Source organism: Acipenser ruthenus, chromosome 21 (assembly GCF_902713425.1).
Source record: "Acipenser ruthenus chromosome 21, fAciRut3.2 maternal haplotype, whole genome shotgun sequence".
NCBI classification, from domain to species: Eukaryota; Metazoa; Chordata; class Actinopteri; order Acipenseriformes; family Acipenseridae; genus Acipenser; species Acipenser ruthenus.
In genome coordinates, this window is record NC_081209.1 from 8,106,056 (window position 1) to 8,385,982 (window position 279,927).

The 279,927-nt window shown below is 42.6% G+C and overlaps 4 protein-coding genes, 97 non-coding genes and 1 pseudogene across 120 annotated transcripts; 67 read left to right on the forward strand and 35 right to left on the reverse strand.

The window, feature by feature from the left end:
* The first annotated feature begins 29,837 nt into the window (after positions 1–29,837).
* Positions 29,838–35,814, forward strand: LOC117426664 (selenoprotein M-like; annotated as a pseudogene).
* Positions 33,350–116,334, reverse strand: LOC117428227 (smoothelin). Of its 6 annotated transcripts, none has more exons than XM_058994720.1 (21): positions 115,926–116,333; positions 115,406–115,606; positions 89,932–90,092; positions 88,006–88,099; positions 86,526–86,604; positions 86,163–86,260; positions 80,040–80,139; positions 74,710–75,383; positions 72,706–72,772; positions 70,621–71,223; positions 67,445–67,515; positions 54,659–54,829; positions 53,758–53,833; positions 52,598–52,639; positions 51,952–52,089; positions 50,935–50,997; positions 50,099–50,174; positions 49,490–49,645; positions 48,927–49,053; positions 48,661–48,812; positions 36,001–40,232 (listed from the first exon to the last, which is right to left on the reverse strand). In XM_058994720.1, exons 2-21 carry the CDS (start codon positions 115,454–115,456, stop codon positions 40,076–40,078), a joined length of 3,156 nt encoding a protein of 1,051 aa, XP_058850703.1. In that variant the 5' UTR covers positions 115,457–115,606; positions 115,926–116,333; the 3' UTR covers positions 36,001–40,075. The 6 variants fall into 6 exon arrangements, with proteins under 6 accessions (XP_058850708.1, XP_058850703.1, XP_058850704.1 ...); XM_058994722.1 differs by adding an exon at positions 44,261–44,443 and having other exon boundaries at positions 40,094–40,232; positions 115,406–116,332; XM_058994725.1 differs by lacking the exon at positions 36,001–40,232 and adding an exon at positions 33,350–33,447 and having other exon boundaries at positions 115,406–116,334.
* Positions 116,335–122,678: 6,344 nt separating this feature from the next.
* On the reverse strand, positions 122,679–122,752 carry trnat-agu (transfer RNA threonine (anticodon AGU)). The gene has a single exon. It is a non-coding gene; the product is annotated as a tRNA-Thr (tRNA).
* Positions 122,753–123,014: 262 nt separating this feature from the next.
* On the reverse strand, positions 123,015–123,086 carry trnaq-cug (transfer RNA glutamine (anticodon CUG)). Its single transcript has one exon. It is a non-coding gene; the product is annotated as a tRNA-Gln (tRNA).
* A 517-nt stretch (positions 123,087–123,603) lies between these two features.
* Positions 123,604–123,676, forward strand: trnak-uuu (transfer RNA lysine (anticodon UUU)). The gene has a single exon. It is a non-coding gene; the product is annotated as a tRNA-Lys (tRNA).
* Positions 123,677–126,647: 2,971 nt separating this feature from the next.
* trnar-ucu (transfer RNA arginine (anticodon UCU)) lies at positions 126,648–126,738 on the forward strand. Its single transcript is given in 2 exon segments — positions 126,648–126,684; positions 126,703–126,738. It is a non-coding gene; the product is annotated as a tRNA-Arg (tRNA).
* A 739-nt stretch (positions 126,739–127,477) lies between these two features.
* On the reverse strand, positions 127,478–127,549 carry trnaq-cug (transfer RNA glutamine (anticodon CUG)). Its single transcript has one exon. It is a non-coding gene; the product is annotated as a tRNA-Gln (tRNA).
* Positions 127,550–128,317: 768 nt separating this feature from the next.
* Positions 128,318–128,408, forward strand: trnar-ucu (transfer RNA arginine (anticodon UCU)). Its single transcript is given in 2 exon segments — positions 128,318–128,354; positions 128,373–128,408. It is a non-coding gene; the product is annotated as a tRNA-Arg (tRNA).
* Positions 128,409–129,147: 739 nt separating this feature from the next.
* trnar-ucu (transfer RNA arginine (anticodon UCU)) lies at positions 129,148–129,219 on the reverse strand. Its single transcript has one exon. It is a non-coding gene; the product is annotated as a tRNA-Gln (tRNA).
* A 781-nt stretch (positions 129,220–130,000) lies between these two features.
* On the forward strand, positions 130,001–130,091 carry trnar-ucu (transfer RNA arginine (anticodon UCU)). The gene is given in 2 exon segments: positions 130,001–130,037; positions 130,056–130,091. It is a non-coding gene; the product is annotated as a tRNA-Arg (tRNA).
* Positions 130,092–131,445: 1,354 nt separating this feature from the next.
* On the forward strand, positions 131,446–131,536 carry trnar-ucu (transfer RNA arginine (anticodon UCU)). The gene is given in 2 exon segments: positions 131,446–131,482; positions 131,501–131,536. It is a non-coding gene; the product is annotated as a tRNA-Arg (tRNA).
* A 740-nt stretch (positions 131,537–132,276) lies between these two features.
* trnaq-cug (transfer RNA glutamine (anticodon CUG)) lies at positions 132,277–132,348 on the reverse strand. The gene has a single exon. It is a non-coding gene; the product is annotated as a tRNA-Gln (tRNA).
* Positions 132,349–133,128: 780 nt separating this feature from the next.
* On the forward strand, positions 133,129–133,219 carry trnar-ucu (transfer RNA arginine (anticodon UCU)). Its single transcript is given in 2 exon segments — positions 133,129–133,165; positions 133,184–133,219. It is a non-coding gene; the product is annotated as a tRNA-Arg (tRNA).
* Positions 133,220–134,622: 1,403 nt separating this feature from the next.
* On the forward strand, positions 134,623–134,695 carry trnak-uuu (transfer RNA lysine (anticodon UUU)). Its single transcript has one exon. It is a non-coding gene; the product is annotated as a tRNA-Lys (tRNA).
* Positions 134,696–134,894: 199 nt separating this feature from the next.
* trnaq-cug (transfer RNA glutamine (anticodon CUG)) lies at positions 134,895–134,966 on the reverse strand. Its single transcript has one exon. It is a non-coding gene; the product is annotated as a tRNA-Gln (tRNA).
* Positions 134,967–135,746: 780 nt separating this feature from the next.
* Positions 135,747–135,837, forward strand: trnar-ucu (transfer RNA arginine (anticodon UCU)). The gene is given in 2 exon segments: positions 135,747–135,783; positions 135,802–135,837. It is a non-coding gene; the product is annotated as a tRNA-Arg (tRNA).
* Positions 135,838–137,240: 1,403 nt separating this feature from the next.
* trnak-uuu (transfer RNA lysine (anticodon UUU)) lies at positions 137,241–137,313 on the forward strand. Its single transcript has one exon. It is a non-coding gene; the product is annotated as a tRNA-Lys (tRNA).
* Positions 137,314–137,512: 199 nt separating this feature from the next.
* On the reverse strand, positions 137,513–137,584 carry trnaq-cug (transfer RNA glutamine (anticodon CUG)). The gene has a single exon. It is a non-coding gene; the product is annotated as a tRNA-Gln (tRNA).
* Positions 137,585–138,377: 793 nt separating this feature from the next.
* trnar-ucu (transfer RNA arginine (anticodon UCU)) lies at positions 138,378–138,468 on the forward strand. The gene is given in 2 exon segments: positions 138,378–138,414; positions 138,433–138,468. It is a non-coding gene; the product is annotated as a tRNA-Arg (tRNA).
* Positions 138,469–139,822: 1,354 nt separating this feature from the next.
* On the forward strand, positions 139,823–139,913 carry trnar-ucu (transfer RNA arginine (anticodon UCU)). Its single transcript is given in 2 exon segments — positions 139,823–139,859; positions 139,878–139,913. It is a non-coding gene; the product is annotated as a tRNA-Arg (tRNA).
* Positions 139,914–140,651: 738 nt separating this feature from the next.
* trnar-ucu (transfer RNA arginine (anticodon UCU)) lies at positions 140,652–140,723 on the reverse strand. Its single transcript has one exon. It is a non-coding gene; the product is annotated as a tRNA-Gln (tRNA).
* A 767-nt stretch (positions 140,724–141,490) lies between these two features.
* On the forward strand, positions 141,491–141,581 carry trnar-ucu (transfer RNA arginine (anticodon UCU)). The gene is given in 2 exon segments: positions 141,491–141,527; positions 141,546–141,581. It is a non-coding gene; the product is annotated as a tRNA-Arg (tRNA).
* Positions 141,582–142,985: 1,404 nt separating this feature from the next.
* On the forward strand, positions 142,986–143,058 carry trnak-uuu (transfer RNA lysine (anticodon UUU)). The gene has a single exon. It is a non-coding gene; the product is annotated as a tRNA-Lys (tRNA).
* A 199-nt stretch (positions 143,059–143,257) lies between these two features.
* On the reverse strand, positions 143,258–143,329 carry trnaq-cug (transfer RNA glutamine (anticodon CUG)). The gene has a single exon. It is a non-coding gene; the product is annotated as a tRNA-Gln (tRNA).
* Positions 143,330–144,109: 780 nt separating this feature from the next.
* On the forward strand, positions 144,110–144,200 carry trnar-ucu (transfer RNA arginine (anticodon UCU)). The gene is given in 2 exon segments: positions 144,110–144,146; positions 144,165–144,200. It is a non-coding gene; the product is annotated as a tRNA-Arg (tRNA).
* A 1,403-nt stretch (positions 144,201–145,603) lies between these two features.
* Positions 145,604–145,676, forward strand: trnak-uuu (transfer RNA lysine (anticodon UUU)). The gene has a single exon. It is a non-coding gene; the product is annotated as a tRNA-Lys (tRNA).
* Positions 145,677–145,875: 199 nt separating this feature from the next.
* Positions 145,876–145,947, reverse strand: trnaq-cug (transfer RNA glutamine (anticodon CUG)). Its single transcript has one exon. It is a non-coding gene; the product is annotated as a tRNA-Gln (tRNA).
* A 780-nt stretch (positions 145,948–146,727) lies between these two features.
* On the forward strand, positions 146,728–146,818 carry trnar-ucu (transfer RNA arginine (anticodon UCU)). The gene is given in 2 exon segments: positions 146,728–146,764; positions 146,783–146,818. It is a non-coding gene; the product is annotated as a tRNA-Arg (tRNA).
* Positions 146,819–148,221: 1,403 nt separating this feature from the next.
* trnak-uuu (transfer RNA lysine (anticodon UUU)) lies at positions 148,222–148,294 on the forward strand. The gene has a single exon. It is a non-coding gene; the product is annotated as a tRNA-Lys (tRNA).
* A 199-nt stretch (positions 148,295–148,493) lies between these two features.
* trnaq-cug (transfer RNA glutamine (anticodon CUG)) lies at positions 148,494–148,565 on the reverse strand. Its single transcript has one exon. It is a non-coding gene; the product is annotated as a tRNA-Gln (tRNA).
* Positions 148,566–149,345: 780 nt separating this feature from the next.
* Positions 149,346–149,436, forward strand: trnar-ucu (transfer RNA arginine (anticodon UCU)). Its single transcript is given in 2 exon segments — positions 149,346–149,382; positions 149,401–149,436. It is a non-coding gene; the product is annotated as a tRNA-Arg (tRNA).
* A 1,403-nt stretch (positions 149,437–150,839) lies between these two features.
* On the forward strand, positions 150,840–150,912 carry trnak-uuu (transfer RNA lysine (anticodon UUU)). The gene has a single exon. It is a non-coding gene; the product is annotated as a tRNA-Lys (tRNA).
* A 199-nt stretch (positions 150,913–151,111) lies between these two features.
* Positions 151,112–151,183, reverse strand: trnaq-cug (transfer RNA glutamine (anticodon CUG)). Its single transcript has one exon. It is a non-coding gene; the product is annotated as a tRNA-Gln (tRNA).
* Positions 151,184–151,976: 793 nt separating this feature from the next.
* Positions 151,977–152,067, forward strand: trnar-ucu (transfer RNA arginine (anticodon UCU)). Its single transcript is given in 2 exon segments — positions 151,977–152,013; positions 152,032–152,067. It is a non-coding gene; the product is annotated as a tRNA-Arg (tRNA).
* A 1,403-nt stretch (positions 152,068–153,470) lies between these two features.
* On the forward strand, positions 153,471–153,543 carry trnak-uuu (transfer RNA lysine (anticodon UUU)). Its single transcript has one exon. It is a non-coding gene; the product is annotated as a tRNA-Lys (tRNA).
* Positions 153,544–153,742: 199 nt separating this feature from the next.
* trnaq-cug (transfer RNA glutamine (anticodon CUG)) lies at positions 153,743–153,814 on the reverse strand. The gene has a single exon. It is a non-coding gene; the product is annotated as a tRNA-Gln (tRNA).
* A 793-nt stretch (positions 153,815–154,607) lies between these two features.
* On the forward strand, positions 154,608–154,698 carry trnar-ucu (transfer RNA arginine (anticodon UCU)). Its single transcript is given in 2 exon segments — positions 154,608–154,644; positions 154,663–154,698. It is a non-coding gene; the product is annotated as a tRNA-Arg (tRNA).
* Positions 154,699–156,052: 1,354 nt separating this feature from the next.
* trnar-ucu (transfer RNA arginine (anticodon UCU)) lies at positions 156,053–156,143 on the forward strand. Its single transcript is given in 2 exon segments — positions 156,053–156,089; positions 156,108–156,143. It is a non-coding gene; the product is annotated as a tRNA-Arg (tRNA).
* Positions 156,144–156,881: 738 nt separating this feature from the next.
* Positions 156,882–156,953, reverse strand: trnaq-cug (transfer RNA glutamine (anticodon CUG)). The gene has a single exon. It is a non-coding gene; the product is annotated as a tRNA-Gln (tRNA).
* A 767-nt stretch (positions 156,954–157,720) lies between these two features.
* trnar-ucu (transfer RNA arginine (anticodon UCU)) lies at positions 157,721–157,811 on the forward strand. Its single transcript is given in 2 exon segments — positions 157,721–157,757; positions 157,776–157,811. It is a non-coding gene; the product is annotated as a tRNA-Arg (tRNA).
* A 1,403-nt stretch (positions 157,812–159,214) lies between these two features.
* Positions 159,215–159,287, forward strand: trnak-uuu (transfer RNA lysine (anticodon UUU)). Its single transcript has one exon. It is a non-coding gene; the product is annotated as a tRNA-Lys (tRNA).
* A 199-nt stretch (positions 159,288–159,486) lies between these two features.
* On the reverse strand, positions 159,487–159,558 carry trnaq-cug (transfer RNA glutamine (anticodon CUG)). Its single transcript has one exon. It is a non-coding gene; the product is annotated as a tRNA-Gln (tRNA).
* Positions 159,559–160,338: 780 nt separating this feature from the next.
* trnar-ucu (transfer RNA arginine (anticodon UCU)) lies at positions 160,339–160,429 on the forward strand. Its single transcript is given in 2 exon segments — positions 160,339–160,375; positions 160,394–160,429. It is a non-coding gene; the product is annotated as a tRNA-Arg (tRNA).
* Positions 160,430–161,832: 1,403 nt separating this feature from the next.
* Positions 161,833–161,905, forward strand: trnak-uuu (transfer RNA lysine (anticodon UUU)). Its single transcript has one exon. It is a non-coding gene; the product is annotated as a tRNA-Lys (tRNA).
* Positions 161,906–162,104: 199 nt separating this feature from the next.
* Positions 162,105–162,176, reverse strand: trnaq-cug (transfer RNA glutamine (anticodon CUG)). Its single transcript has one exon. It is a non-coding gene; the product is annotated as a tRNA-Gln (tRNA).
* Positions 162,177–162,969: 793 nt separating this feature from the next.
* On the forward strand, positions 162,970–163,060 carry trnar-ucu (transfer RNA arginine (anticodon UCU)). Its single transcript is given in 2 exon segments — positions 162,970–163,006; positions 163,025–163,060. It is a non-coding gene; the product is annotated as a tRNA-Arg (tRNA).
* A 1,354-nt stretch (positions 163,061–164,414) lies between these two features.
* trnar-ucu (transfer RNA arginine (anticodon UCU)) lies at positions 164,415–164,505 on the forward strand. Its single transcript is given in 2 exon segments — positions 164,415–164,451; positions 164,470–164,505. It is a non-coding gene; the product is annotated as a tRNA-Arg (tRNA).
* Positions 164,506–165,243: 738 nt separating this feature from the next.
* trnaq-cug (transfer RNA glutamine (anticodon CUG)) lies at positions 165,244–165,315 on the reverse strand. Its single transcript has one exon. It is a non-coding gene; the product is annotated as a tRNA-Gln (tRNA).
* A 767-nt stretch (positions 165,316–166,082) lies between these two features.
* trnar-ucu (transfer RNA arginine (anticodon UCU)) lies at positions 166,083–166,173 on the forward strand. Its single transcript is given in 2 exon segments — positions 166,083–166,119; positions 166,138–166,173. It is a non-coding gene; the product is annotated as a tRNA-Arg (tRNA).
* A 1,404-nt stretch (positions 166,174–167,577) lies between these two features.
* Positions 167,578–167,650, forward strand: trnak-uuu (transfer RNA lysine (anticodon UUU)). Its single transcript has one exon. It is a non-coding gene; the product is annotated as a tRNA-Lys (tRNA).
* Positions 167,651–167,849: 199 nt separating this feature from the next.
* trnaq-cug (transfer RNA glutamine (anticodon CUG)) lies at positions 167,850–167,921 on the reverse strand. The gene has a single exon. It is a non-coding gene; the product is annotated as a tRNA-Gln (tRNA).
* A 780-nt stretch (positions 167,922–168,701) lies between these two features.
* trnar-ucu (transfer RNA arginine (anticodon UCU)) lies at positions 168,702–168,792 on the forward strand. The gene is given in 2 exon segments: positions 168,702–168,738; positions 168,757–168,792. It is a non-coding gene; the product is annotated as a tRNA-Arg (tRNA).
* A 1,404-nt stretch (positions 168,793–170,196) lies between these two features.
* trnak-uuu (transfer RNA lysine (anticodon UUU)) lies at positions 170,197–170,269 on the forward strand. Its single transcript has one exon. It is a non-coding gene; the product is annotated as a tRNA-Lys (tRNA).
* A 199-nt stretch (positions 170,270–170,468) lies between these two features.
* Positions 170,469–170,540, reverse strand: trnaq-cug (transfer RNA glutamine (anticodon CUG)). Its single transcript has one exon. It is a non-coding gene; the product is annotated as a tRNA-Gln (tRNA).
* A 780-nt stretch (positions 170,541–171,320) lies between these two features.
* On the forward strand, positions 171,321–171,411 carry trnar-ucu (transfer RNA arginine (anticodon UCU)). Its single transcript is given in 2 exon segments — positions 171,321–171,357; positions 171,376–171,411. It is a non-coding gene; the product is annotated as a tRNA-Arg (tRNA).
* A 1,403-nt stretch (positions 171,412–172,814) lies between these two features.
* Positions 172,815–172,887, forward strand: trnak-uuu (transfer RNA lysine (anticodon UUU)). The gene has a single exon. It is a non-coding gene; the product is annotated as a tRNA-Lys (tRNA).
* A 199-nt stretch (positions 172,888–173,086) lies between these two features.
* Positions 173,087–173,158, reverse strand: trnaq-cug (transfer RNA glutamine (anticodon CUG)). Its single transcript has one exon. It is a non-coding gene; the product is annotated as a tRNA-Gln (tRNA).
* A 793-nt stretch (positions 173,159–173,951) lies between these two features.
* Positions 173,952–174,042, forward strand: trnar-ucu (transfer RNA arginine (anticodon UCU)). The gene is given in 2 exon segments: positions 173,952–173,988; positions 174,007–174,042. It is a non-coding gene; the product is annotated as a tRNA-Arg (tRNA).
* A 1,353-nt stretch (positions 174,043–175,395) lies between these two features.
* Positions 175,396–175,486, forward strand: trnar-ucu (transfer RNA arginine (anticodon UCU)). Its single transcript is given in 2 exon segments — positions 175,396–175,432; positions 175,451–175,486. It is a non-coding gene; the product is annotated as a tRNA-Arg (tRNA).
* A 738-nt stretch (positions 175,487–176,224) lies between these two features.
* On the reverse strand, positions 176,225–176,296 carry trnaq-cug (transfer RNA glutamine (anticodon CUG)). The gene has a single exon. It is a non-coding gene; the product is annotated as a tRNA-Gln (tRNA).
* Positions 176,297–177,063: 767 nt separating this feature from the next.
* trnar-ucu (transfer RNA arginine (anticodon UCU)) lies at positions 177,064–177,154 on the forward strand. The gene is given in 2 exon segments: positions 177,064–177,100; positions 177,119–177,154. It is a non-coding gene; the product is annotated as a tRNA-Arg (tRNA).
* A 1,403-nt stretch (positions 177,155–178,557) lies between these two features.
* Positions 178,558–178,630, forward strand: trnak-uuu (transfer RNA lysine (anticodon UUU)). The gene has a single exon. It is a non-coding gene; the product is annotated as a tRNA-Lys (tRNA).
* Positions 178,631–178,829: 199 nt separating this feature from the next.
* On the reverse strand, positions 178,830–178,901 carry trnaq-cug (transfer RNA glutamine (anticodon CUG)). Its single transcript has one exon. It is a non-coding gene; the product is annotated as a tRNA-Gln (tRNA).
* Positions 178,902–179,681: 780 nt separating this feature from the next.
* Positions 179,682–179,772, forward strand: trnar-ucu (transfer RNA arginine (anticodon UCU)). The gene is given in 2 exon segments: positions 179,682–179,718; positions 179,737–179,772. It is a non-coding gene; the product is annotated as a tRNA-Arg (tRNA).
* Positions 179,773–181,175: 1,403 nt separating this feature from the next.
* Positions 181,176–181,248, forward strand: trnak-uuu (transfer RNA lysine (anticodon UUU)). The gene has a single exon. It is a non-coding gene; the product is annotated as a tRNA-Lys (tRNA).
* Positions 181,249–181,447: 199 nt separating this feature from the next.
* trnaq-cug (transfer RNA glutamine (anticodon CUG)) lies at positions 181,448–181,519 on the reverse strand. Its single transcript has one exon. It is a non-coding gene; the product is annotated as a tRNA-Gln (tRNA).
* Positions 181,520–182,312: 793 nt separating this feature from the next.
* Positions 182,313–182,403, forward strand: trnar-ucu (transfer RNA arginine (anticodon UCU)). Its single transcript is given in 2 exon segments — positions 182,313–182,349; positions 182,368–182,403. It is a non-coding gene; the product is annotated as a tRNA-Arg (tRNA).
* Positions 182,404–183,757: 1,354 nt separating this feature from the next.
* Positions 183,758–183,848, forward strand: trnar-ucu (transfer RNA arginine (anticodon UCU)). Its single transcript is given in 2 exon segments — positions 183,758–183,794; positions 183,813–183,848. It is a non-coding gene; the product is annotated as a tRNA-Arg (tRNA).
* Positions 183,849–184,586: 738 nt separating this feature from the next.
* Positions 184,587–184,658, reverse strand: trnaq-cug (transfer RNA glutamine (anticodon CUG)). The gene has a single exon. It is a non-coding gene; the product is annotated as a tRNA-Gln (tRNA).
* A 767-nt stretch (positions 184,659–185,425) lies between these two features.
* On the forward strand, positions 185,426–185,516 carry trnar-ucu (transfer RNA arginine (anticodon UCU)). Its single transcript is given in 2 exon segments — positions 185,426–185,462; positions 185,481–185,516. It is a non-coding gene; the product is annotated as a tRNA-Arg (tRNA).
* Positions 185,517–186,919: 1,403 nt separating this feature from the next.
* Positions 186,920–186,992, forward strand: trnak-uuu (transfer RNA lysine (anticodon UUU)). The gene has a single exon. It is a non-coding gene; the product is annotated as a tRNA-Lys (tRNA).
* A 199-nt stretch (positions 186,993–187,191) lies between these two features.
* trnaq-cug (transfer RNA glutamine (anticodon CUG)) lies at positions 187,192–187,263 on the reverse strand. Its single transcript has one exon. It is a non-coding gene; the product is annotated as a tRNA-Gln (tRNA).
* A 780-nt stretch (positions 187,264–188,043) lies between these two features.
* trnar-ucu (transfer RNA arginine (anticodon UCU)) lies at positions 188,044–188,134 on the forward strand. The gene is given in 2 exon segments: positions 188,044–188,080; positions 188,099–188,134. It is a non-coding gene; the product is annotated as a tRNA-Arg (tRNA).
* Positions 188,135–189,537: 1,403 nt separating this feature from the next.
* trnak-uuu (transfer RNA lysine (anticodon UUU)) lies at positions 189,538–189,610 on the forward strand. Its single transcript has one exon. It is a non-coding gene; the product is annotated as a tRNA-Lys (tRNA).
* Positions 189,611–189,809: 199 nt separating this feature from the next.
* On the reverse strand, positions 189,810–189,881 carry trnaq-cug (transfer RNA glutamine (anticodon CUG)). Its single transcript has one exon. It is a non-coding gene; the product is annotated as a tRNA-Gln (tRNA).
* A 780-nt stretch (positions 189,882–190,661) lies between these two features.
* On the forward strand, positions 190,662–190,752 carry trnar-ucu (transfer RNA arginine (anticodon UCU)). Its single transcript is given in 2 exon segments — positions 190,662–190,698; positions 190,717–190,752. It is a non-coding gene; the product is annotated as a tRNA-Arg (tRNA).
* Positions 190,753–192,155: 1,403 nt separating this feature from the next.
* trnak-uuu (transfer RNA lysine (anticodon UUU)) lies at positions 192,156–192,228 on the forward strand. Its single transcript has one exon. It is a non-coding gene; the product is annotated as a tRNA-Lys (tRNA).
* Positions 192,229–192,427: 199 nt separating this feature from the next.
* Positions 192,428–192,499, reverse strand: trnaq-cug (transfer RNA glutamine (anticodon CUG)). Its single transcript has one exon. It is a non-coding gene; the product is annotated as a tRNA-Gln (tRNA).
* A 786-nt stretch (positions 192,500–193,285) lies between these two features.
* trnar-ucu (transfer RNA arginine (anticodon UCU)) lies at positions 193,286–193,376 on the forward strand. Its single transcript is given in 2 exon segments — positions 193,286–193,322; positions 193,341–193,376. It is a non-coding gene; the product is annotated as a tRNA-Arg (tRNA).
* Positions 193,377–194,780: 1,404 nt separating this feature from the next.
* On the forward strand, positions 194,781–194,853 carry trnak-uuu (transfer RNA lysine (anticodon UUU)). The gene has a single exon. It is a non-coding gene; the product is annotated as a tRNA-Lys (tRNA).
* Positions 194,854–195,052: 199 nt separating this feature from the next.
* trnaq-cug (transfer RNA glutamine (anticodon CUG)) lies at positions 195,053–195,124 on the reverse strand. Its single transcript has one exon. It is a non-coding gene; the product is annotated as a tRNA-Gln (tRNA).
* Positions 195,125–195,904: 780 nt separating this feature from the next.
* Positions 195,905–195,995, forward strand: trnar-ucu (transfer RNA arginine (anticodon UCU)). Its single transcript is given in 2 exon segments — positions 195,905–195,941; positions 195,960–195,995. It is a non-coding gene; the product is annotated as a tRNA-Arg (tRNA).
* Positions 195,996–197,398: 1,403 nt separating this feature from the next.
* Positions 197,399–197,471, forward strand: trnak-uuu (transfer RNA lysine (anticodon UUU)). Its single transcript has one exon. It is a non-coding gene; the product is annotated as a tRNA-Lys (tRNA).
* Positions 197,472–197,877: 406 nt separating this feature from the next.
* trnar-ucu (transfer RNA arginine (anticodon UCU)) lies at positions 197,878–197,968 on the forward strand. Its single transcript is given in 2 exon segments — positions 197,878–197,914; positions 197,933–197,968. It is a non-coding gene; the product is annotated as a tRNA-Arg (tRNA).
* Positions 197,969–199,372: 1,404 nt separating this feature from the next.
* trnak-uuu (transfer RNA lysine (anticodon UUU)) lies at positions 199,373–199,445 on the forward strand. Its single transcript has one exon. It is a non-coding gene; the product is annotated as a tRNA-Lys (tRNA).
* Positions 199,446–199,644: 199 nt separating this feature from the next.
* Positions 199,645–199,716, reverse strand: trnaq-cug (transfer RNA glutamine (anticodon CUG)). The gene has a single exon. It is a non-coding gene; the product is annotated as a tRNA-Gln (tRNA).
* A 780-nt stretch (positions 199,717–200,496) lies between these two features.
* Positions 200,497–200,587, forward strand: trnar-ucu (transfer RNA arginine (anticodon UCU)). Its single transcript is given in 2 exon segments — positions 200,497–200,533; positions 200,552–200,587. It is a non-coding gene; the product is annotated as a tRNA-Arg (tRNA).
* Positions 200,588–201,991: 1,404 nt separating this feature from the next.
* On the forward strand, positions 201,992–202,064 carry trnak-uuu (transfer RNA lysine (anticodon UUU)). Its single transcript has one exon. It is a non-coding gene; the product is annotated as a tRNA-Lys (tRNA).
* A 199-nt stretch (positions 202,065–202,263) lies between these two features.
* trnaq-cug (transfer RNA glutamine (anticodon CUG)) lies at positions 202,264–202,335 on the reverse strand. Its single transcript has one exon. It is a non-coding gene; the product is annotated as a tRNA-Gln (tRNA).
* A 780-nt stretch (positions 202,336–203,115) lies between these two features.
* trnar-ucu (transfer RNA arginine (anticodon UCU)) lies at positions 203,116–203,206 on the forward strand. The gene is given in 2 exon segments: positions 203,116–203,152; positions 203,171–203,206. It is a non-coding gene; the product is annotated as a tRNA-Arg (tRNA).
* Positions 203,207–204,610: 1,404 nt separating this feature from the next.
* On the forward strand, positions 204,611–204,683 carry trnak-uuu (transfer RNA lysine (anticodon UUU)). The gene has a single exon. It is a non-coding gene; the product is annotated as a tRNA-Lys (tRNA).
* Positions 204,684–204,882: 199 nt separating this feature from the next.
* trnaq-cug (transfer RNA glutamine (anticodon CUG)) lies at positions 204,883–204,954 on the reverse strand. Its single transcript has one exon. It is a non-coding gene; the product is annotated as a tRNA-Gln (tRNA).
* Positions 204,955–205,734: 780 nt separating this feature from the next.
* Positions 205,735–205,825, forward strand: trnar-ucu (transfer RNA arginine (anticodon UCU)). The gene is given in 2 exon segments: positions 205,735–205,771; positions 205,790–205,825. It is a non-coding gene; the product is annotated as a tRNA-Arg (tRNA).
* A 1,403-nt stretch (positions 205,826–207,228) lies between these two features.
* trnak-uuu (transfer RNA lysine (anticodon UUU)) lies at positions 207,229–207,301 on the forward strand. Its single transcript has one exon. It is a non-coding gene; the product is annotated as a tRNA-Lys (tRNA).
* Positions 207,302–207,500: 199 nt separating this feature from the next.
* Positions 207,501–207,572, reverse strand: trnaq-cug (transfer RNA glutamine (anticodon CUG)). The gene has a single exon. It is a non-coding gene; the product is annotated as a tRNA-Gln (tRNA).
* A 780-nt stretch (positions 207,573–208,352) lies between these two features.
* On the forward strand, positions 208,353–208,443 carry trnar-ucu (transfer RNA arginine (anticodon UCU)). Its single transcript is given in 2 exon segments — positions 208,353–208,389; positions 208,408–208,443. It is a non-coding gene; the product is annotated as a tRNA-Arg (tRNA).
* A 1,400-nt stretch (positions 208,444–209,843) lies between these two features.
* On the forward strand, positions 209,844–209,916 carry trnak-uuu (transfer RNA lysine (anticodon UUU)). Its single transcript has one exon. It is a non-coding gene; the product is annotated as a tRNA-Lys (tRNA).
* Positions 209,917–210,115: 199 nt separating this feature from the next.
* trnaq-cug (transfer RNA glutamine (anticodon CUG)) lies at positions 210,116–210,187 on the reverse strand. The gene has a single exon. It is a non-coding gene; the product is annotated as a tRNA-Gln (tRNA).
* Positions 210,188–210,967: 780 nt separating this feature from the next.
* trnar-ucu (transfer RNA arginine (anticodon UCU)) lies at positions 210,968–211,058 on the forward strand. The gene is given in 2 exon segments: positions 210,968–211,004; positions 211,023–211,058. It is a non-coding gene; the product is annotated as a tRNA-Arg (tRNA).
* Positions 211,059–215,303: 4,245 nt separating this feature from the next.
* On the forward strand, positions 215,304–223,528 carry LOC117428051 (transmembrane protein 248-like). Of its 7 annotated transcripts, none has more exons than XM_058994728.1 (7): positions 215,307–215,566; positions 218,774–218,943; positions 219,375–219,669; positions 219,965–220,097; positions 220,647–220,797; positions 220,993–221,133; positions 221,656–223,528. In XM_058994728.1, the coding sequence occupies exons 2-7, from the start codon at positions 218,794–218,796 to the stop codon at positions 221,674–221,676; spliced, it is 891 nt and encodes a 296-aa protein (XP_058850711.1). In that variant the 5' UTR covers positions 215,307–215,566; positions 218,774–218,793; the 3' UTR covers positions 221,677–223,528. The 7 variants fall into 7 exon arrangements, with proteins under 7 accessions (XP_058850712.1, XP_058850711.1, XP_058850709.1 ...); XM_058994726.1 differs by having other exon boundaries at positions 215,308–215,602; XM_034925292.2 differs by lacking the exon at positions 215,307–215,566 and adding an exon at positions 215,611–215,697.
* Positions 223,529–230,766: 7,238 nt separating this feature from the next.
* LOC117428204 (ATPase MORC2A-like) lies at positions 230,767–257,238 on the forward strand. Of its 4 annotated transcripts, XM_058994732.1 has the most exons (29): positions 230,770–231,827; positions 239,430–239,483; positions 239,696–239,730; positions 240,209–240,277; positions 240,799–240,889; positions 241,343–241,451; positions 241,651–241,810; positions 242,328–242,439; positions 242,826–242,951; positions 243,078–243,157; positions 243,294–243,376; positions 243,537–243,622; positions 244,102–244,242; positions 244,522–244,676; positions 244,959–245,087; positions 245,437–245,542; positions 245,641–245,773; positions 245,899–245,979; positions 248,125–248,439; positions 249,372–249,626; positions 251,376–251,603; positions 252,207–252,434; positions 253,104–253,319; positions 253,940–253,997; positions 254,416–254,557; positions 254,785–254,970; positions 255,313–255,406; positions 255,699–255,887; positions 256,009–257,238. In XM_058994732.1, exons 1-29 carry the CDS (start codon positions 231,760–231,762, stop codon positions 256,075–256,077), a joined length of 3,798 nt encoding a protein of 1,265 aa, XP_058850715.1. In that variant the 5' UTR covers positions 230,770–231,759; the 3' UTR covers positions 256,078–257,238. The 4 variants fall into 4 exon arrangements, with proteins under 4 accessions (XP_058850717.1, XP_058850718.1, XP_058850716.1 ...); XM_058994733.1 differs by lacking the exon at positions 256,009–257,238 and having other exon boundaries at positions 230,769–231,827; positions 255,350–255,406; positions 255,699–255,837; XM_058994734.1 differs by lacking the exons at positions 251,376–251,603; positions 252,207–252,434 and having other exon boundaries at positions 230,767–231,827.
* A 4,776-nt stretch (positions 257,239–262,014) lies between these two features.
* LOC117427842 (rab5 GDP/GTP exchange factor-like) lies at positions 262,015–271,096 on the reverse strand. Of its 6 annotated transcripts, none has more exons than XM_058994736.1 (9): positions 270,841–271,096; positions 269,622–269,780; positions 268,285–268,424; positions 267,632–267,783; positions 267,035–267,104; positions 265,462–265,597; positions 264,834–264,925; positions 264,039–264,295; positions 262,015–263,506 (listed from the first exon to the last, which is right to left on the reverse strand). In XM_058994736.1, the coding sequence occupies exons 2-9, from the start codon at positions 269,774–269,776 to the stop codon at positions 263,192–263,194; spliced, it is 1,317 nt and encodes a 438-aa protein (XP_058850719.1). In that variant the 5' UTR covers positions 269,777–269,780; positions 270,841–271,096; the 3' UTR covers positions 262,015–263,191. The 6 variants fall into 6 exon arrangements, with proteins under 6 accessions (XP_058850719.1, XP_033902076.3, XP_033902079.3 ...); XM_034046185.3 differs by having other exon boundaries at positions 269,622–269,783; positions 270,841–271,095; XM_034046188.3 differs by lacking the exon at positions 270,841–271,096 and adding an exon at positions 270,659–270,830.
* Between the last annotated feature and the right edge of the window lie 8,831 nt (positions 271,097–279,927).

The window sequence follows — 279,927 nt, forward strand, 5'->3', positions numbered from 1 at the left end:
TCGAGTAAGGAGGTGTTTAATTTCCAGACCCCTGACCCCATCTGGGAGGTCTGAGGGACCTGCAATGTTACCTGCAGGAGCCTATGGTCAGAGAAGAAGACGGCCTGGGTGTCTACTGCCGTCTTCGTAAGGGAGCTGGTATGCAGGACGAGATCTATACGGGAGAAGGAGGTCCCAGATGAGCTCACCCAGGTAAAGGGAGGCACCAGGTCCTTACCTGCATCACACAGGGAGAAATCAGATATTACGGAGGACAAAACTCTACTAGAGCGGTCGTTGCGTGGCCTGCTCCGGTCTACGTCCCTCAGAGCACAATTGAAGTCACCTGACACGATGACGGGTACGTTCCCCAGCAGGAGTGGACGCAGCTGTGGAAAAAATTGAACTCTTTCGTTTTGGTTAGTGGGTGCGTAGACATTGACCAGTCTGAGGGGAGTGTTGTTGTATGTCACATCCACGCTCAGAATTCTACCAGGTTCTACCTCCCTACTGCTGCGGGAGGTAATAAATGGGTTTTTAAACAGGATACCTACTCCGTCGGCTCTGGCTATGTTGGAGCCCGACCAGAAGGAGTCCCCCAGGGTCCAACTCTCCTTCAGGTCCCTATAATCAGGGCTCGACGAAATACCACACTCCTGCAGAAAGATGAGATCTGCTTTCAAGTTAGCTAGATAGTTTAGTACATCAAATCTTTTTTGTGTCTCCCTGATGCTCCTGACATTAACAGACACACATATCAGGGCCATCAGGGTAGCTAACAAGAAAAGGAGTCGCTGCGTCCACCCCATAGCGACTATGATTGGGAGGTCGGGACACTCTTCCTACTCTTAGCTCTACGCTTGCTTCGAGGGGGCTTGGGCTTATTTGCAACTCCCATCACCCCTGAGAAGGTACTCACTGCTGCCTCGTCCAAGAAGGCACCGTCTTTATATGCACAGTACTTGGAGTTGTTGGGGCTATTCAACTCCCCACAAGGTAAGTCTGGTGGAACTTGCTCAGGGCCCCTCGGAACGTGTGGGTCAGCTTTGTCCTGGGGGGGGGTTATGACAGACAGCATTCTTTGGCTGTTACCGTCTGTTGAATTGGAGCTGTTAGCAGACTTCTGGCTTACCGCGTCCAGGGGTATTCCCATGTCCTCCAGTGCTGTATCTAGGAGGACCTCTAGGGGGCCCCTGGTTTTGCCCATACAAGGGAGGGGGTCAAGGATGCTTTGAAGGGAGGCCCTTCGCTTGAAGAGGGTCATTGCTACCGAGGTACTGCTGGTCAGGGAAGGTGTTGACCCCGACCTCTCCCTCGGTGCATTAGTGAACACCTCTTCTGCGAGGTGTGCTAGGGTTTGTGCCAACGACTGGGAAGGCTGGCTGGGGATGCCCTGGCTGGCTGCTACCTGCCCACTAGGCGGCAGTGTAGCCGTCCCACTCGCCTCCGTCTCTGCCTGCGAGGGCAAGACTGGGGACTTTGTGTGGACATTAGCTGGTTTTGGATCTATGGGGGCCACCTGCAACTTGCTGTCTTTGATCCTGATCTTCTTTCTTTTCCCCCCCTCGTCTCTACCCTTTCTTTTCCCCACCCTCTGCTGGTTCTTCACTCCCTTCCCCTCCTTCTCACTCTCACTTTCACTGTCGCTTTCGCTTTCCTCCCCCACGGACTCAATCCTTATGGCGTCATAACGAGAGCCGAGGGGGAGTGCTGGCGCTGAGAGGGCCCTACTCAGGGGGGGGCCGCTGCTGGGTCCGGGCTCCCTCCCTGCCTCGTGTTCTGCATCAGAGGAGCTACTGGAGGAGCTAGTGGAGTAGCTGTTGTACTCTCTCTCTGGGCTGGGGGAAGGGGTCCTCGTAAAACGGGACATGTCTCGGGGGCGGGGGGGTGAGGGGGGTGCTGGTGATGATGGTGGTGCTGGAGTCTGGGTCTTGGATACTGTTGGTGGTGATGTGGACTGATCTTTGTTACTTGCTCCCTCTTCCTGCTCAGGCCTAGGCTTGTTCATGTTTGCCTTGCTGGCTCTGGCCATGTTGGCATAGGAAGAGGGGCAGTCCTTAAACAGGTGCCCCTTCTTTCCACACAAATTGCACTGCCTCTCTTCTCTGCAGTGGCTGGTCTCGTGGGGGGCGCCGCAGTTCCTGCACTTAACTACAGTACATGCGGCCGCCAGGTGTCCTAATTCCCCACATTTCCTGCAGAGTTTTGGCATCCCATTATAGAATACCAGCCCTCTGTTGGGCCCTAACACTATGGAGTTTGGAATGTGGCGGACGCCTCCAATGCCCGATGGATCAACATTAAGGCGTACCAGCCACTTTCTGGCTCCTGTCCAAACCCCATCTTCGTCTGTAATTTTCCTCCCTTCTGATGACACCCTCCCATAGCGGTTAAGCCATGTTGTAATATCATAGTCGCTAACAGCCTCATTGAAAAATTGGACAGTAACAACTTTCATTTCTCTGTCTGTCAGTGCATCCACACAAAATTCTTTGTATGGAGCGAGATATTTATTCTCCCCCCAAAAGGACCACATTTCTTGTAACTTTTGGGGGTTCCTAAAACTGACCTCAAACACTTCCTTAAGCCCTGGCAATTTCACCAAACAATTCAAGTCAGAAGGGGAAAAACCCATACCCCTCTGAAGAATGGTCCGGCTGAACTCCAGTCTCGTCAGTCCTGGTTCCGTTTCATCTTGCTTGTTTCTTGTGAAGCGCACCGCATTGTGCCTCCTGGTCTCCTGGGTTGGCCGGAACGCCATCCTTCAGCTGGCTCCTCCGATTGGGGTGGGAGAAGCCTCTGGACGTCCGGGTTGTCTCTCTCTGCGGAAAAGAGACAACGTAAGCAGCAAATCTTGGGCAGTTGAAGGAACTATTACTTTAGTCCCTGAGGAGATGGTCGCCTCGCAAGAGGGACCCCCTCCCCAGGTGAACGGTGTCCTTCCCTGGCGGAGTAGGGGGCGCTGCTTGGCACCGAGACCACGTAGAAAGAATCGTGGCTGTGACGCCTCCTCGGGGTCCGGGGCCGCCCTCTGCTCCTCCCAGATGGCGCCCTCTGCTGGGCGCCTGCTGCTCTCTCGGTCTGGATCTCGATTGCAATCAAGGGCTGGGGATGAGGTCGTCTAGGTCATCAAAGGGTCCTCAAAGGTCGTCTGGATGGTAGGTCCTCCTTCTCTCTAACTCCAGGAACGTCTGGAAAAGCCTGAAAAAGAAAAAAACTGGAACCGCCTGAAAAAGAAAAAACTGCTCTCAACAGTCAACAAAATCTTGAAAGACCCTCGGCCTGGATTGGGCAAGCCAAAACCAGACTGAGCATTAGTCTTCCAAAAAGTTGCCGAGCTGAAGAAAGCCAGTCAAAAATAAAAAAAAAATTCTGTTCCTCCTCACCCGAACAAACCTCTCACAGACCCTCGGAGGGAGCGGGCAATGCCACTACCCTCTAAGCCTTAGTCTTAGAAAGATTTATTCGAACTGAAGAGAAGCCAGAGTATCCTTGAGGATGCTCACGTATGATGTTGAATTTGTGCTGTCCTGGCAGGGGCATAAAAACTCTATCGGCAGTTTTATGGCATGTGTTTGTGAAGGCAATAAAATAAGGCCTCTCCCTCTTGTGGATATTTTTGTAATTACAGAATAAATTAATTGATTCTCTAATGCTCTAAAGAGAACGATGCTATCAACGCCATACTCACACTATGAACTATTGTGGTCTAATCCAGCTTTTAGTAGTAATATTTCCAATAGCATTTCACTCATTAACCCAGCATCATTATCTTTTGTTGACGGCAGTGTCCAACAATTAAGTTCAATTTTGCACTACAACAGTGCCATGGGAGGATGCTGTAGATGAGGCGTATGAGAGGAAGAAACTGCGGTATGCTCGACTAGCCACTGAAGCGGAACAGCGAGGATGGAGAGTCCGGGTTTACCCAGTGGAAGTGGGTTGTCGAGGATTTGTGGCACACTCTACAACCCGGTTTCTCAGAGACGTCGGATTCAGTGGCCAAGAGTTGCGTCGCACAGTGAAGAACTTATCTGAAGCAGCAGAGAGAAGCAGCAACTGGCTGTGGTTAAGACGGAAAGATTCTGGCTGGGGATCTCAAGCACAATAGAAAGAAAGAAACGCTGATGTACAGGTAAGTAAGCTGGGCTGAGTTGAGTGGGGGACGGAGGGGAGTGATGCTGGGACGCCAGAATCACCATCGAGCCCTCTAGGTGTCGTGGGCTAGTCGACGAAACACTGAGGATGGAAGGTGCCCACTTGAAAACCCCAGAGATGTACCCTACTTAGCTCAATCCAGACGGTTGTCATGCTGATGCGCTGGGGAGGCCGCACTATGGTTGATCCCCGGAGCCAGCATCGCAGCCGTTGTGTGTGCTGATGCGCCAGGGAGGCAAAATAAGCTGATCCCTGGAGCCAGCATTACACTTCAGCCATTAACACCAGACAGAAGGATATCTACATCATCATATGGAAGGAAACGTAAATGGATGGAGACACATATGGATCACATTAGTTTACTGTAAAGCTACGTCTTAGTTGGTGCTTATCTTGGCGAGAGCCGAGTTCAAATCAGCATGAAGTTTTAACATCTACTCTCGTGTAATGGAAATCTTAACTGCATTTGCTACATTCTTCCATAATTTAGTGTTCTGGGCTCTGTACTGGATCAGAAAGAAATCCGTCCAGTTTCTTTACATTCCACAAAGGTAGTTTTAGCTGCAGGGAAAGAAAAAACACTACGGATGTAATACTGCTGCCGCCACAACATGATTTTGGCGCTGTTGTGCAGGTCTGTGCCTAAACTTAATGTATTGAGTTGTGCAGATCTACCAAGAGATGGCACTAAATAGCATGAAGCGTTTCGTCTGCTTCGGCTCAGTGAATTTTGCGAACCAAATGATTCAGAGGCTTCACTTCCCTTCCCACCATCACTAATTGCACAAATGGTTGAGTGATTGGATGAAAGTGGGGTACAACCGGTTCTACTATACATACACAACTAAGACACCCACTTTCTTAGTGTGATCAAGAAGACTGCAGTCTGTAACAAATGTTACTTTGAATAGCACGCCCATTTATCATACCAACACTACATACTGCAATTCTATTATTTTACCACACAAGGAAGCCCCGCCAAAGCAGGGCATCAAAAAATTAGTTGAAACTCATAAATGTTCCTCTCCACGGAAATCTTTAGTAAAATACTCTTTTATTGAGATTTTACATTTTTTTACATTTACACCCATTCGTTTTTTCATTCATTTTACATTTCTTTTAAAGATGACATTCATGCATACAGACATACATTTTGTTTTAAAAGCATTTAAAACACATTTAAAAACACCAAGACAATTGTGCTTTATACATGGTTAAAACAGACACAGATTAAAATCAACATGAAAAAAAAACCTGTGCTGCTTTAAAAGTGACTGGAAAAAAAGAACCATCTATAAAAAACCAGTGCTTGTGAGGGCCGGGGAGTGCTCTCTAAAAGGTTCAAAAGTGGACATAAAACTAGATCTAAAACAGGGACAGGGGAAAAGGGACAGTGTATAAAACAGTGAGTTAAAATTCTAAAATTTTAAAACACTTAAAATGTAACTTTTAATAGTTTACATTAAAAATCTTAAAGATACATAAAACAAAACAAAACAAAATCAAATAAAACATTCAACGTAAATCAAATAAAAGTCCATAAAACTGAAACAAAAGACTACATAAAACCAGGGCACCGTTGAAAAACGGTCATGCCAGCTAAAAAGGGCGGAATGCTGGCATGACAAAATAAATAAAAGGCTTAGCGGTGCCCCGTAGTCCCGCTCCTAGGAGCTAGCGTTTCCAGTTTTTTCCCTTATTCCATCTTCACGTCCTGAAGTCCGGCGATCCTCCACTCCGCGCAGGCCTTGTCCTTCCCGAGGGTCCGGATGTCCAGAATTACAAAGTCCTTGATAAGAGTTTGTGCCCTTCTGGTCGTGGTGATAGTGTCTAGCTCCTGCTTGTGATAGACACAGACGTTACGGCCTTCCCACAGGATCTGCTTGACAACATTGATGACACGCCAAACGCACTTAGCTGTGCTGGTAGTGATTCCTCCCGCAGGCCCATAGAGCACAGTCTCAGCGGTCATCTTGGCCGTGTCAGCAAACCTGTTTAGGAAGACAGAGACAGAGAGCCAGACACTGCCAGCCACATCACACTCCCAGAAGATATGGGCTGGTGTTTCTCTCTTGCGGCACTTTGCATAGGGGCATGTTTCTACTTGGGCTAGTCCCCTCCTGAACATGAACGCTCGAGTGGGGAGTGCACTGTGGACGGTGTTCCATGCTATATCCTTCTGGACATTACTGAGGCAGCTGTGAGACACATTCTCCCAGATTTTTTGGCTTTGGGTGAGGGAGAAAGTAGCTACTTTTTCAATTTCCTGGGAACCGGCAAGATATTTAGTTACAGCCTTGTATTCCCAGGAGGCCAATTTTGCTTTATCTAAGCCCAATTTATATATAGTGTCCCTTAAGGTTCTATAATACAATGGGGGGTCCCAGGAGTACGGCACGGTGTTATCAATAGTGCAGAGGCCCAAGGCCCTGAGACAGGTGGCAAAATAGAAACGATTCATGTAACATACCTTCCTGTCCAGGGCCTGGATGTTCTTGATAGTTTGCGTGAGCCCCTGCACTCGGGTGAGCTGCACAACGTCCGGGACCCCCTTACCTCCCTTCTTGTCGGCTTTACTCAGAGTGGCTCGCTTTACCCTCTCCATCTTGCTGCCCCAGATAAAGCGGTGGATAATGCGGTCCACCACTTTTTTGGTGGTCCTGTCTGGGGGAAAGATTTTTCCTACATAAGAGAGGATGGGGAACAGTATAGACTTGGTTATTAATACTCTACCCGTCATTGTTAAGGATCTTGTGCTCCATCCGCCAATCTTTTTACGGACCTGGTTAATGGCCGCCGTCCAGCTCTGGGCCCCCGAGCTATTGTTCTCGAAAATGAGGCCCAGAATCTTGATTTTGTCCTTTTTGACAGGGTACATGTCCGACAGTTCCCTATCTACCTGCCAATTTTTAGACACGTAGACTTCGCTCTTGGACTTATTAATCACTGCCCCGGTCGCCGTGCAGTACTTCTCAAGGATATTACTAATCCGAGGTACCGACGATGTGTTGGTGCAAATGAGTGACACATCGTCCATATATGCTGTTGTTTTGACCTGGACCCCGTTGGATCCAGGCAGCTGGAAACCAGTTATATTGGTATCCCTACGAATTGCCTGCAGGAGGGGTTCAATGCACACGACATATAGCAGTGGGGATAGTGGGCAACCCTGTCTGACCCCTGACTGGATAGATATTTTACCAGTCAGGTGCCTGTTCACCAAGACTCGGGTACTAATGTTTGTATATATGGTTTTAACCCACTCCCTAAGTCCAGGAGCGAATTTCATCTGGTCCATCACTTTGTACATATATTCATGGCTTACCCTATCGAACGCCTTCTCCTGGTCAAGGTTGAACAGGCAGAGGGGATGGTTCCGTTCTCTAGAATAAGCCAGAATGTCCCTTGTTAACATTAAAATATCCGTGATGGACCTCCCTGGGACGCCACAAGCCTGGTCGGGGCCAATGACCAAAGGGAGGTGTACTTGTAGCCGGAGCATCAGAGCTTTGGCTAGTATCTTGTAATCCACGCAAAGGAGGCTGATTGGGCGCCAATTCCGTAGATCTTTAACTTCCCCTTTCTTATGAAGGAGAGTAATTACACTCTCCCGCATAGAAGGGCCCAACCGCTTCTCCCTGTAGACCGCTCTGTAGACCTCCGCTAAATGGACTTTTAGCGTGTCCCAAAAAAGATGGTAATACTCACCCGGGATGCCATCTGGACCTGGCGTCTTACCGGTGTTCATGGTCTTAACCGCCTGGGTGAGCTCCTCCAGCGTGAGTTCTGGGTCCTTCTCCTCCTCCTCCTCGTCCCGCACTGAGTCAGGCTCCAACTGGCTCAGGAACCACTCTATCAGGGTGTCATCTGTAGCTTTGATGTTATACAGGTCCCTATAGAAGTTCTCTACCACTTTTTTCACTCCCTCACTATCCTCTACTATCCTCCCCCTGCTGTCGAGCATGGAGGACATCAAGTGCCGCTTCTCCCTCGTTTTCTGGAAGAAGAAGCGAGTACACTTTTCGTCTTCCTCCATTTTTTGCACTTTTGCATTGTGCATGACCTTTCGTTGTTCCTCCCTACAAAGCGCTGAAAGATCTAGCTTGGTCTGGGCTATCTCGTCGCTTACAGGGAACCCCCGAAGCTGAAGCAGGCTCAGACGCTGGAGGGCAGCATTCAGGTATTTATATTTGGCCCTCCTTTCTTTTGCTTTCCTCTTGCCTGCTGCTATGAAATAACCCTTAGTTCTCATTTTGACCATCTCCCACCACTCTATAGGGGAGTTGAATAGGTCACGCAAAGTGGTCCACTCAACAAGCCTGCTCTTATAGGCTGCAGCTATGGAGGGGTCATCGAGTAAGGAGGTGTTTAATTTCCAGACCCCTGACCCCATCTGGGAGGTCTGAGGGACCTGCAATGTTACCTGCAGGAGCCTATGGTCAGAGAAGAAGACGGCCTGGGTGTCTACTGCCGTCTTCGTAAGGGAGCTGGTATGCAGGACGAGATCTATACGGGAGAAGGAGGTCCCAGATGAGCTCACCCAGGTAAAGGGAGGCACCAGGTCCTTACCTGCATCACACAGGGAGAAATCAGATATTACGGAGGACAAAACTCTACTAGAGCGGTCGTTGCGTGGCCTGCTCCGGTCTACGTCCCTCAGAGCACAATTGAAGTCACCTGACACGATGACGGGTACGTTCCCCAGCAGGAGTGGACGCAGCTGTGGAAAAAATTGAACTCTTTCGTTTTGGTTAGTGGGTGCGTAGACATTGACCAGTCTGAGGGGAGTGTTGTTGTATGTCACATCCACGCTCAGAATTCTACCAGGTTCTACCTCCCTGCTGCTGCGGGAGGTAATAAATGGGTTTTTAAACAGGATACCTACTCCGTCGGCTCTGGCTATGTTGGAGCCCGACCAGAAGGAGTCCCCCAGGGTCCAACTCTCCTTCAGGTCCCTATAATCAGGGCTCGACGAAATACCACACTCCTGCAGAAAGATGAGATCTGCTTTCAAGTTAGCTAGATAGTTTAGTACATCAAATCTTTTTTGTGTCTCCCTGATGCTCCTGACATTAACAGACACACATATCAGGGCCATCAGGGTAGCTAACAAGAAAAGGAGTCGCTGCGTCCACCCCATAGCGACTATGATTGGGAGGTCGGGACACTCTTCCTACTCTTAGCTCTACGCTTGCTTCGAGGGGGCTTGGGCTTATTTGCAACTCCCATCACCCCTGAGAAGGTACTCACTGCTGCCTCGTCCAAGAAGGCACCGTCTTTATATGCACAGTACTTGGAGTTGTTGGGGCTATTCAACTCCCCACAAGGTAAGTCTGGTGGAACTTGCTCAGGGCCCCTCGGAACGTGTGGGTCAGCTTTGTCCTGGGGGGGGGTTATGACAGACAGCATTCTTTGGCTGTTACCGTCTGTTGAATTGGAGCTGTTAGCAGACTTCTGGCTTACCGCGTCCAGGGGTATTCCCATGTCCTCCAGTGCTGTATCTAGGAGGACCTCTAGGGGGCCCCTGGTTTTGCCCATACAAGGGAGGGGGTCAAGGATGCTTTGAAGGGAGGCCCTTCGCTTGAAGAGGGTCATTGCTACCGAGGTACTGCTGGTCAGGGAAGGTGTTGACCCCGACCTCTCCCTCGGTGCATTAGTGAACACCTCTTCTGCGAGGTGTGCTAGGGTTTGTGCCAACGACTGGGAAGGCTGGCTGGGGATGCCCTGGCTGGCTGCTACCTGCCCACTAGGCGGCAGTGTAGCCGTCCCACTCGCCTCCGTCTCTGCCTGCGAGGGCAAGACTGGGGACTTTGTGTGGACATTAGCTGGTTTTGGATCTATGGGGGCCACCTGCAACTTGCTGTCTTTGATCCTGATCTTCTTTCTTTTCCCCCCCTCGTCTCTACCCTTTCTTTTCCCCACCCTCTGCTGGTTCTTCACTCCCTTCCCCTCCTTCTCACTCTCACTTTCACTGTCGCTTTCGCTTTCCTCCCCCACGGACTCAATCCTTATGGCGTCATAACGAGAGCCGAGGGGGAGTGCTGGCGCTGAGAGGGCCCTACTCAGGGGGGGGCCGCTGCTGGGTCCGGGCTCCCTCCCTGCCTCGTGTTCTGCATCAGAGGAGCTACTGGAGGAGCTAGTGGAGTAGCTGTTGTACTCTCTCTCTGGGCTGGGGGAAGGGGTCCTCGTAAAACGGGACATGTCTCGGGGGCGGGGGGGTGAGGGGGGTGCTGGTGATGATGGTGGTGCTGGAGTCTGGGTCTTGGATACTGTTGGTGGTGATGTGGACTGATCTTTGTTACTTGCTCCCTCTTCCTGCTCAGGCCTAGGCTTGTTCATGTTTGCCTTGCTGGCTCTGGCCATGTTGGCATAGGAAGAGGGGCAGTCCTTAAACAGGTGCCCCTTCTTTCCACACAAATTGCACTGCCTCTCTTCTCTGCAGTGGCTGGTCTCGTGGGGGGCGCCGCAGTTCCTGCACTTAACTACAGTACATGCGGCCGCCAGGTGTCCTAATTCCCCACATTTCCTGCAGAGTTTTGGCATCCCATTATAGAATACCAGCCCTCTGTTGGGCCCTAACACTATGGAGTTTGGAATGTGGCGGACGCCTCCAATGCCCGATGGATCAACATTAAGGCGTACCAGCCACTTTCTGGCTCCTGTCCAAACCCCATCTTCGTCTGTAATTTTCCTCCCTTCTGATGACACCCTCCCATAGCGGTTAAGCCATGTTGTAATATCATAGTCGCTAACAGCCTCATTGAAAAATTGGACAGTAACAACTTTCATTTCTCTGTCTGTCAGTGCATCCACACAAAATTCTTTGTATGGAGCGAGATATTTATTCTCCCCCCAAAAGGACCACATTTCTTGTAACTTTTGGGGGTTCCTAAAACTGACCTCAAACACTTCCTTAAGCCCTGGCAATTTCACCAAACAATTCAAGTCAGAAGGGGAAAAACCCATACCCCTCTGAAGAATGGTCCGGCTGAACTCCAGTCTCGTCAGTCCTGGTTCCGTTTCATCTTGCTTGTTTCTTGTGAAGCGCACCGCATTGTGCCTCCTGGTCTCCTGGGTTGGCCGGAACGCCATCCTTCAGCTGGCTCCTCCGATTGGGGTGGGAGAAGCCTCTGGACGTCCGGGTTGTCTCTCTCTGCGGAAAAGAGACAACGTAAGCAGCAAATCTTGGGCAGTTGAAGGAACTATTACTTTAGTCCCTGAGGAGATGGTCGCCTCGCAAGAGGGACCCCCTCCCCAGGTGAACGGTGTCCTTCCCTGGCGGAGTAGGGGGCGCTGCTTGGCACCGAGACCACGTAGAAAGAATCGTGGCTGTGACGCCTCCTCGGGGTCCGGGGCCGCCCTCTGCTCCTCCCAGATGGCGCCCTCTGCTGGGCGCCTGCTGCTCTCTCGGTCTGGATCTCGATTGCAATCAAGGGCTGGGGATGAGGTCGTCTAGGTCATCAAAGGGTCCTCAAAGGTCGTCTGGATGGTAGGTCCTCCTTCTCTCTAACTCCAGGAACGTCTGGAAAAGCCTGAAAAAGAAAAAAACTGGAACCGCCTGAAAAAGAAAAAACTGCTCTCAACAGTCAACAAAATCTTGAAAGACCCTCGGCCTGGATTGGGCAAGCCAAAACCAGACTGAGCATTAGTCTTCCAAAAAGTTGCCGAGCTGAAGAAAGCCAGTCAAAAATAAAAAAAAAATTCTGTTCCTCCTCACCCGAACAAACCTCTCACAGACCCTCGGAGGGAGCGGGCAATGCCACTACCCTCTAAGCCTTAGTCTTAGAAAGATTTATTCGAACTGAAGAGAAGCCAGAGTATCCTTGAGGATGCTCACGTATGATGTTGAATTTGTGCTGTCCTGGCAGGGGCATAAAAACTCTATCGGCAGTTTTATGGCATGTGTTTGTGAAGGCAATAAAATAAGGCCTCTCCCTCTTGTGGATATTTTTGTAATTACAGAATAAATTAATTGATTCTCTAATGCTCTAAAGAGAACGATGCTATCAACGCCATACTCACACTATGAACTATTGTGGTCTAATCCAGCTTTTAGTAGTAATATTTCCAATAGCATTTCACTCATTAACCCAGCATCATTATCTTTTGTTGACGGCAGTGTCCAACAATTAAGTTCAATTTTGCACTACAACAGTGCCATGGGAGGATGCTGTAGATGAGGCGTATGAGAGGAAGAAACTGCGGTATGCTCGACTAGCCACTGAAGCGGAACAGCGAGGATGGAGAGTCCGGGTTTACCCAGTGGAAGTGGGTTGTCGAGGATTTGTGGCACACTCTACAACCCGGTTTCTCAGAGACGTCGGATTCAGTGGCCAAGAGTTGCGTCGCACAGTGAAGAACTTATCTGAAGCAGCAGAGAGAAGCAGCAACTGGCTGTGGTTAAGACGGAAAGATTCTGGCTGGGGATCTCAAGCACAATAGAAAGAAAGAAACGCTGATGTACAGGTAAGTAAGCTGGGCTGAGTTGAGTGGGGGACGGAGGGGAGTGATGCTGGGACGCCAGAATCACCATCGAGCCCTCTAGGTGTCGTGGGCTAGTCGACGAAACACTGAGGATGGAAGGTGCCCACTTGAAAACCCCAGAGATGTACCCTACTTAGCTCAATCCAGACGGTTGTCATGCTGATGCGCTGGGGAGGCCGCACTATGGTTGATCCCCGGAGCCAGCATCGCAGCCGTTGTGTGTGCTGATGCGCCAGGGAGGCAAAATAAGCTGATCCCTGGAGCCAGCATTACACTTCAGCCATTAACACCAGACAGAAGGATATCTACATCATCATATGGAAGGAAACGTAAATGGATGGAGACACATATGGATCACATTAGTTTACTGTAAAGCTACGTCTTAGTTGGTGCTTATCTTGGCGAGAGCCGAGTTCAAATCAGCATGAAGTTTTAACATCTACTCTCGTGTAATGGAAATCTTAACTGCATTTGCTACATTCTTCCATAATTTAGTGTTCTGGGCTCTGTACTGGATCAGAAAGAAATCCGTCCAGTTTCTTTACATTCCACAAAGGTAGTTTTAGCTGCAGGGAAAGAAAAAACACTACGGATGTAATACTGCTGCCGCCACAACATGATTTTGGCGCTGTTGTGCAGGTCTGTGCCTAAACTTAATGTATTGAGTTGTGCAGATCTACCAAGAGATGGCACTAAAGAGCATGAAGCGTTTCGTCTGCTTCGGCTCAGTGAATTTTGCGAACCAAATGATTCAGAGGCTTCACTTCCCTTCCCACCATCACTAATTGCACAAATGGTTGAGTGATTGGATGAAAGTGGGGTACAACCGGTTCTACTATACATACACAACTAAGACACCCACTTTCTTAGTGTGATCAAGAAGACTGCAGTCTGTAACAAATGTTACTTTGAATAGCACGCCCATTTATCATACCAACACTACATACTGCAATTCTATTATTTTACCACACAAGGAAGCCCCGCCAAAGCAGGGCATCAAAAAATTAGTTGAAACTCATAAATGTTCCTCTCCACGGAAATCTTTAGTAAAATACTCTTTTATTGAGATTTTACATTTTTTTACATTTACACCCATTCGTTTTTTCATTCATTTTACATTTCTTTTAAAGATGACATTCATGCATACAGACATACATTTTGTTTTAAAAGCATTTAAAACACATTTAAAAACACCAAGACAATTGTGCTTTGTACATGGTTAAAACAGACACAGATTAAAATCAACATGAAAAAAACCTGTGCTGTTTTAAAAGTGACTGGAAAAAAAGAACCATCTATAAAAAACCAGTGCTTGTGAGGGCCGGGGAGTGCTCTCTAAAAGTTCAAAAGTGAACATAAAACTATATTACTAAAACAGGGACAGGGGAAAAGGGACAGTGTGTGGAACAGTGAGTTAAAATTCTAAAATTTTAAAACACTTAAAATGTAACTTTTAATAGTTTACATTAAAAATCTTAAAGATACATAAAACAAAACAAAACAAAATCAAATAAAACATTCAACATAAATCAAATAAAAGTCCATAAAACTGAAACAAAAAGACTACATAAAACCAGGGCACCGTTCAAAAACGGTCATGCCAGCTAAAAAGGGCGGAATGCTGGCATGACAAAATAAATAAAAGGCTTAGCGGTGCCCCGTAGTCCCGCTCCTAGGAGCTAGCGGTTCCAGTTTTTTCCTTTATTCCATCTTCACGTCCTGAAGTCCGGCGATCCTCCACTCCGCGCAGGCCTTGTCCTTCCCGAGGGTCCGGATGTCCAGAATTACAAAGTCCTTGATAAGAGTTTGTGCCCTTCTGGTCGTGGTGATAGTGTCTAGCTCCTGCTTGTGATAGACACAGACGTTACGGCCTTCCCACAGGATCTGCTTGACAACATTGATGACACGCCAAACGCACTTAGCTGTGCTGGTAGTGATTCCTCCCGCAGGCCCATAGAGCACAGTCTCAGCGGTCATCTTGGCCGTGTCAGCAAACCTGTTTAGGAAGACAGAGACAGAGAGCCAGACACTGCCAGCCACATCACACTCCCAGAAGATATGGGCTGGTGTTTCTCTCTTGCGGCACTTTGCATAGGGGCATGTTTCTACTTGGGCTAGTCCCCTCCTGAACATGAACGCTCGAGTGGGGAGTGCACTGTGGACGGTGTTCCATGCTATATCCTTCTGGACATTACTGAGGCAGCTGTGAGACACATTCTCCCAGATTTTTTGGCTTTGGGTGAGGGAGAAAGTAGCTACTTTTTCAATTTCCTGGGAACCGGCAAGATATTTAGTTACAGCCTTGTATTCCCAGGAGGCCAATTTTGCTTTATCTAAGCCCAATTTATATATAGTGTCCCTTAAGGTTCTATAATACAATGGGGGGTCCCAGGAGTACGGCACGGTGTTATCAATAGTGCAGAGGCCCAAGGCCCTGAGACAGGTGGCAAAATAGAAACGATTCATGTAACATACCTTCCTGTCCAGGGCCTGGATGTTCTTGATAGTTTGCGTGAGCCCCTGCACTCGGGTGAGCTGCACAACGTCCGGGACCCCCTTACCTCCCTTCTTGTCGGCTTTACTCAGAGTGGCTCGCTTTACCCTCTCCATCTTGCTGCCCCAGATAAAGCGGTGGATAATGCGGTCCACCACTTTTTTGGTGGTCCTGTCTGGGGGAAAGATTTTTCCTACATAAGAGAGGATGGGGAACAGTATAGACTTGGTTATTAATACTCTACCCGTCATTGTTAAGGATCTTGTGCTCCATCCGCCAATCTTTTTACGGACCTGGTTAATGGCCGCCGTCCAGCTCTGGGCCCCCGAGCTATTGTTCTCGAAAATGAGGCCCAGAATCTTGATTTTGTCCTTTTTGACAGGGTACATGTCCGACAGTTCCCTATCTACCTGCCAATTTTTAGACACGTAGACTTCGCTCTTGGACTTATTAATCACTGCCCCGGTCGCCGTGCAGTACTTCTCAAGGATATTACTAATCCGAGGTACCGACGATGTGTTGGTACAAATGAGTGACACATCGTCCATATATGCTGTTGTTTTGACCTGGACCCCGTTGGATCCAGGCAGCTGGAAACCAGTTATATTGGTATCCCTACGAATTGCCTGCAGGAGGGGTTCAATGCACACGACATATAGCAGTGGGGATAGTGGGCAACCCTGTCTGACCCCTGACTGGATAGATATTTTACCAGTCAGGTGCCTGTTCACCAAGACTCGGGTACTAATGTTTGTATATATGGTTTTAACCCACTCCCTAAGTCCAGGAGCGAATTTCATCTGGTCCATCACTTTGTACATATATTCATGGCTTACCCTATCGAACGCCTTCTCCTGGTCAAGGTTGAACAGGCAGAGGGGATGGTTCCGTTCTCTAGAATAAGCCAGAATGTCCCTTGTTAACATTAAAATATCCGTGATGGACCTCCCTGGGACGCCACAAGCCTGGTCAGGGCCAATGACCAAAGGGAGGTGTACTTGTAGCCGGAGCATCAGAGCTTTGGCTAGTATCTTGTAATCCACGCAAAGGAGGCTGATTGGGCGCCAATTCCGTAGATCTTTAACTTCCCCTTTCTTATGAAGGAGAGTAATTACACTCTCCCGCATAGAAGGGCCCAACCGCTTCTCCCTGTAGACCGCTCTGTAGACCTCCGCTAAATGGACTTTTAGCGTGTCCCAAAAAAGATGGTAATACTCACCCGGGATGCCATCTGGACCTGGCGTCTTACCGGTGTTCATGGTCTTAACCGCCTGGGTGAGCTCCTCCAGCGTGAGTTCTGGGTCCTTCTCCTCCTCCTCCTCGTCCCGCACTGAGTCAGGCTCCAACTGGCTCAGGAACCACTCTATCAGGGTGTCATCTGTAGCTTTGATGTTATACAGGTCCCTATAGAAGTTCTCTACCACTTTTTTCACTCCCTCACTATCCTCTACTATCCTCCCCCTGCTGTCGAGCATGGAGGACATCAAGTGCCGCTTCTCCCTCGTTTTCTGGAAGAAGAAGCGAGTACACTTTTCGTCTTCCTCCATTTTTTGCACTTTTGCATTGTGCATGACCTTTCGTTGTTCCTCCCTACAAAGCGCTGAAAGATCTAGCTTGGTCTGGGCTATCTCGTCGCTTACAGGGAACCCCCGAAGCTGAAGCAGGCTCAGACGCTGGAGGGCAGCATTCAGGTATTTATATTTGGCCCTCCTTTCTTTTGCTTTCCTCTTGCCTGCTGCTATGAAATAACCCTTAGTTCTCATTTTGACCATCTCCCACCACTCTATAGGGGAGTTGAATAGGTCACGCAAAGTGGTCCACTCAACAAGCCTGCTCTTATAGGCTGCAGCTATGGAGGGGTCATCGAGTAAGGAGGTGTTTAATTTCCAGACCCCTGACCCCATCTGGGAGGTCTGAGGGACCTGCAATGTTACCTGCAGGAGCCTATGGTCAGAGAAGAAGACGGCCTGGGTGTCTACTGCCGTCTTCGTAAGGGAGCTGGTATGCAGGACGAGATCTATACGGGAGAAGGAGGTCCCAGATGAGCTCACCCAGGTAAAGGGAGGCACCAGGTCCTTACCTGCATCACACAGGGAGAAATCAGATATTACGGAGGACAAAACTCTACTAGAGCGGTCGTTGCGTGGCCTGCTCCGGTCTACGTCCCTCAGAGCACAATTGAAGTCACCTGACACGATGACGGGTACGTTCCCCAGCAGGAGTGGACGCAGCTGTGGAAAAAATTGAACTCTTTCGTTTTGGTTAGTGGGTGCGTAGACATTGACCAGTCTGAGGGGAGTGTTGTTGTATGTCACATCCACGCTCAGAATTCTACCAGGTTCTACCTCCCTGCTGCTGCGGGAGGTAATAAATGGGTTTTTAAACAGGATACCTACTCCGTCGGCTCTGGCTATGTTGGAGCCCGACCAGAAGGAGTCCCCCAGGGTCCAACTCTCCTTCAGGTCCCTATAATCAGGGCTCGACGAAATACCACACTCCTGCAGAAAGATGAGATCTGCTTTCAAGTTAGCTAGATAGTTTAGTACATCAAATCTTTTTTGTGTCTCCCTGATGCTCCTGACATTAACAGACACACATATCAGGGCCATCAGGGTAGCTAACAAGAAAAGGAGTCGCTGCGTCCACCCCATAGCGACTATGATTGGGAGGTCGGGACACTCTTCCTACTCTTAGCTCTACGCTTGCTTCGAGGGGGCTTGGGCTTATTTGCAACTCCCATCACCCCTGAGAAGGTACTCACTGCTGCCTCGTCCAAGAAGGCACCGTCTTTATATGCACAGTACGTAGAGTTGTTGGGGCTATTCAACTCCCCACAAGGTAAGTCTGGTGGAACTTGCTCAGGGCCCCTCGGAACGTGTGGGTCAGCTTTGTCCTGGGGGGGGGTTATGACAGACAGCATTCTTTGGCTGTTACCGTCTGTTGAATTGGAGCTGTTAGCAGACTTCTGGCTTACCGCGTCCAGGGGTATTCCCATGTCCTCCAGTGCTGTATCTAGGAGGACCTCTAGGGGGCCCCTGGTTTTGCCCATACAAGGGAGGGGGTCAAGGATGCTTTGAAGGGAGGCCCTTCGCTTGAAGAGGGTCATTGCTACCGAGGTACTGCTGGTCAGGGAAGGTGTTGACCCCGACCTCTCCCTCGGTGCATTAGTGAACACCTCTTCTGCGAGGTGTGCTAGGGTTTGTGCCAACGACTGGGAAGGCTGGCTGGGGATGCCCTGGCTGGCTGCTACCTGCCCACTAGGCGGCAGTGTAGCCGTCCCACTCGCCTCCGTCTCTGCCTGCGAGGGCAAGACTGGGGACTTTGTGTGGACATTAGCTGGTTTTGGATCTATGGGGGCCACCTGCAACTTGCTGTCTTTGATCCTGATCTTCTTTCTTTTCCCCCCCTCGTCTCTACCCTTTCTTTTCCCCACCCTCTGCTGGTTCTTCACTCCCTTCCCCTCCTTCTCACTCTCACTTTCACTGTCGCTTTCGCTTTCCTCCCCCACGGACTCAATCCTTATGGCGTCATAACGAGAGCCGAGGGGGAGTGCTGGCGCTGAGAGGGCCCTACTCAGGGGGGGGCCGCTGCTGGGTCCGGGCTCCCTCCCTGCCTCGTGTTCTGCATCAGAGGAGCTACTGGAGGAGCTAGTGGAGTAGCTGTTGTACTCTCTCTCTGGGCTGGGGGAAGGGGTCCTCGTAAAACGGGACATGTCTCGGGGGCGGGGGGGTGAGGGGGGTGCTGGTGATGATGGTGGTGCTGGAGTCTGGGTCTTGGATACTGTTGGTGGTGATGTGGACTGATCTTTGTTAGTTGCTCCCTCTTCCTGCTCAGGCCTAGGCTTGTTCGTATTTGCCTTGCTGGCTCTGGCCATGTTGGCATAGGAAGAGGGGCAGTCCTTAAACAGGTGCCCCTTCTTTCCACACAAATTGCACTGCCTCTCTTCTCTGCAGTGGCTGGTCTCGTGGGGGGCGCCGCAGTTCCTGCACTTGACTACAGTACATGCGGCCGCCAGGTGTCCTAATTCCCCACATTTCCTGCAGAGTTTTGGCATCCCATTATAGAATACCAGCCCTCTGTTGGGCCCTAACACTATGGAGTTTGGAATGTGGCGGACGCCTCCAATGCCCGATGGATCAACATTAAGGCGTACCAGCCACTTTCTGGCTCCTGTCCAAACCCCATCTTCATCTGTAATTTTCCTCCCTTCTGATGACACCCTCCCATAGCGGTTAAGCCATGTTGTAATATCATAGTCGCTAACAGCCTCATTGAAAAATTGGATAGTAACAACTTTCATTTCTCTGTCTGTCAGTGCATCCACACAAAATTCTTTGTATGGAGCGAGATATTTATTCTCCCCCCAAAAGGACCACATTTCTTGTAACTTTTGGGGGTTCCTAAAACTGACCTCAAACACTTCCTTAAGCCCTGGCAATTTCACCAAACAATTCAAGTCAGAAGGGGAAAAACCCATACCCCTCTGAAGAATGGTCCGGCTGAACTCCAGTCTCGTCAGTCCTGGTTCCGTTTCCTCTTGCTGGGTCCTTGTGAAGCGCACCGCATTGTGCCTCCTAGTCTCCTGGGTTGGCCGGAACGCCATCCTTCAGCTGGCTCCTCCGATTGGGGTGGGAGAAGCCTCTGGACGTCCGGGTTGTCTCTCTCTACGGAAAAGAAACAACGTAAGCAGCAAATCTGGGCAGTTGAAGGAACTATTACTTTAGTCCCTGAGGAGATGGTCGCCTCGCAAGAGGGACCCCCTCCCCAGGTGAACGGTGTCCTTCCCTGGCGGAGTAGGGGGCGCTGCTTGGCACCGAGACCACGTAGGAAGAATCGTGGCTGTGACGCCTCCTCGGGGTCCGGGGCCGCCCTCTGCTCCTCCCAGATGGCGCCCTCTGCTGGGCGCCTGCTGCTCTCTCGGTCTGGATCTCGATTGCAATCAAGGGCTGGGGATGAGGTCGTCTAGGTCATCAAAGGGTCCTCAAAGGTCGTCTGGATGGTAGGTCCTCCTTCTCTCTAACTCCAGGAACGTCTGGAAAAGCCTGAAAAAGAAAAAAACTGGAACCGCCTGAAAAAGAAAAAACTGCTCTCAACAGTCAACAAAATCTTGAAAGACCCTCGGCCTGGATTGGGCAAGCCAAAACCAGACTGAGCATTAGTCTTCCAAAAAGTTGCCGAGCTGAAGAAAGCCAGTCAAAAATAAAAAAAAAATTCTGTTCCTCCTCACCCGAACAAACCTCTCACAGACCCTCGGAGGGAGCGGGCAATGCCACTACCCTCTAAGCCTTAGTCTTAGAAAGATTTATTCGAACTGAAGAGAAGCCAGAGTATCCTTGAGGATGCTCACGTATGATGTTGAATTTGTGCTGTCCTGGCAGGGGCATAAAAACTCTATCGGCAGTTTTATGGCATGTGTTTGTGAAGGCAATAAAATAAGGCCTCTCCCTCTTGTGGATATTTTTGTAATTACAGAATAAATTAATTGATTCTCTAATGCTCTAAAGAGAACGATGCTATCAACGCCATACTCACACTATGAACTATTGTGGTCTAATCCAGCTTTTAGTAGTAATATTTCCAATAGCATTTCACTCATTAACCCAGCATCATTATCTTTTGTTGACGGCAGTGTCCAACAATTAAGTTCAATTTTGCACTACAACAGTGCCATGGGAGGATGCTGTAGATGAGGCGTATGAGAGGAAGAAACTGCGGTATGCTCGACTAGCCACTGAAGCGGAACAGCGAGGATGGAGAGTCCGGGTTTACCCAGTGGAAGTGGGTTGTCGAGGATTTGTGGCACACTCTACAACCCGGTTTCTCAGAGACGTCGGATTCAGTGGCCAAGAGTTGCGTCGCACAGTGAAGAACTTATCTGAAGCAGCAGAGAGAAGCAGCAACTGGCTGTGGTTAAGACGGAAAGATTCTGGCTGGGGATCTCAAGCACAATAGAAAGAAAGAAACGCTGATGTACAGGTAAGTAAGCTGGGCTGAGTTGAGTGGGGGACGGAGGGGAGTGATGCTGGGACGCCAGAATCACCATCGAGCCCTCTAGGTGTCGTGGGCTAGTCGACGAAACACTGAGGATGGAAGGTGCCCACTTGAAAACCCCAGAGATGTACCCTACTTAGCTCAATCCAGACGGTTGTCATGCTGATGCGCTGGGGAGGCCGCACTATGGTTGATCCCCGGAGCCAGCATCGCAGCCGTTGTGTGTGCTGATGCGCCAGGGAGGCAAAATAAGCTGATCCCTGGAGCCAGCATTACACTTCAGCCATTAACACCAGACAGAAGGATATCTACATCATCATATGGAAGGAAACGTAAATGGATGGAGACACATATGGATCACATTAGTTTACTGTAAAGCTACGTCTTAGTTGGTGCTTATCTTGGCGAGAGCCGAGTTCAAATCAGCATGAAGTTTTAACATCTACTCTCGTGTAATGGAAATCTTAACTGCATTTGCTACATTCTTCCATAATTTAGTGTTCTGGGCTCTGTACTGGATCAGAAAGAAATCCGTCCAGTTTCTTTACATTCCACAAAGGTAGTTTTAGCTGCAGGGAAAGAAAAAACACTACGGATGTAATACTGCTGCCGCCACAACATGATTTTGGCGCTGTTGTGCAGGTCTGTGCCTAAACTTAATGTATTGAGTTGTGCAGATCTACCAAGAGATGGCACTAAAGAGCATGAAGCGTTTCGTCTGCTTCGGCTCAGTGAATTTTGCGAACCAAATGATTCAGAGGCTTCACTTCCCTTCCCACCATCACTAATTGCACAAATGGTTGAGTGATTGGATGAAAGTGGGGTACAACCGGTTCTACTATACATACACAACTAAGACACCCACTTTCTTAGTGTGATCAAGAAGACTGCAGTCTGTAACAAATGTTACTTTGAATAGCACGCCCATTTATCATACCAACACTACATACTGCAATTCTATTATTTTACCACACAAGGAAGCCCCGCCAAAGCAGGGCATCAAAAAATTAGTTGAAACTCATAAATGTTCCTCTCCACGGAAATCTTTAGTAAAATACTCTTTTATTGAGATTTTACATTTTTTTACATTTACACCCATTCGTTTTTTCATTCATTTTACATTTCTTTTAAAGATGACATTCATGCATACAGACATACATTTTGTTTTAAAAGCATTTAAAATACATTTAAAAACACCAAGACAATTGTGCTTTGTACATGGTTAAAACAGACACAGATTAAAATCAACATGAAAAAAACCTGTGCTGTTTTAAAAGTGACTGGAAAAAAAGAACCATCTATAAAAAACCAGTGCTTGTGAGGGCCGGGGAGTGCTCTCTAAAAAGGTTCAAAAGTGAACATAAAACTATATTACTAAAACAGGGACAGGGGAAAAGGGACAGTGTGTGAAACAGTGAGTTAAAATTCTAAAATTTTAAAACACTTAAAATGTAACTTTTAATAGTTAACATTAAAAATCTTAAAGATACATAAAGCAAAACAAAACAAAATCAAATAAAACATTCAAAATAAATCTAATCAAAATCCATAAAACTGAAACAAAAAGACTACATAAAACCAGGGCACCGTTGAAAAACGGTCATGCCAGCTAAAAAGGGCGGAATGCTGGCATGACAAAATAAATAAAAGGCTTAGCGGTGCCCCGTAGTCCCGCTCCTAGGAGCTAGCGGTTCCAGTTTTTTCCTTTATTCCATCTTCACGTCCTGAAGTCCGGCGATCCTCCACTCCGCGCAGGCCTTGTCCTTCCCGAGGGTCCGGATGTCCAGAATTACAAAGTCCTTGATAAGAGTTTGTGCCCTTCTGGTCGTGGTGATAGTGTCTAGCTCCTGCTTGTGATAGACACAGACGTTACGGCCTTCCCACAGGATCTGCTTGACAACATTGATGACACGCCAAACGCACTTAGCTGTGCTGGTAGTGATTCCTCCCGCAGGCCCATAGAGCACAGTCTCAGCGGTCATCTTGGCCGTGTCAGCAAACCTGTTTAGGAAGACAGAGACAGAGAGCCAGACACTGCCAGCCACATCACACTCCCAGAAGATATGGGCTGGTGTTTCTCTCTTGCGGCACTTTGCATAGGGGCATGTTTCTACTTGGGCTAGTCCCCTCCTGAACATGAACGCTCGAGTGGGGAGTGCACTGTGGACGGTGTTCCATGCTATATCCTTCTGGACATTACTGAGGCAGCTGTGAGACACATTCTCCCAGATTTTTTGGCTTTGGGTGAGGGAGAAAGTAGCTACTTTTTCAATTTCCTGGGAACCGGCAAGATATTTAGTTACAGCCTTGTATTCCCAGGAGGCCAATTTTGCTTTATCTAAGCCCAATTTATATATAGTGTCCCTTAAGGTTCTATAATACAATGGGGGGTCCCAGGAGTACGGCACGGTGTTATCAATAGTGCAGAGGCCCAAGGCCCTGAGACAGGTGGCAAAATAGAAACGATTCATGTAACATACCTTCCTGTCCAGGGCCTGGATGTTCTTGATAGTTTGCGTGAGCCCCTGCACTCGGGTGAGCTGCACAACGTCCGGGACCCCCTTACCTCCCTTCTTGTCGGCTTTACTCAGGGTGGCTCGCTTTACCCTCTCCATCTTGCTGCCCCAGATAAAGCGGTGGATAATGCGGTCCACCACTTTTTTGGTGGTCCTGTCTGGGGGAAAGATTTTTCCTACATAAGAGAGGATGGGGAACAGTATAGACTTGGTTATTAATACTCTACCCGTCATTGTTAAGGATCTTGTGCTCCATCCGCCAATCTTTTTACGGACCTGGTTAATGGCCGCCGTCCAGCTCTGGGCCCCCGAGCTATTGTTCTCGAAAATGAGGCCCAGAATCTTGATTTTGTCCTTTTTGACAGGGTACATGTCCGACAGTTCCCTATCTACCTGCCAATTTTTAGACACGTAGACTTCGCTCTTGGACTTATTAATCACTGCCCCGGTCGCCGTGCAGTACTTCTCAAGGATATTACTAATCCGAGGTACCGACGATGTGTTGGTGCAAATGAGTGACACATCGTCCATATATGCTGTTGTTTTGACCTGGACCCCGTTGGATCCAGGCAGCTGGAAACCAGTTATATTGGTATCCCTACGAATTGCCTGCAGGAGGGGTTCAATGCACACGACATATAGCAGTGGGGATAGTGGGCAACCCTGTCTGACCCCTGACTGGATAGATATTTTACCAGTCAGGTGCCTGTTCACCAAGACTCGGGTACTAATGTTTGTATATATGGTTTTAACCCACTCCCTAAGTCCAGGAGCGAATTTCATCTGGTCCATCACTTTGTACATATATTCATGGCTTACCCTATCGAACGCCTTCTCCTGGTCAAGGTTGAACAGGCAGAGGGGATGGTTCCGTTCTCTAGAATAAGCCAGAATGTCCCTTGTTAACATTAAAATATCCGTGATGGACCTCCCTGGGACGCCACAAGCCTGGTCGGGGCCAATGACCAAAGGGAGGTGTACTTGTAGCCGGAGCATCAGAGCTTTGGCTAGTATCTTGTAATCCACGCAAAGGAGGCTGATTGGGCGCCAATTCCGTAGATCTTTAACTTCCCCTTTCTTATGAAGGAGAGTAATTACACTCTCCCGCATAGAAGGGCCCAACCGCTTCTCCCTGTAGACCGCTCTGTAGACCTCCGCTAAATGGACTTTTAGCGTGTCCCAAAAAAGATGGTAATACTCACCCGGGATGCCATCTGGACCTGGCGTCTTACCGGTGTTCATGGTCTTAACCGCCTGGGTGAGCTCCTCCAGCGTGAGTTCTGGGTCCTTCTCCTCCTCCTCCTCGTCCCGCACTGAGTCAGGCTCCAACTGGCTCAGGAACCACTCTATCAGGGTGTCATCTGTAGCTTTGATGTTATACAGGTCCCTATAGAAGTTCTCTACCACTTTTTTCACTCCCTCACTATCCTCTACTATCCTCCCCCTGCTGTCGAGCATGGAGGACATCAAGTGCCGCTTCTCCCTCGTTTTCTGGAAGAAGAAGCGAGTACACTTTTCGTCTTCCTCCATTTTTTGCACTTTTGCATTGTGCATGACCTTTCGTTGTTCCTCCCTACAAAGCACTGAAAGATCTAGCTTGGTCTGGGCTATCTCGTCGCTTACAGGGAACCCCCGAAGCTGAAGCAGGCTCAGACGCTGGAGGGCAGCATTCAGGTGTTTATATTTGGCCCTCCTTTCTTTTGCTTTCCTCTTGCCTGCTGCTATGAAATAACCCTTAGTTCTCATTTTGACCATCTCCCACCACTCTATAGGGGAGTTGAATAGGTCACGCAAAGTGGTCCACTCAACAAGCCTGCTCTTATAGGCTGCAGCTATGGAGGGGTCATCGAGTAAGGAAGTGTTTAATTTCCAAACCCCTGACCCCATCTGGGAGGTCTGAGGGACCTGCAATGTTACCTGCAGGAGCCTATGGTCAGAGAAGAAGACGGCCTGGGTGTCTACTGCCGTCTTCGTAAGGGAGCTGGTATGCAGGACGAGATCTATACGGGAGAAGGAGGTCCCAGATGAGCTCACCCAGGTAAAGGGAGGCACCAGGTCCTTACCTGCATCACACAGGGAGAAATCAAATATTACGGAGGACAAAACTCTACTAGAGCGGTCGTTGCGTGGCCTGCTCCGGTCTACGTCCCTCAGAGCACAATTGAAGTCACCTGACACGATGACGGGTACGTTCCCCAGCAGGAGTGGACGCAGCTGTGGAAAAAATTGAACTCTTTCGTTTTGGTTAGTGGGTGCGTAGACATTGACCAGTCTGAGGGGAGTGTTGTTGTATGTCACATCCACGCTCAGAATTCTACCAGGTTCTACCTCCCTGCTGCTGCGGGAGGTAATAAATGGATTTTTAAACAGGATACCTACTCCGTCGGCTCTGGCTATGTTGGAGCCCGACCAGAAGGAGTCCCCCAGGGTCCAACTCTCCTTCAGGTCCCTATAATCAGGGCTCGACGAAATACCACACTCCTGCAGAAAGATGAGATCTGCTTTCAAGTTAGCTAGATAGTTTAGTACATCAAATCTTTTTTGTGTCTCCCTGATGCTCCTGACATTAACAGACACACATATCAGGGCCATCAGGGTAGCTAACAAGAAAAGGAGTCGCTGCGTCCACCCCATAGCGACTATGATTGGGAGGTCGGGACACTCTTCCTACTCTTAGCTCTACGCTTGCTTCGAGGGGGCTTGGGCTTATTTGCAACTCCCATCACCCCTGAGAAGGTACTCACTGCTGCCTCGTCCAAGAAGGCACCGTCTTTATATGCACAGTACGTGGAGTTGTTGGGGCTATTCAACTCCCCACAAGGTAAGTCTGGTGGAACTTGCTCAGGGCCCCTCGGAACGTGTGGGTCAGCTTTGTCCTGGGGGGGGGTTATGACAGACAGCATTCTTTGGCTGTTACCGTCTGTTGAATTGGAGCTGTTAGCAGACTTCTGGCTTACCGCGTCCAGGGGTATTCCCATGTCCTCCAGTGCTGTATCTAGGAGGACCTCTAGGGGGCCCCTGGTTTTGCCCATACAAGGGAGGGGGTCAAGGATGCTTTGAAGGGAGGCCCTTCGCTTGAAGAGGGTCATTGCTACCGAGGTACTGCTGGTCAGGGAAGGTGTTGACCCCGACCTCTCCCTCGGTGCATTAGTGAACACCTCTTCTGCGAGGTGTGCTAGGGTTTGTGCCAACGACTGGGAAGGCTGGCTGGGGATGCCCTGGCTGGCTGCTACCTGCCCACTAGGCGGCAGTGTAGCCGTCCCACTCGCCTCCGTCTCTGCCTGCGAGGGCAAGACTGGGGACTTTGTGTGGACATTAGCTGGTTTTGGATCTATGGGGGCCACCTGCAACTTGCTGTCTTTGATCCTGATCTTCTTTCTTTTCCCCCCCTCGTCTCTACCCTTTCTTTTCCCCACCCTCTGCTGGTTCTTCACTCCCTTCCCCTCCTTCTCACTCTCACTTTCACTGTCGCTTTCGCTTTCCTCCCCCACGGACTCAATCCTTATGGCGTCATAACGAGAGCCGAGGGGGAGTGCTGGCGCTGAGAGGGCCCTACTCAGGGGGGGGCCGCTGCTGGGTCCGGGCTCCCTCCCTGCCTCGTGTTCTGCATCAGAGGAGCTACTGGAGGAGCTAGTGGAGTAGCTGTTGTACTCTCTCTCTGGGCTGGGGGAAGGGGTCCTCGTAAAACGGGACATGTCTCGGGGGCGGGGGGGTGAGGGGGGTGCTGGTGATGATGGTGGTGCTGGAGTCTGGGTCTTGGATACTGTTGGTGGTGATGTGGACTGATCTTTGTTACTTGCTCCCTCTTCCTGCTCAGGCCTAGGCTTGTTTGTGTTTGCCTTGCTGGCTCTGGCCATGTTGGCATAGGAAGAGGGGCAGTCCTTAAACAGGTGCCCCTTCTTTCCACACAAATTGCACTGCCTCTCTTCTCTGCAGTGGCTGGTCTCGTGGGGGGCGCCGCAGTTCCTGCACTTGACTACAGTACACGCGGCCGCCAGGTGTCCTAATTCCCCACATTTCCTGCAGAGTTTTGGCATCCCATTATAGAATACCAGCCCTCTGTTGGGCCCTAACACTATGGAGTTTGGAATGTGGCGGACGCCTCCAATGCCCGATGGATCAACATTAAGGCGTACCAGCCACTTTCTGGCTCCTGTCCAAACCCCATCTTCATCTGTAATTTTCCTCCCTTCTGATGACACCCTCCCATAGCGGTTAAGCCATGTTGTAATATCATAGTCGCTAACAGCCTCATTGAAAAATTGGACAGTAACAACTTTCATTTCTCTGTCTGTCAGTGCATCCACACAAAATTCTTTGTATGGAGCGAGATATTTATTCTCCCCCCAAAAGGACCACATTTCTTGTAACTTTTGGGGGTTCCTAAAACTGACCTCAAACACTTCCTTAAGCCCTGGCAATTTCACCAAACAATTCAAGTCAGAAGGGGAAAAACCCATACCCCTCTGAAGAATGGTCCGGCTGAACTCCAGTCTCGTCAGTCCTGGTTCCGTTTCCTCTTGCTGGGTCCTTGTGAAGCGCACCGCATTGTGCCTCCTAGTCTCCTGGGTTGGCCGGAACGCCATCCTTCAGCTGGCTCCTCCGATTGGGGTGGGAGAAGCCTCTGGACGTCCGGGTTGTCTCTCTCTACGGAAAAGAAACAACGTAAGCAGCAAATCTGGGCAGTTGAAGGAACTATTACTTTAGTCCCTGAGGAGATGGTCGCCTCGCAAGAGGGACCCCCTCCCCAGGTGAACGGTGTCCTTCCCTGGCGGAGTAGGGGGCGCTGCTTGGCACCGAGACCACGTAGGAAGAATCGTGGCTGTGACGCCTCCTCGGGGTCCGGGGCCGCCCTCTGCTCCTCCCAGATGGCGCCCTCTGCTGGGCGCCTGCTGCTCTCTCGGTCTGGATCTCGATTACAATCAAGGGCTGGGGATGAGGTCGTCTAGGTCATCAAAGGGTCCTCAAAGGTCGTCTGGATGGTAGGTCCTCCTTCTCTCTAACTCCAGGAACGTCTGGAAAAGCCTGAAAAAGAAAAAAACTGGAACCGCCTGAAAAAGAAAAAACTGCTCTCAACAGTCAACAAAATCTTGAAAGACCCTCGGCCTGGATTGGGCAAGCCAAAACCAGACTGAGCATTAGTCTTCCAAAAAGTTGCCGAGCTGAAGAAAGCCAGTCAAAAATAAAAAAAAAATTCTGTTCCTCCTCACCCGAACAAACCTCTCACAGACCCTCGGAGGGAGCGGGCAATGCCACTACCCTCTAAGCCTTAGTCTTAGAAAGATTTATTCGAACTGAAGAGAAACCAGAGTATATTAACATTTGTTAGTGCAGAAGGCAACCTACTCATATTGCTATTGTAACAAGGGACGGTTATTATTTTTGTTTGTTTTAAACGAGCATTTTAACGTCTAATTCTTGAGAAAAACAACCAAAACAGTATACAAGTACTGTATGTTGACATTTAGATTTAAATATGATATTTTAAAAGCATGCATTTCATAAGAGGAAGTTAGATTCTGCCAGAGTGCATTCTGGGTATGCAAATGTGATTCACCCCTGCAGCGCCGTTTCCACCCAACAGTATTGCTCAACCCAAGGTATTTCTTCTCCAAGTTACCAAAATACGTTTTACTATCAGATCGCTGTATTTTATGGAGTATGGAGGACTATCCGTGGCAATATTAAAAATAAATACATAGAGAAATAAATAAATGAATAAATAAATGTTGAAATAAATAAATGAATAAATTCTATCTGGGCCACCACCCTCCTTTTACATCTGCTTGTCGCTAAACCAAACAGATTTGCTCTTCCGCACATCAGTACAAGAGTACAGTAAGTAAAATCAGAAACGTGCGTCTGTAATACCATAAAAACCTGGCACCCTTCTTAAAAACTATTTTAAGCCAAATTGGACACTACCCCTGCAATATAACAGTATATGCGCAGTAAAACCTTGAGTATTCTCACACTTGTTATCCAAACAGACCCTTGTAAACCTGTCCTGTTGTGTGCAGTGCTTTCCTGCACAGTTGTATTTTTGTCCTTGACTGGTAAAGTCATATAAAACGATTTCGCAGTAGTAATTCAATTATCAGTGTATCCTCATATAATATACAAGTGGCTGTGACCTGTATGTGGAAAGCTCAACTGTCACAAGCTGGATTTAAAAGTTTTGGCGGACAGTGGTCTAAAACGTTTACACTCCGGATTCAGCTCTCCAGCACTGTCACTCTGCACCTTAATGATGAGGACTAGACCAAAAACGGCATCCAGTCCCACCTAATGAGCGCACCCACCCAATGTAAACTAAAGCACACTATACGCGGTACTGCTGTTTAAACATACCACCACAAACAAGACAGCGTGTAACCCGAGACCCTTCCTTTGCATAGAGATCTAGCATTTGGGAAACACCACAAAACAAACATCTCTCATGTTTCATCCCTCGTTCTTCGCCTTGGACTAATCAAAACACGACAGAAGGCTTTTGACGTGGCATTTCGCCTCTCCCGAGCCGGAGCGCCCATCTTTCCAAGTACGGCGGTTCAGCCGGAGCGGTGTCGTTTCGAACCACTCTTCGTTTCTCTGTCGCTGAAGGAAGATGTGGCAACTATTTATTTTCGCCGGCCTATTCCAGAGCATTTCGCTTTATGAAATAGACCAAAAGAAAATTGAAGGCTTGGCCAGGGGAAAAGTCGAGGTAAGCGAATTCCTTCAAAAAGTGCAATGTATTTTCAAGTTAAAAGCAGAGTTTTTCTTTCATAGTTGACGAGGGGTATTTTCTTCAGGGCCGTTCTTGTTAAAAAGAGGCCCAATCGCATGTAACTTGCACAACACACAAGTCCTGACTTAATTAGCGACACGGTATATTGAGTATTTGTTTTATATTTTTATTTTAAATAATGTAATACTTTTGGCTAAACCTATTTGTCACTGCTTACTGTTTGGTTTGTATACAAACTTTGAAACAGTGTGTAATATTACTATGCAATTTTGTCACATATCGAAGTTCACGGGTTTATAATGTTGTGGTACTGTATATTGTATTTTTCAACGCGTCATTATAACCGTAAAGTAATTCTGGACCTTTTCGTTACCAATACACCCTTTATTTGGTTTTTTTCTTGCCAAAACAACAGCGGTTGGAGGCTGCATATTAGCTCAGTAATGTACCGTATGTCTGTGTAACATACTGTAGACTCCAGCAAAATGTAACCAGGTTGAAATTCCTAACATTTTCAAAGATAATACAAACAAGGACACAATGTTGCACCTCCCTTTGTTGTTAAAACCTGGGTCCTGTCGTCAGAAAAAACAACCAAGCAAACCACCATCTCCCTGTCTCCAGAATCTGATTTGAATTAGTTTTGCATCGCACTAATACCGAGCAAGCTGGTGCACATTTTGAATACACTACGCTCTCCAATTTTAAAGAAACCAGGCTTCAGTTCTGTGTCATCACTGACATATAATAGCAATACAGTCCCAGTCTGGCCCTGAGAGAAGGATATCAACTTGCCTTGCACCCAGCCTTAGTTAAAGTGTGTTTCTAATTAAACCAGCAAACATGTTCATGCAAAACCTGCTCTGAATTGGTTAAGACTGAAGTCTGCTTTCCTTCCATGATTGCCAGGATATATTCTAGCAGGTAATCAGTGAAATCCCTGGAACTGAGGAGGATAACTTGCTTCTGTATTGCTTATAATCAGTTCAGAGCATATGACATATTAAGGGTCCATTTGTAAAGGTTGTCAAAGGGAATGTTTTTAAAGATCATTTCTAGGAAACCCGGTAACAATTCTAAGAAACTTGATCCCAGGGGGATATAGATTGATCTAATAAGTCAAGTAGACAAACATATTGGATAGTGCCTTCATCACTGTACACCGTATCATTTTTGATTCAGTGTTTTTGAAATTTATGAATGATTAGAGAACAGATAAGTAACGGAGACTGGAATGAAATGCCATAGAATGGTATCCTATGGTAATCATTTTAATGCATGAATAAGCTGTTGAAAATGCTGCAGACTTTAATGAGCTTCTGTCTGAAATGTGAATCGCAGCACCAAGTCTCACCACAACCTCTTGTATCCCTACAGACCTGCGGAGGATGACAGCTGAACCGGCTCAGGGAGGTACAGGCTCATTATTATTATTATTATTATTATTATTATTATTATTGTCTCCCGCCTATCTTTCCATATGGTTGTACAGGATCCGCATTGTAGACTGTTTGCAGTAGCCTGCTCTAACTCTTCATATCCGGCTGTACGCACTACTCCCCAGATTTTGTTTTAATGGTTAGGTGGAAAAGTGTGGAATGTCTCTATGCCCTGACTCTATTATACACTGAGGCACAGTGTATCTGACTTTGTTATGAATTGCGTCCGTCTACAGTTGTATTTGTTCTGCTGTCTACACTCAAACCTGCATCTCTTTTTCAATCAAAGGTCGGTCTCACCGACTCCATCCCAACCGGGGCCAGCTGCAGTGAACTGAGCTGTTTTATACACAAGAGGGCATTTCATTAATAGCAAGGCATCTGTAGACAATATTGATGCTTATCATGCTGTTTAGAAATGCACTTCAACCTTCAGGTGAACAGAGCGTAGGGAGCATTCAGGGGATTGCACCTTATGCTGAAGCAAGATGTGGGGGGGAGCTTACAGCTGTACTGAACAAAGATGCTTGGGGATTTAAAGACCACAAGTGAATTAATACCTAGTTGTTCCTTCTCTCCATTCTCTGCAGGTGAAGGCCTTTGTTACACAGGACATCCCTCTTTAGTATCCTTTCAAAAGCAGTCCACTCTAATGTATGGTAACTCTCTCTCAGTGAGTGAGTGTGGATACACAGAGCAGAGTCCTGTTCGGGTCCGATTTTTATGACCCGCTTCCGACCCAGACCTGCTGCTATAGGGCCCGACCCGAACCTGAGTTTATACAATAGTCTATATACAGCGTGGTAGCTTTCTCTAGTGGTCTGGATATATTTTGACATGGTAACATATTAAGAACATAAGAAGAACATAAGAAAGTTTACAAACGAGAGGAGGCCATTCAGCCCATCTTGCTCATTTGGTTGTTAGTAGCTTATTGATCCCAGAATCTCATCAAGCAGCTTCTTGAAGGATCCCAGGGTGTCAGCTTCAACAACATTACTGGGGAGTTGGTTCCAGACCCTCACAATTCTCTGTGTAAAAAAGTGCCGCCTATTTTTTGTTCTGAATGCCCCTTTATCTAATCTCCATTTGTGACCCCTGGTCCTTGTTTCTTTTTTCAGGTCAGAGAAGTCCCCTGGGTTGACATTGTCTATACCTTTTAGGATTTTGAATGTTTGAATCAGATCGCCACGTAGTCTTCTTTGTTCAAGACTATTTTTATTTTTTGTTCTTTTTTGTTCAAGACTATCTCTACTATAAAATACCTGTCTATTCCTTTCATGCCACCAGTTGAAAGGCAGCTACACCTGTGCTTTCGCAGACATATCAAAGTTTTGTGGCTGTCGTACACAAAAACATAATGACAGGAATCCAGTTGCATGTTCATTATTTTCATTCTCTAACACAGAGTGACAGTGAGTGTGCATGTCCCCACTCAGACTGCACCACTGTAAAGCATGAGTAAGGACAAGTAGGAGGAGGGTCTCAATTAACTGAAATCAAAACTGACATCACAGGAATAATATATTAAACGCATTAGCTCTCCTTAGAAAGGCACCTGCAGTTTTGTTGTGGGGTTGTTAACATGGTTGCTGTTAACTCTACAGTGTGAACCGACTGTTATGAAGAGCCTTCTGCAAGTGAGGATTCCAGTTTCTGGAACGACAGAGGAATCAAAAGTTAAAGGTTAAAGTTCAGAAGACATTTGCAGTATAATGTTGCCTTATCACTTAAGGTTGCCTTAAGGTTTCAGCATTTATTGTATGTATTGATAATTGGGTAGGTTAAATAGATAAAAGTAAAAATATCGGAGACAACACAATTTGCAACCATTGGCAACCAGGCATCTCTCTCTGGAGATCCCCTAATTCATGAAGCCAGTTGAGTCCAGTGTTTCAGCGACACTCCCATCTAGTCACTAGAATGGGTTGGACAGCCTAACCCAATCCTGTTGAGTGTTGGGGTGTCATGAGAATAGGTTAACCACCACCAGCCACTGTGAATGAGATCATTAAAATAAACCCCTGTATCTGCTGTGTGACACTCTGTTCCAGTGCAGGTCTGTCTACCTCCTCCTTAACTGCTGATTTAAAGTCACAACCTCGTGATGAAACACCTCCCTGGAGCTGACCCGGAGCTGGTCCTTCTCAACCATTACTATGAAGAGTTGGATGTAAGTATAGCGCTTTACATGTCATGCTGTATATATTATGCTTTGTATATGCTTATTATTTCTTATTAAGGGTTTTTCTGCAGATGTATCCACTGAGAGCAGAACACCTCATTCACAGTGGTGTCTTGTGTTTCTATTTCTATTTGGTATAATGACCCTGGATGTCTCATTCCATATGTCTGCCGGCAAGAGGATTGTGGAACATATTATAATTGCAAAAGTAATTTGCTGTCACTATATTACATGACTTCTTACAACAATAAGACAGACAGTGAGGTATGTTAAAACCACTGCAGAGCAAGACTGAGTGCCTAACTGCTGTGTTTTTCAGCGGATCCTTTTAAACGATATGACCCGTAAAGAGATCAATGAGCTGCTGGTCTCGCTGGGCTTCTACAAGAAGGCAGACCCGGATGACCCGGTCCCATACGAGTTCCGCTACGCCCCTGCAAAGGACAGTCCCTGGGACAAGCAGGAGCCCGACCCAGCCAGCACTGAGCAGAACCAGGGAGCAGACAGGGAACCGGCCGGGGAACCACTGGAGACAGAACCAGAGACCCAGTCACCAGAGACCCAGCAACACGACCCTCAAGCAAAGCACGCAGACCTATAAGCAAGAGCAGCATTCAGGAATCCATCTGTTCCTGTCATTACAGAGGTGGCTTCGGTTCACATAACACTCCTCTTGTGGCTTAGTAGTTGACCATGAAACAAAAACAAACCTGTGTACAGTTAATCCTTTTTTAAAAACTGGACATTTTGTTGGAAAAATAAGTACAAGATTGTCCGCAAGACCATGTAAGATGGTGTAGCACAGCTGTGTACATATAGTTCCATCTGACTGGAAAAACATTTATGCTGGCCAATGATGCTTTCTAGTGGGTTGTGAAAGATTGGTGGCATCTTTAGAGACATGATTAGGTTTAGCTGCACTCCATATGAGATGAGTACTACTCTATCTTCCTAGGACTGGCATCCTAAAAGCTTTCTAAGAAATAGGGCCATTAGGGATTATTTTTCCACTTGTCCCCTAGTATCAGTTTATATCCTGAGGTGTGTATACCAGACCAGTAGTTTAATTTTTAGATATCGGTGAGCAGTTTTATTCACAGGCTGAATCACACACACACCTCCCAGTTGTAAGTGAATATTTTGAATCCCCAACTTAATATGTTTAGCACTTAAGTAACTTCACAGAGCATGTCCATCCTCATATTCCTCCTGTAACTCTTCAACACACCAATAAAGTGCGGTCATAACATGTTGCAAACGTGATTGAAGGGAATAGCAATTGCATGCTTTAAATAGTTGTGGATTATGCATTATTCAGAGAGGGTGGGTATAAGTGGAGATGTGACTCAAGACAGACTTGAACCCAGGACTTCTGTTGCACAGCCTACCTTCACTGTAAAGAAGTCTTCAGAAATCTAAGCTAATGGGGGAGAGAAGTGAAGCTGCTTTAGAAAAATTAAATCAAGGGGCTCCCCTTACAAACCTGGACCACTGAATTAGTATGTATACTCATAGGACTGGCTTCAGTTACATACAGCAGGATTGATGTTGTAGAGCCCATTCATTCATGATAGCTGTCACAAAAATATTTTGTTCTGTATGGGGTTTAAAATGTTTGTTTTTTATAATACACTGTCTTGCTTTGTCTCTCTTGTGTCTCCCTGGTCTGGCGCCCCCTGCCTGCAGCTGAACAGAGTGATGCCCTGAGCTGAAAGTCTTTGGCTGGCTGAGGGCTGATGTGTAGCGTTCACAATGGCAGGGGGAATTGAGCCTGGGGAGAGATGCTGGAGCAGAGTGGCCACTTCAGACTCTGGATGGAATAAATCCTGTAACTGTTACTCTGTGTCTGCTCGTCATTTTATAGACATGCACCAGGATCTTCTCATTGTTATCACTCTGTCATAACTGCCCATTCCAAACATAAAATAAAAGCAAAGAACCAAAATACCTTCAACAGCAGGGAAGGGGGACTAGTGATAATATTACTAGGGATGAAAAGGCACTAATGAGGCAGTAGTAGACCGTTTTAAAATAGAGCTTTATTTCTGAAGTCACATTATTAATACGTGTTTAATAAAACCGTGTTTCAGAACGTGTTCTAGTCTTTATCTACAAGATGCGAGGGTGGAAGCAGATGGCAGGTGAGGGGTGGCTTTGGTCTGGTCCAATCTCCAAAGGTGAAGCCTTCCTGAAATAATCCTGTAGCCAATGAGGGGCGATTCCTTTCCCAACTCCTTTAGAAAGCAACCAATCAATGAAGAGAATAACTTTGAATAAGAATGAATAGGAGATGTTGGCCCCATTTTAGTGAAAGTAACACGCGCTGTACCAATAAATGTTAATTATTCTGTTATGACTCTGAAAACATTAACCCAAAGATTTGTCTACTTGCATTTTTTATTAACAATGCAGGGGCATATTCCTTTCACAAAAATAGTGCCAATTTCTTACTGGAGTAAACTGAAATTTTGCAAAATCAAAAATAAAATAAAATCATATATATATATATATATATATATATATATATATATATATATATATATATATATATATATATATGTTATCTAGGGGTTCTCCAACCACTATGAATAACTCAGTATGGCATATGACAGAAACATCTATAAAATGTACCTTAAAAGCTTATTTGCAAATTAAAATGTAGGTTTGTTATTGTGTTGTATTAAAAATGTGATATACAATGCAGAAGTTCCAAGCTGCTTTTTCAGGGTGTAATACAGGATAAAAATGATAAGTATTCCTCTCTGAATTTGCACATACTTTAAAAATGAGGGTTCAAGAAAAAACATTTGAAATATGATGCTCAACATTTACAGCTTTTTATATCAGGGCAGTCGATGATTCAGATTAGGCAGTTCTGGGTCTCCAGGTAACAAGATTAAACATCCCAGCCTGGAATATTTCTACCAGTATATTACAACCCTAACTTACAACTTACTTGAGACACATGACAGGCATACAGGATCAGTTGCATCACTAATCAAATAAAAACGGTTCATTCTGGACTAATACTAGTGATCATGTCATAGCTATATTGAAACATGTGAATTATTTTAAGCAGTTGACAATCTTAGGTTTTAAATTCAGGATATTAATCAAAAAATGGATACACATACCTATCAGAAAATAGGCAGGTGTATATTAGAAATCACTAAACTTTTTCTTTTTTTTTTTTAAGCAGTGTAACAACTTTAATAGTATTCAATATACTTTTTTTTTAATGCAACTACAAATATGATTAATTATGAAATCAAAGCAGATTTTGGGGTCGGCCAAGAACTAGGAACTTATCTTCACTGTAAGGGGTCTATCAGTGGTAAAACAGAGTGTAGTGTAGGAGTGGGGCTCCAGGAATCTCTTTAGCCATTATAATAGGATCACAATTATGATCACACATTGAATACAATCTGATCTGCATACAAAACCGGTCATGACTGTTTATAAACAAGTGTCAATATATATAAAACAATATTTTATATATATATATATATATATATATATATATATATATATATATATATATATATATATATATATATATAAAATTAGCTCAAAGAGCCAGCTATATATATATATACACACAAACACCAAAATAAAAAACACCTATTTATACAGAGCTATTCTACTGGCAGTCTTTTGCGTGCAGTCCGTGTACACAAAATTGATAAAAGCCTGAGGTGGGGCTCCAGTCTGCCTACCAGGCCCATCCAGGTCACGCCAACCCAGGGGCATTATGGGAGTGATCATCTAGACAAGAAAAGACTGGATTTGCGATATCCATTCTCTGTGTAGAAAGATTCAAATTGAGCTAAACAGTGGCCTAATACTTCCATACTTTAAGATCATTTATATAGGTTATGAAAAGATTTATCTCTTAACAGTGCAAGTGAAGTATTGAGACCCACAGCTTAGACTGATATAATTTAAGCCATTTTAAGGTTTTTTTCCCCCACTCTTTTAACTGCATCTTTTGATAGAAATTTCTGGATTCAGAGAGATCAATAGTTTGAAGTCTTAACAAATAAAATCGCCTTTGAAATCTACATTAAAAAAAAAAACCTGTTACACACACACACACACACACACAAAAGCCAAGACACAAGATATGCCGCTTGCGAGCAGACTGGAGCCAAAAATCCACTTGTGTCACAATAACGTTACTGAAAAAATAATACAGAGAAAATATACTTTCCTTATCAGTGCTTATAGTTTTCTTTAAATAAAAAACAACAAAAACAATTCAAGTAAACGTGTGTTTTAAAAGCATGCAGAGTTATGGTAAAATGACATTATACTGAGCATTCTGTACCTGGAGTGGAGCTAAAAACATTGCATCTTACTGTCAGCACAGGTGCATTACGAGAGGTGAGTTTCAATGGGAGTAATGGGGAGACAGAAGTGGGGATTACCTGAAAACAGGTAGATTACAAGGCAGCTTGTCAAAGTTCTAATAAATCGTTCTATTAAACTGCCATTCCTGAATGCAAGCCTCACATTCGAAGGCTTGAAGAAACACATCATGGCGAAAACAGAATTTGTGATTTACCATTTCAGACCTTTTAATTATTACATACGGATAACCCTTTCGCTGCCTGTGCTTCCTTGGGGTCTGTCAACTGCAAAATCAGCATTTTGGGTTCAAATAAGCAACTGCCTTTTCTAAAAATAATAATAATAATAATAATAATCAAAATCGCCTTCATATATTTAAATCTCCTGCATATTAACCAACCAGCTGCTGCCTCAAATGACAAATGAAGAAGTCACCCAGACTTATCATTAGATGGACCCACATGTTCTGTTTGAACCTGGATCCCAAGGAAATTGACCTGAACAAGTTATGAGGAAGTTCTTGAAAGGTTTAAGATAGCTGTACTACATATTGCTTCCAAAACCCTGTTTGCATGATGTGTGTAGCTTTCCTCATCTACATGAGGAACAGCAACACACCAGTGTGAAGTGTGTTAGTTTCATACTGTAGCACGTTACCAGGTTAAATAGTCTTCTATATGCAACAGGTGAGGTAGGGGTGGTTATTGTATTGTGAGTTACAGGAGGCCATTACCTGGAAAAGGTATACTGTACAGCAGTGCTGCCCAAACCCGGTCCTGGAGAGCCCCGGTCCTGGAGAGCCCCGGTCCTGGAGAGCCCCTATCCAGCAGGTTTTATAGGTAACCTTTAATCATCAATTTCTTAACACCTGGAACAATTTCACTGTGATCAATTAAGAAGGTGGTTTATTAAATGAAGTCATTTAGAGATCATTTGGTACAAAAAAATGAACTACCCTTTTCAGCCCTCAATGGCCTGGATTACATGCTGGGAAAATGTCATGACTTATCTGTCTACTGTCATGACTTATTGAAGGTGGTACGGCTGAATTATAATTTTAGATCGTTTTGGTTTGTTTAATTTAACAATTCCTGCTTTGAAACTTCATGTTGAATTTGATTTTTGTATAATGTATTACATTTGTATTCAAACATAAACTAAACATAAACCAACACTAACTAAAATTGTAATCCAGACCGTACCACCTTAAATAAGTCATGACAGTAAACAAGTCATGACATTTTCTCAGCATGTAAACTGGCCCAATGACCAGAGTTCCCTTAATTGAACAAGTTATTTGCTTAATTGATCAATAACTTCCCTATGTTTCCAGTCTTTAGAAATTAGCGATTTAGGATGACCTACAAAACTTACTGGATAGGGGCTCTCCAGGACCATGTTTGGGCAGCACTGCTGTACAGGAATACTACCCAACTCCTTCAAATCCATTTCTTTAAGCCTTTAAGCCAACAGGATCACTGGTGATTTTGTTTTGTGTCGTTGATTCTGTATATTTTGAGTACATCACTATAGATTTCAACATGTAAACAGCTGCTCCTTAGTAACACTTCCTGTTAAGCCATACGCTTCCAGGAAGCAGTGGCCTAGCAATCTGCACATCAAAACGGTCCAGTGATAGAATTGCTAATGCTGAGAAGGAGGCAAGAAATGGATTGTAGAGGCTTGGCTGGCACTCCTTTCGGGGTATGCAGGAGCATGTGGGTATGTGTGTTGATGTGGAGCTGCTGGTTACAGGTCAGTGTGCGCTCTGCGGCAGGCCATCTCGTATCTGCGCAGGTGATTGACGAGTGACTGCACGTAGGTGAAGACACACTTGGAGTCCGGTTTCCTTCCCATGATCATCATATCCTCCACCTCCAGCAAGGGGTCGCAGTGAGCAAAGATTCTGTGGAGGGAGGGAGGGCAGGAGGGAGAGAAAGAGATGTGAGAAAGAGAAAGTGTTAGGACCTGGTGTTGGTTGTCCATCGGGTCCAGGCTTCACAAATTTGAAAGCCCCCCCCCCCCGGTCCAATAATCAGAGGGTCGCCCCTCACAAAACCATAAAAACAACTGGTCTGTGTGTACTGGAAATGATTGAGAAACCCTTTATATATATATGATTTAGCTCAAAGAGCCAGCTGCCCAACATGTATATATATATATATATATATATATATATATATATATATAAATATATATTTAGCTCAAAGAGCCAGCTGCCCAACGTATATATATTATATATATATATATTTAGCTCAAAGAGCCAGCAGCCCAACGTTTCGATATGTTGTACATATCTTTCTCAAGGGAGCCTGTGTTTGAATCAAAACATTGGAGGTATTTATAGGTTTTTGACAGCATGACAACTACTTGTTATTGTTTACATTCAAATCCATGATTTATTCTTACATGATGTAATGGTGTTCTATATATTGTGACATCATTTTTACTTCTATCTTTGAATCTGTATTAATTCTAATTAACACTACTTTATATAAACTTATATTTTTATTATATCATGCAATGCTGGCTCTGAGGATCAGTCTAGATTTGGCCTCCCCAGCGCATCAGCATGCACAACTTTTGAATGAATTTTGTTTGTTTATTTAAATGTTATATATTTATTGAAGTTAATTAGTTCATTCTTTTCTGTTGAGTCCCGCTGACATAATCGTGTTCAGTCTATTTATCCATTTACTTTCTTTTATTCTTCTATATGTCGCATTGTCTAATTTGAGCTGTTCTAATACTACAAACTTTACATCATTTATGTCATGTCCCTGACTGGTGTACTATTGGTTAATTCATTTTTTTATTTCTAATTAATGAAAGGTGGTTCTGAATTCTTTTATATAAAGTAGTTCCAGTCTCTCCAACATATTTGATTTCATTACATTTTTCACAGACTATTCCATAAACAACATTGCTATTAAGGTCCATCTTAATATTACTGTGTATTTCATTTGCCATTTTATGAAACTGGAAAAGAGATTCTTCTCCATGTGTCCAAACCCCAAAAATATCATCTACAAACCGAATGTATTCTAAAGGTTCTCTTTCCGATTTTCTAAGTAATTGTTCTTCCCATTTCCCCATGTATGTACTGGCAAAATGCATTCCTAATTTAGATCCTATTGCTGTACCATCGTTTTGTTTGTAATTCTTATCAACAAATGTAAAATAACTGTTTTCTAAAACTATGTTGATCATGTTCAGTACCTCTGCTGTAGGTATTGATTTATCTAGTCTATTATCTAGTGCTTTTTGACAAGCTTCTAAAGTTTCTTTACGAGGGACACTTGGGTACAAGGATTTTACACAATATATATATATATATATATATATATATATATATATATATATATATATATATATATATATATATATATATATTAGCTCAAAGAGCCAGCTGCCATATATATATATATATATATATATATATATATATATATATATATATATATATATATATATATATATATATATAACACACACACACACACACACTTACATACATCCACAATACTGCAACAAAAGTATTTAATTATAATATTTCATCAATATTTTTGGATATATTCTGAATTTTACTCTTTAAACATCTGATTGATCGTTCCGACCTGGAGTGCAATTCTATAGTTGGCCAGCAGGTGGCAGACTTTGCTAACTTTTGAGCTATGGCCCAGGGCTTAGAGCAGTGAGGCAGTGCTTGCTAAGGGACTGTCAGACAGTGAGCCCTACTTGTGAGAGCAAAGGGCCTGGGAGGAAGGCAGTTGGGCCTAGTGTTTAGAGCTAAAGGACCCGGAAGCAAGGCAGTGTAGTCCAGTAGTGAGAGCTCAGAGACTGGGACACAGTGCAGCGGTTGCTATGAGACTGTCCAGCAGTGTGGCCCAGTAGTATGAGACAAGGGAGACAGGAGGGAGGTAGAACGACCTGGCGATGAGGGCTGAGTGACTGGGAGGCAGATCAGTGGCTGCTAACGGACTGTCAAACAGTGTGGCCTAGGCAGTGTTCTTTTTTGTTTTTGCTAAGGACTGGAAGACAGTGACTCTGTTTTTGTTCCCATCTCAAGCTTACCTAAGAACAAGATATAATAAAATTCAACTTGGGTAAGTCTTTCCTCAGGAACAAAAAAATAAAATCTAAACCAAAACAAAAAAGCATATCAATTAGGAAGTCTGCCCTCTCAATCAGGTTAAATGTACACAGCTCCTTTTAAAGGCAGAGCCCCCAGCTTTTACATTAAATCAGTCATTCGCTGGTTCGCAGCTCAACTCTTAAAAAGGCAATGTTTACGACTCTCCCACATCAGACAGGATGGATGGCAGTGTCTCGGCCTCTCCGAGTCCAAATGAGAGCTGCTGGAATGTGTCCAGCTGTCTCGCTGCACAGAGAAACAACAACCAGCTTCCCTGGAGATCACAGGCAGCACTACAGTGATCTCCAAAATGGACAGCTGTTTAATATTCAAATATTAATAGACAGACAGTTTGTATCTAAATGGCTTGTATGTAAACACCTATTAATTATTATTTATTTCTTAGCAGATGCCCTTACCCAGGGTGATTTACAATTGTTACAAGTTATCACATTATTTTTACATACAATTATCCATTTACACAGTTGGGTTTTTACTGGAGCAATCTAGGTAAAGTACCTTGCTCAAGGGTACAGCAGCAGTGTCTCCACCTGGGACTGAACCCTCCGGTCAAGAGTCCAGAGCCTTAACCACTACTCCACACTGCTGCCCTAAATTATGTTTGTTCTAAAGACTACATTGTTTTATTTAAACTGTTTACTCTTTGTAATCCCATAAAATAACCTGTGTGTTGTTCTAAAGGTTTTCAAAACCACTGCACTGCGGCCCATTGCTTTCTTTCTTTTGCTAACCTCTTAGCTACTCACAACCATCCACGTTTCAGCCCAGCGTATTCTTTCTCTAACCGCTGGACTGCTCAAACCCCCTATCTTCCACACTGCAGCCCAGCGCTTTCTTTCTCTAATCTCTGGACTGCTCAAACCCCCTATCTTCCACACTGCAGGCCAGCGCTTTCTTTCTCTAATCTCTGGACTGCTCAAACCCCCTATCTTCCACACTGCAGCCCAGCGCTTTCTTTCTCTAATCTCTGGACTGCTCAAACCCCCTATCTTCCACACTGCAGCCCAGCGCTTTCTTTCTCTAATCTCTGGACTGCTCAAACCCCCTATCTTCCACACTGCAGCCCAGCGCTTTCTTTCTCTAATCTCTGGACTGCTCAAACCCCCTATCTTCCACACTGCAGGCCAGCGCTTTCTTTCTCTAATCTCTGGACTGCTCAAACCCCCTATCTTCCACACTGCAGCCCAGCGCTTTCTTTCTCTAATCTCTGGACTGCTCAAACCCCCTATCTTCCACACTGCAGCCCAGCGCTTTCTTTCTCTAATCTCTGGACTGCTCAAACCCCCTATCTTCCACACTGCAGCCCAGTGCTTTCTTTCTCTAACCGCTGGACTGCTCAAACCCCCTATCTTCCACACTGCAGCCGAGCATTATAAATTCTTCAGTGTACTTTCCTGTAGTCGGCGCGTCTGTATTTTTCTTACATACATCTGTAAGTCCTATTGAGTCCTAAAATATTACACACTATATTAACACGTCTGTCACCGGTTTCCCATTATGTGCCTTAAACTGGGGTGTATAACTTGAATGAAGGGGCATTTTCAACACAACTTGAGGGGAAGTGGACAATCCAGCCCAGCGTTGCGAAAACACTAGGGGGCAGTGTCCTTAGTAGCCTGACTGAGATACTGTATAATTCAATAGACATTGCAGGTATACACACTTGTTATTTACTCTGTAATATTTCATTAGATACAACTGAAAGTGTAGCTTGTTTGTCCTGGCTCTTTTCTCCCAGGGGAGAGTCAGGCCCTGCTCGCGCCCCTCTCGTTTCTCACCATGCTGTGGGGGTGTTTTCGGGGGGTGGGCGGAAACTCTAGGAGTTTTTGGTTTTAACAAGCCCCTTCTGGACGAGCCCCCGGTAGAACTCCTGGATGTACGTGTAAACGCACTTCCAATCCGGCTCTCGCATCCGCACCATGTCTTCGACGTCCAGCAGCTGGGGGCAGTCAGCCAGGGTCCTGTGCCCAGCGAGGGGAGGGGAGGGGATGGGGGATCGAGACAGAAGGGGGTATGAAAGGAGAGGAGAGGGAGAAGAGGTGGTGGAAGATTACACAGAGAGAAAGAAAGAGTGGTAAAGAAAAGAGAGGGGAGGTAAAAAGGTGGTTGAGATGGAGATAGTGAGAAGGAGCAGAAAATAGGTTGAGGAGGGGGAGAAAGAGAGAGAGAGAGAGAGAGAGAGAGAGAGCAAGACATGACATAAATCAAAACATTACATTCTCACAGTGACATAACCATAAGAAAACATGCTTAATGAGGAAAATAAAAAATGGAAATCTTGCCGTTTCCATTTGGGTGCTCAAAAAACAAAAAACACACAAACCAGAAGAGTTCGGCTAACGGACAACTGTTTTGTTTTGATTCAAAACCAGGTGTAAAAACGAACAAACACACACAAACGAAGCATTGCCTAGGTTTGTTCTGTCAAACATACATGTCTAGGAGTCTAGAGGGGTGAGGGATGCTGGTGGATCGTGAGGGAGAGGAGGAGAGGGTGTGTGAGACACATCAAGCACTACATGAAAGAGGACAGAAATAGTTCAAACTTCCTTTTTGCCTCAGGAAGGGAATTTTCAGAGTCCGGTCTGGAGGTTGCAGCTGATATCCTATGTGGTACCTAGAGGTTTGTGTCCTAATAACAGCATGCAATTAAAATCTTTCACAGGCTCTCGTTAGTGAAAATATTTGGTCATCTTAATTTTTTTCATATAATAAACTGAAACCCTATTAACATATCTCGAGACGCCTTCCAGCACTTTGTGGAGTCTATGCCACGTTGTGTCAAGGCTGTGATCGGAACAAACGGTGACCCAACCTGTTATACAGATACAGGTCCTAATAAAGTGGCCAGACAGTGTATATCGACAAGTAATCCAATTGATTTTGAAATATCTTCATTAAATCTGTTCTTAATGTGCCATCTGCTAAAACATTTCTTCATGGGATTGATCACCGAGTTAGGACCATCAAATGAGCCGTGTAAATAAGGTCTTTGTGAAAGCTCTCAAAACCTTTAAATCTCCAACATGTCCTTCACTGAAAATGATGCTCGTCTATAGCTCTTTCCTGTACCATCTCCTACAAGCAACCTAGTTTTAACATCGATTCTATGGGGAAATACCTCAGATGGGATGTCTGTTAGAACAGTCATCCTTAAGTTCAAAATGCACAATCAGAATGCTTGGTATAATCTCAGTACACCAAAAGAAGTCTGTTAGACCAGGACATCCACGGAGGACATCTTCAAATCCCCCATTTAAGCGATGTTAAAGCCAGGTTGCCCATAGTCAAGTTCAATGCTAAAGACCTGCAGCCAAGCATGAAATGATTCCTTTCAAGGGAGTATTGTCACATACAACCTAAGCTCGATCTGAATGCATGACATGAGATGTTAGAGCGGGGAGGTTTGGGTGAGAAAGCAGCATGTAACCTCAGCAGATTGGGAATCTTTCTGTTAAGTTTCAACATCCTGGAGGAGGCAAAGAGGAGTCGTGCAGTGGGGGGGAGGGGGGAGGCTGGCATTTCCAGGTGACGTCAAGCAGCAGCCTGCGTGTCACAGGTCAGAGGTCGCAGGCCTAACCCTTCACTCCCTGGGAGAGTTAACCCTTTGTGGGTAGACTCAAGGTACTTGTCTGTTTCAAAACAGCAGAATCTGTCTGAAGTCCCATGAAACTAAACAGGTTTTTTTTTTTTTTGATAATGCAACTTCCATATCTTTTCCTAAGCTAATTTACTAGTAATTATTTTGCGCATTCATTTGTGAACACTCTGCAAAGCAAAGCTCAGCACTCATGAATACAGAAGAGCTGTAAGCAAACATAGCAGGGAAAATGAATCCGCTTGGGGAGTTTAAATGGGTTTGTTCAATAAAAAAATAAGGTGACACCTGCACATATTTTCAATAAGCAGACTGTTAGGACTAGCAAACTTCCAAATGTACTGTTCAGTGCTGCACTGATCTGTAATGGTGTTTAATTAAACTTTTTACTGTTGAATTAAACTTTTCACTTCGAATAAGTTCTAAGAAATGAAATATGCGGAACGGGTACACGGAATTCTAACTGGAAAGGTATGGGTGCAGACCAACATGGTAGTCTTGTAACCTGCACAGCCCATTCAATTAGAAATAAACAGTGAAAACGAAGACTGAAGCTAACGAACGACAGGGACACTAATTACACCAGAACCTGCTGGATATACTTGGTCTGATCACTGAGCTCTTGAAACCACAAAAGGATGAGTCCAGTATGAGTGAAGGGTTCATCCCAGCCTTGAACAGAACATGGATCAAATGAGACAGGGAGGGAGAGAGGGAAGGATGGAGAGAGGGAGAGAGAGAGAGGGAGGGAAAGCGCAGAGAAGTGAATCGAGCCCTAAGCTCCTTCCCAACTCAGCGTTTGACTGGAGGAATGGTACAGCACCCTTTGTGTAGCAACCTTGAAGGGGCTTTAAAACTCCAAAATCTTTGTTATGTATTTTTTAGTAGAGAAGACAAGGGATATATATGGGGTGCTGGAGAGCAGGGTTTAGGAATGGATAACCTTGTGATCTTGGTTCTGGTTAGGTAAATTAGGATTTATAAACATCAGATACAATACTTGGCTTTATTTAGTAGCTCACAAACATTTGTCCTGTTTTTGTACCTGCATGCGAGTGGTACTTCAAAACAACTAGGATAAAATAAGGGGGCTGAAAATGTACAATTAAGATTGGCACTGGAATTAGTGGGCACTTTAATAAAATCAGTAGACAGCTTACTAGAACAATACGCTCTTTGAAATATCTGAACCTTACTCTGAGCTCAGCATTACGTGAGCAACTGGAAGCAGCAGCATCTTTCCAGCAATAGCATGGTCTTCTGCTTCGTTTATGATTCAGTTTGTAGAAAAGGGGGACCAATGATAATACTTGAAAGAAATGTCATTTGTTAACCTTGGTTAGCGCTCCTTTAAATCTGGAAGCCCAACGGGTCCGCATTACTTCATTTTGCGTTTAGTTTATGTTAAGGATAAATAAATCTCTTTTGTCTGTCCAGCTTTCTGATTGGCTAGCTAAGTACACAGATTACACCATTGGTCATGTGACGCCCGCTTCTGGTTATCTTCAAGGAACTTTACTGGAACACTGGGCAAATTGAACTAATAGTTTCCAAGGATTCACAACATATAAACAGAGGAGAATAAGATACATTGACCAGGGGTGTATTCCATTGCCTGTCTGTATCTGACAGAGGCTGGTGAAAGGAATGCCTGGTAGGCATGGGGATGGGGGCTGTATGCAGAGCATAGGCCTGGACTGAAGTAACTGTTTGTAACTGGCGTCATGGCAACTGTGTCACACAGAGCTGAAAAACTCTTCTGGAGGTAAACCTTAAAAAGCTACTGTCCTTGAAAACATATTAAAGGCTATTATCTTTTTTAGGGGGATTGCAATTGCAATGACTGTCCTTGTATGTCTTTTGATATGAAGTAGTCTGTGTTAAGGTGCTTTGACCTGTCTTCAGGAGCTGCTCATCAGTTCTCGTTGTCATTTTTTCTTTTGCCACAGATACAGTGCCATCTTGTGCTTTGCTGACTAGCCAGTGCTGGCTCCTACTGCTAGAATGACCCTGTAGCTGATCTAGACAGTACAGCATCCTGTCAAAATGGAAGTGAAGAGCAGCTCCTGAACTCAGGTCAAAGCTACTTTCACTTTAGAAAATAAACTGCTTTTCTTTACTTTACTATATAATACTTGAAAACAAAGGCTGTTCCAAGTCGTTAAAACATATAGAGAAACAATAATGCTGATCTGCCAACTAACTGCCAGATCCTGGGCTCTGAATATGGAAAGCAGAAAACAAGGACGCCTCCATGATGGTTGCTTCAGTTTGTAGTTGCCTTCGGTTCCACCCGAACACATGCTCTTCATGACTTCCCTGACTGTTGTGGAGTTGTAGTTTATATTTTAGATTGTTATAGATCTCTAATCTTGATCATTCCCATTCAAGGAAGTCTCTAGCGTCAGTGCATGTGGAGCATGGAGCAGGGTATAAGAGCCTCCATCTGCAGTGGGCCTATCACACACTGAAACTGCAGACTTCCTTGAGTGAGAAATGAAACACATCAGTGATCAATATTGGAAACCTCTCGCAGTGAGAGCCTGTCAGCAGGGGGCACTGCAGGCTCGCAGTACTCACTCTGCGTTGGTGAAGGCCACCTCAAAGTTCTTCCGCCGGTTCTGGGGGTTCAGTGCCATGTAGTCGAAGGATTCGGGGAAGAAATTGTGAACCAGAGCGCAGAACGCCATGCCATCACTCCAACTCGACGAGAAGTTCTGGATATCCACGTGCTGCCGACCAAGAGGGTTCAAAGGAAGAAGTTGAGGACAATAAGACTTTGATTTAAATCCACTGAGAGGTGTGTCAGAGCACGTGATGGGGGATGGGGTGGGGGGCAGTCTGACCTCATAGCCGCGGGTCTTGGCCCGGCACCAGTCCAGCAGCATCTGTTTGATGGAGTTGGCGTTGGGCACCCCAAAGCTGGATGTCTTCTGAACCTTGACCACCCGTGACGCAGCCGGGTTTGCAGGGCTGCGGATGAGAGAAGCAGCGCTCACTACACCATCCACACACTGAGCCGCACATCAATTCCTTTATGGGTTTAATAAAACTCCCTTTGATTACAGACTGTACACCGCCACAGCTGTCAATACAAAATTAGCCATGACCCACATCCAGTATATGCACATAATCAGTGTGATATTGTGCATCCTCAGATTCAGATTCTCTCAATAACTTGTGCTACAGAATGTCCAAGCATTGTTTCCTCGCTATTGGATAAATGACATATCTAAACATTAGTAAAACTGATAGTTTGTTATATATATGTAAAGACAGAGGGACTGGTTCCTGCTTATATCCCCCAGATTCTCTCAATAACTGTGGCTGTAGACAGTTTCATTACAATTGGATATAAACAGGAAATAGATGAGTGCCTATGACTGAGTGTCAGGGCTGCCAGCCTCACCTGCCGCTCCCCTTCTCCAGCTTCTCGATCATGGCTTTCCTGGCCTGTGTGGCAGAGGTCTTGGGCAGGGTCTGGGACCTCATAATCTCCTTGTGCCGCTCCGCCTGCTTGCGTTCCAGAGCGCGGGAGGACGAGTCATCTTCTCGGTCAAAGATACTGCCGGAGACAGGAGGGGTCGGGTCACACAGGGGAAATCAGCCTGCAATCTCATTGAGGGACACAGCAAACTTTCTCGCTGGACACCATGTAAAGAAGACCGACTGCTCCACTTGCTAGGTGTCTTCTAAAAGGCCCATGGAACTGATCAACCTTATTTTGCCTTTCTGCAAGGTTTGTATTTTTAACTAGTGTTACACATTTTTCTACCCAATTTGAAACACCCAATTCAAAGCACTGGGACCCTTGGAGGCCTGGGTATCAGTCTGGACTGGTGGGGCAACCAGTAGGGTCTGCTGAAGCATGTTGAGATGAACTAAACAAAGACTAATATTCCACCCCTACCCACTGGATCGCAAAGGCCAATGTAGCGCTCCCCAACCTGGATTCAAACCAGCCAGTTCCTGATTATATTTACCTTGGGTTCAGACTAACAGAGTCAGTGCTACTCACCTGCCCATCTTCTTGGTAGAGGTGGAGGAAGAAGTGGAGCTGAAGGAGGATTTGGTCTGAACAACGGTTGTGCTGTCTGCATTTGAGAGAGAGAGAGAGAGAGAGAGAGAGAGAGAGAGAGAGAGAGGAGAAAGCAGCGAGTTACAGAAACCTTATTAAAACTTCAGAAGTTATTAACACCTCAAATTCAAACAATGCTGCAAAGTTCAAGAATGGTACGCAAGACTCCAAGATGGCTTCCAGCAAAGGACTTCTTCAAGATTCAGTGTTTCTTCTGCATACACTCTTATTTATTTTCACACTCCGTAGGATTAGAAGTGTAGCTGATACCCAGGAGCATTAGGTATGTTGATCCTCGCTATCCCAAACATGAAGTCAAATTTTAGTTTAGTGCATACGTACAGACGGGCAGGTGCAACTACATATCCCCAGATTCGGATACTCACCAAAAAAAAAATTCTTATAACGTCCAAACCAAGTTTCATCACCATGGGAGACGTGGTTCTCTTGATATATATGATGGAAAAATGTGAGGTATGTGTGGATTAAAGGCACCTCCATGTATAGAGACTGGTCCCCATGATACCTGTATATGGAGACCAGTCACTATACTGAAGCCCTGTGTACAGACACCAGTCACTGTCAATGAAGCACTGTGTAAAGACTAGTAACTATTATACTGAAGCTCTGTGTATAGAGACTAATCACTACAGCACTGAACACCAGTGTATAGTGACCAGTCCCTATAGTACTGAAGCCCTGTGTACAGAGACCGGTCATGTGATACTGAAGCCCTCGGTATAGACCAGTCAGAGTTACACTGTTATACTACTCACTCTCAGATCTCTTCATGTAACTCGCCTCCATGGTGGTAGTGCGGGACGCCCTGCTGCCATCATCTAGGCGAGACAGGAGAGCAAACCAGGTTGTTAAGACTGTGCTGAGAACACAGTGCAGGACAGGGTACCTGAGCCATTACCTGCTGCAGCTTCTCTGTGCACCGCCTTCAATCAACTAGGGGGTTTAATACTGAAGTTTCCCTTTGAAAGCCTCCATACCATTGACATTTTCTGAATATGTCACTCCTTTCTGGTTTAATATCCTATTCCACTTGTGCTCGATCATTCTCTGTGCCTTTTCATTATTTACCCTGCTTATTTACTATTGCAGCAAAGCAAAGTAGTTATACAACCACCTTATTAATTAAACCGGTAAGAAATGAAATATTATGAAAATATAGGTGCTATAAAAGTATTCCTTAATCCTACTGCAGTACTATAGGTCCAATCAGAAATCAGATTAGGGAGGTAACACAGAGAACCACACAGGTACCATGTAATACTAGAAGGTACAACGAGGCAGTGCTGGAGAGCTGAGAATAGAGTGTTTAGACTAGTGCTCATTATTAAGGTGCAGGCAATGACAGTGCTGGAGAGGTGAGTGTTTATTTACTCATTATTAAGGTGCTGGGTGAAACAAAATTTGAAGGAGGAAAACCACTTCCTAACATTGGTTAGTAACTATTTTACACTTTCTGTCCCAACACTCATTGTCACAAGAATACCAGAGACCATCTAATATTCTATACGCAACAAATATCCATGCAAAATCAAAACTGGGCAAAGCAGTTCCTAAGATGGGAAACCTTGATTAGCCCAATGAAATGAAACACAAGAACTCTAACCACCATTCCCTAGAGTCTGAATGCTAAGGATTGGCCACACCGATACACCCAATCTGGATAAACAGTGCCTAACAAAGCAAGCGTGCCAGTGATGTTCTGTACATACAAGCATCTCCACTATATATATATTCAGTGATTAGGCAGTGAAATCGAGGGGGTCCTTGGTTACCCGAGTGGGAGATCTTCTCTGTTTTTCTGACCACCATCTCTCCAGCGCGGGCAGTCTGGCTCCTCTTCTCCTCCTGTTTCTGCTTCATCTCCTGGAGTCGAGTCTCACGCTCCTTCTCTCGCTCCTTCTCTCGCTGGTCTGCGGGGAGCAGGGAAAGGTTAACAATGCTGCCACAGCTGGGAGACAGCCTGTATTCACAGTGGAGGGGAGCGGGTAACTATTCAATGGGTTTAACCAGCTTACCACAAGGGTTTACATTTCTATTTCCCAAGACAAATAAAATAAACTGCCTAGAATATCCCAAGGAGATGGCCTATTCTGATGATCATCTATCTATCTATAATGTATGTTTCGGCAATCTGGCTGTCTAATCTATTGATGTCCATAAGAGGTTTTCTAAGACATTTTGAGGGACATCACCTTAAACTCACACTTGTACTGAACCACAATGGGAACTCACTAAACACACACAGATTTAGATCATAGAATATATATATGGTACACACAACTACACTGTACACAAATCGTGCAGAAGACAGACAAGAACACAGAGATACCCAGATGGATAAACACATACTCAAAGAAGCACACACACACACATACATACACACACTGCACTGAGCCCCAAGAGCCCTCGGCCCCATACCTCGATCCTCCTCTGATCTCTGTTTGCCACCCAGCATTGCATCTGGAATGAAGAGAGAGTTGAGAAAGACAGCAAAGAGCGAGGGGGAACAGAGGCAGGTGGTGAGGGTATGAAGTCAGGGGGGAGAGGGTATGAAGGCAGGGGGGAGAGGATAAGAAGGCAGGGGGAGAGGGTATGAAGGCAGGGGGAGAGGGTATGAAGGCAGGGGGAGAGGGTATGAAGGCAGGGGGAGAGGATAAGAAGGCAGGGGGAGAGGATAAGAAGGCAGGGGGGAGAGGATATGAAGTCAGGGGGGAGAGGATAAGAAGGCAGGGGGAGAGGGTATGAAGGCAGGGGGAGAGGGTATGAAGGCAGGGGGAGAGGATAAGAAGGCAGGGGGAGAGGGTATGAAGGCAGGGGGAGAGGGTATGAAGGCAGGGGGAGAGGGTATGAAGGCAGGGGGAGAGGATAAGAAGGCAGGGGGGAGAGGATATGAAGTCAGGGGGGAGAGGATAAGAAGGCAGGGGGAGAGGGTATGAAGGCAGGGGGAGAGGGTATGAAGGCAGGGGGAGAGGATAAGAAGGCAGGGGGGAGAGGATATGAAGTCAGGGGGGAGAGGATAAGAAGGCAGGGGGAGAGGGTATGAAGGCAGGGGGGAGAGGATATGAAGGCAGGGGGAGAGGGTATGAAGACAGGGGGGAGAGGATATGAAGGCAGGGGGAGAGGGTATGAAGACAGGGGGAGAGGATAAGAAGGCAGGGGGAGAGGGTATGAAGGCAGGGGGAGAGGGTATGAAGGCAGGGGGAGAGGGTATGAAGGCAGGGGGAGAGGATATGAAGGCAAGGGGGAGAGGGTATGAAGGCAAGGGGGAGAGGGTATGAAGGCAGGGGGGAGAGGATATGAAGGCAGGGGGGAGAGGATATGAAGGCAGGGGGAAAGGGTATGAAGACAGGAGGGAGCAGATCAGGACAGGAGACTCGGTAGAGGGGCTGGGTCAGCACAGGATCACACGCAGTTCAAATGACAGTGACACAGTGACACACGAGAAGACTGAGTGAAATGATATGGAAACAATAAAGAATCACACAGAACACAGGTACAGATATTGAACAGGTAGGTCAAGTATCCCCTTTAATGACCTACAGACCCCCAACCCCCTGGGAACACCCCTCCCCTCTAACCTCTCTTCTTCTTGCGCAGATCTCTCATAGCTGCTCTGATCAGCTTTCTCTCCTCGAAATCTGTCGTCTCGTCGATCTGTCAGGAAGAGGGGGGGCAAAAGAAACCGACTAGCTTACTGAGAGTTTGAACACAGCATTTAGACCTGACAGTATGTATACATGTATATGTCTTTATATTAGTAAGCACCCCTTGCAGCACAGATGAGTACTGCTGGTAATAGATCTAGAATACAGTATAGGGTGCTGTATGATGCAAGCCGACCTTAGTGGGGTGAAAATCAGCCTGCATCTTGCACAGCACCCTATGCTATCACATCAATATCATGTATCTCATCGACATTATTATTATTATTATTATTATTATTATTATTATTATTATTTATTTCTTAGCAGACGCCCTTATCCAGGGCGACTTACAATTGTTACAAGATATCACATTATACATTATTTCACATTATACAGATATCACATTATTTTACATACAATTACCCATTTATACAGTTGGGTTTTTACTGGAGCAATCTAGGTAAAGTACCTTGCTCAAGGGTACAACAGCAGTGTCCCCCACTGGGGATTGAACCCACAACCCTCCAGTCAAGAGTCCAGAGCCCTAACCGCTACTCCACACTGCTGCCCGTATACTATCTATATATTATTATCTCAAGTTGCTGGTCACTGGATGACGCAGGCTGTTTTTATAAAGACACTTTGGCTGACCTAGCCTATGTTATGTAAGGCAGGCAACTAGAACAAAAATAAAATACAATCAAATAAAATAAACACAATCTTTGATTTTCCTATCATACACAAAATAACCATCATGGCTCCCATGTGCTTTATCTCCTCACGGTGGCCCATGTAACCTTAGCCCACCACAGTCCCAGAGTTCCTTGCTGCGTACCATCTTGTCCAGGACCTCCTCGTCTTCGATGGCATCCAGCTCCTCGGCCGTCAGCTTTCCCCGGTGCCCCGCCCCCTTCCCATGAGCCCCCTGTGTGCAGTTGGGGACCACGTCCGTGTCACTGGGGGGAGTCTCTGTGGCCTCAGCGGCCAGGGCGGGCTCCATCTCCATCTGAGAGAGACAAGGAGGCAAGGAGGGAGGGAGGGAGGGAGAGAGAAGCAGTTAAACCCTCCTTCTGCATTGTTGCTTCATTTTTAATGAAATATCTCACTTATTAAAGCACGTCCAAAGTACTGCAGTAGTCTTACTCTGCTTTGTCGTGAGGGTTGCAGTAATGAGAAGTCTTCATCATATTCCTCTACATTGCTAACTGACGCATCGATACCCTGAGAATTCATCTCAGTGAAGATTCCTCAATACTACGCTTGGATAACTCCAGTTCTTAGGTATCCCTTTATCCCCTTAGTTTCACCTGTGTCCTGGCCCCATCTCGCACGCCCTTGACAATGCTATTGGAAGGAGAAGGGGGAAAGGGCGTGCTGGAAATAGCACAACAAAGCAGGGCCCCAGGCTTGGGCAGCACTGCTCTGATCTCTGAAACATCTCTGCAGCTGCTGTGAGCTATTTACACTTTGAGCTCAGGCCTCAGTAACATCATCACAGAGAGAGAGAGAGGGAGCGAGTGCCTGGCCTTTCAAAAACTCCTCCGAGAATCGAGAGCTCTGTCCTGAGCACGCACACACTGCAGCCAGAAGAACAGAAGGACAAGCCACCTGCTCCACTGCATCAGAACAATTACAGGGTACTGTCACCAGCTCAGATTAACAAGAAACACTTAACTCGATGAGTGTTCTCCGGGCTGCAGCCAAGTAAAAGATCAAAGCATAGTTACAAGAGTCCATCTGACATTTGCATTTTGTTGCAATTCTGATTTACAGAGCTGCATGTTACAAATGTGCACCCAAAGTTTAAATCAGATTCTTCAGTAGGATCCCAAGATCAAGCCTTTGCAAGCTCAGGATCAGTACAACGAAATAGGGCACTTTAACTTACATTAAGACTATGTAGAGAAACATCTTCCAACACATACCCAATAGTTTAATCCAACCCAGACATGAAGTGGTTCTCAAAAGAGTCTGTCTTCATTAGTTTTGCCAATTAGGGATTTTAATGTGAGCAAGGGCACCACAGTAAACTACATTAAGTGGAATAACGTCTTCTATCAAGTAGCCATGTAAAGTTGAATTGGATATAGGGCTAGATTAACTAAGCTTTTGCTGCAGTGCAAAATTTGCTCTGATAGAAATAAACAGTTTTTGATTTCTTTTAAAAGAGGGATTCTACCTTGCACTGGAGTTATTTCTTCCATTTAGAAAAAAAGTGGAACACTGGAGAAAAAGCTATGTAAATGTGACCCACAGCCTTCACTATCAACCAGAAGCCAGAACTCAAAGCAGCAACTGAGATTCTGAAACGCTCATGAAAAAAGGAATCCAGTCGTGAGTTTGATCAGAATTAGAGGGCCGGCTCTCGGGCTACTGATACAAATAGAATTGGTACATACCTACGTACTTACAGGCTGCCAAACTAGAGGTACCAACCCTACACCATAGGCAACATCCGGAGATAGCACATTCACACACACACGCACGCACATGGATAATGTTATATTGAATCTTTCATTGTGGCATTTATAGTCACTCCAGCTATGTTACTGGGCAGATAATCGCATAAAAGCCAGCTGTGTTTACACTCTGAACCTAAACACATGCAACCTTTCCAATGGGATGGAAGCGGATTAGATGTCCCCAGTGTAAATGGGCTGTTGAACTTTTATTTCTGGCTGGCAGCAGCTGACAGCCCGTGCCTCAAGGAGAGGGTGGGCTTGTGCTGTGGAGTGCTCTAGTTTTACAGGTGCTGAGGTCTACAGGTTGTGGATGCTGAAGTGAAGCAGGCTGCTTGCTTTCAAAAATGTGTTGGCTTGTGTCCCGGGCAGGGGGTACATGGCAGACCTGCCTGGCATCTGCCAAGCGTGCCAGCAGCCAAAGTTAATATGTTGCTGTAGTGTTTTTAGTGTCCTCACACACGCATCACCGTAGTTACAGTACCGTTCTGTTTAACGATGGGAATACAACCACAGGCATTGTAAGAACAGTTCTACTGATGCGATTACATCATTTTAAACATAGGACTGATAAATGGGGTGTATTCCTTTGACTTCAAGATCAGCCTCCTATAACATTTAGTACAGCCTCCTTGTTAATGAGTGCTTTTCACGGCTCTGTAACAGGACCCATGTATTGTATTAAGAGCAGTGGTGACAGTCCTTCAGGCTGAGCTATTAATAGAGATAAGCTAGGGCAGGATTGTTTACGGTCTCTTTGGTGGAGCCAATCCAAACAAACAGTCTGGTCAGCTCTACAGGACTGGGTACACTGGCGCCTGTTCAGACCTACAGCGCGATCGTAAAAACATCCATGTGTATCTATTTCAAATGAAATTCAAATCTAAATAAATTAAAAAGCGAATTATTCTAATCAACTTAAAATGGTAAAGCTTTCAATTTATACACAAAAAAAGTGTCACCCTTTGTGTAAACGACATGTACAAAATAAAGTCTGTTTTGGAAAGAATTTTCAAACTCTCTCTCTTAACACATCGTCAGGTGTGTTAACAATGTGTGTTAACAATTGGACTGACTTTCACATCAGAAAACAGCAAATAGACCTCTGTGGATCCAGTAACTGGTTTCTGTCACAGATCCATAGTTCTCTGGGTTCTTTCTGACGAAACCACAATTTTCGGTTCAATAGGAAAATGTATCAATTAAAAGTTTTAAAACACCTAATAACTGTGTTGAAAGCAGTAGCAGGAGAATGCCTATCTGACTCCTAGAATACATGACAATACATGACAAGTGACAAGCAGGATTCAAGGAGGCAGGAAGCTTGTGTCCCTCCATGTATCAGTAAACAAGTTAACTAGACTGGAGTTTATTTGTTCACTTTCTGGCTTTTTTTAATTCTAATGTTGATCTGGTGGCTGATGGAGGCCTGTATGTGATTAAGCAGGGATGCTAGGAATCAGTCTGATGCTGGATATTGAAGAGAAACACAGATGTTGTCAGAGTGTCAGAGGATATTTAGATTTTACAGTCAGAAGGAAAACAAGTTAGGTTTTTTGGGTAATAAAATCAATAGTTACCAACACCAGGGAAAACGCTTTAAGTTTATATAAATGTACAAGGCCAATATAACTGCTTCCAGTGTACAAAAACTACTCCCTGCGTTAAATTGTTATATATATGTCTTACTTGGTTAGCAGAGGATTTAGAGTTATTTTACACATTTTATATGTATATAATCTTGTTGAAAATTGCTACTAAAGACAACAACAGATGCCATTGCAAAATCTGCTCTGAACTGCTAGGGAGCCTAGGTGCAAAATAGAAGTACTGAGGGCGATTTTCACAGTCAAAATTTTTTTGGGGGTCTGGCCCAATGCTCATCAGACTGTTACACACTGAATCAATATCACTGTGTAAACTTCCCAATATTAGTAATAAAAAACAAATATGTAACCTGTATAATGATCCAGTTCTTTCTACGTGATAAAAAACAAATGCTTTCCACGGCAATGCATATTAGGAATATTTTTGTTCCAATAAAACACCCTGTACGTCTTCTCTAGAAACCAGAAACCATGCTGAAAAATTGTTAAAAAGAGAGGTCCCAAAATGTACAGTTTCAACTGGCTGCATGTGCCTACCCATCTTACTGCACAGACTCCCTGCAGCTGTACTGTGTTAATTCAAAGTGTATCCAGACAGGGATAAGCAAACTCACCAGGCTGTTGCTGCGTGAGAAGCCCCCCCCAGTGGAGCAGGAGGAGCTGCGGCGGGTGGTGGCGAGGATGGGAGGGTGAGGGTGAGGGTGAGGGTCGGGCAGGCCCAGGAGCAGCGACAGGGCCTCTACCTGCCTGACCAGCCTCTCCTGCTGGGCGCGCAGTCGCAGGTTGTCCTCTCGCAGGTCGTTGACAACGGCCACTAGGGGGCGCACCTGCCGGGCCACGTCCTCCAGCCGTGCGTCCGCTCCCTTGCGGAAGGCCTGCAGGTCAGTGTGGATCTCGCCCACCGCACTGCGGAGCATCTGCTCGAAACTGCAGTCTCCCAACTCCTTAAACACAGCCTTGCACTCCTCAAACACAGCGCCCTCGCTGGCCAGGGGCTGGACGGCCACATTGTCCAAATTCACACCAGGCATTTTGTCTCTGCAGCAAATCTCAATGCTTTCTCAATTAATCTTGGGCTCCACTAATTCTGTGGCCCCTCTATACCATATTTCTAAATCTATAATAAATACAAATGACACATAGGCTATTGTATTGTTCCTGCAGCACTGACACAACTGTCCGGTCGCTCTATGTTTCACAAGCTTATAAACCCCGGTCTCCTCTTATATCACCCCATTGCCTTCAGTTACCCACCCCCAATGGCCAATCAGAAAGTAGCTCCTGTTGCCAGGGAAGCTCTGGTTGTTGTCCTTCTGTTATTATGGGCTGGAGACGCTGGGGGTACTACTGTGACAATTCCCAGCTCCTGACATGAGCACCAGCAGCCTAAATTTAGAGCCCTTCTGTCCCTCACACCTCCATTGGAATGCAGCCTTTAGAAAAGACCAGCGGGACAGACTGACTGCACTGCTGGGCAAGTCTGTATAATCTGAGGGAGGGAGCAATAGACAATCCTTTAACCCGAGCTGTGGGGGACAGCCTCTTAGACCTCTCCCTTCAAAAATCCTAATTTTTGACTTTCAAACAGTCTCCTGAAACGGCATTCGCCCCCCAAATCTCCAGCCACTCCTGATGCTCCACAAGGAACACAGTCTCAAAAGACATTGTGGAGGAAAGCTTCCTGCAGCTCTGCATTCCTAAGTCAATACTGCAGTGTATCAGTAAGTGGCGCCCACACAGGAAAAGCCAGGTGGTTTCGTTCTGTTCTTAATGCACCCCAATGTAATCTTCCTTTAGTGACATCTGTATTACTTACTGCATGTAATACACACTGAAGCAATATCGCTGTGTAAACTTGTTATACTAGTAAACAAAACAAATGGGTAACTTACATCATTGAATGACACAGTTCATTGTACATGCTAAACAACTTTTAAGACTCTAATAAAGAACTTTTGTTCTGTATGGCAGATTTTTTCATAGCTGGCACTGGACCAAAACCTGAATACTTTTTCCAGATGCTGCTAAAGCTCTACCGAGCTCAGCTGTTACAACACTTAGATCCTCCCCCTGCTGTTTTAATTGTCTTGCGGGTCGAATCGTTTTGATGCTAGCTGAGAGCGATGACAGCTAATTAGTCTTCATAATGTAAATCAAAAACATCAGGCGCTCATGCAAGGTCATTAAGACCTGCAATCACAATTGCACCAAGGCACATCCGTACCAAGTTTCATTTCCATTGGATGGGCAGTTCAAGATATATCCATGTGTGACATAAGCAAGGTTGTCTTATCCCAGTCTGTAGTGATATGCATCCCGAGTGAAGGATAATAATACCCTCTGCAGTGGACTGTAGTGTCACCTAATGCCCTTTCTTGATGAATCCAGGTTTTATGAAATCAGATCTTATGAGGCACTGCAGTCACCAATTTAATATGTAATACCATGCATTTTTTTTCTAGCAAATTTTCACCATTTGAATAGGGCAGTATCTAAACAATCTTGAATTTGCTTGAAACTGTGCCAGAAGAAAATGCTGCTTGGTGTAACATGACCTTTAGCGGTTGTTGCTATGTGGTTTTGGACTTTACACTGGAAACGCTTTTCTCCGAAATCTCACATACTGATAAACAAAATAGTGTTAGGACATTAGTGTTTATACATGGATATGAAAGACAAACATTAAAAGGTGACAGGACTTTTTCATGTCCTGCAATAAATGTGAACAATATCCATGCTTTTAAACCAGAATCCACACTGGTTTCAAAAACGTCAATCATTTATTAGTACTCAAATCACTCTGCTGTGCCATTTCCGAGACACCTGGGTATTCAGAGATTTCATTACTAGCTCATGAGTGACCGAGGCGGGTGCTTGCTATAGTTTCACTATCAGGCTTTACTTCTTTCTGGGAAAAGTGCAGTTCCATTGGCCCTGCAAATCTCATCAGTGGAATCCTATTTTCATATCCAACAGCTGGTTTCCATGTCAACAACAGCACTCCAGATGACTTGTCAACAAGACGTTATTAAAGGAAGCTCCCACAGTGAACATAAGAACATAAGAAAATTTACAAAACAAGAGGATGCCATTCAGCCCATCTTGCTTGTTTGGTTGTTAGTATCTTATTAATCCCAGAATCTCATCAAGCAGCTTCTTGAAGGATCCCAGGGTGTCAGCTTCAACAACATTACTGGGGAGTTGGTTCCAGACTCTCACAATTCTCTGTGTAAAAAAGTGCCTCCTATTTTCTGTTCTGAATGCCCCTGTATCTAATGTCCATTTGTGACCCCTGGTCCTTGTTTCTTTTTTCAGGTCGAAAAAGTCCCTGCAGACTGTCTCCCAGGATACTGTTACCATATAGGTCATTTTCCATTTTGGATCTTATTATAGTTTCCATAAGTTTACATACGAAGTCAGGCTTATTGGAGGAGAATGGTGAAGCTTAACCCTCATTGCCCCAGCGCTTTCCTGGACCAACCATTCAATCCTGATCCATTCTTATCTGAGCCAGTTGAACAGGTTACAGAGAAGCGATAAAGGGCTTGGAACGATATAGGAGTATTGTGATACAATCCATCATTTTTTGTATTGTTTATTAATCAAAAGTATCAAGAGTTTTTTTTTTTATCTTGACGTTTTCCTTTAAAATGGCTTACAAATCAGAGGATTTTAATGATGTATTAATCACGTACTTTGTCTAATGAGTAGGGGTTCCGATTTTGGGGTAAAAACAGTGTTTAAATTTAGAATTACAACCCCCTTTTTTAAATCAGATTTTGACTCTGTGTCCAGTATGGGGAATTGGGTCATTTTACCATAACAAATAAAACACCCAGAAGTTCTACAATTAAAACACTTCCATGTAATACACTTATTAAAAACTTATTGACTAGCAAGAGGTTTGAAATTGCATCTTATACTGCCCCTTCCCTTTTTAACGATCATTCAGAATTGTTCTTATTGCTATCACTCAAATATGGAGTTTATCTAGGAGTGTCAAATTGTACATTCAAATGAAGCCATGGAAAAAATCCTGCTTAAATAAAAGGCACAGTTTCAAACAGATTTAAGGTGTGCTGACTTGACGTGTTTCGATTAAATCTAAGTTGGATAACAAACGCCAATATTTACAATCCTGAATAGATATCTTTACTGATTCGACACTGCAGCTGAGGTAGCTCCCAGTCACTGCTGGCTTGTTCCACAGAAAGGTACCATGCTAGTCACCTTGTCTATAAATACACCACATGGACGTGAGGCTAGTTTTTTAGCCACCGTTGAAACTTACATGGGAGAAATTCAGCACAGAGGTGTTTTTAAATTCTATATGGATTTATAGTTGTTTAACTTAAAATTGCCAACAAAAAGAAGTCTGAAAACTGTTTACATATAAGTGGCGTTAGTTTAATCAAAATAGCATAAGTTGTTCCCAAGATATAGCCTTGCATTGCTGGGTCACTGTGACATCACTGATTGGTAACCCTATATCCATGGAGTTAGAATGGTGCTCTAAAGAATGCCTATATCAAGTCATCATAATAGAGAGACAGAAAACGTCAGGGTCTCGCTCTGTTACCCTGACAGCGGACATTGTTGTGCTAATCCGGATCAGTTATCAGTTATAAATCATCCCGGTACCTCTATTTCACTGCAGCTGGGGCGGCTGCCAGACAAGTTTGTCACTCGTAGCCTGCGACCTGAGCAGAGGCCCAGCCCTTCTAGGAAAGCACTCTCCTGGAAGCAGACCCCCTCACACTCATTCCACAGGGAACCAATGCAGCAGTGACCTCCACAGCCAACAGACCTCCAGGTGCAGGTTCACTAGGCTAGTCAATACAAGCTGTCTACTGCAAAGTCTACTGATTCTGTATGAGCTTAGCCTTAGACTTGGTAGAGCTGTTGGTACGACTGCACAGGATAGGGAAGTAGCTACACTGCATACAAGACCTGGACATCAGGAATAGGCTAATAATTACCCGAATGCTGTTTAAAGACATAGATCTACTCCTTATTATTGGGCTAATTCACAAACCTTAAGGACTAGTTTTGATTCATTAGTTTGCAGTTGATGAAAGCTTTGTTTACCGTTTCAGAAAGGGTTAGAAGTTCATTTTTCAAGCCTCTTTTAATATGTACTGTAAGAATGTTCAGAAACACGTACATCATTTCTGAAAACAAACAGACCTTAAAGTTTTGCTAAAGGACCCAACAACTCAATTACTCACAATTTATTATGGAGCTTTTAACATAAGCACTGTTTAACAAAACCACACTACAATTTCTGTTGTTGCTTGTTAAATTAGGTAAAATGACAGGAACTAAAACCAAGACAAAGTTTTAACATCCTCAGCAAATCAAGTATTGTGAACCACTTTTTGATACAAATGTCCAGGCAACATCCCAAACCAAATCAGAAGTCATTTTAAATGCATCACATAATATTTCAGAATGAAGCCAGTGAAAGGCTTGCAGTAATACTGACCCGGTACTGTAGGTAGGGTTGCATCTCTCGCCCCAGTTCTCCAGCAAACTCCCCTGATAGAGCACAGCCACACTCTCGTGTGTAACCCTAGTGACACATTTACCATCGCTCTCTCTCTGCCTACCTGCCTTTACCTCAACACTCCCTAAGTAAATAATAAAAAAAACAACAACTTTAGTAATTACTTTTTAATTATACTGACATTGCTGTAAAAAATTACTTGACTTCTACAAAATAAGTCTGTGTTTATGTCCCACGCATAGTGCCTGTCTATCTCTCCTAATTTTAAGATACCTGTCCTTCTAAAAAAACACCCAATCCCTGCTCTGCATCGCTGAGCTCCGAGGCTTTCTGTGTTAGAGGCGTCTGAATCGATCTCAGGGAGTGATACAGTGCTGCATGCAGCTGAACCACTCACTCCCTAGGCTCTATTTTAATCAGTCCCGTTGGCTCACAGCCACAGGATATAATGAGATAAAGCAGGCGTTACTAGATTCAAAACTAACAGAGGCCACCAGGAAGATCAATCACTAAGCAAAACACATTTTAAAATGATTTGCTTGGGATAGTCCAATAAGATGAAAGCAACATCAGGTTTCCATTTAGTGCCTACATTCTTTCATAGAGTAGTTTAGTTAAAGCTATAGTCAGTGTCAAGTAGGAATGTAGGATTCGGTTTCAATTAAGGTTTACACTATAGATTAAGCATGCTTAAATGTCTCGAACACACTGAGAATATTTGGGTAGCAGAAAAGACATTGTGAAAAGCCCTCCATTAGTGATGTTAATAAGAGGCAACGTAAAAGTGTATTAATAAAACAAACAACATATCCAAGCTCGGTTAAATCCAGGAACCAAACTACATATGGTGCTTTAATATAGTGACTGCATGAGCTTTAAAAGGAAGAACCTTCTTCCACCTTTAAGTTTCCATAAGCTTGCTGCACAGTTCTTATCGTAGAAGCTAAGCTAAGCAGGTCTCTCAACCGAACAGGAATTGAGCTGGTGCAAAGGTAAAGGGCTCTTAGTAAGTGACTGCCCTCCCCAGGTAGCAGCAGTGTGGTGTGGGATGTAAACTAATCCCAGTCGACCCCTCGGCCACTCCAATTAAATGTGCAGTTTTAAAGTCATTTAAAAAGAGGTTTGTATTTGCTGTGTGAATCAATGGAATTGTGATAATAGATTTGAAGATCTGGATTCAGTTGGGATCTCAGCCTTCTCTCACCTTGAAGGAAGTTACTGAAAGTCATAGTGGACGGCCGTAAAGGAGGTCAAGAACTCAATTATCCCCTTCAGCCGCTTGACGTCTGTCTCCACACACCCTATGTTGTGTCTCGCCAAGGTCGGCTTATGGTTAATGGATACGGTTTTACTGATGTAAGTAAAAGGAAGCCATCTTAAAACCATTGTGGAGAACAGACTGAATTTTCCTTAAGGAAACCGAGGGGGGTAGTTATTGAAAATAAAAATAGTTTTAATACAGACTGTTATAACAGAGTGGGAAAGGCATTTTTGACTGATTAACAATTACTTTCACAAACATTTGATGCCAGTATGATTGATTCCATTTTTTCTAACTCAAGTTTCAAATATTGAATCTTCTAAAAAATGATCCTCATTTGCACAAATTTGCTGACTCCAGTTTCACAAACAGTGTTTTGTGAACACATACTGTATATGGACAAATTAGTTAATTGATTCTCTGTTGAAGAAACCTTATCCTTTATTCACTTTTAACAGACAATTAACTAGTAACCCCACCTGTAGTATGTATAAATCTCTATTAAAACCCATTAGTAGCACACTTTGAATGGTTTCATGAACACATTTGCTTAACAATGTAAATACATACAACACAGTCTGATATAGCAAGCTTGAAAAGGGTTACACAAACACCATGTGAAAAAAACTAAATCATGACATTGTTTGAATAGAGTGTCTGGTTATTGCTGGGTTTCCACTGGTCTATACTGTATGTGCTAGAATGCTGGTTTGATATACTGGAAGTCCAGTCCAGTTGGAGTTTCAGAAACAGCACAGATACAGCAAAGTGGTGTTGATTTATTTTTAGAGATGTGTAAAGCCGTGGTGGAGCTGCCGGCAGGTTTGAGAGATGGAGCAGCAGTTGAATTCCACACTGCTAAATCTACCTCCAGGCAGGTGAAACACACGTGTGTCACAAAACAAACTATCCATCTCCCCCCTCCCCTCGCCTCACCTCCGGTTTAGAAAGCACCAGCTCCCTACCTTTCTCTTTGCAGTTCAACCAGAGAGCGCACTCCGCTGTCGACTGATACCAAACTACCACCTCTGTCCCCTAACGATCCCAACAAAGGAGTTAATTGGAGCAGCCAGTCACACAACACAGCCTAACCCAACCAAAGCAGCAGGTCATTAGTTTAATTAATAATTATTATTATTATTATTATTATTTGTTTCTTAGCAGACGCCCTTATCCAGGGCGACTTACAATTATTACAAAACATCACATTATTTTTACATACAATTACCCATTTATACAGTTGGGTTTTTACTGGAGCAATCTAGGTAAAGTACCTTGCTCAAAGGTACAACAGCAGTGTCCCTGACCGGGGATTGAACCCACGACCCTCCGGTCAAGAGTCCAGAGCCCTAACCACTACTCCACACTGCTGCCCCTAAGCCATGGATCTGTTAACAAGCTTACAGTACAGACTAAAATAAAAGTGGACACTGTTCACTTTTAAACAAAAAATCCATTAAGACGGTTTCCTTTTAAAAGGAGTGATAGCCAAGGCTTTAAAACCGTTTTGTGATCTTTTATTAATATTCACTACATCCCCTTTTTAGTTCATTCTTAGTTCAGGATATGCACTAAGCCCAGTCTCTAACCACTGAGTTACTCAAACCCACCACCTTCCACGCTGCAGTCCAGCACTTTCTCTAACTAAGCAACTCAAACCCACTCTAATCCAGCCCAGCACTTATTCTAACTACTGCGCTAGTCAAACCCACTTCTGTACCTTTCACACAGCAGCTTCCTATTTACCCCAATCATTTGGCTTTGTCAAGCAGTAGCAGAGCTACTGAGACTGTGAGAGTGGATTTATACCCAAATTATGGGTATGTGTAACACACACAGACACAGCCCCTCGCGTGCTCGTTCACTGCTGTGTCAATATGACCATACAAGGACAGAACTGGCCAGCCTGATAAACTGTTTGATAAACAGACTCCGGACTCCAAGGTTCCACCACCCCCAACCCCCGCCCCCCCCCCCCCCCCCCCCCCCCCCTCCTCTTATTGTAACCCTACAATAAAGTGTTAGCTAGCATCCCCTGACTGACAGCATCCTCGCTCCTCTGTGGCACTGTTAAAAAATATCTTCTAAAACACATTCATCGCTGCTTTAACACACATTTTATTTTTTATTTTGGCGTTTGTTATTTTGTAGTGCTCATGGATGGAGAAGCACATGTCTTTACCCCTGAACACCCCCTGCCCAGCAATCAGGTAAACAGGTGACTAACAGAGTCTCCTTCATTTACAGGACTTATGAGACATCTCAGAGTAACCTCAAGGACAAGAGTGCACAAAACTCGAGGCTACGATTTCTAGCTTCTCAGTGGCTGAGGATGAGGAGGGGTTGAAGAGAAGATTAAAAAAAGATCTGGATTAAGAGATGACATACCCTGGGTAGTTCAAGCAGTCAACTACCTAGGAGGCTTTTGAGCCTGAGCTGAATGACTATTGAAAACTGCGTGGGGGTTTGTCCTCTTGGAGGAAGTGTTAAAACCAATCCACTCATTCGATTGTGTGTTCTAACCCGGATTGAACCCCTAACATTTCCACATGCTTCACTAAAAGACCTCTCAGTGCGGCTGAAAGAGATTGTTGCATCCTGAGTCTCCGAAGAGCGTTTGAGTGTTGATCAATCCCCTAGATATTTATGCAGCAATATGATGAAGAGGCAGCAGCAGGTAGAACTCAAGCACCACCCAGCAGTCAAACAGCCAGACGCCTGCCAGTACATGGAACACTATTCAGAATTACAGTGAAAATATAAATAGAAGAAGTTCATAGCAATTTACCTTCAGGGCCCCACTGGTGTTTGAGGAGGATATGATCTTGAAGGGGGTGGCTCTCAGACCCAGTGTCAGCTCTGCAGAGAGAGAGAGAGAGAGAGAGAGAGAGAGAGAGAGAGAGAGAGAGAGAGAGAGAGGAGAGGAAGAGAGAGAGGAGAGGAAGAGATAGAGAGGAGAGGAAAAGAGAGGAGATGAAGAGAGAGAGAGAGGAGAGGAAGAGAGAGAGGAGAGGAAGAGAGAGAGGAGAGGAAGAGAGAGGGAAGAGAGAGAGAGAGAGAGAGAGAGAGAGAGAGAGAGAGAGAGAGAGAGAGAGAGAGAGAGAGAGAGGAGAGGTCAGTTCCAGGACATCACATTGAGCTACAGAATTTTTATGTTCCAGGTTTCACTAACTTCTTGCTTAGCCACAGTGTATAAGTAACAAGCTCAGGTGTGTGATTAAACTCATAGTAAAACCAAATCACAAGTAGCAGCTGGCTCGTACTTCTAGAAAGACTATGTTACATTTATTTACAACAGTGTCTGAATGAAAGAGCAGCGTCTGAATTCAGTTGCAGACACTTTCACACAGAGTTATAAAACAAGTCAACCACACAGAATGATTAATTGCAGTAATATCAATGATTACAAAACATCCTAAAAAGGTATGGAGGCAGTAAAAAAAAATCTAAAACTCATTTGAACACACAATGTACCACACTGCAGTAGAATGTGGTTAATTTCAGATGCCTTTCAGGCATTAGTTCTCTTTGAAACAGACTTGTTGGCAGGCACAGTCATTTATAAATAATGAGCACAGTGAAGAGACAAACATGGTCACTGTTACACACAACACATTTCAGGCATATCAATCAGTTTTTGCATTTAAAAAAAATTTTGGGTAATAACTTACATGCCCTGCCATGGCTGCACATAAATAAATGAAAAATTGAGCCATCATAATTTTAAAAAGCGCATCACCGTGACCTACATCCACCATATGCACGTGTAACAATACAAGTATCACATGAAGATAAACAGGTTTTATATACCTTCAGATTGATACTCAATGAAAATGGTTATCCCCAAATGTTATCACAATAAGAAACACAAATACTGTAAAGATGCAAGTGTGACAATCTGAAATGTCTGTAAGAGGCAATGAATCTGTGATTAAAGTTTGGAGAAGTTTGGAGAAAGCGTGACACAATCAGTGCTTTGGAAGTGGAATGAATTTGACAGAATGTTGTGTTCGGTTCAGTCTGTACTTGATGTTGAAGAGGGAGCAGTGTGGTATTCCAGTGTTTAGTTCAGCTGTGTAATCAGTGTCCTGGGGCTTCCCTGACATCACTTATAAACAGAAAGCAACCAGTTCAAAACTCACACAGAGAGAGGACAGCTTTGAACACAGCCGCACTGCACAGGGAAACGAGCAAGAAGGTTCAGGGTGCTTGGAGAAAGCCTAGAACATCGATCTCAAAGCTAAGAGACTGGAGTGATGTGCCTGTGACAGCGGAGGGCATAATCTAGAACCCTGCAATACTGGTAGGGGAACGCAGGCCACTACAGTCTATACTAGTCTGTGCTCTCAATCTCTGCCTTTGTGTCATCTGAGAAATCTGCTCAAGACCAATCGTCTACAGCCAACCTCCATGACTTCAAAACACATTCAACTCTGGGTACCGCCTTCAAAGAATACAGTTACACAAACGTCTCCAACAGGTAAAATGCTCTACCCATTTATTATTACTGCTGACATTAATGATCTTTTTTTCTACTTTGGTTATTTCATTGACTATTAGTTGATCATTTATGGTTTGAAGTAAAAGGGTGTAGAACTGATGAAAACAATGATTGGACGTGTGACACTGCCACGGTTCACAATACAACACTTTCTTTGCAATGGGATGGGTTGTGCTTTCTCGTCATTTCATTGTAATCTTCATTTTGGACCCCCGTTTAAACAATTGCCGACAGTCTGTGCATTTCCCCTATTCACAAAAACAAACAAACCCATTACTGTGGTTATTGTCCCTGTAATAAGAGCCTCTACTGTTGTTTCATGCATCTTGTTAGATCCCACACAGAGCTCCGGAGAAGTGGCCTATTGTTCAAATACATAAAACATGCAAGTGTTTAGCATGGGGATATTTTCAAACTATTAAATCAACTCCTGACAGTTGACATCAGTTATTGCGGATTCTAAATCAGTCAGACTGAACTGTTGCTGTGGGAAAAAAAAAAAAAAACATTTGATGGACATCATTGACAAAGAAGCGTTGCGTATCCTTGGGAAAATGGTTTAAAAGCACAAAGGCTTGTAAGTGACAAGCTACCTTGCATGTTTTAAACGAGAAGTTTTTGTTGAGAAAATAAAAGAGCAGAGACACTGTCAAGGACTTCAAAAATGTTAGTTTTATATATATATAAGTAACGTGGTTGAATACGTTTGTAAGCTTATAAAAAATGATGTCTAATATTCTGCACATTGATATAACACAAAGCTTTTATGCCTCATCAATGGACTCTTACATTACATGCATCTCGGTAGTTTTTGTTTTGTTTATATTGCTCACTTAGGATATTGTTTAGGTAGATAGATAGACAGAGAGATAGAGAGATAGACAGAGAGAGAGAGCGAGAGAGAGAGAGATAGAGAAAGCACACTTGAGCACTAACACTCCAGTGTTGGTTCTGAAGGTTTTATAGTCTTTAAACTCAGGTGCACAGGTTTACAGCAATTAGAATAGGAGTGTACGTAATAATGAATTGACCTTACACATTAAAAAAGATCTTACATGTAAATGATGTCTTGAAGCAGAATTAAAAACTACCTCTAACCATAATTAGAGCTTGTTAAAAATCTACCTCTGACCATAATTCGATTGTTACAGGACTTCCCAAACAGGGCACAGATGATAAAAAGACTCAAACAGATACATCCCATTGCAGTTGGCCTTGCTTTTACAATGTACTCCCTGGGTTTTTCCATGCTTACAATAATTTTGTCTTGAACCATCAGAACCAGCATTAAAGTGTTTTAACTATCACCAGCTCTCACCAGGACAAGACCAGCAGTGGTCAATGCAGGATTTAATATAATAAAGAGATACATCCTGCTGCAGTTTTTTCATTCTCTCTGCTTTTCCACGATTGCTCTACACTTAAACTCAACAGTAAGCTTTAATCTCTGAAGTGGCACCTACCTGCCCGCTGGCTGCCCGTGTTCCTGGTCACACATGTGGCCGTGTTGGCACTGTTGCTGTCCTTGATCTCAATGGTCAGCAGGGTCTTCATGTCAGGGTCAGTGTGGGGGCACTCTGGCTGTGTTTGGGGTTCAGCTGTACTCAGGGTCCTGCTTTGGTCTGAGCTGTCTGATCGCTCCCTGAGGTTTTCATCCCCCGATGATGTCAGCCTGGCCCTCTCCGATTGGCTGTCCCGGGACAGGGGGTAGGATCTATCAGCAGACACCCCTTGAAGTCTCCTGGTTTGGGACACTCCATTGGAGCTCCCTGTGATGGCTGGACCCAAGACAAGCTTGGAACTCAAAGGGACGGATTTCTCCGCAGGACTCTGGGAGGTAAGTCCTGATTTGTTCTTCCCGAATCGGTCTGTCCCGTTGCTGCCCTCGCCCCTCTGGGTAGCTTTGCAGAAGGGGGACTGCAGGTTCCCACAGACCCGGCTGCTCCCCCTTCTCTGCCCTGTGAAGTTGGTTCCGAGCTCGGCTCTCTGGCCCGGCTCCTCTGCTGTGAACCTCTTCACCCGGTCCCGCACAGAGCTAGCTCTGTTCAAAGCAGCTTTCTCTGCTGCTGAAACAAGAGAGACACCCATTTGAGCCTGAGCGTACACACAGCAGCTGCCTGCATCAAACTGGCTCTCTGTCACTCCCTTCTCTGTTTATCATCTCTCTCTAGCAAGATCCTTGTCTATGCCTCTGTATCTCTCATAGAAATATTCTTATAGAATATCTTTTTTTTTTCGTCAATTCAAAATTAAAAGTAAGGATTAAAGCCATTTTTGCATGTATTTGAAAACAAAACGGGCATCTGTTTGGGGCTTTGTGACTTTGCGTCTTACTATTTCACCACGAAAGAGTGGATTTGATCAACCGATACACTAATAAATCACTGTAAAGCATTTTACAGTACCACAGAATGCACCTGGATTGCATCAACATCTTATTCTTCAGGGATAATCCCTGCAATTCAGGGCATTCTCCAGGGTGCTGTAAAATACTCTATAAACATCCAGCTGTGGCTTATTCCAGCTGGGTATAGGTTGATCAAACCAGGATAACTAATTAAATAAAGTGTCTTAAACAAAAATGGACATGGATATATAAAAATAGTCTGTTTGATTATTATTTATTATGCTGTTTATTATTTATTATTTATTTATTATGCTGTTTTGAGCGGTGTTATCGTATCTTATATTTTCTCTATTGAGCAGAGTCCTATACAAATCTGCAGAGTGGATTAAAACCTTTTATTTATTATCCGTTGTTACCGGAATATGTCAAAATCTATTCTTAAATCGATCTTGTGAAATAAAAGCAGACACCGGGGGGCAGTAGAGTGCAGTACCTTCCGATAGCTCAGTAAGGATAAACTTGCTAAAGTAGCAGCAGGAGCAAGCTACCAACACAGTGGCCATAGACCCACAAAGGAGGAGGGTTGTGTCCCAAAAAAAGAGATTCCATTGGGTAATTCAACAAAGCAGTCAATACAGACAGCTTTCTGACAAAGCAGAATATACTAATTTATTTATTTTTTAAACTGAACATGATTTTGGTGCACTGTAGCTTTAGTTGGCTAAAATATTAAACTAAGAAACACCAAGGGTGTTTTTATTTGTTATCTATAGCTGCCTTTTTGATAGTTTAAAGATTATTAGATTTTCCAGAAGGCTCTGCCTTATTCGGGCAAAAAATGTGCAGGGCTTGTGCAGCGATGTCTCTGTGTTTAGAAGACATGCTCTCAGCACGCTCCCTCACAACACAGACACAGAGACGCACTCTCAAACAGGCACTCGTCCAGGAAGAAAAAAAAAAAAAAAAACAACCTCAGGCCGTGTGTCATTCCTGAAGAAAGCGTGAAGACACTGAACAGCCCCCCCCCCCCCCCCCCGACCAACCCCCTTCTCCCCAAAAAGGGCATGTTTATGCTCCAGACAGAACTTGATAAGTTAATTTCAACAAGGATTGGATCGGGACCCATAAATGATGTTGAATGCCGGTTTATAGAGGGGCTGGATTAGACAGGTTTGACTGTAATCAGACATGCACTCCTTACCTTTGTCTTTGGCACAGCTCAGGGAGGTCTGTGAGCGGCTGTAGAGGGGGTCCTTGGTCACGCTGGTCTGAAACAGAGAGAGAGAGAGAGAGCAGTGCTCATTATATCCCAGCGCTGTCGCTGAACAGCTATTCAATACAGATACTAGTGTAGAATGATTTATCAGAAATAAGCTTGAAGATTCCCATATACAGTAGCATCCCTGCGTTACTGTTTAAAATGTAGCCTGTTTAAAATGTAGCCAATTTTAGAAGTGCAGTACCAATTGGGAAGAACGCTCACATCAAACAGCATGAACTGTTTATTGCTGCCTGGCAGGATGGTTTGCTGGTCCAGTTTCAAGAGTAACACAAGTCTTTCAAGCACTTTGTTGTGTTTTTGGCACAATGCTGTGGAACAATCAAAAACTAGAAGCATGTGTTACTTACACGGCGTCCCAAATGAGAAGTAGGAATGCTTGCGTTTACCCTCAGCTACACTTCTTCAATAGGGAAAAATCACTAGATGGGCGCCTGCTAAAGACGCCAAATCACACCAACGTGCACTCACAAATGATTACTATTATTTATTCCCATATATAATATCAATATATATGACAGAACGCACCATACTATTATGATGGAGTATAGACATTTTCAGATTAATCCACAGGTTATAAAAGAGTCACAGGTACAACACACACCCTCTGTATCAGGATTTGGCAGTACACAGTGAACAATTTCAACACTTTACTGACTTCTTGTCAGCTTTTTTTTTTTTTTTGCCCGCATACGTTTAAATCCAGAACGTCTTTCTACATGCCTTGTTGTATTTGAATTAATCCCTGCTCTCCCTCATGAATGCAAAACAATTTACATAAGGTGTGTTTTCACAGTCAAAGAAATGACTGTTGGCAAACAAATGAGATCAAAAGTTGGATCCAACTTATTTGCGGAGCAATGCATTTGATTTATTAAAAGCCTGTCATCACATCAGAGCGAACTTGAACATGAAGGAACTGGATGAGCTGCAGCACGTTCAGAGTTCTTCAAAGAAATTGGACTGACATGGAAAAAGCGGAGTCAGAAAAACTGGATAAAAGAACTTGGATTCCATTACGACATATGCATAGCTCTGCGTTGTGTTTGAAATTATTCTGTATGGTTCTTTGCCATTATTTAACTCGTTTTCAAGCAGAAGAGATCACCACACCTGCTCTTGAGGCCTGCTTCCATTAATCCTGCAGTCTCTGTTGCCTAGCGACCAGCAAAGTCCCTGTTTTTTGGTCTTGTAAACCATTTCACATGTATTTGCATGGTTTGCAGTGACCTGTTCTGAACCTTGCTGCTTTGTCTCAGACCTTGGAAACATGTGGTCTTGTGATTACTGCTGCTCAATTTTCTAAACAGCCACAGCATTTTCATATACTGCAATCCAATACATTTCCCTGCGAGAGAGAAATAGTTTGGGGTTGTTTTTGTTGCTGTCACAGACATGCAGTGACTAACTGTACAGCTGGCAAAGAGGTTCTATATTCAGCTTTAGGACCCAAAAGTTCTGAGACAAATATTTTATGTTTGTTGAAACAACATTGCTCAGAAGGCAAAAACGATCATTTTCCTCCTTTAGGATACCAACAAGTGTCCCTGCCAGATATTTTTGAAAGAATATTCAAAATATGACCAAAAGCAAACACTCAACGTAGATTGCACCTGTGTAGGATTCAGACCTCAGCACATTAACAGATATTCCCCTTACAAAACCCAGTGGGCCTTTTACCCCTTTTTCCCCCCCAAATTAAGTATTCCACATGCTAGAACGAACCAACTGCTGCTAAAGTACACCCATTTTTGCAATAACAATGCAATTTTACAAAAATGTTTGTTGTGTCAAATAGTCTTAAATCAACACTATTTAAAAAAGTGTCAGTATATAAATACGGACTCAGGATACCTTAATAAATGGCAAGAGGAGCTGGCTATTGAAAGCAAAGCTTCCTATTGATATGGGCTGCTCAGTACCTACCTGTCTGCTGCTGCTGCTGCGTCCTCCCAGCTCCCCGTTCACTGCCCGCTTCTCTCCCCCGTTTTGGAGGCTGTTCTGGGAGACAGGCTCCTTCTTGCATGGCCCACCCCTGGAGAAGGCATTCCCATCAACGAGGTCTTTGTCCTGGTCAGTTTGAGACACTCCCTCCCCCTCTTTCTTATCCTCTCCTCCCAACAAGGCCTGCTCAGAGGCACCTCCTGTGAGTCTGCTCTCACACTCCAGCTCAGAGTCAGTGCTCGAGGCGCTGGTCAGCTCTGAGCCCTGGCGTTGCAGTGACGATAGGTCCCGCTCTGAGGCCCCTGAATCCAGGAGCTGTCGTGATGATAGGTCCCTGTCTGAGGTCCTTGAATCCAGGCGTTGCCGTGACGATAGGTCCCGGTCTGAGGTCCTTGAATCCAGGCGTTGCCGTGACAACAGGTCACGCTCTGAGGCCCCTGAATCCAGGCGCTGTCGTGATGACAGGTCCCGGTCTGAGGCCCCTGAATCCAGGCGCTGTCGTGATGACAGGTCCCGGTCTGAGGCCCTTGAATCCAGGCGTTGTCGTGATGCTAGTTCCCGCTCTGAAGCCTCTGAATATAGGCGTTGCCGTGATGGCAGGGTTGCTTCCTCTTTATTTAGAGGGTCCAGGACCAACACCATTCCGGATGTCATACCTGGGGGGGGGGGGGGGGGGGCAGAAGTTAGGCAGGTAAAAGTTACAAGTGTTGTCTTGCATAGTAAACAATTGCACTATGAGCAGAAATTTAGGTTGGACATAATGAAAACAAAAACCATAACTGGAAATAGTTTGAATACAATCAGCAATAGAAATGTATATATTTTCTCATTTTACAGTTGACGTGTTATATTTCAGGGATAAACTAAATATATATGGCAATATGCTGATGATTTGGGATATGTACAGTAGATTCCACATCTCTATGGGGAGATGTGAATGAAATCTACACAGTTTAGAGGGAAACAAACATACCCCAACAGGTATGGAATTCTGAGCTCTCTCAGCACTGATAATATGTCTGCCAGCATCAGGTGCAGTTTCTATTTGTAATTGAAGGCAGGAAGTGGCAAAAGGGCACAGGAAGTGGTCAGGGGGTGACGTGATTCTGCAGGCTCCACAGCCAGCATTCCACTCTCTCCAGGAAACCACACGGCAAGCACAGGCTGCTCCTTCCTGTCCCTCCCAGGAACCCAGGAATGAAGTCCTGGGATATGCGTGTTGTGGCGTCTTTGTTACTTCTACTACATTTTGGATTTTGTGGCTCCCATGTACAGAATATTGATAGAACTGGGTTAAAAGACTAGAGAACCATAGAAATAAATAGAATTGATAACATCTCTCTTGTGTTTTTTTATATTTTCCACTGCGAGTGTTTTGAATTATATAGCTTTTTAGTTTGATACATTTTTTGTGTTCTAGTTTTGTAAAATTAAAATGATGTTCTCATTTCAAGAAACAAGAGCCAACAGTTAAACCGTTTAGCTTTCTGCAAATACTGTAGGCCTCCATTAACAATACTGATGTGTTGTGCTTGAGAGTTAAGAGTTTTTAACATCCTGACAATTTTTTACACTTCTAACTTTAAAGTCTGTTTCAAAGCTCTTTTCAAAATGTCCGCTCTAGTGCCCTGTGATTTGAGATCTGTCCTCTAGATCACTGCAGGAAGAGCGATTTAAAATATATATAAAAAAAAAAAATACACACAAGTGCTCTGGCTTTTCTGTTCCGTACCACATCATGGATTGTTAGTGCTGTGTTATCTGTTTGACAATGTGGGCAATAATCCTTACACTATCAGTGCACTAGAGCGACCATTTTGAAAAAAGAGCTTTGAAACATTTTAAAGTTGTAAGTGTAAAAAGTTTTCAGGATGTTAACAATGAAAAGAAATTACAGTTACGTTATTTAAACTGTTGTAGCAACACCTGGGGAGTGTAACTCTATTTTTCTAAACACCGCTATCTTTAAGGTGCTGAAGAACTGTTAGTTAATATGCTATCCAATCACAGCTCTCAGATCTGCCACTGCCAATATTATTATTATTTATTATTTGCTTATTTAGCAGACGCCTTTATCCAAGGCGACTTACAGAGACTAGGGTGTGTGAACTATGCATCAGCTGCAGAGTCACTTGCAATTACGTCTCACCCGAAAGACGGAGCACAAGGAGGTTAAGTGACTTGCTTAGTGTCACACAGTGAGTCAGTGGCTGAGGTGGGATTTGAACCAGGGACCTCCTGGTTACAAGCCCTTTTCTTTAATCACTGGACCACACAACCTCCTACCATTGGACCACACAGCCTCCTATACAATGAAGCGCTAGGAAAATGTACCAAAAGTGTGTGCTGTGTCAATCCTCTCATCTGAATAGAACAGAGGCTGAACTGAACCATGCTATTGTAGTTTTGAATTTATTTCCATAGCTCTGGTAAAGAATAACAAAGCTATTCAAATCACTTGCAGGTGGCCGAATTTAGCTGCTTCACTGGCCAGAACTGGATTTCATAACTTTGCTTTTGTGTGCATTTCTGAAAAGTGCAGCAGCAAAATGATATGAGGAAACAAAGCATACTGGCCCCTGTAATTAAATAGTTAATTAATATGATGTAAAATGGATAGGACCAAGAGAATCATAGAATACAGTTGTGTACAGAGTATGAAGCCAATATCTCAAAGTGTTTGGTCCTCCAGAAACCAAAGTCACATGACCACAATATGGAGCCAAATTAGGGCCCAGGTCAAAGTGAAGAGAACTGGGAGATCTCAAACAGTTTGAGATTTGTGCAGCTGAAATAAAAGGTTGATTTTCTGAAGTGAGGTGGTTTGAAAAATGAGTTGGGGGTCTGTCACTGTAATTTCTGCAAATAGAAAATCTCTACACATACACATTTGTAGGGGAGAAACAATTAAAGTTGCACCCCACTGGTGTCCAACACAAATTCAGCTTTTAGAAACAGACGTAGTGGTAGAACAAGGACATTTCAACTGGAAGAGTTAGTAACTCTGGCTCTATCTCATAGCCACACCTGAAAGATAAGCTGCAGGGCACTGTTAGTGTAAGCACTGCCATGTTTCATTAGACTCCCTTATCGGGTCAAATGAACTCTCTCTTAAACCTCTTCATCTGGAACACTGCGACCGCATTGAGCAAAGAGAGCAGGCTGGTAATATTCATTTAGATAATCCACATGCAGCTGTGCAGGTGCTTTCGTTTGCTTGAGTACACAACACACACACACACACACACAACAAAAGATGTAGCTTGCGTAAACAAGGCAGTGAATGGGAGCTCGCTGTTCTCCAGTTCTATTATATTAGCGCACAGAGAAATGACCTGGGGAGGTTCATCCATACTGTGGCACAGCAGTGCCGTGCTTGGTTTTAAGGGCTTCAAATGACAGGCGCAAAATGATGCTATCCGTCATAAGTGAAGAGGCTAAAATAATGAGCATTACTGGTTTCACAGTTTATAACTCTGCTGTGTTCTAGAATGTTCATGGAGTACTGTAGTTATTCCACGAATGAGAAGTGGGTTGTCTCTGTGGCTATCCTCATGAGTGAAATAACCACAGCACTCTTAAGAATGTTCATGGAGTATTCCGTTTAATAACAAATACAATATATGGAAAATAAACCCAAATCAAACAGCTGGATTCAGAGAATTCGTTTCCAGAATCCAGGCTCTATATTCAGGGGCCATACATGTTATTGCTTGGCATACAGTTATCAGTGATGCTCAATTTGCAGCCATTAAAAGGAGACCTTAGCTATAAATAAACATTTTAAGGCGTTGTAGCAGGGCCCTGCACATGAGGAGTGGGTTTTGTGTATATATTGTAAACAGTACTGCATAAATGTGTGTAATTATTGTAAATGATTAATGAAGTACCTGACGCTCCTGGGAGAGCCTGCCTGCAGTGTGTGATTATCAGGAGTGGATAATCAGTGGGTAGGTGTGTTCCAAAGCCAAGGACAACGGCCTGAACACCGTCCACGCTACCTGGACATGGAGACCTGGCTGTGTAATCCTGATCGCCGTGAGAGAGACCCGGGATCAGATGTTTGTATTAATAAATCCTGCACACCTGCGGGGTGTATCAACTTCAACCTCTGTCTTGGTCTCCTGCCTGTCACTCAGCAGCAAATGCATGCACCCACAAGCAAGTACTCTGTTACAGGCGTTTTTTACAAATCATTCTTTGGTTACTATCATTTATAGTTGCCAGTCTTAGTTACATATAACTCAAGATTAATGAAAGTGGATTTATTTTGGAGTAAGTGCCTATGCCATCTATTGAATCAAGCGTAGATGGCTTGCAATGCAGTAAGTGCTCACTAGATAGCGCTGGCACTTGTTGTACAAAAACACTGATCCAGCCTGCATCTGCCTACAGCTGGTAACTAGAACTGAAGAGCAGCTTCTGAACTCACACCAAAGTTTAATTCAGAACAACTGCAGACATCAAGGGGAAAAAAATATAAAAATGAAGTTTGAGGCCACTTCTGTTTTGAGTAATGGATTGAACGGCTGCAGCTAAATTAGTTTAAATACCGTACACGTGTGCTAATACAATGAGGGTTATTGTAGAATGGTCCTTGTTGGATTCATTTACTGCTTACATACAAGAAACACAGGAGAGAATACAGAAATGCAATCCCATCCCTACTAAAATGGGAGAGGCTCCCTAGCCTTCAGGCAGACCTGCACACAGACTTGAATTATTAAACACCTCACACTGCTCTTTCTTCATGTGGTGAATAGCATCCCAGCTGTGCATTCATTACCATCACTTCTAATCCTGCCCATTGTGACAATAATGAATTACAAATGTGCTGGAAACATCCCTATTGGTTTCACAACACTGTCTGAATGTACTGTTACTAGTTCATTCAATAATGTACTTAAACAACACACATTTAATATTAGTACAAAATCTAAATTGATAAGAAAAGATCCTAAGTACCGACGCCCATTCTGCGTGTCTTTATTAAATCTGGTATGACCTCCTTTGGACTGATCACAGCTTCAAGCACACTTGGGCTGTATCACCACCCTCTTAAACTTGATCCAGAAATGCTCGACTGCATTTAGAACAGGAGATAATCTGAACCATGTTTTCACCCCATTTCATCAAAATGTATGAATAATATTGAAACTGAAATTCGGATGTAAATATAATGGGTGTCATTGCACAAACACACACACACACAAAGACACAGCAATACATACATTCAAACAAACACTGATTTCATTTTCGTTTTGCATAGCGAAGGCAAACATTAGTAAAAGAGGTCCTGCACGTTCTCTCACCTGCTCTCTGTAGCGCCCCCTCCTGGTTCTGCTGGCTGCGCAGCTCTCTGATCTGAGCCCTGATTCGCTGCCTCTCCTCTAAGTTGTCAATCGCCGGGTCCTGCAAACAGCAACAAGAAAATCGTCACTGTGGCTCCGGACAGCAACACTGCATTGTGGCCAGATTGTTCATGAATATCTAGGGTCTGGGAAAAAATTAGTTCTGGGGTTTCAGTCAAGTTCCTAATGGACACTGCATAACGACTGGGTGGGCAACAGCATCCCTGCAAAAATGTAATATGCAAAAGCAATAGGCTAAAACTGAAATGAGCCAGTAAATACAGTATAGTACAGAGAACTCCAGAAGTGGGGATTTGATAGCCAGCAACCCCAATACAGCATTGAGAACTCAGAACAATAGTACAGAGAACTCAATACTGGAGATCTTTGAACCAGCAGATGCAATACTGTATAGTGTAAAGAGCAATAACCAGAGATCCGAGAGCCAGGAAATTCAATTTGATATATACCATTCGGCATCAAGGATGTCAGTCAATTCAATAGTGTATTGAGAACTCAGAGCAATACAGTGCAGATATAGCACACAGAACTCAATACTGGAGATTCAAACCAGCATATGCAATACAGTATAGTATAGAGAACTCAAGGGCTCAGAGACATCAAATTTAAAACACCCCTCCAACCAGTGCCTCAGACTGGCCAACTCATTGTCAAAGGATTCTGGAACAGCCCTGTGGAAGTGCGCGTTGCTGCAGGGAGTCTGCTTTGAGTTTCCTCAGGAATTGGGTTTCCATCCACACCTTCCAGGATTGCCCAATCCCTCAGCGTCGGAGAGGCCTGTCTTACACCAACAGCCCCAGCAAGCCCTCGCCTACATATATGTTGGCTTTTGCATTACAAATTAATCATGTGTTACTGTATGTGAGGGGCAATCAATTTACACAGAGTACAAAGTGTTGGTGTTTGGTCTAACCGCTGTATAGGTTATACAAAATAAATACATAAATAAATCAATGGTTCAGCTTATAAGGAACAGACAAAATGGTACGGCTGAATCTTTAGAGCATTTTACAGCACTAAGCAATCCAACTGAAATCCAGGGTGACTGCCTGCTGTAAAATCCACCTCTGGCTTGATCAATCCTGCATTGTGACATTTCAGCTGCTGATTTCATTTAACTACACGTACACAGTTAATCTCAAACCTTAACAGATTCAAATCTCTTCCTTTTAAATGCCTATTCCTCTGAACAGCCTCACTTTGATGAATGACATTACTTGTCACAGCTTGCCCACAGACCTCGAAAACACAGTGAGTAATAAAGCTGATTAGGACAAACACATAAATATTACTCACCGAGACAGACGGAAGTCTCATTTTCACGGAGATGTCATAACCTGCAAACCAATGAGAACAATGGGCGAGACGGCCGCCCTATGGTAGTTCCTTTAAAAGGTGAAAATTTCCACAGTAACTATTTCATTGCAGGTAATATCCCCCATCTTCTAGACCATTGCCTAAACAGGTCATTTTGAAAGTGAACAATATGTAGCGCACTGTCCCCTTCTGTAGCAGTTATTGTATTGAGGGTTGGAGTTGAGCCGTCTCTCTATGTCCTTCACTCACCTTCTTCAGGGGACAGTGCTACACAGCGTCCCATGCTAGAAGCTGAACTCCAATGCACTCTGTGTTTTGATTACAGTACATGCTGGTGATCTGCAGCACAGCATTCCTTTCATTCCAGCCCCTGTCTTACTTCACAAGCCCACAGATTTAGCATCTCCAGACACCACGACAACCACAATCCTATCTCGATACCTCGTTAACATTTCGTGACTAGCGTGAGATCCAATGGTAAAATATCTTTATTTGTATTTTATTCTTACTTAGTATTGCACTGAAGAACACCCCAAATGTTCTGAAAAAATATGTATATTTAAAAAAAGAAAAAAGAAGGAATGATATTTTGACTGCAGTTTCCAAAATGCTACAGCTGTAGCCAAAAGTTTTGCATCACCTAGAATTTTAGGATTGAGACAATAAAAAATAAAAAATAAACTATAGGTACAAAACTTAGATCTTTTAGTTAAATCAAAGAAACTACAAAATGATATCACAAAAGTCGCTTACAATGGCAGCCTGTCAAACTTCACAAGCGTTTTTCTAGGTGTTAAGTAGTCAGACAGCGATAGCTCTATTAACAATACAGAAGAAAGGCAGTTTTATTTTGATTGCCAGTTATACACTTCCATGTACCGTAGTAGAGAAGCTCTGTAGGGTTGGTCCGCCGTGCCCCAATGACAACAGCATTGCCCACAGCTTTACAACACATGTGCCAAACAAAGACAATTTAAAAAAATCATCACTGTAGCAGACTGGTAACAACCTGTTATTATCTGCAATTAGCACAGCCTGTATTCAACCTGTAACATTTGAATTCCAAGAAACAATGTCATATGTTCTTTTAAAAGCGTATCAAGTATTTGATTGTTCTTTGGTTGCTGCCACTTCACACACTTACAGCTGGCTCCACAGATCCAAATTAGCACTCATCTCTGACTACTTCACCCAAAGTAACATTAGGTAGTCCAGTATTAGTGCTAATCAGGGTCTGTGAAACCAGCCGATGGAGATGCATAGAAATATCATTTTATATTATTCCTTCTTTATTTGTAATGTTACTCCTGTTTTTCTCCAGTTTAGAATGGCAGCAACTGCCCAGAACAGAAGAGTGGGGGTCATGCGATCCCACCCCAAAGCCTCTGTATACCCAAGAGCTTGAGAGCGAGCTACTGCCTCTTGGAGGACAAAGACCAGACCTACAGGTGTTTGCCCAAGCTTACCAGGCACCTGGCCAGCAGCTGCACTGCGCTGAGGAGAAGCAGTCCCTGCAGATTGTCTAGCCAATGCCCAGGAGAGCTAGAACCAATGCTCCCAGTGAACCCTAACGTGGATACACATCTAATAACAGAATATGATATAGAGCGGTGGCTTTCAAGCCACCAACACATATTGGTGGCTGAACTCTAGCCAATAGGAGTTAATGGAACTCAATATGAGCGATAGCAATACAAAGCACCCAAACCATGACAAGACTAGTGAAATGGACAGTGAGAAACCACACTGCACACTGCAGTTATCACTGCCAACACAGTGGTGAGATCACAGACAAGACCATCATCCTATTTACACACTGAAAGGGATACGTTACATTGTCTACAGCTCCCTAATACTATCCTGTTTAGTATCCTATTATGTACATCAGCCACAATCAGCACTAGTCTTTTTAGAAGGAATTGTTGGAATAGGATGGCTATTTCGGACTGTCCCTTAGCAGCGTAGCAGATACATGCACCTAACACATAAAACCCCTTTACAATCAGCACTTCAAATGCAATCTAAATACCGTACACATCTATATATTGAAACACTGAATCATAAACTTGTAGGCACTGCAAAACACCAAATAGTCTCTGAAACAAAATTCCCCCCAAAATTAGGCTAATCCAAAACTGAGCCATTTCCTTAATGGTTGATCTGCTACACCCAACAAACAAGCTGTGCGACTTCCTGCAAAATCCCAAGAGCTATTATTAATATTATGCATCCCTATGCTACTGAAATGTCTCTCAAGTTAGAATGAATCTCTGTTTAACAGGCTGCAACCTTCCCCAAAGAAAAATATACACTGTGTTCTTTATGACAATATAGTATAAATAGGCAAATCCCCGTGCTGGTCTGTACATATATATCCTGAAACACCAAAAGACTGAAAAAGCAGTTAGTCCAATACTGCTGAATTCACATTACTTCTAAAAAGGTATATAAAGTAAGCATCTACCTCACACATTTCTCCTTCTTCAAACTTAAACATGGAACCAATCATGAACCGACACTTGTTCTGCCCAAGTCCAATCTTTGGACAAATAACTTCACCCAGCATTCCAGTTTATGAAGTAATGAAATAGGTGAGGAGTGTGTGTCGAGGCTCCCTTACCTCACAGCGTGTGTGTTTCAATGCGTCTGGGTCCCTAGACTGAACAAGACGTGTGCTTTCACACTCCAACATCCAGGAAGCAGCTCTGAGCAATCTCACACACACACACACACACACACACACAGAGTACAGCCTACAAGCCCTCAGCTCCCCCTCCCTCTCTACCTCTCTTCCTCACCACACCAGCCCTCAGAATCGGTACTAAAGGAAAGGTATGTGTATTAAATAAATAGAGACCAAATCTGCCACTTTTATTTTTAAACTACAATCAGCCCCAGTTTAGACCAACTCAACTCACATCGTATCAGCAGGAAATGATGTACTATTTATTTGACACCCTGTAGAACGCAAATACACACACATGGTTTTAATGTTTACATATTTTTCACAGGTGAAATGTAATTTCATCAAAACATACAGTATGCAATCCTCCCTTACTCTCAACCGACCTCATCATTTCAATCTACTTTCCTTCCTCCATTTCCACTCTTTCCCCTCTTCTATTTTTCCTCTTATTTCAGTCACTCCCTCCTTTTCTCTCTTTAAGGTGATGCCTTGTCAACTGTCCAAAGACTCCAGTGACCACAAACACGCTTGTTAAATACTTAAATCCTACAGACAGTGTGAGGCTGGCCATCGCTACTTCGAAGATGGGAAAAGGCTGGGACTTCACCTTTTAAAGAATATATGTGATTCTTTAAGCGTAGTTTTTACAACAACAACGTTTTGGTTTAAAACACAATTTTAAGAAAAGTGATATGGTTTGTCAGACAGATTTTTAATTTGGTCAATCTATCTGCAAACTCAGTGTATTCCGAATGCATGCGAGGATTAAAGTAGATTTCTCTTTTGGAGAGGAGATGGTTTGTCAACGATGTGCTCTGCCAGTGAGGATGGACAGCATCAGGTTTTAATTGGACCCCTCTGGGATTGTCTTTCGATGATATTAATGCAAATCAGGGTCTGTGAAACCAGTTGTAAAAGTCTCCTAAACACACTCCAACCACTCTCTCCCTGTAACCCCTCTCCTCTCTCCCATGCTGTCATCGTCTCCCATTGGTTTTCCTTCCTGTTCATTCTTCCCCCTGTTACTCAATCTTCCTGTCTCCTCCTCCTCCCCCCCCCCCCCCCCCCCCCTCATTACACATCACAAGCTGCTAATCCAGGAAACTGCTTGATTCTTATTAAAATTACACCGGGCAGGAAGCCATTTAGTGTGGATGTTAAACCTCTACATATTTGAGGTATTGGGCTTTGAAAAAAAAAAAAAACCTAATGTGTTAAGCTTTATGAACAAAGTCTGAATACAGTTTGCTATTTGCGCTTCGGTTCTAAACTGTTGTAGATTGTTGAAAGAAGCCAACAGTCTAGAACAGTCACACAATTCAAACTGTTTATTAGACTGTTGTAGAAGGTTATTGCCTTCATTTCCAGTCTAGAACAGTTTGACAAAGACTCTTATTTTATTCATAAACAACTTCATTTTGACAGCGTTTGAAGGAACATTGGTCAAATACCTCCAGTTTTTACCTAAACTCTTTTCTTCCCTAGGAAATCCTTCCCTCCCACTCTGAAGCACAGCAGTGGGAGTCGTCGATATGAACCTGTCCTGAAGACAGCTGGTTTGAGGAGGCCTGGGCAGACTGCCAGGGCAACGGGCCCAAAGCAACACTGACATCTGACAGACAGGATTGTTCTTCCAGAAAACAGACCTTCAACCCCAGGCAGGTCTGGGACTAGCAAAAGAGTTATCAATAACTCAAATGTTGTAATTAATTCACTTTTTGATACAGTCTGTGTTACTATACTTTGAGCTTAGAAGATATGTAACATGCAGCGTTTAATACACAGCTACTGTACGCTACCAGCAATACATACAAGGAAACTTGATCCCTGTCTTTGTTCACTAGACGACACCAGTTCTTACTACTAGAATAAGGCTGATCTAGCCTGGGCTAGAGATGTCTATAACTGGTGGCTTTAGAAAGGAGTCATGGGGTTTAGAGAGGCTGTATTTCAGAATGATTGTAAAAGAAAGTTCTTAGTTGGCTTGCCTTGCTTTAAGAAAGCCTGGCCCTGTTTCACCGCAGTAGCCCCATCACCACCCCTTTCCCCTCTGTACTCACTGCTTTGCTGTGGGCCGGCTCCGGATCTGCCTCCCTGCTCCCACGCCACTGGAATGACTCAGAATCCAACCTGCTTTCACAGATGGCTCTCTCTGATGCTAAACATGAGAGGGGAGAGTCAGTGGTTAGTTGCATGGGCTGACTTGCCACAACCTTCCCCACAGTGCTCTTCCTTACACATTCATAGTAGAAAAGTTCAAACTCCCAGCCCCTTAGCTCCAATGTCAGTGCCCCTAGTCTGAGAATCCCTGCATCAAGCCCCCTGCCTCTCAGCTCCAATGACCTGTCATGTCTGCATCAACAGCTCCAGGCGTGTGTTGGGTTGCTGGTACTGTTCCTATGCTACAGTGGCAGAGAACTCACCCTCTAGCTCCTGTGCCCTCAGTTTGCGAATGGCAGCTCGGATGAGCTTCCTTTCCTCGTACTCGCTGGCTCCTCGTAGCTGGGAAGAGAGCAGACACAGGGGGGTTATCACAGCTGCAGTGCCTGCCTGGGGAGCGCAAAGGCCAGTGCAGGACTACCTGTGGGCCTCCAGCCAGGATCTGCAACTTGGAAAAGACAGACTTCAGACCACGCTTGCATGACACATCCTGACAGCACACAGTGCTATGTAATGCTTTCTTATTAATGATATACTCTTTGTAAATTGAAATTTGTTATAATGTTTTCATGCAACAATTGTTGAAAAAGTGTTTAACTTCCAGCTGCTCAACGGTAGAGAGTAATTATTTTTTTTATTATTTATCGTTTTGGAATCTACCTTGCGTTCAAATCCAATGGCACCGTTTCAAATTACGCAGTGCTGCAGAGCAGATGCAGAACTTGATATGATCTACAAATTCAGTTGCTTATCTTAAGCATACTTTCTTCTCAATCCTTTTCCTTTGTCATATAAACATAATACCTCAGGAACGTACAAAGAATGCTGTGTTTATTTCGATAACTGCAGTGCTCCATTGACCATTAAAATAATGGATACGAAAAAGACATTAGCGCTCTTAAGAAGGTATAGAGATCCAGGCCAACCCCAGGACTAAATAAGAATGAGGACAGGTTAAAATAATAAAAATCAAAAGAATCCTATAGGTTTTAATAGGATATAAAAGTCTTTCCAATATTTAAGAACTTTAAGAACCTATTAGAATTAATAGGACAAAAAGCCTACGTGAATATCTTTATTGATTGCAATTGCACAAGACACTGCCTTACCAAGCCAACATTACTCAAAGTATGAAAATTCAGAAGGAACTGTGTAAAGGTAAAATGTAGTTCATCTTTAAATGAATTAACATTTTCAAGTCAGTAACTGGGCGCGACTCGTTTTGTCATTGGTCTCCTTTGTAATATGTACAGTAAATGCAGTCACCATCACAAAAGGTTCATGAATCAGCCAGAAAAATCTAAGGAAAGCGAGGCCACAGGTGCCACCCAGTGGTAGGCTGCTGGCTAATCACCTCATACATGTTCTTGATGTTTACACATATACGAAAGCAAAAATAGCAAGTTTTTTTGGGTGTGAGAAGTTCATTTTTGCTAGTGTTTTCATCCGTGGGAATATGTTTCCTTGTTCCCACTACGGGTCAGTTTAAATTATTATCCAAGTCCTTTGATAATAAATATGACAGTACTTAGCAGCAATTGATTCAATTATTTGTGAAAGCAATTTGCTGAATAAACGACAACCAGTAAAAAAGTTCTGTTTTTCTGAGCAAACAGACAGTTTGGTTTGTTTAAAAAAAAGGAAATTACACTCCTAACTAACCAAGCCACAGAGAGTTTGAAACCAAACAAATGGAGTATTGACAGCCCCCAGGACCCTCCCTCCCTTCTCCCGGTCACTCACCAGGGCAGTGAGCTCGTCAACGTCCTCGATGGACTGCAGCTTCCCTGACAGAGCCTCCAGAGTGTCGTCCTGGTCTGGACACGGGCGCTGGAACCTACAATACAAACACAGACAGTCAGGACAGGGACAGAGGCACAAACACAGAAACCGGAGGCAAGCTAGATAGAACACGGAGGATAAAGACACTATGGCCAATCTAGCCATCCGTCTCACACCTGTACAGCCGACAGTTTTGGCCCAGAGAAAACCTTTTGAAAGGAAAATCTGACTGAGCCCTTGAGAGACCCTTGTAAAATAAAATTTGGCCGGGCTTCTCCCACTCTCTCCTCTTTCCAAGCTCGCTGGGTTTGCGTGGAGTGTGGACGGGAATATTTGGCATTCCTGTGGTGCCAGAGAGCCTATAGTTATCAGAGAGAGAGGGTGCGAGTCATACTACAGTATGTGGACACAACTGTATGCGTGATTAAGCGTATATTTGTTTGTATGTGTGTCACTCTGTGTGTGACTCATAATGTATGTGAAGTGTAGTCATTGAAAGGAATTCAGAGTAATCATACCAGTCATTTTTATTACTCACTGGTTTTCTGTAATTTTAGGCTGTGAAGTTTAAAGATGACTCTCGCACGGGATGCAAAGAGTCATCTTGTAGGATCTCATCATTTAGACAGAAAAAACATTACCAAAATAAGTTTACTAATTTCTTTATAGTACTGCTACATATCCTATGATTGAGTGTTTATAGTTACATGGTGTCCTTAAGATAATATAGAGGTAATGTCCCACTCCATTTGCAGGAGACAGACTTTATAGACCTCAACTCGGCCAACTACCAGAGAGAGATCATTATATTGGAAGAATATGTGTAAAATAGACATCAAAAGAATCTTCCAAGTAGAAAACTGGAAAGAATTTAAATCTATAAATTCTCCATGCAACCTCATATAATCCTCCACACTGCAAGCACTTGCTCCAAAGCGACCTCAAGCTTACAGTTTATTTTTACACCACCCCACGCCCCAGACAGCACCAGGTCAAAGAGGAAGCCCAGAACAAACAAAACAAAAACCGCAGGCGGAGTGGTTCACTGGTACTGTATTAGAATCCTGAACCCGACCCACAGACCTCCTCAACCAGCTCCTAAAGTGCCCAGCTCCCCTCCTCATCTCCCAGCTCTAGCCACATCTGGGTGCAATCTGAGAGAAGCGAGAGCAGCAGCAGCAATACTGACACCCACCCCAGCCTGGGACCCAGCTAAAACCAGACATTAGCGGCAGACTCGCAGCTATATTTACCAGCCTGGCTAACAGGGGACAGACTCTCCAATAACAAGGTTCCAGTTTCCCAGATTTCACTTGCAAATCGCTTTACCAGAGCTGCGGTTGACGGGAGAAGCCATAACCAGCCAGAAAGAAGAGGCAGAAATAGAAATAAAAGTTTAAATGGCATGTCATGCCACTCACAGGAGCTAAGCAAGCATGGGCCATCTCAGGGTTTGAGGATAGTCTTATTTTTTACCAAAATCTATTTTACCCTGGTTGCTCCTGCTTAATGATGATTCCCAGCTTCATTGGAAGCCTTAGCTTGCGTAGGCGTTGCAGGCGGGTTGGTCTGCAGCTCAGGTTGGTGGCTATTTTACAAGGTTGGGGTACTGCAGAGCTACACCAGGGCTGCATCGGGTTATATTCCTTTGGCACGAAGAGGCAGCTTGGTCAGTAGATGTTCTCAAACTGCTAAACCCTGGAGGTGAGGCCCAGCCTGGGAAGTCTCTATCTGGAATAGTCAAGTGTCTGACCAGGAATGGTCACTGAAACACACAGAGGAGAACCATCTCCAGCCTGGTTTTCCTCTCTAACCCTGCAGGAAAGCCTAGGCAATGCAGCGCTCCCTGGGGGTCCCCAGCTTGCTGTGAGCAGAGGGGCGTCTCACCTGATCTGGTTCTCCTTGTTCTCCAGCTGCTCGCAGTTCCTGGCGCCGCGGAAGCGTTTGGACGACAGCGCCGCCTCCATGCCCTCGATCTCACAGCGGCGGATCTCCCTGATGGCACTGCGGATCAGCCGCCGCTCGTCCAGGTCAGACGTGCCATCGAGCTGCGACACAAACACATGAGGAGACATGTTACACAGGGACCAGCACACACACACACACACACACACACTTTACACAGGGACCATTCCCACACATGTAAACAATCTCTTTCTGTCTTTGTCCCACTCAAAAACGGCGGTTAATATTGTATTTTTATTTATATGGGGCAATTCCATTGAGTTCACAGGAGCTTCCTGTTGGCAGCGACCTATGCATATCAAAACACTATAAACAATCCCTCTACGCTGAACTGGAGCAATTACAAAACATGCTTCCATTGCATAATACAATTAGGTGATGTGTCACAGGCTTTAAGTTATCCTGACGAGTTACTGGGCCTTCTGCCAAACATGACAACATCTATGTGCTGATCTAAGCATCACAAGAACCATACCCCTGTCCTGAAACTCGCATGGAAAAGACACCAGCAGTTCAAATAAAGTCACCCTACAGACACTGCTAATTGTGATGTGGAGACTCAGGAATACTTTCTTTAAACCAAGACCCATTTTCTCCAAACATTCCTGAATTAGAATTGTAGTCATATTAAAACACCATCTCTACTGAAGAGTGTTATGGAGAGTGTTTCTAATGTTATGTCCTACCAATTGTACCTGTTAATGCAGACTAGGAGAGCTGCCAGGTCAGGGTTGTCGGACTGACTTTACTGCAGACAGCTGCATTACTAGATCAGTGGACAGCTTTAAAAGACTCACCTGCCTAATTGAGAACAAAGTGGTTTGTTTTACCCTGTCAGGGAACAAGGGGCCAGCTGGAATTTCTTCCAAACAGAAAATGACAGTCCAAATGTGTGACCATGAAGTGTGATAAATGAATTGTGAAACTCATAAACTAGCTAAAAAACATACTGTAATGCCAGCCCACAATCTCATTATTACAAGTCGCAGATCACATCCCTACAAGGAGAGCACAAGGGTGAAAAAACAACCTATTTTAAGGGAATTTCGCTTGGAAACTGTGACTTAGGGGGTTACATATCCCACAAATACGTATTAGATGGCTTAAAAAGAGGAAGCAAATGTGCACCAATGTGAAGGTACTATAGATAAAAAATCAGCTGTGGTATACTGTAGATAATTCATTAAACAGGTGGTGTAAAATGTTCCTTTGCATGTATCAAAAACAGTACTTGGAATGCTGCAACTGAACATGACAAAGCCAACATATACAATACCTTATATGTAAAATAAAAACTAAATTGCCCTGTTGCTAACATACTGTATAATAAAGGTACCTTGCTTCCAAGCCAGGAAAACTGGTTTCAAATTGTAACACTGTTAAGGTTTGCCACATGTTGCATTTTTAAGGTGGTGTGCCAGCATTTTATAATACATATTATATTGTCATTTTTGTGATTGACGAGCCCAGATAATGATCACATTCTGAGATTTCAACCCTGGGAAATTCGTCTCAATGTGCCTATTTGGTAAAGAACAGTACAGTTTTTTTTTTTTTAAATCCAGTCACTAACACATCCTTGAACTTCCTCCCTACCTACCCCCCTCTTGTTCTTTTTACAGTACAAGACGTTCAGAGCTGGAAAAAGCTGTTTCTTAAAAGAAGACTTAATTACAATTTGACAGTCCTAAAATACGATGCCAAAGGATTTTCTCTCTTCCAATAAATCTCTTTTTAAAGTGTACTACCATTGAAATGGACAGAAATCAGTACATTTAATATGCCATGTATTTGTATAGAGATGACAGCTCGTTAGAATTATGGTATGGCTTTTGACAGGTTTACAACTAGATTTCTGCAACACAAGCAACAGCCAACAGAAAAGTGGACACTTCACATGGTTTGGACCTTTTTTGTACTTATACAGTCATCTTGGGAAACTGGAAGACTTTCAATAATAATTAAGGGTTTGTTGTTGTTAACTTTAATATTGGGCTAACTTTAAAAACTACTTTGGCCACAGAAATATGCTTGAGACCCAAGACCAGTCTCTCACACTCCAAACAGCCGGGGGGCGTTAATATGAGTAGCCGCACTACCAGAGAAACGGTCTGCTGCTCAACTGCAGAATTCCATCGCATTGAACTGCAACAGACAGGTGTAGCATCCTGCTTGGTGCACATCTGTATTCTGTATATATCTGTGTGATTAAAGTGTGTGCAGGTAACAGGTTGTGATTGGTTATGACGTGTATGACCCCTGCTGGGGAAAAGAGGTATATGAGCATTCTTACTGCGCCCCCAACCCAACCCAACCCACCCTAAATTTAAATCTATATTTTTGTTTTGTAAATGTATTGCTCATGAAAGGAGTGGAACAAAGCAAGCCTGCCCCTTACAGCTCTTCAATTGCGGGCTTCTCTCAAGCACACACTGGGCAAATTGCCAATCAATTGCATCTCAAGCCTTTCTCCTCTGGAAGCCTGTAAACAGCAAACTATAATAAAGCACAGTGAAAGCAAGGTAAAGCATAGGTAAGCATTGTAAAGAAAAGCGAGTTAAGATAAAGCATGTTAATAAACATGGCAAACCAGGCTAACCGATGGTAAATGCATAGTATGGGGGAAATGCATTGTAAAGCTGCAAAAAATAACACGGAAAACTTTTACAAGGGTGTGGACTCCCAAACTTGCTTTACCTGTGTGCTCATCTGGAGATGAACTCCGGCCCACAGAGACAGACACAGGAGTGACCTTGATACAGGACACCTGAGGACATGACTGCAGGTAGTTGTTGTTCATTTTTTTATTTATTTATTACAGCTGGTTTCCTTGTTAGGAGCCGCTGCACACTGAAATGTTCTTTTCGTAAGATCTAATGGCATCAGTCAGATACACACGTCTGAGTGGTTTACACTGCATTGCTTGTTCCAGGCTGACTCAACTTTCCCAGTTTGAGTTTACTTCACCTAATATGGTTGAGGTTGACTAAAAATAAGCACATTTTAAAAAGACAGATGTTGTAGTTTTATGCTTCCAACAGTAAACTATTATCTCATTTTTCCAGACATGTCTAGAACGAAATTAAACACTGTTTAACCCTAGAACCATAAAGGATACCCTTATCTTCTAAGAAACATTTTTCTTAACCCAAAAATATTCTCTTGTGTTACACACAAAGCCATGTTTTGAAAAACGACATTGTTACATACATTGCAGAGTCTGACTTGGTTTTTATATAGCATTTAGAATCCTTTTTGGAGCATTGCTGTCCTTCATTTGCACTGCAGTAGTACCGCTTCACAAAGTGCAGCCATATTTTCAAACACAGGTCTTTAATCTTCTATTTTTACTGGGAGCTTTCTAATTTTTTTTTTTTTTTTTTACAGCTATAGGTTCATTTTCCCAGATTTGGCCCAACAAATACTGATTTCTACCATTAACATTTGGTTAGTGCAATACCAATACGTCTGTTTAATATTATTATTATTTGTTTATTTAGCAGACGCCTTTATCCAAGGTGACTTACAGAGACTAAGGTGTGTGAACTGTGCATCACAGTAACAGAATGAGTCAGTGACTGAGGGGGGTTTTGAACCGGTGACCTCCTGGTTACAAGCCCTTTTCTTTAACCACTGGACCACACAGCCTCCTGAATAATATACTGTAGTACTAATACAGGTTAATAAACACCAACTTTACATAATTGACAAGACAGTCGTTAGCATTCGCATCAAACAAAAGCAGATGTTGCTATTGCTGTGAAATGAAATATGTTCAGCTGTTTTTGAATCACTTTAAATAAAACACTGATACATTACTGGGAAATTTCATAAAAAGAAACAGAAATGTATTGAACAACAGTAAGAGCACTAGATGCAAGTAAGTATTCACTTGATGTTTGACTAAACTGCTACCAAGTTAATTTTACTACTGCACCACTAGGCATTACAACATTACTGTACAGTGTCCAAAACACTAATGAGACGACCAAGCAAAGAGCAAAAGTGGAAACCAGCCTGGAAAAGCAGCATGACACCAGCTGTTAATTACTCCCTAGAGGCTCAATACTATGAAATGCAGTTATACTGGGAAAACAAACCCACAGAAGGTACTGCAGGTCAGCTGAGCTCTAAAGCATGCATACTTCCTTAAAATCACTCCAGCCTGCAGCCCCCAGGTTATCTGTAAAGCTGGGGTTTGGGCAGTGTCCTGACAGCAGCTCATCCTCCCCTCTGCCCACACACTGACCCCACTCTGAAGAGGGAGGAGGGGCTACACTGCAGAGTAATGGCCCTGTTAAGAAAATAGGCACTTCCTGCACATTGCCAAGAGGATTGGCTGCTTTGACTATAAAAGGGCAGAGGAGGGAAGAGAGCACAGAGGTCAGTGTTAAAAGAGAGGATGATTTCTAATGACAATCAATTCCTGGCATTCCAACATCTTCCAGGAAAGAAAGATAAGACGACAGAAAAGGCCCAGTGGTCTGGATGGAAGTAGCCTGACATTCAGGACATATTGCACTGTACATCAAACCACAACAACTTCAACACTGTGACGCATTATTTAACAAACAAACTGTTGTCAGCATTCAGCCAGATCGGGATGTATTCCCATATGTTAACAATCTGGGAGCTTACCCACTGTTCTGCCCTGATTCCTTATAATCTGGTAGGTATATTCAATTGATCTACAGTACACAGTGGTGGATGTTTAGATCACCTCCATCTAAATCAATACAAAACTCCCTTGTTACAGAAACAAATACACCAGCAAAGATCCCTTTTACTATTAGGAGTTAGTCATCATCCTTTCTGAATGACTTCATGTATGAGGATCTTTGTGTTTCGCTCAGTTGACTACATGCTTTTGTGTGCTGTGTAAACACCCCATTAGAAGTAGGACTACACCGGTGTCTTTACAAAACAAGGCCCTGCCCCTGAAGCGGCTTGAGTTAGTATTTTGGCTTCAGAGCGGAAACCACTGAAATAGTGAAAATGTGGGTCTGTTTATCCAGATATCTCCAACAAGGTCACAGCTTCAGTGGGTCTTCCTTGGCCTTCTTCACTACTTGGCACCAATGCCTAATTCATAACACCACACATGATGAAAGCTTATCTATACCTGTACTTCCTGTTTATACTGTACAACTCTATATCTATGCATTTCAAAAAATATACTAGTAATGTTGTGAGAACCCCTGTTGTACATAGGTGATCAAAGATTCATATTTTGTTAAAAAACTAAAATATGTTATTCCACTAAGGCAAGGAAACGCTACCTGGCCTATTAAGCCTGAACATCATGCTTGTAAGCAATGTACATGCAGTACCATTGATAACAGCCACCCCCAGTATAAACATACCCACTGTAGCGTGTACAGTAATACAAATACGCAGCCCACTATCAGCTACAGTAACAGACTCATTCACACCACTGAAGGAACAGAACAATCTGCCAGTTTCCAATGCCAGTACCAACTAAACAAACAGTACCTCCACAAGCCAATTCCCTGAACACAAACACCACATACATCAGTTAACATGTCACCATTTACTGATAAAGTGGCAGATAACATTTTGCTGATTTTCAGCGGAACGTCCATCCTAATAAACATACTTCCCTTTTTTAAATCTGTTGACATTTATTTATTTGTTATTTTTTTAGTATAGGAATGTACAGTATTCAACCAAAAAAACAATGAAAAACGGTCTGCAAGACGGGAATTCTGCCTACAGCGATGGCCAAAATGAAATATTTGCTAAGGAAATATTTTATGAAATGAAGTTGCTTCATATATACCACACAGTATATTCTGCTACTGTACATTATTTTCCCCATGTGCATCGGATCCCATGTATCACCACTACTTTACATCCATTTGTTACTGCAGGCACCAACTTTAAACTAGTTTGTGTTTAGCATTATGAGATGCAATATTAACAAATAGATATTGAAAGGTCATATTGTTTAAAGAATGGCGAACCAACTTCCATACTACATTAAATGTCTTTGGTCACTTGTATGCACAATTCCCATTATACACCCTTGTCCTCTCAAACCAGGAAATACTGCCATTGGGCCCTATTCACAAAACTATAATAACTACAATGCCTCTCCTGGCAATGCAAGACTTAACTCCTGTTTCTCAGAAAAAGAAAAAGAAAAAAAAAAAAAGAAAAACTTATCCCAAGTTCAAACACGAACCCTGACCTATCAGCTGTCAGAGATTCAAACAAGTTCCAGCCCACTAAGCAGCACCTTTGAGCCCCACATACCGGTTGAAGGGAAACAATGGTGTTGGCTGTTCAGGGTTGGGGCCATGCCAAAGCCTACAGCCTCTGTAAAACAGCAAGCCGGCTGCACTAAAATGTAAATAATACACACCTTTCACTCCAGCTCACAGGCGTCACAGGATACCGTTCGAACCCAGTCATTTAGTGAGGTAATACAGGCCATACAAAAGGCTAACACATTCCTGCCAATGGCCGTTTGCTACACAAAGTGCCCTCAGTGAGGTTTAGACAAGCCAGAACCGTTTTCCAGAAACTATCGGTTATATTTAGGTCAAACTGACTGCAGGTTTCAAATCTCAAACTGTAGCCCATCTTTACTGTAGAGCTGACTGGCTTTTGGGGCAAAAAAGAGGCTAAAGAATGACCAGGGAGCTCAAATAAAAGACTGTATCCTTAAAGAAGTTTAAATTACTAAAACTACAAAGTGGATTAAATAGAAGCAGATGGAAAGAACAGGTTTAACCAGAGAGTGTTTGGTTTGGCTAGATTTACTCCTATAAAAAAGAGTGGGGGCATTGACTAGCTGACTATCTTTGACTATCTTTTTTTTAAAGATTTTTTTAAATGTGTTGCAGTTCAAACCCGTACCAATGGTCTAGCTGCAGTCAGACCATGCAGAGATACAAGGATGCAGAAGTCTATTGTATCTACATAGTGTTGCTTTTGAAATATTTGCACATCCTAAAAAACAAGTGAAGAACTAATCAATGTTCAGCTTGATTACAACAAAGGGGACCTGCAATGCTAATGTTAACGCTAGTAATGCTAGGGACAAAAGAACATATGGGTTTGAGGGGCAGATTTAATTTGTGGAACAGTATTCCAGGCACAGTGGTTGATATGAATCTTGTTTCGGTTCAGATGGTTGGGGTCTGGGCAGGAGAAAGCTGTGTGTTTGTGGATGCCATCCATCTCTTACTCTACCCATCCTTCCTGCTCCTTCTCATCCTGTTTTCCAAATGATCGATTGTTTATCTGGAAGACTGTGGCTCTGTGAACCCAGTGTCCTTATAAGGGCAAAGTGTGTTTGTGCATTTAGGGGGAGAGACAGGGTAGCGGAGTTCAGATCCCATGCACTTTTATTTCAGTCCTCCTTCAACCCGAACAGTGTTTAAACTTCAATAGTTTTCCTGGCCCATCTGCTAAAGCACTGACCACTTGTCCTTTATAAACTTTAAATGAGGTAAGACTATAGGACCGTTCCAGTGGAACACATTCTGGGAAGGTTTTAATTACCATTTGTAGTTTTTGATGCTTAAACCACATGTGATGGAGAAAGCAGTTCCAAGCTAGGTGTCATCTGCATACAAAAGAACTGTAACTTATCCTGACGGAATTGGAATTGGAATTGGAATTGGAATTAAAAAGGGAATTGGAATTGCCCCCCCCCCCCCCCGCCCTGATAAGTCATTGATGTATGAGGTCAAGTAAGCCCTGTTTGTCCAATTGGGCTGGAATGACCCATATTGAACTGTATACCAGGCAGAATCAACCTCAGATCATTAGCTGCTTTTTAAATGGTGTTGTACAGGATGCCTAAAACGTGTTAGTCTTGAAATAACAAGTTGATTGGACTGCTAATGCTCGGCACTCTGCTGGTTAAGGCTGTGGCACTACATTTTTACAGACGCCCGTTGCAGTCTAATGATGACTTCACGTGGGTGGTGGAATCCAGCGATTTCATTTGATACAATTCACTAATTAGAATTGAGAACAACAGACCCTTATTTCAGATGGGCCGCATGGCAAGAACGGAGCAGAAAATACAGAAGCAGGTTTTTATTGTGGAGCCAGGACAAGAATAAGTGGGTGTCCATCTTGCAGTCTCGGATTCCACGGACTCGAGTAGGGAGTTTTATTGTCGGATCAGAATTACTGCCCGTCTGTCTGTCTGAAGCACAGAACTATGCAGCATCTGTCTTTTTCAAAATGTGTTTATTTTTGATGATTGTCAACCATTGTGAACGATCTTCGCTTCTTTGGGTTCTCTTTAGCACAATTACTGACCAACACAGGAACTTTGTTTTTAAGCGCTGCTGCGTACATTTTATTTTACACAAAATAAAGATAAACAAAACCAAATCCTTTTTGGAACACTTACTAAACATTTATAAATTCCCTAAACTAACCAAACTGGACGGATACTCCTCTTACCAATTAAAAACACAAACACTTGTCTTTACACCGTCGACAAGGTTAAAACAAAAACACACATCTTTTTTTTTTATTTGGCTTCTCCTTCGTCAGCCCTGACCGCAGGGTTTCCCCACCCATTTATACAGGGCTTCATTAAATTAACTTGGAGCCAGGTGCTTCAAATTGGAAAGGCGCCAGATGACTCCCCTCTGCTCCTGGTAACTCCGGTAGTCCTGCAGTCCCCTCTTAGACTGCAACTTTTCTACTTTTGTCGCCCTCCTCCCCCTATTCTGCCACATCTATTGGTTAAATTAAACTGAAACTGGGAAATTTGGCATTGCCTGCAATACTAAAGCATGGACAGACATCTGCTGTAGGCTGCAAAAAAATTATTGGAATTTCTGTTTTTTTGCATAATTTTTACATTAAAAATCAATTGAATATTTGTGTCCCAACCAACAAGCAAAACAGTACATCGCTAATACTACGTACAGTCCAATACACTGTACACTGACCTGATGATCAGAAACAGATGCACACTGACTTATTTCAATTTACCATGCTGAAAGAAAAATATCTACCATTATTTCTGTAAGCTTCTTGTACATTTTGAGATTTGTTTCCTGGATATGCATACTGATCCCTCAACAGCAGCAATTCGAAACGGACTCATGGACTCAACTGACTAAATTCAACCTCTGAACGGTTGGCAGTGATGGTATACTATACAGTAATCCCTTTTGAATCTCTGCAACAGCACCAGTCTCACTTAAAGACATTCATTTCCATTGCCCAGTATTGCTGTGCTCAGAAGCGTTATTCTTGGCTACACAATTAACAGTAATTACAACATGAAGTAAGGTGAAGATCTTTACTAGTAACTCGTGCTTATTACACGTTGGGTCAGGAATTTAAGATCTTTGACCCCTATGCCACAACTAAAGTACAATGTATTTTCCTGTTTTAATAGCAGTGTTTTACAAACCATCCCGCATGACCGAGACCTGCAGGAAGATGTCATTGAATGCTTCTTTGGATGACCAGAACCACCCTGTCACTAAATTGCAGAACCAAAATAAGAACATTAGCATCATTATATCTGTGGGACACAGTTAAGTTAGCAGTTATAGTCCAGGTTCTAAGTTGTTTATATAGACTTTAAAATTGGGTTCGCTTACAACAGCCTAGTTTAATGAACACCAAACTATTACTCAACGGAGACTTGAAGCTTTTGTTTCTTAAAAAAATAAAATAAATAAAACACATGTAGACCCTTTACACTACTGGAGCCTACAACTCACTGTAAAGTACAGGACAGGAAAGAATGTTGCAGTATCTCATAGCAACAGGAGAGATTCCACCCACCCAGCTGACACATGTGTCAGCTAGACCGGAGCTGAGGATGTGTGTCCAGTTAAACCACGCAGTGTTCTAGCCACTAATCTTGCTCCTGCACACACACCACTGGAAACTGACATCATTCTGAAATATAAAGCCTAAAAATAATTGATTACAACACTGCTCTAAAGAGGTATTTCAGATATACATCACAAACTATAATCAGATGTAATCTTACAAGTTGGCATTGCCAGAAACTGCTCTGGGTGGCTGTTTTCCAAGCAGGTGCTGTTTATACCCCTTGTATATACAGTCTCCCCAGTCGAAAGCATTTTAAAAGGTCAAACGTATAAGAAATGAAGTCAAGTGGACCTTGAAGTCTAGTGCCTTCATCAATGTACTGATTGAGACTGCTGGTTTTATTGTATCACATTAGGAAGGGCTGGCCCCTGACCTTATATTAGGTGTGAATATATCACCCAGGACATACTGTAGATGTAGACAGTAGATAAGGGTGTAGCGATACACGACTGTGGTGAAACAACACGTATCACAATATGCAGGTCTTGATACAACGGAATCACAATGCATGCGAAGGTCCTGATGGGCTGCTTGTATGACAGATAGTAAGATCAAAAAGTTGTTTAACGATTTACCTGAAAACCAGGCACAATCTCAAAAACTCTTCAAATGTATTAACTAGAAATCCAAACCAAACTGCTGTTAGTATCATGAACGGCCAGCTGGATTAAAAACACAGTACCCTGAGGCTGCTGGATCACCTTGTGCTATTCAGGAGCATTCCAGCCTGAAGACCCTGGAGGAACTGTCATTTACTACAATTACACTTGTCAGCTGGAATCTGTTTTATACAGCCGACAGCTTTTGACACCCTGTGAATACAGAATAGAGCTTCTTGGAGGCTCCAGTAAATACCTGTCAACTGCACCTCATTAGGTAGCTTGCAATCAGGTCTCTCTTAGTAAGTGGCTAGCTGCCAGTTATGCATATCCAGGTAAGTGGCTGCAATAAGACAGATCTATAGATCCTAGTCCACCAGTTGCCTTGATAATGAGGCCAGTCCTGGTTTATTTTTGTTTTTTTGGAACTACCTTGTAGAGGTGTGATCCCAGAATGGTGGGGTGCTGATCCCACTCTAAATAGGCTCTGGCCAAGTAGAGCCACAACTTCACTGAATCACTCTTTACCAGGATTGCCCCTATAAATAAGTGGTTGGTGCAATTTAGGAGGAATATACCCCTGTGCTATAAAACCCTTTTAAAAATCCAGCTGCGTCTTGTTCTGGCAGGGTGTAGGCTGATGAAATCAACTCCTAGGGCATCAACACTAGTCTTTTAACAGATTAATATTTCAAAAGCTCAATTACAAAAAAGTACACATTTGTTTCTAAAATGTATAATTAAACTGAGCTCCCTCTCAAGTTGCTGCACATTTTAGCCCTGGCTATCAAGAGACAACACGTCTTCCTGTGGAAGGCCCAGCAGCTGAAACGTCAGGCTACTGTGTGCGTCATCTTCAGCAGGCAGTTCAAGTTTGAGAGTCACGACTGTATAGTGCATTTTCAGACGTTCCGAGATGGAAAACGGAAATCAGGAAGGCCAAAACAGCATTTATTACAAACAGAGACTTCTTCAAATAAAAATTTCATAATCATGTGTAGAACAAAAAAAATCCAATAAAACAAAAAAGCAATAGGCCTATTGTCTGATCTAAATTTCAGCTGTGTGTGACTATGCTCAGGGTTTCATATTGCTATGGGGACACAGTGAGAGATTGTTTTTTTTCCTGATTTCCAAGATTGAAGGGGACAGTTAACTCCTTATTTCAGGGCTGACCGGTAATTTAATTGGCTCAAGTAATGCAACGTTCTCAAAGATTAAATAGAGACATTCTACATACACAGTATTTGGGAGTGAATTGACTTTTGTTGCATTCCAATAACAATTGTGACTGTAGTCAGAAAGAGATTTGGCAGGTACTGAGAATGCTATTCAAATCAAAGGGTGCACAAGAGTTCTTTTTTTCCAATACTTGGTGAAAAGTGATCCATTCCAAATCGAAATGTAATCTAAAGAAGCCCCTCATTTTCAAGGAGCGCATTGTTCTGCCCTTCAGGCTCCTGGCGAATGAGAAGTAAAGCATTCCTAGGATGAGTGAGTGCACAGCACGGCTCAATACAGGAAGAGACGTCATTGAACTGGAGGTCAAACACCTTAAACTTCTGGAGCATCAATCAGATCAACGCCACACAATTCCACCTTTTGAGATCCAGTTTCTAGTTTCCAGGTTACCTAGTCATGTTGCTGATGCTGAATCACGTGGTTCCTTAAGACAAAACTTGACAGTTTTGAGTTTATTTATCGACTAGCACTGTAGGAACCAGACAAGCATAGACGGTCCAAATGGCCTCCTCTCGTTCGTAAATGATCTGTTACATGGGTTCCTTTCACTTTTACAATGATCTAAAGCAGTACCTTTTTATTAGGGCAATTGAATTAACCAATTAAACTAGACCGGTTTGGCTTTGGTTTCATTTCTAAGGCTTCTCTTTATCACCTTATCTTTCATTGGCCCCGCCCTGGTGTCTATTACAGTCATCGACCTAAGCTTTCTTTAAATTCACTTTGCATTTTTGATTCACCCCAAATCTGCCACAACAGCTGGCTTTAACAATGTATAAGACTTGAGTCAGAAAGCAGCCGAGAAGTTTGCAAAGTGAAAACATCAATATGTAATGCTTTGTTCCACTCCATTACCAGGCTATAATCCGGTATTCTGGTGTCTGAAATCATTACCCTACTATGATCAAAGCATCTGCACTGTGAGACTGATTTCCTTAAAAATGAACAAGAACAGTTCTAAACTGGTACACTAAAAGTCATCATTTTATTACCCCATTCCTCACTAAGTGGCTGCAGATACAAAGTAAAAGTATTGATGTGCAAGCAATCTTTCAGAAAAGCACAGTTTAAATCCTTTGGGGTTCTAAACTGGTTCTATTCCTCACCAACATTCTTTCATTGCCAGCCTGAAACACTCTTAGAAGCAGAACAATGAAAACTCATTGGTGTCTGAGGCCCCCTTTAAACCAGAGGAATAATACCTTTCACCCTTCCAGTGAGCTGCAGACCCAGTGAACCTGAACAGGCCATTTGTGTAGTGAAGCACTGGTGATTTTACTCTGGCCAGCCAGCACGAGGACACACAATCTGTGCATGTTTATCATCCACTTCACACAGAGCTCACAGTGCTAGAGAGACTGGAGAATGGGGCATGTCAGTGATCAATAGGGTATAGCACTGAGAGCTGAGAAGGGAGTTTGTGCTTTTATTCTTGAAAGTCAAGCCTTGAATGAGAGACTGGACTCCGAGACAGAAGAATGATTGGTAGACATTTAGCCTGGAAAGAAGTTTACAACTTTGGAAGAACATCACTCAAGAAGCAGAGATTCTGTCATTTTCTACACACCTATGGTGGCAGATTTGGAATTCATATAAAAATTACAAAGTGAACTTATGGAAAGCTCAGCAAATGAGTGCAATTTGAGACGCCAGGGTGGGACAAACAAAAGATAAGGTGATAAAGGGAAGCAGGGTTTGACATTAACCATAGCCCTGCAGCCAGGAGTCAGTAGTTATGAAGTACCACAGGCCCACCTAGGTGGGTAACATATTTTAATTCTATAATGTATATAGCAAGTGGCTTCCGTTATAACCCCCCCTCCGATAACGGTGTCATTGAACTAGTCCGAGCTTTCTTGCCGCACGTCGTATTTGTTGTACAGTCAGAATCTGAGACTACGTATTGAAGTGCTGTTGGTCAGACTCGTTACCTGGACATGGCAATTTTTTACAACTTAGCAAACGACTTCACTGATAAGCCAAAAGTGAAGCATTGGAATCAATAATGATAAAGAAAGAAATTATGAAGATGAAAATTTAGAGTGGAGTGGAAGAAAGACTTAATCTGGCTTCATGATGATTATATATATATATATATATATATATATATATATATATATATATATATATATATATATATATATATATAGGGCCAGTAAAAACACTACCTCAGTGGCCCAAGGGGCCAGTAGTTAAAAATCTAAATGTGGAGCCTGAAAGCATTAAGAATTAAAACTGAAGCCAAACCAATCCAGTTCAATTGGTTAATTGCCTTAATAAAAATGACAGATCATGGTAAAAGTGAAAGGAAAACCATGTAAAAGAACATAACAATTTATTAATGAAAGGAGGCCATTCAGCCCATCTAGTCTTGTCTGGTTCAAGGTCAAAAACTGAATTGCCATTTTTGGAATTCTGCCCACCACCATGAGCGCCAATATGTTTTCTTACACACAAATAACAAACAGGTCAAGCGGTCAACCCCAGATCTGTCCTGTATCTTTCGAGCTGCGAGTCCCATTGGGATGAACACTGCTTTTGTCTTATTTATCATGCAAATCAGAAGCGGTGGGGATTCAAATCCATGTTCTGGTGGATTATTTGTCATTTATTGACCCATTGGGTCTCACAAAAGTGCTCCGTCTGCTGTTTCTCCCTTGTAAAGCCAGTTTTCATCTTCTCCTTGTCCAATCTGCGTGTCATCTCCTGTTACCCTGGGCCCACACTTAAAAAAACAATCTGTCATCTTAACTGTGCCAGGAAACTTTTCTATAACTTCCTCAGCAACTGGGACTCGAATCAGCAAGTTGCTCCATGTGTTTTCAATCAGTCGCTACTCCGGGATGCTGTGAGGTGAAGCTTCTCTCACAGTCACAGAACCTGCGGCTGAATGACATGCAGAGTTTTCATGCATCCACGCTGATAATGCGCCAACAGCCTGCAGCATTTCCCATGCTCACTGATAGGCAGTCAGGCTTGCCCACCATTAACTTTAAGAAGCGCTAACCATTTTAACTGTAACTGACAAGCACAGAGTGGTAATGATAGGGGGACCAGTGGAAGCACTAATGAGAAGTTCAGATCATTTATTTTAGAAGCCAGCTTTATCACTCCTTTACCTTTACTCCAGAACAATAAATGGCACATCCTCCATCTGCCTCATAAAAATTATGTCACCCCACCCCCAAGTCTTTTGAGAGAGTTCCAATAAGAAATCAAATCCTGGAATAAAATGCACAAAAGATGTTTTCATCAGAAGTTGTTTTGAAGGACAATACTATGAACACAGTCTAACAAAAACCAGGTTATTAAGCATATTAAAAACAGGCCCAGTGTTTATGAAGCCTAATCCAGAGCCTACAATAACCTGAAGCAGCACTTACCCTGGCAGACTCAGACAGCACGCCCTGTCACTGCACTGTGCAAACAATACCTACTTAAATAAACTGCACTCCTAAAATGTATTATTAATCTTCACCCTTTTGTCCAGTTTAAAACATTTCTATATAAAAGTAAAAATGTACTTTTTCATAGTTTATATTTAAATGTCAGCACAGCAAGAGACCTTCAAAACAATTTCACAATTAAATCAGGTGTGATCTCTGTGATAAATGGATCACAAGCAACATGCCTAACAAGGCTGTGTTAATGGTCTCACACTCGGTTCCACTTCTACACTCACTTAGGCTGTAATAACTAAATACAAGTTGCTTTCCTCCCCTGCCCTGCAGTTTAATCCTGTCCCAAATCTTTATACACATTTGTATTTACAGTAAAAACAAATCAGTGTGTACAAAATAGGAAACACACATACAAGCAAACCTGTACACAGTTTAAGGTTTAACCTTGCACCTTGTTAAAAGCAGGTGTGCAAGTTATAAAACTAGCATTTGTTTTTTGAAGGTTGGCTTGACTATTATAATAGCAGCTTGCAAACTAGAGGATACGATGCCAACATTTAATCTGCATGTAACCCTCTGGAACCTCGTCAGATTTTGAATGGGATTAAGATAAACCACAAGTGCACAGATTCCTCTGAATCACTGGATTTGGCATGGACTGTGCCTCGTGTAGCCAGCTTTTTTTCGTTACCACGGCAATTATGCCTGCGTAGTGGCATGGTCTCACAAATGAATTGCATATAAAAAGGACTATGTGTGGTAACGTTGGAACAAACATGGATTTCAAAATTCAGATTGTATTTAAGCTTTTTTTCGGCTGGATAGCAGTATTTTTGGTATTGAAATGTTTCAAGTCATAACATGGTCATTTTGACTTTCAAAATACATTAATTGACAATAGATAAAACATTTATAAACCAACCACTTTATGTTCCTGAAAGGTGTTGTCACTTTAATGTTCCATTGTATAAATACTGGACCCAGTATTGCTTACTTGACTCGGTAAACTGTTTCCTGCAGGCTCAGACAGGCTAATATGTTTCACTGGAGTGTAGAGTAGACTCCATACCTCTTAATAGAGAAATGCCTCCCCTGCACTCCCCATCACAACCATTGCAGGAACAACAAAGGTTGTTGATGGTGTGACAACGGATATCCTTCTGAGACCAGAATTGAGCTGCTGCTCCCGTACAGACTGTGGCTTGCTGTGCTTTGAAGAAATATTCAGCTGGAAGAAGGAACAAAGTTACCTGATTGTCTAGACACTTTATGATTAGCAAAACGCATCATCTTTTGTTTCAAGGTAGTTTACCATTACTCCAATATAAAAGATCCCTCTCAAGACAAATGCTCCATTCAGGACCATACTGAATCTATTGTAACATATCCAGCGTTCGACACTTCTCATTGCAAGACAATGGGATTCTTAAGATGGAAAAAGAGAGAGAAAATAAGGAATGTGGTCTAGGTGGCACAGTGGGTTTATTCATGTGCTAGCCTTTTTATGCCTCTATACCATATATATAAAAAACCCTGATAAAGGCACCTTTTAATGTGGTACGCGAAAACAATAAATCTTGTGTGGTTTGTGATGCCCGCGTGACGTCTTTACACAACCAGATTCCAAAGTATGAACAGGTGCAATAGCAGCTTCTTCACAGGAGATAGAGAAAGAAAGAAGGGAACTATGGTAATTATGGCACAGTGACTGCATCTGAGGGCAGGTGTACATGTTGAGCAATGCAGGTTAGAGTGAAGACAGGTATGAATAGTCTATTCTGAGCAGATAATGAGCAGGTACAGTGGTGTTTCATACAGGTGTGAATGACATGGCTCGGTGCAACACCCAGACAGTAAGCAGGCAACTCTTCAAACAAGAGCTTGGCAGCCTACATGCTGTGCTGTCACACACAAAACAAACAAGTCACGCTCCCCACTGGACTTTCGCACTAAGAATGTGGTCACTGCCTCCTGCAGTGTTGTCATTATCGTCTACTTGTAGTTTCTAGTAAGTCGATGTGACATCAGTCACACGTAAATAATGGTAAAAACCAGGCACTTATTGGGTTCTGAGTCACAAACAGGGCTGGGGTCTATTCCATTTCCAATTCCTTTTCAAATCACTTCCAGTGGCAATTCTAATTATTTCAAAGGAATTGCAATTTATATTTTAGAGACCTAATTACTGTGATTGTTCAACTGCTTTCATCTGAAGCCGATTTATTTGATCAGCCGTAACTTCATCATTATGTCTCTGTTTTAAAAACAATGTTGTTCTCCATTGTTTATCTTGGGGGGGGGGGGGGGATAGACTGAAGCAATCAGGAATCCCAGAAGGTGAGGCACTGGAAAGCAAACACATTGTACCTGACCCACATCCAGAGCCCAGGTCAAGGCAGCGACAGACTCATGGAGATGAATGAGATGATAGGCAGAGCCTTGGGCAGCCCTTGAGTAAAGTGCAGACCTGCCATGGACTCAACACTTAAACAAGAACTTTTACCTTAACCCTCTCCTTTTTGGGCATAATGTTGCCACTTCCAGGGCTGGTTCATGTAAACCACTCAGGAACTAGGAATGCTCTTAATGAATCTCCAAAAGGAAAATAGATAGGAAAACAAACACTATGAATACAGAGCTACAGAGATCATGCTTGTTTCAGCCACAGGATTACCCCTAAAAATAGGTTGTTGATGCAACCCAGAGGGGGTTGCATATCTCAGACGAAAGTAAAATAAAGCAAATGTTCTATAAAAAAGTTAAGACTTTTTTTTTTTTAGACTAGTTTGTATGTCAAGTAAGTTGTACATTAATATTGGACATAAATCCGCAAGACTGTTTTCAATTAAATCAGTCTATAGATCTCAAACCCTGTAACTGTGTTGCACACTGCTACCTTGGCTGCTGTTAAACGTCTGCCAAAAAGGAAATAAGACTATAAAAATATGCAAGATAACAGAGACGTGTCCAGTAATCTCAAGTACACAGACACAGGCATTAGCCAAACATTTGTTAATTAACTTTCTTAACGTCTAAACTGAAGTACAGACAGGTGCAGTCTTTGGTCAATGCAATACTCAAGCAGTTTATTTTGTTCCTTTCCAAGGTTGTAAACCTGACAGCAGTGCAGCAGCAGTTTTAGTTTCTTGCCAATACTGAACACTGCACAAGGTACAGTAGGACACAGGGATGAAACCACTAACTGACTCACATGCAGGTCATTCCTGCTTCAGTGGACCAACAGGAGTTACTCAATCAATCAAATCATTATCTTTGCTGGAAAGCCCTTAATACATTGTTAGACATTATTTCTATTGGCCATCACAGGTCATCAAAATGGGACAACACCTGCCCTGGCCCCATTTCCCAAACACCTGTGGGCATCATTAATCACAAATGGAGGAAACCCCTCCCAGAATGATATCCACTTGAGCTAAAATGACCCATTAAGAATGAAGGTCAAAGCAGCAAAGGAGATGATGGAGAGGAATGAGAAATGCCAGAGCAAAGCTTGGAAAGTATTTGGGCAAAGTGCAAACTAGTCTTGAACTTATAGTAATTTATAGTATGATGTTGAATTTGTTATTTTCCAGTCAAAAAAAAAGTTTTGATCTTGAGTAAAATATCATATTTTTATATTTATAGAGGTCTGAAAGTTAAAGTAGTATCTCCCAGGCAACAGCTAGAATTCTGGCAAAATATATGTTACCACTGGGGGGCTGGACTTGGGTGGAGAAATACATCGGAGGTAGTCCTTCAAATTTCAGGTTGTGGGTTGAGGATCCATTTGAAGGAGCAAGGTGATATCTACGTGTTTCAATGTTCAAAGTGAACATCATGCAAGTCCATCACGTACAGCAATACAAACCGTATAGTATGAACAAGGGGCTGCATCCAGGTCATTCCAATCCTACCTGCAAACGCTGTGCTAACAGCTTGGAGGTGGGAGAGTTAATGATGCTCCACTCCAAGTAAAAAGGACAAGCCCTTCACGCTAGGCTATGGCTGTCTGGTTTATAAATCAACTCACTTGCACGTTTAGCACTTGGTTGCAACTTCACTTCTGCTCATTAAAGTAAATTCTTAGATAACATGAGACTAACCTCCACTACTGCTTGAAAAGAATGAAATGTAGTTCAATGCGATTTACAAGTGCCTACATAATCAATCTGTTCCGCACTCCAGTGGGGTGTTGATTTATGACTCTATAGCAAACAGGCTTTCAATTATGCAGCTCCACAGTTCTGGGCTGCAGGAATTCAATGCACCAATATATTAAAGTGTCACCATAAAAGTTCAAACTAAGCTAATAAACTGTTTAATTGCATGCCTTGTACTCAAGGCCAATGTGCAACTGAAACTATTTTTTGTGAAAGGAGTCCTTCGGTGCTGAACAATAGGCTGACAAACCTTTGCAGTAATAAAATAAAAGTTAATAAATGATGTAATTGTTACATACTAACCTGAAAAGAACCAAGGCTGTAAATATCTGCATTCAATAGATTACACTTTTACAACGTTATGGCAAGACTAAGAGTTACTAATCCTGGAGTAAGTAAATAAATAAAAATCAATCAATTATGATATTAACATACGATACATCCCCCGCCACAGTTACAAAACAAAAATCATGAAGATCAAGACACGAAGTACCAATTCAGTGATAATCAAGGTAACAACATCGAAGAAGTGGATTCATTCACATACTTGGGTAGCATTGTTGACACAACAGGTGGTACAGATACAGATGTCAAAGTAGGAATTGGCAAAGCTAGGGCAGCCTTCATCATGCTAAACAAGATCTGGAAAATCGAGAGACATTTCAACAACTACAAAACTCTGCATATTCAATTCCAGTGTAAAAGTGTTACTGTTATATGGTGCAGAGACCTGGAGAACAACTAAAACCATACGCAACAAGATCCAAACATTTGTAAATAGATGCCTGCGAAGAGTACTCGGAATATGGTGACCAGAAAAGATATCAAACGAAGAACTATGGCAGAGATTACAAGAAAAACCAATGAAACAGCAGATCAGAAGAAGAAAGTGGGGATGCATCGGACAACCAGCAACCAACATCACAAAGCAGGCTCTCCAGTGGAATCCCCAGGGAAAGAGGAAAAGAGGGAGACCAGGAAACACCTGGCGGAGAGACACAGTAGCAGAGATGGAGGCATCAGACTACACTTGGAAACAACTGAGGTTACATGCCCAAAGTCATGTGCGGTGGTGTTGTCCATGGCCTATGTTCCTCGATGGAATGAATGGCTTAACTAACTAACTAACATCCCCTGGCACGACTGTAAATACAAAATGAAAGCTGTGACCATCATGAAGAGGTATACACCACCACAACCTGAATGTACATGTACAAACAGAAGTGAGACATACAGACAGGCTCCTACATACATTCTCAGATTCTGCTACTCTTAATTGCATAAGGGGTTCTCGAATATGCATTGGAACAAAGCGGAAGCACGGAGAGGTAGCTGTTCAGCCCCATTGGTAGTACAGTAATCCAGGCAGGTGTGCAGCTCTGGGCTGTCAAAAAGCACAGTTAACCAGGTCTATGAACTCTTTAATATTATTCTTGTCTCTCTCTGTGTTCAGGTTATAACACCTACAGTACTAATGTATTGCAGCTGATTGCATCAGCAAATGGATTAGAGTTTTTATTTGGAATCTCTGGAAGTTTGGAATAAATGGGAGGGGCTTGTTGTTGAAGCCGTTAGTGATGTGGGGAGGCTAGGCAAGGCTCCAGGGTGTGATCACGCCTACACACACACACACACACACACACACACACACACACAGCAGACCCTGTCCCGGACCGTCGCTCCTCAACACCACCCACCCAGCACAGCCTTCAGCCATAACAGCTGCTCCGATGAAAAAGAAATGCCAATAAAACTTTCACAAAACCAGCAGTTAGAGAAAATTCACTTTGGCATGTACAGAAGGGCAGGTTTTTACAAACACTTCCCCTGACAAAAATTCCTGTTAAGAATCACACTCTGATTAGGAATGCTGTTCAAGATTGAGTTAGCCCAGGTACTGTAATACCTGTAATAGTTACACACTACTTTAGTGGAAAAGCATGCTGGATAGAGGCAAATGTTGGAGCCCCAGTACACAGCAGCTCTGAAGAGAGTATTACACTGTTGAAGCATTGGTCTTCTTAGCAGATAGCTGTAGAGGTGTGTGGGTTTGCAATATGCTCCTGGTTTACGACACCCACTTCAATGAGTTACACACACAAGGACGCTTTGGATAGACCGACCTCTGCCAGCCACACTGTGGGGGAATTACTCAAAACAAAACACTTCTTGTCAGAGAAATATTATTTATTTTGTTCAAATTTAAAATGGAACTTACTTAAAATGACCACATAGAAGGACCCAGAAAAATTAATTGTTTCAAGTTTATTAATGGACTTTTCCATTCAAACTAAACCCAAGTTTTCAAAACGTGCTGATCGCGGGTTATTGAAGTAGTGTGAACAGGGTATTAGAGAAGGCTGTTTGAGCATCGTCTACCTCAGCTCTGCAGTGATGCTGTCAAGGCATTGAGTGACAGAGCTTTAATGTAAGGGGCAGTAAAAGGAAGGGCCAGGCTCCTTTGAAAAGAGCTGATCAGACAAGAATAGCAAAACAGAAGAGACATCAAACTTCAAAGTGCATTAAATGACTCGCTGCTTTCAAACATCATGACTCACAATGCATAGAAGAGGAAAGTCTAGATCTCTGAAGTGCAACATTCAGGTCATCTCTACCACACCTCCTCTAATCAATATGGTATGAGAACTTGTCTTTAAAATATGTGTCCTGTTCTAAAGGAACCCCAGCCAGTAGGGTAGGGGTTTCTACTTGTCCTGTAGCCAGTGCAGGTTTTTTGTATGCCCTCAAAATGTGTTACTGAAATGATCTGGTGCCAGCAATCAGGCTAAACACCTCCATAGTTACAATACCTAACAAAGTAATATTACTGGTCATGTACATCAATGAACTATCCTAACTGTGCAGTTTTTAAAAGAACCACATGTTACAGCAAATTATTTTCATTTTATAACATATCTAGAACACAGCCACTAAGTAAACCATTGAATACACACAGGTGACATTTGTTACAAGATGGAAAACAACTAGAACAACAGTTCAGTGCACCTTAGAGCACTTCAGAGCCCCTGAGAGCACTTCAGAGCTCTCTTCAGAGCCCCTGAGAGCACAAGCCTGTTTGCTCAGATTGTTGGCACTTAATCACTTTAGCAACATTTCTCAACAGGTTACCTCTATTAACCAGGTTACATAACACAGCAGCTAGTAAAATCAACAAGACATGCAATTATAAATCCTGTAGTACAAACCTGGGTATAATTACATTACCAAATGATCTTCAATGGCAATGCAGCAATGGCTTTGTACAGTGCTGGCAGCTGCAAGGTGCCAGTGAAATGGTACCACATATTTTGATATGTGGTGCTAATGCAGTACTGTACCTGGAACACTGTGCAAAATTTGCTCCAAATGTGTTGCTGTTTCTGGTTTTTGTGGTTTGCTAATGTCTGCTGGGGCGATATCCTGGTATCATAATGCTATCCCAATGGGGAATTTTGCAACGCTTCTGTATTAGCGAGAGATTTGTTGCAGCTTATGCACTCAGATAACCTAAGCTCTGTGACTCAAGCCTATGAAACAGGATGTATTTGTAGAAAACAGTCTTCCGAGTTGTAATTGGGCCTTTCCGAAGCTGGTTAATGAGTCGTGCATTAAAGAAGATCAGAACTGTACATTGTGTAACACTGAAACTTATGTCATCCCACCAGGAAGTGAGTGTTTGTTTCAGCTTTCCGTCTCCCGATTAATAGCCTGTCTGGCACGGCTAACAGATAGGATTCTTCTCACACTATATAGATCCTCGTTTACCTGGCAGCTCAGTCATTCAGATAGTAACCTGGAGAAGATCCAGGTACTGCGCACAAGCCAATCAAACCTCTCTCCCACACAGATCAAAGGGGCAGCCATATAAGGCAATTATGGGAACCTTGCTCTGTACTGATCAATCATGGTTCTGTTACAGGTACAGTATACTGACTTTTAGGCTGTGTCTAGACTAGCGGTGCCAATCTCTGTACCCTTTATTATAAAACATGCAGTGCCCAGGACAGTAGCACCACAGTGACCTAGGATCATTGAAATGTACGGAAATAACACTGCCCCTAAGCTTGATCCCAGTAAAACATCAATATTTATTTCTACAGCCAAGATTTAAATCAGTGAAACCCCAGCCAAATTTTCAATTACAGATCGTTGTAGAGAACAAAATAATTCACCATGCTGCTTGCATTCTCTACATAGGGCTCTTGCAATTTTGAAAGACGCATTGCAAACGTATTTTTATTTTAGAACATGAGATCCGGTATTACTGTGTTCTCAGTTTGCATGTCTTACCTTCAGCTATTTTTTTTTACGGTTTCACTTCCAAGGTTATTTCACCTCAGCAGTATCTTCAGAGTCAGAGCATGTTACTGGCTACAAACCATGCCAGCCAATAGTTTACAGAACACAGTACACAGTGTGCTTCCTCCCTGTGAGTTTTCATGAAGTCTCAAGATATCCCCTCAAGTTTTCAGTCACACCAAATTGAGTTACCAGTATGTCAATAAAGTAAAACAAAAACAGCTTGGGTTTATTATATTGAATTGGACCAGAAAGAATTGCCTGTGCCCTTTTAACAACTCCTGTAATCTACTAATCTAATCTGCTCTTTAAATAATTAAAGAGTTTGGGTAAACCTGTCTGACAGCTTTCTGAAAGCTTTCTGAAACGTGGTGTAACAATGGCAGGAAAAACTTTGGTCTTAAATACAGTACTGTATTCATCAATGCCTGCTGGCTTTCAAATATTCAGAGGTCATAAGACAATAGGTACTGTATCACAATACACACGATATAGGTGAGGAGCTACTTTGAATGACATGTCCTCTCAAATGCCACAACTTTGCTCTCTGAATATGATCGCATCTGAAGGAGTTCGCGAGAACGCATGCTGGGAGTCGCACTTAACAAGGTTCTCGTGAAAAGAATAAGGCTTCTGTGCAGATAAACAAATAGGAAAATGACCAATCCTTAACTCCATCCCCGTTTCCTGCTCCTCGGCAGCTGTAAACTTTAAACGGTTTGGTTTTGGAATTCCACGCGGTGTTTTTTTGCAATGTAAAGTGTAAAAACAGCATTTTAAAGTGTTTTGGGAATAAATGCGGGTTATAATGTTGCCCTGGGGAGCCCAACAGTTTTGTGATTACTAATGTGGTCTTCCACAGTTTAGTGAAGACTTCTTGAAAAGCCTAACCAGAAATTAAATTGAATATTTCCATGTTTCCACTGCAGCAAAGCATAATGTCACCTGTGTGTCTTACCGCTGGTGAAGCAAAATCTTTACTAAACACTACTTTAAATACTATTTAAAAAATCTTCCAATGAAAACAGATTAATGTGAAGAATGTCACAAGTGTTTCTGGTGCTCGTCTGTAATTTAAAACCCACGAACACACTACACCTAAGAATAGTAAATCAACAATGGACTTTTAAAACATGTCTTCTTTCCTTAGACAGTTCAGGAATCGTGCGCAACCCCCGGTGTCTGTATTGCTGTCAATGTGTTTTTAAACATTAAACAAAGATGTTTAATAATAAAATGATGAGCACAACTGCAAAGTAAAATCTATTTCAGGATTCAGAATGTCTCCACGCGGCTCTTGTGAACTGTACCACTAATTACAAGAAAAAGACAACGTCATAATTTAGATGCATGTTTAAATCACAAGGCAGTTCGTCATGTGCTACATGCTTAAGTATCAGATTTAGCTGTGGATTTACCTCACAAATATGTAAATCACAGAAATATAACTAATCGAGAACTCAACCTAAATAAAACAAAACAATGTAGCGATGAGCAGGGTTAAAAAAAAAACAAAAAAAACATTGCCCTGTTAGAAGGCGATTTAAATACTGTAAATGCAGTTTTCTGGCGATAACATATGGTATACTAAGGGGGACTGCTAATGCGGGTACTGTTTTACATTCTACCCAATAGACTATATATATATATATATATATATATATATATATATATATATATATACACACACACACACACACACACACACACACACACACACACACTATATTATATGGATATGTGAAACAAGTATAATATTGCACATATGAACTTACATGACCATATTAACGTTAATATAATATAATGTAGCATAATTAATACAATGTAAAAAGAAATATGGACTGACCAGTTTTCTGAGCGACGACTCGTCCAGAGTGGAGTACCTTTCTCCTGACATCACGTCGAATTCCGATGTCACCGATTGTTCAGTATTTCCTTGAGGAATGTGAAGTGCGGTGCTGGGTACTTATTTTCTTTGAGTCGGTCTAGTAGAAGGAAATGACTGCAATCAGATTAAATTCCTTGCAGTCTTCGTGAAGCCGAGTAGCTGGAATTTAAAAGCGAAAGGTTCTTTTTTGTGTGGGATATAGGAACAGATTCGACTCCCAAAGTTAGCACAAGCACTGTCAGTTTCACTCTCTCCCGAGTGCTGTGGAGCCTCCTCAGACACGCTCCCCGTTCCCGAATCAAGACTAGCAACCCCTTTTTAAAACCCCGCAGTTTTCATGGTGTCTAGAATGATTAATGTTTTTAGTGATTAGTACACACAGTTTCTTTCAGCCTCGGATTTGCAGCTACTCCAAAGAGGATTAACAACACGATCGGATTCTGTACAGACGAGGGTGCATTTATTTGAAAATGCTTACCGTTGCCTGTGGTTTCCCAGCTGTGAATATCTATAAAAAAACTTTAAAGGTGTGATGATTTCACTGCCACCCGCTGTATAGTATGACTACAGATGACCATCAAATCACGGTGCAGTATCGTAAACACACTTCACCTGACTCAACTGTGCAGTCAGTTTTGCTTTTGCTTTATATTCCTCGTCAGAACTGTCATAATGTATTTTTTTTAAATCTCTGTTCTTCGTCAGATTAGTTGCAGTACAAGTCGTATATCAGTTTCCCTCTGCAGACTGAATATGGTATTTGTAATGATTCTTTTCTAAACTCGTCTCGCTTCAATAGGATTGCTGCAGCTTCTCTCTCGCAGTTTAAATCTCTTTCTCCAACATCCTACTCTGAGCGCGAGCTTCAAATCCGCACTGCTTCCCTCACGTGTACAGCATAACCCCGCCCACGGGAAGAGATCACGCCCAATCATAAATAAGGAAAAGAAAGTGGAACCACGCATAAAGGTGAACACAGATGCCCAATTGGTCAGATTGAATGGTTTATCTCGCCCTTTTACAGAAAGAGCTTTTGGGGGCTGTAGTCATTCTGGAGTTGCCACTATCGAGAGACAGGTGCACTTTAACCCACATTTTTTCTTATTAATAAAATAAATTATTCAACTGTCTTGATAATCGCGAAAAAAGATTTAACAGTTATTTTTTTGGAAATAATCTTACCAATTAGCTGCTGATGTGTCTAAATTGTACCACGATTATAATCGTATGTAGTACATACTTGTTTGCCTAAATCGCTGACCCATCACTCGACTGATTAATTTGTTATATATGAATTGTGCGACATATAAAAGCTGCATCTCCCTGTTGCAAGATAAGAGCATTTGATATAGAGCAGGCAGTTGGAAGGTTCACAAAGAACGGTTTTCTTTTCTCCCACCCTACACAGCTGCTCCGCTCCCTCCACTGGTTCCCTATCGCTGCTCGCATACAATTCAAAACTCTTGTTCTCGCCTATCGCTGTCTCGACCTTTCTGCTCCCTCCTATCTCCAGAGTATCATTTCTCCCTACAACCCCATCTCGCCTCCTCCGCTCCTCCACCACCTTCAGATTAACTGTACCATTTTGAATAAAAAGGCGCCCCCCAACGCATTCAACCTCGCAAGCACCTGCCTGCGTCTTTGTCAGCTACCTGGTCTGGGAACGTCACCACCCAGCATAACTGAATTACTAGCTCCACATTCGTTTCAGTAGTCTACACAGAGTTGGTTGCAGAACATTGAAAGGACAGTCATGTGAACGTGACAAAAACGTGCTCACAAAAACCTCTAGACAAGTTTCGCCTAAAATGCCCACTCTTTTGCTCTGATAACTTCTCTTATCTGTATATTTTTTAAGATCTATAAAGTGTCTTTATATAAAGAGCCCGCTGGTGATCTGCCGACCTGGTTTAGGTTTCTCTTATGTTGATAACATTGCACCGCTGTGCTTTATGGTACTGGCATTTACTTATACTGTATAAAGACACTTTAGCTGTAATTGACCAATCAGCTGCTTCCCCTAATGACTGACATGCTTTAAGTCTGGTGATGTATAGACCCTGAAGACGAGGTGAAAAAGCAGAGACTACCTGGAAGTAAGGCATACAGACTGCTTGGAAGTGAACTTCAGGGAAAAGATTGTTTGCCTTCTTTGGAGTTCTGTTTGGCATGTGTTGGAATGCATAATCCTTTCACATTAGAACTGTACCACAAAATAGCTGTTACCCTTTTAAGGACTGGTAAAAAAAAATATCCCTGCTTGTCACAATTTTCTATTTACATTTTTAGAAATTTGAAAACAGTTTGTGACAACTCGAGAAGGAGTTTGAGAAGTTGCCCCTCCAAAACCTTGAAAAAACATATTTGCGTTATAAAATAGATATATAGATAGGAAACATATTGTGGTAAAACAAATCTTGCAAAGGACTCACTTTAGCAATTTTGAAAACAGAGCCATCATTTATTTTGTTAGTGTGTTGCTTACTGCTCTGCAGAATATGATTATGGTACTCTTCTTCTCCTCTTTTCCCTCCTCTTCTCAAGGCTGGATGTTTTGAGAGCATTGCTTCCTTGCTAGATAACAGAGCAGCCTGCCTGCTTTTACCTGTCCCAGCCCAAGGCACAGTATTTTTTTAACACAGATAATACTGACAGTAAACACACAACACAGACTATATAAATAGAGCAAAGCATGTATTTCACTTGTATCTCAGTTTCTATAAAGCTCTTACCCCCCAATCTATTTGCTTAGGATGCATCTTGGTATTCTTAAATAGGTAATCGGCTTCAAATATATGAAACTGTCTTTAATGAGCAAGTCAAGTTTCAGTCAGGACAACTGTTGTGATTAAAAACAGAATGTGAGAGTTTTATAACACCGTGTAACAATTTATTTTTATTTTTTTTGTTCCTGGGTAGTAAGTGTTATTTCCTAATTGCTTATGCCTCAAAAGTATAGAAAATGGCTATTATTCCCCACAAACTTTGCTTTTGTGACCAGGACAGTGATATTTTGAAATTTACCTATTTTCCAGAACATTCCAGATAGATTCAGTGCTGAGTAAACTTGGAGTAACTTCTAGAACTTTCCAGTAATATAAATAGTAGTATAAATACAGGGGCCTTAAGCCCACCAGTTCAGTTTAGTTCCAGCTGCCTAAGTGGATACATATCTGCATTTTTCTGAGATGGCATCAAGAGGCTGCAAGCATCCGGCAGACGCATTTTGCTATGTCTGCGGCCAATTTATCAAGACAAGAGCGAAAAAGTACTCCGTGGAAGCATCTGCTAAGATATGTGAGGCCTACAAGGCATATTTCGGCATGCCTGTCGGGGATCAAGACAAACCCTGGGCACCTCATTTCACCTGCGAGCACTGCAAAAAAACTCTGGAAGGTAAGATGGACAATTGTTGCTCGGAATTTTATGTTATAAAATTTGTTAAAATTTTTAAAATTGTAAAAGTTTTTAATTTTAAAATGTTTTACAATTTTCAATGTTATTGAAAAAATATATCATATATGAAAAATGTTGCGAGAATCTCTTACACATTAGTCATGGGTGAAATAAATGTATTGTTGTAGGATGGTACAGAGGGGAAAAGAGAGCCATGAAGTTCGCTATCCCAAGAATTTGGCGGGAACCCACTGACCACTCAAGCAACTGCTACTTCTGCATGGTGGACCCTGTCAAACGTCGGACTGGCAAGAATTCACCTGCTATCACGTATCCGGACCTTCCTTCATCGCCCCGGTGCCACACTGCCATGAGCTCCCCGTATCCACTCCTCCGGAGAGAGAGCAGCCGTCTTTAGAAGAGAGCAGCAAGTCAGAGAGCGAGGAAGACATTGTAGATCCAGATGACAATTTCAGAGGTGGAGCTGAGAAGAGAAACCCATACTACCCCAACCAAAAAGACCTCAACGACTTGATTAGAGATCTTGGTCTCACCAAGTCCAATGCCGAGCTTTTGAAGTCTAGGCTCAAGCAGTGGAACTTGTTGGATGAAAGTGTGCAAGTCGCAGATCAGAGGAAGCGTCATCAACCTTTTTCCAGCTTCTTCACCCATCAAGATGGGCTCTGCTTCTGCCGCAATGTGACCAGTCTGTTCGAGGCAATCGGAATCGCCTGTACCCAGAATGAGTGGCGCCTCTTCATTGACAGCTCATCCAGGAGCCTCAAAGCTGTGCTGCTCCATAATGGTAACAAGTACCTGTCTCTTCCCCTGGCTCACTCGGTGCACCTCAAAGAGGATTACAACAGCATCAAGACCTTGCTGGACGCCTTGAAGTATGATGAGTACGGCTGGGAGGTCATAGGAGACTTCAAAATGGTGGCATTCCTGATGGGTCTCCAAGGCGGTTTTACCAAGTTTCCCTGCTATCTTTGCCTTTGGGACAGCAGGGACACCAAGCCGCACTACCACAGGCGGGACTGGCCACAGCGGACCGAGTTCTTTGTGGGGAGGAACAACATCAAGTGGGAGCCACTGGTGGACCCCCGGAAAGTGCTGATGCCACCACTGCACATCAAATTGGGCCTTATGAAACAATTTGTCAGAGCTCTAGATAAGGAGTCGGCAGCCTTCAAGTACCTTCAAGACTTCTTCCCTAAGCTGTCTGAGGCAAAGGTCAAAGCCGGTGTCTTCGTCAGACCACAGATAAAGAAGATCCTGGAGTGCAATGAATTGCAGGGTATACTGGACTTTGAACGCCGCTACCAAGGACAGAATAACGAGAACATGATGGGAGACTGCATTTGGGGGCTGATTCGTGAAAGTGATTTACAGTATAATCGTAAATCTCGAAAAACTACTCACTTCTAAGTCTTAACTTCTTAAGTTAATTTGGATTCATATGTTGTTTTTTTCTGACTTTATGTGAACGAAAAGACACAAATTCGCCCGTTTTCTTATTGGAAATAGGTAAATTTCAAAATATCACTGTCCTGGTCACAAAAGCAAAGTTTGTGGGGAATAATAGCCATTTTCTATACTTTTGAGGCATAAGCAATTAGGAAATAACACTTACTACCCAGGAACAAAAATTGTGTTACATAGTGTAATTTATACTTTTATAATGAAGCTTGACGTGAATGTGGGAGTTACCTCTTTAGTCCAATGGCTGTTTGACTTTTGCAATGGTTACAAGGATCGTCCTGTCAATCAAATTCAGATAATAATTATTATGATGTATTTATTTGGCAGGTAACCTAACCTTCTGCCTTATTACCAACCAAATACATTTTTCTGTGAACTGAAATGTTTGTGGGCTATTGAGTTTTTCCTTCACATCTTTTTTTAATTAGATTTGTTTATGGTAATATTAAACAAAGTGAATTCAATCTGAAATTGTGGCATATTTTACAGGATTCCTATGCACCATAAAACAACAAGGGTGGTTGAATACATTTTTGTGTCTCCGTATACCTTGTAAAAGCAAAACCGTCATTTTTGATTTGTTATTTTAATGAAAAAAGAAACTCAAAATATTTCTAAGGCCAGCCGATAAGTTGTTCCAAACAAACACTGCAGGGAACTAAATGAGAACGGTCTGTCATTCGCAATCTGCTTACCCGCTTAAAAAAGAAAACACGTTTATACCATTTACTGCATGGGAATGTTGTGGTCTCCCTTTCAAGCAATGACCTGTTATAACAAGTCTATTCCTCAGTTGAACAATACTTATTAAACTCTTTATCAGCAGTATGTGGCTCTGTGACGTGAAAACAAGGTGACCTAGGGGTTAGCTGAAATGTGAAAGAAGTAAGGCTTGCTTGGTAAAGTCCCTTCAATCTGGGTCACGAGGCAATGACCTGAAAAACACACCGCTCTAAAGAAATGGTCTTTTAAATATTCTGGGGGTAGAAAAGCATGCCAGAGACAGAGAGAGGGTAGGATTCGGATTCTTTTTAACGAAATAACTCGAGATATGCAGCAAAATAATTCTGGTTCCATTCCATGGGCAGTACCTTTAAAAAAAACAAGGGTGGAAAGATACGTGCAATATACAATGCAATGTTATGAAATTATTTTAATAGACTTTAACATTAGTCTTAAACATGTTTTTTAGATCTGTTTACTTGCCTTAGCAGTGTGATCACTCGCCGCTATATCTTGGTTCTAAACTTTTATATATTAAATACGCGATAACTTCAGGGCTGGATGAGTGTACCGAAATAAACCGACTCCCTGCTCAACACCTTGTCGAGGTCTGCTTATACTAGCGAGGAAAACCATCCCCCCCCCGAGTTAAACGCAACCAACCATAACTTTATAACAAATTATGTTTGAACACACCTTAGAAACAATTTTGTTGGCAGAGGATGTGGGTCGTTTTGGCGCCAGCGCCACAACGGGAGAATTTCAGCTGGCCGTAGCAATGAAAATAATGTGTATTTCAAAACAATATCGTTTTTTATATATATATATATATATATATATATATATATATATATATATATATATATATATATATATATATATATATATATATATCATTATTATTAGTATTATTTCGAGACAGCTATTTTGAAAGTGCAGGTCTCTGTCAGTTTCATCGCAATGATAATTTGACAGCAGAGGATATTCCACTAGCGTTCTTGCAGTAGGGCGTTTATGAGTGAGGGTCGCCAGTATTTACAGTTGCAGGGGGAACATGTTAGGTCCTCAGGAGCACATGAGTTTACACTGCCATCTGGCGGCAGGTCTAGGGACCTGACTTATCATTGCCCAGCCGCGCGCCATAAAACACTTCTCACGTTCAAATAATTCAAAAATATTAAATGGAAATATGCATTGCAAAAGCTGGCCTCTCACTTGTAACTAGCAACTGTGAAATCTTTTTTTGCTGGCAGAGAAGGTCATTTTGAAAGGGGTTGCGAATGAATGTGCACAGTCTCTGAAAGAATGTGTGGTGCGTTGTTCGTCGAGCCAGTCAATGATCATAACTGTACATGTGTACATCTAACTAATTAATTGTATGGCGGTGCGAGTTAGCCGGGTGGTTAAGGTAATGAAATGCTAATTAATTCCGATCTGCACGCGTGGATCGAATCCCATCTTCGTTGCAACTTTGATTGACTTTTTTCGTTGTCGCTTATCTTTTCACAAAAGTGTTTATATGTGAGTACAGGATTATATTTGGCTGCGTTTCGGATATCCCCCTCCAGTAAAAACATGCGACACAAACGCAGCCTAAACGTTTGTGTTACATGTGCTGAAAAATAATAACAGGCACCGCTGGGATTCGAACCCAGGATCTCCTGTTTACTAGACAGGCGCTTTAACCATCTAAGCCACGGCGCCCTGCAGCAAGTCACTGAATCTGTGCCAGACGCCTGTGAAATGATTCGGATAAAGACCACGGCGCTTCTACCCCTATTACAATGCACCATTCCAAAATGAAGTGGGGGAAAGTTTTGCAAATTAAACAAACATCATTCAAAAACGCATTAGTCTTTATGAAACCATTTCCGACCTTAGACATCGGAACTGCATTTTATTTCAGCTGACCGATTGTAATATGAAATCTGGTAGTTCACTTGATTTAAAAAAAATAGTAAAACTCAGGTCCCACCGAGATTTGAACTCGGATCGCTGGATTCAGAGTCCAGAGTGCTAACCATTACACCATGGAACCGCAGTGAACACCACGTAGGTGGATGGTTTGTCAGCTGTCAAATGCCCCCGCTGACGACCCCTGGACCGCAAGGCGTTATCCCCCATCTGCAGGTAACCGTCTAACAGCATGCATTTGTCCAGGTTGAATTTAAAATGCGATGTTTTTATTTTTTAGTTCATATTAGAAACTGCTGGCAGGTGTGGCGAACTGAACTATCATTACCCAACAGCACGACATAGAACACTTGACACGTTCAAATAATACGAAAAATATTATTTGCAAATATATGTATTGCATATTTATATTTAAATAACAGCGGTACTGACAACACACTGTGACAGAAATAAACATTTCCTCCTTTCGCAGCGACAAAGTCTGCATTTATAGTTCAATAATTCGTTTTTTTTCCCGGCAAATATGGTGCAGAGGTAAGTAAATAATTGGTTATGATACAGATTAATTAGGATACGATTAGAGTGGGTATGGCTTTTAAAGTATTACATCTTAATGTATTAAACTGTTTTTGCTGTCCTGAGCCCGGATAGCTCAGTCGGTAGAGCATCAGACTTTTAATCTGAGGGTCCAGGGTTCAAGTCCCTGTTCGGGCGGCGAGTGTATTTTAAATAACTTTTTAATGAAGTGAAAGTTATTGGGCTAAACACAATGTTGTATTGTGTATATTGCCTATTTTTATCACCAAAACCCCCCCGGAACACTGGGTTGCGAAGGTTCAAAGACGACGAAAATTATACATATAATACAACTAAGTGAGGGTATCATAACACTATTGAAAAAACCCACCGAACCGACCTTTAACTGCCCATTCCGTGCAATAAAACTGTGTATTTATTTTGTTTTTATATGATCTCTCTCTCTCTCTCTCTCTCTCTCTCTCTCTCTCTCTCTCTCTCTCTCTCTCTCTCTCTCTCTCTCTCTCTCTCTCTCTCTCTCTCTTTGTATTAGTATTTTAGCAGAACCATATTGATTAACATCGTTCTTCTCTTTTTCTTTATAGCGGAATATAGTGAGGCCTTCTTTCTACTTTGCAGGGCAGGAGGTGATAAAGTAACAGTATTTGCACAAGTAGAACAATTGCAAAGGTCTGGAATTGATGGTAGCCCCTAACTGTAACAGTTATATGCGATTAAAAAAATAATAATAACACGTATATATAGCTGCAACAGTTTCACAACATTAATTTTTTGCACAACTTTTTTGTTCTTCTTACTTACAATGATAAAAAATGTCTTTAAATGTATTTAACATTCATATATGCCTATATTTGATACAAAATTGATACAATGCAATTCCGTGCAAAAGCAAGCAAACACACTACCTTACAATTATGTAGTTTACAACATGTAAGGAAAAACGAGCAAACAAAGCAAAACAGTTTAGATTTTAATATTACGCAGGATGACTTCAAATACAGAAACCTTGATGCATTTCCCATTTTCTTCTTCAAAAAAATGAATTCGTTTTTACATTGTGTGTCATATGCATAGGCTAAATAAATAAATAAAACAGAATAAACAAACAAACTAACAGTTTCGTTTTTATGTCTGAGTTTAATTTGGGAGCCTCCTGTCTTGTCTAGTGCTCTGTGTGTGTGTGTGTGTGTGTGTGTGTGTGTGTGTGTGTGTGTGTGTGTGTGTGTGTGTGTGTGTGCGTGTGTGTGTGCGTGTGCGTGTGCGTGTGCGTGTGTGTGTGTGTGCGTGTGTGTGAATACGAGAGAGAAATGAAACAATGTATTCTTGCTCTAAATGAGTGGCTGCTATATTAAACTATGTAACAATGTAATGCCTGAGAAAGCACTGAACCCTTGAAACAATGCATCGAATTGAAGTATTTGGCTGAAACGCTGTAACTAACAGACAGCAATAGTTTGTGCAATATGAGAATTGAAACGAAATTGTGTTTTAAATAAATTTGACTATTTTACATCCCTGGCATTTTTATTGTGTGTTTGTGTTGTACTTGGTCAAGACCTTATCCTCTGTACCAAATAAAATAACCTAGTGCTAACGACCTAAAATCTTTAACTTAATCTGAAGGTAGTGCCTTCAGTGGCATATATGGCTAACAGAAATTATATTTTAAACCCAGTTTAGCCCTCGCTACAGTATGACCTTTATTGCTAATAAGTAGCGGAATGTTTAGTCACCAACGCGGTATTTACTGTTGAAGTCTAATTGAATATACGGCTTTCAAATGTGGAGCCATGCACAAAACCTGTGATTTTTAATCAATTTGCATGGCTTTTCAGTATTAGAAGGCTATCTAGATTAGAACCCCTGGGGGTTATTTTTGAGTTTTACGGTTTCTTATTAATCCTTCGAGATTTCAACGTGTATTTATGGTGGTTTAGTCTGCTGTTTAAAAAGGTTCTTTGTATACTATTTGGAACCCCTGAAATACGGTTTCTTGGAATAACTTTTTCAAGAGTGTAAGATTTTTAAACCTCACGATTATGTTTTAGAACATTCCCGGAAGGTATTAGTAATAAATCAGACACTTAACGCAAGTGTAGCCCATCAATCAACAAAATCTTAACTTCCAGTACAGTACCAAATATTAAGCCATAGCAGTCAAAACGAATGGTTATTACCCGTTCCCAATGGTAAATTGGGCGCGGTCTGGAGTTTCTGCGTCAAGCAGTTTTGTCTCTTAATTATTCATTATTATTAATTAGTCATTTTAACAGACGCTTCTATCCAAAGCGACTTCCAGAGACTAGGGGTGAACTATGCATCAGAGTCTCCTCCAATAGGACCTCGGTTTTATGTTTCAAAGACGGAGCACAAGGAGATTAAGTGATTTGCTCTGGGTCACACAAAGTGTGAGTTGGGATTTGAACCGGGAACCATCTGATATGAATCCTTTGTCTTTAATCACTGGGCCACCTTACCCAAGCTTCATCGAATACCTTGCTAATTCACATTTTCTCGACACTCGCTCAGGTAATTCTTAGCCGAGTGCATGACAATTCGTCCAATAATTACACTGTAGACTAATATTCTGTGCACAGAGGAAGCACATTTACTAATGTAACAGGAGGAGGGAGGAGGATATTTGGTCTTTTTTGATATTTTGTCTATACAGCTGTTTATTGCATGGAATGGGAAATGAAAGGTCGGTTCGGTGGGTTTTTTCAATAGTGTTGTTTTTCGCACTTAGTTGTATTGTGTGTATTATTTTCATACTCTGTGCAGCTTCGGAACCCCGTGTTCCGGCCGGTTTTGTCTGTACAGCTGTTTATTGCACGGAATGGGCAGTTAAATGTTTTTTTCAAGCAACACCATGCCCACTCCAAAACAAAAGTTATATACCAATTTCATGGACATCTAATATCAATTACAGGAATGCCTTTGCTGTCAAGGTTGAACCAATGAAAACGGAACTGCCCCCAGGCCCTGAGGAACGATGGACCCTGAATCTTACTAAAGTGGCACATGACGAAATTAATCGCAGCGGTCCATTTTTAATAGTTCAAGCACTAGAGATCCTCTCTTCAAATTCTGCCAAACCAGCAGCGCTCAGTTTGTTGTTGGGTACGTTGCTCGCTTCCTGACCGACGCAGGCTCTGTGGCGCAATGGATAGCGCGTTGGACTTCTAGTCAAACACTGAGGTGTGATTCAAAGGTTGTGGGTTCGAGTCCCACCAGAGTATTTGTTTTAGGCTAGCTGTAGGACCCTCAAACATTAGATGTGTAAAACCAGAGCCTGCGCATCCATTTCTTTCTTTTTCTAAGTCAACTCTAAAGATAAACAGTACGGTTCACCGGCACTTGATCTCGGATCACTGGATTCGAAATCCAGAGTGGTAACCATTACACCATGCAACCCCCCATACTGGGCCACCATGCAGGGACCCTCTCAACATTTCGCTTTTGTGGAAAAGGTTTCTAATATTTCATAATCGCTTGAGCTATCCGGTGCAGCAAGTGCTGAAACCACACCTGACGCTGCAGGTTTCTTGCTATTGTTTAAACCGCATGCACACTGGCATATAATCGCGCACCTTAGGACAGGGTTGACAGCTTCTACACCCGCACTGTGAACAGATCCTCCGTGTTTCATCCAGTTTGATACTGTGGAGAAGCGCAGACCGGACGAGGTGGCCGAGTGGTTGAGCAGATGGACTGCTAATCCATTGTGCTCGTCGCAAATTTGATTGACTTCTTTCCTTGTCTCTTATCTTTTCACAAAAGTGTTTGTGTGTGAGTACAGGATTATATTTGGCTGCGTTTCGGATATTCCCCTCCAGTAACAACATGAGACAAAAACGCATTAGTCTTTATGAAACCATTTCCTACCTTAGACATCGGAACTGCATTTTATTTCAGCTGACCGATTGTAATATGAAATCTGGTAGTTCACTTGATTTAAAAAAAAAAATAGTAAAATACAGGTCCCACCGAGATTTGAACTCGGATCGCAGGATTCAGAGTCCAGAGTGCTAACCATTACACCATGGAACCGCAGGGGTAGACCTGGGAGGTAGATGGGTTGTCAGCTGTCAAATGCCCCCGCTGACGACCCCTGGAGCGCAAGGCGTTATCCCCATCTGCAGACAACCGTTTAACAGCATGCCATAACAATGACTTTCAAACAAGGCATCTACAACACTATTAAACATATTGCATTTTACGCGTATTTTATACAACAATCGCAAAAACCACACTTTGACAGAAATAAACTTTTCCTGCTTTCGAAGCGACAGTCTGCAATTATATTTGAATAATCCGGGTTTTTTTCCGGCAAATATGGTGCAGACGCAAGTAAATACTTGGTTAGGATACAGACCCAGCACATTCCCCTTGGAGATGTAGTCGCGCATCGCAAGCCAATATACGCAATGTTGTATTGTGTATATTGCCTATAACCATTGTTGCTTGTTCAAATTAATTTACCAAACACTGTGTGGCGTTGCTGCTCCTAAAACATGTAGTGGAACATTTTCTTTTCAAACAGCACCATGCCCACTCCAAAACAAAAGTTGTATACCAAGTTCATGGACATCTAATATTAATTACAGGAATGCCTTTTCTGTCAAGGTTGAACCAACGAAAACGGAACTGCTCCCTGGCCCTGAGCAACGACAGACCCTGAATCATACTAAAGTGGCACATGACGAAATGAATCGGAGCGGTCCATTTTTAATAGTTCAAGCACTACTCTTCAAATTCTGCCAAACCAGCAGCGCTCAGTTTGTTGTTGGGTATGTTGCTCGCTTCCTGACCCACGCAGGCTCTGTGGCGCAATGGATAGCGCGTTGGACTTCTAGTCAAACACTGAGGTGTGATTCAAAGGTTGTGGGTTCGAGTCCCACCAGAGTCGTTGTTTTAGGCTAGCTGTAGGACCCTCAAACATTAGATGTGTAAAACCAGAGCCTGCGCATCCATTTCTTTCTTTTTCTAAGTCAACTCTAAAGATAAACAGTACGGTTCACCGGCACTTGATCTCGGATCACTGGATTCGAAATCCAGAGTGGTAACCATTACACCATGCAACCTCCCATACTGGGCCACCATGCAGGGACCCTCTCAACATTTCGCTTTTGTGGAAAAGGTTTCTAATATTTCATAATCGCTTGAGCTATCCGGTGCAGCAAGTGCTGAAACCACACCTGACGCTGCAGGTTTCTTGCTATTGTTTAAACCGCATGCACACTGGCATATAATCGCGCACCTTAGGACAGGGTTGACAGCTTCTACACCCGCACTGTGAACAGATCCTCCGTGTTTCATCCAGTTTGATACTGTGGAGAAGCGCAGACCGGACGAGGTGGCCGAGTGGTTAAGCAGATGGACTGCTAATCCATTGTGCTCGTCGCAAATTTGATTGACTTCTTTCCTTGTCTCTTATCTTTTCACAAAAGTGTTTGTGTGTGAGTACAGGATTATATTTGGCTGCGTTTCGGATATTCCCCTCCAGTAACAACATGAGACAAAAACGCATTAGTCTTTATGAAACCATTTCCTACCTTAGACATCTGAACTGCATTTTATTTCAGCTGACCGATTGTAATATGAAATCTGGTAGTTCACTTGATTTAAAAAAAAAAATAGTAAAACACAGGTCCCACCGAGATTTGAACTCGGATCGCTGGATTCAGAGTCCAGAGTGCTAACCATTACACCATGGAACCGCAGGGGTAGACCTGGGAGGTGGACCTGGGAGGTGGATGGGTTGTCAGCTGTCAAATGCCCCCGCTGACGACCCCTGGAGCGCAAGGCGTTATCCCCATCTGCAGAGAACCGTTTAACAGCATGCCATAACAATGACTTTCAAACAAGGCATCTACAACACTATTAAACATATTGCATTTTACGCGTATTTTATACAACAATCGCAAAAACCACACTTTGACAGAAATAAACTTTTCCTGCTTTCGAAGCGACAGTCTGCAATTATATTTGAATAATCCGGGTTTTTTTTCAGCAAATATGGTGCAGACGCAAGTAAATACTTGGTTAGGATACAGACCCAGCACATTCCCCTTGGAGATGTAGTCGCGCATCGCAAGCCAATATACGCAATGTTGTATTGTGTATATTGCCTATAACCATTGTTGCTTGTTCAAATTAATTTACCAAACACTGTGTGGCGTTGCTGCTCCTAAAACATGTAGTGGAACATTTTCTTTTCAAACAGCACCATGCCCACTCCAAAACAAAAGTTGTATACCAAGTTCATGGACATCTAATATTAATTACAGGAATGCCTTTTCTGTCAAGGTTGAACCAACGAAAACGGAACTGCTCCCTGGCCCTGAGCAACGACAGACCCTGAATCATACTAAAGTGGCACATGACGAAATGAATCGGAGCGGTCCATTTTTAATAGTTCAAGCACTACTCTTCAAATTCTGCCAAACCAGCAGCGCTCAGTTTGTTGTTGGGTACGTTGTTTGCTTCCTGACCCACGCAGGCTCTGTGGCGCAATGGATAGCGCGTTGGACTTCTAGTCAAACACTGAGGTGTGATTCAAAGGTTGTGGGTTCGAGTCCCACCAGAGTCGTTGTTTTAGGCTAGCTGTAGGACTTCAAATATTAGGTGTGTAAAACCAGAGCCTGCGCATCCATTTCGTTCTTTTTCTAAGTCAACTCTAAAGACAAACAGTACGGTTCACCGGCACTTGATCTCGGATCACTGGATTCAAAAACCAGAGTGCTAACCATTCACCATGCAACCTCCCATACTGGGCCACCATGCAGGGACCCACTCAACATTTCGCTTTTGTGGAAAAGGTTTCTCATATTTCATAATCGCTTAAACTATCCGGTGTTGCAAGTGCTGAAACCACACCTGACGCTGCAGGTTTCTTGCTATTGTTTAAACCGCATGCGCACTGGCATATAATCGCGCACCGTAGGACTGGGTTGACAGCTTCTACACCCGCACTGTGAACAGATCCTCCGTGTTTCATCCAGTTTGATACTGTGGAGCAACTCAGACAGGACGAGGTGACCGAGTGGTTGAGCAGATGGACTGCTAATCCGTTGTGCTCTGCACGCGTGGGTTCGAATCCTGTCCTCATCGCAAATTTGATTGACTTTTTTCGTTGTCTCTTATCTTTTCACTAAAGTGTTTGTATGTGAGCAGATGATTATATTTGGCTGCGTTTCGGATATCCTCCTCCAGTAACAACATGAGACACAAACGCAGCCTAAACGTTTGTGTTGCATGTGCTACAGTAACAACAGGCACAGTGCCTGCAATCCTATTTGAATAATCCCGTTTTTTTCGGCAAATATGATGCAGATGCAAGTAAATAATTGGGAACAATCGCAAAAACCACACTTTGACAGAAATAAACTTTTCCTGCTTTCGAAGCGACAGTCTGCAATTATATTTGAATAATCCCGTTTTTTTTCGGCAAATATGGTGCAGACGCAAGTAAATACTTGGTTAGGATACAGACCCAGCACATTCCCCTTGGAGATGTAGTCGCGCATCGCAAGCCAATATACGCAATGTTGTATTGTGTATATTGCCTATAACCATTGTTGCTTGTTCAAATTAATTTACCAAACACTGTGTGGCGTTGCTACTCCTAAAACATGTAGTCGAACATCTTCTTTTCAAGCAACACCATGCCCACTCCAAAACAAAAGTTATATACCAAGTTCATGGACATCTAATATCAATTACAGGAATGCCTTTGCTGTCAAGATTGAACCAATGAAAACGGAACTGCCCCCAGGCCCTGAGGAACGATGGACCCTGAATCATACTAAAGTGGCACATGACGAAATTAATCGCAGCGGTCCATTTTTAATAGTTCAAGCACTAGAGATCCTCTCTTCAAATTCTGCCAAACCAGCAGCGCTCAGTTTGTTGTTGGGTATGTTGCTCGCTTCCTGACCCACGCAGGCTCTGTGGCGCAATGGATAGCGCGTTGGACTTCTAGTCAAACACTGAGGTGTGATTCAAAGGTTGTGGGTTCGAGTCCCACCAGAGTCGTTGTTTTAGGCTAGCTGTAGGACCCTCAAACATTAGATGTGTAAAACCAGAGCCTGCGCATCCATTTCTTTCTTTTTCTAAGTCAACTCTAAAGATAAACAGTACGGTTCACCGGCACTTGATCTCGGATCACTGGATTCGAAATCCAGAGTGGTAACCATTACACCATGCAACCTCCCATACTGGGCCACCATGCAGGGACCCTCTCAACATTTCGCTTTTGTGGAAAAGGTTTCTAATATTTCATAATCGCTTGAGCTATCCGGTGCAGCAAGTGCTGAAACCACACCTGACGCTGCAGGTTTCTTGCTATTGTTTAAACCGCATGCACACTGGCATATAATCGCGCACCTTAGGACAGGGTTGACAGCTTCTACACCCGCACTGTGAACAGATCCTCCGTGTTTCATCCAGTTTGATACTGTGGAGAAGCGCAGACCGGACGAGGTGGCCGAGTGGTTAAGCAGATGGACTGCTAATCCATTGTGCTCGTCGCAAATTTGATTGACTTCTTTCCTTGTCTCTTATCTTTTCACAAAAGTGTTTGTGTGTGAGTACAGGATTATATTTGGCTGCGTTTCGGATATTCCCCTCCAGTAACAACATGAGACAAAAACGCATTAGTCTTTATGAAACCATTTCCTACCTTAGACATCTGAACTGCATTTTATTTCAGCTGACCGATTGTAATATGAAATCTGGTAGTTCACTTGATTTAAAAAAAAAAAATAGTAAAACACAGGTCCCACCGAGATTTGAACTCGGATCGCTGGATTCAGAGTCCAGAGTGCTAACCATTACACCATGGAACCGCAGGGGTAGACCTGGGAGGTGGACCTGGGAGGTGGATGGGTTGTCAGCTGTCAAATGCCCCCGCTGACGACCCCTGGAGCGCAAGGCGTTATCCCCATCTGCAGAGAACCGTTTAACAGCATGCCATAACAATGACTTTCAAACAAGGCATCTACAACACTATTAAACATATTGCATTTTACGCGTATTTTATACAACAATCGCAAAAACCACACTTTGACAGAAATAAACTTTTCCTGCTTTCGAAGCGACAGTCTGCAATTATATTTGAATAATCCCGTTTTTTTTCGGCAAATATGGTGCAGACGCAAGTAAATACTTGGTTAGGATACAGACCCAGCACATTCCCCTTGGAGATGTAGTCGCGCATCGCAAGCCAATATACGCAATGTTGTATTGTGTATATTGCCTATAACCATTGTTGCTTGTTCAAATTAATTTACCAAACACTGTGTGGCGTTGCTGCTCCTAAAACATGTAGTGGAACATTTTCTTTTCAAACAGCACCATGCCCACTCCAAAACAAAAGTTGTATACCAAGTTCATGGACATCTAATATTAATTACAGGAATGCCTTTTCTGTCAAGGTTGAACCAACGAAAACGGAACTGCTCCCTGGCCCTGAGCAACGACAGACCCTGAATCATACTAAAGTGGCACATGACGAAATGAATCGGAGCGGTCCATTTTTAATAGTTCAAGCACTACTCTTCAAATTCTGCCAAACCAGCAGCGCTCAGTTTGTTGTTGGGTACGTTGTTTGCTTCCTGACCCACGCAGGCTCTGTGGCGCAATGGATAGCGCGTTGGACTTCTAGTCAAACACTGAGGTGTGATTCAAAGGTTGTGGGTTCGAGTCCCACCAGAGTCGTTGTTTTAGGCTAGCTGTAGGACTTCAAATATTAGGTGTGTAAAACCAGAGCCTGCGCATCCATTTCGTTCTTTTTCTAAGTCAACTCTAAAGACAAACAGTACGGTTCACCGGCACTTGATCTCGGATCACTGGATTCAAAAACCAGAGTGCTAACCATTCACCATGCAACCTCCCATACTGGGCCACCATGCAGGGACCCACTCAACATTTCGCTTTTGTGGAAAAGGTTTCTCATATTTCATAATCGCTTAAACTATCCGGTGTTGCAAGTGCTGAAACCACACCTGACGCTGCAGGTTTCTTGCTATTGTTTAAACCGCATGCGCACTGGCATATAATCGCGCACCGTAGGACTGGGTTGACAGCTTCTACACCCGCACTGTGAACAGATCCTCCGTGTTTCATCCAGTTTGATACTGTGGAGCAACTCAGACAGGACGAGGTGACCGAGTGGTTGAGCAGATGGACTGCTAATCCGTTGTGCTCTGCACGCGTGGGTTCGAATCCTGTCCTCATCGCAAGTTTGATTGACTTTTTTCGTTGTCTCTTATCTTTTCACTAAAGTGTTTGTATGTGAGCAGATGATTATATTTGGCTGCGTTTCGGATATCCTCCTCCAGTAACAACATGAGACACAAACGCAGCCTAAACGTTTGTGTTGCATGTGCTACAGTAACAACAGGCACAGTGCCTGCAATCCTATTTGAATAATCCCGTTTTTTTTCGGCAAATATGATGCAGATGCGAGTAAATAATTGGGTACGATACAGATGAAGCACATTCCTATTGGAGATATAGTTGCGCATCGAAAGAGGCGATGACGATACACGGCTGAAAAAGCATTTGTTTCCCGGTTCTTTCAAACACGCAGCCCTACGCGTGTGAGGCACCTATACATGATTTCCCCTCAAGTATGCAGCACTTACGATACATGCAAGCAAACATTGTTTTCAGTGTTTCGAAATGAGTTCATGTTGAAACGTCTTACCGTTTTTAGCTTAAATCGTTGGTGACATGATTACATTCTGACGTAAACCTGCGCACGGCTTTAAACACGTACACGCTGTTTTTTCTGTTTATGGCTGGTGGCGTATAAATAAAAAGAATGGTAAAAGGCTAATGTGTCAGACTTTAGGTGAATATAAGTTTTTTAATACTAACTGAGCCACGACAAAAGGCCCCCCCTCGCTGCCCTGGGCCCTATGCAATTGCTTGGGCTGCGTGTGCCTAAACCCGCTACTGTCTATTCGTAATTGTTCAAATACAAGTAATACTATCTCCAGTTTAGATTGTGCCGGACCATGAGACTCTCATTTTCTAAATCTTCTGTATTCGATTCGACTGGGTATGGATTTTAACGTATTACATGTTAATGTATTAAATTATCTGTTTTGCACTGAGCCCGGATAGCTCAGTCGGTAGAGCATCAGACTTTTAATCTGAGGGTCCAGGGTTCAAGTCCCTGTTCGGGCGGAGGATTTTTTAAATAACGTTTTAATAAAACGATAGTTATTGGGCTAAACACAATGTTGTATTGTTTATATTGCCTATAACCACTGTTGCTTGTTCAAATTAATTTACCAAACACTGTGTGGCGTTGCTACTCCTAAAACATGTAGTCGAACATCTTCTTTTCAAGCAACACCATGCCACAAAAAAAATAGTAAAACTCAGGTCCCACCGAGATTTGAACTCGGATCGCTGGATTCAGAGTCCAGAGTGCTAACCATTACACCATGGAACCGCAGGGGTAGACCTGGGAGGTGGACCTGGGAGGTGGATGGGTTGTCAGCTGTCAAATGCCCCCGCTGACGACCCCTGGAGCGCAAGGCGTTATCCTCATCTGCAGACAACCGTTTAACAGCATGCCATAACAATGACTTTCAAACAAGGCATCAACAACACTATTAAACATATTGCATTTTACGCGTATTTTATACAACAATCGCAAAAACCACACTGTGACAGAAATAAACTTTTCCTGCTTTCGAAGCGACAGTCTGCAATTATATTTGAATAATCCCGTTTTTTTTCGGCAAATATGGTGCAGACGCAATTAAATACTTGGTTAGGATACAGACCCAGCACATTCCCCTTGGAGATGTAGTCGCGCATCGCAAGCCAATATACGCAATGTTGTATTGTGTATATTGCCTATAACCATTGTTGCTTGTTCAAATTAATTTACCAAACACTGTGTGGCGTTGCTGCTCCTAAAACATGTAGTGGAACATTTTCTTTTCAAACAGCACCATGCCCACTCCAAAACAAAAGTTGTATACCAAGTTCATGGACATCTAATATTAATTACAGGAATGCCTTTTCTGTCAAGGTTGAACCAACGAAAACGGAACTGCTCCCTGGCCCTGAGCAACGACGGACCCTGAATCATACTAAAGTGGCACATGACGAAATGAATCGGAGCGGTCCATTTTTAATAGTTCAAGCACTACTCTTCAAATTCTGCCAAACCAGCAGCGCTCAGTTTGTTGTTGGGTACGTTGTTTGCTTCCTGACCCACGCAGGCTCTGTGGCGCAATGGATAGCGCGTTGGACTTCTAGTCAAACACTGAGGTGTGATTCAAAGGTTGTGGGTTCGAGTCCCACCAGAGTCGTTGTTTTAGGCTAGCTGTAGGACTTCAAATATTAGGTGTGTAAAACCAGAGCCTGCGCATCCATTTCGTTCTTTTTCTAAGTCAACTCTAAAGACAAACAGTACGGTTCACCGGCACTTGATCTCGGATCACTGGATTCAAAAACCAGAGTGCTAACCATTCACCATGCAACCTCCCATACTGGGCCACCATGCAGGGACCCACTCAACATTTCGCTTTTGTGGAAAAGGTTTCTCATATTTCATAATCGCTTAAACTATCCGGTGTTGCAAGTGCTGAAACCACACCTGACGCTGCAGGTTTCTTGCTATTGTTTAAACCGCATGCGCACTGGCATATAATCGCGCACCGTAGGACTGGGTTGACAGCTTCTACACCCGCACTGTGAACAGATCCTCCGTGTTTCATCCAGTTTGATACTGTGGAGCAACTCAGACAGGACGAGGTGACCGAGTGGTTGAGCAGATGGACTGCTAATCCGTTGTGCTCTGCACGCGTGGGTTCGAATCCTGTCCTCATCGCAAGTTTGATTGACTTTTTTCGTTGTCTCTTATCTTTTCACTAAAGTGTTTGTATGTGAGCAGATGATTATATTTGGCTGCGTTTCGGATATCCTCCTCCAGTAACAACATGAGACACAAACGCAGCCTAAACGTTTGTGTTGCATGTGCTACAGTAACAACAGGCACAGTGCCTGCAATCCTATTTGAATAATCCCGTTTTTTTTCGGCAAATATGATGCAGATGCGAGTAAATAATTGGGTACGATACAGATGAAGCACATTCCTATTGGAGATATAGTTGCGCATCGAAAGAGGCGATGACGATACACGGCTGAAAAAGCATTTGTTTCCCGGTTCTTTCAAACACGCAGCCCTACGCGTGTGAGGCACCTATACATGATTTCCCCTCAAGTATGCAGCACTTACGATACATGCAAGCAAACATTGTTTTCAGTGTTTCGAAATGAGTTCATGTTGAAACGTCTTACCGTTTTTAGCTTAAATCGTTGGTGACATGATTACATTCTGACGTAAACCTGCGCACGGCTTTAAACACGTACACGCTGTTTTTTCTGTTTATGGCTGGTGGCGTATAAATAAAAAGAATGGTAAAAGGCTAATGTGTCAGACTTTAGGTGAATATAAGTTTTTTAATACTAACTGAGCCACGACAAAAGGGCCCCCCTCGCTGCCCTGGGCCCTATGCAATTGCTTGGGCTGCGTGTGCCTAAACCCGCTACTGTCTATTCGTAATTGTTCAAATACAAGTAATACTATCTCCAGTTTAGATTGTGCCGGACCATGAGACTCTCATTTTCTAAATCTTCTGTATTCGATTCGACTGGGTATGGATTTTAACGTATTACATGTTAATGTATTAAATTATCTGTTTTGCACTGAGCCCGGATAGCTCAGTCGGTAGAGCATCAGACTTTTAATCTGAGGGTCCAGGGTTCAAGTCCCTGTTCGGGCGGAGGATTTTTTAAATAACGTTTTAATAAAACGATAGTTATTGGGCTAAACACAATGTTGTATTGTTTATATTGCCTATAACCACTGTTGCTTGTTCAAATTAATTTACCAAACACTGTGTGGCGTTGCTACTCCTAAAACATGTAGTCGAACATCTTCTTTTCAAGCAACACCATGCCACAAAAAAAATAGTAAAACTCAGGTCCCACCGAGATTTGAACTCGGATCGCTGGATTCAGAGTCCAGAGTGCTAACCATTACACCATGGAACCGCAGGGGTAGACCTGGGAGGTGGACCTGGGAGGTGGACCTGGGAGGTGGATGGGTTGTCAGCTGTCAAATGCCCCCGCTGACGACCCCTGGAGCGCAAGGCGTTATCCTCATCTGCAGACAACCGTTTAACAGCATGCCATAACAATGACTTTCAAACAAGGCATCAACAACACTATTAAACATATTGCATTTTACGCGTATTTTATACAACAATCGCAAAAACCACACTGTGACAGAAATAAACTTTTCCTGCTTTCGAAGCGACAGTCTGCAATTATATTTGAATAATCCCGTTTTTTTTCGGCAAATATGGTGCAGACGCAAGTAAATACTTGGTTAGGATACAGACCCAGCACATTCCCCTTGGAGATGTAGTCGCGCATCGCAAGCCAATATACGCAATGTTGTATTGTGTATATTGCCTATAACCATTGTTGCTTGTTCAAATTAATTTACCAAACACTGTGTGGCGTTGCTGCTCCTAAAACATGTAGTGGAACATTTTCTTTTCAAACAGCACCATGCCCACTCCAAAACAAAAGTTGTATACCAAGTTCATGGACATCTAATATTAATTACAGGAATGCCTTTTCTGTCAAGGTTGAACCAACGAAAACGGAACTGCTCCCTGGCCCTGAGCAACGACAGACCCTGAATCATACTAAAGTGGCACATGACGAAATGAATCGGAGCGGTCCATTTTTAATAGTTCAAGCACTACTCTTCAAATTCTGCCAAACCAGCAGCGCTCAGTTTGTTGTTGGGTACGTTGTTTGCTTCCTGACCCACGCAGGCTCTGTGGCGCAATGGATAGCGCGTTGGACTTCTAGTCAAACACTGAGGTGTGATTCAAAGGTTGTGGGTTCGAGTCCCACCAGAGTCGTTGTTTTAGGCTAGCTGTAGGACTTCAAATATTAGGTGTGTAAAACCAGAGCCTGCGCATCCATTTCGTTCTTTTTCTAAGTCAACTCTAAAGACAAACAGTACGGTTCACCGGCACTTGATCTCGGATCACTGGATTCAAAAACCAGAGTGCTAACCATTCACCATGCAACCTCCCATATTGGGCCACCATGCAGGGACCCACTCAACATTTCGCTTTTGTGGAAAAGGTTTCTCATATTTCATAATCGCTTAAACTATCCGGTGTTGCAAGTGCTGAAACCACACCTGACGCTGCAGGTTTCTTGCTATTGTTTAAACCGCATGCGCACTGGCATATAATCGCGCACCGTAGGACTGGGTTGACAGCTTCTACACCCGCACTGTGAACAGATCCTCCGTGTTTCATCCAGTTTGATACTGTGGAGCAGCTCAGACAGGACGAGGTGACCGAGTGGTTGAGCAGATGGACTGCTAATCCGTTGTGCTCTGCACGCGTGGGTTCGAATCCTGTCCTCATCGCAAGTTTGATTGACTTTTTTCGTTGTCTCTTATCTTTTCACTAAAGTGTTTGTATGTGAGCAGATGATTATATTTGGCTGCGTTTCGGATATCCTCCTCCAGTAACAACATGAGACACAAACGCAGCCTAAACGTTTGTGTTGCATGTGCTACAGTAACAACAGGCACAGTGCCTGCAATCCTATTTGAATAATCCCGTTTTTTTCGGCAAATATGATGCAGATGCAAGTAAATAATTGGGAACAATCGCAAAAACCACACTTTGACAGAAATAAACTTTTCCTGCTTTCGAAGCGACAGTCTGCAATTATATTTGAATAATCCCGTTTTTTTTCGGCAAATATGGTGCAGACGCAAGTAAATACTTGGTTAGGATACAGACCCAGCACATTCCCCTTGGAGATGTAGTCGCGCATCGCAAGCCAATATACGCAATGTTGTATTGTGTATATTGCCTATAACCATTGTTGCTTGTTCAAATTAATTTACCAAACACTGTGTGGCGTTGCTACTCCTAAAACATGTAGTCGAACATCTTCTTTTCAAGCAACACCATGCCCACTCCAAAACAAAAGTTATATACCAAGTTCATGGACATCTAATATCAATTACAGGAATGCCTTTGCTGTCAAGATTGAACCAATGAAAACGGAACTGCCCCCAGGCCCTGAGGAACGATGGACCCTGAATCATACTAAAGTGGCACATGACGAAATTAATCGCAGCGGTCCATTTTTAATAGTTCAAGCACTAGAGATCCTCTCTTCAAATTCTGCCAAACCAGCAGCGCTCAGTTTGTTGTTGGGTATGTTGCTCGCTTCCTGACCCACGCAGGCTCTGTGGCGCAATGGATAGCGCGTTGGACTTCTAGTCAAACACTGAGGTGTGATTCAAAGGTTGTGGGTTCGAGTCCCACCAGAGTCGTTGTTTTAGGCTAGCTGTAGGACCCTCAAACATTAGATGTGTAAAACCAGAGCCTGCGCATCCATTTCTTTCTTTTTCTAAGTCAACTCTAAAGATAAACAGTACGGTTCACCGGCACTTGATCTCGGATCACTGGATTCGAAATCCAGAGTGGTAACCATTACACCATGCAACCTCCCATACTGGGCCACCATGCAGGGACCCTCTCAACATTTCGCTTTTGTGGAAAAGGTTTCTAATATTTCATAATCGCTTGAGCTATCCGGTGCAGCAAGTGCTGAAACCACACCTGACGCTGCAGGTTTCTTGCTATTGTTTAAACCGCATGCACACTGGCATATAATCGCGCACCTTAGGACAGGGTTGACAGCTTCTACACCCGCACTGTGAACAGATCCTCCGTGTTTCATCCAGTTTGATACTGTGGAGAAGCGCAGACCGGACGAGGTGACCGAGTGGTTAAGCAGATGGACTGCTAATCCATTGTGCTCGTCGCAAATTTGATTGACTTCTTTCCTTGTCTCTTATCTTTTCACAAAAGTGTTTGTGTGTGAGTACAGGATTATATTTGGCTGCGTTTCGGATATTCCCCTCCAGTAACAACATGAGACAAAAACGCATTAGTCTTTATGAAACCATTTCCTACCTTAGACATCGGAACTGCATTTTATTTCAGCTGACCGATTGTAATATGAAATCTGGTAGTTCACTTGATTTAAAAAAAAAATAGTAAAACACAGGTCCCACCGAGATTTGAACTCGGATCGCTGGATTCAGAGTCCAGAGTGCTAACCATTACACCATGGAACCGCAGGGGTAGACCTGGGAGGTGGATGGGTTGTCAGCTGTCAAATGCCCCCGCTGACGACCCCTGGAGCGCAAGGCGTTATCCCCATCTGCAGACAACCGTTTAACAGCATGCCATAACAATGACTTTCAAACAAGGCATCAACAACACTATTAAACATATTGCATTTTACGCGTATTTTATACAACAATCGCAAAAACCACACTGTGACAGAAATAAACTTTTCCTGCTTTCGAAGCGACAGTCTGCAATTATATTTGAATAATCCCGTTTTTTTTCGGCAAATATGGTGCAGACGCAAGTAAATACTTGGTTAGGATACAGACCCAGCACATTCCCCTTGGAGATGTAGTCGCGCATCGCAAGCCAATATACGCAATGTTGTATTGTGTATATTGCCTATAACCATTGTTGCTTGTTCAAATTAATTTACCAAACACTGTGTGGCGTTGCTGCTCCTAAAACATGTAGTGGAACATTTTCTTTTCAAACAGCACCATGCCCACTCCAAAACAAAAGTTGTATACCAAGTTCATGGACATCTAATATTAATTACAGGAATGCCTTTTCTGTCAAGGTTGAACCAACGAAAACGGAACTGCTCCCTGGCCCTGAGCAACGACAGACCCTGAATCATACTAAAGTGGCACATGACGAAATGAATCGGAGCGGTCCATTTTTAATAGTTCAAGCACTACTCTTCAAATTCTGCCAAACCAGCAGCGCTCAGTTTGTTGTTGGGTACGTTGTTTGCTTCCTGACCCACGCAGGCTCTGTGGCGCAATGGATAGCGCGTTGGACTTCTAGTCAAACACTGAGGTGTGATTCAAAGGTTGTGGGTTCGAGTCCCACCAGAGTCGTTGTTTTAGGCTAGCTGTAGGACTTCAAATATTAGGTGTGTAAAACCAGAGCCTGCGCATCCATTTCGTTCTTTTTCTAAGTCAACTCTAAAGACAAACAGTACGGTTCACCGGCACTTGATCTCGGATCACTGGATTCAAAAACCAGAGTGCTAACCATTCACCATGCAACCTCCCATACTGGGCCACCATGCAGGGACCCACTCAACATTTCGCTTTTGTGGAAAAGGTTTCTCATATTTCATAATCGCTTAAACTATCCGGTGTTGCAAGTGCTGAAACCACACCTGACGCTGCAGGTTTCTTGCTATTGTTTAAACCGCATGCGCACTGGCATATAATCGCGCACCGTAGGACTGGGTTGACAGCTTCTACACCCGCACTGTGAACAGATCCTCCGTGTTTCATCCAGTTTGATACTGTGGAGCAACTCAGACAGGACGAGGTGACCGAGTGGTTGAGCAGATGGACTGCTAATCCGTTGTGCTCTGCACGCGTGGGTTCGAATCCTGTCCTCATCGCAAGTTTGATTGACTTTTTTCGTTGTCTCTTATCTTTTCACTAAAGTGTTTGTATGTGAGCAGATGATTATATTTGGCTGCGTTTCGGATATCCTCCTCCAGTAACAACATGAGACACAAACGCAGCCTAAACGTTTGTGTTGCATGTGCTACAGTAACAACAGGCACAGTGCCTGCAATCCTATTTGAATAATCCCGTTTTTTTTCGGCAAATATGATGCAGATGCGAGTAAATAATTGGGTACGATACAGATGAAGCACATTCCTATTGGAGATATAGTTGCGCATCGAAAGAGGCGATGACGATACACGGCTGAAAAAGCATTTGTTTCCCGGTTCTTTCAAACACGCAGCCCTACGCGTGTGAGGCACCTATACATGATTTCCCCTCAAGTATGCAGCACTTACGATACATGCAAGCAAACATTGTTTTCAGTGTTTCGAAATGAGTTCATGTTGAAACGTCTTACCGTTTTTAGCTTAAATCGTTGGTGACATGATTACATTCTGACGTAAACCTGCGCACGGCTTTAAACACGTACACGCTGTTTTTTCTGTTTATGGCTGGTGGCGTATAAATAAAAAGAATGGTAAAAGGCATAATGTGTCAGACTTTAGGTGAATATAAGTTTTTTAATACTAACTGAGCCACGACAAAAGGGCCCCCCTCGCTGCCCTGGGCCCTATGCAATTGCTTGGGCTGCGTGTGCCTAAACCCGCTACTGTCTATTCGTAATTGTTCAAATACAAGTAATACTATCTCCAGTTTAGATTGTGCCGGACCATGAGACTCTCATTTTCTAAATCTTCTGTATTCGATTCGACTGGGTATGGATTTTAACGTATTACATGTTAATGTATTAAATTATCTGTTTTGCACTGAGCCCGGATAGCTCAGTCGGTAGAGCATCAGACTTTTAATCTGAGGGTCCAGGGTTCAAGTCCCTGTTCGGGCGGAGGATTTTTTAAATAACGTTTTAATAAAACGATAGTTATTGGGCTAAACACAATGTTGTATTGTTTATATTGCCTATAACCACTGTTGCTTGTTCAAATTAATTTACCAAACACTGTGTGGCGTTGCTACTCCTAAAACATGTAGTCGAACATCTTCTTTTCAAGCAACACCATGCCACAAAAAAAATAGTAAAACTCAGGTCCCACCGAGATTTGAACTCGGATCGCTGGATTCAGAGTCCAGAGTGCTAACCATTACACCATGGAACCGCAGGGGTAGACCTGGGAGGTGGACCTGGGAGGTGGATGGGTTGTCAGCTGTCAAATGCCCCCGCTGACGACCCCTGGAGCGCAAGGCGTTATCCCCATCTGCAGACAACCGTTTAACAGCATGCCATAACAATGACTTTCAAACAAGGCATCAACAACACTATTAAACATATTGCATTTTACGCGTATTTTATACAACAATCGCAAAAACCACACTGTGACAGAAATAAACTTTTCCTGCTTTCGAAGCGACAGTCTGCAATTATATTTGAATAATCCCGTTTTTTTTCGGCAAATATGGTGCAGACGCAAGTAAATACTTGGTTAGGATACAGACCCAGCACATTCCCCTTGGAGATGTAGTCGCGCATCGCAAGCCAATATACGCAATGTTGTATTGTGTATATTGCCTATAACCATTGTTGCTTGTTCAAATTAATTTACCAAACACTGTGTGGCGTTGCTGCTCCTAAAACATGTAGTGGAACATTTTCTTTTCAAACAGCACCATGCCCACTCCAAAACAAAAGTTGTATACCAAGTTCATGGACATCTAATATTAATTACAGGAATGCCTTTTCTGTCAAGGTTGAACCAACGAAAACGGAACTGCTCCCTGGCCCTGAGCAACGACAGACCCTGAATCATACTAAAGTGGCACATGACGAAATGAATCGGAGCGGTCCATTTTTAATAGTTCAAGCACTACTCTTCAAATTCTGCCAAACCAGCAGCGCTCAGTTTGTTGTTGGGTACGTTGTTTGCTTCCTGACCCACGCAGGCTCTGTGGCGCAATGGATAGCGCGTTGGACTTCTAGTCAAACACTGAGGTGTGATTCAAAGGTTGTGGGTTCGAGTCCCACCAGAGTCGTTGTTTTAGGCTAGCTGTAGGACTTCAAATATTAGGTGTGTAAAACCAGAGCCTGCGCATCCATTTCGTTCTTTTTCTAAGTCAACTCTAAAGACAAACAGTACGGTTCACCGGCACTTGATCTCGGATCACTGGATTCAAAAACCAGAGTGCTAACCATTCACCATGCAACCTCCCATACTGGGCCACCATGCAGGGACCCACTCAACATTTCGCTTTTGTGGAAAAGGTTTCTCATATTTCATAATCGCTTAAACTATCCGGTGTTGCAAGTGCTGAAACCACACCTGACGCTGCAGGTTTCTTGCTATTGTTTAAACCGCATGCGCACTGGCATATAATCGCGCACCGTAGGACTGGGTTGACAGCTTCTACACCCGCACTGTGAACAGATCCTCCGTGTTTCATCCAGTTTGATACTGTGGAGCAACTCAGACAGGACGAGGTGACCGAGTGGTTGAGCAGATGGACTGCTAATCCGTTGTGCTCTGCACGCGTGGGTTCGAATCCTGTCCTCATCGCAAGTTTGATTGACTTTTTTCGTTGTCTCTTATCTTTTCACTAAAGTGTTTGTATGTGAGCAGATGATTATATTTGGCTGCGTTTCGGATATCCTCCTCCAGTAACAACATGAGACACAAACGCAGCCTAAACGTTTGTGTTGCATGTGCTACAGTAACAACAGGCACAGTGCCTGCAATCCTATTTGAATAATCCCGTTTTTTTTCGGCAAATATGATGCAGATGCGAGTAAATAATTGGGTACGATACAGATGAAGCACATTCCTATTGGAGATATAGTTGCGCATCGAAAGAGGCGATGACGATACACGGCTGAAAAAGCATTTGTTTCCCGGTTCTTTCAAACACGCAGCCCTACGCGTGTGAGGCACCTATACATGATTTCCCCTCAAGTATGCAGCACTTACGATACATGCAAGCAAACATTGTTTTCAGTGTTTCGAAATGAGTTCATGTTGAAACGTCTTACCGTTTTTAGCTTAAATCGTTGGTGACATGATTACATTCTGACGTAAACCTGCGCACGGCTTTAAACACGTACACGCTGTTTTTTCTGTTTATGGCTGGTGGCGTATAAATAAAAAGAATGGTAAAAGGCTAATGTGTCAGACTTTAGGTGAATATAAGTTTTTTAATACTAACTGAGCCACGACAAAAGGGCCCCCCTCGCTGCCCTGGGCCCTATGCAATTGCTTGGGCTGCGTGTGCCTAAACCCGCTACTGTCTATTCGTAATTGTTCAAATACAAGTAATACTATCTCCAGTTTAGATTGTGCCGGACCATGAGACTCTCATTTTCTAAATCTTCTGTATTCGATTCGACTGGGTATGGATTTTAACGTATTACATGTTAATGTATTAAATTATCTGTTTTGCACTGAGCCCGGATAGCTCAGTCGGTAGAGCATCAGACTTTTAATCTGAGGGTCCAGGGTTCAAGTCCCTGTTCGGGCGGAGGATTTTTTAAATAACGTTTTAATAAAACGATAGTTATTGGGCTAAACACAATGTTGTATTGTTTATATTGCCTATAACCACTGTTGCTTGTTCAAATTAATTTACCAAACACTGTGTGGCGTTGCTACTCCTAAAACATGTAGTCGAACATCTTCTTTTCAAGCAACACCATGCCACAAAAAAAATAGTAAAACTCAGGTCCCACCGAGATTTGAACTCGGATCGCTGGATTCAGAGTCCAGAGTGCTAACCATTACACCATGGAACCGCAGGGGTAGACCTGGGAGGTGGACCTGGGAGGTGGATGGGTTGTCAGCTGTCAAATGCCCCCGCTGACGACCCCTGGAGCGCAAGGCGTTATCCTCATCTGCAGACAACCGTTTAACAGCATGCCATAACAATGACTTTCAAACAAGGCATCAACAACACTATTAAACATATTGCATTTTACGCGTATTTTATACAACAATCGCAAAAACCACACTGTGACAGAAATAAACTTTTCCTGCTTTCGAAGCGACAGTCTGCAATTATATTTGAATAATCCCGTTTTTTTTCGGCAAATATGGTGCAGACGCAATTAAATACTTGGTTAGGATACAGACCCAGCACATTCCCCTTGGAGATGTAGTCGCGCATCGCAAGCCAATATACGCAATGTTGTATTGTGTATATTGCCTATAACCATTGTTGCTTGTTCAAATTAATTTACCAAACACTGTGTGGCGTTGCTGCTCCTAAAACATGTAGTGGAACATTTTCTTTTCAAACAGCACCATGCCCACTCCAAAACAAAAGTTGTATACCAAGTTCATGGACATCTAATATTAATTACAGGAATGCCTTTTCTGTCAAGGTTGAACCAACGAAAACGGAACTGCTCCCTGGCCCTGAGCAACGACGGACCCTGAATCATACTAAAGTGGCACATGACGAAATGAATCGGAGCGGTCCATTTTTAATAGTTCAAGCACTACTCTTCAAATTCTGCCAAACCAGCAGCGCTCAGTTTGTTGTTGGGTACGTTGTTTGCTTCCTGACCCACGCAGGCTCTGTGGCGCAATGGATAGCGCGTTGGACTTCTAGTCAAACACTGAGGTGTGATTCAAAGGTTGTGGGTTCGAGTCCCACCAGAGTCGTTGTTTTAGGCTAGCTGTAGGACTTCAAATATTAGGTGTGTAAAACCAGAGCCTGCGCATCCATTTCGTTCTTTTTCTAAGTCAACTCTAAAGACAAACAGTACGGTTCACCGGCACTTGATCTCGGATCACTGGATTCAAAAACCAGAGTGCTAACCATTCACCATGCAACCTCCCATACTGGGCCACCATGCAGGGACCCACTCAACATTTCGCTTTTGTGGAAAAGGTTTCTCATATTTCATAATCGCTTAAACTATCCGGTGTTGCAAGTGCTGAAACCACACCTGACGCTGCAGGTTTCTTGCTATTGTTTAAACCGCATGCGCACTGGCATATAATCGCGCACCGTAGGACTGGGTTGACAGCTTCTACACCCGCACTGTGAACAGATCCTCCGTGTTTCATCCAGTTTGATACTGTGGAGCAACTCAGACAGGACGAGGTGACCGAGTGGTTGAGCAGATGGACTGCTAATCCGTTGTGCTCTGCACGCGTGGGTTCGAATCCTGTCCTCATCGCAAGTTTGATTGACTTTTTTCGTTGTCTCTTATCTTTTCACTAAAGTGTTTGTATGTGAGCAGATGATTATATTTGGCTGCGTTTCGGATATCCTCCTCCAGTAACAACATGAGACACAAACGCAGCCTAAACGTTTGTGTTGCATGTGCTACAGTAACAACAGGCACAGTGCCTGCAATCCTATTTGAATAATCCCGTTTTTTTTCGGCAAATATGATGCAGATGCGAGTAAATAATTGGGTACGATACAGATGAAGCACATTCCTATTGGAGATATAGTTGCGCATCGAAAGAGGCGATGACGATACACGGCTGAAAAAGCATTTGTTTCCCGGTTCTTTCAAACACGCAGCCCTACGCGTGTGAGGCACCTATACATGATTTCCCCTCAAGTATGCAGCACTTACGATACATGCAAGCAAACATTGTTTTCAGTGTTTCGAAATGAGTTCATGTTGAAACGTCTTACCGTTTTTAGCTTAAATCGTTGGTGACATGATTACATTCTGACGTAAACCTGCGCACGGCTTTAAACACGTACACGCTGTTTTTTCTGTTTATGGCTGGTGGCGTATAAATAAAAAGAATGGTAAAAGGCTAATGTGTCAGACTTTAGGTGAATATAAGTTTTTTAATACTAACTGAGCCACGACAAAAGGGCCCCCCTCGCTGCCCTGGGCCCTATGCAATTGCTTGGGCTGCGTGTGCCTAAACCCGCTACTGTCTATTCGTAATTGTTCAAATACAAGTAATACTATCTCCAGTTTAGATTGTGCCGGACCATGAGACTCTCATTTTCTAAATCTTCTGTATTCGATTCGACTGGGTATGGATTTTAACGTATTACATGTTAATGTATTAAATTATCTGTTTTGCACTGAGCCCGGATAGCTCAGTCGGTAGAGCATCAGACTTTTAATCTGAGGGTCCAGGGTTCAAGTCCCTGTTCGGGCGGAGGATTTTTTAAATAACGTTTTAATAAAACGATAGTTATTGGGCTAAACACAATGTTGTATTGTTTATATTGCCTATAACCACTGTTGCTTGTTCAAATTAATTTACCAAACACTGTGTGGCGTTGCTACTCCTAAAACATGTAGTCGAACATCTTCTTTTCAAGCAACACCATGCCACAAAAAAAATAGTAAAACTCAGGTCCCACCGAGATTTGAACTCGGATCGCTGGATTCAGAGTCCAGAGTGCTAACCATTACACCATGGAACCGCAGGGGTAGACCTGGGAGGTGGACCTGGGAGGTGGATGGGTTGTCAGCTGTCAAATGCCCCCGCTGACGACCCCTGGAGCGCAAGGCGTTATCCTCATCTGCAGACAACCGTTTAACAGCATGCCATAACAATGACTTTCAAACAAGGCATCAACAACACTATTAAACATATTGCATTTTACGCGTATTTTATACAACAATCGCAAAAACCACACTGTGACAGAAATAAACTTTTCCTGCTTTCGAAGCGACAGTCTGCAATTATATTTGAATAATCCCGTTTTTTTTCGGCAAATATGGTGCAGACGCAATTAAATACTTGGTTAGGATACAGACCCAGCACATTCCCCTTGGAGATGTAGTCGCGCATCGCAAGCCAATATACGCAATGTTGTATTGTGTATATTGCCTATAACCATTGTTGCTTGTTCAAATTAATTTACCAAACACTGTGTGGCGTTGCTGCTCCTAAAACATGTAGTGGAACATTTTCTTTTCAAACAGCACCATGCCCACTCCAAAACAAAAGTTGTATACCAAGTTCATGGACATCTAATATTAATTACAGGAATGCCTTTTCTGTCAAGGTTGAACCAACGAAAACGGAACTGCTCCCTGGCCCTGAGCAACGACGGACCCTGAATCATACTAAAGTGGCACATGACGAAATGAATCGGAGCGGTCCATTTTTAATAGTTCAAGCACTACTCTTCAAATTCTGCCAAACCAGCAGCGCTCAGTTTGTTGTTGGGTACGTTGTTTGCTTCCTGACCCACGCAGGCTCTGTGGCGCAATGGATAGCGCGTTGGACTTCTAGTCAAACACTGAGGTGTGATTCAAAGGTTGTGGGTTCGAGTCCCACCAGAGTCGTTGTTTTAGGCTAGCTGTAGGACTTCAAATATTAGGTGTGTAAAACCAGAGCCTGCGCATCCATTTCGTTCTTTTTCTAAGTCAACTCTAAAGACAAACAGTACGGTTCACCGGCACTTGATCTCGGATCACTGGATTCAAAAACCAGAGTGCTAACCATTCACCATGCAACCTCCCATACTGGGCCACCATGCAGGGACCCACTCAACATTTCGCTTTTGTGGAAAAGGTTTCTCATATTTCATAATCGCTTAAACTATCCGGTGTTGCAAGTGCTGAAACCACACCTGACGCTGCAGGTTTCTTGCTATTGTTTAAACCGCATGCGCACTGGCATATAATCGCGCACCGTAGGACTGGGTTGACAGCTTCTACACCCGCACTGTGAACAGATCCTCCGTGTTTCATCCAGTTTGATACTGTGGAGCAACTCAGACAGGACGAGGTGACCGAGTGGTTGAGCAGATGGACTGCTAATCCGTTGTGCTCTGCACGCGTGGGTTCGAATCCTGTCCTCATCGCAAGTTTGATTGACTTTTTTCGTTGTCTCTTATCTTTTCACTAAAGTGTTTGTATGTGAGCAGATGATTATATTTGGCTGCGTTTCGGATATCCTCCTCCAGTAACAACATGAGACACAAACGCAGCCTAAACGTTTGTGTTGCATGTGCTACAGTAACAACAGGCACAGTGCCTGCAATCCTATTTGAATAATCCCGTTTTTTTTCGGCAAATATGATGCAGATGCGAGTAAATAATTGGGTACGATACAGATGAAGCACATTCCTATTGGAGATATAGTTGCGCATCGAAAGAGGCGATGACGATACACGGCTGAAAAAGCATTTGTTTCCCGGTTCTTTCAAACACGCAGCCCTACGCGTGTGAGGCACCTATACATGATTTCCCCTCAAGTATGCAGCACTTACGATACATGCAAGCAAACATTGTTTTCAGTGTTTCGAAATGAGTTCATGTTGAAACGTCTTACCGTTTTTAGCTTAAATCGTTGGTGACATGATTACATTCTGACGTAAACCTGCGCACGGCTTTAAACACGTACACGCTGTTTTTTCTGTTTATGGCTGGTGGCGTATAAATAAAAAGAATGGTAAAAGGCTAATGTGTCAGACTTTAGGTGAATATAAGTTTTTTAATACTAACTGAGCCACGACAAAAGGGCCCCCCTCGCTGCCCTGGGCCCTATGCAATTGCTTGGGCTGCGTGTGCCTAAACCCGCTACTGTCTATTCGTAATTGTTCAAATACAAGTAATACTATCTCCAGTTTAGATTGTGCCGGACCATGAGACTCTCATTTTCTAAATCTTCTGTATTCGATTCGACTGGGTATGGATTTTAACGTATTACATGTTAATGTATTAAATTATCTGTTTTGCACTGAGCCCGGATAGCTCAGTCGGTAGAGCATCAGACTTTTAATCTGAGGGTCCAGGGTTCAAGTCCCTGTTCGGGCGGAGGATTTTTTAAATAACGTTTTAATAAAACGATAGTTATTGGGCTAAACACAATGTTGTATTGTTTATATTGCCTATAACCACTGTTGCTTGTTCAAATTAATTTACCAAACACTGTGTGGCGTTGCTACTCCTAAAACATGTAGTCGAACATCTTCTTTTCAAGCAACACCATGCCACAAAAAAAATAGTAAAACTCAGGTCCCACCGAGATTTGAACTCGGATCGCTGGATTCAGAGTCCAGAGTGCTAACCATTACACCATGGAACCGCAGGGGCAGACCTGGGAGGTGGACCTGGTAGGTGGACCTGGGAGGTGGATGGGTTGTCAGCTGTCAAATGCCCCCGCTGACGACCCCTGGAGCGCAAGGCGTTATCCTCATCTGCAGACAACCGTTTAACAGCATGCCATAACAATGACTTTCAAACAAGGCATCAACAACACTATTAAACATATTGCATTTTACGCGTATTTTATACAACAATCGCAAAAACCACACTGTGACAGAAATAAACTTTTCCTGCTTTCGAAGCGACAGTCTGCAATTATATTTGAATAATCCCGTTTTTTTTCGGCAAATATGGTGCAGACGCAAGTAAATACTTGGTTAGGATACAGACCCAGCACATTCCCCTTGGAGATGTAGTCGCGCATCGCAAGCCAATATACGCAATGTTGTATTGTGTATATTGCCTATAACCATTGTTGCTTGTTCAAATTAATTTACCAAACACTGTGTGGCGTTGCTGCTCCTAAAACATGTAGTGGAACATTTTCTTTTCAAACAGCACCATGCCCACTCCAAAACAAAAGTTGTATACCAAGTTCATGGACATCTAATATTAATTACAGGAATGCCTTTTCTGTCAAGGTTGAACCAACGAAAACGGAACTGCTCCCTGGCCCTGAGCAACGACGGACCCTGAATCATACTAAAGTGGCACATGACGAAATGAATCGGAGCGGTCCATTTTTAATAGTTCAAGCACTACTCTTCAAATTCTGCCAAACCAGCAGCGCTCAGTTTGTTGTTGGGTACGTTGTTTGCTTCCTGACCCACGCAGGCTCTGTGGCGCAATGGATAGCGCGTTGGACTTCTAGTCAAACACTGAGGTGTGATTCAAAGGTTGTGGGTTCGAGTCCCACCAGAGTCGTTGTTTTAGGCTAGCTGTAGGACTTCAAATATTAGGTGTGTAAAACCAGAGCCTGCGCATCCATTTCGTTCTTTTTCTAAGTCAACTCTAAAGACAAACAGTACGGTTCACCGGCACTTGATCTCGGATCACTGGATTCAAAAACCAGAGTGCTAACCATTCACCATGCAACCTCCCATACTGGGCCACCATGCAGGGACCCACTCAACATTTCGCTTTTGTGGAAAAGGTTTCTCATATTTCATAATCGCTTAAACTATCCGGTGTTGCAAGTGCTGAAACCACACCTGACGCTGCAGGTTTCTTGCTATTGTTTAAACCGCATGCGCACTGGCATATAATCGCGCACCGTAGGACTGGGTTGACAGCTTCTACACCCGCACTGTGAACAGATCCTCCGTGTTTCATCCAGTTTGATACTGTGGAGCAACTCAGACAGGACGAGGTGACCGAGTGGTTGAGCAGATGGACTGCTAATCCGTTGTGCTCTGCACGCGTGGGTTCGAATCCTGTCCTCATCGCAAGTTTGATTGACTTTTTTCGTTGTCTCTTATCTTTTCACTAAAGTGTTTGTATGTGAGCAGATGATTATATTTGGCTGCGTTTCGGATATCCTCCTCCAGTAACAACATGAGACACAAACGCAGCCTAAACGTTTGTGTTGCATGTGCTACAGTAACAACAGGCACAGTGCCTGCAATCCTATTTGAATAATCCCGTTTTTTTTCGGCAAATATGATGCAGATGCGAGTAAATAATTGGGTACGATACAGATGAAGCACATTCCTATTGGAGATATAGTTGCGCATCGAAAGAGGCGATGACGATACACGGCTGAAAAAGCATTTGTTTCCCGGTTCTTTCAAACACGCAGCCCTACGCGTGTGAGGCACCTATACATGATTTCCCCTCAAGTATGCAGCACTTACGATACATGCAAGCAAACATTGTTTTCAGTGTTTCGAAATGAGTTCATGTTGAAACGTCTTACCGTTTTTAGCTTAAATCGTTGGTGACATGATTACATTCTGACGTAAACCTGCGCACGGCTTTAAACACGTACACGCTGTTTTTTCTGTTTATGGCTGGTGGCGTATAAATAAAAAGAATGGTAAAAGGCTAATGTGTCAGACTTTAGGTGAATATAAGTTTTTTAATACTAACTGAGCCACGACAAAAGGGCCCCCCTCGCTGCCCTGGGCCCTATGCAATTGCTTGGGCTGCGTGTGCCTAAACCCGCTACTGTCTATTCGTAATTGTTCAAATACAAGTAATACTATCTCCAGTTTAGATTGTGCCGGACCATGAGACTCTCATTTTCTAAATCTTCTGTATTCGATTCGACTGGGTATGGATTTTAACGTATTACATGTTAATGTATTAAATTATCTGTTTTGCACTGAGCCCGGATAGCTCAGTCGGTAGAGCATCAGACTTTTAATCTGAGGGTCCAGGGTTCAAGTCCCTGTTCGGGCGGAGGATTTTTTAAATAACGTTTTAATAAAACGATAGTTATTGGGCTAAACACAATGTTGTATTGTTTATATTGCCTATAACCACTGTTGCTTGTTCAAATTAATTTACCAAACACTGTGTGGCGTTGCTACTCCTAAAACATGTAGTCGAACATCTTCTTTTCAAGCAACACCATGCCACAAAAAAAATAGTAAAACTCAGGTCCCACCGAGATTTGAACTCGGATCGCTGGATTCAGAGTCCAGAGTGCTAACCATTACACCATGGAACCGCAGGGGCAGACCTGGGAGGTGGACCTGGGAGGTGGACCTGGGAGGTGGATGGGTTGTCAGCTGTCAAATGCCCCCGCTGACGACCCCTGGAGCGCAAGGCGTTATCCTCATCTGCAGACAACCGTTTAACAGCATGCCATAACAATGACTTTCAAACAAGGCATCAACAACACTATTAAACATATTGCATTTTACGCGTATTTTATACAACAATCGCAAAAACCACACTGTGACAGAAATAAACTTTTCCTGCTTTCGAAGCGACAGTCTGCAATTATATTTGAATAATCCCGTTTTTTTTCGGCAAATATGGTGCAGACGCAAGTAAATACTTGGTTAGGATACAGACCCAGCACATTCCCCTTGGAGATGTAGTCGCGCATCGCAAGCCAATATACGCAATGTTGTATTGTGTATATTGCCTATAACCATTGTTGCTTGTTCAAATTAATTTACCAAACACTGTGTGGCGTTGCTGCTCCTAAAACATGTAGTGGAACATTTTCTTTTCAAACAGCACCATGCCCACTCCAAAACAAAAGTTGTATACCAAGTTCATGGACATCTAATATTAATTACAGGAATGCCTTTTCTGTCAAGGTTGAACCAACGAAAACGGAACTGCTCCCTGGCCCTGAGCAACGACAGACCCTGAATCATACTAAAGTGGCACATGACGAAATGAATCGGAGCGGTCCATTTTTAATAGTTCAAGCACTACTCTTCAAATTCTGCCAAACCAGCAGCGCTCAGTTTGTTGTTGGGTACGTTGTTTGCTTCCTGACCCACGCAGGCTCTGTGGCGCAATGGATAGCGCGTTGGACTTCTAGTCAAACACTGAGGTGTGATTCAAAGGTTGTGGGTTCGAGTCCCACCAGAGTCGTTGTTTTAGGCTAGCTGTAGGACTTCAAATATTAGGTGTGTAAAACCAGAGCCTGCGCATCCATTTCGTTCTTTTTCTAAGTCAACTCTAAAGACAAACAGTACGGTTCACCGGCACTTGATCTCGGATCACTGGATTCAAAAACCAGAGTGCTAACCATTCACCATGCAACCTCCCATACTGGGCCACCATGCAGGGACCCACTCAACATTTCGCTTTTGTGGAAAAGGTTTCTCATATTTCATAATCGCTTAAACTATCCGGTGTTGCAAGTGCTGAAACCACACCTGACGCTGCAGGTTTCTTGCTATTGTTTAAACCGCATGCGCACTGGCATATAATCGCGCACCGTAGGACTGGGTTGACAGCTTCTACACCCGCACTGTGAACAGATCCTCCGTGTTTCATCCAGTTTGATACTGTGGAGCAACTCAGACAGGACGAGGTGACCGAGTGGTTGAGCAGATGGACTGCTAATCCGTTGTGCTCTGCACGCGTGGGTTCGAATCCTGTCCTCATCGCAAATTTGATTGACTTTTTTCGTTGTCTCTTATCTTTTCACTAAAGTGTTTGTATGTGAGCAGATGATTATATTTGGCTGCGTTTCGGATATCCTCCTCCAGTAACAACATGAGACACAAACGCAGCCTAAACGTTTGTGTTGCATGTGCTACAGTAACAACAGGCACAGTGCCTGCAATCCTATTTGAATAATCCCGTTTTTTTCGGCAAATATGATGCAGATGCAAGTAAATAATTGGGAACAATCGCAAAAACCACACTTTGACAGAAATAAACTTTTCCTGCTTTCGAAGCGACAGTCTGCAATTATATTTGAATAATCCCGTTTTTTTTCGGCAAATATGGTGCAGACGCAAGTAAATACTTGGTTAGGATACAGACCCAGCACATTCCCCTTGGAGATGTAGTCGCGCATCGCAAGCCAATATACGCAATGTTGTATTGTGTATATTGCCTATAACCATTGTTGCTTGTTCAAATTAATTTACCAAACACTGTGTGGCGTTGCTACTCCTAAAACATGTAGTCGAACATCTTCTTTTCAAGCAACACCATGCCCACTCCAAAACAAAAGTTATATACCAAGTTCATGGACATCTAATATCAATTACAGGAATGCCTTTGCTGTCAAGATTGAACCAATGAAAACGGAACTGCCCCCAGGCCCTGAGGAACGATGGACCCTGAATCATACTAAAGTGGCACATGACGAAATTAATCGCAGCGGTCCATTTTTAATAGTTCAAGCACTAGAGATCCTCTCTTCAAATTCTGCCAAACCAGCAGCGCTCAGTTTGTTGTTGGGTATGTTGCTCGCTTCCTGACCCACGCAGGCTCTGTGGCGCAATGGATAGCGCGTTGGACTTCTAGTCAAACACTGAGGTGTGATTCAAAGGTTGTGGGTTCGAGTCCCACCAGAGTCGTTGTTTTAGGCTAGCTGTAGGACCCTCAAACATTAGATGTGTAAAACCAGAGCCTGCGCATCCATTTCTTTCTTTTTCTAAGTCAACTCTAAAGATAAACAGTACGGTTCACCGGCACTTGATCTCGGATCACTGGATTCGAAATCCAGAGTGGTAACCATTACACCATGCAACCTCCCATACTGGGCCACCATGCAGGGACCCTCTCAACATTTCGCTTTTGTGGAAAAGGTTTCTAATATTTCATAATCGCTTGAGCTATCCGGTGCAGCAAGTGCTGAAACCACACCTGACGCTGCAGGTTTCTTGCTATTGTTTAAACCGCATGCACACTGGCATATAATCGCGCACCTTAGGACAGGGTTGACAGCTTCTACACCCGCACTGTGAACAGATCCTCCGTGTTTCATCCAGTTTGATACTGTGGAGAAGCGCAGACCGGACGAGGTGACCGAGTGGTTAAGCAGATGGACTGCTAATCCATTGTGCTCGTCGCAAATTTGATTGACTTCTTTCCTTGTCTCTTATCTTTTCACAAAAGTGTTTGTGTGTGAGTACAGGATTATATTTGGCTGCGTTTCGGATATTCCCCTCCAGTAACAACATGAGACAAAAACGCATTAGTCTTTATGAAACCATTTCCTACCTTAGACATCGGAACTGCATTTTATTTCAGCTGACCGATTGTAATATGAAATCTGGTAGTTCACTTGATTTAAAAAAAAAATAGTAAAACACAGGTCCCACCGAGATTTGAACTCGGATCGCTGGATTCAGAGTCCAGAGTGCTAACCATTACACCATGGAACCGCAGGGGTAGACCTGGGAGGTGGATGGGTTGTCAGCTGTCAAATGCCCCCGCTGACGACCCCTGGAGCGCAAGGCGTTATCCCCATCTGCAGACAACCGTTTAACAGCATGCCATAACAATGACTTTCAAACAAGGCATCAACAACACTATTAAACATATTGCATTTTACGCGTATTTTATACAACAATCGCAAAAACCACACTGTGACAGAAATAAACTTTTCCTGCTTTCGAAGCGACAGTCTGCAATTATATTTGAATAATCCCGTTTTTTTTCGGCAAATATGGTGCAGACGCAAGTAAATACTTGGTTAGGATACAGACCCAGCACATTCCCCTTGGAGATGTAGTCGCGCATCGCAAGCCAATATACGCAATGTTGTATTGTGTATATTGCCTATAACCATTGTTGCTTGTTCAAATTAATTTACCAAACACTGTGTGGCGTTGCTGCTCCTAAAACATGTAGTGGAACATTTTCTTTTCAAACAGCACCATGCCCACTCCAAAACAAAAGTTGTATACCAAGTTCATGGACATCTAATATTAATTACAGGAATGCCTTTTCTGTCAAGGTTGAACCAACGAAAACGGAACTGCTCCCTGGCCCTGAGCAACGACAGACCCTGAATCATACTAAAGTGGCACATGACGAAATGAATCGGAGCGGTCCATTTTTAATAGTTCAAGCACTACTCTTCAAATTCTGCCAAACCAGCAGCGCTCAGTTTGTTGTTGGGTACGTTGTTTGCTTCCTGACCCACGCAGGCTCTGTGGCGCAATGGATAGCGCGTTGGACTTCTAGTCAAACACTGAGGTGTGATTCAAAGGTTGTGGGTTCGAGTCCCACCAGAGTCGTTGTTTTAGGCTAGCTGTAGGACTTCAAATATTAGGTGTGTAAAACCAGAGCCTGCGCATCCATTTCGTTCTTTTTCTAAGTCAACTCTAAAGACAAACAGTACGGTTCACCGGCACTTGATCTCGGATCACTGGATTCAAAAACCAGAGTGCTAACCATTCACCATGCAACCTCCCATACTGGGCCACCATGCAGGGACCCACTCAACATTTCGCTTTTGTGGAAAAGGTTTCTCATATTTCATAATCGCTTAAACTATCCGGTGTTGCAAGTGCTGAAACCACACCTGACGCTGCAGGTTTCTTGCTATTGTTTAAACCGCATGCGCACTGGCATATAATCGCGCACCGTAGGACTGGGTTGACAGCTTCTACACCCGCACTGTGAACAGATCCTCCGTGTTTCATCCAGTTTGATACTGTGGAGCAACTCAGACAGGACGAGGTGACCGAGTGGTTGAGCAGATGGACTGCTAATCCGTTGTGCTCTGCACGCGTGGGTTCGAATCCTGTCCTCATCGCAAGTTTGATTGACTTTTTTCGTTGTCTCTTATCTTTTCACTAAAGTGTTTGTATGTGAGCAGATGATTATATTTGGCTGCGTTTCGGATATCCTCCTCCAGTAACAACATGAGACACAAACGCAGCCTAAACGTTTGTGTTGCATGTGCTACAGTAACAACAGGCACAGTGCCTGCAATCCTATTTGAATAATCCCGTTTTTTTTCGGCAAATATGATGCAGATGCGAGTAAATAATTGGGTACGATACAGATGAAGCACATTCCTATTGGAGATATAGTTGCGCATCGAAAGAGGCGATGACGATACACGGCTGAAAAAGCATTTGTTTCCCGGTTCTTTCAAACACGCAGCCCTACGCGTGTGAGGCACCTATACATGATTTCCCCTCAAGTATGCAGCACTTACGATACATGCAAGCAAACATTGTTTTCAGTGTTTCGAAATGAGTTCATGTTGAAACGTCTTACCGTTTTTAGCTTAAATCGTTGGTGACATGATTACATTCTGACGTAAACCTGCGCACGGCTTTAAACACGTACACGCTGTTTTTTCTGTTTATGGCTGGTGGCGTATAAATAAAAAGAATGGTAAAAGGCTAATGTGTCAGACTTTAGGTGAATATAAGTTTTTTAATACTAACTGAGCCACGACAAAAGGGCCCCCCTCGCTGCCCTGGGCCCTATGCAATTGCTTGGGCTGCGTGTGCCTAAACCCGCTACTGTCTATTCGTAATTGTTCAAATACAAGTAATACTATCTCCAGTTTAGATTGTGCCGGACCATGAGACTCTCATTTTCTAAATCTTCTGTATTCGATTCGACTGGGTATGGATTTTAACGTATTACATGTTAATGTATTAAATTATCTGTTTTGCACTGAGCCCGGATAGCTCAGTCGGTAGAGCATCAGACTTTTAATCTGAGGGTCCAGGGTTCAAGTCCCTGTTCGGGCGGAGGATTTTTTAAATAACGTTTTAATAAAACGATAGTTATTGGGCTAAACACAATGTTGTATTGTTTATATTGCCTATAACCACTGTTGCTTGTTCAAATTAATTTACCAAACACTGTGTGGCGTTGCTACTCCTAAAACATGTAGTCGAACATCTTCTTTTCAAGCAACACCATGCCACAAAAAAAATAGTAAAACTCAGGTCCCACCGAGATTTGAACTCGGATCGCTGGATTCAGAGTCCAGAGTGCTAACCATTACACCATGGAACCGCAGGGGTAGACCTGGGAGGTGGACCTGGGAGGTGGATGGGTTGTCAGCTGTCAAATGCCCCCGCTGACGACCCCTGGAGCGCAAGGCGTTATCCTCATCTGCAGACAACCGTTTAACAGCATGCCATAACAATGACTTTCAAACAAGGCATCAACAACACTATTAAACATATTGCATTTTACGCGTATTTTATACAACAATCGCAAAAACCACACTGTGACAGAAATAAACTTTTCCTGCTTTCGAAGCGACAGTCTGCAATTATATTTGAATAATCCCGTTTTTTTTCGGCAAATATGGTGCAGACGCAATTAAATACTTGGTTAGGATACAGACCCAGCACATTCCCCTTGGAGATGTAGTCGCGCATCGCAAGCCAATATACGCAATGTTGTATTGTGTATATTGCCTATAACCATTGTTGCTTGTTCAAATTAATTTACCAAACACTGTGTGGCGTTGCTGCTCCTAAAACATGTAGTGGAACATTTTCTTTTCAAACAGCACCATGCCCACTCCAAAACAAAAGTTGTATACCAAGTTCATGGACATCTAATATTAATTACAGGAATGCCTTTTCTGTCAAGGTTGAACCAACGAAAACGGAACTGCTCCCTGGCCCTGAGCAACGACGGACCCTGAATCATACTAAAGTGGCACATGACGAAATGAATCGGAGCGGTCCATTTTTAATAGTTCAAGCACTACTCTTCAAATTCTGCCAAACCAGCAGCGCTCAGTTTGTTGTTGGGTACGTTGTTTGCTTCCTGACCCACGCAGGCTCTGTGGCGCAATGGATAGCGCGTTGGACTTCTAGTCAAACACTGAGGTGTGATTCAAAGGTTGTGGGTTCGAGTCCCACCAGAGTCGTTGTTTTAGGCTAGCTGTAGGACTTCAAATATTAGGTGTGTAAAACCAGAGCCTGCGCATCCATTTCGTTCTTTTTCTAAGTCAACTCTAAAGACAAACAGTACGGTTCACCGGCACTTGATCTCGGATCACTGGATTCAAAAACCAGAGTGCTAACCATTCACCATGCAACCTCCCATACTGGGCCACCATGCAGGGACCCACTCAACATTTCGCTTTTGTGGAAAAGGTTTCTCATATTTCATAATCGCTTAAACTATCCGGTGTTGCAAGTGCTGAAACCACACCTGACGCTGCAGGTTTCTTGCTATTGTTTAAACCGCATGCGCACTGGCATATAATCGCGCACCGTAGGACTGGGTTGACAGCTTCTACACCCGCACTGTGAACAGATCCTCCGTGTTTCATCCAGTTTGATACTGTGGAGCAACTCAGACAGGACGAGGTGACCGAGTGGTTGAGCAGATGGACTGCTAATCCGTTGTGCTCTGCACGCGTGGGTTCGAATCCTGTCCTCATCGCAAGTTTGATTGACTTTTTTCGTTGTCTCTTATCTTTTCACTAAAGTGTTTGTATGTGAGCAGATGATTATATTTGGCTGCGTTTCGGATATCCTCCTCCAGTAACAACATGAGACACAAACGCAGCCTAAACGTTTGTGTTGCATGTGCTACAGTAACAACAGGCACAGTGCCTGCAATCCTATTTGAATAATCCCGTTTTTTTTCGGCAAATATGATGCAGATGCGAGTAAATAATTGGGTACGATACAGATGAAGCACATTCCTATTGGAGATATAGTTGCGCATCGAAAGAGGCGATGACGATACACGGCTGAAAAAGCATTTGTTTCCCGGTTCTTTCAAACACGCAGCCCTACGCGTGTGAGGCACCTATACATGATTTCCCCTCAAGTATGCAGCACTTACGATACATGCAAGCAAACATTGTTTTCAGTGTTTCGAAATGAGTTCATGTTGAAACGTCTTACCGTTTTTAGCTTAAATCGTTGGTGACATGATTACATTCTGACGTAAACCTGCGCACGGCTTTAAACACGTACACGCTGTTTTTTCTGTTTATGGCTGGTGGCGTATAAATAAAAAGAATGGTAAAAGGCTAATGTGTCAGACTTTAGGTGAATATAAGTTTTTTAATACTAACTGAGCCACGACAAAAGGGCCCCCCTCGCTGCCCTGGGCCCTATGCAATTGCTTGGGCTGCGTGTGCCTAAACCCGCTACTGTCTATTCGTAATTGTTCAAATACAAGTAATACTATCTCCAGTTTAGATTGTGCCGGACCATGAGACTCTCATTTTCTAAATCTTCTGTATTCGATTCGACTGGGTATGGATTTTAACGTATTACATGTTAATGTATTAAATTATCTGTTTTGCACTGAGCCCGGATAGCTCAGTCGGTAGAGCATCAGACTTTTAATCTGAGGGTCCAGGGTTCAAGTCCCTGTTCGGGCGGAGGATTTTTTAAATAACGTTTTAATAAAACGATAGTTATTGGGCTAAACACAATGTTGTATTGTTTATATTGCCTATAACCACTGTTGCTTGTTCAAATTAATTTACCAAACACTGTGTGGCGTTGCTACTCCTAAAACATGTAGTCGAACATCTTCTTTTCAAGCAACACCATGCCACAAAAAAAATAGTAAAACTCAGGTCCCACCGAGATTTGAACTCGGATCGCTGGATTCAGAGTCCAGAGTGCTAACCATTACACCATGGAACCGCAGGGGCAGACCTGGGAGGTGGACCTGGGAGGTGGACCTGGGAGGTGGATGGGTTGTCAGCTGTCAAATGCCCCCGCTGACGACCCCTGGAGCGCAAGGCGTTATCCTCATCTGCAGACAACCGTTTAACAGCATGCCATAACAATGACTTTCAAACAAGGCATCAACAACACTATTAAACATATTGCATTTTACGCGTATTTTATACAACAATCGCAAAAACCACACTGTGACAGAAATAAACTTTTCCTGCTTTCGAAGCGACAGTCTGCAATTATATTTGAATAATCCCGTTTTTTTTCGGCAAATATGGTGCAGACGCAAGTAAATACTTGGTTAGGATACAGACCCAGCACATTCCCCTTGGAGATGTAGTCGCGCATCGCAAGCCAATATACGCAATGTTGTATTGTGTATATTGCCTATAACCATTGTTGCTTGTTCAAATTAATTTACCAAACACTGTGTGGCGTTGCTGCTCCTAAAACATGTAGTGGAACATTTTCTTTTCAAACAGCACCATGCCCACTCCAAAACAAAAGTTGTATACCAAGTTCATGGACATCTAATATTAATTACAGGAATGCCTTTTCTGTCAAGGTTGAACCAACGAAAACGGAACTGCTCCCTGGCCCTGAGCAACGACAGACCCTGAATCATACTAAAGTGGCACATGACGAAATGAATCGGAGCGGTCCATTTTTAATAGTTCAAGCACTACTCTTCAAATTCTGCCAAACCAGCAGCGCTCAGTTTGTTGTTGGGTACGTTGTTTGCTTCCTGACCCACGCAGGCTCTGTGGCGCAATGGATAGCGCGTTGGACTTCTAGTCAAACACTGAGGTGTGATTCAAAGGTTGTGGGTTCGAGTCCCACCAGAGTCGTTGTTTTAGGCTAGCTGTAGGACTTCAAATATTAGGTGTGTAAAACCAGAGCCTGCGCATCCATTTCGTTCTTTTTCTAAGTCAACTCTAAAGACAAACAGTACGGTTCACCGGCACTTGATCTCGGATCACTGGATTCAAAAACCAGAGTGCTAACCATTCACCATGCAACCTCCCATATTGGGCCACCATGCAGGGACCCACTCAACATTTCGCTTTTGTGGAAAAGGTTTCTCATATTTCATAATCGCTTAAACTATCCGGTGTTGCAAGTGCTGAAACCACACCTGACGCTGCAGGTTTCTTGCTATTGTTTAAACCGCATGCGCACTGGCATATAATCGCGCACCGTAGGACTGGGTTGACAGCTTCTACACCCGCACTGTGAACAGATCCTCCGTGTTTCATCCAGTTTGATACTGTGGAGCAGCTCAGACAGGACGAGGTGACCGAGTGGTTGAGCAGATGGACTGCTAATCCGTTGTGCTCTGCACGCGTGGGTTCGAATCCTGTCCTCATCGCAAGTTTGATTGACTTTTTTCGTTGTCTCTTATCTTTTCACTAAAGTGTTTGTATGTGAGCAGATGATTATATTTGGCTGCGTTTCGGATATCCTCCTCCAGTAACAACATGAGACACAAACGCAGCCTAAACGTTTGTGTTGCATGTGCTACAGTAACAACAGGCACAGTGCCTGCAATCCTATTTGAATAATCCCGTTTTTTTCGGCAAATATGATGCAGATGCAAGTAAATAATTGGGAACAATCGCAAAAACCACACTTTGACAGAAATAAACTTTTCCTGCTTTCGAAGCGACAGTCTGCAATTATATTTGAATAATCCCGTTTTTTTTCGGCAAATATGGTGCAGACGCAAGTAAATACTTGGTTAGGATACAGACCCAGCACATTCCCCTTGGAGATGTAGTCGCGCATCGCAAGCCAATATACGCAATGTTGTATTGTGTATATTGCCTATAACCATTGTTGCTTGTTCAAATTAATTTACCAAACACTGTGTGGCGTTGCTACTCCTAAAACATGTAGTCGAACATCTTCTTTTCAAGCAACACCATGCCCACTCCAAAACAAAAGTTATATACCAAGTTCATGGACATCTAATATCAATTACAGGAATGCCTTTGCTGTCAAGATTGAACCAATGAAAACGGAACTGCCCCCAGGCCCTGAGGAACGATGGACCCTGAATCATACTAAAGTGGCACATGACGAAATTAATCGCAGCGGTCCATTTTTAATAGTTCAAGCACTAGAGATCCTCTCTTCAAATTCTGCCAAACCAGCAGCGCTCAGTTTGTTGTTGGGTATGTTGCTCGCTTCCTGACCCACGCAGGCTCTGTGGCGCAATGGATAGCGCGTTGGACTTCTAGTCAAACACTGAGGTGTGATTCAAAGGTTGTGGGTTCGAGTCCCACCAGAGTCGTTGTTTTAGGCTAGCTGTAGGACCCTCAAACATTAGATGTGTAAAACCAGAGCCTGCGCATCCATTTCTTTCTTTTTCTAAGTCAACTCTAAAGATAAACAGTACGGTTCACCGGCACTTGATCTCGGATCACTGGATTCGAAATCCAGAGTGGTAACCATTACACCATGCAACCTCCCATACTGGGCCACCATGCAGGGACCCTCTCAACATTTCGCTTTTGTGGAAAAGGTTTCTAATATTTCATAATCGCTTGAGCTATCCGGTGCAGCAAGTGCTGAAACCACACCTGACGCTGCAGGTTTCTTGCTATTGTTTAAACCGCATGCACACTGGCATATAATCGCGCACCTTAGGACAGGGTTGACAGCTTCTACACCCGCACTGTGAACAGATCCTCCGTGTTTCATCCAGTTTGATACTGTGGAGAAGCGCAGACCGGACGAGGTGACCGAGTGGTTAAGCAGATGGACTGCTAATCCATTGTGCTCGTCGCAAATTTGATTGACTTCTTTCCTTGTCTCTTATCTTTTCACAAAAGTGTTTGTGTGTGAGTACAGGATTATATTTGGCTGCGTTTCGGATATTCCCCTCCAGTAACAACATGAGACAAAAACGCATTAGTCTTTATGAAACCATTTCCTACCTTAGACATCGGAACTGCATTTTATTTCAGCTGACCGATTGTAATATGAAATCTGGTAGTTCACTTGATTTAAAAAAAAAATAGTAAAACACAGGTCCCACCGAGATTTGAACTCGGATCGCTGGATTCAGAGTCCAGAGTGCTAACCATTACACCATGGAACCGCAGGGGTAGACCTGGGAGGTGGATGGGTTGTCAGCTGTCAAATGCCCCCGCTGACGACCCCTGGAGCGCAAGGCGTTATCCCCATCTGCAGACAACCGTTTAACAGCATGCCATAACAATGACTTTCAAACAAGGCATCAACAACACTATTAAACATATTGCATTTTACGCGTATTTTATACAACAATCGCAAAAACCACACTGTGACAGAAATAAACTTTTCCTGCTTTCGAAGCGACAGTCTGCAATTATATTTGAATAATCCCGTTTTTTTTCGGCAAATATGGTGCAGACGCAAGTAAATACTTGGTTAGGATACAGACCCAGCACATTCCCCTTGGAGATGTAGTCGCGCATCGCAAGCCAATATACGCAATGTTGTATTGTGTATATTGCCTATAACCATTGTTGCTTGTTCAAATTAATTTACCAAACACTGTGTGGCGTTGCTGCTCCTAAAACATGTAGTGGAACATTTTCTTTTCAAACAGCACCATGCCCACTCCAAAACAAAAGTTGTATACCAAGTTCATGGACATCTAATATTAATTACAGGAATGCCTTTTCTGTCAAGGTTGAACCAACGAAAACGGAACTGCTCCCTGGCCCTGAGCAACGACAGACCCTGAATCATACTAAAGTGGCACATGACGAAATGAATCGGAGCGGTCCATTTTTAATAGTTCAAGCACTACTCTTCAAATTCTGCCAAACCAGCAGCGCTCAGTTTGTTGTTGGGTACGTTGTTTGCTTCCTGACCCACGCAGGCTCTGTGGCGCAATGGATAGCGCGTTGGACTTCTAGTCAAACACTGAGGTGTGATTCAAAGGTTGTGGGTTCGAGTCCCACCAGAGTCGTTGTTTTAGGCTAGCTGTAGGACTTCAAATATTAGGTGTGTAAAACCAGAGCCTGCGCATCCATTTCGTTCTTTTTCTAAGTCAACTCTAAAGACAAACAGTACGGTTCACCGGCACTTGATCTCGGATCACTGGATTCAAAAACCAGAGTGCTAACCATTCACCATGCAACCTCCCATACTGGGCCACCATGCAGGGACCCACTCAACATTTCGCTTTTGTGGAAAAGGTTTCTCATATTTCATAATCGCTTAAACTATCCGGTGTTGCAAGTGCTGAAACCACACCTGACGCTGCAGGTTTCTTGCTATTGTTTAAACCGCATGCGCACTGGCATATAATCGCGCACCGTAGGACTGGGTTGACAGCTTCTACACCCGCACTGTGAACAGATCCTCCGTGTTTCATCCAGTTTGATACTGTGGAGCAACTCAGACAGGACGAGGTGACCGAGTGGTTGAGCAGATGGACTGCTAATCCGTTGTGCTCTGCACGCGTGGGTTCGAATCCTGTCCTCATCGCAAGTTTGATTGACTTTTTTCGTTGTCTCTTATCTTTTCACTAAAGTGTTTGTATGTGAGCAGATGATTATATTTGGCTGCGTTTCGGATATCCTCCTCCAGTAACAACATGAGACACAAACGCAGCCTAAACGTTTGTGTTGCATGTGCTACAGTAACAACAGGCACAGTGCCTGCAATCCTATTTGAATAATCCCGTTTTTTTTCGGCAAATATGATGCAGATGCGAGTAAATAATTGGGTACGATACAGATGAAGCACATTCCTATTGGAGATATAGTTGCGCATCGAAAGAGGCGATGACGATACACGGCTGAAAAAGCATTTGTTTCCCGGTTCTTTCAAACACGCAGCCCTACGCGTGTGAGGCACCTATACATGATTTCCCCTCAAGTATGCAGCACTTACGATACATGCAAGCAAACATTGTTTTCAGTGTTTCGAAATGAGTTCATGTTGAAACGTCTTACCGTTTTTAGCTTAAATCGTTGGTGACATGATTACATTCTGACGTAAACCTGCGCACGGCTTTAAACACGTACACGCTGTTTTTTCTGTTTATGGCTGGTGGCGTATAAATAAAAAGAATGGTAAAAGGCATAATGTGTCAGACTTTAGGTGAATATAAGTTTTTTAATACTAACTGAGCCACGACAAAAGGGCCCCCCTCGCTGCCCTGGGCCCTATGCAATTGCTTGGGCTGCGTGTGCCTAAACCCGCTACTGTCTATTCGTAATTGTTCAAATACAAGTAATACTATCTCCAGTTTAGATTGTGCCGGACCATGAGACTCTCATTTTCTAAATCTTCTGTATTCGATTCGACTGGGTATGGATTTTAACGTATTACATGTTAATGTATTAAATTATCTGTTTTGCACTGAGCCCGGATAGCTCAGTCGGTAGAGCATCAGACTTTTAATCTGAGGGTCCAGGGTTCAAGTCCCTGTTCGGGCGGAGGATTTTTTAAATAACGTTTTAATAAAACGATAGTTATTGGGCTAAACACAATGTTGTATTGTTTATATTGCCTATAACCACTGTTGCTTGTTCAAATTAATTTACCAAACACTGTGTGGCGTTGCTACTCCTAAAACATGTAGTCGAACATCTTCTTTTCAAGCAACACCATGCCACAAAAAAAATAGTAAAACTCAGGTCCCACCGAGATTTGAACTCGGATCGCTGGATTCAGAGTCCAGAGTGCTAACCATTACACCATGGAACCGCAGGGGTAGACCTGGGAGGTGGACCTGGGAGGTGGATGGGTTGTCAGCTGTCAAATGCCCCCGCTGACGACCCCTGGAGCGCAAGGCGTTATCCCCATCTGCAGACAACCGTTTAACAGCATGCCATAACAATGACTTTCAAACAAGGCATCAACAACACTATTAAACATATTGCATTTTACGCGTATTTTATACAACAATCGCAAAAACCACACTGTGACAGAAATAAACTTTTCCTGCTTTCGAAGCGACAGTCTGCAATTATATTTGAATAATCCCGTTTTTTTTCGGCAAATATGGTGCAGACGCAAGTAAATACTTGGTTAGGATACAGACCCAGCACATTCCCCTTGGAGATGTAGTCGCGCATCGCAAGCCAATATACGCAATGTTGTATTGTGTATATTGCCTATAACCATTGTTGCTTGTTCAAATTAATTTACCAAACACTGTGTGGCGTTGCTGCTCCTAAAACATGTAGTGGAACATTTTCTTTTCAAACAGCACCATGCCCACTCCAAAACAAAAGTTGTATACCAAGTTCATGGACATCTAATATTAATTACAGGAATGCCTTTTCTGTCAAGGTTGAACCAACGAAAACGGAACTGCTCCCTGGCCCTGAGCAACGACAGACCCTGAATCATACTAAAGTGGCACATGACGAAATGAATCGGAGCGGTCCATTTTTAATAGTTCAAGCACTACTCTTCAAATTCTGCCAAACCAGCAGCGCTCAGTTTGTTGTTGGGTACGTTGTTTGCTACCTGACCCACGCAGGCTCTGTGGCGCAATGGATAGCGCGTTGGACTTCTAGTCAAACACTGAGGTGTGATTCAAAGGTTGTGGGTTCGAGTCCCACCAGAGTCGTTGTTTTAGGCTAGCTGTAGGACTTCAAATATTAGGTGTGTAAAACCAGAGCCTGCGCATCCATTTCGTTCTTTTTCTAAGTCAACTCTAAAGACAAACAGTACGGTTCACCGGCACTTGATCTCGGATCACTGGATTCAAAAACCAGAGTGCTAACCATTCACCATGCAACCTCCCATACTGGGCCACCATGCAGGGACCCACTCAACATTTCGCTTTTGTGGAAAAGGTTTCTCATATTTCATAATCGCTTAAACTATCCGGTGTTGCAAGTGCTGAAACCACACCTGACGCTGCAGGTTTCTTGCTATTGTTTAAACCGCATGCGCACTGGCATATAATCGCGCACCGTAGGACTGGGTTGACAGCTTCTACACCCGCACTGTGAACAGATCCTCCGTGTTTCATCCAGTTTGATACTGTGGAGCAACTCAGACAGGACGAGGTGACCGAGTGGTTGAGCAGATGGACTGCTAATCCGTTGTGCTCTGCACGCGTGGGTTCGAATCCTGTCCTCATCGCAAGTTTGATTGACTTTTTTCGTTGTCTCTTATCTTTTCACTAAAGTGTTTGTATGTGAGCAGATGATTATATTTGGCTGCGTTTCGGATATCCTCCTCCAGTAACAACATGAGACACAAACGCAGCCTAAACGTTTGTGTTGCATGTGCTACAGTAACAACAGGCACAGTGCCTGCAATCCTATTTGAATAATCCCGTTTTTTTTCGGCAAATATGATGCAGATGCGAGTAAATAATTGGGTACGATACAGATGAAGCACATTCCTATTGGAGATATAGTTGCGCATCGAAAGAGGCGATGACGATACACGGCTGAAAAAGCATTTGTTTCCCGGTTCTTTCAAACACGCAGCCCTACGCGTGTGAGGCACCTATACATGATTTCCCCTCAAGTATGCAGCACTTACGATACATGCAAGCAAACATTGTTTTCAGTGTTTCGAAATGAGTTCATGTTGAAACGTCTTACCGTTTTTAGCTTAAATCGTTGGTGACATGATTACATTCTGACGTAAACCTGCGCACGGCTTTAAACACGTACACGCTGTTTTTTCTGTTTATGGCTGGTGGCGTATAAATAAAAAGAATGGTAAAAGGCATAATGTGTCAGACTTTAGGTGAATATAAGTTTTTTAATACTAACTGAGCCACGACAAAAGGGCCCCCCTCGCTGCCCTGGGCCCTATGCAATTGCTTGGGCTGCGTGTGCCTAAACCCGCTACTGTCTATTCGTAATTGTTCAAATACAAGTAATACTATCTCCAGTTTAGATTGTGCCGGACCATGAGACTCTCATTTTCTAAATCTTCTGTATTCGATTCGACTGGGTATGGATTTTAACGTATTACATGTTAATGTATTAAATTATCTGTTTTGCACTGAGCCCGGATAGCTCAGTCGGTAGAGCATCAGACTTTTAATCTGAGGGTCCAGGGTTCAAGTCCCTGTTCGGGCGGAGGATTTTTTAAATAACGTTTTAATAAAACGATAGTTATTGGGCTAAACACAATGTTGTATTGTTTATATTGCCTATAACCACTGTTGCTTGTTCAAATTAATTTACCAAACACTGTGTGGCGTTGCTACTCCTAAAACATGTAGTCGAACATCTTCTTTTCAAGCAACACCATGCCACAAAAAAAATAGTAAAACTCAGGTCCCACCGAGATTTGAACTCGGATCGCTGGATTCAGAGTCCAGAGTGCTAACCATTACACCATGGAACCGCAGGGGTAGACCTGGGAGGTGGACCTGGGAGGTGGATGGGTTGTCAGCTGTCAAATGCCCCCGCTAACGACCCCTGGAGCGCAAGGCGTTATCCTCATCTGCAGACAACCGTTTAACAGCATGCCATAACAATGACTTTCAAACAAGGCATCAACAACACTATTAAACATATTGCATTTTACGCGTATTTTATACAACAATCGCAAAAACCACACTGTGACAGAAATAAACTTTTCCTGCTTTCGAAGCGACAGTCTGCAATTATATTTGAATAATCCCGTTTTTTTTCGGCAAATATGGTGCAGACGCAATTAAATACTTGGTTAGGATACAGACCCAGCACATTCCCCTTGGAGATGTAGTCGCGCATCGCAAGCCAATATACGCAATGTTGTATTGTGTATATTGCCTATAACCATTGTTGCTTGTTCAAATTAATTTACCAAACACTGTGTGGCGTTGCTGCTCCTAAAACATGTAGTGGAACATTTTCTTTTCAAACAGCACCATGCCCACTCCAAAACAAAAGTTGTATACCAAGTTCATGGACATCTAATATTAATTACAGGAATGCCTTTTCTGTCAAGGTTGAACCAACGAAAACGGAACTGCTCCCTGGCCCTGAGCAACGACGGACCCTGAATCATACTAAAGTGGCACATGACGAAATGAATCGGAGCGGTCCATTTTTAATAGTTCAAGCACTACTCTTCAAATTCTGCCAAACCAGCAGCGCTCAGTTTGTTGTTGGGTACGTTGTTTGCTTCCTGACCCACGCAGGCTCTGTGGCGCAATGGATAGCGCGTTGGACTTCTAGTCAAACACTGAGGTGTGATTCAAAGGTTGTGGGTTCGAGTCCCACCAGAGTCGTTGTTTTAGGCTAGCTGTAGGACTTCAAATATTAGGTGTGTAAAACCAGAGCCTGCGCATCCATTTCGTTCTTTTTCTAAGTCAACTCTAAAGACAAACAGTACGGTTCACCGGCACTTGATCTCGGATCACTGGATTCAAAAACCAGAGTGCTAACCATTCACCATGCAACCTCCCATACTGGGCCACCATGCAGGGACCCACTCAACATTTCGCTTTTGTGGAAAAGGTTTCTCATATTTCATAATCGCTTAAACTATCCGGTGTTGCAAGTGCTGAAACCACACCTGACGCTGCAGGTTTCTTGCTATTGTTTAAACCGCATGCGCACTGGCATATAATCGCGCACCGTAGGACTGGGTTGACAGCTTCTACACCCGCACTGTGAACAGATCCTCCGTGTTTCATCCAGTTTGATACTGTGGAGCAACTCAGACAGGACGAGGTGACCGAGTGGTTGAGCAGATGGACTGCTAATCCGTTGTGCTCTGCACGCGTGGGTTCGAATCCTGTCCTCATCGCAAGTTTGATTGACTTTTTTCGTTGTCTCTTATCTTTTCACTAAAGTGTTTGTATGTGAGCAGATGATTATATTTGGCTGCGTTTCGGATATCCTCCTCCAGTAACAACATGAGACACAAACGCAGCCTAAACGTTTGTGTTGCATGTGCTACAGTAACAACAGGCACAGTGCCTGCAATCCTATTTGAATAATCCCGTTTTTTTTCGGCAAATATGATGCAGATGCGAGTAAATAATTGGGTACGATACAGATGAAGCACATTCCTATTGGAGATATAGTTGCGCATCGAAAGAGGCGATGACGATACACGGCTGAAAAAGCATTTGTTTCCCGGTTCTTTCAAACACGCAGCCCTACGCGTGTGAGGCACCTATACATGATTTCCCCTCAAGTATGCAGCACTTACGATACATGCAAGCAAACATTGTTTTCAGTGTTTCGAAATGAGTTCATGTTGAAACGTCTTACCGTTTTTAGCTTAAATCGTTGGTGACATGATTACATTCTGACGTAAACCTGCGCACGGCTTTAAACACGTACACGCTGTTTTTTCTGTTTATGGCTGGTGGCGTATAAATAAAAAGAATGGTAAAAGGCTAATGTGTCAGACTTTAGGTGAATATAAGTTTTTTAATACTAACTGAGCCACGACAAAAGGGCCCCCCTCGCTGCCCTGGGCCCTATGCAATTGCTTGGGCTGCGTGTGCCTAAACCCGCTACTGTCTATTCGTAATTGTTCAAATACAAGTAATACTATCTCCAGTTTAGATTGTGCCGGACCATGAGACTCTCATTTTCTAAATCTTCTGTATTCGATTCGACTGGGTATGGATTTTAACGTATTACATGTTAATGTATTAAATTATCTGTTTTGCACTGAGCCCGGATAGCTCAGTCGGTAGAGCATCAGACTTTTAATCTGAGGGTCCAGGGTTCAAGTCCCTGTTCGGGCGGAGGATTTTTTAAATAACGTTTTAATAAAACGATAGTTATTGGGCTAAACACAATGTTGTATTGTTTATATTGCCTATAACCACTGTTGCTTGTTCAAATTAATTTACCAAACACTGTGTGGCGTTGCTACTCCTAAAACATGTAGTCGAACATCTTCTTTTCAAGCAACACCATGCCACAAAAAAAATAGTAAAACTCAGGTCCCACCGAGATTTGAACTCGGATCGCTGGATTCAGAGTCCAGAGTGCTAACCATTACACCATGGAACCGCAGGGGCAGACCTGGGAGGTGGACCTGGGAGGTGGACCTGGGAGGTGGATGGGTTGTCAGCTGTCAAATGCCCCCGCTGACGACCCCTGGAGCGCAAGGCGTTATCCTCATCTGCAGACAACCGTTTAACAGCATGCCATAACAATGACTTTCAAACAAGGCATCAACAACACTATTAAACATATTGCATTTTACGCGTATTTTATACAACAATCGCAAAAACCACACTGTGACAGAAATAAACTTTTCCTGCTTTCGAAGCGACAGTCTGCAATTATATTTGAATAATCCCGTTTTTTTTCGGCAAATATGGTGCAGACGCAAGTAAATACTTGGTTAGGATACAGACCCAGCACATTCCCCTTGGAGATGTAGTCGCGCATCGCAAGCCAATATACGCAATGTTGTATTGTGTATATTGCCTATAACCATTGTTGCTTGTTCAAATTAATTTACCAAACACTGTGTGGCGTTGCTGCTCCTAAAACATGTAGTGGAACATTTTCTTTTCAAACAGCACCATGCCCACTCCAAAACAAAAGTTGTATACCAAGTTCATGGACATCTAATATTAATTACAGGAATGCCTTTTCTGTCAAGGTTGAACCAACGAAAACGGAACTGCTCCCTGGCCCTGAGCAACGACAGACCCTGAATCATACTAAAGTGGCACATGACGAAATGAATCGGAGCGGTCCATTTTTAATAGTTCAAGCACTACTCTTCAAATTCTGCCAAACCAGCAGCGCTCAGTTTGTTGTTGGGTACGTTGTTTGCTTCCTGACCCACGCAGGCTCTGTGGCGCAATGGATAGCGCGTTGGACTTCTAGTCAAACACTGAGGTGTGATTCAAAGGTTGTGGGTTCGAGTCCCACCAGAGTCGTTGTTTTAGGCTAGCTGTAGGACTTCAAATATTAGGTGTGTAAAACCAGAGCCTGCGCATCCATTTCGTTCTTTTTCTAAGTCAACTCTAAAGACAAACAGTACGGTTCACCGGCACTTGATCTCGGATCACTGGATTCAAAAACCAGAGTGCTAACCATTCACCATGCAACCTCCCATATTGGGCCACCATGCAGGGACCCACTCAACATTTCGCTTTTGTGGAAAAGGTTTCTCATATTTCATAATCGCTTAAACTATCCGGTGTTGCAAGTGCTGAAACCACACCTGACGCTGCAGGTTTCTTGCTATTGTTTAAACCGCATGCGCACTGGCATATAATCGCGCACCGTAGGACTGGGTTGACAGCTTCTACACCCGCACTGTGAACAGATCCTCCGTGTTTCATCCAGTTTGATACTGTGGAGCAGCTCAGACAGGACGAGGTGACCGAGTGGTTGAGCAGATGGACTGCTAATCCGTTGTGCTCTGCACGCGTGGGTTCGAATCCTGTCCTCATCGCAAGTTTGATTGACTTTTTTCGTTGTCTCTTATCTTTTCACTAAAGTGTTTGTATGTGAGCAGATGATTATATTTGGCTGCGTTTCGGATATCCTCCTCCAGTAACAACATGAGACACAAACGCAGCCTAAACGTTTGTGTTGCATGTGCTACAGTAACAACAGGCACAGTGCCTGCAATCCTATTTGAATAATCCCGTTTTTTTCGGCAAATATGATGCAGATGCAAGTAAATAATTGGGAACAATCGCAAAAACCACACTTTGACAGAAATAAACTTTTCCTGCTTTCGAAGCGACAGTCTGCAATTATATTTGAATAATCCCGTTTTTTTCGGCAAATATGGTGCAGACGCAAGTAAATACTTGGTTAGGATACAGACCCAGCACATTCCCCTTGGAGATGTAGTCGCGCATCGCAAGCCAATATACGCAATGTTGTATTGTGTATATTGCCTATAACCATTGTTGCTTGTTCAAATTAATTTACCAAACACTGTGTGGCGTTGCTACTCCTAAAACATGTAGTCGAACATCTTCTTTTCAAGCAACACCATGCCCACTCCAAAACAAAAGTTATATACCAAGTTCATGGACATCTAATATCAATTACAGGAATGCCTTTGCTGTCAAGATTGAACCAATGAAAACGGAACTGCCCCCAGGCCCTGAGGAACGATGGACCCTGAATCATACTAAAGTGGCACATGACGAAATTAATCGCAGCGGTCCATTTTTAATAGTTCAAGCACTAGAGATCCTCTCTTCAAATTCTGCCAAACCAGCAGCGCTCAGTTTGTTGTTGGGTATGTTGCTCGCTTCCTGACCCACGCAGGCTCTGTGGCGCAATGGATAGCGCGTTGGACTTCTAGTCAAACACTGAGGTGTGATTCAAAGGTTGTGGGTTCGAGTCCCACCAGAGTCGTTGTTTTAGGCTAGCTGTAGGACCCTCAAACATTAGATGTGTAAAACCAGAGCCTGCGCATCCATTTCTTTCTTTTTCTAAGTCAACTCTAAAGATAAACAGTACGGTTCACCGGCACTTGATCTCGGATCACTGGATTCGAAATCCAGAGTGGTAACCATTACACCATGCAACCTCCCATACTGGGCCACCATGCAGGGACCCTCTCAACATTTCGCTTTTGTGGAAAAGGTTTCTAATATTTCATAATCGCTTGAGCTATCCGGTGCAGCAAGTGCTGAAACCACACCTGACGCTGCAGGTTTCTTGCTATTGTTTAAACCGCATGCACACTGGCATATAATCGCGCACCTTAGGACAGGGTTGACAGCTTCTACACCCGCACTGTGAACAGATCCTCCGTGTTTCATCCAGTTTGATACTGTGGAGAAGCGCAGACCGGACGAGGTGACCGAGTGGTTAAGCAGATGGACTGCTAATCCATTGTGCTCGTCGCAAATTTGATTGACTTCTTTCCTTGTCTCTTATCTTTTCACAAAAGTGTTTGTGTGTGAGTACAGGATTATATTTGGCTGCGTTTCGGATATTCCCCTCCAGTAACAACATGAGACAAAAACGCATTAGTCTTTATGAAACCATTTCCTACCTTAGACATCGGAACTGCATTTTATTTCAGCTGACCGATTGTAATATGAAATCTGGTAGTTCACTTGATTTAAAAAAAAAATAGTAAAACACAGGTCCCACCGAGATTTGAACTCGGATCGCTGGATTCAGAGTCCAGAGTGCTAACCATTACACCATGGAACCGCAGGGGCAGACCTGGGAGGTGGATGGGTTGTCAGCTGTCAAATGCCCCCGCTGACGACCCCTGGAGCGCAAGGCGTTATCCCCATCTGCAGACAACCGTTTAACAGCATGCCATAACAATGACTTTCAAACAAGGCATCAACAACACTATTAAACATATTGCATTTTACGCGTATTTTATACAACAATCGCAAAAACCACACTGTGACAGAAATAAACTTTTCCTGCTTTCGAAGCGACAGTCTGCAATTATATTTGAATAATCCCGTTTTTTTTCGGCAAATATGGTGCAGACGCAAGTAAATACTTGGTTAGGATACAGACCCAGCACATTCCCCTTGGAGATGTAGTCGCGCATCGCAAGCCAATATACGCAATGTTGTATTGTGTATATTGCCTATAACCATTGTTGCTTGTTCAAATTAATTTACCAAACACTGTGTGGCGTTGCTGCTCCTAAAACATGTAGTGGAACATTTTCTTTTCAAACAGCACCATGCCCACTCCAAAACAAAAGTTGTATACCAAGTTCATGGACATCTAATATTAATTACAGGAATGCCTTTTCTGTCAAGGTTGAACCAACGAAAACGGAACTGCTCCCTGGCCCTGAGCAACGACAGACCCTGAATCATACTAAAGTGGCACATGACGAAATGAATCGGAGCGGTCCATTTTTAATAGTTCAAGCACTACTCTTCAAATTCTGCCAAACCAGCAGCGCTCAGTTTGTTGTTGGGTACGTTGTTTGCTTCCTGACCCACGCAGGCTCTGTGGCGCAATGGATAGCGCGTTGGACTTCTAGTCAAACACTGAGGTGTGATTCAAAGGTTGTGGGTTCGAGTCCCACCAGAGTCGTTGTTTTAGGCTAGCTGTAGGACTTCAAATATTAGGTGTGTAAAACCAGAGCCTGCGCATCCATTTCGTTCTTTTTCTAAGTCAACTCTAAAGACAAACAGTACGGTTCACCGGCACTTGATCTCGGATCACTGGATTCAAAAACCAGAGTGCTAACCATTCACCATGCAACCTCCCATACTGGGCCACCATGCAGGGACCCACTCAACATTTCGCTTTTGTGGAAAAGGTTTCTCATATTTCATAATCGCTTAAACTATCCGGTGTTGCAAGTGCTGAAACCACACCTGACGCTGCAGGTTTCTTGCTATTGTTTAAACCGCATGCGCACTGGCATATAATCGCGCACCGTAGGACTGGGTTGACAGCTTCTACACCCGCACTGTGAACAGATCCTCCGTGTTTCATCCAGTTTGATACTGTGGAGCAACTCAGACAGGACGAGGTGACCGAGTGGTTGAGCAGATGGACTGCTAATCCGTTGTGCTCTGCACGCGTGGGTTCGAATCCTGTCCTCATCGCAAGTTTGATTGACTTTTTTCGTTGTCTCTTATCTTTTCACTAAAGTGTTTGTATGTGAGCAGATGATTATATTTGGCTGCGTTTCGGATATCCTCCTCCAGTAACAACATGAGACACAAACGCAGCCTAAACGTTTGTGTTGCATGTGCTACAGTAACAACAGGCACAGTGCCTGCAATCCTATTTGAATAATCCCGTTTTTTTTCGGCAAATATGATGCAGATGCGAGTAAATAATTGGGTACGATACAGATGAAGCACATTCCTATTGGAGATATAGTTGCGCATCGAAAGAGGCGATGACGATACACGGCTGAAAAAGCATTTGTTTCCCGGTTCTTTCAAACACGCAGCCCTACGCGTGTGAGGCACCTATACATGATTTCCCCTCAAGTATGCAGCACTTACGATACATGCAAGCAAACATTGTTTTCAGTGTTTCGAAATGAGTTCATGTTGAAACGTCTTACCGTTTTTAGCTTAAATCGTTGGTGACATGATTACATTCTGACGTAAACCTGCGCACGGCTTTAAACACGTACACGCTGTTTTTTCTGTTTATGGCTGGTGGCGTATAAATAAAAAGAATGGTAAAAGGCTAATGTGTCAGACTTTAGGTGAATATAAGTTTTTTAATACTAACTGAGCCACGACAAAAGGGCCCCCCTCGCTGCCCTGGGCCCTATGCAATTGCTTGGGCTGCGTGTGCCTAAACCCGCTACTGTCTATTCGTAATTGTTCAAATACAAGTAATACTATCTCCAGTTTAGATTGTGCCGGACCATGAGACTCTCATTTTCTAAATCTTCTGTATTCGATTCGACTGGGTATGGATTTTAACGTATTACATGTTAATGTATTAAATTATCTGTTTTGCACTGAGCCCGGATAGCTCAGTCGGTAGAGCATCAGACTTTTAATCTGAGGGTCCAGGGTTCAAGTCCCTGTTCGGGCGGAGGATTTTTTAAATAACGTTTTAATAAAACGATAGTTATTGGGCTAAACACAATGTTGTATTGTTTATATTGCCTATAACCACTGTTGCTTGTTCAAATTAATTTACCAAACACTGTGTGGCGTTGCTACTCCTAAAACATGTAGTCGAACATCTTCTTTTCAAGCAACACCATGCCACAAAAAAAATAGTAAAACTCAGGTCCCACCGAGATTTGAACTCGGATCGCTGGATTCAGAGTCCAGAGTGCTAACCATTACACCATGGAACCGCAGGGGCAGACCTGGGAGGTGGACCTGGGAGGTGGATGGGTTGTCAGCTGTCAAATGCCCCCGCTGACGACCCCTGGAGCGCAAGGCGTTATCCTCATCTGCAGACAACCGTTTAACAGCATGCCATAACAATGACTTTCAAACAAGGCATCAACAACACTATTAAACATATTGCATTTTACGCGTATTTTATACAACAATCGCAAAAACCACACTGTGACAGAAATAAACTTTTCCTGCTTTCGAAGCGACAGTCTGCAATTATATTTGAATAATCCCGTTTTTTTTCGGCAAATATGGTGCAGACGCAAGTAAATACTTGGTTAGGATACAGACCCAGCACATTCCCCTTGGAGATGTAGTCGCGCATCGCAAGCCAATATACGCAATGTTGTATTGTGTATATTGCCTATAACCATTGTTGCTTGTTCAAATTAATTTACCAAACACTGTGTGGCGTTGCTGCTCCTAAAACATGTAGTGGAACATTTTCTTTTCAAACAGCACCATGCCCACTCCAAAACAAAAGTTGTATACCAAGTTCATGGACATCTAATATTAATTACAGGAATGCCTTTTCTGTCAAGGTTGAACCAACGAAAACGGAACTGCTCCCTGGCCCTGAGCAACGACAGACCCTGAATCATACTAAAGTGGCACATGACGAAATGAATCGGAGCGGTCCATTTTTAATAGTTCAAGCACTACTCTTCAAATTCTGCCAAACCAGCAGCGCTCAGTTTGTTGTTGGGTACGTTGTTTGCTTCCTGACCCACGCAGGCTCTGTGGCGCAATGGATAGCGCGTTGGACTTCTAGTCAAACACTGAGGTGTGATTCAAAGGTTGTGGGTTCGAGTCCCACCAGAGTCGTTGTTTTAGGCTAGCTGTAGGACTTCAAATATTAGGTGTGTAAAACCAGAGCCTGCGCATCCATTTCGTTCTTTTTCTAAGTCAACTCTAAAGACAAACAGTACGGTTCACCGGCACTTGATCTCGGATCACTGGATTCAAAAACCAGAGTGCTAACCATTCACCATGCAACCTCCCATATTGGGCCACCATGCAGGGACCCACTCAACATTTCGCTTTTGTGGAAAAGGTTTCTCATATTTCATAATCGCTTAAACTATCCGGTGTTGCAAGTGCTGAAACCACACCTGACGCTGCAGGTTTCTTGCTATTGTTTAAACCGCATGCGCACTGGCATATAATCGCGCACCGTAGGACTGGGTTGACAGCTTCTACACCCGCACTGTGAACAGATCCTCCGTGTTTCATCCAGTTTGATACTGTGGAGCAGCTCAGACAGGACGAGGTGACCGAGTGGTTGAGCAGATGGACTGCTAATCCGTTGTGCTCTGCACGCGTGGGTTCGAATCCTGTCCTCATCGCAAGTTTGATTGACTTTTTTCGTTGTCTCTTATCTTTTCACTAAAGTGTTTGTATGTGAGCAGATGATTATATTTGGCTGCGTTTCGGATATCCTCCTCCAGTAACAACATGAGACACAAACGCAGCCTAAACGTTTGTGTTGCATGTGCTACAGTAACAACAGGCACAGTGCCTGCAATCCTATTTGAATAATCCCGTTTTTTTTCGGCAAATATGATGCAGATGCAAGTAAATAATTGGGTACGATACAGATGAAGCACATTCCTATTGGAGATATAGTTGCGCATCGAAAGAGGCGATGACGATACACGGCTGAAAAAGCATTTGTTTCCCGGTTCTTTCAAACACGCAGCCCTACGCGTGTGAGGCACCTATACATGATTTCCCCTCAAGTATGCAGCACTTACGATACATGCAAGCAAACATTGTTTTCAGTGTTTCGAAATGAGTTCATGTTGAAACGTCTTACCGTTTTTAGCTTAAATCGTTGGTGACATGATTACATTCTGACGTAAACCTGCGCACGGCTTTAAACACGTACACGCTGTTTTTTCTGTTTATGGCTGGTGGCGTATAAATAAAAAGAATGGTAAAAGGCTAATGTGTCAGACTTTAGGTGAATATAAGTTTTTTAATACTAACTGAGCCACGACAAAAGGGCCCCCCTCGCTGCCCTGGGCCCTATGCAATTGCTTGGGCTGCGTGTGCCTAAACCCGCTACTGTCTATTCGTAATTGTTCAAATACAAGTAATACTATCTCCAGTTTAGATTGTGCCGGACCATGAGACTCTCATTTTCTAAATCTTCTGTATTCGATTCGACTGGGTATGGATTTTAACGTATTACATGTTAATGTATTAAATTATCTGTTTTGCACTGAGCCCGGATAGCTCAGTCGGTAGAGCATCAGACTTTTAATCTGAGGGTCCAGGGTTCAAGTCCCTGTTCGGGCGGAGGATTTTTTAAATAACGTTTTAATAAAACGATAGTTATTGGGCTAAACACAATGTTGTATTGTTTATATTGCCTATAACCACTGTTGCTTGTTCAAATTAATTTACCAAACACTGTGTGGCGTTGCTACTCCTAAAACATGTAGTCGAACATCTTCTTTTCAAGCAACACCATGCCACAAAAAAAATAGTAAAACTCAGGTCCCACCGAGATTTGAACTCGGATCGCTGGATTCAGAGTCCAGAGTGCTAACCATTACACCATGGAACCGCAGGGGCAGACCTGGGAGGTGGACCTGGGAGGTGGACCTGGGAGGTGGATGGGTTGTCAGCTGTCAAATGCCCCCGCTGACGACCCCTGGAGCGCAAGGCGTTATCCTCATCTGCAGACAACCGTTTAACAGCATGCCATAACAATGACTTTCAAACAAGGCATCAACAACACTATTAAACATATTGCATTTTACGCGTATTTTATACAACAATCGCAAAAACCACACTGTGACAGAAATAAACTTTTCCTGCTTTCGAAGCGACAGTCTGCAATTATATTTGAATAATCCCGTTTTTTTTCGGCAAATATGGTGCAGACGCAAGTAAATACTTGGTTAGGATACAGACCCAGCACATTCCCCTTGGAGATGTAGTCGCGCATCGCAAGCCAATATACGCAATGTTGTATTGTGTATATTGCCTATAACCATTGTTGCTTGTTCAAATTAATTTACCAAACACTGTGTGGCGTTGCTGCTCCTAAAACATGTAGTGGAACATTTTCTTTTCAAACAGCACCATGCCCACTCCAAAACAAAAGTTGTATACCAAGTTCATGGACATCTAATATTAATTACAGGAATGCCTTTTCTGTCAAGGTTGAACCAACGAAAACGGAACTGCTCCCTGGCCCTGAGCAACGACAGACCCTGAATCATACTAAAGTGGCACATGACGAAATGAATCGGAGCGGTCCATTTTTAATAGTTCAAGCACTACTCTTCAAATTCTGCCAAACCAGCAGCGCTCAGTTTGTTGTTGGGTACGTTGTTTGCTTCCTGACCCACGCAGGCTCTGTGGCGCAATGGATAGCGCGTTGGACTTCTAGTCAAACACTGAGGTGTGATTCAAAGGTTGTGGGTTCGAGTCCCACCAGAGTCGTTGTTTTAGGCTAGCTGTAGGACTTCAAATATTAGGTGTGTAAAACCAGAGCCTGCGCATCCATTTCGTTCTTTTTCTAAGTCAACTCTAAAGACAAACAGTACGGTTCACCGGCACTTGATCTCGGATCACTGGATTCAAAAACCAGAGTGCTAACCATTCACCATGCAACCTCCCATACTGGGCCACCATGCAGGGACCCACTCAACATTTCGCTTTTGTGGAAAAGGTTTCTCATATTTCATAATCGCTTAAACTATCCGGTGTTGCAAGTGCTGAAACCACACCTGACGCTGCAGGTTTCTTGCTATTGTTTAAACCGCATGCGCACTGGCATATAATCGCGCACCGTAGGACTGGGTTGACAGCTTCTACACCCGCACTGTGAACAGATCCTCCGTGTTTCATCCAGTTTGATACTGTGGAGCAGCTCAGACAGGACGAGGTGACCGAGTGGTTGAGCAGATGGACTGCTAATCCGTTGTGCTCTGCACGCGTGGGTTCGAATCCTGTCCTCATCGCAAGTTTGATTGACTTTTTTCGTTGTCTCTTATCTTTTCACTAAAGTGTTTGTATGTGAGCAGATGATTATATTTGGCTGCGTTTCGGATATCCTCCTCCAGTAACAACATGAGACACAAACGCAGCCTAAACGTTTGTGTTGCATGTGCTACAGTAACAACAGGCACAGTGCCTGCAATCCTATTTGAATAATCCCGTTTTTTTCGGCAAATATGATGCAGATGCAAGTAAATAATTGGGAACAATCGCAAAAACCACACTTTGACAGAAATAAACTTTTCCTGCTTTCGAAGCGACAGTCTGCAATTATATTTGAATAATCCCGTTTTTTTTCGGCAAATATGGTGCAGACGCAAGTAAATACTTGGTTAGGATACAGACCCAGCACATTCCCCTTGGAGATGTAGTCGCGCATCGCAAGCCAATATACGCAATGTTGTATTGTGTATATTGCCTATAACCATTGTTGCTTGTTCAAATTAATTTACCAAACACTGTGTGGCGTTGCTACTCCTAAAACATGTAGTCGAACATCTTCTTTTCAAGCAACACCATGCCCACTCCAAAACAAAAGTTATATACCAAGTTCATGGACATCTAATATCAATTACAGGAATGCCTTTGCTGTCAAGATTGAACCAATGAAAACGGAACTGCCCCCAGGCCCTGAGGAACGATGGACCCTGAATCATACTAAAGTGGCACATGACGAAATTAATCGCAGCGGTCCATTTTTAATAGTTCAAGCACTAGAGATCCTCTCTTCAAATTCTGCCAAACCAGCAGCGCTCAGTTTGTTGTTGGGTATGTTGCTCGCTTCCTGACCCACGCAGGCTCTGTGGCGCAATGGATAGCGCGTTGGACTTCTAGTCAAACACTGAGGTGTGATTCAAAGGTTGTGGGTTCGAGTCCCACCAGAGTCGTTGTTTTAGGCTAGCTGTAGGACCCTCAAACATTAGATGTGTAAAACCAGAGCCTGCGCATCCATTTCTTTCTTTTTCTAAGTCAACTCTAAAGATAAACAGTACGGTTCACCGGCACTTGATCTCGGATCACTGGATTCGAAATCCAGAGTGGTAACCATTACACCATGCAACCTCCCATACTGGGCCACCATGCAGGGACCCTCTCAACATTTCGCTTTTGTGGAAAAGGTTTCTAATATTTCATAATCGCTTGAGCTATCCGGTGCAGCAAGTGCTGAAACCACACCTGACGCTGCAGGTTTCTTGCTATTGTTTAAACCGCATGCACACTGGCATATAATCGCGCACCTTAGGACAGGGTTGACAGCTTCTACACCCGCACTGTGAACAGATCCTCCGTGTTTCATCCAGTTTGATACTGTGGAGAAGCGCAGACCGGACGAGGTGACCGAGTGGTTAAGCAGATGGACTGCTAATCCATTGTGCTCGTCGCAAATTTGATTGACTTCTTTCCTTGTCTCTTATCTTTTCACAAAAGTGTTTGTGTGTGAGTACAGGATTATATTTGGCTGCGTTTCGGATATTCCCCTCCAGTAACAACATGAGACAAAAACGCATTAGTCTTTATGAAACCATTTCCTACCTTAGACATCGGAACTGCATTTTATTTCAGCTGACCGATTGTAATATGAAATCTGGTAGTTCACTTGATTTAAAAAAAAAATAGTAAAACACAGGTCCCACCGAGATTTGAACTCGGATCGCTGGATTCAGAGTCCAGAGTGCTAACCATTACACCATGGAACCGCAGGGGTAGACCTGGGAGGTGGATGGGTTGTCAGCTGTCAAATGCCCCCGCTGACGACCCCTGGAGCGCAAGGCGTTATCCCCATCTGCAGACAACCGTTTAACAGCATGCCATAACAATGACTTTCAAACAAGGCATCAACAACACTATTAAACATATTGCATTTTACGCGTATTTTATACAACAATCGCAAAAACCACACTGTGACAGAAATAAACTTTTCCTGCTTTCGAAGCGACAGTCTGCAATTATATTTGAATAATCCCGTTTTTTTTCGGCAAATATGGTGCAGACGCAAGTAAATACTTGGTTAGGATACAGACCCAGCACATTCCCCTTGGAGATGTAGTCGCGCATCGCAAGCCAATATACGCAATGTTGTATTGAGTATATTACCTATAACCATTGTTGCTTGTTCAAATTAATTTACCAAACACTGTGTGGCGTTGCTGCTCCTAAAACATGTAGTGGAACATTTTCTTTTCAAACAGCACCATGCCCACTCCAAAACAAAAGTTGTATACCAAGTTCATGGACATCTAATATTAATTACAGGAATGCCTTTTCTGTCAAGGTTGAACCAACGAAAACGGAACTGCTCCCTGGCCCTGAGCAACGACAGACCCTGAATCATACTAAAGTGGCACATGACGAAATGAATCGGAGCGGTCCATTTTTAATAGTTCAAGCACTACTCTTCAAATTCTGCCAAACCAGCAGCGCTCAGTTTGTTGTTGGGTACGTTGTTTGCTTCCTGACCCACGCAGGCTCTGTGGCGCAATGGATAGCGCGTTGGACTTCTAGTCAAACACTGAGGTGTGATTCAAAGGTTGTGGGTTCGAGTCCCACCAGAGTCGTTGTTTTAGGCTAGCTGTAGGACTTCAAATATTAGGTGTGTAAAACCAGAGCCTGCGCATCCATTTCGTTCTTTTTCTAAGTCAACTCTAAAGACAAACAGTACGGTTCACCGGCACTTGATCTCGGATCACTGGATTCAAAAACCAGAGTGCTAACCATTCACCATGCAACCTCCCATACTGGGCCACCATGCAGGGACCCACTCAACATTTCGCTTTTGTGGAAAAGGTTTCTCATATTTCATAATCGCTTAAACTATCCGGTGTTGCAAGTGCTGAAACCACACCTGACGCTGCAGGTTTCTTGCTATTGTTTAAACCGCATGCGCACTGGCATATAATCGCGCACCGTAGGACTGGGTTGACAGCTTCTACACCCGCACTGTGAACAGATCCTCCGTGTTTCATCCAGTTTGATACTGTGGAGCAACTCAGACAGGACGAGGTGACCGAGTGGTTGAGCAGATGGACTGCTAATCCGTTGTGCTCTGCACGCGTGGGTTCGAATCCTGTCCTCATCGCAAGTTTGATTGACTTTTTTCGTTGTCTCTTATCTTTTCACTAAAGTGTTTGTATGTGAGCAGATGATTATATTTGGCTGCGTTTCGGATATCCTCCTCCAGTAACAACATGAGACACAAACGCAGCCTAAACGTTTGTGTTGCATGTGCTACAGTAACAACAGGCACAGTGCCTGCAATCCTATTTGAATAATCCCGTTTTTTTTCGGCAAATATGATGCAGATGCGAGTAAATAATTGGGTACGATACAGATGAAGCACATTCCTATTGGAGATATAGTTGCGCATCGAAAGAGGCGATGACGATACACGGCTGAAAAAGCATTTGTTTCCCGGTTCTTTCAAACACGCAGCCCTACGCGTGTGAGGCACCTATACATGATTTCCCCTCAAGTATGCAGCACTTACGATACATGCAAGCAAACATTGTTTTCAGTGTTTCGAAATGAGTTCATGTTGAAACGTCTTACCGTTTTTAGCTTAAATCGTTGGTGACATGATTACATTCTGACGTAAACCTGCGCACGGCTTTAAACACGTACACGCTGTTTTTTCTGTTTATGGCTGGTGGCGTATAAATAAAAAGAATGGTAAAAGGCTAATGTGTCAGACTTTAGGTGAATATAAGTTTTTTAATACTAACTGAGCCACGACAAAAGGGCCCCCCTCGCTGCCCTGGGCCCTATGCAATTGCTTGGGCTGCGTGTGCCTAAACCCGCTACTGTCTATTCGTAATTGTTCAAATACAAGTAATACTATCTCCAGTTTAGATTGTGCCGGACCATGAGACTCTCATTTTCTAAATCTTCTGTATTCGATTCGACTGGGTATGGATTTTAACGTATTACATGTTAATGTATTAAATTATCTGTTTTGCACTGAGCCCGGATAGCTCAGTCGGTAGAGCATCAGACTTTTAATCTGAGGGTCCAGGGTTCAAGTCCCTGTTCGGGCGGAGGATTTTTTAAATAACGTTTTAATAAAACGATAGTTATTGGGCTAAACACAATGTTGTATTGTTTATATTGCCTATAACCACTGTTGCTTGTTCAAATTAATTTACCAAACACTGTGTGGCGTTGCTACTCCTAAAACATGTAGTCGAACATCTTCTTTTCAAGCAACACCATGCCACAAAAAAAATAGTAAAACTCAGGTCCCACCGAGATTTGAACTCGGATCGCTGGATTCAGAGTCCAGAGTGCTAACCATTACACCATGGAACCGCAGGGGTAGACCTGGGAGGTGGACCTGGGAGGTGGATGGGTTGTCAGCTGTCAAATGCCCCCGCTGACGACCCCTGGAGCGCAAGGCGTTATCCTCATCTGCAGACAACCGTTTAACAGCATGCCATAACAATGACTTTCAAACAAGGCATCAACAACACTATTAAACATATTGCATTTTACGCGTATTTTATACAACAATCGCAAAAACCACACTGTGACAGAAATAAACTTTTCCTGCTTTCGAAGCGACAGTCTGCAATTATATTTGAATAATCCCGTTTTTTTTCGGCAAATATGGTGCAGACGCAATTAAATACTTGGTTAGGATACAGACCCAGCACATTCCCCTTGGAGATGTAGTCGCGCATCGCAAGCCAATATACGCAATGTTGTATTGTGTATATTGCCTATAACCATTGTTGCTTGTTCAAATTAATTTACCAAACACTGTGTGGCGTTGCTGCTCCTAAAACATGTAGTGGAACATTTTCTTTTCAAACAGCACCATGCCCACTCCAAAACAAAAGTTGTATACCAAGTTCATGGACATCTAATATTAATTACAGGAATGCCTTTTCTGTCAAGGTTGAACCAACGAAAACGGAACTGCTCCCTGGCCCTGAGCAACGACGGACCCTGAATCATACTAAAGTGGCACATGACGAAATGAATCGGAGCGGTCCATTTTTAATAGTTCAAGCACTACTCTTCAAATTCTGCCAAACCAGCAGCGCTCAGTTTGTTGTTGGGTACGTTGTTTGCTTCCTGACCCACGCAGGCTCTGTGGCGCAATGGATAGCGCGTTGGACTTCTAGTCAAACACTGAGGTGTGATTCAAAGGTTGTGGGTTCGAGTCCCACCAGAGTCGTTGTTTTAGGCTAGCTGTAGGACTTCAAATATTAGGTGTGTAAAACCAGAGCCTGCGCATCCATTTCGTTCTTTTTCTAAGTCAACTCTAAAGACAAACAGTACGGTTCACCGGCACTTGATCTCGGATCACTGGATTCAAAAACCAGAGTGCTAACCATTCACCATGCAACCTCCCATACTGGGCCACCATGCAGGGACCCACTCAACATTTCGCTTTTGTGGAAAAGGTTTCTCATATTTCATAATCGCTTAAACTATCCGGTGTTGCAAGTGCTGAAACCACACCTGACGCTGCAGGTTTCTTGCTATTGTTTAAACCGCATGCGCACTGGCATATAATCGCGCACCGTAGGACTGGGTTGACAGCTTCTACACCCGCACTGTGAACAGATCCTCCGTGTTTCATCCAGTTTGATACTGTGGAGCAGCTCAGACAGGACGAGGTGACCGAGTGGTTGAGCAGATGGACTGCTAATCCGTTGTGCTCTGCACGCGTGGGTTCGAATCCTGTCCTCATCGCAAGTTTGATTGACTTTTTTCGTTGTCTCTTATCTTTTCACTAAAGTGTTTGTATGTGAGCAGATGATTATATTTGGCTGCGTTTCGGATATCCTCCTCCAGTAACAACATGAGACACAAACGCAGCCTAAACGTTTGTGTTGCATGTGCTACAGTAACAACAGGCACAGTGCCTGCAATCCTATTTGAATAATCCCGTTTTTTTTCGGCAAATATGATGCAGATGCAAGTAAATAATTGGGTACGATACAGATGAAGCACATTCCTATTGGAGATATAGTTGCGCATCGAAAGAGGCGATGACGATACACGGCTGAAAAAGCATTTGTTTCCCGGTTCTTTCAAACACGCAGCCCTACGCGTGTGAGGCACCTATACATGATTTCCCCTCAAGTATGCAGCACTTACGATACATGCAAACAAACATTGTTTTCAGTGTTTCGAAATGAGTTCATGTTGAAACGTCTTACCGTTTTTAGCTTAAATCGTTGGTGACATGATTACATTCTGACGTAAACCTGCGCACGGCTTTAAACACGTACACGCTGTTTTTTCTGTTTATGGCTGGTGGCGTATAAATAAAAAGAATGGTAAAAGGCTAATGTGTCAGACTTTAGGTGAATATAAGTTTTTTAATACTAACTGAGCCACGACAAAAGGGCCCCCCTCGCTGCCCTGGGCCCTATGCAATTGCTTGGGCTGCGTGTGCCTAAACCCGCTACTGTCTATTCGTAATTGTTCAAATACAAGTAATACTATCTCCAGTTTAGATTGTGCCGGACCATGAGACTCTCATTTTCTAAATCTTCTGTATTCGATTCGACTGGGTATGGATTTTAACGTATTACATGTTAATGTATTAAATTATCTGTTTTGCACTGAGCCCGGATAGCTCAGTCGGTAGAGCATCAGACTTTTAATCTGAGGGTCCAGGGTTCAAGTCCCTGTTCGGGCGGAGGATTTTTTAAATAACGTTTTAATAAAACGATAGTTATTGGGCTAAACACAATGTTGTATTGTTTATATTGCCTATAACCACTGTTGCTTGTTCAAATTAATTTACCAAACACTGTGTGGCGTTGCTACTCCTAAAACATGTAGTCGAACATCTTCTTTTCAAGCAACACCATGCCACAAAAAAAATAGTAAAACTCAGGTCCCACCGAGATTTGAACTCGGATCGCTGGATTCAGAGTCCAGAGTGCTAACCATTACACCATGGAACCGCAGGGGTAGACCTGGGAGGTGGACCTGGGAGGTGGATGGGTTGTCAGCTGTCAAATGCCCCCGCTGACGAACCCTGGAGCGCAAGGCGTTATCCCCATCTGCAGACAACCGTTTAACAGCATGCCATAACAATGACTTTCAAACAAGGCATCAACAACACTATTAAACATATTGCATTTTACGCGTATTTTATACAACAATCGCAAAAACCACACTGTGACAGAAATAAACTTTTCCTGCTTTCGAAGCGACAGTCTGCAATTATATTTGAATAATCCCGTTTTTTTTCGGCAAATATGGTGCAGACGCAAGTAAATACTTGGTTAGGATACAGACCCAGCACATTCCCCTTGGAGATGTAGTCGCGCATCGCAAGCCAATATACGCAATGTTGTATTGTGTATATTGCCTATAACCATTGTTGCTTGTTCAAATTAATTTACCAAACACTGTGTGGCGTTGCTGCTCCTAAAACATGTAGTGGAACATTTTCTTTTCAAACAGCACCATGCCCACTCCAAAACAAAAGTTGTATACCAAGTTCATGGACATCTAATATTAATTACAGGAATGCCTTTTCTGTCAAGGTTGAACCAACGAAAACGGAACTGCTCCCTGGCCCTGAGCAACGACGGACCCTGAATCATACTAAAGTGGCACATGACGAAATGAATCGGAGCGGTCCATTTTTAATAGTTCAAGCACTACTCTTCAAATTCTGCCAAACCAGCAGCGCTCAGTTTGTTGTTGGGTACGTTGTTTGCATCCTGACCCACGCAGGCTCTGTGGCGCAATGGATAGCGCGTTGGACTTCTAGTCAAACACTGAGGTGTGATTCAAAGGTTGTGGGTTCGAGTCCCACCAGAGTCGTTGTTTTAGGCTAGCTGTAGGACTTCAAATATTAGGTGTGTAAAACCAGAGCCTGCGCATCCATTTCGTTCTTTTTCTAAGTCAACTCTAAAGACAAACAGTACGGTTCACCGGCACTTGATCTCGGATCACTGGATTCAAAAACCAGAGTGCTAACCATTCACCATGCAACCTCCCATACTGGGCCACCATGCAGGGACCCACTCAACATTTCGCTTTTGTGGAAAAGGTTTCTCATATTTCATAATCGCTTAAACTATCCGGTGTTGCAAGTGCTGAAACCACACCTGACGCTGCAGGTTTCTTGCTATTGTTTAAACCGCATGCGCACTGGCATATAATCGCGCACCGTAGGACTGGGTTGACAGCTTCTACACCCGCACTGTGAACAGATCCTCCGTGTTTCATCCAGTTTGATACTGTGGAGCAGCTCAGACAGGACGAGGTGACCGAGTGGTTGAGCAGATGGACTGCTAATCCGTTGTGCTCTGCACGCGTGGGTTCGAATCCTGTCCTCATCGCAAGTTTGATTGACTTTTTTCGTTGTCTCTTATCTTTTCACTAAAGTGTTTGTATGTGAGCAGATGATTATATTTGGCTGCGTTTCGGATATCCTCCTCCAGTAACAACATGAGACACAAACGCAGCCTAAACGTTTGTGTTGCATGTGCTACAGTAACAACAGGCACAGTGCCTGCAATCCTATTTGAATAATCCCGTTTTTTTTCGGCAAATATGATGCAGATGCGAGTAAATAATTGGGTACGATACAGATGAAGCACATTCCTATTGGAGATATAGTTGCGCATCGAAAGAGGCGATGACGATACACGGCTGAAAAAGCATTTGTTTCCCGGTTCTTTCAAACACGCAGCCCTACGCGTGTGAGGCACCTATACATGATTTCCCCTCAAGTATGCAGCACTTACGATACATGCAAGCAAACATTGTTTTCCGTGTTTCGAAATGAGTTCATGTTGAAACGTCTTACCGTTTTTAGCTTAAATCGTTGGTGACATGATTACATTCTGACGTAAACATGCGCACGGCTTTAAACACGTACACGCTATTTTTTCTGTTTATGGCTGGTGGCGTATAAATAAAAAGAATGGTAAAAGGCTAATGTGTCAGACTTTAGGTGAATATAAGTTTTTTAATACTAACTGAGCCACGACAAAAGGGCCCCCCTCGCTGCCCTGGGCCCTATGCAATTGCTTGGGCTGCGTGTGCCTAAACCCGCTACTGTCTATTCGTAATTGTTCAAATACAAGTAATACTATCTCCAGTTTAGATTGTGCCGGACCATGAGACTCTCATTTTCTAAATCTTCTGTATTCGATTCGACTGGGTATGGATTTTAACGTATTACATGTTAATGTATTAAATTATCTGTTTTGCACTGAGCCCGGATAGCTCAGTCGGTAGAGCATCAGACTTTTAATCTGAGGGTCCAGGGTTCAAGTCCCTGTTCGGGCGGAGGATTTTTTAAATAACGTTTTAATAAAACGATAGTTATTGGGCTAAACACAATGTTGTATTGTTTATATTGCCTATAACCACTGTTGCTTGTTCAAATTAATTTACCAAACACTGTGTGGCGTTGCTACTCCTAAAACATGTAGTCGAACATCTTCTTTTCAAGCAACACCATGCCACAAAAAAAATAGTAAAACTCAGGTCCCACCGAGATTTGAACTCGGATCGCTGGATTCAGAGTCCAGAGTGCTAACCATTACACCATGGAACCGCAGGGGCAGACCTGGGAGGTGGACCTGGGAGGTGGACCTGGGAGGTGGATGGGTTGTCAGCTGTCAAATGCCCCCGCTGACGACCCCTGGAGCGCAAGGCGTTATCCTCATCTGCAGACAACCGTTTAACAGCATGCCATAACAATGACTTTCAAACAAGGCATCAACAACACTATTAAACATATTGCATTTTACGCGTATTTTATACAACAATCGCAAAAACCACACTGTGACAGAAATAAACTTTTCCTGCTTTCGAAGCGACAGTCTGCAATTATATTTGAATAATCCCGTTTTTTTTCGGCAAATATGGTGCAGACGCAAGTAAATACTTGGTTAGGATACAGACCCAGCACATTCCCCTTGGAGATGTAGTCGCAAGCCAATATACGCAATGTTGTATTGTGTATATTGCCTATAACCATTGTTGCTTGTTCAAATTAATTTACCAAACACTGTGTGGCGTTGCTGCTCCTAAAACATGTAGTGGAACATTTTCTTTTCAAACAGCACCATGCCCACTCCAAAACAAAAGTTGTATACCAAGTTCATGGACATCTAATATTAATTACAGGAATGCCTTTTCTGTCAAGGTTGAACCAACGAAAACGGAACTGCTCCCTGGCCCTGAGCAACGACAGACCCTGAATCATACTAAAGTGGCACATGACGAAATGAATCGGAGCGGTCCATTTTTAATAGTTCAAGCACTACTCTTCAAATTCTGCCAAACCAGCAGCGCTCAGTTTGTTGTTGGGTACGTTGTTTGCTTCCTGACCCACGCAGGCTCTGTGGCGCAATGGATAGCGCGTTGGACTTCTAGTCAAACACTGAGGTGTGATTCAAAGGTTGTGGGTTCGAGTCCCACCAGAGTCGTTGTTTTAGGCTAGCTGTAGGACTTCAAATATTAGGTGTGTAAAACCAGAGCCTGCGCATCCATTTCGTTCTTTTTCTAAGTCAACTCTAAAGACAAACAGTACGGTTCACCGGCACTTGATCTCGGATCACTGGATTCAAAAACCAGAGTGCTAACCATTCACCATGCAACCTCCCATACTGGGCCACCATGCAGGGACCCACTCAACATTTCGCTTTTGTGGAAAAGGTTTCTCATATTTCATAATCGCTTAAACTATCCGGTGTTGCAAGTGCTGAAACCACACCTGACGCTGCAGGTTTCTTGCTATTGTTTAAACCGCATGCGCACTGGCATATAATCGCGCACCGTAGGACTGGGTTGACAGCTTCTACACCCGCACTGTGAACAGATCCTCCGTGTTTCATCCAGTTTGATACTGTGGAGCAACTCAGACAGGACGAGGTGACCGAGTGGTTGAGCAGATGGACTGCTAATCCGTTGTGCTCTGCACGCGTGGGTTCGAATCCTGTCCTCATCGCAAGTTTGATTGACTTTTTTCGTTGTCTCTTATCTTTTCACTAAAGTGTTTGTATGTGAGCAGATGATTATATTTGGCTGCGTTTCGGATATCCTCCTCCAGTAACAACATGAGACACAAACGCAGCCTAAACGTTTGTGTTGCATGTGCTACAGTAACAACAGGCACAGTGCCTGCAATCCTATTTGAATAATCCCGTTTTTTTTCGGCAAATATGATGCAGATGCAAGTAAATAATTGGGTACGATACAGATGAAGCACATTCCTATTGGAGATATAGTTGCGCATCGAAAGAGGCGATGACGATACACGGCTGAAAAAAGCATTTGTTTCCCGGTTCTTTCAAACACGCAGCCCTACGCGTGTGAGGCACCTATACATGATTTCCCCTCAAGTATGCAGCACTTACGATACATGCAAACAAACATTGTTTTCAGTGTTTCGAAATGAGTTCATGTTGAAACGTCTTACCGTTTTTAGCTTAAATCGTTGGTGACATGATTACATTCTGACGTAAACCTGCGCACGGCTTTAAACACGTACACGCTGTTTTTTCTGTTTATGGCTGGTGGCGTATAAATAAAAAGAATGGTAAAAGGCTAATGTGTCAGACTTTAGGTGAATATAAGTTTTTTAATACTAACTGAGCCACGACAAAAGGGCCCCCCTCGCTGCCCTGGGCCCTATGCAATTGCTTGGGCTGCGTGTGCCTAAACCCGCTACTGTCTATTCGTAATTGTTCAAATACAAGTAATACTATCTCCAGTTTAGATTGTGCCGGACCATGAGACTCTCATTTTCTAAATCTTCTGTATTCGATTCGACTGGGTATGGATTTTAACGTATTACATGTTAATGTATTAAATTATCTGTTTTGCACTGAGCCCGGATAGCTCAGTCGGTAGAGCATCAGACTTTTAATCTGAGGGTCCAGGGTTCAAGTCCCTGTTCGGGCGGAGGATTTTTTAAATAACGTTTTAATAAAACGATAGTTATTGGGCTAAACACAATGTTGTATTGTTTATATTGCCTATAACCACTGTTGCTTGTTCAAATTAATTTACCAAACACTGTGTGGCGTTGCTACTCCTAAAACATGTAGTCGAACATCTTCTTTTCAAGCAACACCATGCCACAAAAAAAATAGTAAAACTCAGGTCCCACCGAGATTTGAACTCGGATCGCTGGATTCAGAGTCCAGAGTGCTAACCATTACACCATGGAACCGCAGGGGTAGACCTGGGAGGTGGACCTGGGAGGTGGATGGGTTGTCAGCTGTCAAATGCCCCCGCTGACGACCCCTGGAGCGCAAGGCGTTATCCCCATCTGCAGACAACCGTTTAACAGCATGCCATAACAATGACTTTCAAACAAGGCATCAACAACACTATTAAACATATTGCATTTTACGCGTATTTTATACAACAATCGCAAAAACCACACTGTGACAGAAATAAACTTTTCCTGCTTTCGAAGCGACAGTCTGCAATTATATTTGAATAATCCCGTTTTTTTTCGGCAAATATGGTGCAGACGCAAGTAAATACTTGGTTAGGATACAGACCCAGCACATTCCCCTTGGAGATGTAGTCGCGCATCGCAAGCCAATATACGCAATGTTGTATTGTGTATATTGCCTATAACCATTGTTGCTTGTTCAAATTAATTTACCAAACACTGTGTGGCGTTGCTGCTCCTAAAACATGTAGTGGAACATTTTCTTTTCAAACAGCACCATGCCCACTCCAAAACAAAAGTTGTATACCAAGTTCATGGACATCTAATATTAATTACAGGAATGCCTTTTCTGTCAAGGTTGAACCAACGAAAACGGAACTGCTCCCTGGCCCTGAGCAACGACAGACCCTGAATCATACTAAAGTGGCACATGACGAAATGAATCGGAGCGGTCCATTTTTAATAGTTCAAGCACTACTCTTCAAATTCTGCCAAACCAGCAGCGCTCAGTTTGTTGTTGGGTACGTTGTTTGCATCCTGACCCACGCAGGCTCTGTGGCGCAATGGATAGCGCGTTGGACTTCTAGTCAAACACTGAGGTGTGATTCAAAGGTTGTGGGTTCGAGTCCCACCAGAGTCGTTGTTTTAGGCTAGCTGTAGGACTTCAAATATTAGGTGTGTAAAACCAGAGCCTGCGCATCCATTTCGTTCTTTTTCTAAGTCAACTCTAAAGACAAACAGTACGGTTCACCGGCACTTGATCTCGGATCACTGGATTCAAAAACCAGAGTGCTAACCATTCACCATGCAACCTCCCATACTGGGCCACCATGCAGGGACCCACTCAACATTTCGCTTTTGTGGAAAAGGTTTCTCATATTTCATAATCGCTTAAACTATCCGGTGTTGCAAGTGCTGAAACCACACCTGACGCTGCAGGTTTCTTGCTATTGTTTAAACCGCATGCGCACTGGCATATAATCGCGCACCGTAGGACTGGGTTGACAGCTTCTACACCCGCACTGTGAACAGATCCTCCGTGTTTCATCCAGTTTGATACTGTGGAGCAGCTCAGACAGGACGAGGTGACCGAGTGGTTGAGCAGATGGACTGCTAATCCGTTGTGCTCTGCACGCGTGGGTTCGAATCCTGTCCTCATCGCAAGTTTGATTGACTTTTTTCGTTGTCTCTTATCTTTTCACTAAAGTGTTTGTATGTGAGCAGATGATTATATTTGGCTGCGTTTCGGATATCCTCCTCCAGTAACAACATGAGACACAAACGCAGCCTAAACGTTTGTGTTGCATGTGCTACAGTAACAACAGGCACAGTGCCTGCAATCCTATTTGAATAATCCCGTTTTTTTTCGGCAAATATGATGCAGATGCAAGTAAATAATTGGGTACGATACAGATGAAGCACATTCCTATTGGAGATATAGTTGCGCATCGAAAGAGGCGATGACGATACACGGCTGAAAAAGCATTTGTTTCCCGGTTCTTTCAAACAAGCAGCCCTACGCGTGTGAGGCACCTATACATGATTTCCCCTCAAGTATGCAGCACTTACGATACATGCAAACAAACATTGTTTTCAGTGTTTCGAAATGAGTTCATGTTGAAACGTCTTACCGTTTTTAGCTTAAATCGTTGGTGACATGATTACATTCTGACGTAAACCTGCGCACGGCTTTAAACACGTACACGCTGTTTTTTCTGTTTATGGCTGGTGGCGTATAAATAAAAAGAATGGTAAAAGGCTAATGTGTCAGACTTTAGGTGAATATAAGTTTTTTAATACTAACTGAGCCACGACAAAAGGGCCCCCCTCGCTGCCCTGGGCCCTATGCAATTGCTTGGGCTGCGTGTGCCTAAACCCGCTACTGTCTATTCGTAATTGTTCAAATACAAGTAATACTATCTCCAGTTTAGATTGTGCCGGACCATGAGACTCTCATTTTCTAAATCTTCTGTATTCGATTCGACTGGGTATGGATTTTAACGTATTACATGTTAATGTATTAAATTATCTGTTTTGCACTGAGCCCGGATAGCTCAGTCGGTAGAGCATCAGACTTTTAATCTGAGGGTCCAGGGTTCAAGTCCCTGTTCGGGCGGAGGATTTTTTAAATAACGTTTTAATAAAACGATAGTTATTGGGCTAAACACAATGTTGTATTGTTTATATTGCCTATAACCACTGTTGCTTGTTCAAATTAATTTACCAAACACTGTGTGGCGTTGCTACTCCTAAAACATGTAGTCGAACATCTTCTTTTCAAGCAACACCATGCCACAAAAAAAATAGTAAAACTCAGGTCCCACCGAGATTTGAACTCGGATCGCTGGATTCAGAGTCCAGAGTGCTAACCATTACTCCACCTGAATCATACTAAAGTGGCACATGACGAAATGAATCGGAGCGGTCCATTTTTAATAGTTCAAGCACTACTCTTCAAATTCTGCCAAACCAGCAGCGCTCAGTTTGTTGTTGGGTACGTTGTTTGCTTCCTGACCCACGCAGGCTCTGTGGCGCAATGGATAGCGCGTTAGACTTCTAGTCAAACACTGAGGTGTGATTCAAAGGTTGTGGGTTCGAGTCCCACCAGAGTCGTTGTTTTAGGCTAGCTGTAGGACTTCAAATATTAGGTGTGTAAAACCAGAGCCTGCGCATCCATTTCGTTCTTTTTCTAAGTCAACTCTAAAGACAAACAGTACGGTTCACCGGCACTTGATCTCGGATCACTGGATTCAAAAACCAGAGTGCTAACCATTCACCATGCAACCTCCCATACTGGGCCACCATGCAGGGACCCACTCAACATTTCGCTTTTGTGGAAAAGGTTTCTCATATTTCATAATCGCTTAAACTATCCGGTGTTGCAAGTGCTGAAACCACACCTGACGCTGCAGGTTTCTTGCTATTGTTTAAACCGCATGCGCACTGGCATATAATCGCGCACCGTAGGACTGGGTTGACAGCTTCTACACCCGCACTGTGAACAGATCCTCCGTGTTTCATCCAGTTTGATACTGTGGAGCAGCTCAGACAGGACGAGGTGACCGAGTGGTTGAGCAGATGGACTGCTAATCCGTTGTGCTCTGCACGCGTGGGTTCGAATCCTGTCCTCATCGCAAGTTTGATTGACTTTTTTCGTTGTCTCTTATCTTTTCACTAAAGTGTTTGTATGTGAGCAGATGATTATATTTGGCTGCGTTTCGGATATCCTCCTCCAGTAACAACATGAGACACAAACGCAGCCTAAACGTTTGTGTTGCATGTGCTACAGTAACAACAGGCACAGTGCCTGCAATCCTATTTGAATAATCCCGTTTTTTTTCGGCAAATATGATGCAGATGCAAGTAAATAATTGGGTACGATACAGATGAAGCACATTCCTATTGGAGATATAGTTGCGCATCGAAAGAGGCGATGACGATACACGGCTGAAAAAAGCATTTGTTTCCCGGTTCTTTCAAACACGCAGCCCTACGCGTGTGAGGCACCTATACATGATTTCCCCTCAAGTATGCAGCACTTACGATACATGCAAGCAAACATTGTTTTCCGTGTTTCGAAATGAGTTCATGTTGAAACGTCTTACCGTTTTTAGCTTAAATCGTTGGTGACATGATTACATTCTGACGTAAACCTGCGCACGGCTTTAAACACGTACACGCTGTTTTTTCTGTTTATGGCTGGTGGCGTATAAATAAAAAGAATGGTAAAAGGCTAATGTGTCAGACTTTAGGTGAATATAAGTTTTTTAATACTAACTGAGCCACGACAAAAGGGCCCCCCTCGCTGCCCTGGGCCCTATGCAATTGCTTGGGCTGCGTGTGCCTAAACCCGCTACTGTCTATTCGTAATTGTTCAAATACAAGTAATACTATCTCCAGTTTAGATTGTGCCGGACCATGAGACTCTCATTTTCTAAATCTTCTGTATTCGATTCGACTGGGTATGGATTTTAACGTATTACATGTTAATGTATTAAATTATCTGTTTTGCACTGAGCCCGGATAGCTCAGTCGGTAGAGCATCAGACTTTTAATCTGAGGGTCCAGGGTTCAAGTCCCTGTTCGGGCGGAGGATTTTTTAAATAACGTTTTAATAAAACGATAGTTATTGGGCTAAACACAATGTTGTATTGTTTATATTGCCTATAACCACTGTTGCTTGTTCAAATTAATTTACCAAACACTGTGTGGCGTTGCTACTCCTAAAACATGTAGTCGAACATCTTCTTTTCAAGCAACACCATGCCACAAAAAAAATAGTAAAACTCAGGTCCCACCGAGATTTGAACTCGGATCGCTGGATTCAGAGTCCAGAGTGCTAACCATTACACCATGGAACCGCAGGGGTAGACCTGGGAGGTGGACCTGGGAGGTGGATGGGTTGTCAGCTGTCAAATGCCCCCGCTGACGACCCCTGGAGCGCAAGGCGTTATCCCCATCTGCAGACAACCGTTTAACAGCATGCCATAACAATGACTTTCAAACAAGGCATCAACAACACTATTAAACATATTGCATTTTACGCGTATTTTATACAACAATCGCAAAAACCACACTGTGACAGAAATAAACTTTTCCTGCTTTCGAAGCGACAGTCTGCAATTATATTTGAATAATCCCGTTTTTTTTCGGCAAATATGGTGCAGACGCAAGTAAATACTTGGTTAGGATACAGACCCAGCACATTCCCCTTGGAGATGTAGTCGCGCATCGCAAGCCAATATACGCAATGTTGTATTGTGTATATTGCCTATAACCATTGTTGCTTGTTCAAATTAATTTACCAAACACTGTGTGGCGTTGCTGCTCCTAAAACATGTAGTGGAACATTTTCTTTTCAAACAGCACCATGCCCACTCCAAAACAAAAGTTGTATACCAAGTTCATGGACATCTAATATTAATTACAGGAATGCCTTTTCTGTCAAGGTTGAACCAACGAAAACGGAACTGCTCCCTGGCCCTGAGCAACGACAGACCCTGAATCATACTAAAGTGGCACATGACGAAATGAATCGGAGCGGTCCATTTTTAATAGTTCAAGCACTACTCTTCAAATTCTGCCAAACCAGCAGCGCTCAGTTTGTTGTTGGGTACGTTGTTTGCATCCTGACCCACGCAGGCTCTGTGGCGCAATGGATAGCGCGTTGGACTTCTAGTCAAACACTGAGGTGTGATTCAAAGGTTGTGGGTTCGAGTCCCACCAGAGTCGTTGTTTTAGGCTAGCTGTAGGACTTCAAATATTAGGTGTGTAAAACCAGAGCCTGCGCATCCATTTCGTTCTTTTTCTAAGTCAACTCTAAAGACAAACAGTACGGTTCACCGGCACTTGATCTCGGATCACTGGATTCAAAAACCAGAGTGCTAACCATTCACCATGCAACCTCCCATACTGGGCCACCATGCAGGGACCCACTCAACATTTCGCTTTTGTGGAAAAGGTTTCTCATATTTCATAATCGCTTAAACTATCCGGTGTTGCAAGTGCTGAAACCACACCTGACGCTGCAGGTTTCTTGCTATTGTTTAAACCGCATGCGCACTGGCATATAATCGCGCACCGTAGGACTGGGTTGACAGCTTCTACACCCGCACTGTGAACAGATCCTCCGTGTTTCATCCAGTTTGATACTGTGGAGCAACTCAGACAGGACGAGGTGACCGAGTGGTTGAGCAGATGGACTGCTAATCCGTTGTGCTCTGCACGCGTGGGTTCGAATCCTGTCCTCATCGCAAGTTTGATTGACTTTTTTCGTTGTCTCTTATCTTTTCACTAAAGTGTTTGTATGTGAGCAGATGATTATATTTGGCTGCGTTTCGGATATCCTCCTCCAGTAACAACATGAGACACAAACGCAGCCTAAACGTTTGTGTTGCATGTGCTACAGTAACAACAGGCACAGTGCCTGCAATCCTATTTGAATAATCCCGTTTTTTTTCGGCAAATATGATGCAGATGCAAGTAAATAATTGGGTACGATACAGATGAAGCACATTCCTATTGGAGATATAGTTGCGCATCGAAAGAGGCGATGACGATACACGGCTGAAAAAAGCATTTGTTTCCCGGTTCTTTCAAACACGCAGCCCTACGCGTGTGAGGCACCTATACATGATTTCCCCTCAAGTATGCAGCACTTACGATACATGCAAGCAAACATTGTTTTCCGTGTTTCGAAATGAGTTCATGTTGAAACGTCTTACCGTTTTTAGCTTAAATCGTTGGTGACATGATTACATTCTGACGTAAACCTGCGCACGGCTTTAAACACGTACACGCTGTTTTTTCTGTTTATGGCTGGTGGCGTATAAATAAAAAGAATGGTAAAAGGCTAATGTGTCAGACTTTAGGTGAATATAAGTTTTTTAATACTAACTGAGCCACGACAAAAGGGCCCCCCTCGCTGCCCTGGGCCCTATGCAATTGCTTGGGCTGCGTGTGCCTAAACCCGCTACTGTCTATTCGTAATTGTTCAAATACAAGTAATACTATCTCCAGTTTAGATTGTGCCGGACCATGAGACTCTCATTTTCTAAATCTTCTGTATTCGATTCGACTGGGTATGGATTTTAACGTATTACATGTTAATGTATTAAATTATCTGTTTTGCACTGAGCCCGGATAGCTCAGTCGGTAGAGCATCAGACTTTTAATCTGAGGGTCCAGGGTTCAAGTCCCTGTTCGGGCGGAGGATTTTTTAAATAACGTTTTAATAAAACGATAGTTATTGGGCTAAACACAATGTTGTATTGTTTATATTGCCTATAACCACTGTTGCTTGTTCAAATTAATTTACCAAACACTGTGTGGCGTTGCTACTCCTAAAACATGTAGTCGAACATCTTCTTTTCAAGCAACACCATGCCACAAAAAAAATAGTAAAACTCAGGTCCCACCGAGATTTGAACTCGGATCGCTGGATTCAGAGTCCAGAGTGCTAACCATTACACCATGGAACCGCAGGGGTAGACCTGGGAGGTGGACCTGGGAGGTGGATGGGTTGTCAGCTGTCAAATGCCCCCGCTGACGACCCCTGGAGCGCAAGGCGTTATCCCCATCTGCAGACAACCGTTTAACAGCATGCCATAACAATGACTTTCAAACAAGGCATCAACAACACTATTAAACATATTGCATTTTACGCGTATTTTATACAACAATCGCAAAAACCACACTGTGACAGAAATAAACTTTTCCTGCTTTCGAAGCGACAGTCTGCAATTATATTTGAATAATCCCGTTTTTTTTCGGCAAATATGGTGCAGACGCAAGTAAATACTTGGTTAGGATACAGACCCAGCACATTCCCCTTGGAGATGTAGTCGCGCATCGCAAGCCAATATACGCAATGTTGTATTGTGTATATTGCCTATAACCATTGTTGCTTGTTCAAATTAATTTACCAAACACTGTGTGGCGTTGCTGCTCCTAAAACATGTAGTGGAACATTTTCTTTTCAAACAGCACCATGCCCACTCCAAAACAAAAGTTGTATACCAAGTTCATGGACATCTAATATTAATTACAGGAATGCCTTTTCTGTCAAGGTTGAACCAACGAAAACGGAACTGCTCCCTGGCCCTGAGCAACGACAGACCCTGAATCATACTAAAGTGGCACATGACGAAATGAATCGGAGCGGTCCATTTTTAATAGTTCAAGCACTACTCTTCAAATTCTGCCAAACCAGCAGCGCTCAGTTTGTTGTTGGGTACGTTGTTTGCATCCTGACCCACGCAGGCTCTGTGGCGCAATGGATAGCGCGTTGGACTTCTAGTCAAACACTGAGGTGTGATTCAAAGGTTGTGGGTTCGAGTCCCACCAGAGTCGTTGTTTTAGGCTAGCTGTAGGACTTCAAATATTAGGTGTGTAAAACCAGAGCCTGCGCATCCATTTCGTTCTTTTTCTAAGTCAACTCTAAAGACAAACAGTACGGTTCACCGGCACTTGATCTCGGATCACTGGATTCAAAAACCAGAGTGCTAACCATTCACCATGCAACCTCCCATACTGGGCCACCATGCAGGGACCCACTCAACATTTCGCTTTTGTGGAAAAGGTTTCTCATATTTCATAATCGCTTAAACTATCCGGTGTTGCAAGTGCTGAAACCACACCTGACGCTGCAGGTTTCTTGCTATTGTTTAAACCGCATGCGCACTGGCATATAATCGCGCACCGTAGGACTGGGTTGACAGCTTCTACACCCGCACTGTGAACAGATCCTCCGTGTTTCATCCAGTTTGATACTGTGGAGCAACTCAGACAGGACGAGGTGACCGAGTGGTTGAGCAGATGGACTGCTAATCCGTTGTGCTCTGCACGCGTGGGTTCGAATCCTGTCCTCATCGCAAGTTTGATTGACTTTTTTCGTTGTCTCTTATCTTTTCACTAAAGTGTTTGTATGTGAGCAGATGATTATATTTGGCTGCGTTTCGGATATCCTCCTCCAGTAACAACATGAGACACAAACGCAGCCTAAACGTTTGTGTTGCATGTGCTACAGTAACAACAGGCACAGTGCCTGCAATCCTATTTGAATAATCCCGTTTTTTTTCGGCAAATATGATGCAGATGCAAGTAAATAATTGGGTACGATACAGATGAAGCACATTCCTATTGGAGATATAGTTGCGCATCGAAAGAGGCGATGACGATACACGGCTGAAAAAAGCATTTGTTTCCCGGTTCTTTCAAACACGCAGCCCTACGCGTGTGAGGCACCTATACATGATTTCCCCTCAAGTATGCAGCACTTACGATACATGCAAGCAAACATTGTTTTCAGTGTTTCGAAATGAGTTCATGTTGAAACGTCTTACCGTTTTTAGCTTAAATCGTTGGTGACATGATTACATTCTGACGTAAACCTGCGCACGGCTTTAAACACGTACACGCTGTTTTTTCTGTTTATGGCTGGTGGCGTATAAATAAAAAGAATGGTAAAAGGCTAATGTGTCAGACTTTAGGTGAATATAAGTTTTTTAATACTAACTGAGCCACGACAAAAGGGCCCCCCTCGCTGCCCTGGGCCCTATGCAATTGCTTGGGCTGCGTGTGCCTAAACCCGCTACTGTCTATTCGTAATTGTTCAAATACAAGTAATACTATCTCCAGTTTAGATTGTGCCGGACCATGAGACTCTCATTTTCTAAATCTTCTGTATTCGATTCGACTGGGTATGGATTTTAACGTATTACATGTTAATGTATTAAATTATCTGTTTTGCACTGAGCCCGGATAGCTCAGTCGGTAGAGCATCAGACTTTTAATCTGAGGGTCCAGGGTTCAAGTCCCTGTTCGGGCGGAGGATTTTTTAAATAACGTTTTAATAAAACGATAGTTATTGGGCTAAACACAATGTTGTATTGTTTATATTGCCTATAACCACTGTTGCTTGTTCAAATTAATTTACCAAACACTGTGTGGCGTTGCTACTCCTAAAACATGTAGTCGAACATCTTCTTTTCAAGCAACACCATGCCACAAAAAAAATAGTAAAACTCAGGTCCCACCGAGATTTGAACTCGGATCGCTGGATTCAGAGTCCAGAGTGCTAACCATTACACCATGGAACCGCAGGGGTAGACCTGGGAGGTGGACCTGGGAGGTGGATGGGTTGTCAGCTGTCAAATGCCCCCGCTGACGACCCCTGGAGCGCAAGGCGTTATCCCCATCTGCAGACAACCGTTTAACAGCATGCCATAACAATGACTTTCAAACAAGGCATCAACAACACTATTAAACATATTGCATTTTACGCGTATTTTATACAACAATCGCAAAAACCACACTGTGACAGAAATAAACTTTTCCTGCTTTCGAAGCGACAGTCTGCAATTATATTTGAATAATCCCGTTTTTTTTCGGCAAATATGGTGCAGACGCAAGTAAATACTTGGTTAGGATACAGACCCAGCACATTCCCCTTGGAGATGTAGTCGCGCATCGCAAGCCAATATACGCAATGTTGTATTGTGTATATTGCCTATAACCATTGTTGCTTGTTCAAATTAATTTACCAAACACTGTGTGGCGTTGCTGCTCCTAAAACATGTAGTGGAACATTTTCTTTTCAAACAGCACCATGCCCACTCCAAAACAAAAGTTGTATACCAAGTTCATGGACATCTAATATTAATTACAGGAATGCCTTTTCTGTCAAGGTTGAACCAACGAAAACGGAACTGCTCCCTGGCCCTGAGCAACGACAGACCCTGAATCATACTAAAGTGGCACATGACGAAATGAATCGGAGCGGTCCATTTTTAATAGTTCAAGCACTACTCTTCAAATTCTGCCAAACCAGCAGCGCTCAGTTTGTTGTTGGGTACGTTGTTTGCATCCTGACCCACGCAGGCTCTGTGGCGCAATGGATAGCGCGTTGGACTTCTAGTCAAACACTGAGGTGTGATTCAAAGGTTGTGGGTTCGAGTCCCACCAGAGTCGTTGTTTTAGGCTAGCTGTAGGACTTCAAATATTAGGTGTGTAAAACCAGAGCCTGCGCATCCATTTCGTTCTTTTTCTAAGTCAACTCTAAAGACAAACAGTACGGTTCACCGGCACTTGATCTCGGATCACTGGATTCAAAAACCAGAGTGCTAACCATTCACCATGCAACCTCCCATACTGGGCCACCATGCAGGGACCCACTCAACATTTCGCTTTTGTGGAAAAGGTTTCTCATATTTCATAATCGCTTAAACTATCCGGTGTTGCAAGTGCTGAAACCACACCTGACGCTGCAGGTTTCTTGCTATTGTTTAAACCGCATGCGCACTGGCATATAATCGCGCACCGTAGGACTGGGTTGACAGCTTCTACACCCGCACTGTGAACAGATCCTCCGTGTTTCATCCAGTTTGATACTGTGGAGCAGCTCAGACAGGACGAGGTGACCGAGTGGTTGAGCAGATGGACTGCTAATCCGTTGTGCTCTGCACGCGTGGGTTCGAATCCTGTCCTCATCGCAAGTTTGATTGACTTTTTTCGTTGTCTCTTATCTTTTCACTAAAGTGTTTGTATGTGAGCAGATGATTATATTTGGCTGCGTTTCGGATATCCTCCTCCAGTAACAACATGAGACACAAACGCAGCCTAAACGTTTGTGTTGCATGTGCTACAGTAACAACAGGCACAGTGCCTGCAATCCTATTTGAATAATCCCGTTTTTTTTCGGCAAATATGATGCAGATGCAAGTAAATAATTGGGTACGATACAGATGAAGCACATTCCTATTGGAGATATAGTTGCGCATCGAAAGAGGCGATGACGATACACGGCTGAAAAAGCATTTGTTTCCCGGTTCTTTCAAACACGCAGCCCTACGCGTGTGAGGCACCTATACATGATTTCCCCTCAAGTATGCAGCACTTACGATACATGCAAACAAACATTGTTTTCAGTGTTTCGAAATGAGTTCATGTTGAAACGTCTTACCGTTTTTAGCTTAAATCGTTGGTGACATGATTACATTCTGACGTAAACCTGCGCACGGCTTTAAACACGTACACGCTGTTTTTTCTGTTTATGGCTGGTGGCGTATAAATAAAAAGAATGGTAAAAGGCTAATGTGTCAGACTTTAGGTGAATATAAGTTTTTTAATACTAACTGAGCCACGACAAAAGGGCCCCCCTCGCTGCCCTGGGCCCTATGCAATTGCTTGGGCTGCGTGTGCCTAAACCCGCTACTGTCTATTCGTAATTGTTCAAATACAAGTAATACTATCTCCAGTTTAGATTGTGCCGGACCATGAGACTCTCATTTTCTAAATCTTCTGTATTCGATTCGACTGGGTATGGATTTTAACGTATTACATGTTAATGTATTAAATTATCTGTTTTGCACTGAGCCCGGATAGCTCAGTCGGTAGAGCATCAGACTTTTAATCTGAGGGTCCAGGGTTCAAGTCCCTGTTCGGGCGGAGGATTTTTTAAATAACGTTTTAATAAAACGATAGTTATTGGGCTAAACACAATGTTGTATTGTTTATATTGCCTATAACCACTGTTGCTTGTTCAAATTAATTTACCAAACACTGTGTGGCGTTGCTACTCCTAAAACATGTAGTCGAACATCTTCTTTTCAAGCAACACCATGCCACAAAAAAAATAGTAAAACTCAGGTCCCACCGAGATTTGAACTCGGATCGCTGGATTCAGAGTCCAGAGTGCTAACCATTACACCATGGAACCGCAGGGGTAGACCTGGGAGGTGGACCTGGGAGGTGGATGGGTTGTCAGCTGTCAAATGCCCCCGCTGACGACCCCTGGAGCGCAAGGCGTTATCCCCATCTGCAGACAACCGTTTAACAGCATGCCATAACAATGACTTTCAAACAAGGCATCAACAACACTATTAAACATATTGCATTTTACGCGTATTTTATACAACAATCGCAAAAACCACACTGTGACAGAAATAAACTTTTCCTGCTTTCGAAGCGACAGTCTGCAATTATATTTGAATAATCCCGTTTTTTTTCGGCAAATATGGTGCAGACGCAAGTAAATACTTGGTTAGGATACAGACCCAGCACATTCCCCTTGGAGATGTAGTCGCGCATCGCAAGCCAATATACGCAATGTTGTATTGTGTATATTGCCTATAACCATTGTTGCTTGTTCAAATTAATTTACCAAACACTGTGTGGCGTTGCTGCTCCTAAAACATGTAGTGGAACATTTTCTTTTCAAACAGCACCATGCCCACTCCAAAACAAAAGTTGTATACCAAGTTCATGGACATCTAATATTAATTACAGGAATGCCTTTTCTGTCAAGGTTGAACCAACGAAAACGGAACTGCTCCCTGGCCCTGAGCAACGACAGACCCTGAATCATACTAAAGTGGCACATGACGAAATGAATCGGAGCGGTCCATTTTTAATAGTTCAAGCACTACTCTTCAAATTCTGCCAAACCAGCAGCGCTCAGTTTGTTGTTGGGTACGTTGTTTGCTTCCTGACCCACGCAGGCTCTGTGGCGCAATGGATAGCGCGTTGGACTTCTAGTCAAACACTGAGGTGTGATTCAAAGGTTGTGGGTTCGAGTCCCACCAGAGTCGTTGTTTTAGGCTAGATGTAGGACTTCAAATATTAGGTGTGTAAAACCAGAGCCTGCGCATCCATTTCGTTCTTTTTCTAAGTCAACTCTAAAGACAAACAGTACGGTTCACCGGCACTTGATCTCGGATCACTGGATTCAAAAACCAGAGTGCTAACCATTCACCATGCAACCTCCCATACTGGGCCACCATGCAGGGACCCACTCAACATTTCGCTTTTGTGGAAAAGGTTTCTCATATTTCATAATCGCTTAAACTATCCGGTGTTGCAAGTGCTGAAACCACACCTGACGCTGCAGGTTTCTTGCTATTGTTTAAACCGCATGCGCACTGGCATATAATCGCGCACCGTAGGACTGGGTTGACAGCTTCTACACCCGCACTGTGAACAGATCCTCCGTGTTTCATCCAGTTTGATACTGTGGAGCAGCTCAGACAGGACGAGGTGACCGAGTGGTTGAGCAGATGGACTGCTAATCCGTTGTGCTCTGCACGCGTGGGTTCGAATCCTGTCCTCATCGCAAGTTTGATTGACTTTTTTCGTTGTCTCTTATCTTTTCACTAAAGTGTTTGTATGTGAGCAGATGATTATATTTGGCTGCGTTTCGGATATCCTCCTCCAGTAACAACATGAGACACAAACGCAGCCTAAACGTTTGTGTTGCATGTGCTACAGTAACAACAGGCACAGTGCCTGCAATCCTATTTGAATAATCCCGTTTTTTTTCGGCAAATATGATGCAGATGCGAGTAAATAATTGGGTACGATACAGATGAAGCACATTCCTATTGGAGATATAGTTGCGCATCGAAAGAGGCGATGACGATACACGGCTGAAAAAGCATTTGTTTCCCGGTTCTTTCAAACACGCAGCACGCGTGTGAGGCACCTATACATGATTTCCCCTCAAGTATGCAGCACTTACGATACATGCAAGCAAACATTGTTTTCCGTGTTTCGAAATGAGTTCATGTTGAAACGTCTTACCGTTTTTAGCTTAAATCGTTGGTGACATGATTACATTCTGACGTAAACCTGCGCACGGCTTTAAACACGTACACGCTGTTTTTTCTGTTTATGGCTGGTGGCGTATAAATAAAAAGAATGGTAAAAGGCTAATGTGTCAGACTTTAGGTGAATATAAGTTTTTTAATACTAACTGAGCCACGACAAAAGGGCCCCCCTCGCTGCCCTGGGCCCTATGCAATTGCTTGGGCTGCGTGTGCCTAAACCCGCTACTGTCTATTCGTAATTGTTCAAATACAAGTAATACTATCTCCAGTTTAGATTGTGCCGGACCATGAGACTCTCATTTTCTAAATCTTCTGTATTCGATTCGACTGGGTATGGATTTTAACGTATTACATGTTAATGTATTAAATTATCTGTTTTGCACTGAGCCCGGATAGCTCAGTCGGTAGAGCATCAGACTTTTAATCTGAGGGTCCAGGGTTCAAGTCCCTGTTCGGGCGGAGGATTTTTTAAATAACGTTTTAATAAAACGATAGTTATTGGGCTAAACACAATGTTGTATTGTTTATATTGCCTATAACCACTGTTGCTTGTTCAAATTAATTTACCAAACACTGTGTGGCGTTGCTACTCCTAAAACATGTAGTCGAACATCTTCTTTTCAAGCAACACCATGCCACAAAAAAAATAGTAAAACTCAGGTCCCACCGAGATTTGAACTCGGATCGCTGGATTCAGAGTCCAGAGTGCTAACCATTACACCATGGAACCGCAGGGGTAGACCTGGGAGGTGGACCTGGGAGGTGGATGGGTTGTCAGCTGTCAAATGCCCCCGCTGACGACCCCTGGAGCGCAAGGCGTTATCCCCATCTGCAGACAACCGTTTAACAGCATGCCATAACAATGACTTTCAAACAAGGCATCAACAACACTATTAAACATATTGCATTTTACGCGTATTTTATACAACAATCGCAAAAACCACACTGTGACAGAAATAAACTTTTCCTGCTTTCGAAGCGACAGTCTGCAATTATATTTGAATAATCCCGTTTTTTTTCGGCAAATATGGTGCAGACGCAAGTAAATACTTGGTTAGGATACAGACCCAGCACATTCCCCTTGGAGATGTAGTCGCGCATCGCAAGCCAATATACGCAATGTTGTATTGTGTATATTGCCTATAACCATTGTTGCTTGTTCAAATTAATTTACCAAACACTGTGTGGCGTTGCTACTCCTAAAACATGTAGTCGAACATCTTCTTTTCAAGCAACACCATGCCCACTCCAAAACAAAAGTTATATACCAAGTTCATGGACATCTAATATCAATTACAGGAATGCCTTTGCTGTCAAGGTTGAACCAACGAAAACGGAACTGCCCCCAGGCCCTGAGGAACGATGGACCCTGAATCATACTAAAGTGGCACATGACGAAATTAATCGCAGCGGTCCATTTTTAATAGTTCAAGCACTACTCTTCAAATTCTGCCAAACCAGCAGCGCTCAGTTTGTTGTTGGGTACGTTGTTCTCTTCCGGACCCACGCAGGCTCTGTGGCGCAATGGATAGCGCGTTGGACTTCTAGTCAAACACTGAGGTGTGATTCAAAGGTTGTGGGTTCGAGTCCCACCAGAGTCGTTGTTTTAGGCTAGCTGTAGGACTTCAAATATTAGGTGTGTAAAACCAGAGCCTGCGAATCCATTTCATTCTTTTTCTAAGTCAACTCTAAAGATAAACAGTACGGTTCACCGGCACTTGATCTCGGATCACTGGATTCGAAATCCAGAGTGCTAACCATTACACCATGCAAGCTCCCATACTGGGCCACCATGCAGGGACCCTCTCAACATTTCGCTTTTGTGGAAAAGGTTTCTAATATTTCATAATCGCTTGAGCTATCCGGTGCAGCAAGTGCTGAAACCACACCTGACGCTGCAGGTTTCTTGCTATTGTTTAAACCGCATGCGCACTGGCATATAATCGCGCACCTTAGGACAGGGTTGACAGCTTCTACACCCGCACTGTGAACAGATCCTCCGTGTTTCATCCAGTTTGATACTGTGGAGCAGCTCAGACAGGACGAGGTGGCCGAGTGGTTAAGCAGATGGACTGCTAATCCGTTGTGCTCTGCACGCGTGGGTTCGAATCCTGTCCTCATCGCAAGTTTGATTGACTTTTTTCGTTGTCTCTTATCTTTTCACTAAAGTGTTTGTATGTGAGCAGATGATTATATTTGGCTGCGTTTCGGATATCCTCCTCCAGTAACAACATGAGACACAAACGCAGCCTAAACGTTTGTGTTACATGTGCTACAGTAACAACAGGCACAGTGCCTGCAATCCTATTTGAATAATCCCGTTTTTTTCGGCAAATATGATGCAGATGCAAGTAAATAATTGGGTACGATACAGATGAAGCACATTCCTATTGGAGATATAGTTGCGCATCGAAAGAGGCGATGACGATACACGGCTGAAAAAGCATTTGTTTCCCGGTTCTTTCAAACACGCAGCCCTACGCGTGTGAGGCACCTATACATGATTTCCCCTCAAGTATGCAGCACTTACGATACATGCAAGCAAACATTGTTTTCAGTGTTTCGAAATGAGTTCATGTTGAAACGTCTTACCGTTTTTAACTTAAATCGTTGGTGACATGATTACATTCTGACGTAAACCTGCGCACGGCTTTAAACACGTACACGCTGTTTTTTCTGTTTATGGCTGGTGGCGTATAAATAAAAAGAATGGTAAAAGGCTAATAAGTCAGACTTTAGGTGAATATAAGTTTTTTAATACTAACTGAGCCACGACAAAAGGCCCCCCCTCGCTGCCCTGGGCTCTATGCAATTGCTTGGGCTGCGTGTGCCTAAACCCGCTACTGTCTATTCGTAATTGTTCAAATACAAGTAATACTATCTCCAGTTTAGATTGTGCCGGACCATGAGACTCTCATTTTCTAAATCTTCTGTATTCGATTCGACTGGGTATGGATTTTAACGTATTACATGTTAATGTATTAAATTATCTCAGTCGGTAGAGCATCAGACTTTTAATCTGAGGGTCCAGGGTTCAAGTCCCTGTTCGGGCGGAGTAATTTTTAAATAACGTTTTAATAAAACGATAGTTATTGGGCTAAACACAATGTTGTATTGTTTATATTGCCTATAACCACTGTTGCTTGTTCAAATTAATTTACCAAACACTGTGTGGCGTTGCTGCTCCTAAAACATGTAGTGGAACATTTTCTTTTCAAACAGCACCATGCCCACTCCAAAACAAAAGTTGTATACCAAGTTCATGGACATCTAATATTAATTACAGGAATGCCTTTGCTGTCAAGGTTGAACCAATGAAAACGGAACTGCCCCCAGGCCCTGAGGAACGATGGACCCTGAATCATACTAAAGTGGCACATGACGAAATTAATCGCAGCGGTCCATTTTTAATAGTTCAGGCACTAGAGATACTCTTCAAATTCTGCCAAACCAGCAGCGCTCAGATTGTTGGTGGTACGTTGTTCGCTTCCAGACCCACGCAGGCTCTGTGGCGCAATGGATAGCGCGTTGGACTTCTAGTGAAGCACTGAGGTGTTGTTTCTCAGACTGAGTAGACCAAAGTGTGCATCTGTGTTCAGATATATCCGTCGCTAATTTTGTCCACGGGATGTCTGGCACTGAATGTTGGTGAAGTGGCTCTCTGTGGTTGCTTGGTAACATTTCCTGACAGGCAATGCACGACTCGACCATCATTCGCACCTCCTTATTGATGACTGGCCAATACATCACTGCTCTAGCCTGTCCCAGAGACCTCTGTATGCCCTGGTGTGCTGTGTGGAGTCTTCGAAGCATTTCTGCTCTGAGCTCTCTTGGTATGATAATGCATTTGTTTACCACCAGTAAATCATCTTCAATGTATAGAGTGACCAGTAGGACTGGATCCTGTGAGGTATCTGCTTCCTCCTGTCAGGCCATCCACTGCTGTGCATTGTTATCAACATTTGCATGTCACTGTCCTTGCTCGTATCTTGCTTCAGCTGGTGCAGCATGTCTTCACAGATTGCTTCATGAACCCCTATGACATATATGACTTTCTCACTGCTGAGTTCTAGGTCTTCGTTGGCTGTGCTGTCATGTACTGCTCTGGACAATGTATCTGCTCTCAGCATGTCCTTTCCTGGGGTGTACACTATCTGTATATCATACTTTTGTATTTGCAGTAGCATTCTCTGTAGCTTCACTGGTGCCTTCCCGATGGGTTTGCATATTATGGCTTCTAAGGGTTTGTGGTCCGACTGAACTTTCACAGGAACCACATACACATATTGGTGGAACTTCTTCAGCGCAAACACTATAGCTAAGATTTCCTTCTCAATTTAAGCATAGTTTCTGCATTAGATAGTGATCTTGATGCATATGCTATGGGTCTGTGTCCTTGCAGTAGACAGGCGCCCAGTCCGTCCTTTGATGCATCTGCCTGTATCTTAATCGGCTCTCTTGGGTCATAGAACCTTAACACAGGTGCCTGATACCACCACATTATGCTAATGTGGTGAAAACCAGGAAATTCGCCCAGTCCCTCAAACACAGTGCTGTATTGAGTGAGAAGCTCTTCTTTAATGCTTGGAGTGCTTTTAGACAGTGTGTCCACTTTTCTAATCTACACATGCTTGTCTGCTCAGTACAGCTGTTGTGGAGGCACTGGTGATAAATAACTGTAAGGTAGCCTGCTTGAGTGGAGCCTGCACTTTCAGGGTCACTTCTCCCTCTGGCTTGAGCTGCGCACCACCGTAGGTAAGCAAGACAGTATTAGTGTGTTTCACATTCAACTTGCCTGGGAGCTGAACAGCTACTACTTTAGGAAGTATACCTGCTGTTTATTGGGCTGTAAGTCATTTGCATCTTGCACAAGTTTCCTAAGTGATTTTTTTCTGCCACATTTACGGCACTCTGCACGCTGGGAATTCTCTAGGTTTCATTCTTTACAGGACAAACAGTCCCGAACAAATGCTTACTAAAGCTTGTTTGACTCACGATTACAGAGCCTCTGTTTTGGGTTGCAACGTGATCCAGTATGCTGTCTGCCAGCTCATGTTTCTTCAGTCCATGATCTTATTTTCCTCTTATTCATTTTTTTAATGTTATCTTAACACTGGTTCACTTGCTGTTATTATAATTATAGATGAGTAGGCTGTCCACACAGGTTAATGAACGAACTGGAACTCCATTGTGTTCTCCACACTGCTGTTCTAACACGTGTTTATAGAACAAAAGCAGAAATTACATCTACCGTGACTGGATAAAAACTATAAATAAAACACCTTAACCTAAAACTTAAACACTTCAGAGAATAAAAACAAAATACAGCTGAACCTACAGTTAAACAGCGAATCCTTAATATTTACAACTCGGTGCACACAAGCATCATAATAAATTTGACCTTACAACACACGTAGCCGTGTTGATATCTATTGCACTTGATTCATTGTTGATTCCTTGATATGTTGCGTTTATTTTATTTATTTATTTATTTTTACCGGCTTTTTGCGTTTCATCCACAATTCGTGATCGACTTGGCTCCCTTTTTAATTTGATTAGGCTGTTTTAGGCGGTCCACGGAGAGCGTCTAGTTTAATTTATGCATGAAACAGTTGGAAAATCCGACAGAAAAGGTGTTCTGAATGTCGGTGTTTCGAAATGACAGTTTGATGAATTAAGAAAACATTTAAGCACGAAATTCTCGCTAAACATTTCTAAAAAAATTCTAAACACCAACACTGATGAATAGAGGCCACTGTCGTACAACACTAAGGAACATCTTACGTGTACTGCAGCAAATAATCCCTCTGTAGATCTTTGGTACACCCCTTAAGATACCATATTATCACAAAGATAAACGCAATTCTGTATTCGAGGATGCTCATTTGAACACGAGACTTGAAGCAGAAGACAGGTCGAACCGAAACTCTAGTATCAGTATAAAAAATAAATTAAAAATGCGCATATGTTGCAATGTGAGAAATAAAAAGCAGAAGAAATCTTGAGTTGTAGGTGGGGGACGTTTTTCGTACAAATGCGCGTATATTCTTTACAATATGATACCTTTGTATTACCTTCTTCCATCCGTACGGCAACATTATTGACCTCAGTAAGTTCCTGCTTTCGGTTCAATTGGATATTATAAGTAAGTTTGTAACTTGTAGCGCATGAGAAGTGTTAATTAAAGTAGCTGGTGTAAGAGAATGTGCGGGCTGTAAAAGGTACATCAGGATTTCAGAGGTGACGATTGTGTTTAGGCATTCAACCTTGCATTAATTAAGTGCTGAATTTCTCAAGCTGTTCTGGAGACCCAGGGCAGCAATTACACTTTGTTCAGGTCCATGTCTCGAATCACTTTTAAGTATAACTTTTCTAAATAAAATGTTCAGACGGTTGCGCTGTTTTTTTATGATTAGCTATGTTTAACTGAGCTGTAGAGGGCCTGCAAACGCGAGGCGCATGTGTTTACATACATACCGGTTGCAGTCGTACGTAGCCTACAAAGAACAATGGAGGTAAGTTCCGAATTCCACTTTATCATTCCAAATAGCGAAGGGAATTATGTGAATAATCTACCATGTCTTTTTTTAAAAAAAAATTAATCATACACATCATATGCACATTAAGTTTATCAGGAAATTAACACACACGACTGCATTGGCAAACCAAAGCGAGTAGGCCTATTTAAGTGAGAACAGCTTTTTAAACTAACATGTATTACAAGAACTAAAATAATATCTCTAAAGACGTTCATATGCCATATACACTCTCAAGAGTATAGAGGGCGAAGAAAGCTGTTAATAAAAACTATTCCATAACTGGTGAATGCAGGAGAAAATGTAAATGGTTTAATAACCTCAAAGGATTAGGTATTGTCTTAAAGTAAATGTCCACTATTCAAACTAGTCAGGAACCAATACATTCACTATTTCAACATTAGTTCTTGTTTGTTTTTGTGTCAATTCAGAATTTGTAGAAGAAAAAATAATCAAATAGAACCTTGGTTAATTGATTATTCAGAATGGTTATGTAATATATCGCTGGCTATCCTATGCAGAACAGTATTCATCTGTTCTCCCTGCATTTCCAGTAAATTATATTTAGCTGGATTAAGCAAATTTAATTTTACGGTTATACCCGTTCCTTAATTTTAAACTCATCTCTTTGTTTTTCCTTAATGGATTTAAAGCCATGAGAAGGGATTCAAATGAAATAAAATAAATTAGCCTATATTTAATGGTTAATTTGCCAGATGAAAGATTCCCACATACTTTGCGTTAAATGAAAAATTTGCAGCCACGCTTGAATATCTAAATTTCTGCAGAGACGGGTGAGACAGCGTTGGTTATTTTTTTGTGTTGTTGTGTAAAATATATTGTGATTATCCATACTTTGGAGACTAACTCATTAAATGCAGCCCACTTTCTTGCTCAGTACTTCATACCATCTAAATTGCATGGTATGGAAACTGAGAGCATAGTGTTGGGTGTGTATGGTGCATACAAGGCTGACCTCTCCATCCAGTCCAACCTGAAAAGCTTTAAAACAGAGCTGCTGAGATGGAAGGCAAAGTGGATAGCTGTCCCAGAGAAAAACAAGCCGTACAGCATTCTCTCACTGTCTGCTCTGAATGCCACATTCTACCCTAATATCAGCACACCTCTTTGTGTTTTGGCCACAATGCCAATAAGTGTTACTATTGCTGAAAGATCATCAAGACTGAAAATTAGGCAACATCTTGGCAGCTTTGCATACAAAGTTGAAATTCCTGCTTATGTGCCTGTTACTGAAAAGGTAATTAGTAGGAAAAACAGAACAGTTGTTTCGGTATGGGTTTATAAGTGGGCTGCTTTTGTAAATTTCATGGTTGCCCAAACTTCTAATTTGCTTGCCCTTTCTTAATCTGGCTATAAGTAACATTGCTCTAAAAATCCAAAACAATCAGTTATTTCTGTATCTGATCCAACAAGTACATCAGGCTGGGCAGTAAATTAGTTTGGTAACACTAATTTAACTAACTACCGCAGTTTAACAGAATGGGGAAATGCAAGACATATTCAAAGTCAACTTCAATAAGGAGATGGGTGTTTCAAAACGTTTTCCATACCAAAAAAAAACTACTATGCAGAACGATTACAAGTATTGCAAAAAAGATAAGGGATAGTAAAATTAACTGTTAAAATATCAATTGATCTGTTTGTTCTTCAAAAATATGTTCCCATGTGAGGTGAGCTGGTGGCTGGCAAGGCAGGATCTGGAGGTTGGTGGTTACAGTTTCCATTCCCCTCTCTGCAGCTGTTCACAAGACAGCTGAAACCACTTAACCCTTACATGTGTGGTAATAGTTCACATGCCGGAGAAGATGATCAGCAACAGTGTTGCAATTCAGGAACAAAGCTCACTGACATACAGCAGTGCAAAAGTTCCCATGAATTTCAGTATTTTGCCCTTTTCTCATTATAAAAACAATTGATTCTTTCAAAATTCAGTCTGCTGATAGATAGATAGATCGATCGATAGAATCAGTCTCAAACGCCCTCACTCCAGCACTTCGAGGTGGAAGACACATTTTAAATACATGCGGTTAATATCGATCTTATTATTTTAATATTTTTGTTCTGCTACAGTAAACCTGATTTCCCTGCTTTGGTTGCTAGAGTAACGTGGCCCCTAGGGATGAACTTGCATGGAGTTTGTCGGTCTCTGTTGTCACGGTTACATGATTCTAATGGGTTGGTTCGATATAAACCAGGGATGCATTGAATAACGCAGGATTTTGCTGAATGTTTGCACTCTCCTTCTCCAGCCCGTTCGCTTATGTCCACAGGATCCAAAAGAACTGGCACCATTTGCTGTAGTTTGTGTAGTTGCACGCAGCCCTGGTAAAATGAACACACCAGGGCTGGTTCAGAAGTAATTCCCTGGTGGATTCAGCACCCTCTGCTCTGAAATAAACTCAGCTTATTGAGTGTTGTTTCCAGGTACTCTTGGTAGTGAAGTAGGGGACTGTGAGTGCTGTCTCTTGTGTTCTCACTAGAACATGGCCTTGTCAGTTAATTAGCCCAGTGCTAACAACATCGGTTTGTGGTGAATCAGCTGCATCTAAAACTGCAGTCCTAGCAGAATGACGCATTAAGATCCTCTTTAAAGGTTCTGACTAGGAGTTGGATTGCAGTGGATTACATGGTTCTGTTATGAATGTCTGACCTATTCTACCTGTGTTCTGATGGCCAATTATGTTATGACCAAAAATATTAAGGCTGGAATGGCTTCTTTATAAGATTTTTTATTGACAAAAGTTTGTGTTTTCCCACAGGTGCACATTTATCTGTTGCTATGGTAATGTGCCAGCCTATTAGAAACCTATGGAGCACCGCCCCCCCCACCACCGTTTTCCTACTGTGTCTTCTGTCATTGTCTGTCACTTTTATTGGCTTTGGGCTCTACGCCCAATCATATGAAGTCAGAAATCCTGATGTAGTCCAAGTGAGTTCTGAAGCACAAACACTCACCCCTGGAAAAAGACAGTATTGTTGACTGTGCCTTTCTGATTTCCCATATAAATTATCATAAAATGATCCACAAATCAGCAGGGTTAGAAACTCACACTAGTTCTGCACTTGCATATAAAAATAAATAAATAATATATATTGCTAAATCATGTATTTCATGTTGTTTGGTGCACTATTTGTAAACATACTGTTCTGTAACTTTTTATTTAATTCTCAAAGTCATTTCTATGTTAGTAGTTTGCACCTGTGACTGCACTGCTACCCATTTGAAAACGCTTCACAATTACTTCACAATCATGTGATGTGTTGACTACCAGTTTCTGAGCTCCACTGTCGCTTTACTGTTCGACCAGTTGACTATGTGCTGCTACCCCTGACACTCGCTCATGCTGTTGACCCTGGCAGGACTGGAACAAGATCCTTGGCGCTCTGTCCCAGCTGCAGTTGTGTGTCTCAGAGAATGGCACAGATGGGCACACCCCCCTGCTAGACAAGGGACAAACACACGCTTCTTCTCCCATGATTGGCCACGATGCAGCTGACAGACAGATGTTAAACTCCTCCCACTCTTCAGATGATTTAGACAGCCTGACCCTGCTCGTCCCCTTGACCCTTGACCTTGCCTGGCCCTCAGCAAGGCTGAGCACTGGCCCGGTCAGCCTCAGGGTCTTGGTGTTGGGGAGCCAGTTGGATCTTAAGGGTGAGCTTGTCAATTGATATGTACAGGTTGTTGAATTAGTAATTACAAAACATTCATTACAAAAAATTCATTTTCTTACCTCTTGTTAACTTGAACATTATAATGGCCCTCCTTTTCATTGTGATGAAAATGGTTTGGTTTCTTCACAGGGTTTGCAGATATTTTAAATGCACTGTCATATAAGTGATAAATAAGCAAAGAACCAAAGGTTTTTTCAGCACAAGAGAAGGGTGCAGTGATATTGTTGCTAGTGCTATCAAGAGGTAAGACAATGTAGCTTAATTGTCTTCCCCAGGCGTGGCGGGAAAGAAGTCCCTCAATCTGACACTGATGTCTACCTGGCAGCCATTAAGAAACGGGTCGGACCCTGAGCAGGGGCACACCTGCATCACCGTCACAGCACCTGCACACATGCTGCCAGGCACCCCGTGAGTGACCAGGCGGATTCTGACTGGAAGGAAACATGGTTTAGTGGTCACAGTGAGGACTGGGAGGCAGTGTGGTCTAGTGGTTAGAGCTGAGGGAGAAGGAGGCAGTGAGGTCTAGTGGTTAGAGCTGAGGGACTGGGAGGCAGTGTAGCATAATGGTTAGAGCTAAGACAGTGTGGTCCAATGGTTAGAGCTAGTGACTTTAAGAGTTTCTAGTTGATGTGATTGGTGGGTTAGCTTATTGTGGGACCTTTTTGTGTTTTGTTTTATATTAAGCCTAAACATGTTTAAATGGTAAACTAAAATAAAACTCCTGAATGGCATAGTATGGTATAATACTGAAAATGTCCAGTTTTCATTCAAATTGTGTCTGATTGTTTAAACTGTAAATGTTGATTTTATTACACATAGATTTGCAGCCTTATTTTTATGCCCTTCAGGCCCTAGGACCACAAATGTGGTAAAAAAAAATAGTCAGGATCTAAGGGGGTTTACCCAGTGCAAAAATGAAACTAAAAAGAAGCTAACCCGTGCCGTCCTGCCCCACAGCCTTCCTGGTGCGTGTGAAGTCGGTAGAGGCAGTGATCCTACCCTGGGAGCAGTGGCCTCAGCCCTGAGCAGGGAGCAACCCCAGCACACGCTGGGGTGTTACAGCATCAAGTACACACCTGACCCCAGACTCACAGTCATGTTGTCACCGGTGAGGCCGACTTTCTGTAATTCAAATCAAATCACTGCAGTTTATATGTTAAGATGTGTTAGAAAGGGTGTTAGGCCTTTAAAGACCAGGCATTTTGTCATCAGCATCTACTGCTGAAAAAAAAATCAGAGGAACAGGTGGCGTATCAAAGAAAGGAATCCTCCTCACACTTTTAATGTCCCTGTTGATTTTTAGGAGGAAAGATACCTGGCAGGGCAGCATTTGATCATCGTCGGTGTCTTTCTGCTGTCTCTGTGTGGGCTGCTCTGTCTTGCAGCTGCTTTTTGTTGTGTGAAATCGCGAAGGCAGAAGAGCAATGAGCTCCATGTGCAAAAGGTAACACACCACCGCATTCCAGTTTCTGTTACCTAGTTTCATTTTGTTAGTAACTATTTTGAAAAAAAGGGCCAATATAGCCTACTCAATCAACAGTGTGTACATTCAGTTTCTACAGCTGCTATTGATATGTCTTTCATAATGATTGCATGGTCCAGGTCAGTCTAATGAAGCTGTATGTAACTTGGCTGAAATTGCAACTTGGTACAGGTATTAAATATAAGTTATCATAATGTAATTTTAAAGTTTAGATTGACTTTTTATGTATTGTGTCTGAGGCATCACATCCTGGAGACTTTTTAAAACTCAGAAGTTTGAAGCCCCCCTGTGGCATCAACACTGTGTGATGATTGAAATATAAAAAGAAGAAAAAAAAATGCAAGGTTATGCCATGTCATTAATTGTTAATTTTGTTAAACCATCTGTGGAATCTTGTTGAACTACATAGTATTTCAATGTCAAAAGATTTTTGTGCTTGTTTTTATGTTCTTTGCATTAACTGACATTGCTTTTCATTTTTAGGAACCTTTGATCGATTCCTAAGTTCCACCAGCAGCAGATTGTGTAACCAGTCTTTTAAGGAGGCCGGGGTAGCTCACCCAATGAAGAGCGGTCCTTTTTAGATTGATTTGATTGTTACTGTTGGGGATCATCTGGAATGGGTAGATTTACTTGAATTTGATTGGGCGCCATGCAGAAAGGATTTTCATCTGCAACCTTTGAAGCAGTGGGCTTCTGTCCTGTTATAATTTCAAGTGACCCCTTTATGAAACAGGTAGTGCTGATATGCAATATTGTAGCACATACAATGTGATTTTTAACATGCCCTTTTAAAAATGTAGAACCAAACTGAAAGATATTCAGCATGACATGTCCCTGTGAAATTGTTGTATTTTAATTATATTTCTGAAGTGGAACCTCTTAAGATCACAGACAATGGATATTCTAGAGCCCTGAAGGGGGTGGTCCTAACATCCTGTTTCCCATGGTTTGGTGCCTCCATCTGCTGAGTTGCATTGCTTTGCTGAGACTATTTTTTTTGCACAGTACTAGCTTCTGATTGTGTACTTGCTCTTAATGTTTTTCTAGATTTTTTTCATAGGATCGTCAAGCGTTATCCAACCTTTTTGACGAAATAGCCATGCCAACAACCAATAGCCTCTTAAAGAGATGGGAAATCACAATTGAATACAATGTAAAGACTGTAACCTTAAATAGATTCAGTTTACTAAAATGAAGACTGATAAAATAGTAGCAAATACATTGGAAAAAAAAAGTAAGGTTTGTTGCAATCAGACAGCCATATATACTTGTGTGTCCTTTTGGAACCCATTAACAGCCTTTGAACAGGATATTTCCCCTCTAAAAGAGCCATATTTGCATTTGGAGAACCCCGAGATGCTCACTTGCATTAGAGGAAAATTAAAGAGATGGGTGAACAATTTAAAGTGCGACTCCCATGTATCCTATTATGAGGCAAGCCAAGGTCAAAAGAATACTCATTATGAACTGCCACCTTCTCAGGAAGTTGGGTTCTTTCAGATGTAGGAATTTGAGACAGGGATGGTAAATATGGTGCTCTGGAAGGTAGTATTTAATAGTTATTTATTATGTAATTTAAACAGAAATGTTGTTTTTTAAACAAGCCTGCTGAAGATGGTGATTGAAGGCATCTTCCATAGTTCTTTACAATCTGTTTATTGTAGCGCACAGGGATGCTGTGGTCCTCGGGAGTTGGAGTGCAGTTACACTTTATATGTAATTTTTGATCTAATTGTATTTGGTTTAACATGTTTCAAAACTGAATTTACACTTCTTTATTTTATCAGTAATATTAACATGTTATATGTAGTGTTGTTGTGTGTCATGAATTGTGTGTAGCTGTTGGCTCATTCTTACTGGGTGGGCTGTAGTTCAGCAGTACAGGCACTGCAATAATCTCCAAAAGGCTGCCAGTTAATCTGTCTTGATCAGAAAGTTGAGTTCTGTTCTGTTGAGTGTAGCGCTTTGATCTTCACTCATTTTAATAGGGTGAAATCTTTAAAATGATAAAGTCCCCCACAATTCCAAAAGTTAAGGAGAATCCTTTATAAATTTGGTAGGGAAACACAGAAAATATACCTGAGCTTGCAAGCTGTTAGAATCCAGTCTCCACCAGATAATTAAGGGTGCTAAAGTTTTAGCAAATGTGTGTGGACTGCCCATAGGTCAATACAAGCATTTATTGACATAAATTGGGCCAAATTATGTGGATTTATAATATATATATATGTACAGAGATTTCCAAACTTTGTATTTCACATGTGACCCAAAACAACTCCCATTTCACACTAAAACTGACCCTGTTCCTCTGGGAGGAAGATGCAACAGCTGTAATAAACCACACTTAAAATTAGAGCTGTTGTCATTTCCTTTTGGTTATAAACCCGCTCCCCCTCCTTTGTTTTCATTCTTCTACTGTGAATGTTTTATTCTGTTACGGTTGTATGGTAGTTATTTGCTATACTTTAAATAGTGTCCCCATTAGCTTATTTTTTTTTGTACATTCCTTTCTAGTGTTTCCTATAGCCCGTTTTTAATTTCTAAAATTTTCTAAAAGCCAGAGCAGTAAAATATGTACAGTATGTATGAATTACAGCAGGACTGTCTAACTGCAGTTCCTCAATGCCAATGATAAGTCCTGTAGGTTTTGTAGCATTTAGTGTTGGCACATTTTTATAAAATACATCTTGCCTGCAAACATCTGGACTTGTTCAGTAAGTAAACAAGCACAATATTCCTTATTAAAATATCAGTTTTGATTGCAATTACTGTTGACACAACAAATAACAAACACTTATCGTTTTAAAGCAGCTGGTTTATTTTCTCAGCAGGCAGGCAATTTTGAGCTTGAGTCAATATTTTATTTTTTACAATACAAAAGTAAACACAAAGTCACAAACTAGTCAAGGAATTGTATTATTTGCCTGCAGTGTTACATTATTATTTGTAATTATTCAGCAGTAACGTTGATGTAAGCAACTCAGGTCGAGGTGCTCATTGGGTCGATTGCAGTGTACCAGTGACTTAATCCGCATCAAGTGGACTAAAAAGCAGTCTAGCAAATCCTGCAGATCTGTACTAAGTTAGTCCTGATTGCAGCGTACCAAACAGCAAGTGGTTTAGCTAGTCTTAACAAGTGGAACAAGTTAGCCAGACAATGAGGACTAACCCATAATAAGCCTCTACCAATGCAGATGGAAATTCACAATTTAAGGTGTAAAGACAAACTCAGACATCTTGCACATCGTCATTACGAACATTTGATTAAAAACAGTGAGGATATTGAAAGCACCGGCAAAAGAAAGTAAGAAATATGAAAAATGCAAATAGGCCTATTAATGATAAAAGCATTTATTAGGCTACATTAGGCGTGATTTGAGCCAAATACATCTAAAATACATATTCATAATCTATATCGATAGGCCTAATTGTACTTGTCTTTTTGTGCACATTCCACACTAGCGGTTCATACTTGCATTTTAACTTGCTGGTACCCTAGTGCTGCATTGACACTTAACGTTAAGTGCTACATTTGTTGTTTATATAATACTAATTATACATGTGACGTTTCAGTCGGTTAAACTGAATACATCAAACGTTAAATATAGGAGTATCTTATTGTGTGGCACTTTTAGTTTTTGCAACATTTTTATGAATAAAACAAAACTAGTTTCTTCAGAATATTCTGTTCCTCAACCATAATAAATGGGAAAAAGGTGCTGCATACTTAAATGATAGGCTACATTCTCAGTCTAGCTAGAAAATGTGTAATTGCTTAATATTGTGAATCAACGATACAAGGTAATGATATAACAATTGTCAATTTTATATAATAATTTAAAATATTGTATATAGTTCTGTATTCTGTTACATTTCAGTGATGCCTTTCACTTGAGACACTGGGTTATGCGGGTCTACAGTACCGTGCACTGAGCATGAAGCGCTTCATGCGACTCGGCATTGGCGAGCGAACCTTGCTGAACAAAATGCTTCAAGAGCCTTCACTTTTCATTTGACTGATTTTCAGACATCATTTCAGAGAATAATGGCGCTGTCTGTTTTAAAATGTGCTGTAGAAACGTAGGACGAGCAAGCGTACTAAGATAGTGTTATACTTAATAGTACTAGTTAGTCCACCTGAACAGGATCATCTCACGTCCCATTTGGTGCGCTGCAATCAGGATCTTATTTAGTCAGATTTAGCGGATGATCCACCTGTAGTGATTATCGTCTGGTACACTGCAGTCAGGATTAACAAGTGTAGTAATTTAGTCCAAGCAAGTGGACTAAACCTGCTTAATCCACTAGTTAGACGCATCAAGCGGACTAACTGGTACGCTGCCATCGACCCATTATGACTTACGTTTTCACAATAAAGCAGTGCAGCACAGCTGTCCCTCAGCAACATTTCTGGGGTGCGTTGTAGAACACAAGTTGTTGAAACCTGACACATCCATAAAGCTCTGATCAATGCCTTTGAACATATTTGACCAAATTACTTTTCTAAAGCACTATGCTTAAAAAGCATGTCGCTTTCCATATATGCATTAATATCATGGAGAGGCATATTTTTAGAGATTATGGGGCAAAATAAAATCAAAATGGTCAGTCTGGGATTTGGGGCAAATTTGTGTGGTAGTGGTCTCTATGTTAAATCAGACAAACCCATTTTCTAAATAAGATTTTCAATTTAATACAGACAATAACTTTATCAAAAATTGGCCAAGGTAATTATACAAGACTGATGCTCAAAGAGAATGCCTATGTTCCATTCCAAGTAAATCAGATTTCGAGTGGACATCATTTTGTCTCAAATTATCCCCAATAAGAGACAGGCCGAAATCTCTAAAGTCCTTTCCATCCGAGTAATATCAAGGGAGACCAGCCATTCTTTTGGGACCATTAATATTTATAAATGGTATATTTTAAACAATTGTGGCATAATCTACATGGCACAACAATTCTTGCAAAAACAGTTTATTTTACATAAACTGTAGTTCTTAGCCCAAGAATATGCCAATATTGAAAGAAAAATGACAAGTATTTACCAGATTTGAATCCCCACACATGTAAAACATTAAGGCCTAAAACTTGTCATTATTTCAGAGCAATCTGGGTGAATTTCATCCCACTCCCACCTGGTCTTGGTGTGGTGGCTTTGCCTTGGCCACTTGAGACCTCAAGTACAATACTGACAGGTACAGTTGCACAAACTGGATTTATCATTCCACAGCAAGCTGACGAAGACACCCAGATGAGGGTCAGTGGTATCAATTGCACCGATTTACCACGTTGATCGAAAGCTTGAGTGGGTTTGGATTGCTGCTTCTGTGGAGAGCAGCAATAGGCGGAAGTTGAAATGTCTTTCAATCATTTGAATTGGAAGAGTAAATTAACTCAAGTTAACAGCAGGAGAGAGAACAATCCAAATAATTGAACAGTGTTTTGTGCAGCACTATCCTCTGTTAGGTTAACATCTGGACTATGAAGAGGTTCTGACAGTTTCCCCATTCGGAGTTTTCCTCTAAAACATGCTTATTAAGTCTTGCACCATGTTTGAGAGTATTATCTTGCTTTGGTGAAATCCAGGACCACATTCTTACTGGCCTATTGTTCTTATTCTGTTCCATTGAAATTAATCATGAATCCAAAAATAATGGGTAAACAGCCCCACACACTCTGGCATGATCTTCTTTCCTCTGAAATGTTGGACACACACTACCTGATAATTGCTAGTTTTGTTTTGCAAATACACTTTCATTTTTTATTCAAATCTCCTGTTTGAATTGGTTGTTAATGGTGTCTCAACAGTCAATAATGGCTTCTAACCTTCTAGACCAGGGGTCTCCAACCTTGGTCCTGGAGAGCTACTGTGCCTGCTAGTTTTTGTTTCAACCAATCTGTTACTTAATTGAACCAATTATTGACTTAATTAGTCTAGATTAACATGTGTTCCAGATCTTCAGCCACTGGTGATGTAAAGACACCTATAAAACCTGCTGGATAAGGGCTCTCCAGGACCAGGGTTGGAGACCCCTGTTCTAGACCAACTTCTTGCAGCAATCTCATCTTCAGTATTTGGCTTCTTGATAAAAAAAAATCCAACCTCTGCCAGTTCCTTGTACTCCATGTTTAGAGAGTTTGAATTTCTTTGCAAGTAGCCTTCCCTTGGTGTCCAGTTTCTTTTGACTTGACTCAATGGCTTCCAAAGTTAGCACTACCTTCCAGTCACTGTGTCTCCTCCGAATCAGATGAAGCCTCTCCCATCATGATTTTAGGTTGGTAGTATGTTGGTTCCACCAGAGCTATAACTTTCTGCACATTGGAGTCGGTAGCGGCAAGCAAATTCTGCATATTGATTCATCACGCTTGCCATCTTTGCCAGATTCCTGGCTAGGTTGTCATACTCGCACAAGCCCAGTGATAATCTGGGTGTAGTAAAGACAACGAGTACTGACTGACATGTTGCTTCAAGTTGTGCCTTGGGCTTTCTGCAACTGATTCTGTGAACAGGATGATGTCACATCCCAGGCTGGTGAATATCAGGAAGAGACTCAGAGGCAGAGAAGGCAAGTTTAAATGAGCTATTGCGCTTTTTAATCAAAGAAATTAACAAAATGGTACAAACACTAACCAAAACACAGTGGTCAAAATAAAAGGCACAAGTGCCAAAACAAAAAGACTATACAAAACACTCAGATGTAAATAACACTTCACCACATGCCTCTAACACCAGCGTTACTTCTAACAAACACCCTAACTAAACTGACACCAGTGATCACCTTATTTATACACCTGAGACTGGAGCCTTAATTATTTAATCATTCAATTCACGGCTCCAGCCACATTCCCACGTGTTTTTGCAGGGAGGATTTCATCTCCCTCTCTGCCACCTATATATTCCCAACACACACACACCCCATGCACCAATACATACATACATACAACACAAAATACACACGGGTTGGTGTACCCCGCCACAGTTTAAACACAAATTATGAAAGATAATACTGTAACATCATATAATGTTGAAATATCATGCTCTTATTTATTTCATACCATGAGTAGTAATGGTTTTCTCCCCTGCCCTTTCCATCTTTACTACAACCAAATAACCACTACGCATGTGCAAAGCAATGGCCACCCAGGGTGGGTCAAATAATCGCGTGCAGATTAACCAATCAAAACACTGAACTCGCAAGAATCTATTAACTCCACTATGTAAGAATTGTATTTACATATACGTACAAACAGGAGGGGGGGTAAATTAGCTGTGGACATAAATCAACAGCACAGAATACACTTTTTTAAACTTACATTGGAGGCATGTCGCCATTTTCCTTGGAAAATTTCTTGTAACAAACAGTTTAATCAAATTTGTTAGTCCAAAAAAAAAAAAAAAAAAAAAAAGTGTCAAGATCAGGTGAATTGCAAAATGCTGAATAAGCCTGTAACCCATCCTGAACAGCTTCTTGTCAAATCAGTTGGAATAGCAATATTATCTTACAGTGCAGGCATGTTTGAATAGGAATGAAGGTTAAGGAAGCTCAAAAATGTCCAGATGTGACTGCCCGACTACACAAACAGGAATATGACTGACTGCCTGAGAAAAGACAAACATAACATAACTAACCACGACATACTGGCAGCCATTTTCAAAGCACCGTCATTAGCTTCCTGAGGAACATTTCGTTATTAGTCTCTGTTTTAGCAAACCGTACTAGCTTGGACAGATCGGAAATCCCAATCAGACCTCTGCATTTTCCGACATGCCAAGCAATACACAGTTCACAGAAAAAGGAGAAAAAAAACAGGTGCGAGTAAATCACTAGAAATGGGAAGCCGTGCAGAACTGCAGTGCTCTATACAACAGCAGACGGCCAGAAACGTCCTCCATCCAGTTTTCTGATATGCGTAACTGGAGGTTATGTCTTTGGATATGCATCTTTATTTGATGGTTTTATTTTTTTCTCAAATTGAGGGTGGGAAATTTGGGCTGTGTCTTAAATTCGAAGGAAGCCAGCAATATATTATATTTATGCAAGTTTAATTTAAGGCTGATTGCTATTGTTAGTATTATGCAAAGTGTAGCTAATCAGTCACTATTACATACAAGAATATATTACACTCCCTGAAATTACTTTACACCTAACAGGCAGGTTGTGAAAAACAACAATAAATGCTGTTATTTTTCATAATTGAGAGGACCTGTTTACATTGTTTGAAAATGTTATAGCTGAGAACTCATCAGGGGATGTACTTTTAAATAGTGTGTCTTTTGTTCAAATTGCATGTTTATTTCCATGACTTACAGTTACTGAATATAACACAAACACACTTGCCTGCTATATGCACGTATTTGTAACCAAAAGAATTCAAATGGTGACCTTTAATTGAAGAAAAGTTTTGCTCAAGTACAAAACCTACTGCACTTTTTTCCCTTATAAAATCCGCAATAGTTATCACTCTTTAATTTATATTATTTATACGTGCGGAAACTTTGCACAACAAGTATTCTACATGAATTATGCTGCAAAAAATTAAAAACCTTTTTTTATTATTATTATTATTTCTGTGTTGTTCCTACGCTACATTAACTTGCAACTAACAAAAACACCAGTTCGCCCTACCAAACCTGTTAATTCTACCTCATGGTGAGCAGCCATTTCAAGAGCACAGGAGCTTACTATTAAAACATGGAGGCTGGGAGGGGCCTGCAACAATGCCTGTGCTGCGCCATGGACTGATTCAGAAAACGGTCAAAACAGAACCACGCAGGCTATGCTTGAAAGAGATGAGATTTATTATTTTTAAATAGTTATTGAAATACGTCTAATAATCAAAGCCACGTCTACGAAACACGTTCCTGTAATATAAATTAATAAAAATCCAGACGGGAAACTCGCTTATCATAATAGTCTAAACAGTAAATATTTAATTCTGCAACTGAAACAATAACATAATCACCAATTACCGCCGTTGTAATAGTAAGATGTAAAGCACTTACCGTATTTCTTATATAAGATTTACTAGGACAGTATATACTATAACTAACATCAAGGTAATCTCAGTAACACAAGTGCTGCATCACAATAACATGCTAGCGAACAAAAGATTTATTTAAAATAAGTTATTCCTATTATCACTGTGACCCGTTTATTTTAGGTTTATTTTAACAAATATGTTCTCTCAGCTCAGGCTGTTTCGTCACACAGACCAGACTATTTACTCGGAATCCTTCAGATTTTTCAAATGGAGTTATCCCAACGACGTTCACAACATAAATAATATCGCTGCTTTTAATTTACCTGTTTAAAAATAAAATGCATAACAAACAAAAAAACTAGTATTTCCTTACGTGTCTAAACAGCACAGACACAGCAGTACTCACACCACCCTTTCCTAATGAAATCGAAACCCTGGTATTTGTTCAAAGATACACCCAGATCACATGAGCCATATTTAGCTTTTTCTCCCATCACGTGAAAGGGGTATAACTCACTGACATGATACACGTGACAGAGTAGCACCAATGAAAAGTGTAGTTGGATTATGCGGTGTGATCTGATTGGTCGTTGTTGTACCCAGGGGGGCGAGGTTAGCTTCCGAATGCTGGGGAGTTTTGTCTCTGTGGTTGGAGCTGCGCGAGACATTGAGGCGCAGTCTGTGAACAGTGTCGTGTTAAGTGTTTTGAGTCACACAGAGCCGGTTTTAATATATCTCAGATATGTTTTAATTCACATTTTGTACCCGCACCCACAGAGGAGATGGTCAACGGCGAGAGAATCTGCTGCACAATTTAACGGTTTGCTTAAAACAAGACAGTATAGCGTCTAATAATACAATATAGCCAAGTCGAGGGTATGTTGTACAGAGACAGGAGGTGGAATGGAGGGCTGAAAATGTATCTGTCCTGGACGATCTGACTGAATATATTTACTTGAGGGAGGGGGGGAGGGGGGAATACAACATTAACGGTGCAAACGGAAGGAAGGAAGGGGGAAACGTGTAAAGTTGTGTTGACAACAGAAGCCCGAGTAAACAGCAGTGCTTGGAGGCCCTTCCACGTGAGAAGGATCGAACTGCAACGCAGGCTGGCTGGAGCGAATCCATTTTACAGCACGCTGTTTTGTGCACTGCGTTGAGGAGAAGGCCTTGTCAAGATTGTGAACGGTTAAACTACCATCACCGATGAGACCAGATAATACTTGGGGGCTGTGTCGTGGCTTTATTTTTATTTAGCAATACAAAGAACTGTTTCCTACCAGTGCACAACTGCATCCCAATGTAAAAAGGACTACTAAATGGAAGTTGAAAATCACTGCATAATTTCAACAAAATAAGACCAACCGTTTGCTATATTTGAAAGTTGTTTTATTTGAATATACCCCCATTAAAACATTTGTTATTTAAACAGATAGAACCTATATAAAGTTGTTTTATTTTTATTTTTTATTATTTTTTTTAAACTGAGAGGACAGTAAGATTTGTAGAAAGATAAAGCTGGACTGACTTCGACTTGCGAAGCTTGCACAGTTTTCCAGGAGGAGTGCTGTACGGTCCCTGTGGGATCTCTGTTTAGCAATGGCCTTCACAAACTACAGCAGCTTAAATCGAGCGCAGCTCACCTTCGAGTACCTGCACACAAACTCGTAAGTATTTGTTGAGAAATGGTGAAAGGGACTTGCTGCTTTCAGAGTAACAAAACTATTGCTTTTTTCTCCATGTTTGGTTCACTTTTCACATTAACATTTAAACCCCCCTCCTTCACTGAACCCCCTGATTTTAAAGGCCCCCTCAACACCAAAGAGGCACCAATTAATGGATGTTTTTTTTTGGTTTGTTTATCTGAACTACAACAGGTTTTCCAAAGCAAGAGTCTACATGTGTTAAATGCAGGTGTTTTAGCAGCAGTTATGTCTCTTCTACTTTATGCTTTTTCAAATGGCCTCTACCTCCAAGTGCTACTACAATGCTAGCTTACAATGTTTTATTTGAGGCAACATGCGTCTTCGTGGAAATGGAAACCCAGCATATGCAGGCAGCTTTGATGAACATGTGTTTATATTAAAAAAGTTTATAAAACAAAATAACATGAAAAGGTAAAGCAAATACCGTATTCCTTCGAATTTCAGATGCAGCCCACGTTACCCACCCTCAATCTGAGGAAAAAAATAAAACCATCAAGTAAAGGTGCATTTTCAATGATACAGCCTCGGTTACGCATATAAGAAAACCACGTACAGAAGCAGTTTGTGGCCAGATTACAGTTTTGTGCTGCTTCTCATTTCCAGTCGTGATTCATTGCACCTGTTTTTGTCCCTTTTTATAATGAACTGTGGTATTACTTGGCATGTCGAAAAATACAGGGGTGGATCAGCATTTCCGATTTGTCCAAGCTGTTACTGTTTGTTACAATGGAGCCTTATAACGAAACACTGAAATTGTGTACTTGGGCAGTCATGTCATTTATTGGCGATTTTAATACACACATCAATCACTATAGTCAAATTTAAGATGCTGGCCTTTTTGAGAATACATTTATTTATTTATTTTTATAAAAAGTGCATCTCAAATTGGAAGGAATACAGTAACTATCACCATCCCATACAGAAACTATAAAGCTGGATTTTCACAGACGATAGAAGCCAAAATGGCAATCCACATAGCTAAGCAAACAGGTATTTCAACCAAAGGAAAGCTCTTCAGGTAAGTCCCTGGAATGCTTACGTTCACAAACTTGAAGGTCGCTGGAACGTTTTCTGAATTACACACTTTTATTAAGTTCAATACAAAGAAGATATTAGTTTTTAGGGCTGATCTTTGGAACCAGAAATTGATCTAGAAGAGAAATGCAGGCCATCATCAGAGGGGAAGTCACTGTCCGGTGTGCTGTATCTTGGACGTCTGATTAAAATATGGAGAATGTGAAGATGTCTCCTGCTGCTCCCAGGATCTGTGTGGAAGTCTGGAGAAGATATGTTATGCAGACCTTCAGTGTCTTTGTTTTTTTCTGTCATAAGGCCTGTATTGGATATAGAAACAGAGTTAACCAAAATACTCTTGTCTGTTGGCTGGTTGGATCATCATCATGAAAGAGCTTCCAGAACTTCTGTTTTGGATGTGTCTAGGACATATTCTTTGTGCCAGCTTGACTGCTTCAGAGCTCTATTTGGATAAAGGAAGAGTGACAGGGATGCACATGTCTTCACCTTCAGATTTGAATTCAACTATGTGAAAATACATCTTTTCTTTCTTAAGATGGACATACCATGGACATACCTTACGTTTCCACCACCACCTAGTAGCACACAGAACTCCCCAAGCAGCTTGAATAGTGGGTGTTGGTACTATAGCTCAGCAAATAGTACCCAGCCCCTCTGCGTGTGCTGTAGGAGGTAATATCCTCCTCCAGCTTAGGTTTGGGGTCATGGTAGATTAATTGTATCCTGCTTGAAAGTCAGTCGAGAAACGTTCCCTCTTCATGGAACGTGTGTCTCCTTTAGAGGTTAAAATACAATTTGAAGGAAACCCGTCTCATATTTCCATAGTACTTTACCGTACTTCAATCCACAAACATTTTTTGAACCACAATCGATAGTTGCTTTTATCTGAATCTTCGTCCGTTTCTTGTTTGAAGTAGGAAATGAAGCCTGAGTAGTTGGAGATGCGTAAAAGTGCACCGTGACGTGCGCTAAACCCTGTGTGCTGTGGTTGAGCATGTCTTGAGAAACCTTCATTGATAATTCTGGTGTGCTCTGGTTGAGCATGTCTTGAGAAACCTTCATTGATAATTCTGGTGTGCTCTGGTTGAGCATGTCTTGAGAAACCTTCATTGATAATTCTGGTGTGCTCTGGTTGAGCATGTCTTGAGAAACTTTCATTGATAATTCTGGTGTGCTCTGGTTGAGCATGTCTTGAGAAACCTTCATTGATAATTCTGGTGTGCTCTGGTTGAGCATGTCTTGAGAAACCTTCATTGATAATTCTGGTGTGCTCTGGTTGAGCATGTCTTGAGAAACCTTCATTGATAATTCTGGTGTGCTCTGGTTGAGCATGTCTTGAGAAACCTTCATTGATAATTCTGGTGTGCTCTGGTTGAGCATGTCTTGAGAAACCTTCATTGATAATTCTGGTGTGCTCTGGTTGAGCATGTCTGAGAAACCTTCATTGATAATTCTGGTGTGCTCTGGTTGAGCATGTCTTGAGAAACCTTCATTGATAATTCTGGTGTGCTCTGGTTGAGCATGTCTTGAAAAACCTTCATTGATAATAATGGTGTGCTCTGGTTGAGCATGTCTTGAGAAACCTTCATTGATAATTCTGGTGTGCTCTGGTTGAGCATGTCTTGAGAAACCTTCATTGATAATTCTGGTGTGCTCTGGTTGAGCATGTCTTGAGAAACCTTCATTGATAATTCTGGTGTGCTCTGGTTGAGCATGTCTTGAGAAACCTTCATTGATAATTCTGGTGTGCTCTGGTTGAGCATGTCTTGAGAAACCTTCATTGATAATTCTAGTGTGCTCTGGTTGAGCATGTCTTGAGAAACCTTCATTGATAATTCTGGTGTGCTCTGGTTGAGCATGTCTTGAGAAACCTTCATTGATAATTCTGGTGTGCTCTGGTTGAGCATGTCTTGAGAAACCTTCATTGATAATTCTGGTGTGCTCTGGTTGAGCATGTCTTGAGAAACCTTCATTGATAATTCTGGTGTGCTCTGGTTGAGCATGTCTGAGAAACCTTCATTGATAATTCTGGTGTGCTCTGGTTGAGCATGTCTTGAGAAACCTTCATTGATAATTCTGGTGTGCTCTGGTTGAGCATGTCTTGAGAAACCTTCATTGATAATTCTGGTGTGCTCTGGTTGAGCATGTCTTGAGAAACCTTCATTGATAATTCTGGTGTGCTCTGGTTGAGCATGTCTTGAGAAACCTTCATTGATAATTCTGGTGTGCTCTGGTTGAGCATGTCTTGAGAAACCTTCATTGATAATTCTGGTGTGCTCTGGTTGAGCATGTCTGAGAAACCTTCATTGATAATTCTGGTGTGCTCTGGTTGAGCATGTCTTGAGAAACCTTCATTGATAATTCTGGTGTGCTCTGGTTGAGCATGTCTTGAAAAACCTTCATTGATAATTCTGGTGTGCTCTGGTTGAGCATGTCTTGAGAAACCTTCATTGATAATTCTGGTGTGCTCTGGTTGAGCATGTCTTGAGAAACCTTCATTGATAATTCTGGTGTGCTCTGGTTGAGCATGTCTTGAAAAACCTTCATTGATAATAATGGTGTGCTCTGGTTGAGCATGTCTTGAGAAACCTTCATTGATAATTCTGGTGTGCTCTGGTTGAGCATGTCTGAGAAACCTTCATTGATAATTCTGGTGTGCTCTGGTTGAGCATGTCTTGAGAAACCTTCATTAATAATTCTGGTGTGCTCTGGTTGAGCATGTCTTGAGAAACCTTCATTGATTCTGGTGTGCTCTGGTTGAGCATGTCTTGAGAAACCTTCATTGATAATTCTTGCCCAGACCTGAATGAATTGCGGCCAGGGGGCATGGATGACATTAATCAGATTTCTAGAATTACATTTTGTTGTTGAATTCATGAAACCTGCTTGCGGTAGTAAACCAAGACAATACAGCTGTGGTGTGTGTTCCTTTATTTTATGCATTTTTTCCCTGATGCTTCTGCAGTTGGTCATTCCATAGATGCTTGGTACATCCCCTTAATTTATTATTTTATACTGAGACTTACATTTGAATGTTCTGCAGGCTGAAGACTTGCTTTATTTGGTCTGATGCCATTTGGTTGATGGAAGTAGAATCTCTTCTGTTAATTCACTTTACCAGTGTTTTTTTGGGTGTGCCTTAAATTAACATTTTCAGACATATATTTAAAGTCATGTGATTGACAGTCTTAAAGAGTGTTACACATCCCCATGTGTTGCTACAACTGTTTAAATAACGTACCTGTCATTTCTTTTCATTAATATCCTTACAACTTTTTACACTTCTAACTTTAAAGTCAGTTTCAAAGCTCTTTTCAAAATGTCCGCTCTAGTGCACCGATAGTGTAAGGATTATTACCCACGTTGTCAAACAGGTAACACAGCACTAACAATTCATGATGCGGTATGGAACAGAAAAGCCAGAGCACTTTTTTTTTTTTTTTGGTTAGGCTTGCTACTTTTCAGTTTTAATCAGTAAAGCTCGTTAAACGTCCTATTCCCCAAAAATGAGTGCGACTGAAATACATTTACATAGAATAAACGTCTGTAAAACCACATTCTATTTTTTATTTTCTTACCAAAAATAATAATTTAGAAATCATCTCTAGTTTGTGTAATTTTTATACATGCTGTCTGTTCCACTCTGAATGGCTAGGGGTCGCTGTCAGTCATCTCAGTGGTCCCTTAGTAGGCTAGTGTAGTTTCACTGTCAGTCATCATCCCGTTCTGACAGATCTCGTTGACTGAAGCAGTGCTACAATGCTCTCATTCGTTTAAGTGACTGTCAATCATCAAGACCTGCACCGACTGTGCACTTTCATTTGCCAGCTACAGCACCTGTCATTCTAAGTGCCTACTTTTCTATTAGCGGCTTAAGGTGTAGAAGCTTTTTGCTATAGGTATACGGTGACAGTTACTAGTTTGATTTGAAAATGGGGCGCAAGAGGAAAACACTTAATGAGTATTGTGGACAATACCCTGACTGATGACTGAAGTCTCCATGGCAGGACGAGACGGGCCCATCTGCCTTGCCTTCCAGTGAGTCCGGCTGTGCTGAAGCAGTAGAAGGGCAAAGCTCAGACTCTGAATAATAAATGCAAGTTAGTTCTGTTCAACTATCTAATGTTTGTTTTCACCCATTCTCTGCTTGAATTGAAAAATAAAAATAGAAAAAAATGCTAAATTCTTTCTAAAATAAACGTCGATATTAATCGCTGACTTTGCAAATAAATAAATAAATAAATAGCAAGCATAGTTGTCAGTCAGTCAGTCAGTCAATCAATACTTTATTTATAGCCTTTCACACAAAATGTAGATCAAAGCGCTGTACAGGACAACACAAGAAAATCAAAATATAATACATTTGTATATAGATTAAAGAGCAACACGGTTTAAAAAAGCTAATGTAAAAAAGGAAGTTTTCAGTGTTGAAGTAAAGTCATCAACTGAGGTAGCACTGCTGCTATGAGATGGCAGTGCATTCCACAAACTGGGAGGATAGTGACTAAAATCTCTCTCTCCCTTTTTGTGTACACTTGTGGGATTCACAGCAGGCCTGCATCAGCTGATCTTAAATCACGAGAAGGTATGTATGTGACTAGAAGCTCCTTTATATAATCTGGTGCCACACCTTTAAGTGCTTTACAAGTCAGAAGTAACATTTGAAAATCAACTCTAAACTTCACTGGGAGCCAGTGCAGTGAAGCCAGCACAGGTGGTCTCTTTTTTTCGTTCTGCTGAGAAGCCTAGCAGATGCATTCTGTATCAGCTGCAGGCATTTTATGGCGTGACCCGGAAGCCCAGCGAATAGAGCATTGCAGTAGTCAAGTCGGGAAGACACAAAAGCATGATTTAGTTTCTCAGCATCAGACAAAGAGAGAAATTACCCTCATTTTAGCAATGTTTCGCAAATGGTAAAAGGACACTTTGGTGACATTGCGAATATGCGACTCAAAAGATAAATCTGTGTCAAGTAAGACCCCTAGTTTTTTCACTTCCGTTTTTATGTTCGTGGTCAAATTGCCCAGATCTTATTTTAAGAGATTGTGTTGCTTCTAGTTGCTGCTGAGAACCTAATAACAGAACCTCTGTCTTATTAGAGTTTAACTGTAAAAAAAAAAAAGTGTAACAACTATCTCTTCCCACCAGTAAAGCATTCAGCTAAGGCTGATAAAGCCAGGGTATCATCAGGTTTTGCAGAGATGTAGCGCTGTGTGTCATCAACTGAGCAGTGAAAGTTACCCACCCTTGTATAGAGCCTTTGGGAATGCCACAGGCAACCGATGAAAATCCAGACACAGAGTCTGCTAATGAAACAAATTGCTGTCTGTTAGTGAGATATGAATTGAACCATTTTAAGACAATACCGGACAATCCAACCTAACTTTCTTGAGATGATCTATTAAAGCGGTATGTTCCACTGTCTCAAATGCAGTAATTAAATCTAAAAGAAGAAAATATATACGGCTAGAGTTTGCACTTAAACAGCAGATCATTCACCACTCTGATGAGTACAGACTGCGTGCATAATGAAAACCCCACTGAAACATTTCCAGCACTTTGTTACCCTCAAGAAATGAATTCAGCTAGTTTGCTACTACTTTATCTAGAATCTTAGCTGGAAATGGCGGATTTGAAATGGGTCTATAATTGTTTAAAGCAGTTTGGTTTCTTAAGCAGAGGTTTAACCAGAGCCATTTTTAAGGCAGAGGGAACTACTCCTGATGTCCGTGAACTGTTTATTATGTACAAGATCATTTCATTTCACTCAAATCGTTAACTGCTTTTAAATTTTGATTGAAATTGGATCCAACAAGCAAGGGGAAGAATTAATTTGCATTACAAATTTATTGATCTTGTAGTGTAATCTGAGAGAAAGATACCATAGCAAAACTAACCTGATTACGAGGACCTTTGATTCCTGATATTACTAATCATGTTTTGAAAGCAATTAAGAAATTCCTCACATTTAAACGGTCTTCAGATTGTATTTGATGGGTTTTTTTTTAATGTACAGTACAATTCCTACTAGTACTTGTAGTTTGTCTCTTCTTGTCATCTTGTGCAGTTTGACACAATTTATACATTTTTATCTTGGTGTATATTTTCCTATACATTACTTTTTACAAGACCCTGAGCACTGAACAATACACGATCAGTGTGCAGTTATTTAATACTAGTGGTGTATGTTTTGGCAAAAAAAACATCAGTTATCTTTATTGCTGTTGGTTGTTTTTTTGGCTGTCGGCACCATAAGAAAGTAAAATATTTTCTTGTGTTTGGATATGCTTGTTGCAGTTATCTTCAGGGGAATCTAACCAACAACTTTTAGGACCTCTCCAGCCATCAAGCAATTTGCATCAACTGACAATACAGTTCGCAGTCCCTTTGTTTGTTTTGAAATGTGCCAGATATTTGCATTTGTTGGTGATGTTTATAAGGTGATATCCGCCACATCAAACTTGCTTCTGGTGCTTGTTTTATTTAACATCTTTCAGTTCTTCAGATGAAAGCCTCTCTCTTTTGCAGAACCACTCATGAGTTCCTGTTCGGAGCGCTTGCTGAGCTGGTGGATAATGCAAGGTACAGATATTTACTTATTTACTTGAGATTGTTTATTCTTTCCTGCAGAAGGCCACCAGATTTCAAAAAGTGTTATGAGAAGTATTTTTTTAAAATGTGAAATATATTATAAGGAAACCCCTCTCAAATGAAACTCTCAAACAGAAACTGTAAGTCGGTTGTATCCTTCCACATGACCACAGCATCTGATTAAGTGCTCTCCGTCTTTGCAGAGACGCTGAGGCCACAAGAATTGATATCTACACCGGTAAGCTCCAGATACTGAGATTTATTCATTCATTCAAGGCAGCAGTGTGGAGTAGTGGTTAGGGCTCTGGACTCTTGACCGGAGGGTTGTGGGTTCAATCCCCAGTGGGGGACACTGCTGTTGTACCCTTGAGCAAGGTACTTTACCTAGATTGCTCCAGTAAAAACCCAGCTGTATAAATGGGTAATTGTATGTAAAAATAATGTGATATCTGTATAATGTGAAATAATGTATAATGTGATATCTTGTAACAATTGTAAGTCGCCCTGGATAAGGGCGTCTGCTAAGAAATAAATAATAATAATAATTCATAGATTTGTTCTAAGCATTATGTTCTCAGTGTGTCCCAATATTCATCAGCCAACTAAACTGAAGCATGACGATTTAAATCCAAAAATAATTATTCTTTGTATAAAATAATAAAGGGTGTATGTGATGTGATTGTAGTGAGAGATGTGTGTTTCACTTGCGTTTCCAGAGCAGAAGCCGGAGTTGCGGGGCGGGTACACTCTGTGTTTCCTTGATGACGGGACTGGAATGGACCCCAGTGAGTAGAACAGGTTTTGTGTGCAAACGCTGGTCCCTGTGACAGAGTTTGACATGCCCTGAAGACTGTGCCTAGAATCCTGGCTGTGGATAGAGACACCTGGATCTCCAAGGAAACCAGTTTAAATTCAAATTGCATGCTAAATGTCCCTTTCTCTCAACGAGTCAGTGGGAGAACTATGCCGGGAGTCCTTAACAGCAGTTTGGACAGAAACTATTAAGTTTAAGGTTTGCTGCTGTGCAGAATCTGTTTGAAAGTACTGTAGTTGAGTACAATCTTCAGGATTTTATTACTTTCAGGGGAAAATGTAGCACGTCTAAAGCTTTTCTTTCTCAAAAAAAGTTATTTAAATCCAAACCTGTATTGCCTGGAAGCCATACTGTGGTGAATCAGTGTTGCTTGCACATAGATATGATATAATTGATTGTGGTTAGTACTGCATAAAGGAGCACAGAGAGTAGAATTTGGGATCCTAAAACACTCAATAAACCCCTTTATATCTCTCTCTCTCTCTTTGCCAGGCGAAGCAACCCACGTGATCCAGTTTGGAAAATCCAGCAAAAGGTCCCCGGAGTCGACACAGATCGGGCAGTACGGCAATGGATTGAAATCGTAAGACCAGTTCCTGTCGAGGGATAAAAAGGGTCTAAACTAATCTAGTATACTAATATGTATATCTGTGCACGTTTTTATTTATTTTTCAGACACTGAAACTATTTAATCCATTTTCCGTGGGGTAGTCTTTCTGTAAAGTTGCTTGCATTAAAATCTGCTTGCCGTGTGACTGAGAAAGCCGACTGTAGTCTGATGCTCATATTAGCCAAGTGGAGCATCAACTTAGCTGACATTGTTCGTGGCTAAGTCTGGATATGTGTAGCAGTTTTACTTGTGAACGGGGATTCTGTTAGGAACAGGGCTGGGGTTTTAACACAAACCTAGACTAGCCTGTGGGTCCTCTCGGGGCTATGTGAGGCCACTGCCCTGCAGCCCAGCACTCAGTAAAGTGTATCGATTGATTAGGGATTGTGAGACTGATTTACCTGCACTTTGTCGTCCTGGTAACAGGGGCTCAATGCGAATCGGGAAGGACTTCATCCTTTTTACAAAGAAAGAGAACAAGATGACCTGCCTATTCTTGTCTCGTACGTTCCACGAGGAGGAGGCGATTGATGAGGTGAGTGTGCATTTCAGAGGAGCCATTTCTTCAGCTAATGTTTATATTAACCTGGGTATTTTCAATCTGAATGCAGAGCTTTAGGAAACAGACATGAAAGATATTATTTCTTATAATGGAATGTTTGTTTTGTTCCTAACAGCTGCCTGTGGTTCAGAATCACACAGACTCTAACATGTGTTTATTCTGATCTTTCCAGGTGATTGTTCCACTCCCTACATGGAACTGCCAAACCAAGCAGCCAATCACAGACAACCCTGAGAAATTTGCAATTGAAACGGAACTGATATACAAATACTCGCCTTTTAAATCGGAAGCTCAGGTCATGGAGCAGTTTAAAAAAATCGAAGGGGACAGTGGTAAGCTTTTTCTTTCTTTTCTCAGTTCACACTATGTTCATTTTTTTTTTAAGCTGTCAGGACTACATAAACCAAGACAAACGTGAAGTATAGTACAGTAACATTCTTAATATCTAAACCTTAGAGGTTTCTTGATAAATAATGGAATGTTATGTATCCAGCTATTCTCTTAAATCGCACTGCTTGGAACAAGTGATTATTTTGCCTGATGGAAAACTAGAAATTCAACCCATTAAGTGCCATTGTCCTCATTTGAGGACAGGCTACTTTGTAACTTTTGGAGCATTTTTAACTGGTACCTACCTGTTATTTTCTCTAAATATATTGTTACGATAGCTTTCTCTGATTTTGTTAACTGCAAAAGTTAAGTCTAAATGTAATGTATCAAATTACAGAAATAGCGCCCAAAAGATTTTTTCCCCCAAAAGATTAATGAATTTAGTACTTTACTTGCTTGCATTCTGAGTTGCGTGCTTGTTGAAGTTCAGTAACCCCCAGCTCCTTGTTCTCTATCCAGGGACTCTGGTTATCATCTATAATCTCAAGCTGATGGACAATCACGAGACGGAGCTGGATATCACTTCTGATCCCCAGGACATCCTGATGGCCGGGACTCCTTTGGAGGGAGTGTGAGTTTCTTGTGGCAGGGTAGATCATTCCATGAAAATGGTACAAAGTTCACTGATAAATCTTCAATATCAGACTTAAGGCAAGCCCAAGTTTTTTTGTGTTGATGTTATTACATTTTAATTTGTCAAAGTCCTGGACTTTTCAGTTGTTGGGTATCAATGACTTATCTATTGTAAAATAATATATTTATATGGAATGGCCCAGTGGTTGAATCGCACTGTGTTATTGTGGTTCTGCTTACAGGAAGTTGTTTTTTAGTGGTGTGTGTTATTCAAATGTTATAACAACCTCACTAAGCAAATATGGTATAGAAGTTCCCCCTCAGACCTTATCTGCAATCCCGCCCTTCTTTATCCTTAATTTTCCCTTATGTCCCATACCTCAGGAAACCTGAGAGGCGATCCTTCCGAGCCTATGCTGCTGTTCTGTATATCGACCCCCGAATGAGGATCTTTATCCAGGGCGTCAAAGTCAGGACCAAGCGACTCTCCTGCTGCCTTTACAAACCAAGGTAAGATCCTAACCAAAATCCCTTGCTGTGTCTGTGTCTGTGCTGCTGCTTCAACTTTAACTCCGTCACACACCCCTATTTTGCACAGATCTCCTAAAGCTCTTACATCTCTCATTCTTTCTGCAGGATGTATCGATACACATCAACACGTTTCAAAACCCGGGCAGAGCAGGAGGTGAAAAAAGCTGATCACTTGGCAAAAGTTGGTACGTACCCCCATAATCAAAACAAGAGTTGACAGAAATGTAAGGAATACCCCCAATAACATGTTTCCTTGAATCGATGTCTGTTCTCTATTATTTGAATTGGAAACAAACTAAATATATATTTTTTTTTTTCCAGCTGAAGAGAAGGCGAGAGAGGCAGAGAGCAAAGCACGAGCGCTGGAGCTGAAGCTGGGAGGAGATCTTGCAAGGGAGGCCCGGGTAACTAGGCGTTTAATTGGTGTCCCTGACTCTTACTCTTTCGACCGCATGCCTTTCCTTCAATACCTTTCCTAGCTGTGATACTCTGCTGTGTGTAAACACTGCATTAGGAGTTTGGTTATTCTCTCTTGCACTGATGTGACCCCCCCAACTCTTCCAGGCGCTGCTGCGAAAGGCACAGGATGCTGCTGTGATGCTGCGCAGGGAGGCGGATATGAAGAAACGAATACAGGAGGCCAAGCAAAGGTGAGGCTCTGCCCTGATACTGGCCGCAATAATGACCTTATTCAGAGCACACTTAGCATAGCAGGCTGCTTGTTTTTGATTTCAGTGGTTATTTTAGCTAGACTTCCGCTACCAAACGGAGACATGTACAACACGTAATGGCTTAGATACATTAGAAACACTCCCTATCTGTGGTTATCTTAAACTGCAGCTTTAGAAAAGCGTGTTCATCACATTTGTGAATGTGGTGTTGTTTTAGAGCAAATCTAGATGCCAGAAATCAACACTACATCACAAAGAACTCCTGCTGCTGCAGTAGAAACCTGGAAATAGTTTCAGTAGCTAATGACTTCTCTCTTGTCAAGACGCATAGCGTGGTGTCATTTCACAGGACCTTCCAGTGTTTGTTTAAATACAAATAAAGAAAAATGACCCCTCTTGCTCCGTACTCCCTTCGCTGTCAATCTTAATCCTGCCCACCCTCACTCTCTCCCTCCCAGAGCCCTGAAGGAACCCAAAGAGCTTTGTTTTATTTTTGGGGTTAACATCGCTCAGCGAGAGCTAGATGGGATGTTTGTGCACAACTGCAGCCGGCTCATCAAGATGTACGAGAAGGTGGGGCCGCAGCTTGAGGGAGGAATGTGAGTATTTCTGGGGGCCAGGGGAACCGATGCCCTGTTGATCAAAATATCTACAATTCAGTGTTAATATTTTTAAATATGTTAATTTATCCAATAAAGCATTGAAGCTTGTTAAGTTTTTCTTGGTAATAAAGTCTTCAAAAGAATTGAAAGACAAGTATGAAATTAGATTAACAAGACTTTTAAGGCTTTTTTGATTGTAAAAATATTAATTGATTGAATACAAAAGTTGTGAATATTCGCTTAATTGAGTTAATTTTGTTATATATTATTCTGCAGGGCATGTGGAGGAGTGGTGGGGGTGGTTGACGTCCCTTATCTGGTGCTGGAGCCCACACACAATAAGCAAGACTTTGCTGACAACAAAGAGTACCGACACTTGCTGAGGGCTATGGGAGACCACCTGGCACAGTACTGGAAAGACATTGGCATCGGTAAGAGGTGTCCCTGCCCAGCAGTGTGTCTGGTTAATGAACACTTGTGGTGCTACAGGCTGTAGTTGGTTTTGTTTGTGCACAGCCTTGGAAGGTCACATAAGACATGTGAATTAGAGCTTATGGCAACATGCTGATTCAGAATTCCTTCTCAAATATATAATTTAAGCTATTTATGTGTCAGCAAATTCCTTAAATTACCTTGTGCCTTGTTTCTTTAATGTTTTGGGGACAGTTGGAAAATTCTCTGCTGATTTTCTTGCTCTTTCTTGACCCTTGCAGCCCAGAAGGGGATTGTTAAATTCTGGGACGAGTTTGGTTACTTGTCGGCCAATTGGAATCAGCCTCCATCTAGTGAAGTTCGCTACAAGCGACGGAGAGCCATGGAGATCCCCATCACCATCCAGTGTGGTAGGTACACTTTGAGGGCTTCCTACCAGCTGCCAACACTACAGCATTGCTTGTAGTCCTTGTGGTGTAGGAAATAAACCTAAAGGGCCCCCCTACTGCCCACAAAGAGAACGATAGGGTTGAGATTCTGCTGCAAGACATTTTGGGACAGTTCTGAAAAATTACAAGATCAAGTATCTGATCCATGCAGTAGGAAGACTTATTCCTAAGAATATCTACTGTTATCTTGTGTTGAGGGATAGAAGTTGAGGACTGTGTGCTGTGGAGCTGTTGTACAGAGGTGGCTGCCTCAGATTCACTCTGGCATTTCTTTCCTTCTCCTCCTCCTCCTCTTCCTCCTCCTCCTCAGACAAGTGTTTGAAGTGGCGCACCCTTCCGTTCCAGATACAGGCTGTCGACAAAGTGTACCCTGATTCCTGGGTCTGCTCCATGAATCCTGATGGCACACAGGACAGGTAAAGATGAAGTGCATCTTTTTCATTCTTGTGACTGTTCAGGTGTTTTTGTTTTGTTTCTCTTGTATTTATTTGTTTTCATTCTTTTCCCAAACCAGGTGTGATGCTCTCGAGCAGAAGCCGAACCTTCCTGTCGGAACGCTGAAGAAAGACACAAAATCTACAGAGGACAAACAAAAACAGCTCACTGAGAAAATTCGCCAGCAACAGGAGAAACTGGAAGCTATGCAGGTATTTTGTTTTTCTGATGACCATGGGAGCTGTAGGTAAAGGAGAGTAGATTCTGCCAGTATCAAAGGGAAATCAAATGAATACAAGAGGGATAAATGTGATTACTGCTTTTTTGTATCTTTCAGAAAACTACAACGGTCCGATCCAGCGCAGACCTGAAAAACCTCCCGCTGGAGGTCGGCACGAGACCGGCAGCAGAGACACAGGTATTGGAAATTTCATTTTCTGAATTTATTATTATTTAGTTTTTTAATCCCCTCAGCTTTGTCAGTAGAAAGTTAATTTCACTTTTTGTTACATTTTATGTTTTTAATTTAATCAGTCCAGGATAAAGTACAGTGCCTTGCGAAAGTATTCGGCCCCCTTGAACTTTGCGACCTTTTGCCACATTTCAGGCTTCAAACATAAAGATATGAAACTGTAATTTTTTGTGAAGAATCAACAACAAGTGGGACACAATCATGAAGTGGAACGAAATTTATTGGATATTTCAAACTTTTTTAACAAATAAAAAACTGAAAAATTGGGCGTGCAAAATTATTCAGCCCCTTTACTTTCAGTGCAGCAAACTCTCTCCAGAAGTTCAGTGAGGATCTCTGAATGATCCAATGTTGACCTAAATGACTAATGATGATAAATAGAATCCACCTGTGTGTAATCAAGTCTCCGTATAAATGCACCTGCACTATGATAGTCTCAGAGGTCCGTTTAAAGCGCAGAGAGCATCATGAAGAACAAGGAACACACCAGGCAGGTCCAAGATACTGTTGTGGAGAAGTTTAAAGCCGGATTTGGATACAAAAAGATTTCCCAAGCTTTAAACATCCCAAGGAGCACTGTGCAAGCGATAATATTGAAATGGAAGGAGTATCAGACCACTGCAAATCTACCAAGACCTGGCCGTCCCTCTAAACTTTCAGCTCATACAAGGAGAAGACTGATCAGAGATGCAGCCAAGAGGCCCATGATCACTCTGGATGAACTGCAGAGATCTACAGCTGAGGTGGGAGACTCTGTCCATAGGACAACAATCAGTCGTATACTGCACAAATCTGGCCTTTATGGAAGAGTGGCAAGAAGAAAGCCATTTCTTAAAGATATCCATAAAAAGTGTCGTTTACAGTTTGCCACAAGCCACCTGGGAGACACACCAAACATGTGGAAGAAGGTGCTCTGGTCAGATGAAACCAAAATCGAACTTTTTGGCAACAATGCAAAACGTTATGTTTGGCGTAAAAGCAACACAGCTTATCACCCTGAACACACCATCCCCACTGTCAAACATGGTGGTGGCAACATCATGGTTTGGGCCTGCTTTTCTTCAGCAGGGACAGGGAAGATGGTTAAAATTGATGGGAAGATGGATGGAGCCAAATACAGGACCATTCTGGAAGAAAACCTGATGGAGTCTGCAAAAGACCTGAGACTGGGACGGAGATTTGTCTTCCAACAAGACAATGATCCAAAACATAAAGCAAAATCTACAATGGAATGGTTCACAAATAAACATATCCAGGTGTTAGAATGGCCAAGTCAAATTCCAGACGTGAATCCAATCGAGAATCTGTGGAAAGAACTGAAAACTGCTGTTCACAAATGCTCTCCATCCAACCTCACTGAGCTCGAGCTGTTTTGCAAGGAGGAATGGGCAAAAATGTCAGTCTCTCGATGTGCAAAACTGATAGAGACATACCCCAAGCGACTTACAGCTGTAATCGCAGCAAAAGGTGGCGCTACAAAGTATTAACTTAAGGGGGCTGAATAATTTTGCACGCCCAATTTTTCAGTTTTTTATTTGTTAAAAAAGTTTGAAATATCCAATAAATTTCGTTCCACTTCATGATTGTGTCCCACTTGTTGTTGATTCTTCACAAAAAATTACAGTTTCATATCTTTATGTTTGAAGCCTGAAATGTGGCAAAAGGTCGCAAAGTTCAAGGGGGCCGAATACTTTCGCAAGGCACTGTAGTTCCTCCTCGTCCAGTTCTTGCAATTAAAAAAACTCTGAGGTAGGAAAGTAGAAAAATGTGTTTAAAAAAAAAAAAGCCTGATATGCTCATAGTTGTCTGGGGCTAAAAAAGCACCTCTGGGCCCTTCTTTTAAAGTACAAAGGCACATTTCCTGAGATAAATTAAACAACTGTAATGGTACAAAATACTAGCATGAAACAATTAGGCTGCAGGAAGGCGTAGTTATATACTTGTTCGGAGTAGTTTCTTATTTCATACCTTATTCAAATATTACCTATGGTGTTAATGGAAGAACCCCTACCAATACCCACCTATGGGTTTTGTATTAACTAATTTAACAGTCTCTGGGTCAGATATGAGGATGTTTGTATCTTTTCTCAGGCTCCTCGAACCTCTGAAAAATTGCAGCGGCCTCGTTCTCCTCCGCTGCCCACTATGATCAAAAATGCTCCTAGCCGCCCCCCTATCTCCAAACCACCTCCCCTGAGCAAGAAACCCACTCCAATCCAGATCCAAAAACCAGCTCCCACACCCCCACCCCATCCGACACTTGCCAAGAAAGAGGAGGTCAGCAAGGGACGTACCAGTGCAGTAAAGGCAGCGCCGCCCCCTCCTAAACCAGCACCACCCACCCCCAGGACTGCACCCCCTGCCCGCCCCACCACTCCGAGGGGCCCACCAGCCCGCGCTGCACAGGTAAGACAGGGAGACATACACTGTGGATAGACTCGACAGTGATGATAGTTTTACATATTTTTAAATTCAAAATATACAAAATATTAAACCTGTAAATCAATTTGTGTAGATATAGAAAGCATTGCTTGTTTCGACAGCTGTTTCTACAAAAATATGGAAGCAGCTGTCTGAATATGCCATGTCTTGCCTTTTTAAAGCGACTTATGGTTTTAGGCCAGTGGTACTCACTTGTGTCTGTCTATTCCACTACAGGATATTGTTCCATTCAGGTCTTTCATATTACTGAACTGAAAACCAGAGTTCCATTAATTCATTCAAGCTAGATTCTGCAATGCTTAATTTAATAATTAAGGACCGGTGTCGGATACAATAGTTCCCAGCGTACAAAACTTCCCAGTATGGCTTCCAGTTCTGTTGCATTGTTCCTTCGATGAAATGTTGGCTATTTATTGGGAGACGTGTAAAACATGTAGCTACTATTTTATTTATTTATTTATTTATTTATAAAAAGAATGGCGAATAAGATGTCTGTTCGAAAGTGCTTACGCTGTTTTATTTGTCCATATTTTATTGTGTGTTCAACAAGACATCTGTAATTACAGAACTAGCTGCTATGAAAGGGAGGGACGCTGGGAAAATTGGGAAATGAAGTCTTTCGTTTTCACGTTAATGCTCAAGCGCAGCTGTGAAAGGGGGGGACGCTGGGAAATTTAAGTCTTTCTTTTTCACTTCAATGCGCAAGCGTAGCTTTCCTTCAGTTCTGATGTAAAAAGGAAGTGACGGAACAGGAAGCCATACTGGGAAGTTTTGTATCCAACACCGGGTTGGAAAAAAGTCCTAGACAGGAAAGAGCCAATAGAGAGTACCACTGATCTAGACAGTGATTTAGCATATACTTTATTTATTGTTTCTATACCCTTTTGTATTTTCAGAGCACAGTGAAACAGGCAGCAGCATCTGGCAGCCAATGCAAGAGGATTGCTCCTGAAGCAGAGAGCAGCGATGAGGAGGATGAAGATGAAGATGATGATGAGGAGAAAGAAGAAGAGGAGCCACAGCCCAAGAAAATGAAACTGGCTGCAGCTACTCCACAGCGAGGGAAAGCAGCCGTGTCGAAGCCGGAGCCGAAGCGCGGGCGGGTGACAGAGCTGAGAGCCCAGACTGCAGACGGCAGCGTCGTGGTGGAGGTACAGCACAGATACTCTCAAGCTCCAGTCCAGTGGGTCACTGTCTTAGTCCTCGAGGACCCCTGGGCAGCACTGGGTTTATGTGTTAATCAGTGCATGTATCCGATGCACTCAGTCAAATAGGAGACTAATACTGAAACAAGAACCATGACTGTAGGGTACTCGCTGATAGCAGAAGCCTGTTCTTTGTCAACCTTTTTTTTTTTAATAACATAGTTGTCGTTTAACACTAGAAGGACCGGAGATATACTCATACCTAGAAGCCCTGCAGCAGTCTTTTTGACAGCTGTATTCAAAACACTATAAATAGCGTAACGAAAGGAGAAACAGTTGGATGTAATTCGTTTTTTTTTAATTGAGTACGTTACATAAACATCTGAGCAACCGAATATATATATAATGAACATGTATTTTACAAATCAAAACAAGACAATGTAAATAAACATCTGAACAGAAATCGGTTTACAACATGCATATTTATAAAACTGAAATGATAGCAATACATTTTTAACTTTTCAACAGCAATCGGTTTATTATCAGATGTGCAAAAGCACCTGAACCACGTATATAAATAAACTTAGAAGAAAACATTTTACAGAAGCGTACAGCACAAGAAGTTATACAAAGTCTAATTGTATTTCTTTTTTTTTCCGACAAAATGGTATTCCTTTACCTTGAGTCTAAGGCTGTTCACAATCAATACAGATAATGCGCGTCTTCACGCTGCCTTTCTGCACAGGGCACAGCTGTCCGAAGTTTTATATTTATTGCACTTGCCAGCCTGGCAGTGGCATCTCTTGCGGCTCTCAGCGGGGTTGCCAGCTTCAGCTGTGGGTACACGCTTGGCAGTCTCCCTCTGTTCCAAATGCTTCTTGCGAAGTTCCTGTGCTAACTGTAAAATATATTCTTCTCCATTCATTTTTTGTTAAGTACCCAAGAGTTGATGGCTGCTAGGTCCAATACATTGTAAAACACCTGAAAAGGCCACCGTCGGGAGCCAGCTTTCACTGAATACTTCTGTGCCATCTGATCCAAAACATCAACTCCATATTTTCTTGCATTGTAAAACTCCACGGTCTCTGGTATTTATTTTCACTAGTCCCGATGCTAATTGACTGACCAAAACAGCACAGCTGGCAAGCAGGTGCCAGCCTTTGAAAAGGCTGATTTAAAATCAATAGATACTCAGGCAGAGTGTAGAGACTAATCTAATTACAGCTAAACACATTGCGGATTGGTAAATAAAAATAATAAAGCAGAATACCGTTCTGTATAATCACAATACAGTTGTTTTCTGTGTGGCCGTCAATGTGACTGCTCCCATGGCTTTTAGGTATAATGTAATACATCTCCTTTATGTCTGCACTCCCGCGTTTCATGCTTTGTGAGAATATTTAGTACATACAGACAGAAAAGTATATGAACGCGCAGCCCCATACGTGTTACACGACTGGAGAAAATTACATTTTGCAACCAAAAACTGCCAAAATGACTGCCGCGGGGCTTCTAGTTTTAAGATGGACTTGCCAGTATGTGTATATATATATATACTATATACTAAGTTGTTATCCTTTTGCATGCCTGATTTTATAAGCAGATTTGTCAAGATCAGTCTTTTATTCTTCAGCGAATTAACACATTTCATATTGTGGTGATGGTGGTATCCAAGGATTAAATTCACTGTGTCCCTTTAGTGGCAGAACAGCCGCCCCTGACGACATGTGCAATTTGCTTTTCTTGAATTTGCAGAGTGCACAGAAGCAGATGGCCAATGCGCAGCGGAGAAACCTTCCTCCTGCAGAAAGCAGCGAGGAGGAAGAGGAGGTGGTGAACACCAAAAAGTACAAAATGGGGGCTGCAACTGCGCCCCAAGTAGCGAAAGCTGTTTTTAACAAGCGCGAGGCCAAACCTGAGCCTAAGCGTGCTGGATTCCCGGAGTCAAGTGTTTGGAAAGCAGAGAGGAGTGGGGTGGTGGAGGTACACGCAGCCCTCTGACTGGCTCCTTGTTTTTAATATTCACTTGGAAGGAAGTTGCACGTGTCACTTAAGTGTCTCTGCTTTAGAAGAAAAAAAGCTTTTTTGAATGTGTTTTATTTATGTATTTATTTTTTTATTTGTTTATGGGAAGTGACTGTTTTACTTTGATTTACGAGGTTCCTTGATATTACGATAAGGCGGCTAATGGTGCAAGCATTTAACTAGGAGTGCTACAGAATTAACTTTAAATCTTTGTACATTTGAGTAAATGAGTTTCACCTTCCTTCAAGCTCTGGTTATCTAATGATACCAAGTGGCTAGGGGGCATTGTATTTGTTGAGCGGGGGTTGAGAAGTTGGTTAGATGCTTAGATCAGAAGTAATCATGCAAAATATTCAAAACAATAATATACATTGATATTAATCTTTTGCAATCAGAAACATATTTTCGGGGGGTTTATTGTAATTAAAATTAATTGTTTTATTTATAAAAATGTTCTGTGTCCACTGATTGCTTTAAAGTACTAGACCTGTCTTCTGAAATCTGCCGGTGGCAGAACATCCCCCTGGCATTATGTGCAATTTGCTTTTCTTGAATTTGCAGAGTGCACAGAAGCAGATGGCCAATGCGCAGCGGAGAAACCTTCCTCCTGCAGAAAGCAGCGAGGAGGAAGAGGAGGTGGTGAACACCAAAAAGTACAAAATGGGGGCTGCAACTGCGCCCCAAGTAGCGAAAGCTGTTTTTAACAAGCGCGAGGCCAAACCTGAGCCTAAGCGTGCTGGATTCCCGGAGTCAAGTGTTTGGAAAGCAGAGAGGAGCGCGGTGGTGGAGGTACACGCAGCCCTCTGACTGGCTCCTTGTTTTTAATATTCACTTGGAAGGAAGTTGCACGTGTCACATAAATGTCGCCCAAAATCATGAAAACTTTGACTCTGCTTTAGAAGAAAAAAAACACGTTTTAATGTGTTTTTTTTTTTTTTTTTTTTTTTTTTTAATGGAAAGTGACTGTTTTACTCTGATTTACCAGGGTCTTTGATTTTGTGATAAGGCAGCTAATGGTGCAAGCAATGAACTATGAGTGCTACAGAATTAACTTTAAATCTTTGTACATTTGAGTAAATGAGTTTCGTCTTCCTTCAAGCTCTGGTTATCTAATGATACTAACTGGCTAAGAGGCATTGTATTTGTTGAGCAGGGGATGGGAAGTTGGTTAGATGCTTAGATCAGAAGTAATCATGCAAAATATTCAAAACAATAATATAAATTGATATTAATATTTTACACTCAGGAACATATTGTGGGGGGTTATATTGTAATTATTATTATTATTTTTATTATTATTATTTATTTCTTAGCAGACGCCCTAAGAATTGCTTTGTTTATAAAATAATTTTCTGTGTCCACCGATTTCTTTAAAGTAGTAGACCTGTCTTCTAAAATCTGCCGGTGGCAGAACACCCCCCTGGCATTATGTGGAATTTGTTTTCCTTGAATTTGCAGAGTGGGAAGAAGCAGATGGCCAATGCGCAGCGGAGAAACTTTCCTCCTGCAGAAAGCAGCGAGGAGGAAGAGGAGGTGGTGAACACCAAAAAGTACAAAACGGGGGATGCAAATGCGCCCCTAACAGCGAAAGCTGTTGTGTCCAAACCTGAGCCTAAGCGTGCTGCAGTGCCGGAGTCGAGTGTTTGGAAAGCAAAGAGCAGCGCGGTGGTGGAGGTACACGTAGCCCTCTGATTGGCTCCTTGTTTTTAATAATCACTTGGAAGACAGTTGCCTTCACATAACTGCACCATTGCCCCTTTTGTGGTAACCAACCACTTTCCCCATGCAATATACAAAAGTATGAATTATAGATTTGAGCAAGTACAGACTGAACTAAAGGTTTACAGGTCATAGTATGAAAAAAAGTTATGTAAAAACTACGTAGTTTTTGGAGATTTTTTTTGCAGTGATTGTTTTGAGATGTTCGTGCCTCTTCAAAGATTTCAGTTGATTCCGTTTCTAGATCAACTTGAAGGTCAAAGGATGCTATCCTTGAAATGTTTTCAAAACACACCTGTAGAATTTAGAAGCATCTGATCCTTCCTCATCCTCCAGATCAGGTAGGCAATAAGACGCAGTGAACAGAGATTACACAGCGCTTTGGTTGCCTTAGGGCTCTTATGTTCCCAACTGTTTTTCATTTCACAGAACTAATTGTGTTACTGCTGTTGTTGCTTTATTACAGTTAGAATGAATGCAGGTTACAAAGGATGGCTGACTGGTTCTCCGAGTATTGTTCCCTGTATCCCTTTCTGTGCAAATGGTACCCTTACACTTGCTTCCACTATTTGCAGATCACAGACAGCCCTGACGAGGAGGAGGAAGTGGTGGATCTGAAGAGCGCTCAGAAAGGTGAGACTGGGGTGATAGGTCAAGGGCTAGAAGTTTCTTTGTGGATCTCCAGAAATGTGGATTTCCCTTTGCTATGTTTTCAATTTTTCTCTGCTCTCCAGCACCCTTTACCTACTCAGCCCTGCTGGGAGCAATATAATAATCCAATGTACAGTTACTGCTACTTTTGAAATTGATTTGTGCTGAAAATGATCTTATGAATTGAAAGCAGATTGAAGATAAAGTTGTTAATTGCATAATTTTGGTATGAGCATATGGGTTATTTTCTGGAGTTTCTTGGTGTTTTGTTTTATGACCTAGTTAGAACTTCTCAGTTCTTCAGCACACTTTTAACCCTTTTGGAAGACTTGTCCTGGGATAATGGAATTTACCTGTTGACTGTAGTAGATCACTGACTCGTATTTACTCTCCTTCAAAGACAAAGGGCTCTTAGTGGAGGTGAAGGTGAATAAAGAGTGGTTCACAGGCCGTGTCACTGCAGTGGAGGCTGGGAAGCAGGGCATGCGATGGAAGGTGAAGTTTGATTATGTCCCGACCACTACAACCCCACGCGACCGATGGTAAGGAACCATGGAAACAGAAATGTATTTGAGATGCAATTATCTAAATTTTTTAGGCCAAATATTGTTCTGGCATGCCTGAAGTGATACAGCATTTACTAAGGGCTAGAACAATTCATAAATGTATATCACCCCCAGAAATGTGATGTTTTTTAAGTCTCTGTTGGGACTTCTTTCCTAACGCCAAGTGTTTAAGGCTTTGAAGTCTTGTTTTGCTCTGCCCATAGGGTGCTGAAGAACAGCGAGGATGTACGTTTGATGAGACCCCCCTCCCCTGAATCACAGACCCCTGACACTCTTCAAGGCAACGAGGAGGAGGAAGAGGAGGGTGCAGCTGCCAGGAGAATGGAGCCTGACACCACCCAGCCAGCCGCCAGCAGGGAGACCACAGAGAGCCTTGTTACCATGATGAGGTATGTGCAGGGAATGGAGTGGTACAGAGATTTTTGCAACACCTTCCTAGGTTGATCATTTATAAAATCTATACTGTTACTTTTGATCGTCTCTTCTGGGTGGTAGGAATTTAGGAGATTTGATAGTCAACAATAAGATAACCTCCTAATAAAACTCCCTGTTATATATGTTAAAACAATCTTCAAATCTACTTGGGGTACAAATAAGAATATGCTAGTATGTTCCCAGCTTCCAGGAATACTTAGGCCAGTGGTACTTTGTTACAGACAGGATTGTAATTGTACTGTACTGAACTGTTCACTTGGTAACGATGTTCATTCTGTTTGGTTTCTCTCTTGCAGGACGTTTCTAAGATATTTCTTTCCCCCAAATTTCCAGATCCCAAAGGAGGATGTCAACAGCATGTCGGCAGAGGAACTGGTGGCTTTTCCAATGGTATGAAGCGTCAAGGGTGTGGGGAGCCTAAAGGGTAGCAAGTGTGGGGAGGGACTGTGCGTGACACCTGTGTCAAAAGTTTGAAGGCATCTGTTAATCGGAAAGCATAACTTTGCAAAGTGCTGTAGTCAGTAACAGTAGTTAAGAAACTGACATTTGTGTTAGAGAATATAACACAGTGGGTGCAGTGACCATCTTATAACCAGTTCATTGCTATAAAGGGTAGCCTGTGTGTGTGACAATGGTGACTGTTGAAACCAAGCTCTGAGTCCCTGTTTTCTGTGTTAAACAGAAAGAGTATTTCCAGCAGTACGAGGTGGGGCTGCAGAGCCTGTGTAACTCGTACCAGACGAGGGCGGATGCACGGACGCGAGTAGTGGAGGAGAAGAGTAACAGCGCTGAGGCAAGACTCCGTGAAGCTGAGGAGAAGCTGCAGAAACTAAGAACCAACATAGTGGCTCTGCTGCAGAAGGTTCAAGAGGTAGGAGGTGGTGGTGATGGTCTTCGTCTTGGTTTGCGGATATGTTGTGTTACAGTACCTGGAACTCTGTGCTTCACTTTTTTTTTTTCCCCTTCTCCTCCCCCACACTCCCTCTCCCCAGGATATTGATATCAACACAGATGATGAGCTAGATGCCTACATTGAAGACCTGCTCACCAAAGGGGATTAATCCAGTCTTCTTGGGGCTTACCGTCATCCTACAGCAGCTGACAGACAACACATCCAACATGGCTCTCATTTGAACCACTTTTACTACCTAACAGACGATCCCGTGTCTTCCTAATGGTTCTGTGATTCCAGGGATTATTGGGTAACCGCACGGGAGTGTTTTCCTGCTCATTTAAAGTGAAGAGGGGTGACCGCCCTGAAGAATGGAGAAAGGGTAATGGTGCCCGTACACACCAGCTTACCACTCTTTTGTTTTACCGTTTCTGAGATCTCTGTACATGCAGATCAATTGCATAATGATTACACTCTTTACAAAGGCCAGCACAACCTGGTGGACTGAAGGATTAGGAAGATTTTTTATGACAGTAAATGTGTTTTTTTTTTCATGTTTTTTATTTTCAATTTACCTGGAGTCAAGATGTGTATGAAACTTGAACATCAGGGATTCTGCAATAGTATTTCTAATATTCCCCCGGTGTAAACTAGGTGAAAATACAATTGTATTTAACAGATGGAACAAAATTATATATTTAACAACATGTGATGGAAGGTGTGTTGCTACCTTGGACCGATGGTTTGAACAGGAGAATCTCTGAAGCAGTATGTCCTTCACCCCACAAGAATAGGTAAGGGTGTGATTTAAGAGGTTACAAAGACCTACAATGCCAACAAACCTTGAGAAATGTATGGCAGCAGTGGACCGCAAGACCTTTTTCTAACACCCGTTTCAGTTTGGGGTTAAATCTGGGCCTGCCCATATTTCATTAACCCACCTAGGCACACATTCTTCCAAGGTTTTCCTGTGTTTAATGTTAACATCACTTTCACGAGGGTGATGGAGCATGCATGATGCACACTTCTACTTGGACCTCCATGTAATGTGTGGAACTGAACTTGTTGGAGGACTACTTTACAGTTGCATTGCATAACATGACAAGTGTCCTACCCATCTTCAGACTAGAGGAACTGTTCCGATGAATCTGAATTTTACCTACTTAGTTTTTGTTCTAGAAATTTGCAGATTTCAGAGAATGTAGGAAAATATTTTTGGTGGACTTTATTTCCCAATCGTTCTGGGATTTCAAACTATCCTCCGGACAGCTCTTTTAAAACTGTGAGAAAAAGAATTAATGATTTGTTTTATTAAATTGTCTGGATTGTTTGTTTTGAGAGACCAGGCGTTTTGTATTTGTGTGTATTTTTTTTGTCTCTTCAAAAAACCCAGCTGCACTCACCCATAATGACCATTAATCCACCTCACTCCTTTGCCATTAAACATGCTTTAATAGGATGGTGGCATACATGCTCAAACTTGAAATAAGTCTTGTTCATAAAAGCTGTCCAATGCTAGAGTTTGACACCACAAAAAAATAACAAACTTAAGATCAATGATGATACAATTCAAAGACAACATAGGAAAATAACAGGTGTGTTAATGCCAATTTAACCAGTTTAATAAATCATATCATGTTTCCTGAGTCCTTTTTAAATATTAAATAGTATTTCATCAGAGATGTGTTTTGTAATAATGAAAGCGCCAGCTTGGAAGACAGAGTTATGGGAAAAGATACCTCAATAAAGTGTCGATGCTGCAGTCAGACAGGAGAAGAGAAATCCAAAGCACTATAGTAAAATCTACAAGAGTGTGTTGTGGTGTATTTAGTGATATTTACAGCTGTTTAAAAATGCTTAATTGAACCAATGAAACCTCCACCCAGGTTCTAAGGTAGTTAATGCCATTTATACCAGGTGTGGAATTACAATATACAATATAGCAGATGCATTTATACAGCTCATGGATCCCATAGTGCTTTACAAAGTAAAATGCCCAGTGTGGGTGGTATAGAAATGCACAGTATTGAAACTGAAAGTCTTTAATTGGAATACTGTTACTGCGAATGGCAGTGATGCATCAGACACTCAGATTGTAGCCAGGGACACAGTACCAGAAAGTATTCTGGCAACTGTTTTGTAGCTTGATCAATGAAGTGTTTGGAAGGACAGAGAACAATTGCTGTAATCAAGCTTCAAGGTAGCAGAAGCACAAATCACAATATCTGTCAACAGTTAGTCTTAGCCTTCCAACATTTCTCAGATGTCAGAAATCTTTTAGCACAGGAGCTCGTCAGAAGACATGGGATTCAAAGACAAATACAAAGTCTGACCGTTAATGTGGAATTAATCATCAAAAGGAATTGCAAGGGAGCAAGAAAAACTTTGCCTGGAAATAAGTCATTCTTTCATATGATGTTTGAAAAGCAACGGGCTACAGTTGTAATTTTAGTTATTGTAAGCCATTCCATGGCATCCGGGGTAGCTGTGTGGAGTCCACTTGTTCTGCCAGAATACACGTGTATTGGGCAATCATCAGTGATGTTCCTGGATTGCACCTCGCTGCATTCACAGCTTGGTGAGTCCTTGATCCATTTATGGAAGAAATATCCACACCTCCCATGCGTTGCTCAGGCACGGTTGAGAGTGGTCCACTGTCATCGGGGCAAGGAGAAACCAGGCTGTTCCTTCATAGCATCTTCGATAAGGTCCTTGTTTGGGACAACGCTGTTTTCCCACATGTTGGGCTATTGGATGGCGGGGGTCCTTTCCGGTTGACAGAAGAGCGAAGGCATGAATAAGTCATTAAAGAAGAGACAAGAGTGGTGAAGGCCATGGAAGATACTAGATGGGTTGTAAAGCCCAGAATGAAGTGGACTACAAGGAATCGAACCATCTGGCATGTAGGGGGTTTACTGACAGCATTACCAGGAAGAGTGAAATAATTCTTGCAACCACGTGCATGACAGTGAAAAAATCCAGATGATGATGATGAAAAACTAATGTTTATACAATTGAAGTGTATTAAATGCAAAATGTAGCCTATGGCACACCACAGCTCATGAAAATTACAGTAGTAGGCCCTGTAGATACAAACTGTTATCTGTGTAACATACAAGAACTGTTCCACCTGGTCTTATGCCTTATTTCTGCTGCCGGCTGTGGCTGGCCAAGAAAAATGAATTTCAGTACTTTTTCCAACCGTGGTCATTCTCAGAAGTTCTTGTCCTACTGTTGGATTGTGGGATAATACTGTGTTGCGTTTGAAAGAATGTTCGTCACTATTTTTATTTTCGCTCTACATACAATTTTGGACAGCCTTCTCAAGCTCCAATTGTCCCAAACCTCTAAAAGAAGATGGATTGAAAGTGACTTTGACTGTTCTGCATCAGAAGATAGTGATGAGGATTTCATTCCACGACGTAATGCACATGTGGAAAGTTTATTTTGTGTTCGCTTTACTAGAAGCTTAATGCTGCTAAACGTAAAACAATAACGCAGCATTAAAATGTGCCGCTCTGTTCCCGTCGGCGTCTCCAGCACACGCCTCCCTGCTACGTAATGACGTAGTTCCGCCACATCGGGTACGATTTAGCAAACAGGCCAGAAAAAGTGGAATGTGGCCAGCAGTGGAAAAGAGGTACTAGATGAGACCATATAATGTTCAGTGCTTACCATAAATAACAGGATGCAAGGAAAAGTAAATTGAATCTGAAAAAATTAATTTTGCAAATAAACTTCTTGTCAGTGAGATGAGTGGAGCCGCACCACTCTCAACCTCTCCAAAACCTTTTACCAAAATGGCAGGTTTAATAAAGGAGATTTTCATCTGCAAGAAGATGGCACAGACCCCAGAGCAATCCAAGAGTTCCCTTTGTCTTCAGGTCGGCCCAGGACCATCATAGACAAACAGTTACAGGCTCTATCATAAAAAATAAAGCAAAAGCAAGATGCTGCGCACACTCTCGCATGTCCCACTGGCGCCATTCTGAATTGTGCAGTTGTTGAAGAGCAAATCAAACATCTAAACCTCCACACAACAAGCTATCTCTTGACAGAAAATTTGCACTTATCAAAAAAAGCTGAACGTTTACCAATACCAACACAAAAAGAGCCAAGTGAAAAATTCACACTCGCATGGCAAACCGTTTCAGACATTCTGAAAAGATGTCTACTTTAACAACATGGAGAAAACTTGAATGCCAGCAGAAGCCACCCAAATCCCGCATGTAGGTACAGTACGAACAAGTGAACGTCTCTCTGTGGGAATTCTTTAAGGAGGCATGTGCTAATAACAGGTACAGATTTCACTGAGGCATTATTGTGTTTACAATACTTGTGTATGTACAGAAATGTTTCGGTCCCAAGCGACACTAGAATGGACAGGTTTTACTGTCATACCATATATTTACTGGTTGAGCTAAATGGAGCGTCACCTTGACTAATTGGAGGTGACAAGTCTTGGCTCATCTCAACCTGACTCTTAACAAGTTTGCCCAGCTTACTGATGGTAGGGCCTGGATCACCCAGACATCATTTCGGTCACTGCTTCCGATACGTTTGTCTCTATTTGTAATTGTCTAGAAGAGCAACAAACCCTTTTCCCACTTAGAACTTTTTTACTTTCCATAAGCTCGTGCAGGACTTAATGGGTGCCAAAGAACAGTTCACTATGGAGAATGCTCCCAACATCAGAATGCCTCCTTCTTGACAAATGCTCAGATCAATGCCCCAGCACTTGAAGTTGAAAGCACCTGAAAAAAAATGTTTACATTAAAATTCTAATTAGTGCTGTATGTCAATAATAACAATGGCACAGCTGAAGAGTAAAAATATATAATATATATATATATATATATATATATATATATATATATATATATATATATATATAATTTATTTATTACTACATTTCACAGTAGTTGTAAATTACTATAAAAGACTTCTTAAACACATTTTACAGAGGTTTACTATGTGCCTTACCTTCATTTTTAACACAACAGGCTTTTAAATCCAACCCTCAAAAACACACTATCTACTTAGAGTAACCCCAGGACACTATGGGCCTGACTTTTAAAACTCACCAAGTGAAATTACTGACTTCTCGATTTTGAACGTATACATCTGCCATTGTATTTCAAATTAAATGTAATGCGATTTGCTTATGGATTTATTCTCAGAGATAAACTCAACATTAGCTACCAAGCTTTGAAAATCAGCTGGAAACAATAAGATGTCTGTGAGAGAGATTCAATCACAAACCACACTGGGCTATACTCGCACCTGAGAAAGAGACCCACATTGGCCATATATCATGACTTGGTTACATACTGTACTTCAGAGATAGTGATCCACTGTAGTCATCACTGCAGATCTGGTATTTCACAATGATGCTACCTGTGACCTCTCCTAATGTGTTGGCATCACCAGCTAATAAACTGTAACTGTAAAATTGGTGAAGTCAGCTGAAGGCTCTTTGAATGTAAACAGCTGTTGCTTCTTATTGCAACAGGTTCTTGGCTGGTAAAGGAAAATGATTCATAAACACACAAAGTCTACAAAATTGCAATAAAAAGGCATTGATTATTCTAGAAATGTACCATATAACTTCATTTGACAGGCTCAGTAGGTCCCTGTAACTGGTTCATAACTTTCACGGACAAAGGCACTTAGACAATTGGATATACTGGCGTCTCAGTAAACACTTAGGAATATTCATCAGTAAACAGTCCTAACCTCTCATATGTCACAGACTTGCTAACCGTCCTGTTTTTGGTCAATACACTGTACATTTGTACCTACACCACGGCAAAAATGTGTGATAAAGCTATTTTAGACATACCCAAGAAAGATCAAATAAATATAATTTGAATGAATACATATTACAGAAAAAGTCTTAAAGATCTATCTATACATTCACGAACCGTGACCCCTACTGTGTCTTTTCCTCTTGAGATTTTCATGAAATTTCAGGTACCGTTGTCGGGTCAAATCAGTATTTCTGAATGTTTTGCTCAGTTTCTCCTCCATATCTGTTTAAAACACCAAAACGAGTAAGCTTGGCCAAACAGCAAGGTTAAGTAGAATATTTCCCTTAGACATTCCCATTGGCCAAACAGATAAAAAAAACATTTTTTTTTTTTTTTTTTTTTTTTTTAAATCTTTCTCCTACCTTTTTATGATGTTTACAATTTGTATTGGTTTTTTTGTTTTGTTTATTTCAGCTGCTGAGGTCTCATTGTTGCATGGTTTTCTGGACTGATGAAATCAAAAGACACATTTAGTTGAAAGACAACTAGGGAAAACTTGGCAAAAACTCAATATTGGAATTCAGAAAGAATGCAAACACACTAAAAGGTAAGAGAAAGATAAAAAAACAACAACAAAAAAAAACATAAAACCATGATTTAAATCTATTTTTTGTTAAACGGTAGATTTGCCATCTCATGAAATCTCAAGGAAATCGATATGCAAAAATAACACTACAATACATTAATCAAGCCGATTTATATTACTTTATATTTTACTTTGTCAGACTGTTCTACATTTACAAATGCGGTAGAAAGGCTTACGGTAAATAGACTGTTGCTTGATATGTCTTGTATTTCACAGCTAGCGATTGCTGCTGAGTAATTGGACAATGTCTCAATTGAGCAGTTTGTCTGTAGGATATATTTGTCATTTTGGATGACAAATACATCCTTCATTCAGAATAAATTAGGGATGTGAAACAAAAAACAAATGTGTCCTCCAATTTAAGGTCCTAGGAATGTTAGCTGCACAATGACCCACATGAAAGGCGAAACTGGATTTGGTTATGAGCCATAATTATCAACAGACATTTAGAGGACATTATTATTTTTTTCCACATCCCTAAAACAATATGCTTAAAGAGCAAGTAGCTTCATATACAATTGTGTGTGTTTTTTTTTTTTTTTTACACGTCCCTTACTATTTTACAGTGCTTGCAGTCATTATGAACAGCTCTGCGTTCTGCTTCTCCAATATGTATTTAAGATCTTTGAGCTGGTTTTGAGGTTCTCTTGATAATCATAAATGTTGTAACTGAACAGCCTCACTAATTCAATTCAAACTATGTGACGCGACCACTGAGCTCTGTCAGCCCCAACTACTCTACATTTATAAACACAGAAAGTGAGTCAAAGCCAGGTAACAGAGCAGCAGAACCCAGAACCACACTCAATGACTGCAATCATCAAACAGCAAGGGGAATGTACAGAAAGCAATTCAAATGATATTTGAAGCTACTCTCTTTCAGGGTGCTAACTCTTTGTGCTGATAACATCCAGAAGAGCCTTTGCCTTGATCTCCTGCACCTGAGCATGCACAGACTGCACCCACTTTCCCAGCTCCTCCTCCATCTCTCGCATCCCCAGTGCCACCCGCTCCTGTCGCTTCTCAATCTCCCCCAGCAGCTCCCGGTTCTTCTTAGCCAGCCGCAGACCCTCCGACTCTGGCTCCGACACCGGGCTCTCCCGCTCCTCCGGCTTCCTGCCCTGCATGTACCCCTCAAACTGCTCCGGGCTCAGGTTCAGAGACAGCCCGTTCAGCTTCTCAATGAAGGTGACAGCGCAGCACTGAGGGAAGAGAAAGGCAGCACTAAAATACCAACAGTCTGTCTGTTCACAGGGCAGGTACAGCACAGCACAGGGATGGGTTTAGTGAAAGGTTAAGCCCTCTGTCAGTCTATTAACTTGATTAGCCACAGTATATAGGTAACATGCCTATTAATAAGGCTGTAAAGGTTTAAACATTGAATCTATAAAAGAGATTTGTAACTCTGACTGTAAAAGGTTTTATGAGTCTAATACAGTTTTCTCACTGGCTTATTAAAACTGTGTTGAGTGTGCACAACCTGTTTTGCTTACACCTACCTTAACGTGTCTTTGCATGCGACTTACTATACTGGACAAAGCAATCCACCTCCTGGGGTAGTTTCGGGTCCTCATTAACTACCAACAGAGTAATTTTAATTTGCATTTAAGATGTGCTTTACAGATCAAAAGAACTGCACTGCACTGAAGAGGGTGCAAAACTGCATCAACTGTGCCCTGATCTGACTACCAGATTCAGCTCCTGGATTCACTTTACGCAGAGTGTGCTTCTCACCAGGTTGGTGAAGTAGTATCCGGATTCCCCGGCCATGAGGCTGTGCGGCAGACCGAAGCGGATGATGTACTGCATGTTGGAGTGCAGACGGGGAGGGTTGGCCTTCAGCACCACGTGGATCAGCCCTGACAGGAAGTCGTCTGCGTTGGCCGGCTCAGGGTTGGAGGAGGCCAGGGCAGTGAAGATACTCTGGCTGCACTTGAACACACAGGAGAGCTTATCCTGAGGGGCACGCTTAGCGTCCATCCCGATTATTGCTAGGGAGAGGGAACAAAAAGACACAGGGCTACTTTATGGCATCTACATTTTCATAATATATAAAGTATTACTTGTTTAATATCCTCTCATGTGTGTTCTTTTATGATTACTTACTATTCCTAAAAGCTATTCCTGGAGTATCTAAGTGGCTCACCTGGTAAAAGCACTGCTGGCTGTGCTAAGTCTCTGGTCATTGCACAAGCTCTGGTGCTCCAGTAAGTTAGGGAGGCAAAACTGGCAGGGAATGTTTCTCCTCATTGCACTACAACAGATCCTACTGGCCAGGCACCAAGCATACGCCTGCACCTACATCTATTCCAGCAAAAAAAGATCTTAACCACTTTTTTTGCTGAATTTCTGAAGTGAAATGACCACTAAGGTTGTGGTCATTCTCAGCAAAACCATGCTGGGTTCTGGTAGTTGAAGCAGATCTATATTATATGCTGGCACAATCCAGTGATCTTCTTTTGCAGAATGGCAGCAAAGCTTCTGAAGTTCAGAACACATCAACCCACAGAGATCCTGCTCTGTACTCACCTGTGATGGCCGAGAGGAAGTGGTCATTGACCTCAGAGCGACCCTCGCCAACTGGGACACGAAGCATCTGTGGGGTGACCCAGTGAAGAGCTCTGAGGGGACAGTGTGGTCAGATGTCAAGCAGGGTGGGAGATAAGGATGGGGAGGATAAATCAATTTCCCAAGTACAAAATGGCAACAAGTTAGGGAAAAATGGAGGGGGGAGGGGTGAGGGGTGAGGGGTGAGGGGTGAGGGGTAAGGGGTGGGGGGGTATCCACTTCATAAAGATATATACAGAGTATAAGAAGACACAATCAAAGCTTATTTGCACATGCCAAATAATGATAAATGGCCAAGTTAACAAGACACAACTATAATCCCTCGCTTGAGCTGCAAGCAAAGTTCAGTTTTTTACTTTACTTGGTCTCTTTTTGTAAGAATCAAATCTTATACAGCCATTTTTTATATTTGTACTATTGTTTTGTACACGTTATCTCACATGTTGCTCCTAAAATATTGCAACACTTGAAGTGGAATTCATGCATTTAGAGGCTTACATACCCCTAACTCTCTTCTTTTTGTAACTTCTATTACAATGACTCTGACAGTGAGCTCTGTATTCTGCAGTGCTGCGCTGTGTGCTCTCACCGTATCCTCCTCTGCAGAGTCAGGTCTCTGTGCTCATCGTCCGAGCTGTCTGGACAGAACACCCACTTATACAGCCGCGTCATGATCAGCTTCTCGATGTGCTCCATCATCGGGGCACTCTGCTCCTCTGGGAAGCCTGAGGGAGCAGAGGGGAGGACAGGACTCAGAATGGAGAATCGGGAATGGCAGGCAGAGGCAAAGTCAATCACACTTTTCAGCAGATTACATTTGAAACAGTTTACATTCAACATTCAATACTGTGGACTTGACACTTATCATTTCCAAAACCCAACTGACCTTACTTCCTCCCAGTCCATCACTTCTGATCCCCTACCCTAAACAACTGAGTCACACTACCTCCCGGTACCCCAGCTCTAACCCCTAGACCTCACTGCCTCCCAGTCCCTCAATCTCTAGGGTGGCCATTCGTCTGGTTTTATACCGGACAGTCCGGTTTTCAGCTGGTCTGTCCCCTGTCCGGTACTGATACGGCATTTTTATTTTGAAACGCCCAGCCTCTAAGAACCACAAAATGCGCCACGTAACATAGAGCCGTTGTCTTCTTCATCAGTTTCAAATTCACACACTCAATTCAAAATGCCAAAGCGAAAGACATCGTTCAATTCAGAATGGTCAAAAGAATATGATTTCATAGCAAAAAGCAGGAGGGGAGAGCATCATGCTGCTGAACTTTGTAAAGTCTACCATGCTGTGAAGCATCACCAGTCTTACAGAAGTATCGACTGAGGCGTAAAAGTTGATAAAGAAATCTGCAATGACTCTTCCGTGGAGAAAGACCTGACGTGGGAAAACAAAGGTCGAAAGCACTAAGCGAGAACGTTTGCGCGCCATATTCCGTACAGAAGCACGTGGATTACATTAAAGCAAATTATCTTTTTTTTTTTCTTTGGCAACTGATGACTCAAACAAGGGTGCAACTAAGTGTTTCCCCTTAGTTTTGAGATATTTTAATTTTGAGAAGGAGATCCAGCATTAAATTTAGCATTTCTGGCGCAGAACAGAGCAGTTGAGGGAGTTCTAAGACTTTGTTGAAGTGGAGGAGTGCAATCTATTGAGGCACGTTGTGACCTGGTGGTTTTCTCTGCTGCCGGCTATTGACAGATTGTTGTAATGCTGGAAACCTCTGACAAGCTACTTTCAGGGTTTAGGTGAGGAAGAGTGCCCCAAAACACGATGGAAATGCTTCAGGGACGAGGGGATTGCCAATGAAGTGGCTGAGCTTTACTTTCTCTTTCTCAGTGTATGAGCTGATGAGTGACATGAATAGGAAACTGGAGAGAAGGACTCGGGACCAGGCCTCACTGTCTCCTAGTCCTTCAGCTCTGACCACTAGGTCTCTCTCTCTCTCTCCTAGGTTTATAACCAGTTCCTCAACTCTAACTAAAAGGCCCCACATCTCCCAGTACCTTAGCTCTAACCACTAGACCTCACTGCCGCCAACATTTCTAACTCGTCGCTCACTAACATCTTGGAAATTCTGCCTACCAGTCCCTTGGCTCTCAGCCTCCTGCTTTCCTGGAACGGAGTTAGGTCTCAGTCTCATTGTACTCACTGTGAAAGTGTCCTGCGATGCTCTGGTAGAAATCCTGGACCAGGTCTGACTGCTTCTGTACTGGAAGGTACTGAAAGAAATCACAAGGAGCTCTTAGAGCATGCAGTAAAAAAAAACTTCAAATTACCACCCCTTCATACAAAAATACTCAAATTGTCTCCCACCATTTCTACTACTTTCATTCTTGCAACAAGAAGGCTGTTCTACTTGCATGAATCTTCCTCAAGGCTGAACCATGACAATCAGTTATAATATAGTAGCCTGTTTCTATTCAGATTATAAGGTAAAACTATAAAACAGACAAGGACCTACAAATGAGCGATAACCATTGTTTTAAAATCAATGTTCCTCCTGATTACGAGCATTAGCAACATTATCACAGGTTGATTATCTTTTTTGGTGCTTTTTTTTTACTCTAATTGTGGCTATACAGATTTTCCAAGTGTGGTGCAGTAGCAAGAGAAATTGTCCACTTCCTTTTTTTCTAGGAGCTGTATCATTTCCTGTGGTAAACTGGTTTTAGACCTGGTTATCCCTCCTTTCCTGGGTGGCTGAGTGAGTGAGAGAGACAGACAGGGCTGTCTGAGGGAGTGTTACCCGCTGTGACTCCAGGTTGCTGAGGAAGGCTGTGCAGCGGCGGTGTAGGACCTGCGTGGAGGGTTTACGCAGGGACTTCAGAAATTCAGTGAAGTCCACGGGTTGTGATTTCTGAGGTGCTGATGAGGTGACTGACTGGGTGTCAGACGGTTCTGGAGAAAGAGACAGAGAGGCTGTTTAGATGGCTCAGCTCACCACACCCTTCCACACAACTTGACTGCACTACAAAACAATCAGATTCTTCTAAACAAATCTGCAGGCTAGCCAATTACGCTTGAGCATAATTTAAAATGCCTGTGATGTTGAAAGCTGCAATGAGTTTAATAAAAAGTGTTTAATCATATTTCTGTGTTTAACTGGAGGGAGCCCATCAGCAAGAACAGTTTTGGAGTTAAAATTACATTAACAGAAACAAAATATATATCAGAGATGTTATTTTCCAAATTCCCAATGCTTGCAGCTTAATGCTAAATGTATCTTTTGGTACTGAGTGCATTAAGCTCCTCTTGTTTCTTTGCGCGGTGCTTAACTAACTCCTGAATGAATCTGAGGGGTTCTAAAACGCAGTAGTACTTAAAATCTTGCCAGAAGGTGGTGGGTGGTTTTCAAATTAAAAGTACTGGAATGAAGGGGCAGTCGTGTCGGTTACCTACCGCTCCCTCTCTTGGGGGGAGTTCTGGAGCCCCCAAAGAGTCTCTTCATGGTGTTGACACGCCGGCTTATCTCACTGCTCTTCTTCTCCTCAAACTTGGAGAAGGTCAGGGGCTTCCCCCCTTCCACACTGGGACAAGGTCTGGAGAGAGAAACTGCAGGTCAAACCCCTTCCAAAATTAAATGATTTATGCTTCTGATCCAAATGCTGGAAGCTATATTGTCCTGAATGGTCTCCAAAGTAAAGACAGGAACATCAGTGATTTGGGCAGTCTGGTAGAAGCACCTGCCAACTGAGCACCAGTTATCAGACTACCAAAGTGTCAGAGCTGCTGTCTTCAATCAATCAATTTTTATTTTCTATAGCACCTTTCATAGGGGACCACCACCACAAAACGCTTTACAAGCTGCAGTAACAACAAGAAAATCCATAATACTTTAAATACAGAGAAATGCATAATACATGTTTTACAGTTGTATAGTTGTATAGTGCATAATACATGATAGTAGCATAATACATGAAATAGTAGCAGCAACACAGCAGCTAATAGCAGATATCAGGCTTAAAGAGCATGGAAAGCAAGAGAGAACAGATGGGTCTTGAGAGTTGCCTTAAAGCAAGCGACGGTGGGAGCATCACGCACCAAAGCTGGGAGAGAGTTCCAAAGAGTCGGAGCCACGAAGCTAAACGAGCGTTCTCCAAGTGTGGTGCACTTTTGCTTGGGGATAACAAGCAGGCCAGAGTCGGAGGACCTCAGCTTGCAGGAAGAAACATAGTGGGTTAGCAGGTAGAAGAGGTTCTCGGGACCTGTGTGATGAAGGGCATTGTAGGTGAGCAGGAGAGTTTTGAAAGTAATCCTGAACTTTACAGGTTGCCAGTGCAGCTGGGCAAGACCGGGGGTGATGTGATCATGTTTTTTACATCCGGTAAGGATCCTGGCAACGGCATTCTTATGGTGCGTGTCGGGAGACCACCATATAGAGAGCTGCAGTAGTCGAGTCGAGAGGAGACAAATGCATGACAAAGCATCTTCGCATCCGGGAGGGAAAGGTAGGGACGGACTTCGGAGATATTTCGAAGATGGTAGAAGGAAGATTTGACCACGGAGGAGATGTGGGCATCAAAGGTGAGGTTGCTATCCTGAACTTTGTTCCGAAAGAAAGAGGAGCAATCATGACAGGTAAGAGAGGTGGATGAACAGGAGACTGATCTGTCTTGTCCATTGTGACAGAAAGGGAGATGCATCTTTTATAGATTACAGATATTTCTTGGTTATACCTAAAGTAAACAGCACAGTACACCCATGCTATACTGAAGCCCCAGACTGCCCCCTCTTACCCAGTGTCTCTCTTCTGGTCAGGTTGACTCCTGTTCCTCTTCCGCCAACATTTGGAGCAGTACCCCTGCCATGCTGGGTTACCATAGTAACCACAGCCCTCTTTGCACAGCAGCTCTGATTGGTCAACATGGATCCCTCTGTGCGCCTCCCACATTATCCTACTGAAAAGGAAACAAACCAGGTGAGATGTGGGGTGTGGAAATAGAATTCTCTATCCTTGACTACCGACATAGTGGACTGAATTACGTTTTAGAGAAAACGTTTAGCTAGCATGTTCCAATGTTAGAATTATGTGTACATGTTAAATCGTATACAATCTATATTTTCCACCATGAGTGAAAATAATAGGCAGGTTAGACTTTAACTCAGTAATGTTGTGTAAAGCATTTTTTTTTTCAATTGTATGTGAAATTCTGCTTCCCCCTGGAGGTTAAAAGCGGAATATGATTAAATTCTTCAGTTTTGGGGGGAAAACAAACAACCGTTGTACCTTACTTTCAAAGTTTCATCTCTTATTTTAGATTTTCTACAAAACTAAAACATAAACCATCCGGTGACACACCTCTACGAGAATATTACAAATATGTATTTCACTTCATGTCTTTATAATTTCCCAGTCCTGACCCTAATGTGTGTCTGTGTTTGATGTGCATGTTGTGTGGCGAGTGACCAGCGTTTATCTACTAACGTGTTAAATGACATTAAATAAACTCTTACGTTTATTCATTTTAATGTTCTTAACTAAAACGTACATTTGTTTTGTTTAAGAACTCCATACGCTGCCAATGTGATTGTAAGAGAACAACAGGCAGAATTAAACTAGTTTCAGGAAGAGCCAGATGTGTCCTGTTTTTATTTATTTTTTGCTATAATCTCCGAACAACAACTAGAAACGAGTTCTAAAAAGCTTTTCCTGTCCACGAACAGAGCAGTCGTCACGCAGCGGTGGTCCGATACGATAAAAAAAAAAAAACCAGGCCTATTTAAAATAAAATAATAATAAGTAGCTGTACAGCCTATGACTTCCCGTGTTTACCTCTCTGTGACGCCTCACCCAGAACACGATTTTTGACAAAGGTCACATAACACTCCTTAAGAATACTTTATTTACATCCGGATGTTTATAATAAATGTCTTTTCATCTCTACAGGCGACGTTTAATTCCAAGAAAAAAACAAAACAAACGTAAGGAAATGTAGAAAACTAGATTTAACGTACCTGGGGTGTTAGATAAGACAGCACTTCCGTAAATAAACGTAAGTGATGCTCACGTGTTTTTTCTCTTACTGGAAGTTCCAGCTCAGTCAGAGATGGTGGGAAGTGGAACACGTATTTTATGTTTCATTTTTGCTTTAAATTATTCAACAGTTTAGCCTTCTATTTAATAATATATCATAAAGATGACCTTGGTAACAGACAAACTAGGTAGCCCCCAAAGAAAGGTATTGCTAGTAGCTTGTAGGGACAGCGTATGAAGGTCTGTGCTGGTCCTTGCAGTATATGGAGGGTATAAGGGTTTGTGCCAGCTTATACTTTCCAGCATACTGTAGATGTCATGCGTGTGTCTAATTCACGTTCTGTTTGTGTCTGCAAAGCTGAATGGCAGCATTGTAGTGCTAAAGTTTAGATTGCTTATGTTTAGATTTGTGTGTAGTTCCTGTAGTCTAATTTTAATTGTTCTCAGAAAGAAACAAAAAAACACTTCTCTAAATTTCTTGTACTGAAACTGCTGTTGTCCTTTGCATTACCCAGGCACAGTGGCAGTTTGACAAAGGCTTTATTTATACCAGAAACTGGGTGCAGATTTGTCATGGTGGAAACACACAGAGCTTGTGTCCATCATGTTTTCTGTAAGGAGATCAATGGTACAAAACCCAGAAGCATATGAGAACTTAAAGGAAATATGGAAGGTTTATTTATTTTTTTTTAACACATTTACGCCACACACAATAAACTATACACAGAAACGAGCCATTTGTATCTCCAATTTACAAAGTCAAATTATATTCCCTCACTGCAGTAACTTCCCCCAACAGCTCAGGAGAACTGAAGACGAGTAGGAGTCCTCTTGAGTTCACTGAGCTAGATCTGTTAAAACCAGCAAATTAAACATGTTAGCGACAATCCACATGCATGCCACTCTGGAGTATAACTGGAATAAAATTAGCAGAGGTCGTCCATACTTGTGGGCATTACTGTATCATGAAAACAACTCCCTAACTAATGACACAGTGGAGGCATAGTAATTAGCTGAGTATGGCCTCTTAAATCATACACACAAATTTGCATTTCAAATTTGCATAGTTAATTAGGATAGCATATGCTCACTTTACGGGGTGCATTAGTAACTCATTAGTTAAACGAATTCATAATTAGCAGGCTTAAATAATACATTAGCTAAAAGGAGGCTGAGCAGTCCCAGTAAAAAAAAAAAAAAAAAAAAAACAACAATATAAACAGATGCATAGTGCTAAGCATACTTAATCACACTGTCAAAATATAGCCTACAGGTTATCTGACTTGATTAGGTAATCACATAGTGTGTGCTGTATGTATCTCATGTTTGTGTGTGCAAGCAGCTCAATCATCCATTGCTTTTATTAAAAGGATATTTACCTTTGTAGCTGAAAATGCATCCATACATATGAAACACTCATTCATACTTATAAAAAGAAAATAAATAAGTCAAGTGAGTTTTGAGTACATTATAGTTTTACAAATAGGGAAATGGTGTAGGAGCATCTTTGGGTTCATAAGCCAATGGGGTTCTGTCAAGAATATAAGGACTCCTCTGGCTTAAGGCAAGTGAACATTCAAGACATAATGGCTAAGCGATTTATACTATACACCAGCATGGCAGATTTGATAGTAAAACTGATAAAGACCATTTCAGACCCTTGTAGTTGCATTAGAACTTCTTTCTTTGTCTTCAGCTCCCTTAGCTACATAGATAAGGCATTAGCAGATACGTTTGTTTGGTTGATTTAGTTCTTAATAGTTAAGAATGATATTTCTCTTTTCATTCACTTTTACTCAATGTGTGCTAAGCTTACTCCTATTATTAGCATCATTGTTACCCTCCTCCCCTCTCCCCTCTGCACTCCTTTAACTCTCAACAAAGACACAGAAACAGCATTAGCACACTGATTGCAATGGGTAACCTGTGAATTATGGTTTACACCATTGTGATTTCATTGGTACTGCTATGTCAAAATGTATTTGTTGCCACATTGGTACCATTCATAATATTATAGCTGCCCTTGTGCTACCATTGACATACCATCCTAATACCATTGCAATGCCATTGAAAATAATTTGTAATAAACCTTTATAATGGATGAGTAAGAAATACGTTTTTCTTTGTACTTTATACAGCAGCTAGCATCTTCTGATCTGGAACTTGTAGGTCTCTGCTTTGACCACTAGGCTGCACTGTCTTCACAGCAGTACATCAGCAAGCACAGCAGCCTGCTTTCAGCCCCCCTGTCTCCTGCTCCTGTATTAGACCACACAGCCTCTTTGATTCAAGGAATAACAGAGAACTAAGCTCCTTGGAATCTGAATTCCTTGGCTCGGGTCTGATCTGTGTCACAGTAAACATTTTGTTGTTTTTGTCGCGTGCGACTGAGAAGCAGCTGCGAGTTTTATCCCTCTGCATCCCTCCGAAGCTCTCTCTCTTTCACCCATTGACAGCCTGCCATCCTGGTACTGAAGCTTCTTTCATGGGGGACACCTGTCAGAAAGGGGCAGGGGGAAGGGAGAAGGGGGGAGAATTCACCCTCTTTACTGCATTTTAGCATAAAGGTTTTCTTACTGTGTGTGTTTTAAATTGAAGTCTCACAACAGGCAGTTAGCACTACATTTGATAACAACAGTGCAGATCAGCACTACATTTGATAATATATAGTTGCCGTGCAACCGTCACTTATAATTATATAGGGGATGTTAAATATTCACGCAGTCACTAAATCTTAACCCCGAACACAGCTACCCTTCGATTAGATGTTCAAATAGCCCCAAAAGGAGCTGTTTATTAAATCAGTAAGCTAAACAGGTATTATACGGTGAGATAAGATTCAATATATAGCAATAGTCCACGACACCGATCCGGTAGGTAGGTGGGGTACTATGACAGGGTATAAAGGTGCAATAATTTCACACAACTGATACCGGAACAGCTGCATTTTCTTAGACAACAAAGTAGGTATGCTGTGAGGAAGGATGGTACAAACGTAAAGAGACTATAAAGAAAACAGTGCTTGGCGCTCGCTTAGGCAAGACCTGTAGGATGGACAGCAATGCATGGGAAAGTTGGAAAGTGGGACATTGTGTTCATTATTTGTATTTTTATTTTCCGCTGGAGCAAGTTAAACTGGCTACCCTGGCCTTGTCTAGTATTCACCTCTATTCACAGAAGGCGCCAATTTATATAACATCTCAACTTGAGAACAATTAAACAATTATCTGAGTCCTGCAGTCCTACATTCACAGTGCCTATATGAAGAGTCAAAGCTTAAAAAAAACTGCTAAAGAAAGGAAACAGAGATACTGATTGTATTTCAGCTTTCCATTTAGTCCCAGTTTAGACCTCACTTTAAAGACTTCTGTTGTTCTGATGCAGTTTTCTTAGAGCAGTTGCTAACACTGTGCTAGACAGGATTGATTTCTATCACAGAATTACTGTATGGTGTCTAATCAGTCCAAGAAGGTTTCTGCATACTTTTGTGATGTATATTTTTAAGGCATATTTTTTAAATATAGACCTTAAGAGGTTCCCCATACAGTTACATGTTTTAAAGTTGCATTATGAGTCAATGGTGAAAATATGACATGTGTTCAAGTACTGTAAGCTGTTCTCTATTCAAATGGTCCTAATTTCATACTTCGTCATTTTTTTGAAAGGTGAAAGTTACATGTTAATGCTACACACGTTAAACCACAATAATCCAGAAAAAAGCCATACTATAGGTATTATTCCCTCGTTATCACAGCAGTGTGCTTTGATGAATAAAAAAATGTCTTCATATGATCTTTTGACCCTCTGTCGACTGGGTTATTCATGTGTGCAGCTACATGTATGAAATTAGCATTAAAAAAGCTTTCATTTGACACAAAATCCATCTATGGGCCCTTTGGGATGAGTATTCATGGTTAGGATGACAGGTCTTTTGCAGAATACATAATAGGAGGTCCCTGAGCTGGAACCTATGGTCCTTCACACCTGTCTAAATGCCTTCAGGGGTTTGCTTGGTAGATGAGAAGCTTACAGTGATTCTTAAGTGACTTGGGTTAAGTGACTTGGGTTCGTTCTATCACAGGAAGACAAATCCCTTGAGTCATCAGGCTATTCAGTTTCAAATCTTTAAATGGATGAAATATGGTAGTACCTTTCCCAAACCCTGGTGTAAAGCCACTGCAAGGTTTCTATTTCTGCTTTCTCCAGTTTCCTGTGTTTCTGTGCATACATACAGAAAAGGTTCTTGGCCACAGGCACACACATGTATTTCTCTTATGGTTCAGTGCATGATAATTTTCTGTCCTAACGTTTAACTAACTTCCTAATTAAAAATGTAAACAAATTGCTGTTAAAGCACAGGTTTATCAAATGGCACAAAAGCTGAGATTGAGAGCACTGGGGGAAAAATACAGTTGCATGAAAATGTGTTTGCATTCAGCTGACTGGCACATCAGTTGGGGCAATGAATGAATGAACCTTCATTTAGATCCTGCACAAGACTTAGAGAGCGTGCCGAGACACACAACACAATGGCGTGAATGCAGCCTCCTGTGAGGCGAGTCTTTGTGAGCGGGGAGTCTGATAGCTGTTAAAATTAGCCCTGTACATCCTCTCCACACAAGAGGCCTGCTGTCTGTGCAGAGCCAGGCCCGGCCTCGTCTCCCGGGCCGCTGCACTCAGGCGAGGAGATGGGCGGCGCGCCCACAGGAAAGCCTGTTTTTTCCTCTTTTATTTTTTATTATTTAAGCAGATATTTGTTTAAGGATGAGGGTCTCCTTTGAGCTGACCTTCCTGTTCCTGCCCCTGGCTCGTGCCGTTGTCATTTCCCTGTTCGGGAATCTTAATTTTTCTCCTGAAAGAGCCATTTGATACCAGTATGGAGCAGCAGTTATGTCAACTGAATTCTTAAATTCAATTTGTATCAATTTCTATATTTCAATCATGTCACCCAGGTGAAGTTTAATGCAGTGTAAAACAGAGCTCTCAGAATCATGTCTAAATTCTAAATTGCAGCACTGCCCCTTGTTGATGCAACAAACACCACACATGCTCTAAGGGTCTAAGGGTTGCAGTCATGTTGCAGAGGGACATGCTAATGCTTACACTCTGGTGTGCTTGACGTTGTAAAATGTAGTCATGATTCTGAGAGCTCTACTGTGAAACAGCACATGGCTGAAACAGAAAGTGCTACAAAGTGAATATACACACATACCCCTCTGTTCAGGGGTGATGCTGACATTTGCAGTGGTTTCTTATAGAGATTTTCATCCTTAAATGTTATACTTAAAGTGGATATAGCTACTGGAATAATTCCATAAATCTTACCTGTTGTGCACGTTCATTCATAGGTGGTATTTTAAAAGAATTATAACAAGCATGTATTTTCTCTTTTTAAAAAAAATGATATCAGGCAGACATGCATATGTGGAAGAGGGGGCTTCTGGAGAATTGGATTATTATTATTATTATTATTATTATTATAATTATTATTATTATTATTATTATTATTATTATTATTATTATTATTATTGTTGTTATCCATAAACACAGGATGCAGTAGCCCAGAATGACCCCTGATACAGATGTCAAGCTGGATCTTGTTTTAAAATCCCTATTGTTTGTTAAACTGGTCTTATTTTTACTGTTACCGTACTATCTTGATACAGACTGTTAGCCTTTAATGTTCAGGATGTTTGCTGTCATGTATTGCAGGTTTGCAAGGTTATTTCCTTGCATTATACGTCACATGTGCATTCTACACAATAGACCAGCAAAGCAAAGCAGTGTCATCATTATAAACAGTAGTTATTTTTAAAAGCATTGTATATTAAGTCCAGGAGCCAGTTCCAGGGGCGAGGAAAATGTTATTTTGTTAATATGTATTAATATTTTTCCAATAAGCCTGTTTTCCTAAATCCAGTAACCCTTACAGAACAGTTTGAAAAATACCATGATGTCATTATACAAATACCCTAGCAGAATCATAAGCATTATCTTCAATAGCAGTGGCAAACTTACAACATGTTCCTACAGGGTGCCTAGGTCATAGTGTTCAGCTTTTGTTACAGATGGCTCTAATTTTGAATTATAACATGTCTGTCTTTAAGATGTCCCTGAATATCTTTTATCACTGATAGTCTGTAGTGTAATGTCTGCACTGCTTCTGTGTATCCTTTTTGAAATTCTATTCTATTCTATTCATTCTTTTACAGTTACAGGGAAACGTGTCATTGAGTTGGAATAAAATAATTCAATCATAATCACTGATTAAGAAGACAATGGATTGTTACTGATGTTTAACTAGGTAGAATTTCAGTGTGTTTTTTTTCTTTAAATATCCCTGAGATAGCTTTAGTAGAGTGTGACATACAGTACAGTGCTATTTTTTTTTGTTAAGAACTGGTATTCGGATTGTATTATTTTTGTCACAAAGAAAAAAAAACAATCAATCCAAAAAGTGGTCCTGTTGCCCAGCAATCGTTTCTTGCCTATAACCCTAATGTTGTTTTCCTTTCAAACAAAGGAGCCCCCACACTTCTCAGAACTCTCAGAGCCCCCACACCTCTCAGAATTCCAGTCTTTGACAGCATTAGGGCTGCAAGCTGTGGGTGCCGCCATGGGACCTGAGCTGAACTGCAGGGATTGCAAGCAGACCAGTGAGATCAGAAGAAAGCCTATCACACAGCTAATCAGAGCCTGGGCCATTCACAGCTTTGCACGTTCGAAAGTCAATTCCCTGCTTAAAAGAGAGCACGTGCAGAGATGAGGTCAATATACTTTCATTGTTTTATTTTAATCCAAACAAATATTTCCCCCCCAAAGCTGCAACAGTTGCTAAATTAAGCTGTCTGATAAGAGACTGTTTAAATGAACTCTGAGTATACCGCAATTAGTCGATCTTGCAGATCAAGTGTATTTATCCAGAACGTTACGTGAATTACATAAACAAATATAGGCCCTGGAGTGCGCCGAGGTGGTTTTGTCTTAGAGGTGTTGTATCTGCTTTGCTATTGCCACTAAGTGACCACTCAAAATCAAATTAAACTGCGGTGTGGCTTGATCCTGGCTTGTCACTTGAACCAGGCATCACAAATCTGCCAGACCTGTTCACTGCCGACTTAAACATTAAAAAATAACAATCACAAAGTATCAAAGCAACAAAAAACCTGGAACCAAACATCACAGTATCTTGTGAACCATAATGCAGCCTAGTACAACTGTAAAAGCACAAATTATACTTGAACTGTCTTATATTGTATATGTGTGTTGATATGTTCATGTTTTTAGAAAACTAAATCCAGATGCCCTTTTCTGTGTTGACTGTACATGGCAGTTAACCTGATAACAATGTTCTTTACATGTTCTGGTAACTACTTGAGATCTTGCATGTATGTCACCTCACTAAATGTTCTCTCTGACACTGTGAATAAAGTTGGAGTCCTTCAGCCCAGCCCCAGTCTGTGGAGGACAGTGTGCTTGTTTTGGAATCGGAGAATGCAGATCAGCGCCACCTCTGAAACCACGGAGAAGGTCTACTCCAGTGAGCCCGAGTGTAAATGGTCTAGGGCTTTTACACAAAGATGTCCTTAGAAGTGAGATAAGCACCTCACGGTTAAAAGGAGAATCTCTCAGTACAAACAGCAGCATGCAATAAAGACAATATTTGATGAGAAGTTTTACATAGATTCTGCTGGGCATGATAGAAGCACCCTGACCTGCTAACTACTCCTCTCTCTGGCCCTTTGATCTGCACTGATTGTTAGCAGGCAGGTCGATTAAATCCTTTCCTCCTGCAGGGCCAGTGATTGCAACTAAAACATTAGACAGTTTGTTTAATTATTTTTTAAGTAGACAATTAGTACCTTGCCATTTTGGTTTCAGCTAATGCTCCTAAGTAGAAAAATGCTCAAATGGAGACAACTGAGTCAATGTGTATCAAATCATATGTAGGTCCTGCTTTTCATCAGTTTTTTAATGTCAGCATCATCTTTAAACAATATTATATTATGCTCATAGATACTGGAGACTGGAGTTCACATCAAACAAAATGGAAGTAGGCAATGGCCTTAAAATGACCCTATATTGGTTTGATACACATGGAAAAAAATAAGGTGGCAATAGACATGTTAATTTCATATACCCTATGGTAGTTTCTTGAAATAGTATTACAGTGTTTGTCATCACATCTTGTACACCCTTGTTCTGTGTTTTTGAAAGCAGAGTTGAATTATTATTTTGACTTGGTTTTGAAAATCATACTTTATCATTTACTGTTTCAGATCAGTAGGCTTGCACAGCTCCTTTAAGACATTCAAACACCTTAATGCATATACAATGTGGAAGATTTTCATTACAGACCATCTTTGCAAGTAATATCCTAACTAAAGGGGTCTCTGTTTGGTGTTATTAGGTGCAAATGTCTTTAAGATAATAGTGATGCTTTTCTTAGGAAGCCAAGTAGAAATAAATGAAAATGAAGACACATGAATGATTCTAATTGATTTTACTTGCACTTGGCTTGACCGTTCCTGAATAAAACAAAAGTTACTGTTAGACTATTAGTGACACTGATTCCCATAGCATTTGGGCATCCTGAACCTTTAATCTTGATTAGCTGTACCTTGACGATGTCCCTGGTACAATAATGTACTGTTTTTCACCATCCCTCAAACTAAGCCCATTCATTACATTTCAGGGTAAAATAATGAAGCAGGCATAAGGTCACGAATACTGTGTAATGTTCATGGGACTTATATTAAGTTTGTTTTATTGACAGTCATTGTAAGTACATTAAATATTTTGCTCCCCCCCCCCTATAAAAAACAGTCACTCTGGGGCACTCTTCCACTAACTTACCCACATGTTCTTCCTTGATGCCCAGGCGGTGGTTTGTTTCAATGTATCGCTGCAGTTCAGACATCAGTGTTTCGATCTATATGTGGATTGTTGTCAATACACTCTCAAGTGTTTGAAAGACTTCATAACATAAAACAGGTTAAGAAAAACACTTGAAATGGTCCAGGGGTCTCTCAAGCTTGTATAGGGAAAGCCTTATCATCCCCAGACAT

Bases quoted from the DNA above. Each gene is read 5' to 3' on its own strand.
- LOC117428227 (XM_058994720.1), bottom strand. From the start codon at position 115,456: ATGTCAGGAGAAAGGTACTCCACTCTGGACGAGTCGTCGCTCAGAAAA. The intron at 86,605-88,005 runs GTGAGTGACCGG...CTCTCTTCCCAG, and splicing joins TTGACGAGCTCACTGCCCTG to CTACGAGGAGCCAGCGAGTA. The intron at 52,640-53,757 runs GTTAGAGGGGAG...TCTTCATTCCAG, and splicing joins TCTGCGCAAGAAGAAGAGAG to ATGCAATGCTGGGTGGCAAA.
- LOC117428051 (XM_058994728.1), top strand. From the start codon at position 218,794: ATGGTAATGTGCCAGCCTATTAGAAACCTATGGAGCACCGCCCCCCCC. The intron at 218,944-219,374 runs GTGAGTTCTGAA...TGACCCTGGCAG, and splicing joins GAAATCCTGATGTAGTCCAA to GACTGGAACAAGATCCTTGG. The intron at 220,798-220,992 runs GTGAGGCCGACT...GTTGATTTTTAG, and splicing joins TCACAGTCATGTTGTCACCG to GAGGAAAGATACCTGGCAGG.
- LOC117428204 (XM_058994732.1), top strand. From the start codon at position 231,760: ATGGCCTTCACAAACTACAGCAGCTTAAATCGAGCGCAGCTCACCTTC. The intron at 241,811-242,327 runs GTAAGCTTTTTC...TTCTCTATCCAG, and splicing joins AAAAATCGAAGGGGACAGTG to GGACTCTGGTTATCATCTAT. The intron at 242,440-242,825 runs GTGAGTTTCTTG...CCCATACCTCAG, and splicing joins GGGACTCCTTTGGAGGGAGT to GAAACCTGAGAGGCGATCCT.
- LOC117427842 (XM_058994736.1), bottom strand. From the start codon at position 269,776: ATGTGGGAGGCGCACAGAGGGATCCATGTTGACCAATCAGAGCTGCTG. The intron at 267,784-268,284 runs GTAGGTAACCGA...CTCTTTCTCCAG, and splicing joins TCCCCCCAAGAGAGGGAGCG to AACCGTCTGACACCCAGTCA. The intron at 264,926-265,461 runs GTGAGAGCACAC...CTGTCCCCTCAG, and splicing joins ACTCTGCAGAGGAGGATACG to AGCTCTTCACTGGGTCACCC.